General features: G+C 43.9%; 1 protein-coding gene across 1 annotated transcript; it reads right to left on the reverse strand.

The window, feature by feature from the left end:
- Positions 1–21,293: 21,293 nt before the first annotated feature.
- On the reverse strand, positions 21,294–168,847 carry TGFBI (transforming growth factor beta induced). The gene is made up of 17 exons (XM_040404869.1): positions 168,609–168,847; positions 168,283–168,381; positions 108,229–108,293; positions 98,131–98,288; positions 97,832–97,996; positions 87,516–87,662; positions 86,866–87,010; positions 85,908–86,120; positions 83,258–83,395; positions 74,875–75,020; positions 71,201–71,337; positions 70,603–70,733; positions 56,904–57,028; positions 54,640–54,739; positions 27,999–28,072; positions 27,123–27,147; positions 21,294–22,437 (listed from the first exon to the last, which is right to left on the reverse strand). The coding sequence occupies exons 1-17, from the start codon at positions 168,725–168,727 to the stop codon at positions 22,385–22,387; spliced, it is 2,040 nt and encodes a 679-aa protein (XP_040260803.1). The 5' UTR covers positions 168,728–168,847; the 3' UTR covers positions 21,294–22,384.
- Positions 168,848–288,358: the final 119,511 nt, after the last annotated feature.

Below are 288,358 nucleotides of genomic sequence, written 5' to 3' on the forward strand. Positions count from 1 at the left end.
GACATTGGCTTCTTACACTCAAACATTTCCTTGACAGGCAGATGAGCAGGAACTGCTGAAGGTGAGAGGCGGAGTGGCGGATGGTTGAGAGGGGGCAAGGAGGACGGCAGTGGTTGACGTGGCTGAAGACGCTGGACCAGGAGGAGGATGGCAGCTTTGAGTTTGTGTGCTGCTTGTACTCATGTGTTGATCCCATAGGCGTTTGTGATTTGAGATCATGTGCCTTCGCAAAGCAGTTGTACCTAGGAGGGTGTTGGACTTCCCACGACTCAGTTTCTTTTGGCACAGGTTGCAAATGGCATCGCTGTTATCAGAGGCAGACACACACAAAAATAAATGCCACACTGCTGAGCTTTGCATTGACTGCATTCTGGTGGTGGCAACAGCATGCGTTGATTGGCGTGCTGTCTGGCTGACCCCGGGTGCCGATACCTGCTGTCTGACTGTGCCACTAGCTCCTTGCGACGACCTCCCCCTGCTTCCAACTCGTCTCCTCCTCCTCTCTGTCTCCCCATCTGAACTTTCCCCCTGTTCTTGTTCTCTTCGAGCGGGACACCCCACATGACATCCACTGACACATCGTCATCATCAACCGCTTCACTTGCATCTGACAACCTCAGCAAAGGAAGCAGCAGCGGGTACAACATCATCATCACACCGTACGTCCATGTGTGTAATGCTGCCTGACTGAGACATATCCCTGTTATCTACATCCTCTGGCAATAATGGTTGCGCATCACTCATTTCTTCCAACTGATGTGTAAATAACTCCTCTGACAGATCAAGTGAAGCAGCTGTGGGTGCTAGTGTTGGTGGTGGAGGCAGGTGGCGAGTGGCAACTTGAGAGGTGCCTCGAAGCTGAGCTGGAGGAGGATGGTGCGTCAAGGTTCCGAGCGGAAGCTGTAGAAGATTTGGTGTCTGTGTTAACCAGTCAACTATGTCCTCAGAACTTTTCGAGTTCAGGGTACGTGCCTCTGAACACTGGGCATTATTCTAGGGCCAAAGGAAATCGCAGTACAACGACCACGATGGCCCCTGCGGGGTGGGCCTGCCTCTGCCTGTCATTTTTTTATTTTTTTTTGATTAGTTTGTACTATGCGTGCAAGCTACTGTGACACCAGATATGAGTAGTGCAACTGGGCACTGGCAGTAGTGGGCACAGTACACGCTGTAGGCCTGACACACTATGCTTGCAGGCAACTGCAATTATATTACAGTGAAAAAATTGTTTTACTGTTTTAAATGCAAGCTACTGTGACACCAGATATGAGTGGTGGCATTGGGCACAGTACATGCTGTGGGCCTGACACACACGCTGGCAGGCAACTGCAATTAGATTACAGAGAAGAAGAAAAAAAGCAGACTGATGTACTCGCCCTAAAAAGGGCTTTTTGGGGTGCTGTCAGGACGCTGTCCTTACAGCAGATCAGATGAGTCTTTGAGGACTGGAGTGGGCACAGAACACTGGCCTAGCTATCTATTTCCCTATTAAATCAGCAGCAGCTGCACTTGTAACTTCCTGAAGTATGTCACTAAACTTCTTCTGTTCCTCTGCTTCATAATGTTAAGTGTATGCATATTGTCATCTGGTATAAGTTTGCATCACTATCTCCATAATGTGCATTTACCAGGCCTGTTATATTGTATATTTGCTGTAATTCTCAATGTACACCAGCAGGTGGCAGCAATATGTAAGCAGACCATGGTTAGTTAATAGACCTAGACTGGAATAGACCATTCCAGGCTAGCTTCCCCCTATCTGAGGAGGAGTGAAATGTTCCCACATCCTACTTCAGGGGGAGGAAGGAAAGTTCTAGTCAGTGTGTGAGCCACCCCCTGCCGGGGTAGGCTATGTTAGTAGGAGCTCCCAGAAACAGGGACCCCAACCAAGGATCCAAGCCTCGGCTGAGGCCCAAGATTAACCTTCCCAGCCTGAGTCCCTTACCTCAGCTGGTAGATCAAGAAAGCAGCCCTTCACAGAACTATCAGATCTCCAGGAAGCCACCATCATACCCTGCGAGCAGTCCTGTAAGTAAAGATCCTAAGACAAAGAGAAGATAAGTACCTCTTCAGCTAGTCAGACCCAAACTAAACAGACCACAGACAGAGCAGAAGATAGATACCTGCCAGATTCTAATAGGCGTATGATCAGATGCAGAATACATATAAATTCCTGCCACATATTGCCAAAACCTGCTGGGACTCTAGACTATTGCTGTATACTTGTATGGATCAAAGCTGCATATCATAACACCAAGTAAAGACAAGTTATACCCTATTATCTGTGTGGATTTCCATCATTCTTCAGTTACTCCTATTAACCACACTCAATTTGTTGCATGTGAGCCGGGATACAGGAGTCCAGCCGTACTACAGGTAGGAGACACCGTTGACACTACCATATCTGCTATACAGAGACAATATACCCCTCTGGCATTCCTCACCTGGTACGTGAGATTATTACATCTTAAAGGGCCCTGCTACAGTACCTGCGCAAGCTGCAACTGGCGTCACGAACTTATATACATCTATACTGACCCACTGCATAGCATTCCCACTGACCCAGTGTCCTGCTCATTGCACACTGTCCCTCCTCTCACTAACACTGCAGCTTCCAAATGAATCGAAGATGGATGCTGTCCTTGCTTTTTGATAGGAGGTGGGAGGGTCTGGGAGGAAGGGTATGCTGCTGATTGGCTGGAATGTGTCTGCTGACTGTGAGGTACAGGGTCAAAGTTTGCTCAATGATGATGTATAGGGGTCGGACCGAACATCGCATATGTTCGCCGGCGAATAGTTCGGGACATCTCTACTCGTTGATGATGAACCCAATCACACTTGGGAGCCGGGTGCGGAAGGGGCTTCATCATCATCAGGAGAAGAGGGTGGGCAGCTTGCCCGTGAGCCAGAAAGTCGATAGGTTGGCCGTGAGTCAGCAGGGTGGCATCAGTGGGAGGTCGGGAGCCAAATGTGCCTGGGGTAGACCACCTGCTTCGCAGCATCCTACCTGCCCGGGAAGTAGTGGTGCAGGGGTTCACGGAGGCAGCGGTGGTAGCAGTCAGTCAGTGCGAACTGTTGGGGGGAAAATCACCTACTCGGTGGTGTGGCAGTTTTTTGTTAAGCTGCCGGAGGAGAACGTGGCCATATGTAGTATATGTGGGGAGAATGTGAAGCGTGGCCAGGGTGCCAATGTTGGCACTACGGCCCTGCGTCAATATATGCATCATCGCCATACAGTGGCCTGGGAGAACCGTGGCTCCGATGTGGTGGTTCAGCCTGCCGCAGAAACTGCTGCATCACCCAGTGGCATGCACCCGATTTTCTTCCAGTCAAGGCTCCATCACCTCAGCCGAAGGAAGCTGTCTGTCATTTCCATCTTATGCTGATCCAGATGCTCCTGCTCCTCCTACTCCTCATCAGTCATTCTGTCAGCAATCGATCACCGAAGCGATTGCCAAGAGACAGCAGTATGCGTACACGCATCCAACGGAACAGAAGCTGAACGTGCTCCTGTCCAAGTTGCTGGTGCTGCAGTTCCTCCCTTTCCAAGTGGTGGACTCTGCACCTTTCAAAGAACTGATGGCTTGTGCCGAGCCGAGGTGGACAGTCCCAAGCCGTCATTTCCTTACGAAAAAGGCAGTACCAGCCCTGTAAAAATATGTAGAACAGAAGGTGAGCCAGTCCTTGAGCCTGCGTCTATATGGGTGTGGATACACCATTAGCTTTTACTCCTTCCACATTTCTTCTTTACGGCAACTTGTGTTTGATAAAGGTCTTATGACCGAAACGTCACAAATTGGTGAAGTTGCCACAAAAATAAACAAACCGGAACAATAGTTCTTGGATTGAGTGCGGTTGTTTTTTCTTTCAATTTATGATTCTGGCTGGGAAGCCAGCACCATAGTCTAAATAGACACGAGTGCCGCGTCTTATCTACACAAAATGTGGTTCCTGAACAGCCACACCTGCAACTTGGTCAGGTCACGATGCTTCCGACTCCACGTTGTCACGCCATTGGTCCTGCGACAATGTCCGCCTCTGCCTCCTCAGCCTCCATTGCAGGGACAAGTCACAGTGCCCCTCCAGCATACCACCTGTGCAGGGCACGGAGGTGTCCCGCTGTTCTGCACCTCGTTTCTCGTTACACAGGGGAGGAACTGCTCCCAGTCCTTCGTCAAGAAATCGAACCCTGGCTTTCTCACCGACAACTCAAAATCAGAATCGTGTTGACCGACAATGGGAAGAACATTGTCGGTGCTGTGTCAAGGAGGGCTGAGCCATGCGCCCTGCAGGGCGCACGTGTTCAATCTGGCTGTCAAACGGTTCCTGAAGTCTTCCACCCATTTGCAAGACATCCTAAAAATGTGCAGGAAACTTTGCATGCACTTCAGCCACTCGTACACCGCAAAGCACACCCTCCTTGAGCTGCAGTGGTAGAACAGCATCCCACAACATAGGCTGATATGTGACGTTTCCACCTGTTGGAATTACACTCTCCATATGTTGGACCGACTATATGAACAGAGAAAGGCAATAAAATATTTTTCCAAGCGGACAGGCGTACTCCCCTGTGTAACTTCGATGTCAGCCAGTGGCAGCTCATGTGTGACACCTGCCGTTTGCTCAGGCCCTTTTGAGGACGCCACATTATTTGTCAGTCGCCAGGACTACAGGATGAACCACGTCATTCCACTGCTTCAAGTCCTGGAACAGATGGTGGTAACAATGGCTGGTCAGGGGACTCTAGACGTGGCGACTAGATCTCACAGCCACATGAGCCCTGTGGGAGATGAACTGGAAGAGGAGGAAGAGGGGGAGGAAGACATTGGAGCACAGGCAATGTGTAGCGAAATGGGTGGTTATTCTACTCAGGTGACAGGAGAGGAGGAGCAGGAGCAGCCAGAGGAGCTACAGGGCGATGAGGAAGATGAGACAGATGACCCAGACATACGGTGGCAGTATGCAGTGGAGATGGAGGCAGGGAGTCCCTCCGAGTCACTTGCACAATAGAGATGTCGCGAACATAAAATTTTCCGTTCACGAATTTCTGCGAATTTTAAAACCCACAGGGACTCTTTCTAGCCACAGTAGTGATGCAAAAATTGTTTCAAGGGGACTAACACCTGGACGGTGGCATGCCGGAGGGGGATCCATGGCAAAACTCCCATGGAAAATTACATAGTTGACGCAGAGTTGGATTTTAATCCATAAAGGGCATATATCACCTAACCATCCAAATTTTTTTTGAACAACGTGGTTTAAAACATCCAGTGTGTGTATACGATCAGGTATGATGTTGTATCGATCAGGTAGTGTAAGGGTTACGCCCGCTTCACAGACATTGACAGACCAAACTTCCCTTTTAATGCACCGCAAACAGTCCATTTGCCCAACCACAAACTCCCCATTTGTACAAGGTTGGATACCAAGCTAGCCATGTCCCGTTGATGTCATTGAAGGTTTCTTCCTCCACCCAGCCACGTACAACACCAAGGGTCCCGGAAAGGTGAATTGAATTGATTTTTCGAACGGGGAGATGGTTAAAAAAACGCTGGCTCCCTCCCCTTTGTTTGAATCCATGCCACGATCACTGCGTCTGCGCCGTGCAATTTACTGTCGCACCCGATATGAGTGCTATTTTCTGTAGTACTATTCTCATCAGTTTAATCCCATATCGGGGTGGGATTGCCTTTTGTGAAAAAAAATTTAGGCCGGGTACCTTTGACTGCCTTCACAGTGACAGACCAAACTCTGATACACCAAACTGAATTGATTTTAGGAACCGGGAGATGGAAAAAGCAGCTTGGTCGGTCCTCTTACTCCCAAGTTGGGGCACTGCGTGTGCACAGAGCAATGTGCTGTGACACCCTATATGAGTGGTGTCTTAACTAGTACTATTCCTATCAGTTTAATCCCTGTTACGTCCCCTATCCGGGGACGTGTGTCGAATTGATTAAACATTGTCGAATTAACGAACCATTACGACATCCTGTAATAATTTAGTTCTGAGCTTTGTACTTGCTTTGTATTGGAATTGATGGGGATTTTTTAAATTGTCTGCATTATTTCTAATAAACTATTAAGAGACTTTATTATGATTTTTTTATTTTATGTATTAAAAACCCACCCATACAACTTAAAAAATGTAAGTTTTTTTTCTATGAAAAATTATCCAGCCGATCGCTTTTGGTCTGATCATAATGAAGCAACGGCCTTATCTTGGGTGTGGCAACATTGCCAACACACTCATAGAGGTGATGATCGCTTCATTGTGATACGCAAGCCCCTTCACCACAACAAGGTAACGATCATGAAGGGGAATTGACACTTGTATGTGCCTTTTTTTTGTTTGTTTTTGTTTTTGCAGCCACAGTGCAGCACCAGAGGCCAGAAAAATTAGGCATGTACACATGCCTGAAAAACAATGTTATTGTTGCAGCCGCTGTTGTAGCAGCGGCCGGAAAAATTGATGTTTTCAAGGCAGAAAGGTGACTAAAACATTACGGCTTGAACCCTAGTTGGTGGCAGGGAATTCACGAAAGTCATCCGGTATGCAGACATTAAATACAGCAGTGTGGGGACCATTTTGAGGCCAAGGCATGTCATCAGGCCTTTTTTAAGTCAAACGTATCCCCCACTGTGAGTCCCTTCGGGATCCATGCCTCATTCATCTTAATGAAGGTGAGATAATCAACACTTTTTTTGACCGAGGTGACTTCTTTTGTCAGTGACTATGCCTCCTGCTGCACTGAAGGTCCTTTCTGACAGGACACTTGAAGCGGGGCAGGCCAGAAGTTCTATCGCAAACTGGGATAGCTCAGGCCACAGGTCAAGCCTGCACACCCAGTAGTCAAGGGGTCCATCGCTCCTCAGAGTGTCTATCTGCAGTTAAGGCGAGGTAGTCTGCTACCTGTCGGTCGAGTCGTTCTCTAAGGCTGCATCCCGAAGGGCTGTGGCAATGTGTAGGACTGAGAAAGCTCTGCATGTCCTCCATCAACAACACATCTGTAAAGCGTCCTGTCCTTGTGGTCGTGGTAGGAGGATTACTTTCACCTCTTCCCCTGTTAGTTTCCCGTTGTGCTGTGACATCCCCCCTTATAAGCTGTGTAAAGAATATTTTTTTGTTTTGTTTTGAACTGCTGCATCCTTTCTGACTTTCGGTAACTTGGTAACATTTCCGCCACTTTCTGCTTATACCGGGGGTCTAGTAGCGTGGCCACCCAGTACAGGTCATTCTCCTTCATCCTTTTTATACGAGGGTCCCTCAACAGACATGACAGCATGAAAGACCCCATTTGCACAAGGTTGGATACCGAGCTACTCATTTCCCGTTCCTCGTCCTCACTGATGTCATTGACGGTCTGTTCTTCACCCCTGCCAGGTGCAACACCACGGGTCCCAGATAGGTGACAACAACGAGCACCCTGGGATGCCTGCTGTTGTTGGTCTTCCTCCTCCTCAAAGCCACATTCCTCCTCTGACTCCTCTTCCTCATACTCCTCTTGCAGCGTTGCCGCAGGTCCGGCAAGCGATGATAAGGATGTTTCTGGTGGTGATGGTGACCACAACTCTTCCTCTTCACGCTCATCTACAGCCTGATCCAGCACTCTTCGCAGGGCACGCTCCAGGAAGAAAACAAATGGGATCAGGTCGCTGATGGTGCCTTCGGTGCGACTGACTAGGTTTGTCACCTCCTCAAAAGGACGCATGAGCGTCCAGTAACGTGGCAAAAAAATTCCCAGCTCCGCAGAGGCTGTCCTAGCACCCCGGTCATACAAATACTCGTTGACGGCTTTTTCTTGTTGGAGCAGGCGGTCGAACATTAGGAGTGTTGAATTCCAACGTGTCGGGCTGTCGCAAATCAAGCGCCTCACTGGCATGTTGTTTCGGCGCTGAAAAGTGCGCCATGGCCGTGTAGGAATGCCTGAAATGGCCACACACCTTCCTGGCCTGCTTGAGGACGTCCTGTAAGCCTGGGCACTTAGACACAAAGCGTTGTACGATGAGATTCAACACATGTGCCATGCACGGCACATGTGACAACTTGCCCAAATTCAATGCCGCCAACAAATTGCTTCCATTGTCACACACCACTTTGCCAATCTCCAGTTGGTTCGGTGTCAGCCACTGATCCACCTGTGCGTTCAGGGCAGACAGGAGTGCTGGTCCGGTGTGTCTCTCTGCTTTCAGGCAAGTCAACCCCAAGACAGCGTGACACTGTCGCATCCGGGATGTGGAATAGCCCCTGGGGAGCTGGGGGGATGCAGTTGATGTGCAGCAAGACACCGCAGCAGAATAGGACTCAGCCGAGGAGGTTATGGAAGAGGAGGGAGTAGGAGGAGTAGAGGAAGTGGCAGTAAGCCTGCCTGCAAGTCGTGGCGGTGTCACCAACTCCGCTGCAGAGCCATGCATTCCATGCTTGTCAGCCGTCAGCAGGTTGACCCAATGCGCAGTGTAGGTGATATACCTGCCCTGACCGTGCTTTGCAGACCAGGTATCAGTGGTCAGATGGACCCTTGCCCCAACACTGTATGCCAGAGATGCCATGACTTCCTTTTCAATCACTGAGTAGAGGTTTGGGATTGCCTTTTTAAAAAAAAAATCGTCCGGGTACCTTCCACTGGGGTGTCCCAATAGCGACAAATTTTTTGAAGGCCTCAGAGTCCACCAGATGGTATGGTAAAAGCTGGCGGGCTATTTTCTCAGAATTTTTTGAGTTCAGGGTACGTGGCCACTGAACACTGGGCATTATTCCAGGGCCAGTGGAAATCACAGCACCACGAACACGACTGCCCCTGCGGCGTGGCCTGCCTCTGCCTGTCATTTTTTATTAGATAAGTGTTACTATGCGTGCAAGGTACTGTGCCACCCTATATAAGTGGTGGGCAGTGGGCACAGTACAGTCTGTGTGGGCCTGACACACACTGGCTTGCAACTGTGATTATATCACAGAAAAATATAAAATATAATTTTTTTTTATCTGCGAGGTATTTTCTGTCACATATACAAACTGAAAAGACTAGCGTGGTATTAGCAGGAGGTGCTCAAACCCACATGCAGTCGTGCATATATATAGGGGAGCAAATCCTGCACTTGTGGCCCGTTGCTAATGGCGATCCCCAGCAAAAATGCATACGGTGGAGGATGCCCGCAGCGAACCACAAGTACCACAATAGAAATCCCACACAAGATAGCAATTGTGTGGATGTCATAATCAATATAACAATATAACAAAATAGCAAAGACAGGTGCACGCTGCGGTCTTACTAAACCCTCAAACTGGTTTTAAAATTGAGAGATTAGTCAACATGTCCTACGATTTCTGGAGGTGTATAAACTCCAATTTAAATGTGCCTGTTTTCCATCTACAGGCCACATTTAGGTGCACCTGTGAGGCCTGGGCCATATCAGCCAGTCTTGAGTGCGACTCGCAGACTCCTCCCTCCTCCCATTGCAAGCATGGATACATGCTGGAGGTAACTGGTGAGTTGTTTGTGAGTCGGCCTCATGCTCCTGTAATTTGCCCACTGGCTCCTGGTATTGCCCATACGGCCCAGTTAGGATTGTCTGAAGCAGAGAGAAGATACCAGGACCACACAGAGGAGAAGCCAGCTGCTGCAGACGGGACCAGGGCCATGTGAGCTGCGAGGGGGGGGGTCCTTCGCGTGCATTCTGTATTTTTCTCATACCCATCAATTGCAAGTGCTGTTATTGTCTGAAAGTATGAACAAGGATAGGACTTGCTCTGTAATTTGCAGAACAGTTGCAAAAATTCAGCCCCATAGAAATGAATAGGTCAGAAAATGGCGGTTGTGTGCATGCGCCATTTGCCTTCTTATGGTTCTTTACATTGATTTTGGTTTGTTTGTTTTTTAATTGTGCCTTTTTAGCTTATTATTTTTAAGCCATATTTACATAAAACATGAAAACCTCTCTGCTTTCACATGGCCGAACTATTGGAGCATTTTAGCGTCTATTACGGCTGCAACAAACGATGGGTCAACTGAACCATAGAATTCAACCAAAATTTAGCTTCGCTTGTGTCAGAAAAAAATCCTTGCACCGGTCCTGGGCGTAGCCAAAACAACAATTTGGAACATTCTTAAAAAGAAGGAACGCACCAGTGAGCTCAGCAACACCGGAAGACCACGGAAAACAACTGTGGTGGATGACTGAAGAATTATTTCCCTGGTGAAGAAAACACCCTTTACAACAGTTGGCCAGATCAAGAACACTCTCCAGGAGGTAGGTGTATGTGTGTCAAAGTCAACAATCAAGAGAAGACTTCACCAGAGTGAATACAGAGGGTTAACCACAAGATGTAAACCATTGGTGAGCCTCAAAAACAGGAAGGCCAGATTAGAGTTTGTCAAACAAAATCTAAAAAAGCCTTCACAGTTCTGGAGCAACATCCTATGGACAGATGAGACCAAGATCAACTTGTACCAGAGTGATGGGAAGAGAAGAGTATGGAGAAGGAAAGAAACTGCTCATGATCCTAAGCATACCACCTCGTCAGTGATTTTAAATCCACAGGATTTACTTTATGCTGTTAAAGATAAAACAGGGAGCACCATAGGGAAATACCGTTTGAATACAGGTAAAATAGGTGGTTCCAATACAAGGCTCACCTTTGGTGGTTGTGCTACCTGTAGGCACAACACTAGTGAAAGCTTTTCAAGACGTATACCGGAATCACGATTTGATGATGGATCTGCATATTAGGATATTAGGAGCATCCTATCCAAACACTGGCATATCCTCAAAATTGACCAATTTTTATCAAAATCACTACCGATCCACCCTCCCCTGACGTTTAGGAGAGCTAAAACTTAAAAAAATGTTTTGGCTCCTAGTAAACTGCGTACCGACGGACTCGATTATAAACTTCCCCCCACTAGAATACATCATTCTGAACCACCTGGTAGTTTCAGGTGTAACCAGCCCACATGTCTCTGCTGTACTGCTATACGGGCTTCGACTTCCTTTCAAAGTAGATCTAATGGGGGAAATTTCTCTATTAGACAACAGCTGGACTGTGGATCATAGAACGTCCTCTATCTGCTAGAATGCCCATGTGGTCTTCAGTATGTGGGGCAGACAATCCAAACCTTACGCAATAGGCTCAACAAACACCGTCAAACATCAAAAAGGGTTTCTTACAGCACAGCGTGTCTAGACACGCAACCATTCGCCATGAGGGTCTTGCCACTGGTTTTTCCATTATGCCCATTGAACAAATCGGTTCTGATTGCCATAATGTTATGCAGACGATAAAAAGGCGTGAGATGTTTTTGATATACAAACTTAACTGTCTCAACCCATTTGGTTTTAATGAGGCCTTTGAAATAAATCTCTGAAATACCCCGAGCTTAGTGCGACGTTCCCTATTTCAAACAGCCTCTGTTGCTCCAAGTTTTTAGTTTTAATGTATTACATTATTTTAACAAGTGTATACCACCGCCATTTGGATTAGTATACGCATCTAGTTTGGAGCCTCATATTTTTCATTTTTTCATTATTTTTTTTAATTTTCAATCATTTATCATCATTATTTATTAGAATTAAATTTGTCTATTAATCAATCAATGAATTCATCTCTTCACATATTTATGTATTTATATATCTGCATATTAATTTTTATAGAATGTATGTATGTATATATATATATATATATATATATATATTATATATATATATATAAATATAATTTATTCCCCATGAATTATCACTTCTTGTGGTTGTATTTAATTGTATTCTACTATACCGCCTGATCGAACTGATTGCTTAATTGATAACTAACTTTATTTTTATATTTATTTTCATATTTATTGTTATTTATATTATTTATATATATATATATATATATATATATATATATATATATTCCCAACTATTTATTCATTTATCAATCTTGCTTATGTATCATCATTTCACCTATGATTGCTTTTATTGTTTCTCATTATTTCATTATTATTACTATTGTGTCCCGCTGATTAATTGCTAATCATTCCTTCCCCACTATTTATCTATTCATTGCTAATTTTTTTCAGCATTATTATTGTTAATCCCTGGTTTGCATTATCATTATTGCATCCCCCATAGCCTTTCACCTGTTCCCCTTTGTCATCATTACATCACACACTTTCCCTCCCGGCAGTCTCCACCCTCCCCTCCCCCTGTAGCTTTTTCTGTTCCCTCTCTGCTGCGCTAGTGTTCGAAGTACAAACCGGATTCCAAAAAAGTTGGGACACTAAACAAATTGTGAATAAAAACTGAATGCAATGATGTGGAGATGGCAAATGTCAATATTTTATTTGTAATAGAACGTAGATGACAGATCAAACGTTTAATCCGAGTAAATGTATCATTTTAAAGGAAAAATACGTTGATTCCAATTTTCACGGTGTCAACAAATCCCAAAAAAGTTGGGACAAGTAGCAATAAGAGGCTGGAAAAAGTAAATTTGAGCATAACGAAGAGCTGGAAGACCAATTAACACTAATTTAGGTCAATTGGCAACATGATTGGGTATAAAAAGAGAGCTTCTCAAAGTGGCAGTGTCTCTCAGAAGCCAAGATGGGTAGAGGATCACCAATTCCCACAATGTTGCGCAGAAAGATAGTGGAGCAATATCAGAAAGGTGTTACCCAGCGAAAAATTGCAAAGACTTTGCATCTATCCTCATCAACTGTGCATAACATCATCCGAAGATTCAGAGAATCTGGAACAATCTCTGTGCGTAAGGGTCAAGGCTAGGGATGAGCGAACCCGAACTGTATAGTTCGGGTTCGTACTGAATTTTGGGCTGTCCGTGACACGGACACGAACCCGAACATTTTCGTAAAAGTTCGGGTTCGGCGCTTTCTTGGCGCTTGTTGAAAGGCTGCAAAGCAGCCAATCAACAAGCGTCATACTACTTGCCCCAAGAGGCCATCACAGCCTTGCCTACTATTGGCATGGCTGTGATTGGCCAGTGCAGCATGTGACCCAGCCTCTATATAAGCTTGGGTCACGTAGCGCTGCACGTCACTCTGCTGATACAAGCGTAGGGAGAGGTTGCTGCTGCGATGTTAGGGCGAGATTAGGCAGATTAACTCATCCAAAAGACTTCATTCAGTGATCGATCTCCAGCTGTGGATCATTGAAGTGCTGATATTGAATTGCTCACTTTTTTTAGGCTGCCCAGAGCGTTTTTATATCACTTTTTTCTGGGGTGATCGGCGGCCATTTTGTGGCTTGTGGTGCGCCAGCACAAGCTACCACCAAGTGCATTTAACCATCAATAGTGTGGTTATTTTTTGGCCATATACTACATCAGGTGCAGGCTGAGCCTGTGTCACCCAAGTGCATTTAACCATCAATAGTGTGGTTATTTTTTGGCCATATACTACATCAGGGGCAAGTTGAGCCTGTCACCCAGCGCCTAAAAAATAGGCCTGACATTTATATTCCTCCAAATCCGTACTGTTTTAGCTGTTCAAATTATTTTTAGTGACCGTAAAAGCACAGTTTTTGTTCTGGGTTGAAAAACTATTCCCAAATTTGCCATTCTCAAAATTAGTAGTTTCTGCTATATCAGGCCTACTTTAAATCTATCCCAAAAAGGGTATATTAGATTCAAGGTGCTGATAGTGTCATTCTGAAAAACTTAACACACACGCTACAGTGCAGATACAAGTCTAATTCTGTGATTAAACGTATACCTGTCACCCAGTGCCTAAAAAATAGGCCTCACATTTATATTCAGCTAAATCTGTCATTACTGGTGTGCCTGTATTAGTGTAATACGGTACCTAAATAGATAGCCAGACAGTATTAGGTGTCTGTAAAAAAAGGCCTGAATTTTAATTCAATACATTGGCCCGAATAATATTTTTCTTATTGTGGTGAACGGTAACAATAAGGAAAACATCTAGTAAGGGACGCAGACGTGGACATGGTCGTGGTGGTGTTAGTGGACCCTCTGGTGCTGGGAGAGGACGTGGCCGTTCTGCCACAGCCACACGTCCTAGTGTACCAACTACCTCAGGTCCCAGTAGCCGCCAGAATTTACAGGGATATTTGGTGGGGCCCAATGCCGCTCTAAGGATGGTAAGGCCTGAGCAGGTACAGGCATTAGTCAATTGGGTGGCCGACAGTGCATCCAGCACGTTCACATTATCTCCCACCCAGTCTTCTGCAGAAAGCGCACAGATGGCGCATGAAAACCAAGCCCATCAGTCTGTCACATCACCCCCATGCATATCAGGGAAACTGTCTGAGCCTCAAGTTATGCAGCAGTCTCTTATGCTGTTTGAAGACTCTGCTGCCAGGGTTTCCCAAGGGCATCCACCTAGCCCTTCCCCAGGGGTGGAAGAGATAGAATGCACTAACGCACAACCACTTATGTTTCCTGATGATGAGGACATGGGAATACCACCTCAGCACGTCTCTGATGATGACGAAACACAGGTGCCAACTGCTGCGTCTTTCTGCAGTGTGCAGACTGAACAGGAGGTCAGGGATCAAGACTGGGTGGAAGACTATGCAGGGGACGATGAGGTCCTAGACCCCACATGGAATGAAGGTCGTGCCACTGACTTTCACAGTTCGGAGGAAGAGGCAGTGGTGAGACCGAGCCAACAGTGTAGCAAAAGATAAAGAGGGAGCAGTGGGCAAAATCAGAACACCCGCCGCCAAGAGACTCCGCCTGCTACTGACCGCCGCCATCTGGGACCGAGCACCCCAAAGGCAGCTTCAAGGAGTTCCCTGGCATGGCACTTCTTCAAACAATGTGCTGACCACAAGACCCGAGTCGTTTGCACGCTGTGCCATCAGAGCCTGAAGCGAGGCATTAACGTTCTGAACCTTACCACAACCTGCATGACCAGGCACCTGCATGCAAAGCATGAACTGCAGTGGAGTAAACACCTTAAAAACAAGGAACTCACTCAGGCTCCCCCTGCTACCGCCTCGGCCTCTTCCTCCGCCTCTGGAGGAACGTTGGCACCTGCCGCCCAGCAAACATGGGATGTACCACCAACACCACCACCTGCGTCACCAAGCATCTCAACCATGTCACACGGCAGCGTTCAGCTCTCCATCTCACAAACATTTGAGAGAAAGCGTAAATTCCCACCTAGCCACCCTCGATCCCTGGCCCTGAATGCCAGCATTTCTAAACTACTGGCCTATGAAATGCTGTCATTTAGGCTGGTGGACACAGACAGCTTCAAACAGCTCATGTCGCTTGCTGTCCCACAGTATGTTGTTCCCAGCCGCCACTACTTCTCCAAGAGAGCCGTGCCTTCCCTGCACAAACAAGTGTCCGATAAAATCAAGTGTGCACTGCGCAATGCCATCTGTGGCAAGGTCCACCTAACCACAGATACGTGGACCAGTAAGCACGGCCAGGGACGCTATATCTCCCTAACTGCACACTGGGTAAATGTAGTGGCGGCTGGGCCCCAGGCGGAGAGCTGTTTGGCGCACGTCCTTCCGCCGCCAAGGATCGCAGGGCAACATTCTTTGCCTCCTGTCTCCTCCTCCTCAGCTTCCTCCTCCTCTTCTTCCACCTGCTCATCCAGTCAGCCACACACCTTCACCACCAACTTCAGCACAGCCCGGGGTAAACGTCAGCAGGCCGTTCTGAAACTCATATGTTTGGGGGACAGGCCCCACACCGCACAGGAGTTGTGGCGGGGTATAGAACAACAGACCGACGAGTGGTTGCTGCCGGTGAGCCTCAAGCCCGGCCTGGTGGTGTGCGATAATGTGCGAAATCTCGTTGCAGCTCTGGGACTAGCCGGTTTGACGCACATCCCTTGCCTGGCACATGTGCTGAATTTGGTGGTGCAGAAGGACCCACAGGACCTGTCCATCCCTTGTGCAGATTAGACATTAACTACCTCCCCTTAACAATATATTATTGTACTCCAGGGCACTTCCTCATTCAATCCTATTTTTATTTTCATTTTACCATTATATTGCGGGGCAACCCAAAGTTGAATGAACCTCTCCTCTGTCTGGGTGCCGGGGCCTAAATGTGTGACAGTGGCCTGTTCCAGTGGTGGGTGACGTGAAGCCTGATTCTCTGCTATGACATGAAGACTGATTCTCTGCTGACATGAAGCCAGATTCTCTGTTACGGGACCTCTCTCCTCTGCCTGGGTGCCTGGGCCTAAATATGTGACAGTGGCCTGTTCCAGTGGTGGGTGACGTGAAGCCTGATTCTCTGCTATGACATGAAGACTGATTCTCTGCTGACGTGAAGCCCGATTCTCTGCTATGGGACCTCTGTCCAATTGATATTGGTTAATTTTTTTTATTTTTTTATTTTAATTCATTTCCCTATCCACATTTGTTTGCAGGGGATTTACCTACATGTTGCTGCCTTTTGCAGCCCTCTAGCTCTTTCCTGGGCTGTTTTACAGCCTTTTTAGTGCCGAAAAGTTTGGGTCCCCATTGACTTCAATGGGGTTCGGGTTCGGGACGAAGTTCGGGTCGGGTTCGGATCCCGAACCCGAACATTTCCGGGAAGTTTGGCCGAACTTCTCGAACCCGAACCTCCAGGTGTTCGCTCAACTCTAGTCAAGGCTGTAAAACCATACTGGAAGCCCGTGATCTCCGGACCCTTAAACGACACTGCACCACAAACAGAAATGCTACTGTAAAGGAAATCACAGAATGGGCTCAGGAATACTTCCAGAAACCATTGTCAGTGAACACAATCCACCGTGCCATCCGCCGTGCCCGGCTGAAACTCTACAGTGCAAAGAAGAAGCCATTTCTAAGCAAGATCCACAAGCTCAGGCGTTTTCACTGGGCCAGGGATCCTTTAAAATGGAGTGTGGCAAAATGGAAGACTGTTCTGTGGTCAGACGAGTCACGATTCGAAGTTCTTTTTGGAAATCTGGGACTCCATGTCATCCGGACCAAAGAGGACAAGGACAACCCAAGTTGTTATCAACGCTCAGTTCAGAAGCCTGCATCTCTGATGGTATGGGGTTGCATGAGTGCGTGTGCCATGGGCAGCTTGCATGTCTGGAAAGGCACCATCGATGCAGAAAAATATATTCAGGTTCTAGAACAACATATGCTCCCATCCAGATGTCATCTCTTTCAGGGAAGACCCTGTATTTTTCAACAAGATAATGCCAGACCACATTCTGCATCAATCACAACATCATGGCTGCGTAGGAGAAGGATCTGGGTACTGAAATAGCCAGTCTGCAGTCCAGATCTTTCACCTATAGAGAACATTTGGCACATCATAAAGAGGAAGGTGCAACAAAGAAGGCCCAAGACGATTGAACAGTTAGAGGCCTGTATTAGACAAGAATGGGAGAGCATTCCTATTTCTAAACTTGAGAAACTGGTCTCCTCGGTCCCCAGACGTCTGTTGAGTGTTGTAAGAAGAAGGGGAGATGCCACACAGTGGTGAAAATGGCCTTGTCCCAACTTTTTGGGGATTTGTTGACACCATGAAATTCTGATTCAACATATTTTTCCCTTAAAATGGTACATTTTCTCAGTTTAAACTTTTGTTCCGTGATTTATGTTCTATTCTGAATAAAATATTAGAAGTTGGCACCTCCACATCATTGCATACAGTTTTTCTTCACGATTTGTATAGTGTCCCAACTTTTTTGGAATCCGGTTTGTACATCAGAGCGGCCACTAGCGTCCTGGTTGCTCAGCAACCAGGCTCCCTATGTGTTGTCGGTGTTCTGCCACTTTTCTATACCCGGACAAAAGTCTATACCCGGAAGTGATGTAGGTGCACCGGAAGTCACGTGGACGCGTTGGAATCAGCTGGAGGAGGGGGTGTGCGCGCTGCGCAAGCGCATTCGGCTAAAGTATGTTAATCTGGCAGAACGCCCCTGCATTTTCCCAGCCCTCCATTTCTTTACTATCCATCTCTTTCTTTACCATCCATTTCTTTCTTTACTATCAATGGCGGTATTAGTTTTAGCAAATGCCGAGCGCAGCGAGGCCGAGCCGATGCGTGGTGAGCGAAGCGAGCCCGCGAGGGTACAAATTAATGTAGATTATGGGCTCGCGGCGTTCTGCCAGATTACTATACTTTAGCTGAATGCGCTTGCGCAGCACGCACACCCCCTCCTCCAGCTGATTCCAACGCGTCCTTGTGACTTCCGGTGCAGCTACATCACTTCCGGGTGTAGACTTTTGTCCGGGTATAGAAAAGTGGGAGAACACCGGTGAGTCGCAATCACGTATGTGTATGAGCGCTCCGTGCCTAGGAGCAGTTCTCTTGATCGGTATATATTTTTCATATAACCCTGGCCTCACCACGCCACCAACGACTTCTGCAACATGTCCAAAACTTTATCTTTTGATTATTAGCATTAGTTCACATTTGCTGGGGCCTTCTCCCCATTAACCACTCCCCCCCCCCCCTTTAGCCCCGCCTGTGTTTTTTTTTGTATGTATCTAAATGTTTGTGTATATTCTATGCTGTGTTATGTGCCTGATGAAGGGGAATTATTCCCCGAAACGCTTTGTACTGCTGCAATAAAAGTATCTCCTTACCATCACCTACTGGATTGGATTTTTGCACTCTGGGATATCTTATCTACATACTTTGTACCTCATCAGTGAAGCATGGTGGTGGTAGTGTCATGGCTTGGACATGTATGGCTGCCAATGGAACTGGTTCTCTTGTATTTATTGATGATGTGACTGCTGAAAAAAGCAGCAGGATGAATTCTGAAGTGTTTCGGGCAATATTATCTCCTCATATTCAGCCAAATGCTTCAGAACTTATTGGACGGCGCTTCACAGTGCAGATGGACAATGACCCAAAGCATACTGCAAAAGCAACCAAAGAGTTTTTTAAGGGAAAGAAGTGGAATGTTATGCAATGGCCAAGTCAATCACCTGAGCTGAATCCGATTGAGCATGCATTTCACTTGCTGAAGACAAAACTGAAGGGAAAATGCCCCAAGCACAAGCAAGAACTGAAGACAGTTGCAGTAGAGGCCTGGCAGAGCATCACCAGGGATGATACCCAGCGTCTGGTGATGTCTATGCATTCCAGACTTCAGGCTGTAATTGACTGCAAAGGATTTGCAACCAAGTATTAAAAAGTGAAAGTTTGAATTATTATTATTATTATTATTATTATTATTCTGTCCCATTACTTTTGGTCCCTTAACAAGTGGGAGGCACATATGCAAACTGCTGTAATTCCTACACCGTTCACCTGATTTGGATGTAAATACCCTCAAATTAAAGCTGACAGTCAGCAGTTAAAGCGCATCTTGTTTGTTTCATTTCAAATCCATTGTGGTGGTGTATAGAGCCAAAAATGTTAGAATTGTGTCGATGTCCCAATATTTATGGACCTGACTGTCTTAATATGCATATTTTTAAAAACACATTAATCTTAAATGCAGCACTAGATCAGGGGAAGAAAGGTATTTTTTTAATCAGCAGGATCATTCCTACCATATCTGTCATATAAAGCTTTAATAATGTGGACAGGTCTTCTGTGATAACAAGGAGCCATGATGGTAGTGTGAACACTAGCCAGACACTAGTTAGGTTGATAACATTTAATTGGAAGGACAGTTCACACGGAAGTTTGTTAGCATAATATTCAGGCATCATTCTTCAATCAGGGAAGATATGACTTATCAGTACTCTTTGATTCCGACAGATTAGCAGATTGAATTAGAAGATCTCAGTTCAATTCTTAGTCTAAGGCATCATTCACACGTCCGCAAAATGGGTCCGCATCCGTTCCAAAATTTTGCGGTACGGTTGCGAACCCATTAAATTTCAATGGGGCCGTGAGCTGTCCGCATCCGCGCTTCTGTTCCATGGCCCTGCAAAAAAATAGAACATGTCCTATTTTTGTCTGCAGCCACGGACAAGAATAGGGATTTCTTTTTTAGTAAATCAAGAAAGTGGAAAACCGCGCTGCTTGATACACCTCCTCCCTTCTTGGTACGGGTTACAAAAGGCACAGGGAAGGATCTGCAAGGGGTATACCCAAGGATCCCTCCTCTCTCCAACACTCCTGTGGGAAATTAAAGGTCGCAATAATAGTGAAGCCCAGACTGCCACCGTCACGTCCAAAGATTTATTGTACTTACAACAGTATCTGTGATAAAACGCATAAAACAATGGTATGCACACTTCGGTGTCGCCCCTTTCTATTATAGTGCCGGCCATGTGCGGTCCGCAAAATGTGGAACGCACATGTCCGGTGTCAGTGTTTTGCGGATCCGCAATTTACCGTATATTGCATATTCCTGGTTTCAAGATGCTTATTTCTTCAGATAAGAGGAAATATTTAAGATATGGTCACACATCTGCTATCTAGCTGAAATAGTTTTTAGTTTAAAAATCTACAAACGGTGCAGATTTCAGTGTGGGAATGCTGCACATTTGCCGCAGATTTCACCTTTTGCATTGCAAAGGATAAAATCTATAGCAGAAATTCATAACATAAATTGACTTGTGGATTTAAAATCTACGTCAGTTTCTGAAAATGTCATCCACTTCGCTGGTACTATAATACAACATAGGTTTGTTGCTTCTCTGCCACATGTGTACATGCTTTTAGGGTATATCCAAATAGGATGGATATGCTGCAGATCTGTCACCATACAGCTAATCTGTGGTATTATACAGTACCAGCAAAGTGGATGAGATATTATCCAATCTCATTCATGCACTGCAAAATAAAAAATTCACAGTGGAAATTGATCCGTGGTGTACATTTTAAATCCAAGGCATGTCAATTTATGCTGCAGATATCCACTGCTATGCGAAAGATAAAATCCACTGCAAAACCTGCAACAGATCCACAGTGAAATTTGCAGAAACAAAATCTGCAGTTGAATATCATCCAAGTATGGCTATACCCTTAGGCTACTATCACATCTGTGGCCAGCTGTTACGGCAGACAATTTAGGGAATAGGCCAGTTTTGTCCAGATGATTTTCATCATACTTGCCAGGCTGTAACCGGATCTCTACCAGACCCCATTATAGTCCGTCGGGCAGGCGGCAGTGCCAGAACAACCTGCCAGAGAACTCTGTTACAGATGTGAAACTAGCCTTACTGCAAAAGCTGAATGACACATCCTGGAGGAGCAGAGTTTTTAATTGTTAACAATTTAAACTGGGCATAGATATTAGTTATTGGCCAAAACTGGCAGGCTCAAATACTCGTTTAATGTGTATGGTTTTCTCCTGGTGGAGCATGCCCAATCCTTGGTGGAGATAAACTTTTATTTCCGTGTACCTGTCTCCAAGAAAAAAAAACATACACCAAGAAAGCACTTATCAAAAGGTGCTGTTTATTTTTTTTACATTGCAGGTATAGTGGATGTGTGTTGTAATGAATGCTCTGTCAGTCAAATGTTGGAGGCAGAAAGCATTAAATAAAAATGATTTCATGGTAAATGAACAAATAGAGAAACAATCATGTAAACTCTTAGCATTCTAATAGAACCATGCGGAACTGGTTACCCAATGACTCAACAATACATAATAACACTGACATGACACGTGTATAAAAATACATAATACACAAACCCATCTAAGCTAATATTGCTATTGGCTATAAGGCCACATTCACATCCTTGGCAGCAGATCCGGCAGGCTGTTCCTGGAGAGTGCAGCCTGCCTGATTTCCCCATTGACTGTAATGATGTCCGGCGGTGATCCAGCCAATTTCCGGCATAACTGCTGGGCTTTGGCCATTCCAAAAACATTGCATACAACAGTTTTTGGTTCAACCGCCAGCCGGGATCATACAACCGGATTGGTAACAGGCTAGGAGTCAAAAGTTTTGCGAAGATTTCAGTTATTGTGTACTTATCAATCTTTCTTTCTTTATTTATTTAAATTTTTGATTAGGATTTAATTTGTATAGCATCCTTACACAGTCATGTCTCAGTGTATTATTTTTCTTTTCTTTACTGAATTTACTGATTTAATTTGTACTAGGGCAGACATAAATGGCATATATCTAGGATATTCCACCAGGGGCCCCAAACAATCACTGGCAATCACACTGACAAGGGTTCTAGAAAAGTGTTGTCGCTGAAGGCCACGTTGACAGGCATTGAATATAATCAAGTGATTTTACAGATTTTAATTCAATGAACAAGACCTCAGTGCTCATTGGCTGGAGTACATAGACCAAATGTCTCAGGAATATATGTTTTATTGTTAACAAGCCTTTTTTCTTATGTTAATGTGAACAAGTGCCTGAAGCAAGAATAATAGTTAAAACATGTTGAAAAAAATGATCAACGTTTTCTGGGAACATATACAAAATCATTTTACAAAGCAAAATTACAAAATGTGAAACACGTTAAAAAGACACCACGGAGGCACTAATGATGATGGCTGCTGCCTGATTTTCACTCTGAAGATTTTGGTTTCAGTTTTAATAATAACCTGGTATATGGAGGTACTGAAAGATACAAGGAGAAAGTCTCAATAATATTGTACACCTAAAAATACCCCAATGCCCAAAGTTATTACTTTGAATAAGAGAAATTGAGAATATCATTTATCTGAAACATAACTGACATGATCAGAAAAATCTCTGCATGTTTTGTTCACGATTGGAGACTTTGCAATGGTGTTTTTAAATACTTGTAAAAAAAAAATACAATAAATTGTTTTAATATTTTTTTCCCCAAGTGTTTATTGGTAGTATTTTAGTTTGTAACATCTTGAACATGGATAGTCTTCTGACATTTTACCGGAACATGCTAAATTTAGAAAAAATGAAACTAACACCCAAAATTCAAGCAGATGCTACAAAACAAAATGTGTTGTATAAAGACTTTTCAATAATTCTTTAACCCCTTCAAGACCAAGCAAGTTAGGACCAGGCCACATTTTGCAAATCTGACATGTTTCACTATGTGGTAATAACTCTGGAACGCTTTTATTTATCCAAGTGATTCTGAGATTGTTTTCTCGTGACATATTATACTTCATGTTAGTGGTAAATTTGAGTCAATATGTTTAACCTTTATTTATAAAAAATACCAAATTTAAGGAAAAGTTTGAAAAAATCACTATTTTCTACATTTGGATTTCTTTGCTTTTAAGAAAGATAGTGATACCTCATAAAATAGTTAATATGTAACATTCAACATATGTCTACTCTATATTGGCATCATTTTGTAAAATGTAATTTTATTTTTTAGGATGTTAGAAGGCTTTGAATTTTAGAAGGAATTTTAAAACTTTTAAAGGAAATTTCCAAACCCACTGTCACAGTGTAGTTCACTGTGACATGGGTTGCCGTGTTGTGTTGCTCGCTTTAGTAGCTCTTGGGCAGACTGGTTCCTATGACCTATGTGTAGTTGCGGCATCCTGTGTGTGTACTACTCCTAGTGTATGCTTGCTCCCCTCCCAGTTGTCTCTGCTCTGATAAGTGTCAGTGTGATCACTGTGACACGGGTTGTTTGTGCTCTGGTGTACTGGTAGTGGTGGACTCCATGTACGCTGGTTGCAAGGGGCAACGTCCAGTAACTGCAGCCTGTGTGTTCACTTTTTGTTTATGCAGGCTCCCCTCCCTGTTTGGTTCATATGGGGTTAATTGTATTGGTCTGGAATTGATCATTAGGTGCTCTTTATATACCTGTGTGCCTGGGTTTATGGGCAGTCTGTCTCCAGCCTTTCTGGGTGCAGGAGCTATGCACCTGACCTAGGTGATTACATCTGCCCTATTTGTGTGGCCACCTACTATGTCATAGAGGCCACTTGGTCTTCCTGCCTTGCCTAGTTCTATGTCTTGTTAGTCTGGTTTTGTTTGGTCTGTGACTGCCATGTGTCGTCTTGCATGGAGTCCAGACATTTGCATGTTTGTGCAGGTCTGTCTGTTCGCCCATAGACTAATTCCACATTGGGAACATGCATCTCCTATTCATGTCTAGCCTGGCAGTGCTTACTGATTCTATTCCTGTCTGGTTTTTCCATGCCTTCATGAGAGGGCTCCTGGGTTCTCAGGAGGGAGAACATTGAGTTTGTGTGCAGGTCTGTCTGTTCGCCCATGGACTAACTACACATGGGGAACAGGCATCTGCTTGTCCTGTCTATGCCTTTGTGAGAGGGCTCCTGGGTTCCCTGGAGGGAAGACATCGAGTCTGTGTGCAGCTCTGCCTGTGACCGCCATGTGTCTGTCTACATGGGGTCCAGGCAGCCGCTTGTGTACTGGTTCCTGTTTGTCCTGTCTTATTGGTCCTGTGCTGTTGTTCGGGTTCCAGTATTCGTTTGTGTGTGCAGGTCGGTGGCCAAGTGCACCAGGACCATCCTGGAGGTTCAACCAGTGAGCCTCGGCTAAGTTCATCCCTACCATCGGGGGATCTGTGTCTGTGCCCTCTGGGTTTGGCCCCATGTAAAACCGGTTCTCTTGGTCCAGTGGTATTTATTGCCACTGAGCCCTTACCTGCTTTTTGCTGTTTGCAGCTTACTGTCATGTCTTGTTTCTGCTTGCCCTGTGTGCTTGTGTGTTTGTTTAGATATGTTCTAGCGGTGGTTGTCCTTTGTTAGAACATGACACCCACTTTAAGTACTAATTCAGTTATGAAGTCCCTTTGTGGGGCTTACATTAGAGAAACCACCCATAAATGACCCCATTTTAGAACCTACTCCCCTCAAATTATTTAAAACTGATTTTACAAACTTTAATCCTTTAGGTTTTCCATAAGACTTAAAGGAAAATGGATGTGAAATTTCAAGATTAGCTTTTTTTGCAGATTTTCCATTTTTATCCTATAACACATCAAGGGTTAACAGCCAAAAAAACCTCAATGTTTATTACCCTGATTATACAGTTTACAGAAATACCCCATATGTGGTCATAAACTGCTGTATGGGTGCACAGCAGGGCTAAAAGGGAAAGGAACACCAGATGGTTTTTGGAGGACGGATTTTGCTGGACTGGTTTTTAGGTGCTATGTCACATTTGAAGACCCCCTGATGCACCCCTACAGTAGAAACTCCCAAAAAGTGACTTCATTTTGGAAACTATGGGATGAGGTGACCGTTTAAGGGCTCATGCACACGAACATATTTTCTTTCCGTATCCTTTTTTTTATTTTTTTGGAACCATTAATTTCAATGGGTCCACACAAAAAAATGGAAGTTACTCCTTGTGCATTCTATTTGTCTGTTCCGCAAAAAAATAGAACATGTCCTTCTATTGTCCGCATAACGGACAAAGAAAGGACTGATCTATTAGTGGCCAGCTATTCCGTGCCACAAAATACAGAATGCACAAGGATGTCATCTGTATTTTTTGCTGATCCATGTTTTGCGGAATGCAAAATATATACTGTCATGAGCCCTTATTGGTGCTATTTTTGGGTACATATGATTTTTGATTGATTGATATTACACTTTTTGTGAGGCAAGGTAACCACAAAATGGTTGCTGTGGCAGTGTTTTTATTTTTTGTTTTTTTACAGAGTTCTCCTGACAGGTTAGATCATGTTTTGTTTTTATAGAGCAGGTTGATATGGACATGACAATACCAAATATGTGTATTTTTATATTTTTGTTTCAGTTTTACATAATAAAGCATTTTTTGAAAACAAAAATGTTTGTCTTGATTTTCTGAAAGCTACATTTCTTTTATTTTTCTGTCTATCGACTTGTGTAGGGGCTCATTATTTGCGGGCTGAGATGACAGTTTGATTGGAACTATTTTGGGGTACATATGTCTTTTTGATCACTTGGTATTCAAATTTTTGTGATGTAAGGTGACAAAGGCATTTTTGGCACTTTTTAAAAAAAAATGTTTACAGCGTTCGATTTAGGGGGTAGATCATGTGAGATTTTAATAGAGACGGTCATTATGATGAGGTGATACCTAATATGTCTTTTTTTATTTTATGCATGATTTTATGGTGAAGGGGCTTTTTCTTTACTTGAAACGTAATTTTTTTTATTATTATTGAACACATTTTTTACTTTTATATATTTTTTTAACTTTTTATATTTTTCCCACTGTGGGACTTCAACATTTCATGGTTTGATCCCTAGTTCAATTCAGTACAATACATTATTGCATTAATCACATCACATACATGCATGTGAGGATGCGGCAAGAGACGGCATTCCCTCACGTACATGTGAGTGATTATGCGGGAAGGGGTTAAAGTAGCATCTAGCCTAAAAATGCTGAGAAAAACACCAATAAAAATTCTGAAAAACGCTGTTAATTTTGAGTGTCAAGTTTACCTGCAGTGAATATAATACAGTAGAATTGAAATAAGGCTGGATTCACATGGTGTCACGGACATTCCCACGACAGGTGCCAGAAGATCGGTGAGACTGGCAACACGTGGTTTGATCTGACATGTTTTCCGTTTGGATCAAAGGACGTCTGTGTTTCTCGTGCTTGCCACACATTCTTTCCCCAGGTGTGGCTATTATGGTCATTTAACCTTCTCTATTTATTGTTGTTTCTCCCACTATGCTATGCGGTTTATAGCTTCAGTTGGAGTTGTGGATAGCTGGTGTGTGGATCTCAGCTGAGTTCCTGGTGCTGCCATAGCCACTTGAAGTTAAGTGACTGCGGCATCTGTGGTTTAGAGGGAGGAGGGCACACCACGAATGAGATTTCTAATATATTTGTATAGCAGCCTGCAGTTTATCAATATCAGGCTGATGTCCTCTGCTGGTGTCTGTCAGTATAGCACTAATAAACTGCACTGATTATGCATATATTATAGATGTGATAAAAAGATTGCTTGTTAAAGTCTCCTTATAAAAAAAAAATCCTCAATTAAAAAATACACCTTTTTCCAATGGAAAAAAAAGCTTTCATAAGCTGGAAGCTATACATCTGACCTACTGTACAGTATGACAGCTATGTCAACTACATAGTTCCAGTTTTAATCTGTGATTTGACCAAAAAAGTCAGTTGGTCCTGTTCTGCTGCTGATGCTCAAGAGTCCATTGCTTCAGATAGACAATGCAAAGATAGCATGACTCTTATGCTAGACTTTTGTATCTGTGACAATTCTCAGGTTCTCAGCCTGATATACAGTGTGCTCCCACTAGACTAAGACCAGTGTAGTATTTTATCATGCACCAGGTATTGTTAATGCAAGAAGAATCTAACAACATATTTACCTAATCGGTTATGTCTTTGAGACACCTAAAGAAAAGAATACATTTTTGTGAATAGGATTATTTGAACAAATGATATTCTGTCAAGTGATTGATGATTCCATGATTCTGGTCTGGTAAAGGATTTCTACGATCAATAATAGCTTTGTTCTTAGTGCTTTGATGATGTAGATGTTCAAACTCTGCAACAATGCATGGGGTGCTTTTGCCATGAGGATTCGTAAGCATGCTATACACAACCTTATTCATACTTCTTTCAGCTGGGGTCTTTAGTATTTAATACACCAGGCAGTGAGAGAATGAGACCCCACATTGTTACTAAGGTTTTCTAAATAAACAGACAGATTTAAATCTATTCTTGGAGGAGCACTACAGGACTGCCTACTTATAAAGTGTATAAACTTGCTATTTTGTCTAAATAACTAAAGGCTCTCAAGGCAAAAGCTATCTCAAGATGTCTAGCTTTCCAAGCGCAGTGCCGTACATTGTATAGCAGCAGTGCATGCTATTGCATTGACTTGACTTGAATGGGGCTGAGCTACAACTAGGCCATGTGACCGATGTACAGTGACGTCACTGGCCTAGGAAGAGGCCACATTGCTCTTGGAGTGCCGACCTCTTCTAACAGCTGATTGGCAGTGGTTCCAGGTGTCAGATCCCCACTGATCTGATATTGATGACCTATCCAGAGGATAGGGCATCAATGTGAATTCCTGGATAAACCCTTTAATGCAATCTCTAGCACCAGAAAGTATCAGTGGGGCAATTTTTCTTTGCATCAGTTATTTAAAGGGGAAATGGGGGGAAACTGGCAAAGGACTTCATGACTCTGTTCTGAGGTTTGTGTATACCAAACTGTTACTTAGCTCATTTACTTACCTTTGAATAGGCAGCAGCTTGTCTCAGGATATCAAGCCCAGAATCTGAGAGATCTCCTCTTTCTTGGAATTTGGCTGGAAAATTGAAATCGAAAAAATAAATCATTACACACTTTTACAAGCTAAACAGTGCCCAAATAACAGTACAATAAGCAGCCCAATCGTTTTCTAACCATGCCAGAACCAGCCATTTACCTCACATACAGAGTTCTCCCCTTTCATTGTGCCAATTGTTCTGTTAGATTGTCTTCAGAATGGTAGCTCAGCCAGGAGGTGTGTCCTTTCTGCTGCAGCTCTCTCCCTGTCATTATCACAGCTTCTAAAAAAAGATTTGGCTAGTGCCAGATGAAAGATAGAGCTCATTTGGCTCAGTCGTAGACCATGCACATCACTATTAGTGTTGATCGAGCACCAAAGTGCTCGGGTTCTCTGGCCAAACACATCGGGATGCTCGGTAGATATAATGGAAGTCAATGGGAGAACCTGAACATTAAACCAGGCAGGGGAAGGTGCCTGGTTCATAGGAAAAGGTCAGAAATTGATGGAAACACCACCAAAATGGTGGATGCATCTTGGACTCCCAGGTAGCTGCTGGGAACGATGTTGTCCGAGTAGTACTCCAATTTTACAGACTGACTATAATACGCACAAAACCGAAGATAAACTCTATTTTAGAGAAAAATTGTTAGGAAACATTCTTTCCTGTATATTTACTTGTATATAAAGGGCAAGTGCTGCCAAAAATTTCAAGGAAGAGGCAGTCCGATACAGCCTGTATATCACATAAAGGAGGGCCTCATCCACATTGTGGTACAATTGTTCAGGTAGTGGGACTCCTACACTCATAAAGCCTATGCACTAAGTGAAAGGGCTGCCAAAAATTACAAGTAACCGACACTCCAATACACCCTTTGTTACACATAAAGAAGGGCATCATACACAGCCTTGAAAAATTATGATTGATGGCCTGCTGGTGACCCTCAAAAACATTTAGAGCAAGGGCCTGCTGATCTGACCATCTAAAACATTATGGGCGAGGGCCTGCTGCCGCTTTGGTGACTCTAGATAACCTGTGACTGATCGCACGTCCCCGTGCCGGCAACGATCCATTTGGATGTCTGCCCTATCAACTATTGATGTTATTTTCAGCGTAAACCATAGTGACCACTAGGTAATGGTGAATCAGTGTTCGATTCTGGAGAGGGAGCCTGAGAAACGGCTACATCTACCACATCCAAGCAAGGCAGCATGCGCGCAAATTACCTATTACGTATAATTAGGTGCGGGCCTGCAGTTGAGCTGATCCAGTAAAATATTTTTTGGTTGAGGGCCTGCTAGTGACCCTTTAAAAGGTTGTAGGTGAGGGCCTGCAGGTGAGCTGACCCTCTAAAACATTATATGTAAGGGCCTGCAGATGAGCTGACCCTGTAAAACATTGTAGGTGAAGGTCTGCTGGTGAGCTGACCCTGTAAAAAATAATATGTGAGGGCCTGCTGGTTGAGCTGATCCTGTAAAATATTATATGTGAGGGTCTGCTGGTGAGCTGACCGTGTAAAAGATTTGAGGTGCGGGCATGCTGGTGAGCTGACCCTGTAAAAGATTTTAGGTGAGGGCCTGCTGGTGAGCTGACCCTGTAAAAAGTTATATCCGAGGGCCTGCTGGTGAGCTGACCCTCTAAAAGGTTGTAGGTTAGGGCCTGCAGGTGAGCTAACCCTCTAAAAAATTATATTCAAGGGCCTTAAGGTGAGCTGACCCTGTAAAAGATTGTAGGTGAAGGCTTGCTGGTAAGCTGACCCTGTAAAAAAATTATATGCGAGGGCCCGCAGCTGAGCTGACCCTGTAAAACATTATATGCGAAGGGCATATATGCGACAAATAAGCATGTTGATATGATGGAAGAGGAGAAGGAGGATGAGAAAAGGAAGATTCAAAAAAAAAAAAAAAAAGGAAGATTCAACCATATACCCTTGTTTGTGGTGGAAGGGGTGCATGTTAATGCAGTGTATTCAGTAAATTATAAACAACACATTTAAAGTGCCTTTATGTTCATCAGCTTTCCTCTGGTGGAGTCGAGAAGTCATGGTCAATCCAGACCTTGTTCATTTTTATAAGAGTCAACCTGTCAGCATTTTCAGTTGACAGGTGGCTACGCTTATCTGTTATAATGCCACCAGCAGCACTAAATACCTGCTCAGACAAAATGCTGGCGGCAGGGCAGGCCAGCACCTCCAAGGCATAGAACATCAGTTCGTGCCACGTGTCCAGCTTGACAGTAGTTGTAAGGCACTGAGGGATCATTGAGGACGCTGACACGGTCTGCTAAGTACTCCTTCACCATCTTCCAAAATGTTTCCCTCCTTGTAACACTAAGCTGCGCATCAGGGTGAAGGTGCTTGCAGGGTGTCATGAAACTGTCCCATATATAAGTAAATTTGAGGCACACAATTTTTTGAGTTGCAAAAAATGGGGCATTTATTCATTTAGCATATAATGCTGTCATCCATAGGCCCAATCTTTTTTAAATTATGCACATATTGGCAGAAACCGTACGTTTCGGTCGCGCAGGACCTTCATCATGCATCCAGCGCCCCACTTACACACATCCGTCTGAGCAGATAAAACCGCAGATGAAGGTCCTGCGCGACCGAAACGTACGGTTTCTGCCAATATGTGCATAATTTAAAAAAGATTGGGCCTATGGATGACAGCATTATATGCTAAATGAATAAATGCCCCATTTTTTGCAACTCAAAAAATTGTGTGCCTCAAATTTACTTATATATTTATTGGCTATCTATAGCCCTTGATTGGCACCTAAACGGAACGAATAGAGTGCGGTTCTCAATTTCTTTCAAAAATGAAACTGTCCCAGACTTTGGAGAGTGTTGCCCTGCCTCTGTGGGAACTGCTGTGTGTTCCCCTTGTCTCCCCTCCTCGGTTGGCCAAGGAACTACGGACTCTGCCGGCATTGTCAGATTTTGGATCAATTTTTCAACAAGAATCTTCTGGTATTGCACCGTTTTGCTTTTCCTTTTCACTAGAGGAATGAGAGATGAGAAGTTCTCTTTGTAGTGGGGGCCGAGAAGGGTGAACAAACAGTAATCCGTGTTGTCAAAAATGCGTATAACGCGTGGGGTCATAGAAAAGGCAGCCTAACATGAAGTCAGCCATGTGTGGCAGAGTACCAACAGGCAAGACTTCGCTGTCGTCATCAGGAGGATTACTCTCAATCTCCTCATCCTCTTCCTCCTCTTCTGCCCACCCATGCTGAACAGATGGAATTCAACTTCCATGGGTATTACCCTCTGTAGCGGAGGCAACCGACTCCTGCTCCTCCTCCTCCTCTTTATCATCCAATTCGCGCTGAGAAGACGAACTGAGGGTGGTCTGGCTATCACCCTGTGTAATGTCTCCCCCCATTTCCACCTCTTCCACATGCAATGTGTCGTCCATAATTGTGAGCAGCGAGCCATTGAGTAGACACAGAAGTGGGATGGTTACGCTGATAATAGCGTTATCGCCGCTCACCATCTTTGTTGATTCCTCAAAGTTTCTTAAAACCTCAACCTCCTCGCTTGTGAATAGCAAAAGCTGACTAGAAAGGCGATGACCATGTTGCAGCTGGTATTCCACTTCTGCCCTCTGCTTCTCACAAAGCCTGGCCAACATGTCGAAAAACACAACAGCCGGTGAGTTGGAAATTCCAAGCGCTGCTGCAGCGTTGACAGACCAGCAGAAGCTGTCGATTACTTTCGGAAATGTGCACACACGCGGCACACCTTCACCAGTAGCTCAGGCAAATTGGGGTAGGTTTTGAGAAACCGCTGAACCACTAAGTTTAAGACTTGGGCTAGGCATGGGATGTGTGTGAGCTTGCTGAGCTCCAAAGCCGCAACCAAGTTACGGCCATTATTAGACACAGCCATGCCTGGTTCTAGGTTGAGTGGCGAAAGCCACAGCTCAGTCTGGTCTCTTATGTCCTGCCACAGCTCTGCGGCGGTGTGCTGTTTGTCCCCTAAGCATATCAGCTTCAGCTAGGCTTGTTTCAGTTTCCCCACTGCTGTGCTACACTGCTTCCAGCTACCGACTGATGACTGACTGGTGCTGCACGCAGATAATTTGGAGGTGAAAGTGGAGGAGGAGTCGGAGGAGGAGAAGTGGGGGTTGGAGCCACTAACATAGGAACCCTGTTGGAATTAGGGCCCGCAATCCTTGGTGTCGGTAGCACCTGTGACATCCCAGGGTATGACTCGCTCCCGGCCTTCACAACATTCACCCAGTGTGCCATCAAGGAAATGTAGCATCCCTGACTGAATGCACTTGTCCATGTGTCCATGGTTAAGTGGACCTTTTCAGTAACTGCGTTGGTCAGGGCACATGTGATGTTACGGGACACATGTTGGTGCAAGGCGGGCACGGCACACCTTGAAAAATAGTGTAGAGTGGGGACAGCGTAAAGCGGGACGGCTGACAACATCAGGCTGCGGAAGGCCTCAGTGTCCACAAGCCTAAATGGCAACATTTCTAGCGCCAATAATTTGGAAAGCTGCGCATTTAATGCTATGGCCTGTGGGTCGGTGGCTGGGTATTTGCGCTTGGGTTCAAATGCCTGGGGTAAGGACATTTGTACACTGCACTGGGACACGGAAGTGGATGTGGTCGCTAATGGTGCTTGTGAAGGTCCAGGTACAGGGCGGGAGGCATCCGGGCCTGCGCCTTCGACAGGGGATTGGCCAGCACATAACACAGGGGAAGAGGAGGCAGTGGTGTGATCCGCAGACACAGATTGTGGACCCAGGCATTCGTCCAACCTATTGGCGGATCATGCTGGTGGTGGTGAGGTTGCTAGTGTTCACGCCCCGGCTCATTTTGGTACGGCACAGCTTGCAAACTACTATTCTTTTGTCGTCTGCGTTTTCCTCAAAAAAGCACCATACTGCGGAACATCTACCCCTTGGCAAGGGAGATTTCCACAAGGGGGTGCTCCGTGGAACAGTTGCGGGCCTGTTTGGTGTGGCCCGCCTTCTCCCTTTTGGCACCCCACTGCCTCTTCCAGCCTGTTGCGGTGCAGCGATCACTCTCTCTCTGTAATGCTGTGCTTGCTCAGCTTTCCACCTTCCCAGGTTGGGTCTGTGACTTCATCGTCCACCATCTCCTCTTCCACTTCCTCACTCTGCTTATCCTCCTGACTTGTTGACCTAACCACTACCTCAGTGATTGACAACTGTGTCTCATCCTCTTCATCAACCTCTTGAGACAGTAATTGCCGTTGAGTTATTGGCAACTGTGTCTCATCGTCATCCACCTCATTAAACAGTAATTGCCGATACCCACCGTCATCTTCTTGTGATTGTGGATGCTCAAGAGTTTGGGAATCAGCACAAGATCAGTCCATCTTCAAGCATGCTTGGCGAGAGGGCCAAATCAAGGAATGGAACTGAAAAGAGCTCCTCGGAATATCTGAGTGTAGGATCACTTGTTTGCCCAGAGTCTCCATGGTGCGAGGAAGGAGGATCAGGGTGAGGATTGGGTTGAGCAGACTCTTGGCTACTGAGACGGGACTTGGTGGAAGACAGGGTGGTGCTTAACTAACTGGAAGTATTATCTGCTGCAATCCAACCGATCACCTGGTCACACTGGACTGACTTCAAGAGTAATGTCTTGTGCCACCCTGCAAACTGGGACATGAAGCTAGGTATCGTGGATGATTATTTTTCTTGTGCTCTGGCAGCAGGCACAGTTTCACCGCACCCAGGGCCACGGCCTCTGCCTGCACCATCAGCATCATGGCCACTGCCACGTCCCTTACTGCTCACCTTCTTCATATTAAATGTTAGAAATATAATTGTAAAGAAGGCAATACATGACAAAAAGAAAGCATTTAAATCACTAAAACAGGAGGGTAGTGAGGAAGCACTGAAAAACTATAAGGAAAAAAATAGAATATGTAAAAAACAAGTAAAAACGGCCAAACTAGAAACCGAGAGATTAATTGCCAAAGAGAGTCAAACTAACCCTAAAATGTTCTTCAATTATATAAATGGTAAAAAGTATAAATCTGAAAGTGTCGGCCCTTTACAGAGTGATGAGGGGGGAGTTGCATAGAGCGATGAGGAGAAAGCAAAGCTATTAAATATTTTTTTCACTGAAGAAAATAAACTGCCCTGTCTGACCCAAGAAGAAGTACTGTACAGTAGCGTCTTAAAAAGATTAAAATAGACAAATGGCCAGGACCGGATGGCATACACCCCCGTATCCTAAGAGAATCAAGTAATGTCATAGCCAGACCCTTATTTCTGATATTTAAGGACTCTATACTGACAGGGAGTGTTCCACAAGTTTGGCGCATAGCAAATGTGGTGCCAATATTCAAAAAGGGTCAGAAAACAGCCCGGAAACTATAGGCCGGTAAGTTTAACATCTGTTGTGGGTAAACTATTTGAAGGTTTTCTAAGAGATGCTATCTTGGAGCACCTCAATGAAAATAAGCAAATAACGCCATATTATCATGGCTTCATGAGTGATCGGTCATGTCAAACTAATTTAATCAGTTTCTATGAGGAGGTAAGTTCTATACTTGACAGCGGCGAATCAATGGATGTCATATATCTGGACTTCTCCAAAGCATTTGACACTGTACAGCATAAAAGGTTAGTATATAAAATTAGAATGCTCGGACTGGGAGAAAATGTCTGTATGTGGGTAAGTAACTGGCTCAATGACAGAGGGTGGTTATTAATGGTAAAAACAGAGGGTGGTTATTAATGGTACACACTCAGATTGTGTCACTGTCACTAGTGGAGTACCTCAGGGGTCAGTACTGGGCCCTATTCTCTTCAATATATTTATTAATAATCTTGTAGAAGGCTTAACCCAGTAAAATATAAATTTTTGCTGATGACACTAAACTGTGTAAAGTAATTGACAAGGAAGAGGACAGTATACTGCTACAAATGTATCTGGATAGATTGGAGGCTTGGGCAGAGAAGTGGCAGATGAGGTTTAACACTGACAAATGTAAGGTTATGTCACCCGTACATACTAAATGGTAAAACACTGGGTAACACTGACATGGAAAAGGACCTAGGAATTTTAGTGAACAGCAAACTAAGGCTACTTTCACACTACCGTTCAGAGCGGGTCCGTCTGATGTCTGCACAGACGGATCCGCTCCTATAATGCAGACGTTTGGATCCGTTCAGAACGGATCCGTCTGCATTATAGTTTAAAAAAAATTCTAAGTGTGAAAGTAGCCTGAACGGATCCGTCCAGACTTTACATTGTAAGTCAATGGGGGAAGGATCGGTTTGAAGATTGAGCCATATTGTGTCATCTTCAAACGGATCCGTCCCCATTGACTTACATTGTAAGTCTGGACGGATCCGCTTGCCTCCGCACGGCCAGGCGGACACCCGAACGCTGCAAGCAGCGTTCAGGTGTCCGCTTGCTGAGCGGAGGCTGAACGCTGCCAGACTGATGCATTTTGAGCGGATCCGCGTCCACTCAGAATGCATTAGGGCAGTACGGATGCGTTCGGGGCCGCTTGTGAGCCCCTTCAAACGGAGCTCACAAGCGGACACCCGAACGCTAGTGTGAAAGTAGCCTAAGTTGTAAAAACCAGTGTCAGGCAGCTGCTGCCAAGGCCAATTAAGATAATAGATTGCGTCAAAAGGGGCATAGATACCCCTGATGAGAACATGGTCCTGCCACTTTCCAAATCACTAGTCAGACCACACATGGAGTACTGTGTACAGTTCTAGGCTCCTGTGAACAAGGCAGACATGCAGTAGCAGAGCTGGAGAGGGTTCAGGGGAGGGCAACTAAAGTAATTACGGGAATGAGGGAATTACAGTACCCTGAAAGATTATCAAAATTAGGGTTATTCACTTTAGAAAAAAGACGACTGAGGGGAGATTTAATTACTATATATAAATATATCAGGGGTCAGTACAGAGATCTCTCCCATCATCTATTTATCCCCAGAACTGTGACTGTGACAAGGGGACATCCTCTGCGTCTGGAGGAAAGAAGGTTTGTACACAAACATAGAAGAGGTTCTTTACGGTAAGAGCAGTGAGACTATGGAACTCTCTGCCTGATGAAGGGGGTGATGATAAGTTTACTAAAATAGTTCAAGCTGGGCATGAATATATTTCTGGAGTGTAATAATATTACCGCCTATGGCTACTAGAGATGGATTGGGTAGTTGATCCAGGGAGTTATCTGATTGCCTGAATGGAGTCGGGAAGATTTTTTTTCACCCTTAAGTGGGGAAAATTGGCTTCTACCTCACAGTTTTTTTTTTTTGCCTTCCTCTGGATCAACTTGCAGGATAACAGGTCGAACTGGATGGACAAATGTCTTTTTTCAGAGGAGAACGTTTCCCACTGCACAAAGGACCAGCCAGAATTCAAAACAGATCTTGGTTCAGGATTAATTTAATTATTGCAGCAGTACAACGCGTTTCGGGGATTTACTCCCCTTCATCAGGTGAAAATAAGCTGCACATACATATCAGGACACTAACAAACATTTATAAAGGGAAAAAAAATGCCTCAAAGGGTAAAGGGGGGGTGGCATAAAGGGTGATTGATGTCACCCCATGACAATAAAACTTGTAGATTTTATAAAAAATTCAGTGTTGCAATGTAAGGATGACCCAATGAAGGAAGATGGGTTAAATGGGAAGGCTGATGTGGAAAAAATGTGTTAAATAAAAAGTGGAGGGGATCATCCGGATCTTCAGCGGTGCTCTGTGAGCGCAGAAAGAGAACAAACTCAATCACATGACTGGCCTCCCGATCATGTGATCGGGGCCGGCATGTGTGAGAGTCGTTGCCCTGCAACAGGAACGCTGGGGGCCGGAGAATCGGAGGGGGTGGTGTCCCGCTGCCAAGCAACTAGGGCTGATGTACAGGCAGCCCCAGAAGTTGCGCGGCTTCGGGACACCACAGACTGTAGGCTGTGCATAAGAATGAGAAGCGGACAACGTTAAGCAGCAGGGGAAGGAGGGTGTGGTTGAAGAGACATCCCGTTGCCACCCAACCAGGAATCAAGGGCGGTCCATGCTGTGCCGAGGCATTAGGGCTCTGGGGGAAGCATAAAGGACTGATATAAAGGAGAACAAGGGGGGGGGGTAAACGGAGGGATGTGACCCACTTGGAAGAAAAAGAGGGGCGCTCAAAATGCAGAGGATGACAAAAAAAAAAAAAATTATAAAAAAATTATTATATGTGCATGATAAGGCACATGAATAAAAAAGTGTAAAAAAAGAACACGTGCTAAAAGATACAACTAATTCTGAATATGAATAAAAGTGATACATGGGATGTGGGAAAAGCACATGGTTAAAAAGCGACTGACAGCTAAAAAATGAATGAATGGATAGCGAATAAATTAATAAGTGAATGATAAATTTAATGATAAAAGATGAATGATAAAACATAAAGGGATGAGTGTTCCGCTGGGACAAGAAAATGTATTACTGTAGGCAATAGAGCATTTAAGCAATTGTTTGGGACATGGATGTGAATGGGACAAAAAAATTTCGGCGGGTGGTTAGAGATTAATTTCGAATGCCTCATTTAGTCCATGGGGATTCAGGCAATTCAGTTTGTAGATCCAGAACATCTCGCGCCCTTTGATTGTCTGCATAATGTTACGGCAGTCTGTCTTGACCTGTTCAATGGGTATTATGGTAATATCTGAAAAGGTGCCCTCATGGCGATCTGTAACATGTCTTGAGACGCTGTGTTGCAGGAATTTCTTCTTGATGTTCGATCGATGTTTATTGAGCCTGTTGCATAAGTTTGTATGGTGCGTTCCACATTTTGTAAGCCACAGGAACATTCTAGTAGGTAGATGACGTTCTTAGATCCACAATCTAAATATTGTTTGATAATGAAAGTTTCACCGGTGGTATTGCTGTGAAATAAAGGGGGTAATACGTATGGAGGAGCAACAGAGGCACTTTGGTTGGTCACACCTGAAACTTCCCGGTGGTTTGGAGAGGGATACTATTTTGGAGGTTCCTGCTGTTTCTGTATGCGCCCGTAGCTTGCTAGGAGCTAGCAGGTTCTTCAATGTCTTTGCCCTTCTATAGGTTATGGGGGGCTAGTGGGGAGTGATTTCCCTATATACGGATCTTTTCTGAGGATGTGCCAATACTTGGACAGGATACCTCTGACATCGTTATGGTTGCTACTATATGTCATAATAAAATTGGTGCTCCATTTCCCCTTTTGGTCCTCGTCCGTTTTCTGATTATCTTCATTTTTATTCTTATTATTTATGGACAGACAGTTCTCTTGTGTGAGGGCTCTAGCTCTGTTAAACGCTGCTTCAATAATCTCTCGAGGATACCCTTTCTTTAAGAATCTTGTGCGGATTATCTTGCTTAATTCGATTATCTCGATTCCTTCTTAATCCCTTGAATTGTCCAAAGGGGATGTTGGTCTTCTACTTTTTGTAGTGTGAGCTTGAATAATCTAGATAACTATTGCAGTCCACTTTTTTAAAGAAGTTGCGGGTTTCTATTTTATTATTAATACTGTTTAATTCAAGATTGAGGAATTCCACTTTGGAGCGGTCGTGTGTTCCGGAAAAAGTTATGCCCCATTTGGAGGTGTTAAGATGTCTCAGGAAGTTCTTAATAGAATCCTTGTCCCCATTCCAAATCAATAGTAGATCATCGATATAGCGCCGATAAAAAAACAATATTTTCCGTCCAGAATGTGGACCCGTAGATTAATTTGTCCTCAAATGCCCCCATAAAGAGGTTCGTGGAGTTGGGCGCGAATCGCCTACCCATCGCAGTCCCTTTTAGTCTGGAGGTATAGCTTGTCCTCAAAACAAAACGAATTATGTATGAGAATGAATCTGATGGACTCCAAAATAAAAGATTTCTGGTCGTTAGGTATTGATGGATCGTTGTCTAAAAATTGCTTGGTGCAATTAATACCTAACTCGTGATCAATATTTAAATACAGGGCTGTGACATCCAGGGCTACCCAAGCATATGTTTCTTCCCATCCTATACCCTTTAGTGATTGAATTAGGGAAGTGGAGTCTTTAAGGTATGAAGGTAGGTTGGTAATGTATTTATGTAGAAGGACTTCTACATAATGGGACAGATTGCATGTCAAAGAGGATATCCCTGAAATGACGGCCTGGGGGTTATGTGATGTTCTTATGAATTTTGTGTAGGTGATAAAAAGTCGCTATTATAGGATCAGAATTGAAAATGTATTCTTGTTCTTTTTTGGTAAGTATGTGTTTAGCAGATTCAATAAGTGACTTGAAGGCTAATTTGTGTTTGGCTGATGGATCCTCGCTTAGAGGGAGGTAATAGTATCGGACAAAATATGGAGGGCTTCTCTAACATAAGTGTCCCTGTTTTAAATTACCACACCTCCACGTTTATGCGCACTACGGATTACTATTGTAGTGTTGTCCTGTAATCTTTTTACCGCCAGTGTTTCTTTGGGGCCAAGATTATAGTTCAGAATCGGTTTCTGATGGATTGAGCAGAGATCCTCCATGACTAAATTGTAGAAGGTATCTATAAAATTACCTTTGTGATGAGTGGGGTAAAAGTTAGAGGGAGGTTTTAAACCAGTCGAGACGTACTGTATCGCTTCTGAAGTGGGTACATCCTCTGATTTATCTCCAGTGTTTGGCTTGTTCGATTTCTCCAAAATACTGAAGTGTCTCTTGAGCGTTAATTTTCTGACAAAATTGTGTAAATCCAGGAATAGGTCAAAGCCCTTTGTATTAGAAAATGGGCAGAAGGAGAGGCCTCTTGATAACAGGGAGGTTTCTTCTGGATTAAGTTTGTATGTGGATAGGTTGAAGATTTTTATTTCTTGTTCCTGTGATTTCACATGTACTAAATATTTATTTTTGCTTTTGCCTCCTCTGCACCCTCTTCTGTATTTTTTCTCTTTACTGGACCAGGCATTCGAAATTAATCTCTAATCACCCGCCGTAATTTTTTAGTCCCATTCACATCCATGTCCCAAAAATAATATTTTTTTCTTAGCATTTATTTTTATATTTATATATTATAATTTTTTTTATTTTTTTTGGAACAATTGCTTAAATGTTCTATTGCCTACAGTAATACATTTGCTTGTCCCAGCGGTACACTCATCCCTTCATGTTTTATCATTCATTTTTTATCATTAATTTTATCATTCACTTATTATTTATTCGCTATCCATTCATTCATTCATTTTTTAGCTGTCAGTCGCTTTTTAACCATGTGCTTTTCCCACATCCCATGTAACACTTTTATTCATGTTCAGAATTAGTTGCATCTTTTAGCACGTGTTCTTTTTTATACTTTTTTTTTATTCATGTGCCTTATCATGCCCGTATAATTTTTTTACATTTTTTTTTTTTTTGCCAGCCTCTGCATTTTGAGCGCCCCTCTTTTTCTTCAAAGTGGGTCACATCCCTCAGTTTACCCCCCTCCCCCCTTGTTTTCCTTTATATCAGTCCTTTATGCTTCCCCCAGTGCCCTAATGCCTCGGCACAGCCTGGACCGCCCTTGATACCTGGTTGGGCGGCAACGGGATGTCTCTTCAACCACACCCCCTTTCCCCTGCTGCTTAACGTTGGCAGCTTCTCATTCTTATGCACAGCCTACAGTCTGTTGTGTCCCAAAGCCGCACAACTTCTGGGGCTGCCTGTACGTCAGCCCTGGTGTCACGGCCATGGTTTTGGCCGTGACTCCTTGGGAGCCGCATACTGTTGCCCGCGGTTTTGGGTTGTAGTGTCAACCGCAGCTTGAGGCATAAGGTTGTTAGCCTCAAGTGCGGTTGCCGCGGACAACCGCTATGTGTGCGGTTCCCTCGGAGTTGTGTGCGCGTTTGTAAGCACTTTTGTATGTCAGTGTGCACTTTGTTTATGTTTGGTGTGCACTGACATTTTCCCTGCACTGTGGCTGTCCGTGGCAACGTTTGGTGGTATGATGTACATGTGGTGGCAGTGTCCCGGCCTTCGGGCTGACTCCCAGGACACGCTTGCCACCCATGTCGTTGCCTGCGGCAACAGCCACAGTGTGTTTGTTGTTTGGACACTTCCCCTTTAAGTTATGTTTTCCCTTCTGTGGTTTTGGAAGGGTTAACTCCCTTTCAGTGTGTGTGAGTCACGGGGTGTGTCTGATTGTTGGGTGTGGCCTCTTAGGCCTATAAAGCCTCAGTGTTTGGCATGTCTCAGTGGGTTGCTTCAGCCATGTGTAGCTGGAGCAGCCTCCTGTGTATATCATCTGCCAGTGGGGGCCACCCTTGTGGTCATAGCTTTATCTGTGTACTTTATGTCATGATGTTCAGTTGATGTTTTCCTTTGTCTCTGTTTATTGCAACTACGGATGTCCTGGGTACCTGTGTGTTATGTGTGCTATGTCTCTTTGTGTTCTGAGGACATGAGTTGGCATGCATGGGTTCCAGTCAGCGTGGCTGTGACAGGTATGTGTGGAACTTGTTTAGTTCGCCTGTCATATCTGTATGTTGTATGTGTTCCCCCATTCCTTGCAACTTGGCCAGTGAGACCCCTGTTCCTCCGTGTCCAGAAGGAACAGGCCGTCTTACCCTGACTCCTAGCTCAGGGACCGGCCGGAGGGTGAGTTAGGGATCCGAGGTTCCTGAGCATGGGCCCTCCTACCTTCAAGGTCGGCCCATGCAGCTAGGAGTTAGGGTCAGGTTAGGGATGTGTTAGGAGGTGACCTGCTCCCTAATCCTGTCGTCCTGGCCGAGCCGCCTTACATCTTCTGGCATCGCACGGCTAAGGATTTACCCCATCCTCAGCCGTGACACCTGGTTGCTTGGCAGCGGGACACCACCTCCTCCAATTCTCCAGCCCCCAACGTCCCTGTTGCAGGGCAACGACTCTCACACATGCAAGCCCCGATCACACGATCGGGAGGCCAGTCATGTGACTGAGTTCGTTCTTTTTCAGCGCTCACGGAGCACTGCTGAAGCTCCGGACGAGCCCCTCCACTTTAACACATTTTTTCCACATAAGCCTTCCCATTTAACCCATCTTCCTTCATTTGGTCATCCTTACATTGCAACACAGAATTTTTTTATAAAATCTGCAAGTTTTATTGTCGTGGGGTGACATCAATCACCCTTTATGCCACCCCCTTCACCCTTTGACCCCTTTTAGGTGTTTTTTCTTTCCTTTATAAATGTTTGTTAGTGTCCTGATATGTATGTGCAGCTTATTTTTACTTGATGAAGGGGAGTAACGCGTTGTACTGCTGCAATAATTAAATTAATCCTGAACCAAGATCTGCTTTGAATTATGGCTGGTCCTTTGTGCAGTGGGAAACTTTCTCCTCTGGAACACTGTATCTTCTTGGGGACCCCAGGCATCTCCGTAAAGAAGACCCTCCACCCGTGGCTGCAGACCAACCAGTAACCGAGTTCTCAGCATCAATTTTGATGTGCGTCTAGTAGTGTTGTGCCTACAGACAGCACAACCTATCAAGGTGAGCCTTGCATCTGTATTTTCAGTTGTGAATCTCAAACGTTATTACCCTATGGTGCGCCCTTCTGTTTAAATACAGCATAAACCACGCCTTTGTACCGGAAATGTCTTTTTTCGGCCTTATATACTATGTTACTATGTATATGATTGAAAGTCTGTCACACTTACAGTAGCGTAGGATTTTGAAGTGCATGCACACACAAATTTAAAAAGGTTTTGGGAATTGAGTCAGCACAACCTGTATATAGGTGCAGATCACTATGGCGAAATACATATACAAACGGAGAATACAAATGTGATCGCACTCTATATCCAGCATTCTGGAATAATTTGTAGACAGCACTCCAAAATGAGATAATGCTTATTTTATTTTAGCCGGACATAATGGTCCTTATAGGACTAAATGAAAACAACGTTTTGGGCAAATTGTATGCCCTTCATCAGGCTAGTGGCGTGAGTAGAATCTCAGCGGGCCGGCAAATTATTCCACTACCTATCAGTTCCGAGAGGTGGAGCCAGGAACGTATCTAGACGTGCACCCAACATCTATCACTCTTAAGACAGAGTGCCGTGGTCCCTTTGTGATTTCTATATCCAGCATTCTGCCCTGCCTCCATGCTGGATGAGACATTGGTGTACATTTTGGCCAAAGCGTAATAAGCCACTCACCGCGTCAAGGTTGCCTCCATTTGAGTGGTCCCTATCACTAATTCCTACCTGTTCATGGGCCATGACAGCCACACAAAATCCAGGGAATGCAGGTCAGCGTGCACGCCAAGCACACTCTGCTTTTAACCCCGTCCGGTGCCATTACAGCTTTCATCGGATCCAGGGATGCAAGTACCAACATGCACGCTGAGCCCACCATATACTTCTCCTGGAGCCAAATGGCCACTGGTAGGTTCTATATAAGCAGACTCAGTGTGGCTGTGATGGCCCATGAACAGATAGGAACTAGTGATAGGGACCACTCAAATGGAGGCAACCTTGACGCGGTGAGTGGCTTATTACGCTTTGGCCAAAATGTACACCAATGTCTCATCCAGCATGGAGGCAGGGCAGAATGCTGGATATAGAGTGCGATCACATTTGTATTCTCCGTTTGTAAATTTAAAAAGGTATTTGAGATGTGGAAACGTCACACAGGAGATATCCCGCAGGTAATGTCAATGCTGTCACCAGGGGTTAATAAAAAATTACAGGGAATGTCAGGTATTTGGGATGAGGAAACGTTATTCAGGAAAGGTACTACTGGTAATTTCATGTATGCAGCGTCTACACAAATATTTTTGAAGTGCACACGTTACATTGCAGATGTGGCACTGGTTAGGTCACTGTCAGAAGTGGACACCGTTTATTGACAAAGTACACTTTATGTCACAGATATTTTTTGAATGCGCACACTTTACACAGGAGATGTGGTGCAGCTAATGTCACTGTCCGCAGCGGACACTATGTATGGGAAAAGTACATTGGATGTCATAATTTTTGGATGCGCACACTTTACACTGGAGATGTGGCACAACTAATGTCACTGTCCGCAGCAGACACCGTCTACGGAAAAAGTACACTGTATGTCACAGATATTTTTGGGATGCGCACACTCTACACTAGAAATGTGGCGCAGCTAATGTCGCTGTCTGCAGCGGCCTATTGTAGGCTATTTAGCACAGGATGCGCTAAAAATAGATATTGCTGCCACACACAATAGTCCTTAGAAGGACTTTTGGGTGTATAAAGTTTTAACAATTTAGCGCAGGTTGCGCGAAAAAAATAAATGTAATTAGACTTACTGGTAATTCTGTTTTCTTGAGTCCACCATGATGGCTTAACCTAGAGTGCATTTGTTCTTGATGCGAAGAGGTCTATTTGAGGGGTTCCCCACTTTTTGGAGATCTGTCGGAACCCCTCTGGACTTGGGGACCATTCCCCTGGGTCTATAGTCTTCCTGCTGAGGAAGTCTGCTTGTACATTTTCTGTACCTTTTAGATGGATTGCTGTGATGGAGAGCACATTCTTTTCTGTCCAAAAGAATATTTTCTCCGCCAGGTCTTTTAGGCTTGGAGATCTCGTGTCTCCCTGGTGTTTTAAGTATGCTACTGCTGTCACGTTGTCGGAAAGTATCTTCAGGTGTTTTCCGAGTACCACTTTCTTGGATGCTTTTAGAGTCTCCCAGATCGCCCCTTAGCTCTCGGTAGTTTGACGATCTTATTTTTATGTTGTCTGACCATCTGCCTTGGTAGTTTGAGGAGCCCACCCTTGCCCCCCATCCTGTGCCACTTGCATCTGTGAACACCTGGATGTCCGTATTTTTTATCCAGGGTACGCCCCTTGACAGATTCCTCTTTTTTGTCCACCAATTCAAATCAGATTTTACGTGAATGGGGATGGATATAGTTTTTTTTCTAGAGGACTGTTTTTTATCAAATTCTTCAGGATCCACGATTGGGTATCCTGGTATGAAACTGGGACCACAATACTGATGTGATGCAAGAGGTCATCATCCCCAAGAGACTCATGGCATTGCAGATGGAGCACTGGGCTTGGTACTGAAATTTTTTAGTTTTTTCTCTGAAGGTTATCAGTTTTTCTTGAGGAAGAGACTACGTCTGAGTTAACGAATCTAAAAGTACCCCCAGGAATTTCATCTTGGTGGATGGGACCAGAGAAGATTTTTTCTGATTTATTATTTTTCTGAAAATCTGCAAATCAGGTAATTGGTGTGACTGGATGCCTCTGACTCTGAGTTTCCCAGAACAAGGAAGTCGTCTAGGTACAGAAAGATTTTTATTCCCTCTGATCTGAGAGGAGAGATCATTTCCACCACAAGCACATCTGGAGCAGGAACTTCACTCTGGAGGCAGCAGTGGTCCCTTCAAACTGCTGCCTCTAAATGCCAGTGCGGCGTCTGATGTCATCACTGTGCACGCGCCTGGGGTCCTAGCTCCGCCCCCTCAGCCTCCTTCCGGTCCCGAACAGAGCACAGCGCTGCGGCTTCACACACCAGGGTCCGCGTGCAGCGTGCTCTGTGGTGCGCGGTCAGCTTCCCAATAGAGGGAAGGGGGACCCTGTGCATGAGGAGAGATTCAGGCCCCTGCTGGACAGGAATGAGATGCAGCTCTATACGTCTTCCTCTGCCCAGCTTCGGAAGGAGCCGTCGGAGGGCAGAGGGAAAGGGATAAAAATCCTGTAAGGTATTTAAAATAAAAACAAAGGGTGATGTTCTTCACCTCCCACAGGAGGTCTCTCTGTGAGGTGCCCCCATAGGGACAGGAAAACACTGAGGGTGACAGTGGGTGGTGGCCTTTTAAACTCTCTGTGTTCCTGCCCCTACAGAGGTCAAGGGGTCAATCTCTAGGTTAAGCCGTCATGGTGGACTCAAGAAAACAGAATTACCAGTAAGTCTAATTATGTTTTTTTTTATCGCAACCTGCGCTAAATTGCTAAAACTTTACAGACCCAAAAGTCCTTCTATTGTGTATGGCAGCAATATCTATTTTTAGCGCATCCTGCGCTAAATAGCGTACAATAGTTAGGCCGCTGCAGACAGCGACATTAGTTGCGCCACATCTCTAGTGTACAGTCGTGGCCAAAAGTTTTGAGAATTACATAAATATTGGAAAAGTTGCTGCTTAAGTTTTTATAATAGCAATTTGCATATACTCCAGAATGTTATGAAGAGTGATCAGATGAATTGCATAGTCCTTCTTTGCCATGAAAATTAACTTAATCCCAAAAAACCTTTCCACTGCATTTCATTGCTGTCATTAAAGGACCTGCGGAGATCATTTCAGTAATCGTCTTGTTAACTCAGGTGAGAATGTTGACGAGCACAAGGCTGGAGATCATTATGTCAGGCTGATAAAATGGTCAGGGTTAAAATGGCAGACTTGACATGTTAAAAGGAGGGTGTTGCTTGAAATCATTGTTCTTCCATTGTTAACCATGGTGACCTGCAAAGAAATGCGTGCAGCCATCATTGCGTTGCATAAAAATGGCTTCACAGGCAAGGATATTGTGGCTACTAAGATTGCACCTCAATCAACAATTTATAGGATCATCAAGAACTTCAAGGAAAGAGGTTCAATTCTTGTTAAGAAGGCTACAGGGCATCCAAGAAAGTCCAGCAAGCGCCAGGATAGTCTCCTAAAGAGGATTCAGCTGCGGGATCGGAGTGCCACCAGTGCAGAGCTTGCTCAGGAATGGCAGCAGGCAGGTGTGAGCGCATCTGCACGCACAGTGAGGCAAAGACTTTGGAAGATGGCCTGGTGTCAAGAAGGGGAGCAAAGAAGCAACTTCTCTCCAAAAAAACCCATCAGGGACAGATTGATCTTCTGCAGAAAGTTTGGTGAATGGACTGCGGCAAAGTCATATTCTCCGATGAAGCCTCTTTCCGATTGTTTGGGGCATCTGGAAAAAGGCTTGTCCGGAGAAGAAAAGGTGAGCGCTACCATCATTCCTGTGTCATGCCAACAGTTAAGCATCCTGAGACCATTCATGTGTGGGGTTGCTTCTCATCCAAGGGAGTGGGCTCACTCACAATTTTGCCCAAAAACACAGCCATGAATAAAGAATGGTACCAAAACACCCTCCAACAGTAACCTCTTCCAACAATCCAACAACAGTTTGGTGAAGAACAATGCATTTTCCAGCACGATGGAGCACCGTGCCATAAGGCAAAAGTGATAACTAAGTGGCTCGGGGACCAAAACGTTGACATTTTGGGTCCATGGCCTGGAAACTCCCCAGATCTTAATCCCATTGAGAACTTGTGGTCAATCCTCAAGAGGCGGGTGGACAAACAAAAACCCACTAATTCTGACAAACTCCAAGAAGTGATTATGAAAGAATGGGTTGCTATCAGTCAGGAATTGGCCCAGAAGTTGATTGAGAGCATGCCCAGTCGAATTGCAGAGGTCCTGAAAAAGAAGGGCCAACACTGCAAATACTGACTCTTTGCATAAATGTCATGTAATTGTCGATTAAAAGCCTTTGAAACGTATGAAGTGCGTGTAATTATATTTCAAAATATTTTATAAAATAAATTGCAATCAAAGAAAATCTCTCACTGCTGTGATTTTTATTATACTACATTCTGGGGTGGGAACCCTATACACAGCGGAGAAAACCCGGTGTGAACAAATTTGTTCTACATAATTATATTTCACTACATCACAGAAACAACTGAAACAAGGATCTAAAAGCAATTTAGCAGCAAACTTTGTGAAAACTAATATTTGTGTCATTCTCAAAACTTTTGGCCACGACTGTAGACTGTACGCATCCCAAAAATATTTGTGACATACAGTGTACTTTTTCAATAGACTGTGTCCGCTGCGGACACTGAGATTACCTGCGCCGCATCTCCAGTGCAAAGTGTGCACATCCAAAAAATATCTGTGATTGACGCCTTGTCAATCTCCAGGTTAAGCTGTCATGGTGGACGAAATGGAAATATAGATTGCTGCTGCCATACACAACAGTCCTTAAAAGGAATTTTGGGTCTCTGAAAAGTTTTTGTGGTAAATAATATTCTTAAATCACTACCTACACTGTCTGTCCCTTTCTCAGCACAGCTCTCCCTGACTACGAATGAGCCGAACATGCTATACAGCACCCGATGACGTGTTCCGGCCAGCCAATCACTGTAATGCCAGCAGCCAACATGGCTACAGCATTACAGTGAGGATAGTACTTACCTGCACGTTTATTAGCTGCATAGCAGCCAAGAAACGTGCGGGGTGGAGACTTGAACATTGTGCTCGAGCACATGCAGTATTCGGCCGAATACCGCCATGTGCCGAGCATCGAGATGCTCAAGCCGAACTGGTGTTCGGCCGAGCATGCTCGATCATAACTAATCACTATATAGATTGAGCTCCAGGGTAGCATTATTAAATGAAGTAAATAACTAAAAGTAAATATAAAAAGTCTATACACCCCACAAAATGTCAGGTTTCTGTGATGTAAAAAAAAATGAGACAAAGATAAATAATTTCCAGAACTTTTTCCACCTTTAATGTGACCTATAAACTGTACAACTCAATTGAAAAACAAACTGAAATATTTTAGGTAGAGTGAAGAAAAAATCTAAAAATAAAATAATATGGTTGCATAAGTGTGCCCCCCCTAAACTAATACTTTGTTGAAGCACCTTTTGATTTTATTACAGCATTTGGGTATGAGTCTATTAGCATGGCACATTTTCACTGTACACAGCCCTCTTCAGATTAACCCACAGATTTTCAATAGAATTCAGGTCTGGGCTCTGGCTGGGCCATTCCAAAACTTTAATCTTCTTCTGGTGAAGCAATTCCCTCTAGCTTAACTAAGGCCCCAGTTCCAGCTGAAGAAAAACAGCCCCAAAGCATGATGCTGCCACCACCATGCTTCACTGTGGGTATGGTGTTCTTTTGGTGATGTGGAGTGTTGTTTTTGCGCCAAACATATCTTTTGGAATTATGGCCAAAAAGTTCAACCTTGGTTTCATCAGACCATAACACCTTTTCCCACATGCTTGAGGGAGACTTCAGATGTGTTTTTGCAAAATGTAGCCTGGCTTGGATATTTTTCTTCGTAAGAAAAGGCTTTCGTCTTGCCGCTCTACCCCATAGCCCAGACATATGAAGAATATGGGAGATTGTTGTCACGTGTACCACACAGCTAGTACTTGCCAGACATTCCTGCAGCTCCTTTAACCTCTTAAGGACATAGGGCGTACAGGTACGCCCTTGTGCCCTGGTACTTAAGGACACAGGGCGTACATGTACGCCCTGTGTATTTTCGATCACTGCCGTGCGGCTGGCAGTGATCGGAACCCGGTGCCTGCTCAAATCATTGAGCAGGCACCTAGGCTAAATGCGCGGGGGGGTCCCGTGACCCCCCCATGTCGGCGATCGCGGCAAACCGCAGGTCAATTCAGACCTGCGGTTTGCTGCGATTTCTGAAGTTTCTGGTCCCCGCAGTCCCTGACCGCAGGGATCAGAAACTTTATATGCCAAAAAAAAAGTTTTATTTACCCCCCCCTGCACCCCGAATGATTTTTATGGTGGCGGGAGGTGCAGGGGGAGGGTTGCGGGCGGTGTGGGCGGTGCGGGAGGCGGGCGGTGCGGCAGGCGGGATCGCGATCCCCCGCCCGCCTCCCCTTGTATAATCGTTGGTGTCTAGTGGGGATACCAGGGTGCCAGCACATTGCTGGCACCCTGGTATAAACGGCTGACATCTGCGATGCGATGTCAGCCGTTTAACCCTTTCCATACAGCGGTCCGTACGGACCGCTGTATGGAAAAGGTTAACAGCGCAGGGAGCTCCCTCCCTCTCCCATCGGGGGGCTGCTGTGCCTTTGCAGCCCCCCGATGGGGAGGGAGAGAGCCCCCAGAGAGCCCCCCGAGAGATCCCCTCCTTACCCTTCCCCGTCTGCGAAGTTCTGAGCAGTACTGAGCAGACGGGGAAGGTTCCCATGGCAACAGGACGCCTCTCAGGCGTCCTGCTGTCCATGGTGCTGAACAGATCTGTGCTGAATGGCATAGATCTGTTCAGTGTAAGTAAAATACAGTACAGAACAATATATATTGTACTGTACTGTATTATTCAGACATCAGACCCACTGGATCTTCAAGAACCAAGTGGGTCTGGGTCAAAAAAAAGTGAATAAAAGTGAAAAAAAAGTAAAAATCAAAAAACACATTTATCACTGATAAAAAATGAAAAAAATAAAATTCCCTACACATGTTTGGTATCGCCGCGTCCGTAACGACCTGATCTATAAAACGGTCATGTTACTTTACCCGAACGGTGAACACCATAAAAATAAAAAATAAAAAACTATGATGAAATTGAAATTTTGCCCACCTTACTTCCCAAAAAAGGTAATAAAAGTGATCAAAAAAGTCGCATGTACGCCAAAATTGTAACAATCAAACCGTCATCTCATCCCGCAAAAATCATACCCTACCCAAGATAATCGCCCAAAAACTGAAAAAACTATGGCTCTTAGACTATGGAAACACTAAAACATGATTTTTTTTGTTTCAAAAATGAAATCATTGTGTAAAACTTACATAAATAAAAAAAAGTATACATATTAGGTATCGCCGCGTCCGTATCGCCCGGCTCTATAAAAATATCACATGATCTAACCCCTCAGATGACCACCGTAAAAAAATAAAAATAAAAACGGTGTAAAAAAAGCCATTTTTTGTCATCTTACGTCACAAAAAGTGTAATAGCAAGCAATCAAAAAGTCATATGCACCCCAAAATAGATGCCAATCAAACCGTCATCTCATCCCGCAAAAAATGAGACCCTACTTAAGATAATCGCCCAAAAACTGAAAAAACTATGGCTCTTAGACTATGGAGACACTAAAACATTTTTTTGGTTTTAAAAATGAAATCATTGTGTAAAACTTACATAAATAAAAAAAATTGTATACATATTAGGTATCTCCGCGTCCGTGACAACCTGCTCTATAAAATTACCACATGATCTAACCTGTCAGATGAATGTTGTAAATAACAAAAAAAAAACGGTGCCAAAAAAGCTATTTCTTGTTACCTTGCCGCACAAAAAGTGTAATATAGAGCAACCAAAAATCATATGTACCCTAAACTAGTACCAACAAAACTGCCACCCTATCCCGTAGTTTCTAAAATGGGGTCACTTTTTTGGAGTTTCTACTCTAGGGGTGCATCAGGGGGGCTTCAAATGGGACATGGTGTAAAAAAAAACCAGTCCAGCAAAATATGCCTTCCAAAAACCATATGGTGTTCCTTTCCTTCTGCGCCCTGCCATGTGCCCGTACAGCTGTTTACGACCACATATGGGGTGTTTCTGTAAACTACAGAATTAGGGCCATAAATAATGAGTTTTGTTTGGCTGTTAACCCTTGCTTTGTAACTGGAAAAAAAATATTAAAATGGAAAATCTGCCAAAAAAGTGAAATTTTGAAATTGTATCTCTATTTTCCATTAAATCTTGTGCAACACCTAAAGGGTTAACAAAGTTTGTAAAATCAGTTTTGAATACCTTGAGGGGTGTAGTTTCTTAGATGGGGTCACTTTTATGGAGTTTATAATCTAGGGGTGCATCAGGGGGGCTTCAAATGGGACATGGTGCCAAAAAAACAGTCCAGCAAAATCAGCCCTCCAAAAACCAAACGGCGCACCTTTCACTCTACGCCCCGCTGTGTGCCCGTACAGTAGTTTACGGCCACATATGGGGTGTTTCTGTAAACAGCAGAGTCAGGGCAATAAAGATACAGTCTTGTTTGGCTGTTAACCCTTGCTTTGTTAGTGGAAAAAATGGGTTAAAATGGAAAATTAGGCAAAAAAATGAAATTCTCAAATTTCATCGCCATTTGCCAATAACTCTTGTGCAACACCTAAAGGGTTAACGACGTATGTAAAATCAGTTTTGAATACCTTGAGGGGTGTAGTTTCTTAGATGGGGTCACTTTTAGGGAGTTTCTCCTCTAGGGGTGCATCAGGGGGCTTCAAATGGGACATGGTGTAAATAAACCAGTCCATAAAAATCAGCCTTCCAAAAACCAAACGGCGCACCTTTCACTCTACGCCCCGCTGTGTGGCCGTACAGTAGTTTACGGCCACATATTGGGTGTTTCTGTAAATGGCAGAGTCAGGGCAATAAAGATACAGTCTTGTTTGGCTGTTAACCCTTGGTTTGTTAGTGGAAAAAATGGGTTAAAATGAAAAATTAGACAAAAAAATGAAATTCTCAAATTTCCTCCCTATTTGCCAATAACTCTTGTGCAACACCTAAAGGGTTAACAACGTATGCAAAATCAGTTTTGAATACCTTGAGGGGTGTAGTTTCTTAGATGGGGTCATTTTTGGGTGGTTTCTATAATGTAAGCCTCGCAAAGTGACTTGAGACCTGAACTGGTCCCTAGAAATTGAGTTTTTGTAAATTTCGGAAAAATTTCAAGATTTGCTTCTAAACTTCTAAGCCTTATAACATCCCCAAAAAATAAAATATCATTCCCAAAACAATTCAAACATGAAGTAGACATATGGGGAATGTAAAGTAATCACAATTTTTGGGGGTATTACTATGTATTACAGAAGTAGAGAAACTGAAACTTTGAAATTTGCTAATTTTTTTCAAATTTTTGTTAAATTAGGTATTTTTTGGTGCAAAAAAAATTTTTTTTTTTACTCCATTTTACCAGTGTCATGAAGTACAATATGTGACGAAAAAACAATCTCAGAACGGCCTGGATAAGTCAAACCGTTTTAAAGTTATCAGCACTTAAAGGGACTCTGGTCAGATTTTCAAAAAATGGCCTGGTCCTAAGGTGTAAAAAGGCTGTGTCCTTAAGGGGTTAATGTTGCTGTAGGCCTCTTGGTAGCCTCCCAGACCAGTTTTCTTCTCGTCTTTTCATCAATTTTGGAAGGACGTCCAGTTCTTGGTAATGTCACTGTTGTGCCATATTTTCTCCACTTGATGATTGTCTTCACTGTGTTCCATGGTATATCTAATGCCTTGGAAATTATTTTGTACCCTTCTCCTGACTGATACCTTTTATCAATGAGATCCCTCTGATGCTTTGTAATCTCTGTGGAGCATGGCTTTTGCTGTGGGATGCGACTTAGAAACTTTCAGGAAAGACCAACTAGAGCAGCTGAACTTTATTTGGGGTTAATCAGAGGCACTTTAAATGATGGCAGGTGTATGCTGACTCCTATTTAACATGATTTTGAATGTGATTGCTTAATTCTGAACACAGCTACATCCCCAGTTATAAGAGGGTGTGCACACTTATGCAACCACATTATTTTAGTTTTTTTTGTTTTCTTCCCTCCACCTAAAAGATTTCAGTTTGTTTTTCAATTGAGTGGTACAGTTTATAAGGTCACATTAAAGGTGGAAAAAGTTCTGAAATGATTTATCTTTGTCAAAATTTTTTTACAGCACAGAAACCTGACATTTTAACTTGCAATAAAAAATAAATAATTATACTTGCCTTATCCATTTGATCGTGAAGATCCAGCAAAGTCTTGCCTGGCGCGTGATGAGGTAATCACACCAGCCAGCGTCGTGATGTCATGCGTCACTCACTGCACACAAAATTTCAAGCAGGATCTTCAAGCTAGATTTCCACTGTGGCCTCTTCATGATCAAATGGATGAGGCAAGTATGAATTTTTTTTTTTTGCGTCATTTCAGGGAAAATCGATTAGTTACCACGAAGCACGAGGCAATTCGGCTTTGCAACAAATCAAATTTTTCCTCAAATTTGGATTGAAGTCCACTTTGTGAACTTCAGTTTGCTCAACACTAGTCATCATTATTAAAATGTTGGAAAACCCTTTTAAACTGTTTAGGTCTATATATTATGTATGTTCACCCCTCTTCTTATGTACAGCGCCATGGAATGAATGGTGCTTTAATAATTAATAAAATAATATATAATAATAATAATAATAATATAAGGCCTCTTTCACATATCTGTGTCTGTTAGGACTTCTGTAACAAGATGGTCAGTAGTTTATCCATGAAGGATCTATGTGTCGTCCGTGTGTCTTTTTCTTGCCATTCGTGGCTCATCCGTATTCCATGTACACTTCTAGACTGAAAATGTATTTATTTACAGAGCATCTCCTACTAATGATTCATGAAAATTGCTTAAAGAACAAGCATTCAGTCCATGTTGTTTTAGTAGTTTTCATGGCTTTCTCCCCTCTCCCATTCACAACATATGCATGCTCAGCTGAACCATACATTTGTATGAAGGGATCAGGACAATTAATCAGTTGACAGTTGACAGTTATCTCAAGTGTGTGGCCGGCTTAAAGAGGTTCTCCGGTAATTATTTTTTTTGCAAGTGCCCCCAGCCTGCCTCCATTAACAGAAGATTCATACTTACCTACTCCCCATTGTTCCAGTCCTCCACACTGCCTTCCACATGTCACCTCTGAAGCCAGGCCCACGCTGGGGTGGATGTAAACACTGCACAGGGTCCAGAACATGGACATATGGGAGGTAGCACAGAGGACCAGAGAGGTAGGGATAAGTAGGAATCTTCTGTTTATGGAGGCAGGCTGGGGGCACTTGCAGAAAAAAATCATTATTCCTGGAGAAACGCTTCTGATGCATTGAAGGTTGCAAAGTTAGACTGCATCATCTTACCTGGTTGTAAGACAGTGCTGATAGCGTGGACTACACCATTTGTGGCCATCATATCTGCTTCAGAAACAGGTGCCTTATTCACAAATAAAGTGGAATTTTTCTGCAACATAAATTATAATTTTGTTAATCTTTATATTCCCTTGATTATTTTTCTGAAGGCAGCAAAAACTAGTGACTAGTCCCTTTAGCAAAAAGCTGCGTCACTTGCTTGAATAGGCCAGTACTGGAGCTGTTAAATACTTTTGCATGTGCCTTTGAGTTCTCTTGTTCACAAAGTCCTGGATCCCCCCCCCCCCCCATCCACCATTAATTGACATGTTTTTTTTTCCTATAATCAATACAAATTTTAGCAAAATAACTAAGTCAGTTTAAGTAAGTGACCCAACATTTTGCTCAGGGAATCTGTCAACAGTATATTTTGCCATTAGTTAGTGCACCATAACACTGATGACTTACAGTATTCTCTTTAAGGGGTAGGCTCTATATAAATATGACACATGGAAACTATTGCACTCTTCAATTTTAGTAATGTAGCAATCGTGTATAATTTTCAATAGTATTAACCTATGGGGGTATGGGTACACCATGGGGTTTTAAGGTTTGTGGCCCCTTCAGAATTTTCTACATTTCTGCATAAATTTGAGTAAACTGCATTAGATTTTCACACAAGTCCTAAAAGTAGATATAGATAACCAAATTAAACAAATAAGTGAAAATATTTGACTATTTATTTATTTATTTAAGGAAATGATCCAATATCACACTTCTGTGAGTGGCAAAAGTATGTGAAAATTTAGGATTAGCAGGTAATTTGAAGATGTAATTAGTATCAGGAGTTTTCAATCAATTGGATGACAATCAGGTGTGAGTAGGCAACCTGTTTTATTTAAAGAACAGAGATCTATCAAAGTCTGATTGTGTACAAAAGGGGGAAATTCAAGACCATTATTACCCTCCCCAGAAGTGGTCGACGAACAAGGATCGCACCAAAAGCAAGGCGTGTAATAGTCCAAGAGGTCACAAAGAAACCCTAGGTAACCTCTAAGCAACTAAAGGCCTTTCTCACTTTAGCTAATGTTTATGTTCATGATTCCATCTGTAGGACACTGAACATCGATGGTGTGCAAATCAGGATTGCAAGGAGAAAGGTGCTGCTCCTCAAAAAGAGCATTGCTGCCTGTCTGCGGTTTGCTGAAGATCATTTGGACAAGCTCAAAATAATTTTTTGGGGTTTAAATTAAATGCATTTTATTTGGAGAAAGGAAAACACTGCATTCTGGCATAAAAACCTCACCCCACCTGTCAACCATGATGGTGGTGGTATCATGGTTTGGGCCTATTTTGCTGGGCCAGCATGGCTTGCCATCGTTGATGGAACAATACATTCTAATTTATACCACCAAATTTTAAATTGTTAGGACAACTGTCTATGAGGGAATGTGGGTCACGCAGCAAGACAATGACCCTTGAAGGGGTTATAACTTTAACTTTATTCTTCTTTAACCATTCTTTGGTAGAACAACTTGTGTGTTAAAGGAGTTGTCTCACTTCAGCAAATGACATTTATTATGCAGAGAAGCTTAATACAAGCCACTTACTAATTCATTATTAACCATATTGTTTATGATGGGGGTGGCATGATCGCTGTTCCATCTTCATTTCACCTGCTACATACAAAGGAATGCACTTTGTGACAAAATATTGCATCACAAATCAAATTTTTTTGTGAAATTTGGCAAAGCAGTTGAATAAAATTTTTCATAACTTCGCTCATCACTAGTCCTGAGTTGACCTTTAATCCAATCAAAATGTTGTGGAAGGACCTGAAGTGAGTAGTTCATGGCAGGAAACACACCAACATGACAGAGTTGAGGCTGTTTTATATAGAGGAATGGGCTAGAATTCCTCCAAGCCGATGGGCAGGACTAATCAACGGAAATATTTAGTTGCATTTATTGCTGCACATGTTGGGTATAGCAGATACTGAAAGAAAAGGTTCACATACTTTTGCCACTCACTATGAAAATCTGATGTAGGTTTATTCAGAAATATAGCAAATTCTGTAGCAATCACAAACTTTCAAGCACCACTGTATTAAATAATATATATGGTCACGATTTTGAGACCACAGAAATCTGAAGAGGTCGTTGGATATTTGTGATTTCGAAATCACAAGCACATAAAAGACCATGTATATTTCATATACCCTCATGCATAGACTGCAGTAAAATATAAAGAGATTCAACATTAGGGTAGCTACTTACAGACATAGATTCCAGTTTTTCTCCCTGAAGTGACTTCATTCTTACGAGTTGACTGACAGCCCCACTAACCAGAATCTTTTCACCAATGTGATACTTGAGAAGGTTAGATAGTTCTTTTGCATTACCTTATAACATGAAGAGCATGTAAGTTTGTATCTTATATAATTAAAACAGGAAATAGAAAAGTAGCAAAAGGAAAATAAATAAATGAAGAGGGAGATGGGAGTGGGGGTGTAATTATTTTATCAACTACCAATAACTTTCTTCTTTGCAATCCATTGTGATTCGGAGAAGAGGGCTGTCCTGTAATTTGTATTTTTGTATTATCTATTGTATAGTATCACAGACCATGGATTTTATTGCTACAATACATGTTTTAAAATAGATTATTTTTTTTAGATTAAAAGCCAGCCTATGGTAGAATGTCAACAACAGATGAATACAATAGAAAATAATGCCATGTACCATCAGTGGCATACATAGAGAAGTAAGGGCCCCATAGCAAGAATCAAACCAGGCCCCCACACAGTGACCCTTGGGCCATTTTTCCACTGCTTTATTTGCTAAATGTTGTTCCTTTAAAAGGTTGAGTCCTGAAAAAGTGTTCACCTCCAGTAGAAGAGGAGATAATCTCAACCAAGACAGTTGCATGGTCTGCCGCTATGGTATTTACACCCCTGTGTACCATATATTGTATATAAAAATATTTTTTCTCCTTGCCTGGGATCAATTCCTAAGTTTGAATAAATAGAGAAGGTATCCTTATCCCTAGTATTTCTGGTAAATGAAATACTATGGCTGGCGTGTGAGTATGGTAGATGGCAGGCATTAACATTTCTATCTGCATAGGAAATGTATGTATGTTTTTTTGTTTTTTTTAAATACACACAATATATTTGATAGCAACATAAAGAAAAGCTGGATGTTATGAGCAGTGCAGAACTTGGGCAGGAAAGGGAATTATTCATGAGATATTTCCAATAATTCCATCACTTGTGCCCATGAAAATTATGTGTTTGCTTTGTCCTTCATCATTAAGGTAATAGATAACACTATAAATGTAGCCATACCACTAATCGACTACCAGTAATGCACAGGTGTCTATACACTCATAGCGCCGAACAGGAAAAAATTGCATGCATCGCTTTTCTGTCCGGTGCTATTTGATGCGCCGGATGAGTATGAACGATCCCATAGAAAACTATGAGATCCGTTCTAGCTTCAGTTCCTCTCTGGAGCTTTCTGTTTCACAACGACGGGCCGGATCGCTGGATGTATGTGAAGCTGGCCTTAGATAGTTTCATAACTTTACCCCAATGTAGCGATTTTCCTGGACTTTTAAGGTTTTGTCTACCATTTGAGAAATTGAACAATATTCATTCAAATCAATAACAGTGCCTATGGAACATATATAGGTGCTTTCTTATCCAACAGCATTTCTTTTGTGTGTATTTGAATTTGTGAACATAATTGCCGCAAAACAAATAAAAAGCTTAGATCATACACAGATACATAGTGCTAAACATCCATGAAGCTTCCTGTAATGTTTTCCAGAAGCCCTCGTGTTTCCTATGTGATTGTAATTATAAATACATGTTTACTTAGAAACATAGTGAGGACTCTGGTAAAGTGCTCATCTGGCAGAGCACTCAATGTGTAGGCTGTAGTTCAGGGAAGTCATTAAATCTGTTTTTCTTTATAATCCATATGATGCAAAGTATCTTGTAAAAATGTTTGATCTATTTTAACCCCTTCAGGACCCAGCCATTTTTCACCTTAACCCCTTAAGGACCCAGCCATTTTTCACCTTAACCCCTTAAGGGCTGGAGTTTTTTTTTTGCGTTTTCGTTTAGCGCTCCCTGCCTTCCCAGAGCCATAAGTTTTTTATTTGTCTGTTCACATAGCCATATGAGGGCTTGTTTTTTGCGGGACAAGTTGTACTTAACAACGCCACCATTTAATATTGAATATCCTGTAGTGGGAAGTGGAAAAAAAATTACAAATGGGGTGAAATTGCAAAAAAAAGCTATTCCACCACAGTTTTAGGGTTTTTTTTATTTACGAAGTTCCATGTGCGATAAAACTGACCAATAAATGAAGCGAACAAAAACGTCGAATCGGCCATTTGGACGCTTTTTTCCATTTTACTGTTTGCCGTATGGGGAATATATTTTAATATTTTTATACTATGGGAGTTTTTGCACATTGCGACACCCATGATTTTTTCTTTTTTTTTAGTTCTTTTATTTTTATTTTGGGAACAGGGGGGTGATTTGAAATTTTGTTTATTTATTTATTTTTTACACTTTTTTTTATAGTTCCCATAGGGAACTATAACAATCAATCATTATCATAGATTCCAATGCACTAGTTTACTAGTTTACTAGTTTCCTATGGAGCCCTATTACAGGCAAGGGCTCCATAGGAAATACTATGCAGCAGCCTCCTGTCATTCATAAAGACAGGGGCTGCTGCATACACACTCCGGCTCCTCCGATCGCCACACGGGGTAGCCGGAGTGCAACAGAAAGTGCGCAATTTCGGTTTCAGCGCGCTCAGAGGGGTTAAATTTCCGTGATCGACATTACTGCCGGTTGTGGACATTAGCCGCCGGTGTCTGCTAAAAGAAGTATGGCTATGGCGCCTGCAGAGGGCAGGAGCGGGCGCCATCTTTAAACACCCGCCCAGCACTGTACATGTATGGCGCTAGGCATGAAAGGGTTAAGGACCAGGCCTTTTCTAGCAAATCCGACATGTCACTATATGTGGTAATAACTTTAAAACGCTTTTACTTATACAGGCCATTCTGAGATTCTTTTCTCGTCAGATATTGTACTTCATGACAGTGGTAAAATGGAGTCCAAAAATTAACCAAATTTACCAAAAATTTTAAAAGATTATCAAATTTCCAAATTCCAATTTCTCTACTTTTATAATAGATAGTAATAACTCCAAAAATAGTTATTACTTTATATTCCCCATATGCCTACTTCATGTTTGGATCATTTTGAGAATGTCATTTTATGTTATGTTAGAAGGCTTAGGCCTCATGCACACGACCGTGCCGTTTTTTGCGGTCCACAAATCGCGGATCCGCAAAAAACAGAAGCCGCTCGTGTGCCTTCCGCAATTTGCGGAAAGGACGGCCCATTGTAGAAAAGCTTATTCTTGTCCACAAAACGGACAAGAATAAGACATGCTATATTTTTTTTGCTGTCCGCATCTTTTGCGGCCCCATTGAAGTGAATGGGTCCGCTCCCGAGCCGCAAAAACTGTGGCTCGGATGCGGACCTGGAAAACAGTCGTGTGCATGAGGCCTTAGAAGCAAATCTTGACATTTCTCAGAAAATTTCCAAAACCCACTTTAAGGAACAGTTCAGGTCTGAAGTCACTTTGTGAGGCTTACATAATAGAAACCACCCAAAAATGACCCCATTTTAGAAACTACAGCCCTCAAGGTATTCAAAACTGATTTTACAAACTTTGTTAACCCTTTAGGTGTTCCACAAAAATTCATGGAAAATGGAGGTGAAATTTCAGAATTTCACTTTTGCAGATTTTCCATTTGAATCCACTTTTTCCAGTAACAAAGCAAGGGTTAACAGCCAAACAAAACACAATATTTATTGACCCGATTCTGTAGTTTACAGAAATACCCCAAATGTGGTTGTAAACTGCTGTACGGGCACACGGCATTGCACAGAAGGAAAGGAACGCCATATGGTTTTAGGAAGGCAGATTTCACTGGGATAATTTTAAGCTGCCATGTCACATTTGAAGACCCCCTAATGCACCCCTAGAGTAGAAACTCTCAAAAAAGACCCCATTTTGGAAACTACGGGATAAGGTGGCAGTTTTGTTGGTACTATTTTAGGGTACATATGATTATGATTGCTCTATATTACACTTTTTGTGAGGCAAGGTAACAAAAAATAGGCTACTTTCACACTAGCGTTCGGAGCGGATCCGTCTGATGTTTCATCAGACGGATCCGCTCCGATAATGCAGACGTTCGCATCCGTTCAGAACGGATGCGTCTGCATTAAAACTTAGAAAATTTTCTAAGTGTGAAAGTTGTCTGAGCGGATCTGTTCAGACTTTACATTGAAAGTCAATGGGGAACGGATCCGCTTGAAGATTGAGCCATATTGTGTCATCTTCAAGCGGATCCGTCCCCATTGACTTACATTGTAAGTGTGGACGGATCCGCTCGCCTCCGCACGGCCAGGCGGACACCCGAACGCTGCAAGCAGCGTTCAGGTGTCCGCTCACGGAGCGGAGGCTGAACGCTGGCAGGCGGATGCATTCTCAGTGGATCCGCCTCCACTGAGAATGCATTGGGGCCAGAAGGATGCGTTCGGGGCCGCTCGTGAGCCCCTTCAAATGGTGCGCACGAGCGGACACCCGAACGCTAGTGTGAAAGTAGCCATAGCTGTTTTGGCACCGTTTTTATTTTTTGTTATTTACAATGTTCATTTGACAGGTTCGATCATGTGGTATTTTTATAGAGCAGGTTGTTACAGACACGACAATACCAATATGACTACTTTTTTGGGTTGTTTGTTTCAGTTTTACATAATAATGCATGTCTCCATATTATGAAAGCCATAGATTTTTTTTAATTTTTGGGCGACTATCTTATGTAGGGGCTCATTGTTTTTGGTATGAGATAATGGTTTGATTGGTACTATTTTAGGGTGCAAATGACGTTTTGATCGCTTGGTATTACACAATAACAGCATTTTTGAAACAAAAAAAATTATGTTTTAGTGTCTCCATATTCTGAGAGCCATATTTATATTTATTTTTTGGGCAATTGTCTTAGGTAGGATCTCTTTTTTTGCGGGATGAGATGACGGTTTGATTGGTATGATTTTGGGGTGCTTATGACTTTTTGATCGCTTAGTATTACACTTTTTGTAATGTAAAGTGACAAAAAATTGCTTTTTTACACAGTTTTTATATTTTTATTTTTACTGTGTTCACCTGAGGGGTTAGTTCATGCCATATTTTTATACAGCAGGTTCTTATGGATGCGGAGATACCTAATATGTATACTTTTTTTTATTTATTTACGTTTTACACAATAACAGCATTTTTGAAACAAAAAAAAATCATATTTTAGTGTCTCCATATTCTGAGTGCCATAGTTTTTTAAAATTTTTTGGGCAATTGTCTTAGTTTGGATCTCATTTTTTTGTGGGATGAGATGACGATTTGATTGGTTTGATTTTTGGAGGTGTATGACTTTTTGATTGCTTGCTTGTGATTTAAGGTGACAAAGAAATGGCTTTTTTGACATCGTTTGTATTTTATTTTTTACGGTGTTCACCTGAGGGGTTAGTTCATGTGATATTTTTATAGAGCAGGTCATTACGGACGTGGCAATATCTAATATATATACTTTTTTTTATTTATGTAAGTTTTACACAATAATATTTTTTAAACAAAAAAAAAATCATGTTTTAGTGTCTCCATAGTCTAAGAGCCATATTTATTTTATTTTTTTGTCTTAGGTAGGGTATAATTTTTGTTGGATGAGATGACAGTTTGATTGGCACTATTTTGGGGTGCGTGTGACTTTTTGATCGCTTGCTACTGCACTTTTTGTGTTGTAAGGTGACAAAAATGGCTTTTGACACAGTTTTTATTTTAATTTTTTTACTATGTTCACCTGAGGGGTTAGGTCATGTGGTATTTTTATAGAGCAGGTTGTTACGGACCCGGCAATACCTAATATGTCTTTTTTTTATATTTCTTTTTACATTCAACACAATATAAGAATTTTTGTCTCCATAGTCTGAGAGCCATAGTTTTTTTTTTTTGGGGGGGGGGGGGCGATTGTCTTAGGTAGGGGCTCACCTTTTTGATCATTTGGTGTTGCACTTTTAGTGATGTAAGGTGACAAAAAAATGTTTTTTTAGCACAGTTTTTATTTTTTTTAACGGTATTCACCTGAGGGGTTAGGTCAGGCATCCTCAAACTGCGGCCCTCCAGCTGTTGTAAAACTACAACTCCCACAATTCCCTGCTGTAGGCTGATACCTGTAGGCTGTTCGGGCATGCTGGGAGTTGTAGTTTTGCAACAGCTGGAGGGCCGCAGTTTGAGGATGCCTGGGTTAGGTCATGTTATAGTTTTATAGAGCAGTATGTGAACTTTCCCCCCCCCCCCTATTTTTTACAATTTTTTTACTTTATTTTGGGATAAGGGTACTTTTTTTTTTCTTTACTTGAAACTCTTAATTTGTTTGTAAAACTTTATTTTTTAAATTCTTTTTTAACTTTATTTTTTGTCCCACTATGGGACTTCAACATTTCAACATTTCATGGTCTGATCTCTGTTTCAATACAGCACAATACATTTGTATTATACTGTATTGACATGTCAGTGTCTTACACTGTAAGATGCTGACAGTTGCCTAGGAGACCCAGACCTGGGGCTGGGACTCCTTGGCTTCCATAGCTGGCAGTCCGGATGCCTGTTCAAGGCATCGGGGCTGCCATAGCAACCATCGGGGACCCGATGGGGATATACAAGCAACAGCACGGGGACCCGATGGGGATATACAAGCTGCCGCAAACCCCCTGTATGCCGCTGTCAGCGTGAAATTTTGGAAAACTGACATTTGTCACTTTGTGTGGTAATAAATTTGGAACACTTTTACTTATCCAAGACATTGAGTTTTCTCATGACAGATTGTACTTCATGACCGTGGTAAATTTGAGTCAATATATTTCATCTTTATTTATAAAAATATCCCAAATTTGCAAAATATTTGGAAAAATGCACAATTTTCAAAATTTTTATTTCTCTGCTTTTAAAGGGCTTCTGTCAGCCCACTAAACCATTTTTTTTTTTGGTTTACTAATAATCCCTATACTGCGAGCTCTGCATACATAAGTTAAATAATCATTTTGGTTCAGTAGAATTTGATAAAAAGCTATTTTTAAAATATGCTAATTACCTTGCTACCAGCAAGTAGGGCGGCTACTTGCTGATAGCAGCCGCATCCTCCGATCCTAATGACGCCCCCTCCGCATTGTGATTGACAGGGCCAGGGAACGGAATCGTTCTCTGCTGGCCCTGCCTGTTAGCATTCAAAATCTGGCGCCTGCGCCGCGGCCGTACCTATCTTCAATCTGCGCAGGCGCATTGAGAGGCGGCCACTCGCTCGGCCGCTCCATCCTCAATGCGCCTGCGCCGATGACGTCACATCTACACCCGGCGCAGGCGCATTGAGGAGCGAGCGGCCGCTTCTCAGTGCGCCTGCGCAGATTGAAGATAGGTACGGCCGCGGTGCAGGCGCCAGATTTTGAATGCAAACAGGCAGGGCCAGCAGAGAATGATTCCGTTCCCTGGCCCTGTCAATCACAATGCGGAGGGGGCGTCATTAGGATCGGAGGATGCGGCTGCTACCAGCAAGTAGCGACACATGAGCAACTACATGCTGCAGTGCCTGCGCAACGACAGCAGAGTTGCCCACATTTTAACGTGTGCGGACTACTGGGTTGCCACCCTGCTGGATCCACGGTACAAAGACAATGTGCCCACCTTACTTCCTGCACAGGAAGGTGATAGGAAGATGCGCGAGTACAAGTGCACGTTGGTAGACGCGCTACTGAGAGCATTCCCAAATGTCACAGGGGAACAAGTGGAAGCCCAAGGCGAAGGCAGAGGAGGAGCAAGAGGTCGCCAACGCAGCTGTGTCACGGCCAGCTCCTCTGAGGGCAGGGTTAGCATGGCAGAGATGTGGAAAAGTTTTGTCACCACGCCACAGCTAACTGCACCACCACCTGATACGGAACGTGTTAGCAGGAGGCAACATTTCACTAACATGGTGGAACAGTACGTGTGCACACCCCTCCATGTACTGACTGATGGTTCGGCCCCATTCAACTTCTGGGTCTCCAAATTGTCCACGGGGCCAGAGCTAGCCTTTTATGCCTTGGAGGTGCTGGCTTGCCCGGCGGCCAGCGTTTTGTCTGAACGTGTATTCAGCACGGCAGGGGGCGTCATTACAGACAAACGCAGCTGCCTGTCTACAGCCAATGTGGACAAGCTGACGTTGATAAAAATGAACCAGGCATGGATCCCACAGGACCTCTCCATCCCTTGTGCAGATTAGACATTAACTACCTCCCCTTAACCATATATTATTGTACTCCAGGGCACTTCCTCATTCAATCCTATTTTTATTTTCATTTTACCATTATATTGCGGGGCAACCCAAAGTTGAATGAACCTCTCCTCTGTCTGGGTGCCGGGGCCTAAAAATATCTGACAGTGGCCTGTTCCAGTGGTGGGTGACATGAAGCCTGATTCTCTGCTGACATGAGGCCAGATTCTATGTTATGGGACCTCTCTCCTCTGTCTGGGTGCCGGGGCCTAAATATCTGACAATGGACTGTTACAGTGGTGGGTGACGTGAAGCCTGATTCTCTGCTATGACATGAAGACTGATTCTCTGCTGACATGAAGCCAGATTCTCTGCTATGGGACCTCTCTCCTCTGCCTGGGTGCCTGGGCCTAAATATCTGACAATGGACTGTTCCAGTGGTGGGTGACGTGAAGCATTATTCTCTGCTATGACATGAAGCCTGAATCTCTGTTATGGGACTTCTCTCCTCTGCCTGGGTGCCGGGGCCTAAATATCTGACAGTGGCCTGTTCCAGTGGTGGGTGACATGAAGCCTGGTGCTCTGCTATGGGACCTCTCTCCTCTGCCTGGGTGCCTGGGCCTAAATATCTGACAATGGACTGTTCCAGTGGTGGGCGACGTGAAGCCTGATTCTCTGCTATGACATGAAGACTGATTCTCTGCTGACATGAAGCCTGATTCTCTGCTATGGGACCTCTCTCCAATTGATATTGGTTAATTTTTATTTATTTTATTTTTATTTTAATTCATTTCCCTATCCACATTTGTTTGCAGGGGATTTAACTACATTTTGCTGCCTTTTGCAGCCCTCTAGCCCTTTCCTGGGCTGTTTTACAGCCTTTTTAGTGCCGAAAAGTTCGGGGCCCCAGATAGAGAGTATTGCCAAAAATGAGTGTTTTTTAAAACCCAGATAATTATTGCAATATTTCAAGCTTGGATTTGAATGTCACAAAAGCACATATGCTGTTCTGGTGCACTAAGCTTGCATAAAATGTCCGCCGCCGCCCACCTAACTAACAGACGGATAAAAGTTATTTTTCTGTGTCACTGGGCTCAGGGCAGGGTAAAAAGATTGTGCACTGCACCCACAAAGCTAAATCTAGGTAGATCGCTGAGTTAACAAGCACTTCTGATTAACCTCTTAAGGACACATGACGTATTGGTACGGCATGTTTCCCGAGTCCTTAAGGACACATGACGTACCGGTACGTCATGTGTTGTTCCGATCACTACCGCCTGGCCGGCGGTGATCGGAACAAGGTGCCTGCTAAAATCATTGAGCAGGCACCTAGGCTAAATGCGCGGGGGGGTCCCGTGACCCCCCCATGTTGGCGATCGCAACAAACCGCAGGTCAATTCATCTTACGTCACAAAAAGTGTAATAGCAAGCGATCAAAAAGTCATATTCACCCCAAAATAGTGCTAATCAAACCGTCATCTCATCCCGCAAAAAATGAGACCCTACTTAAGATAATCGCCCAAAAACTGAAAAAACTATGGCTCTTAGACTATAGAGACACTAAAACTTTTTTTTGTTTTAAAAATGAAATCATTGTGTAAAACTTACATAAATAAATAAAATAGTATACATATCAGGTATCGCCGCGTCCGTGACAACCTGCTCTATAAAATTACCACATGATCTAACCTGATGAATGTTGTAAATGAGATGAATGTCAGATGAATGTCAGTCAGATGAATGTTGTAAATAACAAAAAAAAAAACCTGTGCCAAAAAAGCTATTTCTTGTTACCTTGCCGCACAAAAAGTGTAATATAGAGCAACCAAAAATCATATGTACCTTAAACTAGTACCAACAAAACTGCCACCCTATCCCGTAATTTCTAAAATGGGGTCACTTTTTTGGAGTTTCTACTCTAGGGGGTGCATCAGGGGGGCTTCAAATGGGATATGGTGTCAAAAAAACCAGTCCAGCAAAATCTGCCTTCCAAAAACCGTATGGCATTCCTTTCCTTCTGCGCCCTGCCGTGTGACCGTACAGCTGTTTACGACCACATATGGGGTGTTTCTGTAAACTACAGAATTAAGGCCATAAATAATGAGTTTTGTTTGGCTGTTAACCCTTGCTTTGTAACTGGAAAAAAAAAAATTAAAATGGAAAATCTGCCAAAAAAGTGAAATTTGGAAATTGTATCTCTATTTTCCATTAAATCTTGTGCAACACCTAAAGGGTTAACAAAGTTTGTAAAATCAGTTTTGAATACCTTGAGGGGTGTAGTTTCTTAGATGGGGTCACTTTTATGGAGTTTCTACTCTAGGGGTGCATCAGGGGGGCTTCAAATGGGACATGGTGTCAAAAAAACAGTCCAGCAAAATCTGCCTTCCAAAAACAAAACGGCGCACCTTTCACTCTACGCCCCGCTGTGTGGCCGTACAGTAGTTTACGGCCACATATGGGGTGTTTCCGTAAACGGCAGAGTCAGGGCAATAAAGATACAGTCTTGTTTTGCTGTTAACCCTTGCTTTGTTAGTGGAAAAAATGGGTTAAAATGGAAAATTTGGCAAAAAAATGAAATTCACAAATTTCATCCCCATTTGCCAATAACTCTTGTGCAACACCTAAAGGGTTAACGAAGTTTGTAAAATCAGTTTTGAATACCTTGAGGGGTGTAGTTTATTGGGGTCATTTTTGGGTGGTTTCTATTATGTAAGCCTTGCAAAGTGACTTCAGACCTGTAGTGGTCCCTAAAAATTTGATTTCTGAAAAATTTCAAGATTTGCTTCTAAACTTCTAAGCCTTGTAACATCCCCAAAAAATAAAACATCATTCCCAAAATAATTCAAACATGAAGTAGACATATGGGGAATGTAAAGTCATCACAATTTTTGGGGGTATTACTATGTATTACAGAAGTAGAGAAACTGAAACTTTGAAAAATGCTAATTTTTTAAATTTTTTGGTAAATGAGGTATTTTTTTATGCAAAAAAAAAAATATTTTTTTTACTTCATTTTACCAGTGTCATGAAGTACAATATGAGACGACAAAACTATCTCAGAATGGCCTGGATAAGTCAAAGTGTTTTAAAGTTATCAGCACTTAAAGTGACACTGGTCAGATTTGCAAAAAATGGCCTGGTCCTTAAGGTGAAATAGGGCTGTGTCCTTAAGGGGTTAAAGATTCTTTCCTATTCTCTCCCTCACAGCAGCAGCATCCTCTCCCTACACTAGTAACAGCAGAGTGACGTGCAGCGCTACGTGACTCCAGATTATATAGAGGCTAGGTCACATGCTGCACTGGCCAATCACAGCCATGCCATTATAGGCATGGTTGTGATGGCTTCTAAGGGCACAGAGTTAAACGCTTGTTGATTGGCTGCTCTGCAGCCTTTCAAAAAGCGCCATAAAATAGCCAAACACCAAACCAGATCCAAAACTTTTACTGAAATATTCGGGTTCGGGTCCTGGGTCCAAAAATCCTAAAGTTCGGTACGAACCGGAACTTTACAGTTCGGGTTCGCTCAACCCTAGTTATGTCCTAAAATAAAATAAAAAGTATTCCCCCATCAATCTGTACTGAAAACCTGCCTGGAGTTAGTTTGCAACAAAGTACCTAAAGTACTCTCCGACTGTGAGAAACAAGATTCTCTGGTCTAAAGAAACCAAGATTGAACTTTTTTGTCTCCATTCTAAGGGCTCATGCACACGACCGTATGCCCTCCGAGACATATGGTCTGTGAGCGGGCCATATGTCCCGGAGCGGCATACATTGTGCGCACGGGAGCACATGGCATCATACTATGGTTACTATGGTTACTATCGGGCCACCCGCGGGACTATTGTCCCGCACTCATATGATATTATGAGTGCGGGACAATAGCCCCGCGGGCGGCCCGATGCGCACAGCATCACAGTAACCTATGATGCTCCCGTGCGCACGATATATGCCACTCCGGGACAAATGGCACGCTTACAGACTGTATGTCTCGGAGGGCATATGGTCGTGTGCATGAGCCCTAAGAGTCATGTCAGGAGGAAACCAGGCACTGCTCATCACCTGCCCAATATCATCCCTACAATGAAGTATGATGGTGGCAGCATCGTGTTGATGGAAAGTTGAATGGAGCAAAATACAGAGATATTCTTAATGAAAATCTGATCCAGAGTGCTCTGTACCTTACACTGGACCGAAGATTCACCTTCCAAAATAATGAACCTAAGCACAAGACAACACAGGAGTGACTTAGCGACAACTCTATGAATGTCTTTGAGTGGTCTACCCAGAGCCCTGACTTGAACCCAATCAAGAGACGTAAAAATAATTGTCCTCCATGGTCCCCATCTAACCTGACAGAAGTTGAGAGGGTCGCAGAGAAGAATGACAAAAAATCCTCAAATTCAGGTGTACAAACCTTGTGGCATCATACCCAAGACAAGTGGAGACTGTAATTGCTGCCAAAGGTGCTTCAATTAAGTACTGAGTAAGGGTACTTTCATACTTGCGTTAAACTTTTCTGGTATTGAGTTCCATCCTAGGGGCTCAATACCGGAAACAAACTGATCAGTTTTATCCTAATGCATTGTGAATGGAGAGCAATCCGTTCAGTATGCATCAGGATGTCTTCAGTTCAGTCACTGTACGTTTTTTGGACTGAGAAAATAGAGCAGCATTATTTTCCATTGAAATCTGGATCCGTTTTTCTGAATGACAACCGGAGAGACGGATCCAATATTCCAATGCATTTGGGAGACCGATTCGCATCCGGACTCGTCTACAAATGGTGTCCATCTGCATACAGATTGCCGGATCCAGCAGGCAAAACTACCTGCCAGAATCCAACAGCGCAAGTGTGATAGTACCCTAAAGGGTTTGTATCCTTATGTTAATTAAATATTTTAGTTTTTCCTTTTCAATAAATTAGCAAAGATTTCGAACATTCTATTTTCACTTTGTCATCATAGGGTACTGAGTACAGAATTATGGGGGAAAACTTTTTATTTCAGCACAATGCCATGACAAAATGTGGAAAAAAAACAAAGACTTTCTGAATTCATTGTATATTCAATCATATATCATAATTGTCATCTTCTATTCTTTTATATTCCTGCTATACCCTTATAAAATAGCATAACCTATACCTTTATACTGTATATTTTTTACTATGCATTCAAAAAGGGTACCTATCATTCAGTAATTTATTACATGTTATGTTCTATGATTTTTCTATACGACATTGCACTCATGTATCTAAAAAACTAAATAGTTTACAAGTAGTTTTTTTTTCCGCAGTGCAGGTCAAATGAATGCAATAATCTGATTAGATTTTGTTGACTTGTATATAAGACTAAAGCAGTAAACTTCACTGCAAGTCTTCACCAAATGTTGTTTTCATGATCTTCCATGAGATCATGCTTTCATTGATCTTCTTTTCATTTCATTTCCTCAACTTAGTATGCAGGCAGTTTATGAACAGATTCCATTGGACTTGTTCACAGATTTCCTGTTTAGATCATGATGGGTCTGGATGGGTTTATTCATTTCTTTTATGCCTCCTTGTGCTGCACGTGGGCAGTACACTTACCTAAGAGTTTGTTTAATTCTCCTCTTGGAAGAGCACGGAATGCTTCATCTGTGGGAGCAAAGACTGTGAACGTTCCTTCTCTGTTCAGTGTCTCAGTAAGTCCAGCAGACTGGATTGCAGCCACTAACATGCTACAAGGACATGAAAAACGTGTATTGCTAGTACAATATGTCAAACAAGAAAGAAGATTGATCATACATTATTTTTAGTTACGTACTTCACTAAAGACAAGGATTTGTCCATCTATGCTAATGCGAATTACTGCATCCATAAACTTCCATGGCTTCAACCGACCTCTCAACCATACATATATCACCCAGTATTGGTCTTTGTTTTTGCAAGGTGAAATTATTAAATTGCAGTAGCTGGTAAAAATGCAACAGTCATTTGCTACCCATACCATTTTTCCAAAAACCCCCAAATTTTTCCCAGAAAAGTAGAATCAAACTCTATTATGCACTGATCTATACTAATACGGGTAAGGCCAGCTACAGGTGAATCCACAAAAAAATCCACAAGTGTTAGGTTTATTTTGGAAGGATTTTACTTGTGGATAGGCTTTTGAAAACTCCTCCCAGTTATATGGAGAAATTAGTACCTGAATCGACTATCGGCTTTAAGGACATCCATGACATTTCCTGATGGAGGAGTCAGCAACTTGTCAACAATAAACAAAGTACCATATCTTCCTTTTTTATCGTGTGCATCAATACAGCTGTTTTCAATGCAAAGAGCCTAAAAAAAAATATATTTCATGAATATTGCAATGTAACAAAATAAAACCACAGACATGAGTGAATTACTTTAGTTTTGGAACTGTTACACAAATATCCAGTTCATAGTATTCTTTGGGCCTCAGCTGTACCTCCATGTCCTTTTATTTTTCACAGGAAGACATACGATTACCATGACCAAATCGTCCATCACACTACTTCCATTCAGAGCTTGTATTGCAGTCCATATGCCTCTATCTAAGACTACTTTCACACTAGTGTTTTTACTGGATCCGGCAGGGTTCAACAAAAGCGCTTCCGTTACTGATAATACAACCATCTGCATCCTTTATGAACGGATCCGGTTGTATTATCTTTAACATTGCCAAGACGGATCAGTCATGAACTCCATTGAAAGTCAATGGAGGACGGATCCGTTTAATATTTTGTGGCAGACTGTGTCAGAGAAAAACGGATCCGTCCCCATTGACTTACATTGGGCGTCTTGCTCCGCATCCCAGGACGGAAGGCAAACTACAACATGTTGCGGTTTTCTCTCCAGTATGGGAACGCAACTTAACGGAATGGAATGCATTTTGGAGCACTATGTTCTGTTCAGTTTTGTCCCTATTGACAATGAATGGGGAAAAAACTGAAGCGTTTTTTTTCCGGTATTGAGCCCCTATGACGGATCTCAATACCAGAACTAAAACGCTAGTGTGAAAGTAGCCCAAGACAAGCTCTGGACTTTCCCAAGTGAACTGTAACCTGTTATCTTGATATGTGAAGTCAGTGATCTTCTTTATGACTTTATCATTATATTTACCCAGGAATGCGGGTATACATGGAACTGTTTTTCTATTAATAATGCAACAAAAGGGTAACGTTCTGTGTGTGCATAATTGTGATCTTTCAGGCCTCATTTCATCCCTGATAACATAATACGCTACTAATTAATTTATTAAAGCAATTCTCCAGGATTTATTGATTAATGGAGTATTAGGATAAGTTATCAAAGTTTGATTGGTAGCAGTCTGATAACATCTGGGACCCAGCTGAATAACAGAATGAATGGGGCATGTTACTCCTCTGATAATCCATATGGCCAGCTAAGTCTAGTACATAAGCCAGAGGTGCACAACCTGCAGCCCGGGGGCCACATGTGGCCCTTAGTAGCATTTTGTGCAGCCCCCAACACCTGGTAACAAACATGTATATACAGTACAGACCAAAAGTTTGGACACACCTTCTCATTCAAAGAGTTTTCTTTATTTTCATGACTATGAAAATTGTAGATTCACACTGAAGGCATCAAAACTATGAATTAGCACATGTGGAATTATATACATAACAAACAAGTGTGAAACAACTGAAAATATGTCATATTCTAGGTTCTTCAAAGTAGCCACCTTTTGCTTTGATTACTGCTTTGCACACTCTTGGCATTCTCTTGATGAGCTTCAAGAGGTAGTCCCCTGAAATGATTTTCACTTCACAGGTGTGCCCTGTCAGGTTTAATAAGTGGGATTTCTTGCCTTATAAATGGGGTTGGGACCATCAGTTGCGTTGAGGAGAAGTCAGGTGGATACACAGCTGATAGTCCTACTGAATAGACTGTTAGAATTTGTATTATGGCAAGAAAAAAGCAGCTAAGTAAAGAAAAACGAGTGGCCATCATTACTTTAAGAAATGAAGGTCAGTCAGTCAGCTGGAAAATTGGGAAAACTTTGAAAGTAAGGGCTATTTGACCATGAAGGAGAGTGATGGGGTGCTGCGCCAGATGACCTGGCCTCCACAGTCACCGGACCTGAACCCAATCGAGATGATTTGGGGTGAGCTGGACCGCAGAGTGAAGGCAAAAGGGCCAACAAGTGCTAAGCATCTCTGGGAACTCCTTCAAGACTGTTGGAAGACCATTTCAGGGGACTACCTCTTGAAGCTCATCAAGAGAATGCCAAGAGTGTGCAAAGCAGTAATCAAAGCAAAAGGTGGCTACTTTGAAGAACCTAGAATATGACATATTTTCAGTTGTTTCACACTTGTTTGTTATGTATATAATTCCACATGTGTTAATTCATAGTTTTGATGCCTTCATAGTCATGAAAATAAAGAAAACTTTTTGAATGAGAAGGTGTGTCCAAACTTTTGGTCTGTACTGTATGTGTCTTCTGGCTGCTAACATGTATTTTTCATATATTCTCCCATTAGTTGGGAATCCTGGAAGTGTAACCAGACATTTATGGTATATACAGTGTATTTGATATGCCATGAATACAGTATTTCAGTTGGTAATACCCCTTTAAGTTTTGGGCCCTTGGGATTGGTTCAGCCTGACAATTTGGCCCTAAACTAGAAAAGGTTGTGCACACCTGACCTAAGCACAGTCTCATGCAAGTGAATGAGATTGACTAGATGCAGCCACACTCATATGTATGGTGCTGTCCCTATCAAAGAGTAAAATGGCTGTGGCTGCATGTCAGCAAGTGGAGTTAGGGATTTGGTCATTATTACTGGTGTCCTTATGGTTGAGAAAGTCATATACTTATCCATCATACAATAGCATCAGGAAGGATTGTGAGTGGCTCAAAATTTATTCTGCAGCAGGAAAGTGACCTCAAACATACACCTAATGTTATTAATAACTTCAGCGTAACAAAGAGCAAGAAGTCCTGGAAGGAATCATATGGCCCCCACAGTGCCTGATCTCAACATTGAGTCCTTCTGAGATTACATGACACAAGACACAAAAGAATACTAGCCAAGCCTACTTCCACAGAAGATCTATGGTTAGTTCTCCAAAATGTTTGGAACAACCTCCCTGATGAGTACCTTCAAAAACTATGTGCAATTCTACCTAGAAGAATGCTGTTTTGAGGGTAAAAAGTGGTGACACCATATATTGATTTGATTTAGATTTGTCTTTTGTTCATTCATTTTGTATTTTGTTAATTGATAAAATAAACTATTAACACTTCTATTTTTAAAGCATTCTTATGTTGCAGCATATTTCCACATATGCTTAAAACCTTTGCACAGTACTGTATATTCAAAAGTATTTACTTAAAACTGAACAATTATTGTCACAAATAGCATATAGAATACTTGGTTGTACTGTAAGTGGCCAACTCAAAAGCTGGACACTCCATTAAAGGGGTTGTCCAGGCTTTGACTTTTCATGACCTATCCTCATATGTCATCAATATCAGATCGGTGGGGGTGCTGGGTGTCAGATCGGCACATCTATGGTCTTTGCCATAGACAGCAGCAGTGAACAGGAAGAGAGAAAGGAGACAGCACGTTCGCACTGCACGCGCCGTCTCCTCATACAGCTGATCAGTGACCCCCCACCAATCTGATATTTACGACCTATCCTGAGGATAGGTCATCAATAATAAAAGCCCTGACAACCCCTTTAAATGGTGGCTGTGATACTGGCTGATCAGAATCTGTACCCATAGACGCAGGAAATGTAAAGCAGGTATAGACAGACAGGTTGATAGACAGACAGACATCCCATAAACAGGTACACTCTACATAAAAATAAAAGCAGAATACTTACATTTCGGTAAACAAACACTCTAAGTTTATTTCCACCAACTGTTTCTAAAACTTGCCCGTGGTAAAGATATTTGGAAGAGAGTTGATCTTTTATAATGTGATTTTGAAGCAGATTTTTCATGTTTCTATCAATCACTGGAGTTCCAGCTGAATAAAAGAGAGAGTCAGAAGTAAATCGAGAAACAAACATAGTGACATTTAACACCTTTTTAAGTTCAGGCCAAGACCAATGGCGGATTACAATAGGGGCATTCAGGTCAGCAGCCCCAGACCCAGCATCGCTGGGGGGCCCAACCTGAACGCCCACATACTGAGGCGGGGCATAGTTCCCTGCCCTGCCACTGATCACCGCCATAGTCTTCAGGTCTAGTAGGCCTGAGACCTATGCATTAGTGAAATCCCAGCACAGGCGGGCGTGATGACGTCATTTCACGCCTTTGCCGGGACGCAGCACAGTGACGTGTGCACACCTGCCTTATCCTGGCCTATGCCATCTGTGAGCAAGCCCCTGGACATAGGTGAGTATTTAGCTTTTATTTTTTTTATTTTTTTGTATGAAGAGGCTGCGAAGCACCGTAGCCTCTTCATACAAAAAAACTAAAAACTAAAATGGAGGGAGGGGCCCAAGTTGGGTAGACAGCCCTGGCCTATCATGCACTTAATCCAAGACTTGTAGTGAAATTTCAAATCCTGTTCAATCAGAGGGCCTGTAGTAACACCACGTAGTGAGCGTCGTGACGCAATGGCTAGGGATGAGCGAACCCGTGGAAGTTCGGGTTTACCGGGTTCGGTCGAACTTCAGGTCAGAGTTCGGGTTCGGGACCCGCACTTGACCCCGAACCCGGACCCCATTAAAGTCAATGGGGACCCAAACTTCACTTTATTATTTTTCCGTTATAACATGGTGACATCACCGCAGGTCCTGCTGAATGAAGATAGAAGATTCTAAATTCATTCAGCAGGACCTGTGGTGATGTCACCGCACTCACCACGTGGTGAGCGCGGTGATGTCATCGCAGGTCCTTTCGCAGGTCCTGAAGAAAGAAGACCTGAGCGATCAAGGCTGTGTGATCAAGTGGATGAGGTGAGTTTTTTATATTATTTTTAACCCCTCCATGGCCATTTTATTTAGCATTCTGTCTTAAGAATGCTATTATTTTCCGTTATAACCATGTTATAACGGAAAATAATAAAATCACCCGAACACCGAACCCGAACCCAAACTTCAGTGAAAAAGTCTGGGTTCGGGTCTGGGTACCCGAACTCGCAAAGTTTGTTACGAACCCGAACTTTGCTGTTCGAGCTCGCTCAACCCTAGTCATGGTAGGTCCTTTTGCAGGTCCTGCTAAAAGAAGATAGAAAACACTGCGGCAGCGCGATCAAGTGGATGAGGGACGTATTTTTTTTTTTATTATTAACCCCTAACTGTCCATATTATTTTACATTCTCTCTTAAGTATGCTATTATTTTCCTCTATAGCCAGGTTATAAAGGAAAATAATAAAGTGAACTTCAATGGGGTTCAGGTTTGGGGTCAAGTTCGGGTCCCGAACCTGAATTTTAACTTGCCGTTCGGCCGAACCCGGCGAACCCGAACTTCCATGGGTTTGCTCATCCCTATTCCTTATTTTGCGCTTAAAAAATAAAAAATGAAAAAACCTCTGTATCGATCCTACTCCCTATTACATGGGTCATGTGAGTTTCGTTAATTGCCTTTGGCTATCATCCTATGAATGTAGAGCACAGGATCCCAGCTACCATCTGAAAACATGGACATTTTGGTGCTTGGCATGAAAGTATTTAGCCAACTACTGTATATTCCAAATCATTTATTACACCTGGTAGCTTGTAATGTGCACAGAGAGTATACTTAGTAATCAAATTATGCAAATCACCTGCATATCAGTATATAATGTTGGAAAACTCCAAACAATTCCTAGTCTTAGTGGTTTTTTTTTCATTAGTAAGGAAGTAAGCAGAATCAACTAAGTTTAATGCTCAATGTCAATGTGAAATTATCCACTGTGACTTGCAAAGACTGGTTGTTAGTGACAAACTGCCTGACAACCATATACACAGTATAAAGTTTGTAGCATTTATTCTGTGAATCCCTAGTAGACTGTCTTTACTTAGAGATGGCCTTGCGGTTTGCCCGGCGGTCGTTTCACGGCGAACTTTGCTCGTTCGCGATTCGCCTAACATGTGAACATATGGCGATGTTCGCATGCGTCATATTCTTTTGCATTGCACCAAACTTTGACCCAAGACACATCCATCAGATGTTTCAGCACATGGACACACCCTTACCCTATAACAGAACCCGATCTGGCAGCCATTTTATATTCTTTGTTTTGCGAGTGTAGGGAGAGGTTGCTTTGTGGAGCAGGGACAGACTGTAAGGGACAACAAACGCTAGCTAATAGGGCCACAAAAGTCCTTTTAAGGACTGGTATAGGTGTGCTAACGATAGGCGTGATATACTGAGAGATGTGATATACTTATAATATACTTTCTAACATGGAAAGTATATTATAGTGCATTTGTATTGTGCAGCAGTTGTGTGCGATACCGCAGCTATATAGAGGGACAAACGCTATTGGAATAACTAATTCCAACTGGTGTGATATACCTGTTGCCCCAAAAAATACTGATTGAGGGGTGTGATATATCTGCTTCCACAAAATACTGATTGAGGGGGGGCGATATACCTGCTTCCACAAAATACTGATTAAGGGGTTTGATATACCTGTTTCTACAAAATACTGATTGAGGGGTGTGATATACCTGATTCCACAAAATACTGATTGAGGGGTTTGATATACCTGCTTCCACAAAATACTGATTAAGGGGTGCGATATACCTGCTTCTACCAAATATTGATTCAGGTGTTCTATATACCTGTTTCTACAAAATATTGATTGAGGGGTGCGATATAACTGCTTCTACAAAATACTGATTAAGGGGTTCTATATCCCTGCTACCACAAAATACTGATTGAGGGGTGCGATATACCCGCTTCCACCAAATATTGATTCAGGTGTTCTATATACCTGTTTCCACAAAATACTGATTGAGGGGTGCGATATACCTGCTTCTCAAAGATACTGATTAAGGGGTTCTATATACCGGCTTCCACCAAATATTGATTGAGGCCAGAGATATACCTGCTTCTACAAATACTGCTCTTCTCTAAGGACTTTGGCACATGGTCATTTTGAAAATTACAAGCAGAGGAAGAGGCAGGCCGTTTTGCAGGGGTGGTAGGGTCGGGCAGGTGCACAAGGCCGGAGCCTAAGTCGGAAGTTGGAGAAGGTGCGTGCGATTACGTCAAAGGAAGCACCAGAGTTGGTTGAGTGGCTCACTCAGCCTTCCGCTTCTGCACCCTCCTCACTCTCTGCTGTGTGCACCCCCAAAGACACCACCACCACCACCATAGCCCCTCCGCTCGAGTCAGAGGAATTATTCTCCCATCCTTCCCCAGACCTTACCTATGCGCAGCCATTCTTTGCATCGGATGAGGAAGAGGAGGTAACAACGGCCGACACCCAGCGGTCTGACGACAGTACTCAGATCAGCCCAAGTAGGGTGGTCCCCGCTAATCTGAGATCTCTAATGTCAGTGGTGGTGAAGGTGATGATGATGACGTGTCGATGGACATCACGTAGGTGCCCACAAAAGAGGAAGAGGAGGGGAGTTCAGAGGGAGAGACGAAGCAGCAGATAAGGAGGAGAAGCAGGCAGAACTCGCAGTGCACAGGAGGCAAAAAGCAGACTGCAAATGTATCTGGAGAGAGCCATCCACCATGCACAGTCACATCTTGCGCTCCCAGGATGCCGGCACATGGCTCCGCAGTATGGTCTTTTTTTAACGTGTCAGCTGCTTACAATAGTGTGCTATCAACGCATAAGTCGCGGTAAGCCCAATGCTCACCTAGGGACGACCGCATTAAGAAGGCACCTGGCCTCCCATCACCAAGCCCAGTGGGAGCAATGCAATCAGAACCCACAAAGCCACACTCCCAGCGCTCCACGTCCTGCTTCTTCTCCTTCTCCTTCTCCTTCTCCTCCCATTTGTCCTCCACTCCACCTTCCACTGTGCATTCGTCGCATTCATCTGGCAGAAGGCAGGCTTCCGTGGCCCAAATGTTCGAGCGTAAAAAGTTGATGATGCCGGATAACCCTCTTGCCCAACGGCTGACCGCTGGCTTGTCGGAACTGCTAGCCCCCCTGCCTCTTCTCCTCCTCCTACTCTATCCTCTGTCTCCTCTTCGGCTGACTCCTCCTTTTCCACTGCTACCGACTCTTCCGCTGCACCCCCCAAGCTCCCCAGAATCTATTCTACGTGCCAGGTTAGACGTTGCTATGCTGTGCTGCGGCTGTTGTGCCTGGAAGCCAAGAGCCACACTCGTCCTGCATTGCTTTCAGCTCTGCAGTCACAGGCCGATCAGTGGCTAACCCCGCTCAGTTTGACAGTTGGTAAAGTGGTGTGCGACAACGGTGACAATCTGCTGAGCGCGTTGAAACAGGGCAAAATGACACATATGCCGTGCATTGCACACACCCTGAACTTAGTCGTGCAGCGATTCATTGCCAAATATCCTGGGGTCCAGGATGTCTTGCAGCAGGCCAGGAAAATCTCTGGCCATTTTGGAAGATCTTACACCGCCATGGCTCACCTTGCTGACGTTCAGCAGCGACACCACCTGCCCATCAGAAGTCTGATTTGTGACAGCACGACGCGCTGGAACTCCACCTTGTATATGCTTGATCGGCTGCTCCAGCAGCAATGTGCCGTTAATGACTACCTGTACGATTTCTGCAGCAGGACAGGTTCTGGGAGATTTGTTTCTTTTCAAACTGCCAGTGGCTGCTCATGCGCGACACATGCAGTCTTCTGCTGCCATTTGATAAGATCATCAAACTGGTCAGTCGCAGCCATCAGTGACATCGTACCTAACGCCTTCTTTCTGGAGCGTGCATTGTGTCGTGTCATTGATCAAGCTGCCGATGAGCAGGAGCTGGAAGATGATAAAGTCGCAATACTGAATGAATTCCCAGGGGGGCTACTCCATCTAAGACAAGTCAGCAGGAGTCTAAAGAGGAGTCAGAGGAGGATGGTGGCTGGGGGGAGGAGGAGGAGCAAGAAGAGCAGGCTTTGAGGGAGACTTTAAACTTTTTGGGGATCCCTGGTGTTGTCCATGGCTGGGGGGAGGAGACCAAGAATGACATGCTCCTGGGCGATGAGCAGGAGCCAGGGCGCTCCACCGCTTCCAATTTAGTGCAAATGGGGGCCTTCATGCTCTAGTGTTTGTAGAGGGACCCCTGTATAAAAAGCATAAAGGGCAAGGACCAGTACTGAGTGGCAACGTACTTAGACCCCCGGTACAAACACAACATGGCAGACATGTTACCAGCATCACAGAGGGCTGTCAGAATGCAGCATTTCCAGGCCTTGCTGCGAGAGATGCTGCATTCTGCTGTTGCGGGCGCTGACAGAGGAATTTCCACCCACAGAGAAACAGGTGCGGGTACCAATCCTACCGCGCCTGCAAGAAGAGGGTGGTTTGAAGATGTGTTGGTCCCTTCAGATATGAGATCATTCTTGCAGCCAACCCATCGACAGCCGCCCTACAGATCCAGCCTCAGGGAATGCCTAGACCGACAGGTGTCTGAATACATTGGGTTAACTGGACGCTCTGAGAAGCAAGGAACCCCTGGACTACTGGTTGTGCAGGCTTGACCTGTGATCAGACCTGTAGTCCAATTTGACATGGAACTCTTGGCTTGCCCCTCGTCGAGTGTCCTGTCCGAAAGGACGTTCAGCACAGCAGGGGGGAGGATCGTGACCGATAAGTGCACTCACCTAGTGTGGACTATCTCACATTTCTAAAAATGAATGAGGCATGGATCTCGGAGGAATTCAACACCTGTGACAACCACGTTTAATTGAATTTCACCTATTACCATTGTTTTTTTTTTTCAAGAGGGGCGATTTTGTTAACCATGTTTTTAATCCAATTTTATATTTTTAGTTCTTTTAAAAATATGTATTTGACATGTATTTGTACTGGCCTGCAGTAAAATTGATATCCAATGACCGCCTAATATACCTCCAGCCACATAATCACTTGTTCTTTTCTTTCAGTTGAATGCATAATTTTTGGGGCCTGTACTCCACTGGCCTACAGTAAAATTGTTATCCACTGACCGACTAATATACCTCCAGCCACATAATCACTTGTTCTTTTCTGTCAGGTTAATGCATAACTTTTGGGGCCTGTACTCGACTGGCCTACAGTAAAATTGTTATCCACTGACCGTCTAATATACCTCCAGTCACATATTCACTTGTTCTTTTCTGTCCGGTGAATGCAACTGTAAATTAGATAATTTTAATCGACAGCTGGCCAGAAGTGCTAATGCCATAGAGTAGAATTAAGTTTGGGTAAAGGTGTGGAATTGCACAATATTTAGAAATGTAGACAATTTGAATGGAGAGCTGACCAGAAGTAGTAATGTAGTAATTGTAGTCCAGCTCTCAAGAGATTTTAACCTTGAATCCTTCTTTGCTCAACATTAAAAATAGACTCCAGTGGTGTAAGGGTGGTAAACAGTCAATGCATTTTTATAATATTTTTTTACTCATTACATACATTTAGTAGAATGGTATTCCATGCTTTAGCAGGGTCACTGCTGACTCTAACTTTCTGGACAGTGAATTCTGCAATGATGATATACACCATAATTGTATACACTATTATAATTGCAGAATTCACTGGCCAACAAATATGTTTCTGTGACATCCTGTATCTAATAGGTATTATAGTTATACAAGTTTGTTTTGCACAGTATTGTGGTTTTATAGTGTTTTTCCTTAGTGTAGCTAAAGAAGGCTCTGCCCATACCAGTTTTTTTGATTAATTTAGAGTCAGCTGCTACACTACTTAATCACAGGATACCTTTCTACTAAATGTATGTCATGAGTAATGTTGTATAACCCAAAGGCATAGACTGTACACCACTGGAGTCCATTTTTAATGTTGAGCAATAAAGGATTAAAGGTTTGAATCTCTTGCATGCTGGACTACAATTACTACATGCGCTTATGGGAGGTTGAATCTCTGCACCAGAACGAGACCATCTGCAACACTGGTTGGCATAAATCTTTTTTTCTTCATATCAGTAGTAATGCCTGCTGAATTACATTTTAGTGAAGGAGCAGAAATGCAAAACATTTGGAGTATAAGACCATTTTAATGGACAGCTGGCCAGAAGTAGTATCACCATAGAGCAGAATTAGATTTGGGTGAAGGTGTGGAACTGCAAGACATTTAACACAACTAAGTGGTACGGCAGCAATGACACTGTCAGCAACTTGGCTAGGTGGGAGTTCTGTATGTACACAAGCTAGTTGCTTGTGGTCAATAGTTGTCTCCTGCCCACACATTCCATTATGGATGCTCACAGTGGAGAGGAGGACAAGAAGGAGGAGTCTGAGCAGGAGAAAAAGCAGCTGATGTTGAATACAAGGACATTGTACTGCTTGTTCTGAATACTGGCCAGTTCTATTTCCCCACTGCCACCTCATGTGCTGTAATAGAGCCATGGTACCTATTTTTCTGTTTGAATGCCCATGACCTATTTTCACCCAACTGGTTTTGTCTGCTGGAACTTTGGAGAAAAACTGCCTTACAGGAGATACTTGCATAGAGCTGGCAGCAGCCAAGCTTGGCCTAGGTCTGGCATGTTTGAGCCTGTGCCCTTAGTATCAGCTGCATCAGATAGAAGTAGATCTGACCCTAGCAGTGTTTTTTTTTTTTTCGGTTTTAGACGTACGTTGCCTCTTCCGTTTATTGCCACCACCCTCCTTCTCTGATGTCACCTCCTTCTTAAAACTATAATTAGGCTCCCAGGTCCTAGCCAACAAACAATCATTATCATAGTCCTAACCCTCCCAGACACTTTTATCAGACTAAGAGATGTCATCATGGGCTCCTTGGGCCCCCTCACAATTCCCTCTGCTGCATTTGCCCCAAGTGTCACTGATGTCAGAGCTACCACAGCCCCTTCCAAAATCACCATGGCTACAAGTGCTACTACTACTACCACTACCACCACTGCTATGCGTCTAGTCCCCTGTCTCTGCCGGATTCTCATGGCAGTCCAAAAACTGACGCTTATCACACAAGTCATAAACGGGATGACTATCTTGAGTCTTAAGTGAAAGATATTATTACATTCAGCTAAGCTAACCCTACAAAAGGCACTGTGCTTGGTTTATCTGTGAATTTTCTGATGGCAGACTTATTTTTAAGCCACAATGTTTCAGTCATCAGCATGAAACAATATAATGTAAATTAAGAGCCACAAATCAAGGGAAACAAACCTTTAAACGCATTGTTGTGTGGAGCTATCACTGTCACTCGTTCATTAACAACAAGATGAGAGCTAAGTCCAGCTTGCAGGAAGAGGTCAATAGCTGTAGAAACAACAGAGTCTTTGCCCAATTCAGATACTGTTTTAGCTGTAAAAGAAAATTAAAATTTTTCAGGTTATAGAAATAACAGAAAATCTATAGTTCAACTAATTCTTAAATGTTACAAAATAAATGGTGCAAATCATGTTAGTATAATATATATCTAATATATCTAAAATTAAACTGGTTGTCAAGCCTAGGAACCACACAGCTGGGGGTTGTGAGCTACATATGGCTTCTAAGCCACTGGTTGGGAGTGGGACCACTAAGCATCCATTGTGCTCTAGTATTACATATAATTTTAGCACTTTTAACTAGCTGAAAATGTGTGTGAGTACATTATCATATTCTAAGGATCATTAAACGCTGCAATGTGGCTCATACTAAGATATATAATATTATATTTAAAGAGTAAATGAACTTTTAAACAACTCTATTTAAAAATGTTGCAAATGTGGGAAAAATAATTTTTCTAATATACTTTATTAATGGATTTTGCCTTTTTACTAAAGAAATAGGCAGCTGAGCCTGTCTGAGCCGGCTCTGCTACCTGAAAAGCTCTGAGTAGCACATTATTACAGGACAGCTTTCAGCTCAGGCAGGAGCCCGCTCAGCTAAATCCTGGCATAGCACATTGTTAAATGCTGTGCCAGGATTTAGCTAAGATCGGGGAGCAAAGGCATGAGCATCAATCCATACGTTGTGGCCCAATTCCACCAGCACAGTGGAATCTGTACACAGGTGACCCACTGACATGTCAGCGGTGTACAAATGTTGTGATTCTAAAATGTTTAGGAGAGCCAAAGTTCAGCTGCCTATTTCTTTAGTAAAAAAAAAAAAAGGCAAAATCAATGAATAAAGGACATTTGCAACATTTTTAAATAAAGTTGTTTTAAAGTGTAGTTACTCTTTAAAGGGAACCTGTCACCAGGATTTTGTGTATAGAGCTGAGCACATGGGTTGCTAGATGGCCGCTAGCACATCCGCATCATCCAGTCCCCATAGCTCTGTGTGCTTTTATTGTGTAAAAAAAACGATTTGATACATATGCAAATTAACCTGAGATGAGTCCTGTCCCTGGCTCATCTCACATACAGGACTCATCTCAGGTTAATTTGCAAATCGTTTTTCTTTTACACAATAAAAGCACACAGAGCTATGGGGACTGGGTATTGCGGATGTGCTAGCGGCCATCTAGGAACCCATGTCCTCAGCTCTATACACAAAATCCCAGTGACAGGTTCCCTTTAATGTATTCCAAAATTACTGAACACAGCATTTTCCTCAAAGGAATTTTTTTTTGCTTAAAGGGGTTATCCCATCTTAGACAATGGGGGCATATCGCTAGGATATGCCCCCATTGTCTGATAGGTGCGGGTCCCACCTCTGGGACCCGCACCTACAAGGAGATAGGAGCGGAGAAAGTTGAGGAGGGCTCACTGCGCATGCACATGCGCAGCCGCCCTCCATTAATTTCTATAGAGCCGCCGAAAATAACTGAGCGCTGGCTCGGCTATTTCCGTCGGCCCCATAGAAATAAATGTGAGCGGTGGCCGCGCATACGCAGTGCGCTCCCATTCACTTCAATGGGAGAGGCGGGGAGCTGCGCCTGGTGGTGGACGGACCCCGGGAAACCCGGGGTCCTCCAGCCACAACTCTCTCCTTGTAGGTGCAGGTCCCAGAGGTTGGACCCGCACCTATCAGACAATGGGGGCATATCCTAGTGATATGCCCCACATTGTCTAAGATGGCATAACCCCTTCAAGGAAGTGTAGAGTATTAAAGTAAATATTCAGTCATAACTTAATACTAATTTTTAGTGATAACGTATACCATGGCATAATATGTTCATAGAGGTACATTGGTCCTCTGGTCCTCTGTTAAAGGAAACTTGTCTCCAAAAATTTTTATCTACCAGCTAAAACCAGATAGTGCACATATCCTTTTTTTCTAATCAGTTTTTATTTTCTGATTGCAGATTTTTTTCTTATATTTCCTGAATAGTCAGAGCCTGCCTGAGCTGAACTATCCTGCCTAAGCTGTTCTAACAGCAATTAGAATGCATAAAAAAAATTGCTTTACGGCAGCTCCTTGGTCCATAGACACAATAGTCAGGTGGGGACCCTATTGACTTCTATGGGAGAGTTTTATGGGCATGCACTGTGACCTGTGCATAGGGCATTGTACAAGGAAGAATAGATAAGCTCTGACTATTACCCATTGTAGATGGAGGATTCTGTCATATCTGTGATCTCATTACAGGCAAGATTACAATGTGTTAGCTGCAGTAAAGTGATCTGTATAAACCAAGAAGTGGCACCAATTATTAGGCATAGTGGCCAGTTCAAAAACGGCAAGGTTATATTTTTTGGTTTAAATATATGGAATGCATGGAAACCTAAAAACAACATCATCAAAAATTCTTAAAAAATATATTAAACATAAAAAGTGATTTAAACAGTAGGTCAATTTCTGATGACACATTCTCTTTAGGAAATAATCATTGTCAGACTACATTGAACATCATTTGCAAAAATATATATTAGCTTATTAACTATACCTGAATCTGGAATCAACAATTCATCAATAAAGTGAACAACTCCATTAGTAGCCAAAATATCTTTCTGAGAAATGATTGCTTTTCCATTAAGAGTGAGCTCATCACCAAGGCAGCCAACTTCAAGTGGAGTTCCTTCAATGGTTTCAATGGAAGAACCAGCAATAATTGCTTCTGAGCACTGGGCAGAATGTAAGAGGTGATGATGTAAAAGGTCTAGAAAAACAGAAAGGTGAATTTATATACATTATAAAAAAAAAAATCCATGTTAGAGGAGCTAAACATGTAGGTTAGTAGGGGTTTGTGGACCTGCTACCCATTTCACAATTCAGAGGTCATGTAGCCCAGTCACTTTTTTTTTACAGAGTATGGGAAGACTTGTAGAGGAACCAAGGTGAAGAAGAGAATAGGTTATTCTTAAATACATAGGACAGTGATCACTACATGTACTAGTAATACATTATTGCCAACAGTCCCATATTTTCAGGTACAATCCTGAAAAATGCTTGTGGTCCTACCCAAAAAATGGATGGGGCTTAAGTAAGCTCTGCACATAAGTGGGCATTCTCAGACAAGTTTGAAGCATGACCAGGCCAGGGCTTAAATGCTCCACAAAAGTCTTTGAGTATTATAAGGTTGCTTTTTCATTGTCAAATTTCATAGCCATATATATTTTTTTATAAATTTTGGTCAGTGTAGCTCTTTTTTGTGTGCCAAGTTCAATTGCAACAGCACCATCGTGCTGTACATATAATTTACTTATTAGCTTTTATTAAATTTTTGGGAGTATATTTTGCGGCCATATGAAGGATTATTTTTTGTGGGATGAATTGAAACCTTTGGTGGTACCATTTTGGGCTACGTATAATTTATTGATTAGCTTTTATTTATTTTTGGGGGAATGCAAAAACAGAAATATATCAAGTAGCTTATTTAATGCGAAAAAATGAAGGTATCTTGCCTTTAAGTGCTTCTGGATCTCCAAGAATTCTGGCCAGAGTTTCCTTTGGAACTTTTTCGAAAGCTTCATTGGTGGGAGCAAGTAGAGTGTACTGTTTATCTTCCGACTGTAGCAGTGTATCAAGGCCTGAAGCTGCCACAGCGGTCTACAAATGTAACATTATGTGACATAATTAGCTAAAAAAAATTCTTTCAAGTTCCAAGACAAAAGACAGACTGCTCATTGTTCATTATCACATTAAGGTGTGGTTTATGATCTTAGTAAAGCATTTGCTAATACTCCACTCTGCATATGCACAGGACGCCTGCACCAGGATGTTCATTTTTACATCTTTACTACAGTTTAATATAGTTGTGAAAGCCAGATGCCAGGACTTTCCTTGGCTTTTCATTCAGACAGCGCCCATGAGTTCTCATGCTGAACTACCACAGACTAATTATTAGTATGACGTGTCCATTCATGGAACAGGCTTTAGTGTGGTCAGAATACTCAAAATCTACAACCACTGTCAGCAAGATGAAACTTATTTATGGTGCCATGGCTTATAATTGTTCTTTAGGGCAATTGTAAAGTTCTTTTATGAGGTTAAGGAAACCACAAATATTGTTTTATGAAATGTAACTGGCAATGCCTCATAAAAATGAACATACCCTCAATGTTTCCAGACTTTCTTCAGTTTCAACCACTTGGTCAAGGTTATTTGTGACTGCTGTGATTACTTTATCAATTACATGGACTACACCATTTGTAGCATGATGGTCTGCCTTAATAAGCCTAGCACAATTTACTGTAACAATCTGTAGACAAGGAAATGGTAGTTAGAAAATAAGAATGAAATAATCAGAAAACTTAAAATGCATTTAGGATTTAACAAGCCATTGGGGCAGATTTACTAAAATGTAGACAGTGTAAACCTAGACAGGAAGTCTAAAAAGGTGTCAAAATTATCAGAATGGCTTAGGGTGAGGCCTCATGCACACAACCGTTTTTTTTGGCGGTCCGCAAAAACGGGGTCCGTAGGTCCGTGATCAGTGTCCGTTTTTTCTTCCGTGGGTCTTCCTTGATTTTTGGAGGATCCACGGACATGAAGGAAAAAGTCGTTTTGGTGTCCGCCTGGCCGTGCGGAGCCAAACGGATCCGTCCTGACTTACAATGCAAGTCAATGGGGACGGATCCGTTTGACGTTGACACAATATGGTGCAATTGCAAACGGATCCGTCCCCCATTGACTTTCAATGTAAAGTCAGGAGTCCCTATTAATATACCATCGGATCTGAGTTTTCTCCAATCCGAGGATATATTTTAACTTGAAGCGTCCCCATCACCATGGGAACGCCTCTATGTTAGAATATACCATCGGATTTGAGTTAGATCGTCAAAACTCAGATCCGACAGTATATTCTAACACAGAGGCGTTCCCATAGTGATGGGGACGCTTCAAGTTAGAATATACTAAGACCTGTGTACATGACTGCCCCCTGCTGCCTGGCAGCACCCGATCTCTTACAGGGGGCTGTGATCAGCACAATTAACCCGCACCTGAGGGGTTAATTGTGCATATCGTAGCCCCCTGTAAGCGATCAGGTGCTGCCAGGCAGGAGGGGGCAGACCCCCCTCCCCTGTATTTAACTCATTGGTGGCCAGTGCGGACCCCCCTCCCTCCCCTGTATTTAACTCATTGGTGGCCAGTGCGGCCCCCCTCCCTTCCTCCCCTGTATTTAACTCATTGGTGGCCAGTGCGGCCCCCCTCCCTCCCCAGTATTATATTCATTGGTGGCCAGTGCGGCCTCCCCTCTCCCCCCCACTCCCTAATTAAAATCACCTTCCCCCATCATTGGTGGACAGTGCGGCCTCCCCTCTCCCCCCCACTCCCTAATTAAAATCACCCCCCATCATTTGTGGCCAGTGCGGCCACCCCCCCCTAATTAAAATCACCCCCACATCATTGGTGGCCAGTGCGGCCTCCCCTCTCCCCCCCCTAATTAAAATCACCTTCCCCCATCATTGGTGGCAGTTTAATCACTGGGGCTCCGATCGGTTACCATGGCAGCCAAGACACTACTGCAGTCCTGGCTGCCATGGTTACTTAGCAATAGAAGCATTATACTTACCTGCGATGTTTGTGACCGGCTGGGCGCTCCTCCTACTGGTAAGTGACAGGTCTGTGCGGCGCATTGCTTATAGCACAGACCTGTCACTTACCAGTAGGAGGAGCGCCCGGCCGGTCACAGACATCGCAGGTAAGTATAATGCTTCTAAAATTTCAATTCAGTACAATACAGAATGTTAGGTATTGCCGCATCCGTAATGACATGCTCTATAAAAATGTCACATAATCTACCACATCAGGTGAACGCTGTAAAAAAATAGAAATAAAAAAACGAAATAAAAAAGACATATGTACTCCAAAGTAGTACGAATCAAACCGTCATCTCTCCCAAAAAATGAGCCCCTACATAGGATATCGCACAAACGCAAAAAATATATATATGGCTTTCAGAAAATGGAGACACTAAAAGATAATTTTTTTTCTTCAAAAATGCTTTTATAGTGTAAAACTGAAATAAATTAAAAAAAGTAGACATATTAGGTATTGAAGCTTATGTAAAAACCTGCTCTATAAAAATATCACATGATATATCCCCTCAGTTGATGTGTCATATTGAATGATCAAAAAATCCTATGTACCCAAAAATGGTACCAATAAAAATGTCAGCTCTTCCTCCAAAAAAAAGCCCCTGCATAAGACGATCTGCAGAAAAATAAAAGAATTATTTTTGTTTTCAAAAATGCTTTATTATGTAAAACTGAAACAACAACAAAATACACATATTTGGTATTGTCGCGGCCGTAACAACCTGCTCTATAAAGGCAACACATGATCTATCCTGTCAGGAGAACTCTATAAAAAACAAAAAATAAAAACTGTTCCACAACAGCCATTTTATGGTTACCTTGCCTCACAAAAAGCGTACAATCGAGCAATCAAAAATCATATGTACCCCAAAATAGTACCAATAAAACCGTCACCTTATCCCATAGTTTACAAAACGGGGTCACTTTTTTGGGAGTTCATACACTAGGGGTTCTTCAAATGTGACATGGCAACTTAAAATTATCTCAGTGATATCTGCCTTCCAAAATCCATATGGTGCTCCTTTCCATCTGCACCCTGACATGTACCCATACAGCAGTTTACGACCACATATGGGGTGTTTCTGTAAACTGCAGAATCAGGGTAATAAATATTCAGTTTTCTTTGGCTGTTAAACCTTACTGTGTTACAGGGAAAATTAATTTAAATGGAAAATCTGCAAAAAAAGTTTTGTGGAACACCTAAGGGGGTAAACAAAGTTTGTAAAATCAGTTTTGAATAACTTGAAGGGTGTAGTTTCTAAAATGGGGCAATTTATGTGTGGTTTCTACTATGTAAGCTCCAGAAAGTGACTTCATAATGAACTGGTCCTTAAAAAGTGGGTTTTGGAAACTTTCTTTAAAATTTTTAAGAATTGCTTCTAAAATTGTAAGCCTTCTAACGTCCTAAAAAATAAAATGAAGTTTACAAAATGATGCCAACATGAATTAGACATCTGGGAAATGTACAGTAGCAACTATTGTATGAGGTATCACAATCTGCTTTAAAAGCAGAGACATAAAAATTTCTAAAATTACATTTTTCAAAATTTTCTGTAAATTTTGTATTTTTTTTTATAAATAAAGGTGAAACATATTGACTCAAATTTATCACTAACATGAAGTACAATATGTCACGAGAAAACAATCTCAGAATCGCTTATATAAGTAAAGGCGTTCAAGAGTTATTACCACATAAAGTGAAACATGTCAGATTTGCAAAATGTGGCTTGGTCCTTATGGTAAAAACTGGCTTGATCTTGAAAGGGTTAAAGAGGAAAAATGAAAATTTGACATGGTCATAGGTAGAGATGAGTGATTTTTTTTAAAATTCAATTCGCCTGTTCGCCAATTAAAAAAAAAAAATTCTGTTAGATCCGAATATACCTTAATTTTTGCCCCATAAGATGCACTAACCCCCCCCAAAGTGGGGGGGAAATGTTAATGCATCTTATGGGGCGAATACAGTGCAGGGGGGAAAAAATGGCCGGCTCATTGCATGTTGCCAGCACATTGCAAGCTGTGCAGCATAGGGATAGCAGCCTGCGATGTATCGGACATCCGTCTTTTGACTGACTTAGGGCTCATGTCCACGAACGTAAGGGCTCCGTGCCCATGCTGTGGACCGCATACGGCGGTTCCGCAATACACGGGTCACCAGCCATGTGCATTCCGCATCACGGATGCGGACCCATTCACTTGAATAGGTCTGTAACTCCGGAGATGCGGTGCGGAAGTGCTTCCGTGGTGTTTCTGGCCGTTACTCCGCACCTCAAAAAAGTGCAGTGCAAACCATGGGATGCGGATCGCGGACCCCATTAAAGTGAATGAGTCCGCGACCCTGCACTGTATTCGCCCCATAAGATGCCCTCTGCGCTTACATTCCACTGCCATGGCTGCTAGGGAGGGGTCCCTAGCCGCCATGGCAGTGGAATGTAAGCGCAGAGGGCACCCCCCCGGTCAGACCTGCGAGAGGATGGATGATGGCGCAGATAGGCTGCCAACTGACTACATAGGATGTCTCTATACTAGTTCAGTTTGTCCTCCCTCTTAGTGGGTGTAATAAAGGCACCCATTTTGGACCGGTAGCAAGGGTCCAACAAGGTGTAAAGCCAGAAGTCATCCCTCTGCCTAATGGTAACAATTCGGCTGTCACTACCCAAACATGTGAACACGCAGTGGGCCATTTGCACAAGTGACTCGGAGGGACTCCCTGCCTCATCTCCACTGCATACTGCCATGGTGTGTCTGGGTCCTCTGTCTCATCTTCCTCATCAGTCATCACCCTGTAGCTCCTCTAGCAGCTCCTCCACTCCTGTCACCTGTGTAGCAAAACCACCCATTTAGCTACACATAGCTTGTGCTCCAATGTCCTCCTCCTCCAGTTCAGCCCCACAGGGCTCATGTGGCCATGAGATCTAGGCACCTCGTCTCCAGTACCCTGACCAGCCAGATTTACCAGCATCTGTTCCAGGACATGAAGCAGTGGAATGACGTTGTTCATCCCGTAGTCCTGGCCACTGACAAATAAAGTGTCCTCCTCAAAGGGCCTTAGCAAACGGCAGGTGTCACGCATGAGCTGCCACTGGCTGACATCGAAATTACACAGGGGAGTACTGCTGTCCGCTTGGATCATCAGGAAATTGCTGATGGCCTTTCTCTGTTCATACAGTCGGTCCAACATATGGAGGGTTGAATTCCAACGCATGGAAATGTTGCATATCTGCCTATGTTGGGGGATGCTGTTCTGCCGCTGCAGCTCAAGGAGGGTGTGCTTTGTGGTGTACAAGTGGCTGAAGTGCATGCAAAGTTTCCTGCACATTTTTAGGATGTCTTGCAGATGGGTGGAAGACTTCAGGAACCGCTTGACAACCAGATTGAACACGTGTGCCATGCAGGGCGCATGGCTCAGCCCTCCTTGACGCAGCTCCGACACCATGTTCTTCCCGTTGTCGAACACCATAGTTCCCATTTTCAGTTGTTGCAGAGAAAGCCAGGATTTGATTTCTTGCTGAAGGACATGGAGCAGTTCCTCCCCTGTGTGACTCTGTTCGCCCAGGCAAATGAGGTGCAGAACAGCGTGACACTGCCGTGCCCTGCACATATGGTATGCTGGAGGGGCACTATGAATTGTCCCTGCAGTGGAGGCTGAGGACACGGTGGAGGATGAGGAGGCAAAGGCGGACATTGCCGCTGGACCAACGGCATGGCAACGTGGAGGCGCAAGCGGCATCACCTGGCCAAGTTGCTGGTGTGGCTGTGCAGGAACCACGTGGACCCAGTGGGCCGTAAAGGACATGTATTGTCCCACACTGTAGTTACAGCTCCACGCGTCGGCGCTGCCGTGCACTTTGGCAGACACCGACAGACTCAAGGACTGGCCCACCTTCTGTTCTACATGTGTGTGCAGGGCTGGTATTGCCTTTTTGGCAAATAAATGACGGTTTGGAACTCTCCACCTCGCCTCGGCACAAGCCATCAGTTCTCTGAAAAGTGCAGAGTCCACCACTTGGAAAGGGAGGGACTGCAGCACCAGCAACTTGGACAGGAGCACATTCAGCTTCTGCACCATTGGATTAGTGCACGCATACTGTTGTCTCTTGGCAATCGCTTCGGTGATCGATTACTGACGGAATGACTGACTAGGAGGAGCAGGAGTGTAAGGAGCATCAGAACCAGCAGATGATGGGAAGGACAGACAGCTCCCTTCGGCTGAGGTGGTGGAGCCCAGTGCGTGCCACTGGGTGATGCAGTGGTTGCTGCTGCATGCTGGACCACCACATCAGAGCCACGGTTCTGCCAGGCCACTTCATGGCGATGCTGCATATGTTGACGCAGGGCCATAGTGCTAACATTGGCACCCTGGCCATGCTTCTCCCTCTGCCCACAGATTCTACATATGGCCACGTTCACCTCCTCCGTCGGCTTAACAAAAAAGTGCCACACCGCCGAGTAGGTGATTTTACCCCCAACACTACGCACTGACTGACTGCTACCGCCTCTGCCTCCTTGAACCCCTGCACCTCTACTTCCCGGGCAGGTAGGCTCCTGCAAAGTGAGTGGTCTACCCTGGGCACATTTGGCTACTGACCTCCCACTGTTGCCACCCTGCCGCCCACGCTAATGAACTTGCTGGCTTCACCGCTGGCTCACCCTCTTCTTCCGATGATGATGAAAACCCCTTCATCACCCGGCTCCCAAGTGCGATCAGCTACATCATCGAGTACTGTCTGCACGTCACTGATGTCCTCCTCAACCGTCTCTGGGTCAGGAGCCTGACTGCTCGCAACACCAGCTCCCACGGCACTCTCCTCTTCACTACTTGCCCGCCAAGCGGAGGAAGCGGTGGATGTCTCCTCCAGATCTTGGCTGGGCAGTAGCTGTTGACTCTCCTCTAGTAGCTCTTCCTTGCTGAAAAGTGGAGCTGAGCATACGGAATATAATACTTCTCACAGTGAGGGAACTTAAAATGACAGAGGAAGGTTAAGGACAGGTCGGGGCACCAGGCTTGCTCCTGGGCCATGCCAACTGAGCATTGTGGCAGAGGAACCCACCGACTCTTGGCTGGGGGTGTCTGATGTCACTTGGGATGAAGTTAATGACCGAGTCAACCATTCAAGAACCACTGGGTTGCTGGTCAAGACGCGACCGCTAGATGACACTGGGAGCTCAGGCCTCTCGCTGTGACCCCTTGCTACTACGCCTCCTTACTCTGCTGCGACCTCTGCCTGCGCCAGTGACATTTAGGCATCTGCCACTCCCACATACTTTTAGATCAAATAATCGAATGTTAGATCAAATATTTTTTATTTTATCACTAATACAGGGCAAACAGGGCTATAGAATATATCACTGCACCGCTTAACGGCAATTAGGCCCTAATTTCTTTCTACTTTTACACAACACAAAAGGCTTTTAACAGATAAGTGCAACGCTGAACCGCAAATATATATTTATTTTGCCACTAATACACAGCAAACAGGGCTGTAGAATATATCACTGCACCGCAAAAGGGCAAATATATTTTTATTTTGCCACTAATACACGGCAAAAAGGGTGTTACAACATATAACTGCACCACACAAGAGCAAATAAAACGTACTGTAGAAATATTTCCTTGCAATAAACCCTGTTAATGGCTGTATCAAACTTGCACCCCAATAACAAGAACGGTTTGCTGGGATGACAGAGCTGTATAATGGCAATTTGGATCCCCAGTCAGTGCAGCAAGGGGTAACAGGATTGTTCCTATTAACCAGTCTGTAGCTACATAAATGTTGTGGAATCATTCCTCCCTATCCTTTCCCTGCACTTATAAATAGTTTTTTCACCACAATCAAGTCTTTCCTATCACTGTCCTTAGCGCTTGCAGACGTCTCTCCCTGCACTAAGTACGTTGGTAAATGGCAGAATCTAAAATGGCTAACGCTATTTATAGGGATGTGACTTCACAGGGCTGTCTGGCTGCTGATTGGCTGCATGCATGGCATTATGGGTGATCCTGCCTTTCTAGAGTTCCTTGCCCCATGTCCTCACACGTGTAGCAGCCATTTTAGGAAAAAATGCGATTTATTACAACGAAGCGTGCAGAAATTCAGCTTCGGTGCGAATCAAATTTTTCCTGAAATTCGGATTGAATTCCACTTCGTCAGCTTCGGTTCGCTCATCCCTAATCATAAGTATTCAGAGACCCTTGTTATGACACTTGAAATTTAACTCTGGGAGGTCTCCCATTTCTCTTTATCATCTTTGAGATGTTTCTACACCTTGATTGTAAATCCACTGGTTCTGAAGTCAGTTGATTGGACATGATTTGAAAAGACACACACCATAACTAAAAAAAGCATATGAGAGCAAAAATCAAGCCACGGGTAGAAAATAACTTCCTGTAGACCTCCGAGGCAGGAATGAGTGGAGGCACAGATCTAGGGAAGGGTACAAACAATTTTCTGCTGCACTGAAAGTTCCCAAGAGCACAGTGTTGTCTATAATTATTAAATGAATTAAGTTTGGAGCAGCCAAGACTTCTTAAATCTGGCTGCACTGCCAAACAAAGTGATCAGAGGAGAAGGGCTTTGGTAAGATTGGTGACCAAGAAACTTATGGTCACTCTGGCTGAGCTCCAAAGATCCTGTCTGCAGATAGGAGAAACTTCTAGAAGGTCAACCATCACTACAGCACTTCAGCAATCTGGGCTCTGAGTGACCAGAAAGAAGCCTCTCCTCAGTAAAAGATACATGAACGCCTGTCTGGACACCCAGACTGTGAGAAACAACATTTTCTGGTCTCATGAAACCAAGATTGAACTTTTTAGTCTTCATTCTAAGTATCGTGTTTGGAGGAAACCAGGCATTGCTCATCACCTCCCCAATACCATCCCTACAGTGAAGTATGGAGGTGGCAGCAACATGTTGGAGAGGGGTTTGAGGGGAAGCTGAATGGAGCAAAGTACAGAGATATTCTTAATGAAATGTTGATCCAGGGCGCTCTAGACCCTAGAATGGGCTGAAATTTCAACAACACAATGACCCTAAGCACACAGCTAAAACAACACAGGAGTGGTTGAGGAACAACTGAGTGTTCCAGCCAGAGCCCTGACTTGAACCTAATTGAATATCTCTGGAGGGACCAGAATTTGGTTGTCCATTGAAGGTTCCCATCCAACCTGACAAAGCCTGAGAGGATATGCAGAGAAGAATGGCAGAAAATCCTCAAAATCAAGAGTACAAACCTTGCGCCATTATATTCAAGAATATTGGAGGCTGTAATTGCAGCTAAAGGTGTTTCAACTGTGCAATATTTTATTTTTTATTTTTCAATAATTTAGCAAAGATTTCAAACATTTTGAACAGAGGGATGGGAAAAACTAGATTTTTTTAATTTCATTTTCGCACAAGGCCACAACATGATAAGATGTGAAAAAAGTGAGAGGCTCTGAAGACTTTCTGCATTTTATTTATCGAAACCTAAACTTTACTACATTGAAATGTGTAACTAACTTCCAACTTTTCAGTCAGTCTTTAGTTTTCCTTGGCCCGTGTTATTAGAAAACCTGGAAAATATCCTCTTTCATTATTGAATTACTCTGTTTAAAAGTGTCTGAACAGTTGCCTGGAGCTATCCCAGAAGTTCACCTCACCAATGTCTTTCTGCAGGCCAATTTTCAGGCTGCTGGATATTGCTGTTCATAGGTTATTGGAATATGAAAATCTGGGTTTAAAGTAGAAGCCTCATATCTGCTGGAAGTCTGCTCACATAGCCCAGTGAATAATACTTTCTAATATTACTCCTGATCTTTCACCCTACCAGTTACTGGTTAAGCCCCTTTTTCTCCAGCTAACCTTTTGGAAAAATACCCCTCTTCTGACCCATATGGAATAAATGTGAAACATATGGCCAGTGAAGAACCTATTGCATTTGTTCAGAAGATTTATGCAATATTTCAAGCATTCATTTTATAGTTGACAGTCAATTACAAAATTTCATAAGTAAGATAATAAAAGTACATAAGATCAACAAGTTAATTTTTCATATTTTGGTGGTTCGTTTTCTTAAGTACACAGCACAGACCCTCAACTCTCCTAATGGTGCAAAGAAACCTGGTAGCCCACAGCTGTCACTAGTTTGTACAGCTATATGTGGTGTAACCAAAATATTGCTACCCTACATATTTATTAAATATTCCTTTTAGTAGTTACAAAAACAATGTGTGAGTGCCAAATAATTGCCTTCTTGTTCACTGACTGATGTCTATAGTCCCTGTCCTATTTATAAGTGAACAGAAGACAAATAGCTTTTTCCTGGTAATCAGCTGAGGGGTGGTCTTAGCTAAAGGGTCAACTCTTAAATTATCTTTTTGTCCTTCTATAGACAAGGTAGAGGGGAAGACCTGCTACAGCCAGTTGTCTTACATCCAGACACAAGATTGTGAGGAGCAGGAGGGAAGACATGGCTGATCTCTTGGGATACTCAGAGAAGATGTCTCTTAGGCCTCTTGCACACAAATGTATTTTCTTTCCGTGTCCGTTCAGTTTTTTTTTGAAGACCGTATACGAAACCATTCATTTCAATGGGTCCATGAAAAAAAGGAAGGTTTTTTTCGGATCAGTTTTTTGCGGACTGCAAAGGACATACGGTCGTGTGCAAGAGGCATTAGGGTAGGAATTGCTGGGATATTTTTTTACTTTTTTGTGATTTTTTTATATTTAGTATTTATTTTTAAATGAAAGCTGAAAGTTTTGATTGGTTGCTAGGTCAGTTTTAATATTAAACACTCCTGATAATGAGCGTTAAACTTCATTTATGCATTTTTTCTTGCTATAAGAACACTTACTCCATTTGGATAGTGATGTATATGAATATCCAGGTTCTGGTACATTGATTGCACAGTGCCTCCATGCTTCATTTCATCTGTGAGAAGTCGTTTGTCCACCATGTGATATCGTAATGCATTAAGAAGCTCGATGTTAACATTACTCACTAAAGCATCTAATATTTCCTGCAAGACATACAAATATGTCAGGCGCATATATGGAATCTACAGATGTTTTGTGTTATTTGAAATCTTTCTGCTGTTCATTACTGCATAGTAATCATACTTTATCCTTCCTAGAGACAGACTTCTGTACTTACAGCTGGCAGAGCTGCCCAGGCCTCGTTACTTGGTGCAAAAATAGTAAAACTTCCAGGACCCTCAATTTCAGGTCTCAAGTTGGCTCTGTCTGAATATAACTGTGTTGTAGCTGCTCCAACAATTCCCAGTGTATCATAAATATTTGAAAGAGGTAGAGCTGTGGAAAACATAAAAGGAACAATTTGAGAGAACATAGGTGATATGGTGTTTTCAGTCTGCTTGCTTTGATCTTACTCTGCTCACCTCAGGCTCCAAGATTTACATATAGGCCCTTTATGCCCCCCAAAAAAAGGAAAGTTGTTTTGCATTTCACTAAAATGCTTTTCATTCCAACATCAATATTAGTTCAAGCTATTTATGGAATTTAGCTCCTAAGCAATGCTTTAACCACATATATATGTATATTTATGAAAGACCTTTATGTTATGCAATGGTTAGGTTGCACAATATTTTGCAACATGTTTTTAAAATGTCACATTATCTTATCAATTAAGTGCTAGAATCAAATGATGCTTTGCTGAAAGGCTGGCCATATACATTAAACAAATGTTGGTTGAAGACCCCTCACCAGTGGTGTCTGATAGCAGCACATACCAGATGGAGCAGGGTTAGCACTCCAGCTCTTAACTCAAATTTAATAACTCATTGCGTTATCTTGAGACAAAATCCATTGAAAAGCAATTGAAGGTGTTTGCTTAGATTAGATAACACAACTCAGAAATCTCAGAAAACAAGAGAGTTAACTCTGCTTCATCTGTACTTTTCTCACTATTTTAATAGATTCATGCGTTCAGCTGATTCCAGTAGGCATGTTTTGGAAGAGTTGGGAGAAATGGCTGTCAGGTGAATGAGCATGCAACTGAAATTTATTTCATGTATTTAGTTGGATTAAAGTAACAGTTTGATCAGGACAACGTCTGTCTATATTTACAGTATAGAAGGGGCTGTCTCCCACTTGGAGAAACCCACTCATATGTGTTATGAACTTACCTGTCTGGGCTCCAGCGTGGCAGAGCCGTGTTAGAGGCGCTGCCAGGCCACTTTCCCTGATGACGCGGTCACTTCCCTAGCAACAGAGTGCAATTCTCTGTTTTTCCCTACAGCGTGCATGCACTGGGGGAGATTTGGTGGTGGCCTGAGTCCATGGACCTATCAGGTTCTGATCCAAGGACTCGGCACTCTTTTTAAAGAGGACCTTTAATCAGAAAATAGTGTGTTAAATTCTTATACGACCTTATGGGGCTGCTCTAACTGATGTCCGAACACTTTTTTTTCAAATGGACCCCCCGTTCGGCCGCTACGCTCTTCGTTAGTTTTGTCGCCTCATATGCAAATGAGGCGACGAAGTTATAGTAGGCATTGTTCTCTAAGTTCTGGTGGGCGCGGTTATTCTCTCCCTGGCAGCAAGCGCATCCAATCGCAGCGCCCCGTTCTTAGCCAGGGAGAAGGAGCTCAAGTTCTCGCGAGAACTTGAGCTGCTAGACATCCGGACCGAGCGCCATCTTGGAGTCCCCAGCACGATGCTCTGCACTGGGGACTCCAAGATGGCGCTCTGTCCGGATGTCTAGAAGCTCAAGTTCTCGCGAATCTCGCGAGAACTTGAGCTCCTTCTCCCTGGCTAAGAGCGGGGCGCTGCGATTGGATGCGCTCGCTGCCAGGGAGAGCATAACCGCGCCCACCAGAACTTAGAGAACAACGCCTACTATAACTTCGTTGCCTCATTTGCATATGAGGCAATGAAACTAACGGAGAGCGTAGCGGCCGAACGGGGGGTCCATTTGAAAAAAAAAAAGTGTCCGGACATCAGTGAGAGCAGCCCCATAAGGTCGTATAAGAATTTAACACACTATTTTCTGATAAAAGGTCCTCTTTAAATCCCCTCCTGGCAATACAGCTAGTTAGCTGTGTTCCTTGTTCCTGTTAGTGTATTTTGGATTAATAGTGCTTTGAACTCGGATTCTCCTTTTGTCCACTCTCTAACTGAGTTTCCCATCTGGTTTTAATCTCGTATTTGACTACTTTGTCTCTCGATTTGGTACTTTGTTGTCCTCCTGGTTCTGATCCATTTCTGTACGTCTTTGTGTCTTGTTTTTGTCCCTTGGTGTTGTTTGTCTTGCACCCTAGCAGAGTAAGGAACATCGACCAGTTGCAGACTTGAGACTTACAGCTTGCACTGCAAGTAGGATGTGAAAGTGGGTGGGATTCCAGTTAGGGCTCACTGTCCGTGTCCGTCCCCACCTACTGACTAGTGATGAGCGAAGTTATGATAAATTTAATTCTGCTGCTTCGCCGAATTTCACAAAGAAATCTGATTTGTGACAAATAACTTTGTCACGAAACGCATTCCTTTGTATGTAGCAGGCACAATGACTGGGAAGGGCAAACGCACCACAGCTGTCATTGAATCCCTCAGATGCCACATTCATCGCTGATCGTGACATCTGAGATTAAAATTAAGGCCTTACGGGGCTTAGTCCAGTAAAAAAATAATAACATTTGCTCATGAACAGTCAGTCATGGCCATCTTGATTGAAGACACTGTGTGAAATCTCGTGCGTTGACGTGATGAGGTTATCATGTCATCACACTGGCTGGGCACAGTGATACCATCACTGAAGATTTTGTGCAGTATCTTCTATCAAGATGACGGTGATGGTCTCTCCAGGAGCAAATTAACCTCCTCCCGACCGCCTAAGGCAGGGATGCGTCCTGCGGGCGGTCGGTTTGTTCCTCGTAGATGCATTGGCGCGTCATATCGCGAGACTTACTGTGAACGCGCGCACACAGGAGCGCGCGTTCACAGGATCGGAAGGTAAACGAGCTGATCTACAACCTGCCAGCGGCGATCATTCGCTGGCAGGCTGTAGATCCGATTTTTTTAACCCCAGAAAGGTATATCAGACGCTGTTTTGTTAACAGCGTCTGATATACCTGCTACCTGGTCTTCTGGTGGTCCCTTTTGCTTGGATCGACCACCAGAGGACACAGGCAGCTCTGTAAGTAGCACCAAGCACCACACTACACTACACCCCCCCTGTCACTTATTAACCCCTTATTAACCCCTGATCACCCCATATAGACTCCCTGATCACCCCCTGTCATTGATCATCCCCCTGTAAGGCTCCATTCAGACGTCCGTATGTGTTTTGCGGATCCACGGATTCGCGGATCCGCAAAACACGGACACCGGCAATGTGCTTTCCGCATTTTACGGATCCGCACATTGCCAGAACTATATAGAAAATGCCTTTTCTTGTCCGCAATTGCGGACAAGAATAGGACATGTTCTATATTTTTGCGGAACGGAAGTGCGGACCCGGAAGTGCAGATCCGCAATTCCGGATCCGAGCGGGACAAAGTCTTTTCCCATAGAAATGAATGGGTCCGCAATCCCGTTCCGCAAAATGCAGAACAGAATTGCGGACGTGTGAATGGGGCCTAAGGGTCCCTTATCACCGCCAGTTAGTTAGCCACTTGTTAGGTAGTTAGCGCCCACCGCACCGCAGTCACTGATTGGTCGCTGATTAGCGTCATCGCTATCGCTAATCAGCACTAGTACTATATAGTATCTGTAACTGATCAAGACTGATCGCAATCAGATCTATATCAGTACATTAGGGTCAACTTAGGCTCTACAAAAAACGCAGTGTTCGCCCGATCAGGCCTGATCTTGTGCGCACACTTGCGTTCAGTCCGCCCCACCGCAGTGACAGAAATTTTTTTTTTTCTGATCACTGCAAAAACACAGTAAAATCGCTGCGGCGCTATAAAGATCACTTTTGAGCTTTTTGAATCTTTATTAGCGATCGCAACTTTTTTTTTTTTGCACATTTTGTGGCAGAGATTTTTTCATCCACATTGATCGATGTGAATGAAGAAATCTGTGCCATTCATTTTTTCTTTCAGCCCAGAGACTGAACGAAAAAATAAATCTCATTACCCGTATGCTCAATATAAGGCCTCATGCACACGACCGTGCTGTTTTTTTGCGGTCCGCAAACCGTGGATGCGCAAAGAACGGAAGGCGCTCGTGTTGACTTCCACAATTTGCGGAACGGGCGCCGGCAATATAAATGCCTATTCTGGAGCCACCCCAAGGTATTTCGTGAGGGGCATGGCGAGTTCATGTAAAATTTTATTTTTTGTCACAAGTTAGTGGAATATGAGACTTTGTAAGAAAAAAAAAAGAAAAAAAACAATTTCTGCTAACTTGTGCCAAAAATAAATAAATTCTAGGAACTCGCCATGCCCCTCACGGAATACCTTGGGGTGTCTTCTTTCCAAAATGGGGTCACTTGTGGGGTATTTATACTGCCCTGGCCTTTTAGGGGCCCTAAAGCGTGAGAAGTAGTTTGGAATCCAAATGCGTAAAAAATGCCCTGTGAAATCCTAAAGATACTCATTGGAATTTGGGCCCCTTTGTGCACCTAGGCTGCAAAAAAGTGTCACACATGTGGTATCGCCGTACCCAGGAGAAGTAGGGCAATGTGTTTTGGGGTGTATTTTTACATATACCCATGCTGGGTAAGAGAAATATCTTTGTAAAATGACAACTTTGTATAAAAAAATGGGAAAAGTTGTCTTTTACAGAGATATTTATCTCACCCAGCATGGGTATATGTAAAAATACACCCCAAAACACATTGCCCTACTTCTTCTGAGTACGGAGATACCACTTGTGTGACACTTTTTTGCAGCCTAGGAGCGCAAAGGGGCCCAAATTCCAATGAGTACCTTTACGATTTCACAGGGCATTTTTTACGCATTTGGATTCCAAACTACTTCTCACGCTTTAGGTCCCCTAAAATGCAAGGGCAGTATAAATACCCCACAAGTGACCCCATTTTGGAAAGAACACACCCCAAAGTATTTCGTAAGGGGCATGGCGAGTTCATGTAAAATTAAATTTTTTGTCACAAGTTAGTGGAATATGAGACTTTGTAAGAAAAAAAAAAGAAAAAAAGAAAATAAAATCATTTTCCACTAACTTGTGACAAAAAATAAAAACTTCCATGAACTCACTATGCCCATCAGTGAATACCTTAGGGTGTCTACTTTCCGAAATGGGGTCATTTGTGGGGTGTTTCTACTGTCTGGGCATTGTAGAACCTCAGGAAACATGACAGGTGCTCAGAAAGTCAAAGTGCGTAAATGAATTTTTTTGCACCATAGTTTGTAAACGCTATAACTTTTACCCAAACCAATAAATATACACTTATTGCATTTTTTTTTATCAAAGACATGTAGAACAATAAATTTAGAGAAAAATTTATATAGAAATGTAGTTTTATTTGAAAAAATTTACAACAGAAAGTGAAAAATTTCATTTTTTTGCAAAAATTTTGGTAAATTTTTATTAATATCAAAAAAAGTAAAAATGTCGGCAGCAATGAAATACCACCAAATGAAAACTCTATTAGTGAAAAGAAAAGGGGGTAAAATTCATTTGGGTGGTAAGTTGCATGACCGAGCAATAAACCGTGAAAGTAGTGTAGTGCAGAATTGTAAAAAGTGGTCTGGTCATTAAGGGGGTTTAAGCTAGGGGAGCTGAGGTGGTTAATGAAGTACCGTCCGTATTTATTTTTTATATTTTTTTTGCTGCTATTTCAGGAAAACTTGATTTGCGAGAGGAAATTTGGCTTCGTAGCAAATTTAATTTTTCCTGAGATTTGCATCGAAATCAATTAATTTGGCTTCGATTCGCTCAACACTACTACTGACATTACGTATGTATATTACATGGTTGATCATTTGTACGAATGACTGACATGCAATAATACATTTCTCCCTGATGAGAAGATTCCTAGCCAGCTGAATCTTCCCCAGAAAAATCAGCTGTTCTACTGGACTCTTGGTAGCCAGAGCAAATGACACATTAAAGGGGTTTTCGAGGATGAGACAAGCTCTTGATTGGGCTGACTGGTGTTTCAGCTTTACAACATCAGAAAAAGACAAAAATGAAACCCTGCCAAGCGTGACCTGGTTGCCTGAAAATTTCCCAGACCCAACTTTTCAAAAGATTTACAGCCTCATGAGCCTTCTGTGGGAAAGTGTTGTTTTACAAACGCAGCATATCCTTAGGCTAAGTTCACACGAACGTGTGTGATCCGTGGCCGTATTGCGGGCCGCAAATCGCGGGCCGCAATACACGGCCACAGTTCCGTGTGCATTCCGCATCACGGATGCGGACCCATTCTCTTCAATGGGTCCACAAATCTGGAATCGCGGAACGGCCGCACGGGACGTGACCCCTCGGAAGCACTTCCGTGCTTCCGTGGGGTTACGTCCCGTACTTCCGTTCCGCAAAATGATAGAACATGTCCTATCTTTTAGCGGAACGGGCGGATCGCGGACCCATTAAAGTAAATGGGTCCGCGATCCGATGCGGCTGACCTACGGCTGGCGATCGTGCATTGCGGCCCGCTATTTGCGGGCCGCAGCACAGGCACGGGTCACACACGTTCGTGTGAACTCGGCCTTAGACAGTAAGTAAGGCGATAAGCATCCTTCTTTAATTTCTTATGTGTTTCTTGACAAGGATTTACAATGACAGCACTTACAATTCAGGATTGAATTCTACAATGTTGATATGGCTGGCTAAAAGTTTAATTAAAAAAGGAAGGATAATACTATACAAAAAAATAATCATGCTCACAGTACAGCAGCACATCAAAATACAGGCGTTGAAGGGTATAAATACATAGATGTTCACAAACAAAGATTTGCACCTTCGACTATGAGCATAATAATATTGGCAGACTTTCCCAAGTGGCATTACTAGATCCCTGAATGAATGCCTAATGTGAGAGAGATACATCATACAAGGATTTAAACAAAACATGAAAAAACACATTTAAACATGGCTTCAAGTCGGAAAGGAGTTTTGTAGTGTACCATGTGCTATTAATCCAGAGTTCCCAATGATTAAAAGGACACTGACAGGCCCTATAAACATATTTAGTTATTCCTATGCAGTCATAGATCTATTAAAGTGTATTCCAATGATATAAGAGTACCCCCTGTCCGCATTGTAAGCCATGTAAAAACAACTTTATATTCATCTGTCAATCACCTTCCTTTATGCCCCAGGGGCGGTTTTTCTCCTACCTTTGTGCCCAGCCGCGCCTCAACTGTCGTTTCCTAGCGCCGCCCAGCTCATTATTATTCACTGCGCTGGGCAGCTTTTACAGTCCCCGATCCTGCCGAGCCGACGCATGCCCAATAGAAATGTATGGACATCGGCCTCACTTGTACCTTCTGCGCGTGTGCTGGATAACTTACCCGGCACCCTCACTCGCCGGAATCGCAGTGCGCCTGCATCCCTTATTCAATGCGGCTGCATCGGCGTCTCCTGCTGCGCCTGCTTGGCAGGATCGGGGACTGTAAAAGCCACCCAGCGCAGTGAATAATAATGAGCTGGGCGGCGCTAGGAAACGACAGTTGGGCGCTGCTGGGCACAAAGGTAGGAGAAAAACCGCCCCTTGGGCATAAAGGAAGGTGATTGACAGATGAATATAAAGTTGTTTTTACATGGTTTAAAATGCGGACAGGGGGTACTCTTATCATTGGCATACACTTTAATAGACCTATGATTGCATAGGAATATCTAAATATGTTTATCGGGCCTGTCAGTGTCTCTTTAAGGAATTTTTTTAGAATTGTGATGTATAGAAAAGATCTTTTCATATGCACAGGTAGTATTAACCACCATAATGACTTTGTTAATGTGAGGTTGCTGTGGGGATTTCCAGTGTCTAGTAATGATTAGCTTTGTAGCGATTTTTTTTCTTTTTTCTCCAGGCGTGCTATGCCCAGCTAGGCTCCCTCAATGTCAACATCCGGTTTGACATTGCTGCAGCCAATCGCTGGCCATGACTGTGACATCATGACAAATTGTCAAATTACGCAAGGGTATCTAGTTTCAGCCATGGTCAATGATTGACTGCGGTGATGTCAAACCAGATGTATGCATTGAGGGAGCCAAGCAGAACATCAAAGGCCTGAAGAAGAAGGAGCAGGGAGCCAGAGCTGGAAAGCAGGTAAGTCATCTTTCCTTTGCAGGTCCAGTAAAGTTGGGTGGTTTGCCAACCCCCCCTTCCCTCATTCTTGCACAAGCCCTTTAAGACCTTCCACCATTTTTGTCGTCCTTCTTCAAATCCTTACTGACAATCTGCCACACATGTACAGAAGATGTTGAGTCTTTAAAGATGGTGCCTACTCACATGCTGGTAATGGTACCATCTATCTATTTACCACTGGTAACGCACCGATGGACCTAATAAACCAGGTGTGGGGCACATATGCACATATTGCACATACAATTTCATTACTTATAACATATAATAAACAGACAACTACAAAATGCTGTGGTCACATTTGATCACGGCATCTAAAATGGAAAATTTACGCAATCAGCCTTATGGCTGATTGCATACATGTGCCCCGGGTGTCTGCTATTTAAAATAGCAGAAACCCAGCGGCTATGGAGCTCGCTGCACGTGCGAGCGGGTGCCATGCTTGGAGACCGGACTTCCGCCGTACATGTACAGTGGAGGTCCTTAAAGGGTTAAGTTATACATGCAGAGCCTATTCAGTTATAACATTAATGCATTATATTGGAGATATTCCAATGGACATGTCCAGACCTGTTTGGACGCACTCAGGCTGATGTCAGCAGTAAGTATATAAGGCAAGCTGGACAGATTTTGATAAAGTAATCTGTTAGTGCTATCAGTTTTGAAACTTAAGATGGATAAACGCAAATGTGTTAACGATCCAGACAATTTCGGCTACATATGTGGCGAATACACTACTTATGATCAGTGCAAGAATCTGACAAAGCGAGTGCGTCTTGCAGCTTGGGATGCATTTGTGCTAATAGAGCAGAACTTCCTTGGGAACAGGCGAGCTGCAAACTATACTGAATTAGTAGACAATTAGTAGACAGCATATGAACAACTTGGCTGCCGAATATCATTGAAAGTGCATTTCTTACATTCCCATCTTGACTTTTTCCCACCCAATTTGGGACATGTGATGAACATGGAGTGCGGTTCCATAAAGATATTTCTACAATGGAGAACAGGTATCAATCCTGCTGGAATCCCAACATGATGGGGGACTACTGTTGGTTTTTGCAATAGGAAAATATGACCATTCACAAATGCAAAAGCAGATGCCTGAAGCACTTTTAACAGTACTGGGCCTTGCTCAAGTAAGACTTTTAAACTGAAAAACAAGACTTTTTGAAATTTTGTTCTTCCATTACATTTTCATACACTGTTTACTACGCAAACTTTGATGTAGATCAGGTAATTGTTGGAGTAAAACTCGTTCTGTTCAAAATTATTCAATGCTTTCCAAGTGCTTAATTCATTGAGGCATACTTATGCATAGAAAAATTTTGTGACGTGTTACCACAATTCTGACTTCGGATTTGTAATCCGCACACTCGATTTAGTATAGGACAATGGTTTTTGCCCAGTAGCAAAAAGTTTTTTTGTTGCGTGGTGTTATTCGCGCCACTATGTCCCAAAATGACTGAACTATAAAAATATAAACTTATTTGAGCACCATAACAGAAAAAAAAACACACTCTAAAATCAATAGTAGTATCAATAAAAACTACAGATAAACCCTCATAAAATGAGCTTACACAGAGCTCCGTTGACATAAATAAAAAACGTTTTGGGGGTCAGAATATAGTGATGAAAAGAAAAAATACATTTTTGCAATGTTTTCATTTATTTATTTTTAAATATATTCTGGGAAGGCGGGGAGTAGAAAACTAAAATTTAAATACAGAAAATCACTCATGAAGGGGTTAACAATGTTTTTTTGGAAGTTGGGTCTCCAAAACTGAACATAGTTCTCCAGATTTGGTCTCATTGGAGATCTATACAGCTGGATCTCAGTCTCCATCGTCCTATTGGTTATACCTCGCTATGCAGCCAAGCATTCGACTGTCTGCTGCCTGGTCATGGCAATACCACACTAGAATCATGTCAGAATCCCTAAATTCTTCTCCTCTGAAATCTTGACTAGGACAGAACTACCAATACATTATTCAGACAGAAAATTATTTCTTTCCATTTTACCTGCTGGACAGCCTCTCTCTCCAGGTACCTTCTCATATCCAGGGCAGCATTCATAGACAATTACACTGTCAAGACAGAAATGTGAGTGGTTATTTGCAAATGAAAACAGTGATAAATATCAGGACATCTACTTTATATCCACAACCTGTATGCACACGCACAACATTACAGACAACATACAATATAATCAATGTGCACTTTTGGAGGACTTTTTGGAACATCATCCTCTTGGTAAGAACTGTGAAGGTGAGCATACTGTTTACTGACACTGGCTCCTTACTCCTTCTCTTCCTGGGCACTGCTCCACTGTGCTACTAGGATGTAAACTTCTGTGTTGACACCTCTACAGCCAATCGCTGTCAAGTCCCTTGCGTCATGACAAATGGTCACGTGGTGTGACTAGAGCAGGTCACTGCTGCGGCCAGGATCAAAACATAAGTTAATATCCTGAGAAGAGTGCAGCAGAGAAGTGATCGGGTAAAGAAGGAGTGAGGAGCCAGCTCTGGGAGGCAGGTAAGTATGCTTCCTTTTGCAGGTCTGACCAAGAGGAGAGGTTGCCAAACCCCTTTCCCCAAAAAGTGCACAATCCCTTTAAGATGAAAAAAAAGAATTGCTTTGATACTTCTATAAAGAACCAACATATGATATAATACACATTGCTAGGTGACTGAGGATTAATTCACTCTGTTATATATCATTACTTTCTTTCATTTTGTCACTTTAAAATGTCAGCTTTTAACAAAATGTCACAGTTAAAAAATTATTTGAGTACTTGTAAATAATTTTGATTAATACTTTCACAAAACTATGCTGGTTTTACATGTTACGTACCTAACAGCATAGTTCTAGGTCTAAAACTACTCTATGGTAACAGAAGTCAGAAGATTTATTTTCTGTGGGAAGAAACAATAAACTAATACAAGATAAGTAAAGCAACTTATAAAGTGACTCAATATTTTATGAGTTAAAGGGACTCTGTCACCACTTTCTAACCCCCCCTTTTAAAAGTATTGTTCTCTCCATGGCGCCCTTGTGATTACAAAGGTGTTGTTATAACATAAATTCGCCGTCTCGTTTTGATAAAAATACCTTTTATCTAACCTGTCAATCTTGTGGATAAGGTCCCCAGGGCGTGTCTGAAGCTGCCGCCCGCCGCCGCCGCCGTTGGTGCCCAGCTCCTTCCCTGATCCTTTCAGCGCCGCCTGAATGTAAAGAAATCCGCCTCCGGCTCTTGCTCAGTGCCCCCTCCTCCTTTTCAAAGATCCCGCGCGTGCGCACAGGCCTGTGCCTGATGCGCCCGTGCGGACATTTAGAATCAGCCTCATTGAGCGAAGTGCGCATGCGCGCATTTCGCTCAACCTCCTCATAAGACGAGCACTGCAGCCAGCCACTCAGAGCCTGCCAAGCGCTGTATGGAGCCGCAGGCTCTGAGTGGCTGGCTGCAGTGCTCGTCTTATGAGGAGGTTGAGCGAAGTGCGCACATGCGCACTTCGCTCAATGAGGCTGATTCTAAATGTCCGCACGGGCGCATCAGGCACAGGCCTGTGCGCACGCGCGGGATCTTTGAAAAGGAGGAGGGGGCACTGAGCGAGAGCCGGAGGCGGATTTCTTTACATTCAGGCGGCGCTGAAAGGATCAGGGGAGGAGCTGGGCACCAACGGCGGCGGCGGCGGGCGGCAGCTTCAGACCTTCAGAAACGCCCTGGGCACCTTATCCACAAGATTGACAGGTTAGATAAAAGGTATTTTTATCAAAACGAGACGGCGAATTTATGTTATAACAACACCTTTGTAATCACAAGGGCGCCATGGAGAGAACAATACTTTTAAAAGGGGGGGTTAGAAAGTGGTGACAGAGTCCCTTTAAGCTGGGGTTTATTGTACATTTTTTGTTTACTTTGTTTTAATCCAGAATACAACAGTGAAGCCATGAGTACCGTACTTCATAATATCTGAGGTTGGTCTGAAATTCCCTGATCACTAACAAACAACAGCTTGTAGTCTATTGCAAGGCTAATACATAAATCATAGGGAATACCATATTCTTTTGACTGACTTGCTCTGTTTCTATTAGCAACAATTGGGCAGGTTTGTTAGTACTAGTTTTCTGGGAGAAAACAACACTACTTTTGCTTTTAGCTTCTGGCAGATTCATTAAAATTCTGTATGGCGTTTTGATAAATCTGCTGCACTCCCAAAAATGGGGAGATACTGGTACCTTGCTTAGAGTACTTTCACACTAGCGTTTTTGCTGGGCTCAGCAAAAACACTTCCGTTACAGATAATACAACCGTCTGCATCTGTTTGAACGGCTGATCCGTTTTGAACTCCATTGAAAATCCATGGGGGACAGATCCGTTTTCTATTGTGGCAGAGAAAATTGATTCGTCCCCGTTGACTTGCATTGGGAGTCAAGACGGATCTGTTTTGCCCCGCATCCCAGGGTGGAAAGCATACTGCAGCATGCTGCAGTTTTCTCTCCGGTCTGAGAATGAAACGGAATGCATTTTGGAGCATTCCTTTCACTTCAGTTCTGTCCCCATTGACAATGAATGAGGACAAAACTGAAGCGTTTTTTTCTGGTATTGAGCCCCTATTACGGAACTCAATACCATAAAACTTTAACGCTAGTGTGAAAGTACCCTTACATGGTGTCTCAGTATTAGGGCTCGTTCACACGACCGTATGGCTTTTTCAGTGTTTTGCGGGCCGTTTTTAATGGATCAGTTTTTTTCCATTTTTGTTTCAGTAGTGTTTCCGGATCTGTTCTGCTTTTCTGTTCCACTTTTTCTTATGGCATATACAGTATACAGTAATTACATAGAAAATACATAGAAAAAATTGAGCTGGGCATAATATTTTTAATAGATGGTTCCGCAAAAATGGAACGGATACGGAAGACATATGGAGTACATTCCATATGTGTTCCGCTTTTTTTGCGGACCCATTGACTTGAATAGAGGCACGGAACATGATTTGCGGGCAATAATAGGACATGTTCTGTCTTTGAACAGAACGGAAAAACGGAAATACGGAAACGGTATATGGAGTACATTCCGTTTTTTTTGAGGAACCATTGAAATGAATGGTTCCGTATATGAAACGCAAAAAACGGGCCATATATGGAATGCAAAAAAACGTTTGTGTGAACCAGCCCTTAAAGGGCTTTTTTTCTCAGACGAGGCCATCAATATCGAATCAGTGTGGGTATTACTCTTTGTGATGCAGGACATTGCAGCTTTGTCCAATTCAAGTGAACAGGACGATGATGCAATATCCTGCACCACTGCTAAATAGATGACGAGCAGGTAGATGGACCAACTGCTGAGGCCCCTTCAAACAGCTGATTGGTTCCAGATAGCAAGAGTCTGACTTTTGATTGCCTATCCTGAATATAGGCCAGCAGTATTCTGAACCTTGAAAACCCATTTACAAAAATCTCCCTGTTACTAAATTTACAGTTCTTAACCTATTGTTAGCCAGTGTTGGACTGGTCCACCAGAGCACCAGATAAACCATAGTGGGCTCCAAAGGTCCAGGAGGAACAAAATCATTTGGAGCCAATAACTTGTCGCTAGGGTTCCTTCCACTCAGTTTATTCATCATATGCTAGAGGGGTGAGTATATTAATACATCGGGACATAGATATTAAAATAGGGAAAACAGCAATAGATGAGGAAGGTCGATATGTTCTGATTGATTGTTTATTGGAAGGAAGACCTTGGATAATTGCAAATGTTTATATACCGTCACCCTTTACAATAGATGTTCTATTAGAAATTCACGATTTTGTGCTTAAAGTAGGGGATAAACCACTTTTAGTATTGGGGGATTTTAATAATGTTATGGATAGTAAAATAGATAGATGTAGAGCTGGTAATGCACAAAATGTAGGCACAGGATCTAATTTAAAATATGTGACAGAGGAATTGGGGTGGTTCGATATTTGGAGGGTAATGCACCCTAAACAAAAAAAATACTCATGTCTTTCAAAGACTCACAGGAGTTTATCACGGATTGATTTAGTGTTCACAATGATATCCACTGTTTTGTAGATAAATCGGGACATAAAATTATTGAACAAGGGGCCAAATTAGAATTGCTCAAAGAGTATTTTGAAGATGTATACACTCACCTAAAGAATTATTAGGAACACCATACTAATACGGTGTTGGACCCCCTTTTGCCTTCAGAACTGCCTTAATTCTACGTGGCATTGATTCAACAAGGTGCTGATAGCATTCTTTAGAAATGTTGGCCCATATTGATAGGATAGCATCTTGCAGTTGATGGAGATTTGAGGGATGCACATCCAGGGCACGAAGCTCCCGTTCCACCACATCCCAAAGATGCTCTATTGGGTTGAGATCTGGTGACTGTGGGGGCCATTTTAGTACAGTGAACTAATTGTCATGTTCAAGATACCAATTTGAAATGATTCGAGCTTTGTGACATGGTGCATTATCCTGCTGGAAGTAGCCATCAGAGGATGGGTACATGGTGGTCATGAAGGGATGGACATGGTCAGAAACAATGCTCAGGTAGCCCGTGGCATTTAAACGATGCCCAATTGGCACTAAGGGGCCTAAAGTGTGCCCAGAAAACATCCCCACACCATTACACCACCACCACCAGCCTGCACAGTGGTAACAAGGCATGATGGATACATGTTCTCATTCTGTTTACGCCAAATTCGGACTCTACCATTTGAATGTCTTAACAGAAATCGAGACTCATCAGACCAGGCAACATTTTTCCAGTCTTCAACAGTCCAATTTTGGTGAGCTCGTGCAAATTGTAGCCTCTTTTTCCTATTTGTAGTGGAGATTAGTGGTACCCGGTGGGGTCTTCTGCTGTTGTAGCCCATCCGCTTCAAGGTTGTGCGTGTTGTGGCTTCGCAAATGCTTTGCTGCATACCTCGGTTGTAACGAGTGGTTATTTCAGTCAACGTTGCCCTTATATCAGCTTGAATCAGTCGTCCCATTCTCCTCTGACCTCTAGCATCCACAAGGCATTTTTGCCCACAGGACTGCCGCATACTGGATGTTTTTCCCTTTTCACACCATTCTTTGTAAACCCTAGAAATGGTTGTGCGTGAAAATCCCAGTAACTGAGCAGATTGTGAAATACTCAGACCGGCCCGTCTGGCACCAACAACCATGCCACGCTCAAAATTGCTTAAATCACCTTTCTTTCCCATTCTGACATTCAGTTTGGAGTTCAGGAGATTGTCTTGACCAGGACCACCCCCCTAAATGCATTGAAGCAACTGCCATGTGATTGGTTGACTAGATAATTGCATTAATGAGAAATAGAACAGGTGTTCCTAATAATTCTTTAGGTGAGTGAATATATATATAGAGCAGTAAGATAAATAAAAACTCTGCCCAAATACAACAGTTTTTGGAGGGAATTACTATTGCTAGGTTAACAACAGATCAATGTGAATCCCTGGAAGCCCCTCTAAATGCTCTGGAAGTAGATAAAGTATTAGCCGGGATCACAAAGAATAAGGCCCCAGGAATAGACGGGATCCCGTTCGAAGTTTATGTCCAATATAAACAAATATTAATCCCGAAATTATTAATAATGTGGGAGGAGTCGAGGATGGCAGGAAAACTGCCAGATTCATTAAGAGAAGCCCTAATTACATTGATTTTAAAACCTGAGAAAGATCCAACTCTCCCAGAATTATATCGCCCTGTCTTATTAATTAATACTGATTACAAAATATTGGCTAAGATTTTGGCAACTAGACTTAGAAGTGTGGTCTCGGTGCTTGTTAATGAGGATCAGACGGGATTTATGGCAGGCAAAACTACAACCGACAATATTATGCGCTTTTATGCTAACACCCAGTTCGAACCCATAAATTGCGGTGAACGATTGATTGTTACCATAGACACATCAAAGGCGTTTAATACCATAGAATGGCCTTTCTTGACATTGAAGAAGATGGGGTTTGGTGACAAATTTATATCATGGGTAACACTGCTATATACAAAAATTTCAGCAAAAGTGACATTAAATGGAGAATACTCGGATAATATAAATATCCGTAGGGGAGTTAGACAGGGATGCCCCCTTCCCCCGTTGCTCTTTGCTATAGCAATAGAGCCGCTAGCTGATTTGATTAGGCAAGATGAAGAAATTATGGTTTTAGGTTTCGTGAACACGAGGAAAAAATTGCTTTATACGCAGATGATATTATGCTGTTTGTAGGATCACATAGATCACTAGTGAAGATTTTCCAGGTTTTTGACCAATTTCGTAAATATGCTGGGCTCAATATAAATTGTTCCAAGTCGGCCTGTATCCCGGTTGATCCTCTGAACAATTTTACACCAGGAGCACTGGAAATTAAGAAGACTAATGAACCTGTCAAATATCTGGGCATTCAGTTAACCCCAAACCCTAAGGACTACATTCAGTTGAATGTGGCCCCCAAAATACAAGAAATTAGGAGGAAAATAGACGCATGGAAAAAACTATACGTCTTGATGGCAGGACGTATTTCTCCAGTTAAAATGTGTCTACTACCTTCCCTGAATTATATACTGTCACTCAAAGAAATAAGGTGCCCAAGGGGATGTCAAGGGATGTCAAGGGATGCAAGATGCCGGCCGCACCCACCGCCGTTCGTGCCCAGCGCCGCCTTTCCAGACTTCTGCACCGCCTCCTAATCCTCTGTGCCGCCTCTCGCTCTCCCTCCCTCCCCCCTCCTCCTGCTGTAAGATATCGCGCGTGCGCACAGGGCTCTGAGAGGCTGGCGCCAGAGTGCAGGTCATACCTGGGTTGAGCGAAGTGCCGGCGCATGCACACTTCGCTTTAAGAAGCCAAATCGAGAAGTCTGCACGGGCGCATCAGGCAGAGCCCTGTGCACACGCGCGAGATCTTACAGCAGGAGGAAGGAGGAGGGGGGATGGAGGGAGAGCGAGAGGCGGCACAGAGGATTAGAAGGCGGTGCAGAAGTCTGGAAAGGCGGCGCTGGGCACGAACGGCGGTGGGTGCGGCCGGCACCTTGCATCCCTTGACATCCCCTTGGACACCTTATTTCTTTGAGTGACAGGTTAGTAAAACCAGTTTTTTAGCAAAATAAGGCTACGGATCCCATTTAAAAGCCCACATTAGGAATTCTGATGAGGCCCTGAACATCAGCATATGTTTAGCTGACAGGGGTGAAACCTGGCGACAGAATCCCTTTAATGAAATGCTATAAGACTAAAGGGGAGGGTAAATATAATGTTATGTAATTAAAAGACTGTTATAAATTGTTTATATGAAGTAAAAAAAAAAAAAGATTTATAAATAAAAAAATTAAATAAAAAAAACACTTGTCGCTAGGGTTAATTTTGTTTAAAATAACCCTACTAGAATCTATTGATGATATACAGCTTGGACCCTGTGAATAATTTCCTGTGGTGGACCCAAGGAACCCCCAATGCAGAGGTAATTTATAAATATTCTGAGGCCAATGTCCCCTGAGAAATTAAGATATCATATAGGGAAAAATGTCAATTGTTTACCCAACAGAAGAACATGGGTAAAGTTTTGCCAGACTCCAATAATATTAAAATGTTGGCAGCTGCAACATAATTCTAGTAATTTTTATCTCAGTGCCCAAAAATTTGTATCATTCCCTTGTTACTTGTTACTCACATATTCGGTTGGATAACATTAGCTGAATGACCCAAGACACACCTCCAAAAGTGTAGAAAAGTTATGTTGGAAGATGAATAATAGCTGGAATAGATGTGCCTTAAGTTTCCATTACATATTACTAAGTGGCCTGCTGTGTGCATAAACATTTCATTGTTTAGACAAGATCTTGCTTCTTGAAATATGTTTGAAGGTAATATTAAGCTCTCTGTTGTGTAGGACTACAAATTATGACTAGTGATGAGTAGAGACTGCCTTGCGGTTTGCCCGGCGGTCATGTCTCGGCAAACTTTGCTCATTCGAACTTTGACCCATGACACATCCATCAGGTGGTATAGGACAGCCAATTGAGACGTTTCAGCACATGGACATACCTCCTACCTTATAAATAAACCCCATCTGGCCGCCATTTTATATTCAGTCTTTTGCCAGTGTAGGGAGAGGTTGCTGTGTGGAGCAGGGATAGACTGTTAGTGACACCAAACGCTAGCTAATAAGGCTACAAAAGTTCTTTTAAGGACTGATATAGGTGTGCTATCGATAGGTGTGACTTACTGATGGGTGTAATATACTTATAATATACTTTCTAACATAGAAAGTATATTATAGTGCATTTGTATTGTGCAGCAGTTGTGTGCGGTTCTGCTGCGATACTGCAGCCACACAGAGTGACAAATGCTATTGGATCAAATAATTTCTACTGGTGTGATATACCAGTTGCCCCCCAAAAAAGTGATTGAAGCAGGGGTGTTATATACAAATAATATACTTTCTATATAGTGCATTTGGGTAGTGCAGCATTTGTTTGCGGTCTTGCTGCGTTACAGCAGCTACACAGAGTGAGAAACGTGATTGGAACAAATAATTTCTACTGGTGTGATATACCAGTTGCCCCTCAAAAAAACTGATTGAGGCAGGGGTGTGAAATACCTTCTTCCACAAATACTGCTCTTCTATAGGGACTTTTGTCACAGGGTCATTTTGAAAATGACAGGTAGAGGAAGAGTCAGGCGATTCCGCAAGGGTGGTAGGGGTCGGGCAGGTGCACCAGGCCGGAGCCTAAATGGGATTTCGCAGAAGGTGCGTGTGATTACCTCAAAGGATGCACCAGACTTGGTTGAGTGGCTCACTCAGCCTTCCGCTTCTGCACCTCCTCAGCCTCTCTATCTGCACCATCTTCACACTCTGCTGTGTGCACCCTCAAAGACACCACCACCACCATATCCCCTCCGCTCGAGTCAGAGGAATTATTTTGCCATCCATTCCAAGACCTTACCGATGAGCAGTAATTCATAGCATCGGAACAGGAAGAGGATGTAGCAACGGTCGCCACCCAGCAGTCAGTCAGTCAGATCAGCCCAAGGAGGGTGGTCCCCGCTGTTGCTGCCTACTCCAAGATCTCTAATGTCAGTGGTGGTGAAGGTGACGATGATGACGTGTCGATGGGTGCCACGTGGGTGCCCATAAGAGAGGAAGAGAACGGGAGTTCAGAAGGAAAAACGGAGCAGCAGATAGGGTGGAGGAGGAGAAGCAGGCAAAACTTACAGTGCACAGGAGACAAAAACAGACTGCTAATGTATCTGGAATGAGCCATCCACCATGCACTGTCACATCTGGCGCTCCCAGAACGCAGGCACATGGCTCTGCAGTGTGGGCTTTTTTTAATGTGTCAGTTGCTGATAATAGTGTTGCCATCTGCAACCTGTGCTGTCAGCGCATAAGTCGCGGTAAGCCCAACACTCAACTAGGGATGACCACGTTAAGAAGACACCTGGCCTCCCTAACCCCGCTCAATTTGACAGTTGTGTGGTGTGCGACAATGGTGCCAATCTGTTGAGCGCGCTAAAACATGGCAAAATGACACACGTGCCGTGCATGGCACATGTCCTGAACTTAGTCGTGCAGTGACAGTTGCCAAATACCCCGGGTCCAGGATGTCTTGCGGCAGGCCAGGAAAATCTCTGGCCATTTTAGAAGATCTTACACGGCCATGGCTCGCGTTGCTGAAGTTCAGCGGCGTGCAGTTAACGACTATCTGTACGAACTCTGCAGCAGGAAAGGTTCTGGGGACTTTTTTTTTTCTCACCGTGCCAGTGGCTGCTCATGCGCAACGCATGCAGACTTCTGCGGCCATTTGATGAGATTACTAAACAGGAGTCTGAAGAGGAGTCAGAGGAGGATGGCGCCGGGGAGGAGGAGGAGCAGGAAGAGCATGCTTTAAACTTTTCTGGGATCCCTGGTGTTGTCAGAGGCTGGTGGAGGGAGGAGACCGAGGACGACATTATCCTAAATGATGAGCAGGAGAAAGGCCACTCCACCACTTCCAGTTTAGTACAAATGGGGGCCTTCATGCTCCAGTGTTTGAAGAGGGACCCCCGTATAAAAAGAATAAAGGGCAAAGACCAGTACTGGGTGTCAACGTACTTAGACCCCCGGTACGAAAACAAAATGGCGGACATGTTACCAGCATCACAGGGGGCTGTCAGAATGCAGCACTTCAAGGCCTTGCTTTAAGAAATGCTGCATTCTGCTTTTGCGGGCGCTGGCAGAGGAATTTCCACTCACAGAGAAACTGTTGTGGGTACCCATCCAACAGTGCATGCAAGAAGAGGACGGTTTGAAGATGTGTTGGTCACTTCTGATAAGAGATCATTCTTGCATCCAACCCATACCCATCGACAGCCGCCCTCCGGATCCAGCCTAGACTGACAGGTGTCCAACTACATCGTTTTAACGGCCGATGTGGATCCTCTGAGAAGTGAGGAATCCCTGGACTACTGGGTGTGTAGCCCACAAATATCCACCACCACCCAGAACAAATGATGGTCCCTATCATACCTAATGTTTTGGGCCTCGGAGGAATTCAACACCTGTGACGGCCACGTGTTTTAACTATTATCATTAGTTTTTTTTTCAAGAGGAGGGGTTTCGTTAGTTTTTATATTTTTAGTTCTTTTAACCACCTCCGGACCGCTGTACGCACAGACGCGTCCTGGAGGTGGTTGATTCATTCCTCCTGGACGCGCCGGCGCGTCCTCTCGCGAGACGCGAGATTTCCTGTGAACGCGCGCACACAGGCGCGCGCGCTCACAGGAACGGAAGGTAAGAGAGTTGATCTCCAGCCTGCCAGCGGCGATCGTTCGCTGGCAGGCTGGAGATGTGTTTTTTTTAACCCCTAACAGGTATATTAGACGCTGTTTTGATAACAGCGTTTAATATACCTGCTACCTGGTCCTCTGGTGGTCCCATTTGTTTGGATCGACCACCAGAGGACACAGGTAGCTCAGTAAAGTCCCACCAAGCACCACTACACTACACTACACCCCCCCCCCCCGTCACTTATTAACCCCTTATTAGCCCCTGATCACCCCTAATCACCCCTGATCACCCCATATAGACTCCCTGATCACCCCCCTGTCATTGATTACCCCCCTGTCATTGATCAACCCCCTGTAAAGCTCCATTCAGATGTCCGCATGATTTTTACGGATCCACTGATAGATGGATCGGATCCGCAAAACGCATCCGGACGTCTGAATGAAGCCTTACAGGGGCATGATCAATGACTGTGGTTATCACCCCATATAGACTCCCTGATCACCCCCCCTGTCATTGATCACCCCCCTGTCATTGATTACCCCCCTGTAAAGCTCCATTCAGACGTCCGCATGATTTTTACGGATCCACTGATAGATGGATCGGATCCGCAAAACGCATCCGGACGTCTGAATGAAGCCTTACAGGGGCATGATCAATGACTGTGGTGATCACCCCATATAGACTCCCTGATCACCCCCCTGTCATTGATTACCCCCCTGTCATTGATCACCCCCCTGTAAAGCTCCATTCAGACGTCCGCATGATTTTTACGGATCCACTGATAGATGGATCGGATCCGCAAAACGCATCCGGACGTCTGAATGAAGCCTTACAGGGGCATGATCAATGACTGTGGTTATCACCCCATATAGACTCCCTGATCACCCCCCTGTAAAGCTCCATTCAGACGTCCGCATGATTTTTACGGATCCACTGATAGATGGATCGGATCCGCAAAACGCATCCGGACGTCTGAATGAAGCCTTACAGGGGCATGATCAATGACTGTGGTGATCACCCCATATAGACTCCCTGATCACCCCCCTGTCATTGATTACCCCCCTGTCATTGATCACCCCCCTGTAAAGCTCCATTCAGACGTCCGCATGATTTTTACGGATCCACTGATAGATGGATCGGATCCGCAAAACGCATCCGGACGTCTGAATGAAGCCTTACAGGGGCATGATCAATGACTGTGGTTATCACCCCATATAGACTCCCTGATCACCCCCCTGTCATTGATTACCCCCCTGTAAAGCTCCATTCAGACGTCCGCATGATTTTTACGGATCCACTGATAGATGGATCGGATCCGCAAAACGCATCCGGACGTCTGAATGAAGCCTTACAGGGGCATGATCAATGACTGTGGTGATCACCCCATATAGACTCCCTGATCACCCCCCTGTAAAGCTCCATTCAGACGTCCGCATGATTTTTACGGATCCACTGATAGATGGATCGGATCCGCAAAACGCATCCGGACGTCTGAATGAAGCCTTACACGGGCGTGATCAATGACTGTGGTTATCACCCCATATAGACTCCCTGATCACCCCCCTGTCATTGATCACCACCCCTGTCATTGATCACCCCCCCTGTCATTGATCACCCCCCCTGTCATTGATCACCCCCCTGTCATTGATCACCCCCCTGTCATTGATCACCCCCCTGTCATTGATCAACCCCCTGTCATTGATCAACCCCCCTGTCATTGATCACCCCCCTGTAAGGCTCCATTCAGACATTTTTTTGGCCCAAGTTAGCGGAATTATTATTTTTTTTTCTTACAAAGTCTCATATTCCACTAACTTGTGACAAAAAATTAAATCTCACATGAACTCACCATACCCCTCACGGAATCCAAATGCGTAAAATTTTTTAGACATTTATATTCCAGACTTCTTCTCACGCTTTAGGGCCCCTAGAATGCCAGGGCAGTATAAATACCCCACATGTGACCCCATTTCGGAAAGAAGACACCCCCAGGTATTCCGTGAGGGGCATATTGAGTCCATGAAAGATTGAAATTTTTGTCCCAAGTTAGCGGAACGGGAGACTTTGTGAGAAAAAAATAAAAAATATCAATTTCCGCTAACTTGTGCCAAAAAAAAAAATTTCTATGAACTCGCCATGCCCCTCATTGAATACCTTGGGGTGTCTTCTTTCCAAAATGGGGTCACATGTGGGGTATTTATACTGCCCTGGCATTCTAGGGGCCCCAAAGCGTGAGAAGAAGTCTGGTATCCAAATGTCTAAAAATGCCCTCCTAAAAGGAATTTGGGCCCCTTTGCGCATCTAGGCTGCAAAAAAGTGTCACACATCTGGTATCGCCGTACTCAGGAGAAGTTGGGGAATGTGTTTTGGGGTGTCATTTTACATATACCCATGCTGGGTGAGATAAATATCTTGGTCAAATGCCAACTTTGTATAAAAAAATGGGAAAAGTTGTCTTTTGCCAAGATATTTCTCTCACCCAGCATGGGTATATGTAAAAAGACACCCCAAAACACATTCCCCAACTTCTCCCGAGTACGGAGATACCAGATGTGTGACACTTTTTTGCAGCCTAGGTGGGCAAAGGGGCCCATATTCCAAAGAGCACCTTTCGGATTTCACTGGTCATTTACCTACTTACCACACATTAGGGCCCCTGGAAAATGCCAGGGCAGTATAACTACCCCACAAGTGACCCCATTTTGGAAAGAAGACACCCCAAGGTATTCCGTGAGGGGCATGGCGAGTTCCTAGAATTTTTTATTTTTTGTCACAAGTTAGTGGAAAATGATGATTTTTCTTTTTTTTTTCTTTCATACAAAGTCTCATATTCCACTAACTTGTGACAAAAAATAAAAACTTCCATGAACTCACTATGCCCATCAGCGAATACCTTGGGGTCTATTCTTTCCAAAATGGGGTCACTTGTGGGGTAGGTATAATGCCCTGGTATTTTAGGGGCCCAAATGTGTGGTAAGGAGTTTGAAATCAAATTCTGTAAAAAATGACGAGTGAAATCCGAAAGGTGCTCTTTGGAATATGGGCCCCTTTGCCCACCTAGGCTGCAAAAAAGTGTCACACATCTGGTATCTCCGTAATCAGGAGAAGGTGGGGAATGTGTTTTGGGGTGTCATTTTACATATACCCATGCTGGGTGAGATAAATATCTTGGTCAAATGCCAACTTTGTATAAAAAAATGGGAAAAGTTGTCTTTTGCCAAGATATTTCTCTCACCCAGCATGGGTATATGTAAAAAGACACCCCAAAACACATTCCCCAACTTCTCCTGAGTACGGAGATACCACATGTGTGGCACTTTTTTGCAGCCTAGGTGGGCAAAGGGGCCCATATTCCAAAGAGCACCTTTTGGATTTCACTGGTCATTTACCTACTTACCACACATTAGGGCCCCTGGAAAATGCCAGGGCAGTATAACTACCCCACAAGTGACCCCATTTTGGAAAGAAGACACCCCAAGGTATTCCGTGAGGGGCATGGCGAGTTCCTAGAATTTTTTATTTTTTGTCACAAGTTAGTGGAAAATGATGATTTTTTTTATATTTTTTTCTTTTCATACAAAGTCTCATATTCCACTAACTTGTGACAAAAAATAAAAACTTCCATGAACTCACTATGCCCATCAGCGAATACCTTGGGGTCTCTTCTTTCCAAAATGGGGTCACTTGTGGGGTAGTTATACTGCCCTGGCATTCTAGGGGCCCAAATGTGTGGTAAGGAGTTTGAAATCAAATTCTGTAAAAAATGACTAGTGAAATCCGAAAGGTGCTCTTTGGAATATGGGCCCCTTTGCCCACCTAGGCTGCAAAAAAGTGTCACACATCTGGTATCTCCGTATTCAGGAGAAGTTGGGGAATGTGTTTTGGGGTGTCTTTTTACATATACCCATGCTGGGTGAGAGAAATATCTTGGCAAAAGACAACTTTTCCCATTTTTTTATACAAAGTTGGCATTTGACCAAGATATTTATCTCACCCAGCATGGGTATATGTAAAATGACACCCCAAAACACATTCCCCAACTTCTACTGAATACGGAGATACCAGATGTGTGACACTTTTTTGCAGCCTAGGTGGGCAAAGGGGCCCACATTCCAAAGAGCACCTTTCGGATTTCACTGGTCAGTTTTTACAGAATTTGATTTCAAACTCCTTACCACACATTTGGGCCCCTAGAATGCCAGGGCAGTATAACTACCCCACAAGTGACCCCATTTTGGAAAGAAGAGACCCCAAGGTATTTCGTGATGGGCATAGTGAGTTCATGGAAGTTTTTATTTTTTGTCACAAGTTAGTGGAATATGAGACTTTGTAAGAAAAAAAAAAAAAAAAAAAAAATCATCATTTTCCGCTAACTTGTGACAAAAAATAAAAAGTTCTATGAACTCACTATGCCCATCAGCGAATACCTTAGGGTGTGTACTTTCCGAAATGGGGTCATTTGTGGGGTGTTTGTACTGTCTGGGCATTGTAGAACCTCAGGAAACATGACAGGTGCTCAGAAAGTCAGAGCTGCTTCAAAAAGCGGAAATTCACATTTTTGTACCATAGTTTGTAAACGCTATAACTTTTACCCAAACCATTTTTTTTTTTACCCAAACATTTTTTTTTTTATCAAAGACATGTAGAACAATAAATTTAGAGCAAAATTTATATATGGATGTCATTTTTTTTGCAAAATTTTACAACTGAAAGTGAAAAATGTCATTTTTTTGCAAAAAAATCGTTAAATTTCGATTAATAACAAAAAAAGTAAAAATGTCAGCAGCAATGAAATACCACCAAATGAAAGCTCTATTAGTGAGAAGAAAAGGAGGTAAAATTCATTTGGGTGGTAAGTTGCATGACCGAGCAATAAATGGTGAAAGTAGTGTAGGTCAGAAGTGTAAAAAGTGGCCTGGTCTTTCAGGGTGTTTAAGCACTGGGGGCTGAGGTGGTTAAACATATGTATTTGACCTGTATTTGTACTTGCCTTCAGTAAAATTGATATCCATTGACTGTCTAATAGACCTCCAGCCACATAATCACTTGATCTTTTCTGTACGGTGAATAAATAATTTTTGGGGCCTGTGCTACACTGGTCTGCAGTAAAATTGTTATCCAATGACTGTGTAATCTACCTCTAGCCACATACTTACTTGTTCTTTTCTGTACACTGAATGTTTTGGGGCCTGTAGTCCACTGACCTGCTGTAAAATTTATATCCAATGACCGTGTAATCTACCTCCAGCCACATACTTGTTCTTTTCTGTACGCTGAATGCATAATTTTTGGGGCCTGTAGTCCACTGGGCTGCTGTAAAATTGATATCCAATGACCGTGTAATCTACCTGCAGCCACATACATACTTTTCTATACGCTGAATGAATAATTGTTGCGGCCTCGGAGGAATTCAACACCAGCGACGACCACGTGTTATCTAATTTCAACTATTATCATTAGGGTTTTTTTCAAGAGGGGGATTTCTCTTGTTTTTAATCCAATTTTATATTTTTTGTTCTTTTAAACATGTGTATTTGACCTCTATTTGTACTGGCCTGCAGTAAAATTGATATCCATTGACCGTGTAATATACCTCTGGCCACATAATCACTTGATCTTTTCTGTCCGGTGAATGCCTAATGTTTGGGGCCTGTAGTCCAGTGGCCTACAGTAAAATTTTTATCCATTGACCGCAAAATGTTCCTTTAGCCACATAATCAGAATTTCTTCTATGTCAGGTGAATGCCAAATTTTTAAGGCCCGTACTCCAGTGGCCTAAAATAAAAAATTTCTAGGCTCCAAAAGGGCACATTTCAGAGAATTTCTCTTTAAGATGCATAAAAATGTCTTCTGATTAAGACACTTTTTGTTGGAATTTTTGTCATTGTGAATATTCTAATCTAATAGAGGGGGATCAATCAACACTACTCATCACTAGTGATGGACGAACATCGGCCGGGGCGGTTCGCAAACCTGATCACATTCACTTTAATAACAGGCAAACCTGAAAAACCTTCATCTTATAATTGCAGCCACCAAATACTTAGTAGAAGTGCAAAAATAGTCCCACAACTTGGACAGTGACATATCACGATGTTTGTCCATCACTAGTGATGAGTAGTGTTGATCATGAATATTCTAATCGCAAATTTTATTGCGAATATTGGCACTTTGATAATTCGCAAATATCTAGAATATAGTGCTATATCTTCGTAATCGTGAATATTCTAGATTTTTTTTCATCAGTACCCATGATCCCTCACTGCTTCTTGCTTTTGAGCCAATGAGAAGGATGCAATATCTTTGACTTTAGGAGTAGTGTTGATCGCGAATTTTCGTATCGCAAATTTTCCGATTGACGATTTTTGCAATCAAGAAAATAATGACTGGAGATCACGAATTCTAGAATTTAATAATTTATGGCGAATATTAGGACAAAAATTTGGGATATACCGCGAATGCGAATATTGCTTATGCTGTTCATCACTAGTGATGAGCGGCAGGGGCAATATTCGAATTCGCAATATTTCGCGAATATTTTGTAGAATATTTGTCTAACATATTTGCACATTTGAGAATTCAGTGTTATTTTCTTGATTGCGAAAATCGGCAATGTAATATTCGATTAAAGCGCGCGCAATACAGGCTTGGGTCACTCTTGCTACATTTTCCAAGCTGCTAGAGGTTTCCTGAGACTGGAGAAAATGGTTGGCATGGCAGAACATTAAAAATGGCTTTATATGCAGATAGAGTGCTCCAATATACAAACCGGATTCCAAAAAAGTTGGGACACTATACAAATCGTGAATAAAAACTGAATGCAATGATGTGGAGGTGCCAACTTCTAATATTTTATTCAGAATAGAACATAAATCACGGAACAAAAGTTTAAACTGAGAAAATGTACCATTTTAAGGGAAAAATATGTTGCATCAGAATTTCATGGTGTCAACAAATCCCCAAAAAGTTGGGACAAGGCCATTTTCACCACTGTGTGGCATCTCCCCTTCTTACAACACTCAACAGACGTCTGGGGACCGAGGAGACCAGTTTCTCAAGTTTAGAAATAGGAATGCTCTCCCATTGTTGTCTAATACAGGCCTCTAACTGGTCAATCGTCTCGGGCCTTCTTTGTTGCACCTTCCTCTTTATGATGCGCCAAATGTTCTCTATAGGTGAAAGATCTGGACTGCAGACTGGCCATTTCAGTACCCGGATCCTTCTCCTACGCAGCCATGATGTTGTGATTGATGCAGAATGTGGTCTGGCATTATCTTGTTGAAAAATGCAGGGTCTTCCCTGAAAGAGATGACGTCTGGATGGGAGCATATGTTGTTCTAGAACCTGAATATATTTTTCTGCATTGATGGTGCCTTTCCAGACATGCAAGCTGCCCATGCCACACGCACTCATGCAACCCCATACCATCAGATATGCAGGCTTCTGAACTGAGCGTTGATAACAACTTGGGTTGTCCTTGTCCTCTCTGGTCCGGATGACATGGCGTCCCAGATTTCCAAAAAGAACTTCGAATCGTGACTCGTCTGACCACAGAACAGTCTTCCATTTTGCCACACTCCATTTTAAATGATCCCTGGCCCAGTGAAAACGCCTGAGCTTGTGGATCTTGCTTAGAAATGGCTTCTTCTTTGCACTGTAGAGTTTCAGCTGGCAACGGTGGATGGCACGGTGGATTGTGTTCACTGACAATGGTTTCTGGAAGTATTCCTGAGCCCATTCTGTGATTTCCTTTACAGTAGCATTCCTGTTTGTGGTGCAGTGTCGTTTAAGGGCATCCAGTATGGTTTTACGGCCTTGACCCTTACGCACAGAGATTGTTCCAGATTCTCTGAATCTTCGGATCATATTATGCACAGTTGATGATGATAGATGCAAAGTCTTTGCAATTTTTCGCTGGGTAACACCTTTCTGATATTGCTCCACTATCTTTCTGCGCAACATTGTGGGAATTGGTGATCCTCTACCCATCTTGGCTTCTGAGAGACACTGCCACTCTGAGAAGCTCTTTTTATACCCAATCATGTTGCCAATTGACCTAATTAGTGTTAATTGGTCTTCCAGCTCTTCGTTATGCTCAAATTTACTTTTTCCAGCCTCTTATTGCTACTTGTCCCAACTTTTTTGGGATTTGTTGAGAAAGTGAAAATTGGAATCAACGTATTTTTCCTTTAAAATGATACATTTACTCGGATTAAACGTTTGATCTGTCATCTACGTTCTATTACAAATAAAATATTGACATTTGCCATCTCCACATCATTGCATTCAGTTTTTATTCACAATTTGTTTAGTGTCTCAACTTTTTTGCAATCCGGTTTGTATTTGCGATTGCGCTAATCGACAATTAATGATGCGCATATTTTGGCGCAATACTTGAAACTTCACATTTTATTAGGTCTTAGTAGATATTACTGATTGGTGCACTATGTATTGTTGTGACATCACAGCACTATGTCTTTAGAATGTATGTATGGACAGCAGAACCTATCACACTACCTAACACACTGCACTGTAACAGCTACACTATATCGGGATATAACCTATACTGACTATCTCCCACTAACTATCTGTATTATATATACTAGACATTAAGCCCGTTACAATACGGGCGCTAGAACAGTAGTGCATAAACATTAGTAAGAACAGTCTATATTAAATGGCAAGGGAACTTGACCACATTGAGTGCTGGCACTGACTGGTGGCTGTGGCCAAGACTGGCGGCTGTGGCTGAGACTGCTAGCACTGACTGGTGGCTGTGGCTGGTGGACGAAACTGGTGGCTATTTTTTGTGATGCAAGGTGATAAAAAAGGGCTTTTTTCACACATTTTTTACTTTTGGTTGGATCACATACTATTTTTATAGAGAAGTTTGTTACGGACACAGCGATGCCTAATATGTGCATGTTTTTATTTTAGTTTACACAATAAAAGCATAATTTTTTTTTTAAATCATGTTTTTGTGTTTTTTTGTAGGATGAGATGACGGTTTGATTGATACCATTATGGGAAACATATTACTTTTTGATTCCATGGTATTACACTTTTTGTGACGTAAGGTGATAAAATTGACTTTTTGGTAATTATATATTTTTTTTATGGTGTTTACATGCTATTTTTATAGAGCAGATCGTTACGGACATGAAAATGCCTAATATGTGCATTTTTGTAACTTTATTTTACTTGAAAAAATATATATTTGTGTCTCCATTTTCTGAAAGCCAGATTTTATTTTATTTTTTTATGGTGTTCACCATGCGGTAAAAGTAACATGATCCTTTTATAGATCATGTCCTTACGGACGCGGTGATACAAAACATGTGTGTATATAGGATTTTTTTTGTTTTGTTTTTTTACTTTTTTTGGACTCAGACCCACTTGGTTCTTGAAGATCCAGTGGGTCTAATGGCTTACAATACACTGCAGTACACTATATAGTATACTGCAGTGTATTGAACTCACACTAAGCCTGATCAGGATCCTGGCTTTAGCTTAGGCTTTTAGGCTTAGATATACCATAGCAAGCCGGATGCCTGTGAAGGAGTCCGGTTGCCATGGTAACCATTGGGACGCTGCCACAGCGCAGCAGCCCGATGGGGAAGAGAGCTCCCTCCCTCAGTTTACCCTTCAAGCATCGGGCCACTGCCACAGCAGAGCAGCGGCCCGATGCTTAGTACCTCCATACAGCAGTCCCTAAGGACCACGGCATGGAAGGTGTTAAACGTCAGCACTGATGTTGGCCATTTCAAGCAGAGTGTTAGCTAGACATTACAGTTAACACTCTGCCCGCTGCCGCTCTGCCATCCTGAAAGGGGGAAGGGGCGGAGGGTGATGCACGCACTACCATCTTGAAAGGAGGGGGGGCGGGGGTGCTGCACGCTCTGCATCTTGAAAAGGGGGGCAGGGGTGTTGTGTGCGAAGGGCATTAACCCTTCAAACATCGGGCTGCTGCCAGAGCAAAGCAGCGACCTGATGATTAGCCCCTTCCAGACAGCGGCCCTAAGGACCGTGGCATGAAAGGGGTTAAATGACCGACATCGGTGCCAGCACCAATGTTGGCCGTTTCAAGCAGAGTGTTAGCTGGACATTACTTTTTATAAAAATAAATAAATAAGCCTCAAAAATACGTTGCTTGGTGGTGTCGCAGGTCCCGACGGTGAAGTGGGTACAGTTCACACAGGTAAAAGTGTTTCTTTGGATAGGACCGCGCTACCTCTGGAATCACAGAGAATCCACAATCGAAGCCAGCAAGATATTCACAAGCATGGGGAAGCAAACAGGCCAGTCAAAACCTCTCCTCCTCTCCTTTCCAGGCTTCTATGGAACACCAAAATTGCATCCAATAGTGAAGTACCGTCATGCAAGTCGGAGTAAAAACGGTTTTATTATACTCACAATGCACACGTATAAACAAGCAGTATACAATGGATCAAAATCACCCGACCCGGGTTTCGCTCGGTTGAGCTTCGTCAGGGGTCTGACGAAGCTCAACCGAGCGAAACCCGGGTCGGGTGATTTTGATCCATTGTATACTGCTTGTTTATACGTGTGCATTGTGAGTATAATAAAACCGTTTTTACTCCGACTTGCATGACGGTACTTCACTATTGGATGCAATTTTGGTGTTCCATAGAAGCCTGGAAAGGAGAGGAGGAGAGGTTTTGACTGGCCTGTTTGCTTCCCCATGCTTGTGAATATCTTGCTGGCTTCGATTGTGGATTCTCTGTGATTCCAGAGGTAGCGCGGTCCTATCCAAAGAAACACTTTTAGCTGGACATTACAGCTAACACTCTGCCTGCTGCCGCTCTGCCATCCTGAAAGAGGGAATGGGGGGTGGGTGCTGCACAGTCAGGCTGCAGGGAAACCTGTGTCTAGCGCTGTGTCCTGATTGGACGCCGCGCTGCACTTGCCCAGTGCAAAACTGGTGACACACACACGGATACAGTGCACTCACACAGGGATTTTATTATATTAGATAAGCTATCTAACTATCTATCTAATGTAATGAGTGGAAAGCACATAGCACAGCAATGCTCTGTGCTTTCCACTGCTGTCTCTCATAACTTTAAAAAACTGTAGAAAATATCTGCTGGGGAGGTTCTTATATAGTAAGGGGTAGGCAACTTTCCTATTGGTTGCTAGGGATGTTGCTAAGCTGTGACAAACATCGCAGCCTTCTCATTGGCCCACAAGCAAGAAGCAGGGAGAGATCATGGGATCAGATGAAATGATGAAAAAAAATCTAGAATATTCGAAAATACTAATATATATCACTATATCATTATTATTATTATTATTAATTATTAAAGCGTCATTCATTCCAAAGCGCTGTACATATGATAAGGGGTGCACATACATAATACAGACAATTGCACTAATCATAAACAAGACGAGTTACAAACTGGTACAGAAGGAGAGAGGGCCCTGCCCGTGAGGGCTTACACTCTACATGGTATGGGAGAAGGACACAGTAGGTGCGTGTGAAGTTGGTCATGGCGGTATAGAGGCAGCAGGGTCACTGGTTGTAGGCTTGTCTGAAGAGGTGGGCTTTCAGGTTTCTTTTGAAGGATTCCACTGTAGGTGAGAGTCTGATATGTTGGGGTAGTGAGTTCCAGAGTATGGGGGATGCACGGGAGAAATCTTGGAGTCGATTGTGGGAAGAGGCGTAAAGAGGAGAGGAGAGAAGGAGGTCTTGTGAGGATCGGAGAGTGCATGTGGGGATGCATCGGGAAAGTAGCTCAGAGATGTAGGGAGGGGACAGGTTATGGAAGGCCTTGTATGTATTTGTTAGTACTTTGAAGTGAATTCGTTGGGCAATGGGGAGCCAGTGAAGGGATTGGCAGAGGGGAGAGGCAGAGAAGTAATAGGGTGAGAGGTGGATTAGTCGGGCAGCAGAGTTGAGGATAGATTGGAGGGGTGCGAGAGTGCTAGATGGAAGGCCACAGAGGAGAATGTTGCAGTAGTCTAGGCGGGAGATGATGAGGTCATGTACAAGCATTTTCGCAGATTCAAAGTTAAGGAAAGCACGGATGCGGGAGATGTTTTTGAGTTGGAGGCGGCAGGTGGTGGAAAGGGCTTGGATGTGCGGTCGGAAGGAAAGGGCAGAATCCAAGGTCACTCCAAGGCAGCGGACTTTGTTCACCGGGGAGAGTGTGCAGCCATTGATCGTGATAGATTGGTCTGTTGGGGGGTTTGAACAAGATGGGGGAAAGATTATGAATTCTGTCTTATCCATGTTAAGTTTTAGAAAGCGAGAGGCGAAGAAGGATGATATAGAAGATAGACATTGTGGGATTCTTGATAGTACGGTGGTGATGTCTGGACCAGAGAGGTAGATTTGTGTGTCGTCAGCGTAGGAGTGATACTGAAAGCCATGGGACTCTATGAGCTGTCCCAGGCCAAAAGTGTAGATAGAGAAGAGCAGGGGTCCTAGGACAGAGCCTTGCGGGACACCAACAGAGAGGGAATGAGACGAGGAGGTGGTGCGAGAGTGGGAGACGCTAAAAACGTCCGGTCTGTGAGGTATGATGTGATCCAGGAGAGGGCCAGGTCAGTGATGCCAAGAGATGAGAGAGTTTGCAACAGAAGGGAGTGGTCGACAGTGTCGAAGGCAGAGGACAGGTCAAGGAGAAGGAGGACAGAGTATTGTTTCTTGGTTTTGGCTGTCAGTAGGTCATTGGTGACTTTTGTAAGGGCAGTCTCAGTCGAGTGGTGGGGTCGGAAGCCAGATTGTAGGCGGTCGAAGAGGGAGCAGGAGGAGAGGTGAGAGGACAGTTCTGAATGGACATGTTGTTCAAGTAGCTTTGAGGCATATGGAAGAAGTGATATGGGGCGATAACTGGACAAAGAAGATGGGTGTAATGGTAGCATGTTTAAAAGGCAGAGGGGAAGACACCAGAGGTTAGTGATAGGTTGAAGAGATGAGTTAGGGCTGGGATAAACACTGTGGTGAGGTTAGGTATGAGGTGGGATGGGATTGTGTCAAGTGCACAGGTGGTCAGATGAGATTTGGAGAGTAGAGTGGTAAGTTTTTCTTCTGTAATGGTGGAGAAGCGGGTTTTGGGAGAAGAGGACCGAGCAGTTGTGTAGAGGGTCTGTGGGGACTGTGTAGTGAAGCTTTCTCTGATGTTAACTATCTTTTGTTTGAAATATTTGGCAAAGTCCTCAGCTGAGAAGAGAGGAGAGGGTGGGGGCGTTGGGGGACGGAGAAGGGAGTAAAAAGTGCTAAAAAGTTGTTTAGGGCTGTGGGACAGGGAAGATATGAGAGATGAGAAGTAGGCCTGTTTTGCATCAGCAAGTGGGGATTTGAATATGAGGAGGGATTGCTTGTATACGGTGAAATGATCTTTAGAATGGGATTTCTTCCATTGCCGCTCAGCAGCCCTGGAAGCTTGTCTGAGTTTTTTGGTCAGGTTGGTGTGCCAGGGTTGTCTGTTAATTTTTCGGGTTTTGTTGTGTGTGAGGGGGGCAACAGTGTCCAGAGCTGTACTTATTGTGGTGTTATATGGAGGGAACAGATGGTAGAGAGTGGGAGAAGAGAGTCAGAAAGCAAGCGAAAGTCGAGATGTTTAAGGTTCCTGCGGGGGTGTGCTAGTGTGTGGATCGTAAATATTTGCAAATTCTCAAAGTGCTGATATTCATGATTAATATTCGCTATTCGAATATTCGCACCCTACACTAATTATGACTATGAAATGTCTAGAATTGTAACACACGCCAACAGATTCTGTATTATTTTATCCTGGCATAGTTAAATCTTTTAAGTAAAACTGTAATTCTATGTCATGCGCATAAATAGTTAAAGATGACAGCTCTTGAGAAGTTTAATGCAATCATAACTTTATTAATTCAGGAATGAAGCTGTTGTTTTTGGTATATTGCTTTCTATGTGGTTTAAAACCTTTGACCTAAGAGGCTCCAACAGTAGGTCTCTCCTGCAGAGATAAATACTCTCAAAAACTGCTGCTTTGATTAGTTCACTGCACTTGCTGTATATCATAACCCTTTTCCTAGAACAGTAGCGGACAACATCCATAGGACTCTGAAGAATTCAGCGGGAATAATAGGGTTGTTTACTTATCACCACAAAGTTCAAACAATTTTTTATTTTTTTTGTAATTAAAAGTTTTTTCGGGATTACTATAGGTTTTTAACAGATATGCTCCTGTAGTTGCTTACTTTATATACTTCACCATGTTTTTTTCAATTTTTTTCTATCCTTTAAACGCCTGTTTTAAAAGGACCGATCTATATACTCATTTGTTAAATCCACAACTTACTTTGTAGTTACAGACATGTTTTATACAGTTGCGCAACCCCAATAGAGGCAGGACATGCAGATGCTATGAGGCCTGGGGAAAATGGGCCCACAATGAAACAAAAGCCCTGCACCCTAATTAAGCCCCATTCCTTATTTTTACTCATATCAATATAAATATATCATTGCAGACAGTTACAACCACTATTACCTCATGTACCTCACACAATAACCATAATAATAAATGATAACTGACCACATACATTTGTGCACACTGCAGTTTTATACCTTGTACTCGGCACATCAGTACACTGCTCTGGACTAATATATATATTGTAAGGGATCATCTCTTTTCAGGGGGTCACACTCACAGATATCTCGCCAGACAATGGATTTTCATGTCCAAACTGTGCATTTATTTTGGCACTCTTCTCATACAGGATAGTCTAGTTATACATCACTGGGTGGGGTGAGGTTCTCGCACCGCCAACACTTAAAACACAAATAAACTCCTGCTCATCTAGGCACTACCTAAACAAAATATCTCCCTACCTCACTCGTTGAGCACAGTTCACACATAAACATCATATGTGGCTTCCCTCAGCCAACATCAATCTATTAGCCTCCAGTACCTTTTTGGAGATTGTGGTCCAGTAGTCCTCCTGACTCTGACCTAGTGACCCTCTTTCCGCAGGCATCACTGCGTCCCCCAGACTTCAGGCTATACCATAGCCTTGTGGCCCCTCAGCCTTGCTAGCTGAGACCACACATCCAGAACCTCAGCAGGACTCTGCTTCACAACACTCTTTCTCTCCCTCCCCAGACTGACACACTGGGAGGTGCTTTAGGTCGGCCTGATAACAGCAGGCCTCACCTGCGATCACCTCAGGTGAAAGGAAAACATGCCCTGGAATGAGGAGGGGTGGATTGGGAGGTCCCACTGCCAAACCTACCATCCCAATGCAATAAAATCTAGCCCTGAATAAATAAAGAAAATAGCTTCAGTAACTAGGTTTGCTGAAGACAGGGCCATCTTCCTGAATTTTATTTATCTCACTGAGATATACACCCCTTCCAGGCCTTCACCTTACACATCACTGTTCACATTGCCACAATATATATATATATATATATATATATATATACACACACACACCTAAAGAATTATTAGGAACACCATACGAATACGGTGTTGGACCCCCTTTTGCCTTCAGAACTGCCTTAATTCTACGTGGCATTGATTCAACAAGGTGCTGATAGCATTCTTTAGAAATGTTGGCCCATATTGATAGGATAGCATCTTGCAGTTGATGGAGATTTGAGGGATGCACATCCAGGGCACGAAGCTCCCGTTCCACCACATCCCAAAGATGCTCTATTGGGTTGAGATCTGGTGACTGTGGGGGCCATTTTAGTACAGTGAACTCATTGTCATGTTCAAGAAACCAATTTGAAATGATTCGAGCTTTGTGACATGGTGCATTATCCTGCTGGAAGTAGCCATCAGAGGATGGATACATGTTCTCATTCTGTTTACGCCAAATTCGGACGCTACCATTTGAATGTCTCAGCAGAAATCGAGACTCATCAGACCAGGCAACATTTTTCCAGTCTTCAACAGTCCAATTTTGGTGAGCTCGTGCAAATTGTAGCCTCTTTTTCCCATTTGTAGTGGAGATGAGTGGTACCCGGTGGGGTCTTCTGCTGTTGTAGCCCATTCGCCTCAAGGTTGTGCGTGTTGTGGCTTCACAAATGCTTTGCTGCATACCTCGGTTGTAACGAGTGGTTATTTCAGTCAACGTTGCTCTTCTATCAGCTTGAATCAGTCGTCCCATTCTCCTCTGACCTCTAGCATCCACAAGGCATTTTTGCCCACAGGACTGCCGCATACTGGATGTTTTTCCCTTTTCACACCATTCTTTGTAAACCCTAGAAATGGTTGTGCGTGAAAATCCCAGTAACTGAGTAGATTGTGAAATACTCAGACTGGCCCGTCTGGCATCAACAACCATGCCACGCTCAAAATTGCTTAAATAACCTTTCTTTCCCATTCTGACATTCAGTTTGGAGTTCAGGAGATTGTCTTGACCAGGACCACACCCCTAAATGCATTGAAGCAACTGCCATGTGATTGGTTGACTAGATAATTGCATTAATGAGAAATAGAACAGGTGTTCCTAATAAGTCTGCATGTATTATACAGTGTAATAGATGCACACAGGTATGTAGTATACCCAACAGTGTACTGACAAGGTATAATAAATGGAGTGTGTACAGCTATATATCATATAGAACAGTGTTCTGATGGTGAGGTACAAGGTATAATAGATGTAGTGTGTTAAGATATATAGTATATCCTGCAGTGTACTGATGTGAGGTACAAGGTATAATAGATGCAGTGTATACAGATATATAGTATATACAGCTGGTGTACGGATATGTGAGGTACGAGCTGTAATTTATACCTCATATATCAGTGCACTGCTGTATATACTATATACCTGTACACACTACATCTATTATACCTCGTACCTCATATATCAGTACAGTGCTGTATATACTATACTTGCAGAAGGGCCCGGCTTCGCACGCGTATATTTCATCTATTTCATTTAATGTTTGAGTGTGTCGTTAAAAGATATCGTCAGTATCCACTATAACAGTGACATCTACAGTACCCCGCCCCTCTAAAAGTAACATCCACAGTGCCCTCCCCTTGACCAGTGACCTCCACAGTGGCCGACCCTTTATTAGTCACCTCCACAGTACCCCGTCTCGTTAACAGTGATTTCCACAATAATCAGTCCCCTTAACAGTGACCTCTACAGAGCTCTGCCTTAAAATGTGACCTCCACAATACCCTGCCCCTTAACAGTGACCTCTACAGCACCCCGCCCCTTAACACTGACCTCAATACCGGACCGCCCCCTTAACTATGGCCTCCACAGCAGCCTGCCCCTAGGGAGGCCAGAGGTCCGGTTTTAGGCCAGACAGTCCAGCTTTTAGACTCCCTGTCCTCCGTCCGGCACAGGGCCTGGACAGACACGGGAATTTTTTTTTGAACAGCTCACTCCTCAGACAGCAGCACTGTGCTTTCTGAGCGTGAGCTGCAGGGAGAAAGTCAACCTCCCTCCCACCCCTTCAGCTGACAGAAGTAGATTTGTACCTTCATTTTTTCAATCCCCGTCGGCTGCGGAGTGGGAGGAGGCGTGGCTTAGCAAGACCTGGGGAGGGGTTTTAAGTCCATATTTTGAGGGTGGCCTGAATGGCCACCCTACCTGCCCCTGAACTGTGACCTCCACAGCACTCCGCTCCCTTAACAGTGTCATCCACAGCACCCTGCCCCTTTAAAGCTGACCTACAGCAGTGAAGAGAAATTGCTTTGTTGTTATGGAAACCTGGTGTAAAACTGTGTGTATGTGGAGACTAAGGGCCTGCGAGCTTCTATTGGCTGATAAGGGCCATGTGACCAGGCTTCTATTGGCTAATGCATTTTTTGGGAATATCTCACACAGGGATGTCCTTTTGAACAGCTCACTCTCAGACAGCAGCACTGTGGTGTCTGAGCGTGAGCCGCAGGGAGAAAGTCACCATCCCTCCCACCGCTGAAGCTGATAGAAGTTGATTTTTACCTTCATTTTTAATCCCTGTCAGCTGCGAAGTGGGAGGGAGTGTGGCGTAACCGGATCGGGGTGTGGCTTAGCGGGACCTGGGGGCGGGGGGTTTTAAGTCTGTCTTTTGATGGTGGCCTGAATGTCCACCCTACCTGCACCTGAACTGTGACCTCCACAGCACCCCGCTCCCCTAAGAGTGTTATCAACAGCGCCCTGCCCCTTTAAAGCTGACCTGCAGGAGTGAAGAAAAATGGCTGGGTTGTTATGAAAACCTGGTTTAAAACTGTGTATGTGGAGACTAAGGACCTGCGAGCTTCTATTGTCTGATAAAGGACATGTGACTGTGTATATGGCAGTTGGGGTATGAAGTTGAGATATGAAGAGAAAGACCTGCAGGCTTCTATTGGCTAATGTGGGTCATGTGATGTGCCATATTTGCATTTTTTTGTGAATATATCAGGAACAATACCTGCTAGAGAGCTAAGACCCAGTCTAAAACCTTCCAGTACTCCTGATGTACCTGTGTGCCAAATTTCGTGATTTTAAATGCCACAGTGCGGATACCTTTAGCATACATACAGTACAGACCAAAAGTTTGGACACACCTTCTCATTCAAAGAGTTTTCTTTATTTTCATGACTATGAAGGCATCAAAACTATGAATTAACACATGTGGAATTATATACATAACAAACAAGTGTGAAACAACTGAAAATATGTCATGTCATATTCTAGGTTCTTCAAAGTAGCCACCTTTTGCTTTGATTACTGCTTTGCACACTCTTGGCATTCTCTTGATAAGCTTCAAGAGGTAGTCCCCTGAAATGGTCTTCCAACAGTCTTGAAGGAGTTCCCAGAGATGCTTAGCACTTGTTGGCCCTTTTGCCTTCACTCTGCGGTCCAGCTCACCCCAAACCATCTCGATTGGGTTCAGGTCCGGTGACTGTGGAGGCCAGGTCATCTGGCGCAGCACCCCATCACTCTCCTTCATGGTCAAATAGCCCTTACTTTCAAAGTTTTCCCAATTTTTTGGCTGACTGACTTTCATTTCTTAAAGTAATGATGGCCACTCGTTTTTCTTTACTTAGCTGCTTTTTCTTGCCATAATACAAATTCTAACAGTCTATTCAGTAGGACTATCAGCTGTGTATCCACCTGACTTCTCCTCAACGCCACTGATGGTCCCAAGGCAAGAAATCCCACTTATTAAACCTGACAGGGCACACCTGTGAAGTGAAAACCATTTCAGGGGACTACCTCTTGAAGCTCATCAAGAGAATGCCAAGAGTGTGCAAAGCAGTAATCAAAGCAAAAGGTGGCTACTTTGAAGAACCTAGAATATGACATATTTTCAGTTGTTTCACACTTGTTTGTTATGTATATAATTCCAAATGTGTTAATTTATAGTTTTGATGCCTTCAGTGTGAATCTACAATTTTCATAGTCATGAAAATAAAGAAAACTCTTTGAATGAGAAGGTGTGTCCAAACTTTTGGTCTGTACTGTACATACACACACATATACATATAGTAATCTTTATATATTAGATATCTGTACACACTGCATCTATTATACCTCGTACCTCACATCAGTACACTGCTGTATATACTGGCCAGGAATGTGTAGTGGGAGGGGCTATGAATGGGAAATGGGGGCCCAATTTAGATTCTTACTATGTGGCCCAGTGATTTCTATGTACGCCCCTGGTTTTATATTTTCATGGACAGATGAGTTCACAGATATAAAAAAATCTAAGCATTTTCATTAAAACCTTTCTGTACTATATATGATGCCTAAGGTTTCTATAGCAAGAACTTTGTATTTGCAAATTATAGGGAATTTCTGAGAATTTAAGTTTAAAGGCCTACCCTTTTCTAAGATACACTACTAATATCTGATTAGTGGGCATCCAACTGCAAGCAAGCCAGTTTACATGAATGAGACCGAGTTATGAAGAGCTGCATTACCAGGCATAGAAACTACAAAATGTGCCGTGCTGTGTCTCATAAATTTTAGCTGGCCCCTTCAAACACCTATCCTTTTGGAGTGCCAGGGATCCAATACCACCAATGTGACACTGTTAACATATCCTGAGAATTTTTAGATTGTGTTGTTCTGTTTTGAGGAACCCATAAATAAAGTCACCTCCTGCTATCATAATAATCACTAAGTAAAGGAATGCCAAACATTTTAGACAAAATAGCACTTAATTTAACTGTTAAAGGGGCATTCCAGTGATAGAAAAATATGACCTATCCACTGGATGGGTAATAGCTGATAGATTGGGTGGAGTCTGATTTCTGGACCCTCAGCAAAGCAGCATTGTCCACGGGCACTTAAAAGGTAAACCAATGCCAGCATACAGCCCACAGCACGTTGTTACAATTTGGTGGAAAGATAAACCCTGCTGAATTTTACATGTTAGGGAATTAAAGTCTGTTTACTGCAAACTAACCTAATGCTTAGTAGAATTTTCCAAGCTCTGTTAAGAATGCTTCGGAAAAGCTCTGTTTTAGTTGTGTGTCATCAAATAACTTCAATATGTCAAGTAAAGTTCAGTCCTTGGTCAAAGATGCATCATATTCCTGTAAGTGATGCACAATAAGCACATATAAGGAGATTGCCTAGTAAGACTAAGTAGCTTCCTTACGAAGGACAGCGTACTGTATGAAATGAGTAGATAGGCATTCGCTGCTCCGTGCGAGCGCAAACCATGACCCTGTACTAACAGCAGCCGCGACACCTGCTGGGGCGCGACTCCAAAGTCTAGGCACTTAACCTTTACCTGCAATAACCCCATACCTGCGCAATGAAGAAATAAGGATCCCAGAAGATTTGGAGTTATCAGTAAGTATTTTTGGACTCTTTGGTGTATACAGATATCATACTGCAATTTCCAAGACTAGCAACTTCCGACTCGTCCTCTCCTCTTTATACTAAACGAGATGTCTGAATTATGGTGGGAGAGAAAAGAGCGAATCCAAAGGGTTCAAACCATATTTGGATCATATAGGAGGCATCAATTGGTTAACCCCAACAATAGGGATTATAACTCACATCTTCCATTTATTAAAAACACATTGAAACAATTGGAATATTCACTAAATATGGAGATGAGGGACCTTTGGGTAATAACTACATTGGAGAAATACTTAGAATGGGATGTCATACCAAAAGGTTTAAAAGTAGAAAAAACACTATCAGGGGATATGGGGAACAGGGACATCACTAGAGAGTGGGAACAAATGTTCCATGACTTCTCAAGAAGGGCAATTGTATTCATCATCCACAAAAGGAGACAGAGATTAATGAATTTAAATAAAGAGATTCGAGAGCTTTTTGAAAAACTAAGACCTTGGAAGGACCATTTAAGTATAAAACCCCTAGTAGAAAATATAAGGAGAATAATGCTTGCAAAAGAGGAAGAAATCAAAGAAAAGAAAATGAGGAAATTTAATAGAGACGCTTTACCCATTGAGATTAATGTGAATACACAAAATGGGGAGAATGAGGTTGTGGAGAGTGTCAACTCATTTGAAACATTAGATGAGTATGTACCTGATATAAAAAGTGACCAAGAAAACCACACATCAATTTTTACAACTCATAGTGAGCATGATTAAATAGATGGCCCTGACCCCAAAGCCCAAATATCGCCAATAGTAATAATACATAACTCAGAAATACCCACTAGAAATCGTTTCAGTCCACTAAATCAAACAAATGACGAACAAAGAAAAAGAGAGGATAAAGTAGATAAGAAAAATACGAAAGATAATGGGTGAGCATAGAGACAACTGTGAGAGGGACAAAGAAAGAAATAAAGATAGGCGAAAACAGGAATGAAAAAAAGAGAAGGGAGGTGAAGGTAGAAGGAAATCCATTATCAAAAAGACCGTAAAAAAATGATTTTTTTCAGGCGCAAAGAAATGGAAACAAAAAAGGGGGTGTTGGGGAGGGAAACTCAACAAAAAGAAAAGACATCATATAAAAGAGAAGTGTACAGAGGAGGCCCTAGGTCAAAATATCTATAATTTAAGTAACCATGTAATGACTAGGATTTGTATCCTAAAAAAGGGATTAAAGGGAGTCTGTCACCAGATTTTGACCTAATAGACCGCTTACATAGCGCTCTAGCATAGCAGTTTATGATTCTAATGGTACCTTTGATGTTTGCTTGTGAAGTTCCCCCAAGGCAAAAACAGACTTTTATTCATATGTAAATTAGGGCTCGCAAGTGCCCAGGGCGGCGCTCACCTCGTTGGAGCCCAGGCTGTTCTGCCTCTTTTCGTCATATCCGCGCCCCAGCGTCTTCCTCTGCCCGCCCCGCTCTTCCTTTGTGTCCTCCTTCTCTGCAGCGAGATCCCGCGCCTGCACTATCCATTGCTTGGCCGGGGCATGCGCACTGCGATGCCCATTGTGGGCACGGCATTGCAGTAGCTACTACGCATGCGCCGGCCAACGGCGAGAAACAGCGGTGAGGAGGCAGACCAGAGACACCCACAATGGGCATCGCAGTGCGCATGCCCCGGCCAAGCAATGGATAGTGCAGGAGCGGGATCTCGCTGCAGAGAAGGACGCAAAGGAAGAGCGGGGCGGGAAGAGGCTGGGGCGGGGATATGACGAAAAGAGGCAGAACAGCCTGGGCTCCAACGAGGTGAGCGCTGCCCTGGGCACTTGCGAGCCCTAATTTACATATGAATAAAATTCAGTTTTTGCCTTGGGGGAACTTCACAAGCAAACATCAAAGGTACCATTAGAATCATAGACTGCTATGCTAGAGCGCTATGTAAGCGGTCTATAAGGTCACAATCTGGTGACAGACTCCCTTTAAAGTTTGCACCGACTGTATTTTTTAATAAGTTTGAAGCATTTATAGGTGTTAGGAAATTCATGCGTAAATTGGCATTAAAAAGATATTTTTTTTAAATAACGTAAAAGAATCAGTACAAATAAAGAAAATAAAAATAAAGGGAACACTTAAACAACACAATGTAACTCCAAGTCAATCACACTTCTGTGAAATCAAACTGTCCATTTAGGAAGCAACACTGAGTGACAATCAATTCCACATGCTGTTGTGCAAATGGGATAGACAACAGGTGGAAATTATAGGCAATTAGCAAGACACCCCCAATAAAGGAGTGGTTCTGCAGGTGGTGACCACAGACCACTTCTCAGTTCCTATGCTTCCTGGCTGATGTTTTGGTCACTTTTGAATGCTGGCGGTGCTTTCACTCTAGTGGTAGCATGAGACGGAGTCTACAACCCACACAAGTGGCTCAGGTAGTGCAGCTTATCCAGGATGGCACATCAATGCGAGTTGTGGCAAGAAGGTTTGCTGTGTCTGTCAGCGTAGTGTCCAGAGCATGGAGGCGCTACCAGGAGACAGGCCAGTACATCAGGAGACGTGGAGGAGGCCGTAGGAGGGCAACAACCCAGCAGCAGGACCGCTACCTCCGCCTTTGTGCAAGGAGGAACAGGAGGAGCACTGCCAGAGCCCTGCAAAATGACCTCCAGCAGGCCACAAATGTGCATGTGTCTGCTCAAACGGTCAGAAACAGACTCCATGAGGGTGATATGAGGGCCCAACGTCCACAGGTGGGGGTTGTGCTTACAGCCCAACACCGTGCAGGACGTTTGGCATTTGCCAGAGAACACCAAGATTGGCAAATTCGCCACTGGCGCCCTGTGCTCTTCACAGATGAAAGCAGGTTCACACTGAGCACATGTGACAGACGTGACAGAGTCTGGAGACGCCGTGGAGAACATTCTGCTGCCTGCAACATCCTCCAGCATGACCGGTTTGACATTGGGTCAGTAATGGTGTGGGGTGGCATTTCTTTGGAGGGCCGCACAGCCCTCCATGTGCTCGCCAGAGGTAGCCTGACTGCCATTAGGTACCGAGATGAGATTCTCAGACCCCTTGTGAGACCATATGCTGGTGCGGTTGGCTCTGGGTTCCTCCTAATGCAAGACAATGCTAGACCTCATGTGGCTGGAGTGTGTCAGCAGTTCCTGCAAGACGAAGGCATTGATGCTATGGACTGGCCCGTCCGTTCCCCAGACCTGAATCCAATTGAGCACATCTGGGACATCATGTCTCGCTCTAGCCACCAACGTCACGTTGCACCACAGACTATCCAGGAGTTGGCAGATGCTTTAGTCCAGGTCTGGGAGGAGATCCCTCAGGAGACCGTCCGCCACCTCATCAGGAGCATGCACAGTCGTTGTAGGGAGGTCATACAGGCACGTGGAGGCCACACACACTACTGAGCCTCATTTTGACTTGTTTTAAGGACATTACATCAAAGTTGGATCAGCCTGTAGTGTGTTTTTCCACTTTAATTTTGAGTGTGACTCCAAATCCAGACCTCCATGGTTTGAAAAATTTGATTTCCATTTTTTTATTTTTGTGTGATTTTGTTGTCAGCACATTCAACTATGTAAAGAACAAAGTATTTCAGAAGAATATTTAATTAATTCAGATCTAGGATGTGTTATTTTTGTGTTCCTTTTATTTTTTGAGCAGTGTACTTTCTATATAGTGCATTTGGGTAGTGCAGCATTTGTTTGCGGTTTTGCTGAGTTAACGCATCTACACAGAGTGACAAATGCTATTGGAACCAATAACTTCTACTAGCGTGATTTACCAGTTGCCCCCAAAAGATTTTGCTGTGATGTCACAAGTTCTCACAACAATACTTAGTGCACCAATCACTAATATCTCATGAGACCTTATAAAATGTGAAGTTGTGTGTACCACGAAAAAAATTGCATCATTAGTTTTTTTTTTAAACACTCGATCTGCATATACAGAGATTGTTAAAACATGCATGTGAAATGTAATCAAATACACTGCTTTAATGTCAAATAACTTACAGTGATCAGAAATTCTTCCTCAACATCACGAAAATTGTTGCCAACCATCTTTTATGATCGCATCCAACTTTGGTCTGGTGGAAACCAGTTGCTGTAGTAGGTCGCGCATATTTTGCACATGCGCGTACGCGAAAATTACATTGCCGATATTTTGCATTGAAAAAAATAATTAATGGAGATCGCAAATTCAAATAATACATCTGGTATGTTACTGTCCATGTTGTGGGACTATTTGTGCACTTCTAGTAAGTATTTGGTGGCTGCAAATATGACCTGAAGGTTTTCTAGGTTCACCTGCCTTTAAAGTTAATGGGGCCCACCACGAACTTGTGGTTCGCGAACATTTGATCGCATTCGCGAACCATCCCTGCCGATGTTTGTCCATCACTAATCAGGAGAAGTTAATACAACAAAAATAGGCCAAATCAACAGACAAATGTTACTGGAAGATAGGGAAAGATAGAAAAAATAGAGGAGGATTTCACAATTCCACCGATCATCATACCATATAATCAACTATAGCACTTTAAGAAAATTATTTGTAAGTATTGAGGCACTTTAAAGGGCTGCACTTATCCCTACCCTCTGTCGTGACAATACCATTGTAAATTGTCAACAAGAGTTTCCTGTGTGTTTGTGGGGACGTTTAATTACTCCTCTGCTAACCCCTTAAGGACTCTGCCCTATTTCACCTTCTGGACTTAGCCATTTTTTGCAAATCTGACCAGTGTCACTTTAAGTGCTGATAACTTTAAAATGCTTTGACTTATCCAGGCCATTCTGAGATTGTTTTTTCGTCACATATTGTACTTCATGACACTGGCAAAATGAAGTAAAAAAAAATTCATTTTTATTTATAAAAAAATACCAAATTTTACCAAAAAGTTTTAAAAAATACCAAATTTCCAAGTTTCAATTTCTCTACTTCTATAATACATAGTAATACCTCCAAAAATATTTATTACTTTACATTCCCCATATGTCTACTTCATGTTTGGATCATTTTGGGAATGATATTTTATTTTTTGGGGATGTTACAAAAGGCTTAGAAGTTTAGAAGCAAATCTTGAAATTTTTCAGAAATTTTCAAAAACCCAATTTTTAGGGACCAGTTCAGGTCTGAAGTCACTTTGCGAGGCTTACATAATAGAAACTACCCAAAAATGATCCCATTCTATAAACTACACCCCTCAAGATATTCAAAACTGATTTTACAAACTTTGTTAACCCTTTAGGTGTTCCACAAGAATTAATGGAAAATAGAGATACAATATAAAAATTTCCCTTTTCTGGCAGATTTTCCATTTTAATAATTTTTTTCCAGTTACAAAGCAAGGGTTAACAGCCAAACCAAACTCAATATTTATGGCCCTGATTCTGTAGTTTACAGAAACACCCCATATGTGGTCGTAAACTACTGTACGGGCACACAGCAGGGCACAGAAGGAAAGGAATGCCATACGGTTTTTGGAAGGCAGATTTTGCTGGACTGTTTTTTTTGACACCATGTCCCATTTGAAGCCCCCCTGATGCACCCCTAGAGTAGAAACTCCATAAAAGTGACCCCATCTAAGAAACTACACCCCCCAAGGTATTCAAAACTGATTTTAAAAACTTTGTTAACCCTTTAGGTGTTCCACAAGAATTAATGGAAAATAGAGATACAATTTCCAAATTTCACTTTTTTGGCAGATTTTCCATTTTAATAATTTTTTTCCAGTTACAAAGCAAGGGTTAACAGCCAAACCAAACTCCATATTTATGACCCTGATTCTGTAGTTTACAGAAACACCACATATGTGGTTGTAAACAGCTGTATGGGCACACGGCAGGGTGCAGAAGGAAAGGAATGCCATACGGTTTTTGGAAGGCAGATTTTGCTGGACTGTTTTTTTTGACACCATGTCCCATTTGAAGGCCCCCTGATGCACCCCTAGAGTAGAAACTCCAAAAAAGTGGCCCCATTTTAGAAACTACGGAATAGGGTGGCAGTATTGTTTGTACTAGTTTAGGGTACATATGATTCTTGTGTGTTCTATATTATAATTTTTTTTTTTATTTATGTAAGTTTTACACAATGATTTCATTTTTGAAGCAAAAAAAAAAATCATGTTTTAGTGTTTCCATAATCTGAGAGCCATAATTTTTTCAGTTTTTGGGGCGATTACCTTGGGTAGGGTATGATTTTTGCGGGTTGAGATGACGGTTTTATTGGCACTATTTTGGGGTGCGTGTGACTTTTTGATCGCTTGCTATTACACTTTTTGTGATGTAAGGTGACAAAAAATGGTTTATTTAGCACGGTTTTTATTTTACATTTTTCACGGTGTTCATCTGAGGGGTTAAGTCATGTGATATTTTTATAGAGTCGGTCGATACGGACGCGGAGATACCTAATATGTATACTTTTTTTTATTTATGTAAGTTTTACACAATGATTTCATTTTTGAAGCAAAAAAAAAAAAATCATGTTTTAGTGTTACCATATTCTGAGCCATAGTTTTTTTATTTTTTGGGCGATTGTCTCAAGTAGGGGCTCATTTTTTGCGGGATGAGGTGACGATTAGATTGGTACTATTTTGGTGGTACTATTTTGGTGGGCAAACGCCTTTTTGATCGCTTGCTGTTGTACTTTTTGTGATGTAAGGTGACAAAAAAATGATTTATTTAGCACAGTTTTTATTTTTTATTTTTTATGGTGTTTCTGACGGGTTAGGTCATGTGATATGTTTTTTAGAGCCGGTCGATACGGACGCGGCTATACCCAATATGTATACTTTTTTTTTTCCCTATTCTTTACCAATTTTTTTTTTTACTTTATTTGGGGAAAATGACGTTTTTGTTTATTTTTACTTGAAACTTTTAAATTTTTTTGGGTGAAAACTTTTTTTTTGCAATTTCTTTTTTGTCCCACTTTTGGGGGTCTAATCCCTTACAATGCATTCCAATACTTCTGTATTTGAATGCATTGGCTGCATGAGTAATACTGTGTGTATTATTCATACAGCTTCCGGCCTGTGAGATCCAGGGGGCTGGATCTCACAGGCTCATCACCGGAAGGCAGCGCGATGCCTCAGGAAGGCATCGCGCTGCCTTCCATGCCATCGGTTTTCCCCCACAGCCCCATGGGGACCCGATGGCACCACCGCCGCACCAAGTAAAAGCCGCAAACCGCAGGTCTGAATTGACCTGCGGTTTTCGGCAATCGCCGACACAGGGGGGTCACGGGACCCCCCCGCGCATTTAGCCGAAGTGCCTGCTCAATGATCACCGGGCGGCGGTGATCGGAACACCACATGACGTATCGGTACGTCATGGGTCCTTAAGGACCCAGGAACCATGCCGTACTGATTATGGGTCCCTAAGGGGTTAATTACAGGAAAAAACTTTTGCAATTTTGTTGCTGTTTAATAATCAGTGTACCAAATCCGTGACTTGTTATTGTTTATATAGGCCTCATAATAAAAAGTCTGGTAAATGACAGAATGGAAAATGAAAGACCTGTGCCTTCACATCTGCAAATGAGATTGTGGGTGGCTGTATTCGTGCAAACAGCAATAGCAGTACATTCTGCACCACACATCTGGCCAGCAGTAGCAGCAACAGCTGGCCACAGATTTCCCTTGCTTCTGCTAGACGCAAGATTATTATTCCATACAAAGAGGATGACCTTATGAACTGGTTTCAAACATTCACAGCTTTTAACAGGGGTCAAGCAGAGCAGTGTACTATTACTGTTGTATTTTATGAGCATTATGTCATTTTAAATGTGAAAAAACAAATTCAACCATGGGTGTCCCTGCCAAGACGGTGACCACTAAAGTGTTGCGGCTACATATAGGGACTAACAAATATACATGTGACTTGGATGAGCTCACCAAATAAGAAGCAAAAAAAAAACTGAAGCTCAAAAAACATCCAATTTATGGAAAAAACTTTATTGTTACATATTAAATACCGTAATGTATATATTACCATTAAAAAAGGAGGGTAGAGAACAGGAAAAAAACCATCCCTGCATAATACTGACCACTAAATCCAAGTAAAGTGCATAGTCAGAAAATTCATCAGTTGCATTATATGCTAATGGGTTTTAAAGGTGAGCCCACAAAAATAAATGACCTAAAAAAACAGCAAACTGCAAAAGTCCTCATGAAAGACACCTATGGTGTAAAACACCTGATGGCTAGAGTATATGCCATGTATAACGTGGAATAGAGCAATATGCGTCTTGAAGGACTACTTTGAACCTGCTACAGGAATCGCTGGGGACTCTGAAAGATACAAAGGACCTCACTGCAATGAACAGATTCCATTATCCATTTATTTTACTCTGGGCTATAAAAGTATGTGATTTGCATCTTACTTCAAAGCTCTTAATCTTTTTGGTTTTGAGTGAATGGCATTGTGTGTGAAATGACTGTTTGACAGGACCTGGAAGCCAGATCAAGGTGCAGAGGAGTAGGTGATTTAAGAGGAGGAGTTTTATGGACATGGCGAGAATGAAGAGCAGAAGCCGTATATGGCAAAAACCTCCAAAGAAACTGCCAAGGCCATATCTTCTTCTATTGTGGTAAGCTCGGAAACTGGGGATGTCGCTCATACTGTGGGTGCAGGCTCAAAATGTGCCAAACCTAGGCCAAGCTCAGCTGATGATAACTGTGTGAGTTTTAGTTTTTCACCACAAGGCCAGCACATAAAACCACTGCAATGTTCTGGTGGATAAAAATAAGCTGTGGGCATTCAAACAAATACATAGACACCAAGGCTCTATTGCAGCACATAAGGCAGTATCTCTGGATCCAGTGGGAAAAAAACCCTGGCCAGCAAGTGGAACAGTTCTGTTCTCTTTCTCCCATTCTTCTTTGTGGCAGGCCACATCCTCAAGCAGTACAATGTCCTTGTCATTGTCATTAGCCATTTCCCCTGCTCAGATTCCTCCTTGTAGTCCTCTCCATCGTGAGACATCCATAACGGAATGTGTGGTCATGAGAAAACTATTTGTGACCAACAATTAGCTTGTGTGCAAGCACAACTCCCACCTGGCCATGTTTCTGACTGTGCAGGTGCTGACATCCCATTTAGTTGTGGTAATGGTGGTGCAGTTCTGCACCTTTGTCAAAATGTAATTCTGTTCTGTGGTATTACTAGTAATGGACAGCTGTCTGTAAAAATTGTTTTGTACTCCAAATGTGGCACCGTTCCACTCCATCACCACAATTAAGTCACCCTTCTCCTGCTGTTTCTGCTACAAAAAGTAGCAGAAACGGCAGCAGCCAGTTAGTTTGCTACATGATGGAACAGTTTTTCCTTTTGATTCGAGAAGAAATGGCTCAAACTAGAGATGACCAAATAGGACCCTCATGATCACAAGAATGGGGGCCTCATATTCTGCAGGCCCCACCCCCCCCTGAAATGAATGCAACTCCATTCATCTCTAAGGGATTTTGGGTGATAGCTGAGTACAAGAACTTGGCTATAAATGGCAGTCCTATAAAGATAAATGGAAAGCAGAAGTGCTTATGCTCAAGTAGCTGCTACATCATTTGGGGGGTCCTTCAGGGTATGGGGTCCCCATTCTCATGATCAGTGGGGGTTCTATTGGTCGGACTCCCACTAATCTAGTAGTTATGATCTATCCTGTGAATACAGAATACCCCTTTAAGGTGCATTAATTAATTTATTTGCTCAATAGTTTCTGACATGTATGCTTTTATAACTACTTACATTTTCAACACAATAGCAATTGTAAAGTATCTAGTCGTATAATTCTAAGTTGTGCCATTTCTTTATTTTTCCTGCTAGATGTTTATGAATAAACGTACAACTGAGTGTTACCAGCTGGGGTCGTCTCTGTACAGTCTGACACTGGCAGAATGGATTGGATAGTGACAGACTGTGAAGGGACACACCTCCAACTGGCAACACCAATTTGTACATTTATTCATAATCTTCTAGTAGGAATAGTACAAGAATTGTACAACAGAGTGATAAGAATATATGCTCCAGAATTGTCATTTGACGTCGAATACATTATTTACTAAAAAAGACACGTTAGGAGGAATGACAGGTCCTCTTTAATTAGATCAATTTGTTCATGAGCATACCATTCCCTCCCAGCTAAGAATTGGACAGAGTAAATAGCTGAAAGGTATTCGGCATTTCTACTGGCAGTTCCCTTTCAAATTAATGGAATTTGTTCGTCACAATATATTTTGCATAAATGTTATTTAAAACTAAACAGGAATATGTCTCTGAATGTTAAGGGTATAACATTTTTTTAAAATTGTTAATACAAGTGAATACAATCATGCTTGATATATCATTGGATTTTATCATTTAGCATAAATGATGAAAATATTACGTAACCAGTATTCTTAGAATCTGAGTCATTGTGGTAGAGACAGAAAAATGTATGTGTCACACTTTCACAATGGACACTACAATACAAATCCAGACTCATTTAGTCTAGACATCGAAGATTTCATGTGGAAAATGCTTGCATAAAGAAATCCTCTTCATTGTTTCTAGGTGGACAGCTCAGCTCTACAGGACCCAGTGTAAATCTATAGCATGCATAATACACATGCATTTTTATAGTTTCAAGTTTCCAAGCAGAAAGGGTAAACTGATAGACATATGATAAATGATGGTGCATTTTCTTCAGAAGAAATAATACTCTTTAAACATACAGTAAAATGCATAAAAATTTACGTGAGCATTGGCTACAGCAAAACCTACAATGGAAAAAAATGTGATCTGATATCTTTCCTAAGAATAATTAAATTGCATAAAACATCATGAAAGCAATATAGCATTTTTTATAGTCATGAATATATGTTCATATTTGAACACTGTTTTACAATACATACTGTAGATAGATAGATAGATAGATAAATGGATAGATAGACAAAGATTACATACTGCATGTTAGGCTACTTTCACATTAGCGTTTTTCTTTTCCGGCATAGAGTTCCGTCACAGGGGCTCTATACCGGAAAAAAACTGATCAGGCATATCCCCATGCATTCTGAATGGAGAGCAATCCGTTCAGGATGCATCAGAATGTCTTCAGTTCAGTCATTTTGACTGATCAGGCAAAAGAGAAAACCGTAGCATGCTACGGTTTTATCTCCGGTGAAAAAAACTGAAGACTTGCCTGAATGCCGGATCCGGCATTTTTTTTCCATAGGAATGTATTAGTGTATTAGGCATTCAAAATACCGGAATGCCGGATCTGTCCTTCCGGTCTGCGCATGCGCAGACCTTTAATAATGAGAGAAAAAAAAATACCTGATCCGTTTTGCCTGATGACACCGGAAAAACGGATCCGGTATTGCAATGCATTCTTCTGACTGATCAGGCATTTTTCAGACTGATCAGGATCCTGATCAGTCTGAAAAATGCCTGATCAGTCAGAAAAATGACATGCGTTTGCATACAGTTTGCCTGATCAGGCAGGCAGTTCAGGCAACGGAACTGCCTGCCGGATTCAAACAAAGCAAGTGTGAAAGTACCCTTAGCAATGCTTGTCTAAAGAAATATCCCTTCCCAAACAATTTACTCAAAACATCCTCAATGTATATAGCAAGGAATGCCGGTAAATTTTGGCTCGGATCCTGGAGAATTGTGAATTAAGCTTTATGCTTTAATACAGGCTGCAAATTAAGAGGAATAAAAGATTAAAGTATTTTTAAAGGTACTCACATTTGTAAGGTAAACATATCTAAACTATAGGCTGGGGTAATCAAATACTTTTTGTAAAGGTCCACATACCTGTAAGGTTAAGGTCCGAGCCACAAAAAAAAAAAAAAGTAAGGAGAGACAACACGAGTGGTGTGTAGTGATGCAGCAGTTTTTTCTTTACAGTAAGTCACACCTCTAAGCCCACCTTATCCCTTAGTGCGTTCACAAACAGTAAGAATGTGCCCTTAGGGCCACCTAACAATAATCATGCCCTTTGGTTCCCCTCGGACAGTATGATATCCCTTTAGTTCCCCCAACAGAGTAGGACACCCTTTCTGCCCCCCCTCACAGTATCATGGCTTCTAGGTGCCCCCTCACAGAAGGGTGATCCCTTGGTGACCACACACAGTATAATGCTCCTTTAGTGTTCCTGTCACAGTGAGATGCAAGTGCCCTTGACACAAAATGAGCCCCCTTAAGTGCCCCCAACACAAAGTGATGTCCTCTAAACACCCTCTCACACATTACGATGTACCCTTTATTGCACCCTCACAGAATATGATGCATGCTTTCACACAATATAACGCCCCTGTAAGTGGCTCTCACACAGTATGATGTCCCCTCAAGAGGCCCTCTCTAAGTGCCCCTCATACAGTAAGATTCCCCCTGAAGTGGCTCCACACAGTTATGCCTCTTAATTGCACCAATATGCACAAAGAGATACTGCCCTTATAGAGTTATGCCCCCTTATGTGGCTCCTCACACACAGTGATGCCCCCTTCATAAAGTTATGCCCCCTTAGATGGCCCACCCACACACAATACTTATGCCCTTTTAGATAACCCACACACATTTATACCCCCTAAATGCCCCCTTCACAAAGCTATGCCCCTTAAGTGCCCCCAAACACAGTTATGAACTCTTCTGTGGTGCCTCACACACAGTGATGATTCCATCATAGTTATGCATCCTTATGTGGCCCGCACACACAATTATGCCCACCTCATAGTTTGCCCCCATAGGTGGCCCCTAAATGCATTGATACCCACTTTATAGTTATGCCCCTTTAGATAGCTACACACACAGTGATTTGAGTTATGCCCCCTTTCAGTGGACCACCTCACTAAATGTTGCCACCGTAGACGGCCCCCTCTCAGAGTTATACCCCCCTTAGATGGCCCCTCACACATTTATGCCCCTTAGATGGCCCTATAAAACTATATATCACTATGCTCAGTTGCTTCTGTTCTATAGCATACTGCCTGCAGATTGCACTGCATTTCCATGGAGACAGGTTTCTTTTTAAGAGCCTTGAAACATGGTTTGAGTTATCCGCCAAGTCAGAGGCACCCATGTGTACACAGATTGTACTGATGAAGAGCAAAAACATCAGATCAGGGTTCTGATTGTCTGTGTGAGATGCCATTTAAACTTGCTCATAAAAAGTTTATGATTCTCCTTGCAGAAATCCAACTAGTAGCGAGTCCCCCTACAAAGAGAATCAATAACTATATGTAAGTTTTAGTCTGGATGAAAATCAGTTGCCCTATTATTCATGGCATACGTACATTTTTGTAAACCTTTGTTAAGTGACACATTATGGATGACCTACCACTTCCCTAAGGTGTAATACTACAATAATAAATGAGATGTCTCATAGTGATTTATTGGACATGATGTAGCTTGGCTTTAAACTGTATATTCTAGAAGATTGTGTAAAAGATGCAAACATGTGTAACTCATTTTGAAAATCTTTTCCACATTTCAAGACAATGGACCCTAGAGAGAAGTTCAAGATTTCAAACGTAATTAAGAATGATAAACATAAAGATGTCTCTAGTAAGATGGAAGAATGCAAAAAGAAGAGAAAAAAAACAATGAGTGAATCCATTTGTGCAACTCTATGAATGATTTTATGTTAGTTTAGTGCTATTTTAGGTTATCATTGTTACTTACTATTCTAATATATAAGGGTGTCTAATGATGGACGAACATCTTCTGGGACTGGTCGTGAACACGATTGCGCGAACACGATCAAATGTTCGTGAACCGCAAGTTTGCGGCGGGTCCCATTCATTTTAATGGCAGGCGAACCTGAAAAACCTTCAGCTCATATTTGCAGCCAAGAAATAATTACTAGAAGTGCACAAATAGTCCCACAACATGGACAGTGACATACCAGATGTATTATTCGAATTTGCAAAATCCATTCATAATTTTTTTCAATGCGAAATATCGGCAATATAATTTTCGCGTACGCGCATGCGCAAATGCACTATACAGTACCCAAATGCCCTATAAAGAAAGTATATTGGTATATAACACCCCGCTTCAATCAGTTTTTTTGGGGGACGACTGGTATATCACACCAGTAGAAATTATTTGTTCCAATAACGCTTGTCCCTCTATATACCTGCAGTATCGCAGCAGAACCGCACACAACTGCCGCACAATACAAATGTACTATAATATACTTTCTAACATAGAAAGTATATTATAACATTGTACAAGGAAGGCAATCCATTAGAATATACATAAAGATAAAACTTAACCTTTAATAATGTTACTATGAGGGTCCATTCACACGTCCGTAAGTGTTTTGTGGATCCGCAATGTGCATTCCGCAATTTGCGGACCGCACATCACCGGCACTATAATAGAAAATGCCTAATCTTGTCTGCAATTGTGGACAAGAATAGGACATGTCCCATTTTTTTGCGGAAACGGAAGCACGGATGCGGAAGTGCGGATCCGCAAATGCGGATGCGAACAGCACATTCCCGGCCCCATTGAAAATTAATGGGTCTGCACCCGTTCCGAAAAATTGCGGAACGGATGTGGACCCATTTTGCGGAAGTGTGAATGGAATAGATATCCCTCAAAATGAAAGATGTGGTAGGCAATAACAAGTGCTCGCGCGCACTAAATCAGGTGCTCGGCAGCACCAAATCAGAAGCCATATGTCCTACCACAATCCGGGGGGTTCCAGTGCACATCCATGAATCCCAGAGGGAAAGCAAAAACCATCTATCCTCTGGCTAGATGATGATGTGGTATTGAAGGACAGGTCGGGCAAAGAACTGTCCCTGATATTGCCCTACAGGGGGGTGCTATTCTGGCCCTGATAGCCTAACCACAGACCACCCACCCTGATAAGAGCGACCCCGTCTGGAACCTTACCTTATATAAAAAATGGCCCTAGTAAGCCCCTAGCCCCTAGGCCCCTGACTTCCAGGTGATCACTATATGGATCTATGTGTTTTTGACTCATTATAAAAGTATATGATAAGTATATCGCACCCCTCTGTGTATCACACATATCGATAGCACACCTATACCAGTCCTTAAAAGGACTTTTGTGGCCCTATTAGCTAGCGTTTGGTGTCCTTCACAGCCTGTCACTGCTCCACACAGCAACCTCTCCCTACACTGGCAAAACATTGAATGAAAAATGGCGGCCAGATCAGGTTTATTTATAAGGTTGGGGGTATGTCCATGTGCTGAAACGTCTCAATTGGCTGTCCTGTACCACCTGATGGATGTGTCATGGGTCAAAGTTCTTGACAATGTAAAAGAATATGGCGGGTGTGAATATCTCCATATGTTCGCATGTTCGGCGAATCGCGAACAGCGAAGTTCACAGCGAAATGACCGCTGGGCGAACCGCAAGGCCATCTCTAAGGGTGTCTATTATAAAGCAAAAAGTAATTAAATGGGTTTTCCGGGCTACAGATATTGATGGCCTAATTTCAGGACAGGTCATCAATATCATATTGGCGGAGGGGCGACTCCAGGCAACCCCACTGACCAGCTGTTTTTGTAGAGGCCACTGCATCTTTTTCAATGTTTATCTGCACATCATCTAGATTGTCGCAGTTGTGCAGTTTTATTACAGATTACTTTCTCATTCAAGTGAATGGGACAAACACCTGTAGTAACACTTCTGCCACCTTTATAAGGCTTCATTCACATCCATCGATCCATTTATTTTAATATGTTTGTCAACGTTTCCGGGATTTTCGCCAGTCCATGTGTCCGCAAAAAAACATGGATGCATGCACTACTTTCAACCGTGCCCTGGACTGCATATTTCCATTGAAGTCTGTGGGGCCATGAAAATCACAGAGACAACACGGATGATATCCATGTTGCATCTATTTTTCATGGAAGCCAGATAGAAAATGCTCATGAAATACATTTTCATCTGTGCAATGTCCGTGGATTAAGGATGACACACGGAGAGTAAAAGCTGACAGGCCCTACCACATGTCCTTCACGGATAATATAAGGATGTTTTAATTCACGTATGTCATTCTGACATGGAAGTGTGGACGAGGAGGGAGCAAGAATGCAGGTAAACATTGAAGAAAACGCAGTGCTCACAAAAGCTCCACAGCCCCTACAAATAGCTGATAGGTGGGAGTCTGACTTCTGGCACCCCCGCCAATTAGCTCTTTGAAGGGGGCCACATTACTTGTGCGAGGGCTGTGTCTTCTTCAATGTTACCTGCACGCCTTTTGATATGGATGACCTGTTCAGAGGACATGGCATCAATATCTGACAACTTCTTTAAGGTGTCCAAGGTAGGAATGGGTATAGTTGAGCCTGAGAACTGACACAAACTGTGAATGATTTAGTCAAAGGAAAACAATAAGTATATGTGCAGTATTGATGCCATTAAAAAACAAAACAGAACAATAACTAAATAAGGCAATAAATAAGGTCACCCTTTGTAGAATGACCCAAGCTACTTTGGAATTCTGCTCACACTGTTCTGTCTGAATATTTGGGTTCCATTCATAGGCATACAGACAAGTAATATGTATTTTTAACTCTACATTTTATCCCCAGGCAATAGTCAAGGCCAATCAGAAGTACAGTGATTTTTGAAATAGTGTACAGATGGCACACCGCTCCCTACCCAATGACTCTCTACGTAAATAGAATATTGTAACTTCAAGGGCAAGAAGTGAGAACAATTCTAAAGACTCTTTTTGCTTAAAAAAAACAAAACAAAAAAAAACAACGTAACACTTACCAACGTTATGTAGGGGAAAAGAAACAAATGTACTGCACAATCACCTTTTCAGCAAAAATTGCCACTGACAGATTCAAGCTAAAGCATCTGCATGGTGACTTTGCCACGGATTGGGCAGTAAATATTCGTTAAAGGGGTTGTGTCACATTCTACATTTTTCAAATTAGCACCTGGATCTGAATACTTTTGTATTTGCATGTAATTAAAAATGTATTATAGCTAATGAGCTAAGCAGCTGTTATGTGGCCCAAACTCAGAAGAGGAAAGCCTGGGAGGAGGACTAAAAGATTTTATTGCCAGGTCTCCCACAACAGTATTATATTGACATTATATATAGTGACTGTATATGCAGTATATAAGTGTAGGAAACAGTTGGTGCGGCTGCCTGGACTGGATTGAAAGAGCGATCTTGACTAGCTGCAGGAGTGGGGTTGCATGGGAGGATGTGGTTGCCATACATCGTTATCTGTCTATTCATGGTAAATTTATTTGATATAGTCACCACTTCATCTGGAAGTGATTCACATAAAAATATGTTCCAAGATTTACTTCAGTAATGAAGCAATGAATGATTCTGGCAGCCCATGAGCTTCTGAGCAATTAATCAAACTGCTTCTTCAATGGAAAAGATTGTTTTGTTTCAAAAATTCAATTCCAAAGGGACATTGCAAATAAAAGATAAAAAAAACATATTTCTATTGAGATATTTTTTATCAGTGCTGTCACAAACCTCTTGTATAAGGTAGATTGAGAAAGTAGAAGCAAATTCAATCAAGAGGAAAGTATTTTTTATAGATTCCATAGTTCTGGAACCAAACTGGACAGTTTCAAGTTTTGAATGTCCTACAGTTCTCAGATGGGAATTGGAAACGGAAAAACAAGTGGTGAAGAATATGACCATGATGGAGTGGAGTGGGTTGTAGCCTGTGGCTGTCATTGCATCGGAAATATAATATGTAGATCTGATATTTAAAATAATCAATGGTCTTAATATGCAGTTTATCGCCACTTCATAAGTTGCTAATGGTCGAGCACTACCAGAACTCGACCACAAGTGCAAGATTTATTATACTCACAGGATAAAAAGATTAAAATCAAATTGTATGAAACACTCCCAGTTTCGGGATGGCCCAAGTCAAGTATCACATCTGCTTCATCAGGGGCATAAAAACATACAATTCATCCACTCTAAAATATCCAGCCCTCTACTTTCTGTTTAAAACATGTTTGTACAATACAAAAATCACACAAAACGTACATCCAAGGAAATAATTTAGCAAAAATAAATCCCCCACACACTATATCAATAATGTGTATGATATATCATTCCATTTACTACTTTTATACCTTTAAATTTAAATGTGCTCTTCATTTCTTGTTTTCCGCTTACACAAGGTACGCCCCACATACTAGAGACTGCAAGGGCACTCCAGCATGTAGACAATCCCTGCATCTTCACATGTAATATGACTGATGACTTGGAGCCATTTCTTTCTTCTTTTGCAGTACAAAAAGTTTTTTGTAGAATGTTTACATTTTTCTCCTTCACATAATTTTTGGTACAAAGATATATTTTATTTCAGCTTGGGACTGCGATGGGGTCAAAATTCACCCCCAGTTTTACAAAAATATGCAAGATCCTATTTGGAAAAAGAATGGTGAGAATGGCCTTTTTTAAGGTGACACTGCATCAATGACTGTCTACTGATATGGATAGGGAATGAGCTTAGCTTTAGATGATTTATTTAATAATTAACTTATTATTATTAAATTAATAATGAGTGGAACTTTGACTTTACTGAGGAAGTGAGTTAGCAGTTCCCCGTCATTGCGCCCGCCGCTCCATACAATTTAAACTGATTTATGATGAAGTAATTTGTAACAAATAGAATTTCTTGTTGAAGTTTGGGGAAGCAGACAAATTTTATTTTTCAAAATATCTCTAATTACAAGTCATCATTTTCTATGGTTGAAAAATATTTAGAAAGAACAGTTTCAGAGGGTCTTTAAAGGGAACCTGTCACCAGGATTTTGGGTATAGAGCTGAGGACATGGGTTGCTAGATGGACGCTAGCACATCCACAATACCCAGTCCCCATAGCTCTGTGTGCTTTTATTGTGTAAAAAACCCGATTTGATACATATGCAAATTAACATAAAAGAGTCATATCTTACTTGTGTGACCAGAGAAGAGTCATATTTTCAAGCTCTGACTCATCTCAGGTTAATTTGCATAATTTTTTTTACACAATAAAAGCACAGAGAGCTATGGGGACTGGGTATTGCGGATGTGCTAGCGACCATCCAGCAACCCATGTCTTCAGCTCTATGCCCAAAATCCCGGTGACAGGTTCCCTTTAAGAATTGTGAGGATGGGGAGGCTTTTCTAGAACAGGGTCGTATTTTAAAAGATAGATTTATGGAAAGGAATTATAAGGAGGGAGAGCTGGAATTAATTATTTCTAATGTGGAAAAACGAATTAGTGATACGGAAGGAGGTGGAAAGGGTGAGAATAACAGAGCATTTTAAATATTCCTTTAGAACAGTAAAGCTCAAATAGCTGGCATCTAGAAAGGATTCTGAAGAAAAAATGGTCAGTGTCTAAGAATAACCCTGTGATAGAAGTGTTGCCTGAAAATCCAATGATTATTTACTCAAGGGCTCTAAATATTAAAGATAAAATTGTCCACGGCTGTTTAAGAGCCAATTATGAACAGATTAAGAAAAGTCAATTCACGTGGTTCAGTTTTAGTAAAGGCTGCAGAAACTGCACATGTGGGGAGAGAATACAAAAGAAGAAACAAGTAAAATTTAACAGCAGTGGTAGTGAGCATCAAGTCATCGGTCACACTACATGTGCACATGAGGGGGCTGTCTCCACTTTCCAGTATGTGGGATGGACCTTGCGTAAACTGAAAACAAGAAACAAGATAGGATGAAAGACACATAGGTGGTGATTTATCAAACTGGTGTAAAGTAGAACTGGCTTAGTTGCCCATAGCAACCAATCAGATTCCACCTTTTTGGACAGCTCCTTTGGAAAATGAAAGGAGTAATCTGATTAGTTGCTATGGGCAACTAAGCCAATTCTACCTTATAACAGTTTGATAAATCGCCCCATAGTGTCCATTTTAAATATCACCATAGGTGCTCCCCAAAAGGGTTTGAAGTTTCAGGCACTGGAACTGGTTAAAATAAGTGGTAAGGTTAAAATCAATTTAATGTTATTAAACAGAGTTTTTTTGGGATATGTACACTTGTCACACGTCACCCTCAGTATGTGAATATAGATTTGAATCTGGAACTGTGTCTAACTAGATATCTGCTGTTACGAACTCTGCTGTGGGAATTCTGTTGATGATTAGCTAGTTGCTATCATGTGACCATAGTGACGTGGTTGAAAAGGGTTCTCCCTTTATGAAGGTCGTACATCACTGTGAGTGGGGAATCCTATCTACTATTAGTGGGTTTGGGTCATGTGATCAGAATAATACAAAAAGAGCGATTTATAGGTCAAAAGTAGTATATGGAATGATTTGCCATATACATTATTAATATGGTTGTGGGGGATTTATTTTTGTTATATAATATTCTTGGATGTACATTTTATGTGACTTTTTTATTATATTGTATAAACCTATCTTGTTAAACAGAAAATAGGGGGGTGGATATTTAAGAGTGGACGAGTTTTATGCATTTTATGCCCCTGACGAAGCAGATGTGAAACTTGAGTTGGGCCAACCCGAAACTTAGAGTGTTTCAGACAATGTGATTTTAATCTTTTTATCCTGGGAGTATAATAAATATTGCACTTGTGGCCGAGTTCTGGTGCTGCTTCACTATTGTATTTGCTTTTCCTATTTTCATCTCAAGGAGGATTGGAGCAGGATTGAAAGAGTGGAGTTTCTCCTAGCAACTTATGAAGTGGCGATTAACTGCACATTTAGAAGACCAGTGATTATTTGTGTAAATACGAGAGCTATATATGTGAACACCTAATCTGAATTGTACCATATGTTGGTGAGCTGCACGGTTTTATTTCTTACTGACTTTATGTGGGAATATAGCAGTCATTGTATTAGAATCCTGTATATGACAGTTATATTGCTTGTTCTCTCTTTCCCTTTGTGAAGAAGCTGTGACTGTCACTGTATCAAAGCCATGTGGATGTTATTGTGTGGAGACATTGCAGCTGCCTCTTGTAACTTGAAATAGGTCCCCAACCACAGAGCCCCAGAACAGTAATGGGCCGCCAGGCCTGAGGCCTATGAGGCAGTGCTAAGGTGCAAGATCGTCGTGATTACATCATCATGACCTCCTGGACCAGGTCACAGATGGCTTGACTGTGTTGTGAATATGTTTGTTGATGCAAAAACTGCATCACAACTGTGCCAGCACCCAAAATGGTCCTTTCTTGTATTAGATGACTGGAATCAAACGTATATTACTGGAATACAGAGCATATTATTGGATACATCTAAGTCAAATGTCTTATTTATTTATGCACTTATATAGCGTTACTATATTCTGCAGCGCTTTATAGACATAAGCATCACGCTGTCCCCAATGAGGCTCATAATCTAAGGTCCCTATCAGTGTGTCTTTGGAGTGTGGGAGGAAACCGGAGTAAACCCACGCAAAACACAGGGAGAACATACAAACTCCATGCAGATGTTGTCCATGGTAGGATTCGAATCTAGGGCCCCAGTGCTAACCACTGAGCCACCATGCTGCGTTTCTATCTATAATTGTAACATGAGGCAGAAATGTAACCATTTATATTATGTTAGGGTAAATGTTCATCTTAGTTGAAACTTGTTTGCTTAAAGGGGTTTTCTCATCTCAGACAATGTGGGCATATCACTAGGATATGCCCCCATTGTCTTATAGGTGCGGGTCCCACTGCTGGGACCTGCACCGATATCGAGAACGGAGCCTCGAAAGTGTAGGAGAGCGCACTGCCGCCCTCCATTCATTTCTATGGGACCGGCGAAAATAGCCGAGCGCTGGCTTGGCTATTGCCGTCTGCCCCATAGAAATGAATGGGAGCATGGGCCGCGCATGCGCGGCACGCTCCCATTCACTTCTATGGGAGAGGCGGGGATTAACGCTTGGTGGTGGACGGACCCCGGGAAATCTGGGGTCCTCCAGCCACAGCGCTCCCTGCTCCGTTCTTGATATAGGTGCGGGTCCCAGCAGGGGGACCCGCATCTATCAGACAATGGGGGCATATCCTAGCGATCTGCCCCCATTGTCTAAAATGGGAATACCCCTTTAATGCTTTAAGGGGTATTCCAGCTTCTGGCCACTTTTTACATTTGGCCAGTACTGTGCTTTACCTAAACAAAGAAATCCACTCACCTGCTCCCGCTGCTCAGCCTATAGCTCAGAGGCTTCTCGCAGTGATGCTTCCAGTCCCAGAGCTGTGCACATCTGAACAGGGTCACGTGTGCCACTGACGCCAATCATTGGTCTCAGTGGTGACATGTTCCCAAGTAGCATGTCACTGCAGGATCACATGCCACTTAGGAAAGCATGTATTGCTCCAGTGTAAAAAGTTCTATAAAGCTAGAATACCTCTTTATTTGTTTATGATGATTTGTGGTTGCTCCGACTGAACGTTATGCTCTTTATGTATAGTATATATCCCAAGACTAGGGATGAGCAAACTTGTGTTTTCAAGTTCGGCGTATTTGTTCAGGTTCGGGTTATCTAAGAATCCCGTTATGAATTCCGCTACCAAGGACCATAACATAATTCTAAGACATGGCATGCACCATAGAAACCTATAAGAGGCGTTCCGTATTTCATTCCGTCGTAATAGATATCTATGCTGGCCAATAAAATATAAATAATAAATAATAATAAAACATAATAAAAAAAAACATTCAGGTACAGACAACACAAATATATTTTGGCAACAGGGGGAACTATATCTGTAAAATCCGTGGGCCTCAAGTGCCATAGGAAATCCTAGGCATTTTCTATTATGTAAAAATTGTGATCAGCTCTCTGGATAGACACCATCAAGGATCTAAATAAACTAAATAAGGATTTTGGAAATCTAAAGTAAAGCCCCTAACAAAATGTGTATTTATCATTACTTTCCATTAAATCATTGACAATGGGGGTGAAGAAATCCGGGTGGGCCAGTCAGGTCATGACATTATGAGGCTGGTTGCTCCCAAAAAACTATTCAGCAGCTCAGCATTCTGAAGACCCATACCCCAGTACAATATGTGTCATCACATACAGTATACTGCTCTTCATCCATACAGACATTAATTACATTAGTTTTATACAACTGCAATAAGAATAATCACAGTCTATGCACTAGTACGAGTCACAACCTCTGCCTGGTCACATGATATAACAGCACTCCTCCTATTGGTTAACAGATTTGCGCTACATATAGGGTGCTATGTACTACTAGGTGTATGTGTAATAGAACTCATTGTAGGGCAGTATTTCATTGATATATAATTCTGGTACTCCAGGCATATACAGTCAGGTTCATAAGTATTGGGATATTGACACAATTCTAACATTTTTGGCTCTATACACCACCACAATGGATTTGAAATGGCCATTGCATAACATTCCACTTCTTTCCCTTAAAAAACTCTTTGGTTGCTTTTGCAGTATACTTTGGGTCATTGTCCATCTGCACTGTGAAACGCCGTCCAATGAGTTCTGAAGCATTTGGCTGAATATGAGCAGATAATATTGCCTGAAACACTTCATAATTCATCCTGCTGATTGTGTCAGCAGTCACATCATCAATAAATACAAGAGAACCAGTTCCATTGGCAGCCATACATGCCCACGCCATGACACTACCACCACCATGCTTCACTGATGAGGTGGTATGCTTAGGATCATGAGAAGTTCCTTTCCTTCTCCATACTCTTCTCTTCCCATCACTCTGGTACAAGTTGATCTTGGTCTCATCTGTCCATAGGATGTTGTTCCAGAACTGTGAAGGCTTTTTAGATCTCGTTTGGCAAACTTTAATCTGGCCTTCCTGTTTTTGAGGCTCACCAATGGTTTACATCTTGTGGTGAACCCTCTGTATTCACTCTGGTGAAGTCTTCTCTTGATTGTTGACTTTGACACACATACACCCACCTCCTGGAGAGTGTTCTTGATCTGGCCAACTGTTGTGAAGGGTGTTTTCTTCACCAGGGAAATAATTCTTTGGTCATCCACCACTGTTGTTTTCCGTGGTCTTCCGGGTCTTTTGGTGTTGCTGAGCTCACCGGTGCGTTCCTTCTTTTTAAGAATGTTCCAAACAGTTGTTTTGGCCATGCCTAATGTTTTTGCTATCTCTCTGATGTTTTTTTTTTTTTTTTTTCAGCCTAATGATGGTTTGCTTCACTGATAGTGACAGCTCTTTGGATCTCATCTTGAGAGTTGACAGCAACAGATTCCAAATGCAAATAGCACACTTGAAATGAACTCTGGACCTTTTATCTGCTCATTGTAATTGGGATAATGAGGGAATAACACACCTGGCCATGGAACAGCTGAGAAGCCAATTGTCCCATTACTTTTGGTCCCATAACAAGTAGGAGCCACATATACAAACTGTTGTAATTCCTACACCGTTCACCTGATTTGGATGTAAATACCCTCAAATTAAAGCCGACAGTTAAAGCACATCTTGTTTGTTTCATTTCAAATCTATTGTGGTGGTGTATAGAGCCAAAAATGTTAGAATTGTGTTGATGTCCCAATATTTATGGACCTAACTGTATGTCTTTTAAGAAACTGATGAAATCGATGTTTATTGCCCTGAAGTGTTGTGGAAATTTTATTATATGGAATTATGCGGACATTTTATCTTAGGATGTGTGTGTTTTATAGATTGTCATCTGCCTCCCTGTGTCGGATTTAACCGAGGAACGCTCTAGCAGAGGGTACTTGGGTTGAATCAGAACTAGCGGTAAAACCGTCAGTATGAAAACTTTCTTATGGGCTTGGAGATGTGTTCTCAGTGTGTAGGGGGACGTTTGCCGGTTTGCGAGCACTAAGTGCAATGCGCTGGGCTTTTTGCCTTCAAATGTCTATACACATTAGAGAAGTGAAGTCTGCATAACAAGAGATACATATTATAGCTTCGCTATCCCTTTCTGGTTACATATCTGCTTTTAAGACATGCATATCTGCCTTGTCGGTATACTCGTACCGTATACTGACAATAGCCGTAGCAATGTCCTGCAGATAGTCCCAAATCTATAAGAACCAGTATAATGATCTTCACTAGATATTGGTCACTCTGAGCAGTATTGAATGAGGTCCATGCTGACAGTGATGGGGGGTGGGCGGCCACCTGGCTGATCAGACAATGGACATGACTCATCCTTCCTTATACAGGGATGAGGGGTGTGCATTGCACTGTTCGGCCATGTTGATGCCCTCCCCTGTCCTTTTGATATGTATCTGCACTTTCTCGGCTGACTGGCTGAAGTTGTAAATCCATCTTCCACTGGGCGTCGTTCTATTGCCTTAATAAAGAAGAGTCTGGGGTCTATTGGGAAGCTTTTTACACTGACTCCAGCTTGAACCAGCATTGTGTCTGACTCTTCCTGGGCTAAAGAAGTACTTTATCCCTTATACAGAAAGAACTAAATAATAACTACAGAATTGGTTGTGCTGGGCGCATTTTAATACTGAAGTGTACCTTTTAGTGCATCGGAGATTTGTGCGCAAAGTCCAAACAAATTATCCATATCATCGTGTGCTTTTAAAAGAGCGCTGCATTAATGACCTGTGGGGCATCCAACTTGTCCTTCGTGCCAAAAATTGTTCCTGATCCATCACTATTCTTTTACCAATATGGCTTTGAATGATAGTTTGCTGACCCCACCTACATGTGTTGGCCCACCTGCTGCCAATTTAGACCCACCTACAATATGATACCAGTTTTAGAATTTTTTTCCCATTTTTTTTACGATTGACATTAAAGTACATAGTAGTGGGAAATACATTTAATGTATCTTGTATTATACTGAGATTTGCATGGAAATTGCAGGGAATCTGAAATGTCTGACTGCCCTGTTGTTGTAAAGCCATAAAACAGTGGTAACGTTATTATGGAGATTTTAATACCCATGTGTAGCACCTCACAGTGTCTTTCGACATGCGAACATTTTGTATTCACTCTGTGTCCCCCATATAAAAATGTGACAGGATTTGTATGCTATATGGGTCCCAACTTTTCCAAAAGAGGTTAGTAGATACTGACAAACTGCAATCAAACATGCAGAGCTATGTAAAGCCTGTGTATAGGTATTACATGAGTACCAGTTCTCTTCCCTAAACTGTTCACAAGGATGGCTGGTGTTGAAACAAAAATAAAATTTTTAAAAAAGTGCATCAAAAGTCATACAGTGTCCAAACAGTGAGTACTATACGGGAACATGCAGTAAAAGAGTATGCAAGTTCACAATGCAGTCCAGTACATTGTGCATATGGTAGTTTTTTTTTTTATATGGGCATACTGTATGCATGAGACATGCAAAAATGTATTGCTTTGAGTTCTCCGCCTGGCTGTCCTGCTGTATCATGAGGGTGCTCTAGTAATGATTCTAATACAAACATGTCAGAGCATTGCTATTTCTGCATCCCTTGTCTTGTTATTTCATACATAGCACAAACTGGCAAAAGCAATGAGTCAGATTTTGCAATCAGAAGTCAATGTGCTTGTATGAATATGGTTCAGTTTATGAAATCAGCAGTTTGAGACAACAGTAAAGCAACCTGACCCCAAGTCATTTAGGATCATTTTCAACTCTGGGTGGTAAATACATGGAGTTTTTGTATTCTCCCTTTGAAATTTCATGGGTTTGCTCTAAGTTCTCATGTTTCCTCCCAACCTCAAGGAATACCAGTTAGTCAAATGGCTTCTAACTATAACTGGCTCTGTCTGTTTATAGACATCAAGTCTATAAGGTTTCAAGGAGCAATGGAGAATAGAAAAAAAGACATATAACATATTCCTTGGTTCTATAGTTTGATATCAACATGTTTTATCACTTTTATCAGTGTCAACACATGTAGAGAACCCATGTAGATCAGTAATAAAAGCAAGAACAAGGGCTGCAAGGGGATGTAGGAGATTAAAAAACATGCCTGCTTTCTTCCTAAAACAGTGCCACTCTTGTCCATGGGCTGTGTCTGGTATTGCTCCTATTAACGATAACGGTTAAGAAAATAGCAATGGCTTTACCGTCTCATACAACCTAAAAATGTGCAATTAAAACTAATTAGGTTGTTAGGTTACATGGGTGTGTTGCACAATGGTTGTCAGTTTAACATACCGAGCAAATATGCTATAAACAGCGCAATACATCAGTTAATTATATATTTATTACAGCTTTAGCCCTGAAGTTCCACTCTGAGCAGTGCCACCCAACATGGCTGCTGACGGAAGGGCACGTGACCAGATGTGTTTATCAGTAAGGGGCTTAATATGCGTCTGTTTATACATTGTATTGTCCGTTAATCGCATTTAAGGAACAGCAAAGGGGTAAGGGCACATGTAGTAAGTACATGCCATGTGCCAACTTTCTAAGATGTCTAGTGGGTTGCATGGAAATTACCATTCTGGTAAATCTGGTGTTTTGGTATTTTCATAAATTTATGCATTTTACAATATTGAAAAATAACCTCTCATACTTATGATACAATAATAACTTATAATATCAATGATTTTCCCACTGCTGTTCTGTGCCATTACATAAAAATTAAAACCAGAGGTTTGGGTAACACAGAAAAGTAAAACTACAGATTTGTTATTTATGCAATTCTTCACAATATCCATTATAGAGGCATTCTGGTGTTAGCAGATAAATGTTGTTCTTTGTATGAAAAGCTATGGAATTTTTCCAATATATTTTAACTATCAGTTTCTCTCAATTTTTAAGCATTCTGCAGTCATTGGATAGGTACCGTCATTGGTTACTTCCATAGTCTACAAATCTGTCCTGGACATGTGATGGACACGCAGTTGTGACAAGCCATGAAAATGTGAAACCATTTGCAGTCCTTATGGGAATGTGAGAAATGCCATCATGACAGCAATGCTTTGGAATGCTGCACAATTTATGGATGCACTGCATATATAGACTTTAGTGTATAGAGTGTAACAGTAGTCTGTGCTGGCTTAAAAGGCTATACCGGTTATATAAAGTTATCCCCTACCCACAAATAGGGCATAACTATTAAATCAGTGGGGGTCTACAACTGGGACTCCTTGTGATATCGAGAAGGGGGATGCTGTCCCCTGTGGAGGCCACCAAATTGAATGGAGCTGCTCCATTTATCTCTATGGGAGTGCTGTACTCGGCTATCTCCAGAACTCAAATACAAATGAATAGAGCGGCCGGGTGCATGCTGCTCTGTTCATTCTAGAAGACTCCACGGGAGACAGGGTACAACTGGAACCCACACCGATCTAATAGTTATCCCCTATCCCGTAGATAGGGGCTAATTTTTTACAATCAGAATACTCCTTAAAATAAAACAAAGCCCCTTCATATAGGAGAGTGTTATTTGTAGCATTCTTCTCTCACTCCTCTTTTATCACCAGGTCAATGTTGGACCCTCAGTGACGCTTTTAGCATGAACATGTTGTTTGTGGATGCATTTCCTCAGCTACTGTCCAAATTCCTTACCACTGAGCACTCAGCAAACAGTAGCCATCCCCCCCACAATACACATAATGGTCTGTCAGGAGCACTGCACCCTTGTGTGCCCCCAGACTGATCAGAGACAATACACTGCATGAGACGACTTACGTTGACTTGCCACATATCTTTCTTTGGTACCACTGCTTGCAGTTAGTATAATACTGCTTGTTGGACCCCATCACCTTTTGGACTGCACACACGTTGGGCCTATGGTATGAACAAAGAGTTTGAAGGAAGTAATATTAAAACACACTGGTAGGAAAAAGCATGAATACTTTACATCATTAAATAATCTACAGTACAATATTGAAATATTCCATAAGAGAGTCATTATGAATAACATATTCTCCATATGAGTGCAGTTAATCAATCATAGCAGCCTCTGGTACCAGTTAATACAATTTCTACCAGAGTAGACATAGAACAAGTCTTACCCATGCTGTCTGCCCCTGATCCTGCTGTGCTGTAAAACTTTCTGATAGGGATACCTTGCTGAAGTTACTAATGTGGTCAGCAGTGTAAGAGTCAAGGCAAGCAGCACAATGCGATTCATTCTGAGAGGAGTTAGTGCAGGTTGCAAACTCCCACTGCTCTGAACTAAAAGCCAGGAAACATAAACTGTGCTGTGTTAAATAGACCGAGAGCTGGAATGGGTGGAGAATACAAGCTACTGCTGCAATCTGAGCCTGACTTTCCAGGCTGACTCTTTGGGGAATATATAACCTCTTGGCTGTGTGTAAGAGTTTCAGAAATTCAGAGGTACAATTATTAGGACTGGCCTGTGCCGCCTGCTGTCACCCTTTTCATGCAGAATGCACCCTTTATTTCAACCACTATTATGTTTAGACTTCCGGATTATGTTTCCAAAATGTTTTGCTTAGTTTGGAAATCTTTTTGCAGTCCTCATTTACTTGCTGTAAGGATTTATTATCCATGGATTTCTTTTGTATTATTGTTGGTACAAAAGAATGAACAAAGTTTATATCACGAGAATATGATTTAAAGTATCATGGGTTGTGCAGCTACTTTACATATGATGGTTCATTTGGTGGAGGGGGAGTGCATGAGTAAACAAATTCCACTGGTTAAGATTGGGGGGTGTATTTCTCCAAACAATAATGATCAGTTAATTTAAGTTTAAATAACTGTTAGCAATGTACAGGTTGGAAGACATTCTGCTAATGGATTGTGAAGTAAACAGAAAAGTGTGCAAACTGTTCATCTGGCTTTCAAAGCCTATTAGCAATAGTAAGGTCTAGTATCGTCTTTTCGGTAATCTAAAACACTGCACTATTTGTCCATATGAATGTCAAAGATATCTGTAATTCACATAAAATCATGAAGTAGTCATCAATATCTGTAACTTCATTTTAGTGTATATACAGATAGAACTTTATAAATAGTTGCTATAAATAAATTATATTACTTGTCTTGTGTTGGTCCTGAGCCTGAAGAGCTCAGTTAAATTCTTTATTCTGCTAGTTGCCACTGGAAACAATGAACCAGTCTGAGGACAGATTCCTAAAAACATTCCTGTTAGAAATCTTTTAGTATCTCACAAAAGTGAGTACACCGATCACATTTTTGTACATATTTTATTATATCTTTTCATGGGACAACACTGAAGATCTGACACTTTCATATAATGTAAAGTAGTCAGTGTACATCTTGTATAACAGTATAAATTTTGTGTGCCCTCAAAATAACTCAACTCACAGCCTTTAATGTCTAAACCGCTGGCAACAAAAGTGAGTACATCCCTAAGGGAAAATGGCCAAATTGTGCCCAAAGTGTCAATATTTTGTGTGGCCACTATTATTTTCCAGCACTGCGTTAACTCTCTTTTGCTTGGAGTTCACTAGAGCTTCACAGGTTGTCACTGGATTCCTCTTCCACTCCTCATGATGACATCATGGAGCTGGTGGATGTTTGAGACCTTGCACGCCTACACCTTCAATTTGAGGATGCCCCACAGATGCTCAATAGGGTCTAGGTCTGGAGACATGCTCGGCCAGTCCAGCATCTTTATCCTTAGTTTCTTTAGCAAGACAGTAGTCATCTTGGAGGTGTGTTTGGGGTGATTATCATGTTGGAATACTGCCCTACAGCCCACTTTCCAATGGGAAATGATCATGCTCTGCTTCAGTTTGTCACAGTATATGTTGGCATTCATGGTTCCCTCAATGAACTGTAGCTCCTCACAGCACTCATGCAGTCCCAAACCATCCGGTGCACAAGCCCCAATAAATATGTTGCCCCTCCCCCCCGCACTTTGCTGTACTTGCTATACAACAGCACTTACCTGTCACATCCAGGGCCTCCAGGTGACATCTCTTCTCTGTCATCATCTTCTCTGTAGATCTTCTCTCTCATCATCTTCTCCACTCGGTCTGGACAACTTCTCTCAGCCGCCTCGTCTCTGCAGAGTGTGACACACGGACATCTTAGCTTCCTCACATTCTATCATTATCCCCCAACTGGAGTCCCCACAGTGTTATCCTGCTGCTTGCTGTGCCCCCCCCCCCAGGGATGTAGCTATAGGGGGTGCAGAGGTAGCAGTCGCTACCGGGCATAGGAGCCTGAAGACGCCCCAAAGACACTTGTGCCGCATAAAAAGACACACAAAGCACTGAGGGAAGGGAGGCCCAAGCTGAACTCTTGCACTGGGGCCCATGAGCCTTTAGTTATGCCCCTGCCCCCCCAATACCCCCAAATACTATCCTGAAGAAACATTACTGCCCCCCATAGTAATAGTGCTCCTCATAGTCCCACCAATAGTAATTCCCTTCTAGAATGCCCTCATTAGTAACACTGCCCCAACCGTGATAATGCTCCTCAACAATGCCCCTATTATTAGAAGAGCCCTCCCATATTAATAATACCCTCACAGAGCCCCCCAGTAGAAATAAGGCCCCCTATTGTTCCCCCAGTGGTAATAAAGCTCCCTACAGACCCCTCAGTAGTAATAAGGCCCCCATAGTGCACTTAGTAGAAATAAGGCAGATCTATAAGACCCTCCTATAGAGCCCCCAGTAGTAATAAGACCGCCTATAATGTCCCCTGGATCTGCAGTGCCCCCTGCAGTTATAATCCTCCCTCCACCATACAGTCCCATGTAAATAACATCACCTCCTCCCCAGCCGCCTTCAACGCACAATCCCATGTAAACATCACCCCCTAAGGCTACTTTCACACTTGCATTCGTGCGGATCTGTCCTGTACTTGTACAGGACGGATCCGCACCGATAATACAAACGAATGCATCCATTCAGGACCGATTTGTTTGTATTAGATTTGGATTTCTAAGTCCCAATACGGATCCGTCCTGACTTACATTGAAAGTCAATGGGGGACGGATCCGTTTACAATTGCACCAATTTGTGTCAATGCAAAGGGATCCGTCCCCATTGACATTGTAAGTCAGGACGGATCCGTTTGGCTCCGCAAGGCCATGCGGACACAAAAACGCTGCTTGCAGCATTTTGGGGTCCGCCTCAAAACGGAATGGGGGGCCGAACGAATGCATTCTGAATGGATCCGCATCCATTCAGAATGCATTTGGGGCTGCTTGTGAGAGCCTTGAAACGGATTTCACAAGCGGATCCCCAAACGCAAGTGTGAACGTAGCCTAAACATTAAGTCCCATGTACGTAAACATCATTCCCCCCCACCATCCACTTTCAACATACAGTCCCATGTAAATAACATCACTCCCTCCCCCAGCCACCTCAAGCACACAGTTCCATGTCAATAACATCCCTCCCTTCAACCCTAACATACATCCCAGTTAAATAACTACAACTCCCAGCATTGCTCTGCCTCTCCCTTCACTTACCTCTCCTCATGTACAGACATCACCATTAGGCTCCTTCTCCTCTTCACTCCGGTCCAATCCTGCACTGGTCACATGATGGTGACATCATCCAGGTCATCCTATCACAGCCTGTTTTGCTGATCACATGACCTGTGATGTCACCACAGGTCCTTCAGCTCTTCCCAGTGTATTAGATTCAATTGTATTGCCGTTCTGTGAAATGTTTTAACCTAGCGATGCCCCTGCTCATATGTCTATTTTGAAAAGACAACCTCTGGATATGACAGTCAATGTCTTTGGTCGACCATGGTGAGGTCTGTTCTGAGTGGAACCTGTCTTGTTAAACCGCTGTATGGTCTTGGCCGCTGTGCTGCAGCTGAGTTTCAGGGTGTTGGCAATCTTCTTATAGCTAGACCACCTTTATGTAGAGCAACAATTCTTAATTTTTCAGATCCACAGAGAGCTCTTTGCCATGAGGTGCCATGTTGAATTTCCATTGTCCAGTTTAAAAGAGTGAGAGTGGTGACAACAAATTTAACACACCAGCTCCCCATTCACACCTGAGAGCTTGTAACACTAAGAAGTCATATGACACCAGGGAAAGAAAATGGTTAATTGGGCAGAATTTGGACATTTTCACTTAGGGATGTACTCACTTTTGTTGCCAGCGGTTTAGACATTAATAGCTCTTGAGTTATTTTGAGGACATACCAAATTTACAAATTGTTACACAAGCTGTACACTGACTACTTTACATTGTATCATATCCTCAGTGTTGTCCCATAAAAATATATAATAATATATTTACAAAAATGTGAGGGGTGTACTCACTTTTGTGAGAATATATATATATTTGTGAGAATATATATATATATTAGTCTATTAAATTTATTGTTTGTGTGTGCTTTTAAAAGATATCAACACTATCCACTATAACAGTGACATCTACAGCACTCCGCCCCCAAAACAGTGACCTCCACAGCCCCCCACTCCTTAACACTGACCCCCCCACAGTGCCCATCCCTTAAAATTGGACTTCCACAGCAGCCCACCCCCTTAACTTTGACCTTTACAGCAGCCTTCCCCTTTAACAGTGACTTTCACAGCATACCACCCCCTTGACAATGACCTCCACAGGGGTCTGCCCCCTTAACAGTGGCCTTTACTGGATTGGGGGCGTGTGCTTTTGAACAGCTCACTCTAAAACAGCAGCACTGTACTGTCTGAGTGTGAGCTACAGGGAGAAAAAGTCACCCTCCCTCCCACCTCTGCAGCTGACAGAAGTTGATTTTTACCTTCATTTCTTCAATCCCTGTCGGTAGAGTGGAAGGGGTGTGGCCTAACCCGATTGGGGCATGGCTTAACGGGACCTAGAAGTTGATTTCTAACTTTATTTTTTCAATCTCAGTCGGCTGAGGAGTGGGAGGGGGCGTGGCCTAACCGGATCAGGGGCATGTCCTTTTGAACAGCTCAATCTAAGACAGCAGCACTGTGCTGTCTGAGTGTGAGCTGCAGGGAGAAAGCCACCCTTCCTCCACCCCTGCAGCTTATAGAAGTTGATTTTTAACTTCATTTTTTCAATCCCCATCAGCTCAGGAGTGGGAGGGGGCATGGCCTAACTAGTTCAGGTGCATGGCTTAGTGGGACCTCGGGGCAGGGTTTTAAGTCTTTTGAGGGTGGACACATTGTGGCAGAAGGCGTGTCTTGAAATAATGTACTAAGTGCTATTAGGCCATGGCTTTGCTTCAATAGCAATTATCCTTGCGAAAGATTTCCTTTAAAGCTCTCCTACAGGAGTGAAGATAAATGGCTGTTATGGAAACCTGGAGTAATACTGTATATGTGGAGACTGGAGGACCTGCAAGCTTCTATTGGCAGATAAGGGTCATGTGACCAAGCTTCTATTGGCTAATGCATTTTTTAGGACTATCTCAGGAACAGTACATCCTAGAGAGCTGAGACCTGGTCTAAAACCTTCCCGGACACCTGATGCACCTGTGTGCCAAATTTAGTGATTGTAAATGCGACGGTGCGGATTCCTTTAGCAAACATAAATACATACACACAAACAAACACTAAGCTTTATACGGTATATTATACTAGCAGATAGATATATTTTATCTATTTAATTTTATGTTTTCGTGTGTCATAAAAAAATAACAGTTTCCCCCATAACAGTGACCTCTACAGTACCCGCCCCTTTAACAATGACCTCCACAGTGCCCGCCCATTTAACAGTGATCTCCACAGTGCCCGCCCATTTAACAGTAACCTCCATAGTGGCCACCCCTTTAACATTGACCTTCACAGTGCCTGCCCCTTTAACAGTGCCCACCCCTTTAACAGTGACCTCCACAGTGTCAGCCCATTTAACAGTGACCTCCACAGTGCCCGCCCCTTTAACATTGACCATCCCTTTAACAGAGACCTTCATAGTGCCCGCCCCTTTAACAGTGACTTTCATAGCGACCGCCATTTAACAGTGTTCTCCACAGTACCTGCCCCTTTAACAGTGACTTCCACAGTGCCCGCCCCTTTACAGTGACCTCCACATTGCCCATCTCTTTAATAGTGACCACCCCTTTAACAGTGACCTCCACGGTGTCTGTCCCTTTAACAGTGAACTCCACAGTGCCTGCCCTTTAACAGTGACCACCGCAGTGCTCGCCCCTTTAACATTGACCTCAACAGTGCCCGCCCCTTTTACATTGACCACCCCTTTAATAGCGACCTTCGTAGTGGCCGCCTCTTTAACAGTGTTCTCCACAGTACCCGTCCTATTAACAGTGACCTCCACAGTGCCCGCCCCTTTAACAGGGACCTCCACATTGCCTGTCTCTTTAATAGTGACCGCCCCTTTAACAGTGACTTCCACAATGCCCGCCCCTTTAACAATGACCTCCACAGTGCCCGCCCCCTTAACATTGACCACCCCTTTAACAGTGAATTTCATAGTGGCCACACCTTTAACAGTGACCTCCAAAATGCCCGCCCGTTTAACAGTGAACGCCCCTTTAACAGTGACCTCCACATTGCCCATTAGAGATGTCACAAACATAAAATTTTCAGTTCGCAAACGGCGAACGCAAATTTTTGCAAATGTTCGCGAACGGGTGAACCGCCATTGACTTCAATAGGCAGGTGAATTTTAAAACCCACAGGGACTCTTTCTAGCCACAGTAGTGATCTAAAAGTTGTTTCAAGGGGACTAACACCTGGACTGTGGCATGCCGGAGGGGGATCCATGGCAAAACTCCCATGGAAAATTACATAGTTGACGCAGAGTTGGGTTTTAATCCATAAAGGGCATAAATCACCTAACAATCCTAATTATTTTTTTTGAACAACGTGGTTTAAAACATCCAGTGTGTGTATACGATCAGGTATGATGTTGTATCGATCAGGTAGTGTAAGGGTTACGCCCGCTTCACAGACATTGACAGACCAAACTCCATTTGCCCAACCGCAAACTCCCCATTTGCACAAGGTTGGATACCAAGCTAGCCATGTCCCGTTGATGTCATTGAAGGTTTCTTCCTCCACCCAGCCACGTACAACACCAAGGGTCCCCGAAAGGTGAATTGAATAGATTTTTTGAACGGGGAGATGGTTAAAAAAATGCTGGCTCCCTCCCCTTTGTTTTAATCCATGGTCACTGCGTCTGCGCCGTGCAATTTACTGTCACACCCGATATGAGTGGTATTTTCTGTAGTACTATTCTCACCAGTTTAATCCCTGTTACATCCCATATCAGGGATTGCCTTTTGTGAAAAAATTTTTTAGGCCGGGTACCTTCGACTGCCTTCACAGTGACAGACCAAATTCTGATACACCAAACTGAATTGATTTTAGGAACCGGGAGATGGAAAAAGCAGCTTGGTCGGTCCTCTTACTCCCAAGTTGGGGCACTGCGTGTGAACAGATCAATGTGCTGTGACACCCTATATGAGTGGTGTCTTAACTAGTACTATTCCTATCACTTTAATCTCTGTTACGTCCCATATCAGGGATTGCCTTTTGTGAAAAAAAATTTAGGCCGGGTATCTTCGACTGCCTTCACAGTGACAGACCAAACTCTGATACACCAAACTGAATTGATTTTAGGAACCGGGAGATGGAAAAAGCAGCTTGGTCGGTCCTCTTACTCCCAAGTTGGGGCACTGCGCGTGCACGGAGCAATGTGCTGTGACACCCTATATGAGTGGTGTCTTAACTAGTACTATTCCTATCAGTTTAATCCCTGTTATGTCCCCTATCCGGGGACGTGTGTCAAATTGATTAACCATTGTCGAATTAACGAACCATTATGACATCCTGAAATAATTTAGTTCTGAGCTCTGTACTTGCTTTGTATTGGAATTGATGGGGATTTTTTAAATTGTCTGCATTATTTCTAATAAACTAACAAGAGACTTTATTATGATTTTTTTATTTCATGTATTAAAAACCCATACAACTTTAAAAAAAAAAAAAGAAAAAAAAAGAAAATTTATGTTTTTTCTATTAAAAATTATCCAGCCGATCGCTTTTGGTCTGATCATAATGAAGCAACGGCCTTATCATCTGGGGTGTGGCAACATTGCCAACACACTCATAGAGGTGATGATCACTTCATTGTGATACGCAAGCCCCTTCACCACGACAAGGTAACGATCACGAAGGGGAATTGACACATGTATGTGCCTTTTTTTTTTTTTTGCAGCCACAGTGCAGCACCAGAGGCCAGAAAAATTAGGCATGTACACATGCCTGAAAAATAATGGTATTGTTGCAGCCGCTGTTGTAGCAGCGGCCGGAAAAATTTATGTTTTCCAGGCCCAGGCAGAAAGATGACTAAAACATTACGGCTTGAACCCTAGTTGGTGGCGGAGAATTCACGAAAGTCATCCGGTATGCAGACATTAAATACAGCACTGTGGTGTCACGACCGCTACCCCAGCAGCAGTCGTGTCGCACCAGATGGAGAGGAAGGGGGACCCTTATCTACGGATGGGAATAGTATGGCCACCCCTGACTAACCCTAAGCTGGCACCTGTCTGCCCTGATACCCTAGACGGGGTGTGAACCCGTGCGGCGAGCAGTATGCCTAAACCCTCAGTCACCCTAACAAGCCTAGAGTGGGGAAAGGCCGATGGGAGCACTAGTCACCATCACTCATGTCTAGGAGAACAGCAGGGGAAGACAGCAACAAACAAACCATAGCAGAGATAGACTTATCCAGTCACGAGCAGAGAAGGCGATCCCAATCACGACAGTCCACGCCGGACAAGAGCTCCACAGCAACACCATCAAACGATCTCCTTCAAAGGTCAGAATAGAACTGGAAGTAAGGACTATATCTGGCAATGACTGCAAGTGAAAGTGAAACTAATATAGTAGCTGGGAGTGGCAGACAGGACTCACCTGAGAAGGATGCCTACAAACTCCCAGTCAGGACAAAAAGGTTCACAAGGCAAAACCCAGATGACATACCCTGAACCACGGAGCAAACTCACAAGCTATCGCGAGTAGCAAGTCGCTGCGACCTTCTCCTCCCAGATCTGCCTGGATCAGTCACAGTCGTGACAGTACCCCCCTTTCTACGAGGGGCCCCTGGACCCTCAAGACCAGGCCTCTCCGGATGGGAGCTATGAAAAGCCCGAATGAGTCTGTCCGCTTTTATCTCTGATGCTGGAACCCACATTCTCTCTTCGGAACCATAACCTTTCCAGTGCACCAGGTACTGAAGAGAGCGGCGAACATATCGTGAATCAACAATCTTTTCTACCTGAAACTCAAGACTGCCATCAACAACCACCGGTGGAGGCGGTAGTGGCAATGGTTCAGGAGGTTCTACATATCTCTTAAGCAGAGATCTGTGGAAGACATTATGGATCCTTAGAGTCCGAGGTAGCTCCAGACGAAAAGCCACCGGGTTAATGATCTTAATTACCCTATAAGGACCAATAAATCTCGGACCTAATTTCCACGAGGGAACCTTCAACTTGATATTTCTGGTAGACAACCACACCAAGTCATTCACCCCAAGGTCCGGACCTTCAGAGCGCTTCCTATCAGCCGCACGTTTGTATCTACCACCAATTCTCTTCAAACTTTCTTGCACACTCTGCCACACTGAAGAAAGTGAAGACGCAAATCGTTCCTCCTCGGGAATCCCAGGCGGCCCCCCCTCACTAAACGTACAAAACTGAGGATGAAAACCATACGCACCAAAAAATGGTGACTTATCGGTGGATTCTTGAAGACGATTATTAATGGCAAACTCGGCTAACGGTAAATAAGATGACCATTCCTCCTGATTTTCGGAAACAAAGCATCTCAAATATGTCTCTAGGTTTTGATTGGTACGTTCAGTCTGACCGTTGGACTGTGGATGGAAAGATGAAGAAAACGACAGATGAACCCCTAAACGAGAACAAAAGCTTTCCAAAATTTAGAAACGAATTGGGTACCACGATCCGAAACAATATCGGAAGGGACCCCGTGAAGCTTCACGATATGGTCAATAAAAACCTGAGCCAGTGTGTTAGCATTAGGCAATGCGGCAAGAGCAATAAAGTGCACCATTTTACTGAATCTGTCAACAACAACAAGAATAACAGTCTTCCCCGCTGATACTGGTAGATCCGTAATGAAATCCATTGACAGGTGCGTCCAAGGCCTGTTGGGGATGGCCAGAGGTAAAAGACGCCCTGCCGAACGAGTATGATCTACCTTAGAACGAGCACAGGTAGCACATGCAGACACAAAATTCAACACCTCCTGGCACCATTTAGGCCACCAGAACCGACGAGACACTAACTCAGAGGTTGCCCTACTACCTGGGTGTCCTGCCAGTGTGGAGTTATGGTGTTCTTTTAGTATCTCCAGGTGTAAATTTTCTGGCACAAACAGTTTACCCGAGGGGCAGGAGGCCGGGGCGTCCCCCTGAGCTTCCAACACCCTCCCCTCTAAACCTGAGTGTAATGCAGAGACCACCACCCCCTTTTGCAAAATGGGCTCTGGTACCTCAACATCACCCCCTCCAGGAAAACTTCGAGACAATGCATCCGCCTTAGTATTTTTTGCCCCCGGGCGATAGGTTATTACAAAATTTAACCTAGTAAAAAATAACGACCACCGAGCCTGTCTAGGGGTGAGACGTTTAGCAGACTCCAGATATAATACGTTTTTGTGATCAGTAATCACCGTGACGGGATGAACCACCCCCTCCAAAAAATGACGCCACTCCTCAAAAGCCAACTTAATAGCCAAAAGTTCCCTGTTGCCAATATCATAGTTCCTTTCTGCAGTAGACAATTTCTTTGAAAAGAAAGCACACGGACGCCATTCACCAGGGGACGGGCCCTGAGATAGTACCGCTCCCACCCCCACCTCTGATGCGTCAACCTCTACAATAAAAGGAAGCGAGACATCTGGCTGTACGAGAATAGGGGCCGAGGTGAATCTCTCCTTCAGAGATGCAAAGGCAGTTTTGGCTGCATGTGACCATTTGGAAAAATCGGATCCCTTTCGGGTCATGTCCGTCAGTGGTTTGACCACCAAGGAATAGTTCTTTATAAATTTTCTATAAAAATTGGCAAACCCCAGGAAGCGTTGCAATGCCTTCAGGTTCTCAGGCAGATCCCAGTCTATAATCGCCCGGACTTTCTCTGGATCCATGCGGAAACCTGAATCTGACAACAAATACCCCAGAAATGGCAGTTCTTTTACGGCGAACACACATTTTTCTAACTTAGCAAACAATTTGTTGGCCCTTAATATCTGCAGCACTTGTCTCACATGGATCTGATGTGTATCCAGATCCGGGGAATAGACCAGGATGTCATCAAGATATATCACAACAAATCTCCCGATAAGGTGATTAAAAATATCGTTGACAAAATGTTGGAATACCGCAGGCGCATTAGTAAGACCAAATGGCATGACCAGATTTTCATAATGCCCTTCCGGAGTATTAAAAGCCGTCTTCCACTCATCCCCCTCTTTGATGCGAACCAGGTTATAGGCTCCTCTGAGATCCATTTTGGAGAACCATTTAGCACCAGCAACCTGATTAAAGAGGTCGGGAAATGAGAGGAAGAGGATAGGGATCTCGGATAGTTATCCGGTTTAATTCCCGGAAATCCAGGCAAGGACGTAGGCCCCCATCTTTCTTTTTAACGAAAAAGAACCCTGCAGCCACAGGTGAAGAAGAGGGTCTGATGTGTCCCTTAGCCAATCTCTCCGAAATATAATCTTTCATAGCCTTCCTCTCCGGGCCGGAAAGATTGTATAACCGGGTTTTAGGTAGTTTTGCCCCAGGTAGTAGATTAATCGGGCAATCATATGGACGATGAGGTGGTAACCCCTGACAACCCTTCTCAGAGAACACATCCATAAAATCTGACAGAAAGGCAGGTAAAGATGTTACAGAGAGTGTAGAGCACCTACTACTCAAGTAGTTGTCCTTACAATGTTCACTCTACTCCACAATCTCCCCGGCCTGCCAATCCACCACTGGATTGTGAGTCACCAGCCAGGGAAGCCCCAATACCATAGGAGCCGAAGACCGTCCAGGACATAACAAGAGATATGCTCTTTATGGAGGTCCCCTACCTGCAGATGGATATTATGAATGATCTGAGTTAACTCTTTCTGAGTAAGAGGGGAGGAGTCGATGGCAAAAACAGGAATAGTTCTGCGTATTGGTTCTGGAGTAAAACCCAGAGCCTGAGCAAACCGTGAATCCACCAAGTTGACCCCCGCCCCACTGTCCAAAAAGACGGAACAGATCTCAGTCTTATTGCCCGCCTCAACGGTAGCGGACAACAAAAACTGAGACATGCGTATGGAGGAAACGAATTACGCCCAGACTGTTATCCTCCGCACAATCTGGGGACTCTAGTTTTCCGGCGGCTCCTTTGTTTGTGGTCTCCTGGGTTCTGAGGGACAAACCTTTACAAAATGACCCCTCCCCCCACAACTAAAACAAACCTCTGACCTACGGCGGAACTTAGGAGGATTCACCCGTCTAGTGGCGCCCCCTATTTGCATTGGTTCGACTGGATCATAACAAACCGATCCCTGCCCTATAGAGGCCTCCGTAAAATTTAATAGTCTCTCCCTGAGTCGTCTGTCGATTCTTATGGACAGAGACATAGCAGCCTCCAGAGACCCAGGGACCTCGTATACCGCCAGCGCGTCTTTTAATTTTTCAGACAACCCCTGGCAGAACTGACTCCTAAGGGCCGAGTCGTTCCATAACGTATCAGTAGCCCACCTACGGAATTCGGAACAATATAGTTCAGCAGACCGGTTCTCTTGACGAAGTCTACGTAGCTTAGACTCAGCCAGTGAGACCCTGTCCGGGTCATCATATACGAGACCCAGGGCTTCAAAAAACTCCTCCACTGATCGTAAGGCCAGAGAGTCTGATGGTAGGGAGAAAGCCCAAGCCTGCGGATCTCCTTGCAGGAGAGAAATTACAATGCCCACCCGTTGTTCCTCACTGCCGGAGGATCTAGGGCAGCGGTGCACAACGTTTCCTGGTTGGGGGCCACATTGCCAGACTGAATCAATGACGAGGGCCGATATTAAAATTTAAAGGTGCATTAACAACTGAAATATTGTACTTATGGCATATTGAACACACATTATATACCATTAATGTCTAGTTACACTTCCAGGACTCCCATCTAATGGGAGAAATACATGAAAAATACATGTGAGCAGCCACAAGACATAGACATGCATGTCTGTTACCAGATGGTTGGGGGCCGCACAGAATAGTATCAAGGGCCGCATGTGGCCCCCGGGCCGCAGGTTGTGCACCCCTGATCTAGGGCGTAACCTAAAGAACAATTTGCAAGCTTCTCTGAAGGTTACAAATTGGTCTCTCCCTCCTGAGAACCTATCAGGTAAAGCCACTTTTGGCTCAGGAGTACCTTGGTTTCCCGTAGCAACAGTGGAACCCAAGGATGGCTGCTGCTGCTGCAGCACTGTTGCTTTTAATCCTGCCACTTCAAGGGATAATCCCTGTAATTGTTTTGCCAAAACCGTAACCGGATCCATAGTGGAACAGAAAAATACAAAGCAAAAAAGCAAGAAAAAAAAAAAAAAAAAAAGAAATGTCACTTTTTTTATTTATTTTTTAAAAGGCCAGATATACTGTCACGACCGCTACCCCAGCAGCAGTCGTGTCGCACCAGACGGAGGGGAAGGGGGACCCTTATCTACGGATGGGAATAGTATGGCCACCCCTGACTAACCCTAAGCTGGCACCTGTCTGCCCTGATACCCTAGACGGGGTGTGAACCCGTGCGGCGAGCAGGATGCCTAAACCCTCAGTCACCCTAACAAGCCTAGAGTGGGGAAAGGCCGATGGGAGCACTAGTCACCATCACTCATGTCTAGGAGAACAGCAGGGGAAGACAGCAACAAACAAACTATAGCAGAGATAGACTTATCCAGTCACGAGCAGAGAAGGCGATCCCAATCACGACAGTCCACGCCGAACAAGAGCTCCACAGCAACACCATCAAACGATCTCCTTCAAAGGTCAGAATTGAACTGGAAGTAAGGACTATATCTGGCAATGACTGCAAGTGAAAGTGAAACTAATATAGTAGCTGGGAGTGGCAGACAGGACTCACCTGAGAAGGATGCCTACAAACTCCCAGTCAGGACAAAAAGGTTCACAAGGCAAAACCCAGATGACATACCCTGAACCACGGAGCAAACTCACAAGCTATCGCGAGTAGCAAGTCGCTGTGACCTTCTCCTCCCAGACCTGTCTGGATCAGTCACAGTCGTGACACGTGGGGACCATTTTGAGGCCAAGGCATGTCATCAGGCCTTTTGTTAGTCAAACGTATCCCCCACTGTCAGTCCCTTCGGGATCCATGCCTCATTCATCTTAATGAAGGTGAGGTAATCAACCCTTTTTTAACCGAGGTGACTTCTCTTGTCAGTGACAATGCCTCCTGCTGCACTGAAGGTCCTTTCTGACATGACACTTGAAGCGGGGCAGGCCAGAAGTTCTATCGCAAACTGGGATAGCTCAGGCCATAGGTCAAGCCTGCACACTCAGTAGTCAAGTGGTTCATCGCTCCTCAGAGTGTCGATATCTGCAGTTAAGGTGAGGTAGTCTGCTACCTGTCGGTCGAGTCGTTCTCTAAGGCTGGATCCCAAAGGGCTGTGGCGATGTGTAGGACTGAAAAAGCTCTGCATGTTCTCCATCAACAACACATCTGTAAAGCGTCCTGTCCTTGCCGGCTTGGTCGTGGGAGGAGGAGGATTACTTTCACCTCTTCCCCTGTTAGATTCCCGTTGTGCTGTGGCATCCCCCTTATAAGCTGTGTAAAGCATATTTTTTTGTTTGGTTTTGAACTGCTGCATCCTTTCCGACTTTCGGTAATTTGGTAACATTTCCGCCACTTTCTGCTTATACCGGGGGTCTAGTAGCGTGGCCACCCAGTACAGGTCGTTCTTCATCTTTTTTATACAAGGGTCCCTCAACAGACATGACAGCATGAAAGACCCCATTTGCACAAGGTTGGATGCCGAGCTACTCATTTCCCGTTCCTCATCCTCACTGATGTCATTGACGGTCTGTTCTTCACCCCAGCCACGTACAACACCATGGGTCCCAGATAGGTGACAACAACGAGCACCCTGGGATGCCTGCTGTGGTTGGTCTTCCTCCTCCTCAAAGCCACATTCCTCCTCTGACTCCTCTTCCTCATACTCCTCTTCCAGCGTTGCCGCAGGTCCGGTAAGCGATAAGGCTGTTTCTGGTGGTGATGGTGACCATAACTCTTCCTCTTTTCTTCACGCTAATCTACACCCTGATCCAGCACTCTTCGCAGGGCACGCTCCAGGAAGAAAACAAATGGGATTAGGTCGCTGATGGTGCCTTCGGTGCAACTGACTAGGTTTGTCACCTCCTCAAAAGTACGCATGAGCCTACAGGCATTGCGCTTGAGCGTCCAGTAACCTGGCAAAAAAATTCCCAGCTGCTGTCCTAGCACCCCGGTCATACAAATACTCGTTGATGGCTTTTTCTTGTTGGAGCAGGCGGTCGAACATTAGGAGTGTTGAATTCCAACGTGTCGGGCTGTCACAAATGAAGCGCCTCACTGGCATGTTGTTTTGCCGCTGGATATCTGAAAAGTGCGCCATGGCCATGTAGGAACGCCTGAAATGGCCACACACCTTCCTGGCCTGCTTGAGGACGTCCTGTAAGCCTGGGTACTTAGACACAAAGCGTTGTACGATGAGATTCAACACATTTGCCATGCACGGCACATGTGACAACTTGCCCAAATTCAATGCCGCCAACAAATTGCTTCCATTGTCACACACCACTTTGCCGATCTCCAGTTGGTGCGGAGTCAGCCACTGATCCACCTGTGTGTTCAGGAGTGCTGGTCCGGTGTGGCTCTCTACTTTCAGTCAAGTCAACCCCAAGACAGCGTGACACTGTCGTATCCGGGATGTGGAATAGCCCCTGGGGGGCTGGGGGGATTCAGTTGATGTGCAGCCAGACACCGCAGCAGAAGAGGACTCAGCCGAGGAGGTTATCGAAGAGGATGGAGTAGGAGGAGTAGAGGAGGTGGCAGTAGGCCTGCCTGCAAGTCGTGGCAGTGTCACCAACTCCGCTGCAGAGCCACGCATTCCATGCTTGTCAGCCGTCAGCAGGTTGACCCAATGCGCAGTGTAGGTGATATACCTGCCCTGACCGTGCTTTGCAGACCAGGTATTAGTGGTCAGATGGACCCTTGCCCCAACACTGTATGCCAGAGATGCCATGACTTCCTTTTCAATTTAAGAGTAGATGTGTCACTACCAGAGCTTTGAGACGTTCTCACAGCTCTGTTTCTCCACCCCTGTGATGATGTCACTACTAGAGTTTGGGGGAGTTCTCACTGCTCTGTTTCTCCGCCCCTGTGATGAGCTCTTTACTTTCTGTTTCCTTCCTCCCAGCTGTTCCTCCTGCGTTTGATTTCCCTGCCTTTAAATCACCCCTCCTCCTTTTGTAGGCTGTGGATTATATTTCTCATTTGAGTTGTAGCTCATGCTTGAGTATCTTCCCTTGTATGCTATCCTTTCACTGGACCTGTGTTCTGCTGCAGCAAGTACTCCGGATATTGCCAGCCTGTCTTTGGATCCGTCTTCACTGCGGCTGCAGCTCCTTCAGCTAAGTGTGCAGACATTGTAGTGTATCTGTGTGTTTTCTGACTGGATCCGAGGCGACCACGGTTCCCTCCATATACTGAGCAGGGCACCGGTGGCCGTGCCCCTTCCACTATTGTAGGGGTTACAGTGGTCATCAGTCTTATGTACGCGGGCATGCCTCGTTCCACCATTTGGATCCCGGCATGGGCTTAGCAGCATAGGGAGAGCTTTGAGGGTCTGACAGGGGTCACCCTTTATCCTCCCTAGTTTGGGTTCGGTCAGTAGCTCTATTTTCTGTGCATGCTCTTGTTGCTCACATACAGCCGTGACATTATAATCCACCAAAACCGTCTTTTTTGACATGGATCCGCTTTCTGGCCTGGTTGACCGCATGCAGGGTCTTTCTTTGGAGGTAGCGGATCTCCGTCAATCTATGACTCAGCTTCAAGCATTGGGCTCTGCTCCGGCCCATGGAGTCTGTTGTGAGCCAAAGGTCTCACTTCCGGAAACATTCTCCGGGGGCAGTGAGAGTTTTGTTCGCTTCAGAGAGGCATGCAAACTCCATTTTTGCTTGTGTCCCCATTCCTCTGGTAATCAGGAGCAGAGGGTGAGGATTGTCATCTCCCTGCTCAGGGGTAATGCTCAGACTTGGGCATTTTCGCTGCCATCAGGGGATCCCTCCCTTCGATCCATGGAAGGATTTTTTGTGGCGCTGGGGCAGATATATGATGACCCGGATCGTGTTGCTCTGGCCGAATCTAACTTACGTTTTTTATGCCAGAGCAAACTGTCTGCGGAGCTTTATTGTTCTGAATTTCGGAGATGGGCAGCTGATTCAGGTTGGAATGATGCTGCACTCCGGAGTCAGTTCTGTCATGGTCTCTCAGAGAGATTGAAAGATGCGTTTGCTTTCCATGAGAGACCAACGTCCTTAGAGTCTGCCATGTCATTGGCGGTACGCCTTGACAGGCGTCTAAGAGAAAGAAACGAGACCTCTCTGTCCAGCCATTGTCAGTCTAGGGGCAGTGGTGCGGACTCATTCAGTGTGCAGGGGCCTCATCCTGTCTCAGTCCCCTCTGAGGAGGAGCCCATGCAGCTAGGTCGACTTGCCGCTGATAAAAGAGGATTTAGTCCTCAGAATATGGTGTGTTTTTGTTGTGGGGGCATAGGTCATTTGGCAAATGTTTGTCCGTCTAGGAGATTCTTGAACTGTACTAAGACTCTGCTTCATCTGCTACTTTGGGCAAAGTTGATGTAGGAATTGATGCTTTTCCTCTGACCTGCAGTTCCCGTTTTCTCCTGTCTGCCAGGGTGGCGCTAGGGAGAAAAGTAATTTCTTGTGAGATTTTTGTTGATAGCGGAGCGGCCGGTAATCTTATTGACACTCAATTTGTAGCCATGCATGGTTTTCAGGTTTGCACATTAGAAAAGGATATACCTGTTTTTGCTATTGACTCTGCTCCACTCTCACAGAGATCTCTGAAGGGCATTGTTCACAATATCCGGTTAGCTGTAGGTGACACTCATGTGGAGGATATATCTTGTTTTGTCCTTAACGGATTGCCTTCTCCTCTAGTTTTGGGGTTACCCTGGCTCACTAGACATAACCCCACTATTGATTGGCAAGGGAGGCAAATAAATGAGTGGAGTGACTTTTGTAGAGAGAATTGTCTCACAGCGACTTTTGCAGAGGTGTCTACTAAAACTGTGCCATCATTTCTCTCTGATTTCTCGGACGTGTTTTCCGAGAGCGGTGTTCAGGAGCTACCTACTCACCGGGAGTTTGACTGTCCCATTAACCTCATTCCCGGCGCCAAGCTGCCAAAAGCTCGCCTCTACAATCTCTCACAACCGGAAAGAATCGCAATGCAAACCTATATCTCCGAGAGTCTCGATAAGGGGCATATTCGTCCCTCAAAATCACCTGTTGCCGCTGTTTTTTTTTTTTGTTAAAAAAAAAGATGGCTCTCTGAGACCTTGCCTAGATTTTAGGGAGCTGAACCGTATCACGATTCGCGATCCCTATCCCCTTCCTCTGATCCCGGACCTCTTCAACCAAATTGTTGGGGCCAAGGTTTTTTCCAAATTGGATTTGAGAGGCGCGTACAACCTGGTCAGGGTCAGAGAGGGGGATGAATGGAAAACGGCCTTTAATACCCCTAACGGGCATTTTGAGAATCTCGTTATGCCTTTCGGCCTGATGAATGCACCGGCCGTCTTTCAGCATTTTGTTAACAGTATTTTCTACCATTTAATGGGGAAATTTGTATTGGTGTATCTTGATGATATTTAGATTTTTTCCCCTGATGTTCAGACCCATCAGGATCATCTTTTTCAGGTTCTGCAGATTCTGCGGGAAAATAAATTGTACGCCAAGCTGGAGTAATGTCTTTTTATGGTATCGGAGATTCAATTTCTGGGTTTTCTCCTCTCTGCTTCTGGTTTTCGCATGGATCCAGAGAAGGTCCGTGCTGTACTTGAGTGGGAGCTTCCTGAGAATCAGAAGGCATTGATGCGCTTTCTGGGTTTTGCGAACTATTACAGAAAGTTCATTTTGAATTATTCCTCTGTTGTCAAACCCCTCACTGACATGACAAAAAAGGGGACGGATTTTTCCTCTTGGTCGGAGGAGGCGCTTGCAGCTTTTTCTAAGATTAAAGAGAGTTTTGCATCTGCTCCCGTCTTGGTGCATCCCGGTGTTTCCTTACATTTTATTGTTGAGGTGGATACTTCCGAGGTGGGTGTGGGTGCGGTTTTGTCCCAGGGCCCTTCTCCTGCCAAATGGCGACCCTGTGCCTTTTTCTCTAAAAAACTCTCCCCGGCAGAGAAAAACTATGATGTGGGAGATAGGGAGTTGTTGGCCATCAAGTTGGCTTTCGAGGAATGGCGCCATTGGTTGGAGGGGGCCAGGCACCCTATCACCGTTTTTACCGACCATAAGGAATCTGGCATACTTGGAGTCGGCGTATGAATCCGAGACAGGCCAGATGGTCTCTGTTCTTCTCCAGATTCAATTTTGTCGTTACATTCCGCCCTGGGATCAAAAATGTGAAGGCTGATGCTCTCTCTCGCTGTTTTCCGGGAGGAGGAAACTCCGAGGACCCGGGTCCCATTTTGGCGGAGGGGGTAGTTGTTTCTGCTCTATATTCTGATTTGGAGGCCGAGGTCCAGGCTGCCCAGACTGAGGCACCTGCCCGTTGTCCTTCTGGGAAGTTGTTTGTGCCTCCTGAGCTACGTCACAAACTCTTCAAGGAGCATCATGATACTGTTCTTGCTGGTCACCCCGGGAGTAGAGCCACGGTCGATCTCATTGCTCGGAGATTTTGGTGGCCGGCTCTTCGTAAGTCGGTGGAGGGTTTTGTGGCTGCTTGTCAGACGTGCGCTCGCGCTAAGGTCCCTCGTTCACGGCCTTCAGGTTCCCTTCTCCCGTTACCCCTACCTTCCCGTCCTTGGACACACCTGTCCATGGACTTTATCACGGATCTTCCTCGTTCCTCAGGGAAGTCGGTGATCCTGGTGGTGGTGGACCGTTTTAGCAAGATGGCTCATTTCGTACCTTTCCCTGGTTTACCCAATGCTAAAACGTTGGCGCAAGCTTTTGTCGACCATATTGTTAAATTGCATGGCATTCCCTCTGATATTGTTTCCGATAGAGGCACGCAGTTTGTGTCCAGATTCTGGAAGGCTTTCTGTTCTCGCCTGGGGGTTCGGCTGTCCTTCTCTTCTGCTTTTTTCACCCGCAGTCGAATGGTCAGACTGAGCGCCTCAATCAGAATCTGGAGACATATTTGCGCTGTTTTGTGGCAGAGAACCAGGAGGATTGGTGTTCATTTCTCCCTCTTGCTGAGTTTGCTCTGAACAACCGTCGTCAGGAATCTTCTGATAAGTCACCATTCTTTGGTGCATATGGGTTCCATCCGCAGTTTGGGACATTCTCGGGAGGGGCTCTTTCTGGTTTACCTGAGGAGGAGAGATTTTCCTCGTCTTTGTCTACCATTTGGCAAAAGATTCAGAGTAATCTTAGAAAGATGAGTGAGAAGTATAAGCGTGTGGCTGATAAGAGACGTGTGCCTGGTCTGGACCTGAATGTGGGTGATCTGGTGTGGTTGTCTACAAGAAATATTAAACTGAAGGTTCCCTCCTGGAAATTGGGTCCCAAGTTTATTGGGCCTTATAAAATCTTGTCAGTCATCAATCCTGTTGCCTTCCGTCTTGATCTTCCACGGGTTTGGAAGATACATAATGTATTTAACAGATCTCTCTTAAAACCATATGTCCAGCCCACGGTACCCTCCTCTTTGCCTCCTCCTCCGATTTTGGTTGATGGCAATCTGGAGTCTGAGGTTTCCAGAATTGTGGACTCTCGCATTGTCCGCGGTTCTCTTCAGTACCTCGTTCATTGGAAGGGTTATGGTCCTGAGGAGAGGATGTGGGTTCCGGTGTCGGACATTAAAGCCACTCGCCTCATCAGGGCATTTCATAGGGCTCATCCTGAGAAGGTGGGTCCTGGGTGTCCGGAGTCCACCCGTAGAGGGGGGGGGTACTGTCACTACCAGAGCTTTGAGACGTTCTCACAGCTCTGTTTCTCCACCCCTGTGATGATGTCACTACTAGAGTTTGGGGGAGTTCTCACTGCTCTGTTTCTCCGCCCCTGTGATGAGCTCTTTACTTTCTGTTTCCTTCCTCCCAGCTGTTCCTCCTGCGTTTGATTTCCCTGCCTTTAAATCACCCCTCCTCCTTTTGTAGGCTGTGGATTATATTTCTCATTTGAGTTGTAGCTCTTGCTTGAGTATCTTCCCTTGTATGCTATCCTTTCACTGGACCTGTGTTCTGCTGCAGCAAGTTCTCCGGATATTGCCAGCCTGTCTTTGGATCCGTCTTCACTGCGGCTGCAGCTCCTTCAGCTAAGTGTGCAGACATTGTAGTGTATCTGTGTGTTTTCTGACTGGATCCGAGGCGACCACGGTTCCCTCCATATACTGAGCAGGGCACCGGTGGCCGTGCCCCTTCCACTATTGTAGGGGTTACAGTGGTCATCAGTATTAGGTACGCGGGCATGCCTCGTTCCACCATTTGGATCCGGGCATGGGCTTAGCAGCATAGGGAGAGATTTGAGGGTCTGACAGGGGTCACCCTTTATCCTCCCTAGTTTGGGTTCGGTCAGTAGCTCTATTTTCTGTGCATGCTCTTGTTGCTCACATACAGCCGTGACAAGATGTTTGGGATTGCCTTTTTTGAAAAACAAATTCGTCCAGGTACCCAATAGCGACACATTTTTTGAAGGCCTCACACTCCACCAGCTGGTATGGTAAAAGCTGGCGGGCTAATGTCACGGCGGACATGCACAGTTAAACAGATAGCACACCAACAAGGCTCTGGACGAGAGACAGGGGAAGGGTCACCTCCTAATTTATCCCTGACCTCTTTCCCTGCAATGCTCAGCCCACAGACAAACCTTGATGGTAGATTTGCTGTGTCCACCAGCATAAACTAACAGAACCCTGAACTCCCTGAGATGGTGAAGTGGGGAGAAAGGAGCAGCCAGCTCGCACAGAACCTGGATGGGTAAGATGACATAAACAACCAAACAAGAAAAGACACTTATCTGCTGAGAGCAGGAACAAACAGCCAACCTTCCTTCCAAACTTCCCAGACACTAATGAACAGTATAATCCGCTCAGAGCACTTTAGCTGGAGACCATTTAAACTAATGACTCCACCCAGTGCACCTGATGCGAGGCGGATCCAGCACAGCATCAAAACAAACACTAGACTCGTGCTGCAATCCTGGCTGACCTCCGCACATCGTCAGAGTGGGGCATGACAGTACCCCCCCTTCTACGGGTGACCTCCGGACACCCTGGACCAACCTTATCCGGATGGGACCTATGAAAGGCCCCCACCAGACGGCTGGCGTTGACATCTGACGCCGGAACCCACATCCTCTCCTCAGGACCGTATCCCCTCCAGTGAACAAGTAAAGACTTGTGGAAGACATCGCGGATCCTCCAAGTCTGCGGCAGATCAAGTCAAAATGCCACAGGATTGATCACAGCAGAAATCTTATATGGACCAACAAATCTTGGACCCAGTTTCCAAGATGGCATTCTCAACTTGATATTCCTAGTGGACAACCACACCAAATCACCCACACACAGGTCTGGACCAGTCACACGTCTCCTGTCAGCCATTCGTTTATACCTCTCACCCATCCTCTCCAAATTCCCTTGAATCCCCCGCCAGATAGAGGATATGGCAGAAGAGAATCTCTCCTCCTCTGGCATCCCGGAGGAACCAGATCCAGAAAAGGTACCAAACTGAGGATGGAAACCGTATGCGCCAAAAAATGGCGACTTACCCGTGGACTCCTGCCTACGGTTATTCAATGCAAATTCTGCTAAGGGCAAGAATGAGGACTAGTCCTCCTGATTCTCAGTCACAAAGCACCTCAAGTAGGTCTCCAGGTTTTGATTGGTACGCTCCGTCTGACCATTCGACTGTGGATGAAAAGCCAACGAGAAAGAAAGTTGAATGCCAAGTCGAGAGCAGAACGCCCTCCAAAACCTGGAGACAAACTGCGTGCCCCTATCAGAGACAATATCCGAAGGAATACCGTGCAATTTAACAATATTATCCACAAAAATCTGCGCAAGAGTCTTAGCGTTAGGCAGACTTGTTAGTGGTATAAAGTGAGCCATTTTACTGAAACAATCGACTACCACCAAAATCACTGTTCTCCCGGAGGAACTCGGTAGGTTCGTAATAAAGTCCATGGACAAATGTGTCCAAGGACGAGATGGAATAGACAATGGAAGAAGTGAACCAGGCGGTCGAGTATGAGCAACCTTAGACCGAGCGCAGGTTTCACAAGCTGCCACGTAATTCTCAATACTTTTATGCAAACCTGGCCACCAGAACCTCCGGGACACCAGATCACAGGTGGACTTACCACCAGGATGTCCAGCGAGAACAGTATTGTGATGTTCCTTGAACACCTTGTATCGTAGGCCCTCAGGAACAAACAACCTCCCTGGGGGACACGAACCAGGAGCCCCCTCCTGAGCTCCCAACACCTCCATCTCCAATTCAGGGTACAGAGCGGAGACCACCACTCCATCCGCCAAAATCGGCGCTGGATCTTCTGAATCACCTCCCCCATGGAAGCTGCGAGACAAGGCATCTGCCTTGACGTTCTTGACCCCTGGGCGAAAGGTAACCACGAAATTTAACCTGGTAAAAAACAATGACCATCTGGCCTGTCTAGGGTTCAGACGCTTGGCAGATTGCAGGTAAGCCAAATTCTTATGGTCTGTATACACAGTAACGGGGTGAGAAGCCCCCTCTAACCAGTGACACCATTCTTCAAAGGCCAACTTGATCGCCAACAACTCCCTATCTCCAACATCATAATTCCTCTCGGCGACCGAGAGCTTCCTGGAGAAGAAGGCACACGGGACCCACTTGCCAGGAGAAGGACCCTGCGAAAGCACCGCCCCAACCCCCACCTCTGCTGCATCAACCTCGACCACGAATGGCTGAGATACATCCGGCTGCACCAGAATGGGAGCAGACGCAAAACGCTCCTTAATAGCCGAAAAGGCCTGCAATGCCTCATCCGACCAGACAGAGACATCAGCGCCCATCTTGGTCATATCAGTAAGAGGTTTGACTAGCGTGGAATAATTCAAAATAAATTTTCTATAATAATTCGTAAACCCCAAAAATCGCATCAAAGCTTTCTGATTCTCCGGTTGGTCCCACTCCAGAACCGCCCGGACCTTTTCGGGGTCCATACGAAAACCAGAATCAGAAAGCATGTATCCCAAAAATGGAAGCTCTTGCACCACAAACAAACATTTCTCCAATTTGGCGTATAACTTATTCTCCCGCAGGATCGTCAAAACCTGTCTCACATGATCCTGATGGGTCTTCAGATCAGGAGAATAAATTTAAATGTCATCAAGGTAGACTACTACGAACCTCCCCACCAAATGATGAAAAATATCATTGACGAATCGCTGAAATACCGCTGGCGCATTCGTCAACCCAAAAGGCATTACCAGGTTCTCAAAATGACCCTCGTGCGTATTGAAGGCCATTTTCCACTCATCCCCCTCCTTGATCCTGATCAGATTGTATGCTCCTCTCAAATCCAACTTGGAGAACACCTTGGCTCCAACAATCTGATCAAAAAGATCAGAGATCAAAGGCAGGGGATATGGATCCCGGACTGTAATACGATTCAGCTCCCGGAAATCCAAACACGGTCTCAGTGATCCATCTTTCTTCTTCACGAAGAACAAACCTACAGCCACTGGAGACTTAGATGGTCTAATATGACCCTTTGCCAAACTCTCGGCGACATACTTTCGCATGACCTCTCTCTCGGGTTGAGAGAGGTTGTAGAGCCGAGACTTAGGCAACTTAGCCCCCGGAATGAGATTCACAGGACAATCATAGTCACGATGAGGGGGCAATTCCTGAGCCCCACCCTCCGCAAACACGTCCGAAAAATCTGAGAGATACTGAGGCAAGGCCGTAACGGACACTTCAGAAATAGATGTGACAAGACAATTATCCGAACAAAACTTGCTCCAACCAATGATTTGTCTCGCCTGCCAGTCTATAATTGGGTTATGTTTAGACAACCATGGCAACCCCAAAACTATTTGAGCTGGCAAATCCTTCATGACGAAACAGGAAATAATCTCAGCATGTGAATCACCCATCCTTAAATGAATATCATGAACAACGTGAGTAAGGCTCCCTTGAGAAAGAGGGGAAGAATCAATTGCAAAAACACGAATCTCGTTCTCTAATGTGCAAATACTTAGTCCCAAACCCTCAAGAAACAGAAAGTCAATTAAATTTACCCCAGCACCACAATCAAGAAAAACATCAACAAACACATTTCGAGACTCTAGCGCCACCATAGCTGAAAGGAGAAAACGGGAACTGCAGGGAACTTGCATACCAGTCTGCTCTACCACACCATTCATACTACCAAGTGTGAGGGAGGTTTTTTTTTCTTTTTTTTTCTTTTTTTTTCTTTTTTTTTCTTTATCATTTTCCCCTGTGATTCAACATACGGACAAGAAAAAACAAAATGACCCCTCTTTCCACAAAAGAAACAAATTGTGCGCTTTACGAAAGTCTCTACTATCCGAATGGAAAGATATCTGACCTAACTGCATGGGTTCCTCTCCTACTCCAGAATAACAAGCAATATCTCCCTGGGCAGCTGGTGAAACAAAACCACACGCGGGAGGAATCCCCTGCACAGAGGGACCCATACACCTCTCTCTGATACGTCTATCCAAACGTATCGCCAAAGACATTGCATTTTCCAAAGTATCTGGGTATTCATGAAAAGCCAGAGCATCCTTCAACCTTTCAGATAACCCCTGACAAAACTGGCTACGTAACGCGAGGTCGTTCCACCCTGACTCAGTAGCCCACCTCCTAAACTCTGTGCAGTAAACCTCAGCAGTATGTTTACCCAGTAGTAAGTTACGTAATTTTGACTCTGCCATCGAAACTCGATCTGGGTCATCGTAAATCAATCCCAGGGCTTTAAAAAATTCCTCCACCGACCAGAGAGCCAGAGAACCGGGCGGCAGGGAAAAAGCCCAGGATTGCGCGTCCCCTTTCAGCAAAGACATGACGATACCCACCCTCTGATCCTCATTACCTGATGAAAATGGGCACAATCGAAAGTACAACTTACATGATTCCTTGAAACGGAAAAAATCATCAGTACCCCCTGCAAATTTCTCCGGAAGAGCGACTTTAGGCTCCCCAACAATTTGACCTGTACCTGAAGCCAACACCCTCTGACACTGTGTGACCGTACTACGTAGATCCGCAACCTCCAGGGACAAACCCTGCATGCGGTCAACCAGTGCATCAATTGACGTCATCACATAAACACTGAGAAATGGCGGTCACAGTATGGCGGATTATAATGTCACAGCGTGACGTGCACAGTTAAACAGATAACACACCAACAAGGCTCTGGACGAGAGACAGGGGAAGGGTCACCTCTTAATTTATCCCTGACCTCTTTCCCTGCAATGCTCAGCCCACAGACAAACCTTGATGGTAGATTTGCTGTGTCCACCAGCATAAACTAACAGAACCCTGAACTCCCTGTGATGGTGAAGTGGGGAGAAAGGAGCAGCCAGCTCGCACAGAACCTGGATGGGTAAGATGACATAAACAACCAAACAAGAAAAGACCATTATCTGCTGAGAGCAGGAACAAGCAGCCAACCTTCCTTCCAAACTTCCCAGACACTAATGAACAGTATAATCCGCTCAGAGCACTTTAGCTGGAGACCATTTAAACTAATGACTCCACCCAGTGCACCTGATGCGAGGCGGATCCAGCACAGCATCAAAACAAACACTAGACTCGTGCTGCAATCCTGGCTGACCTCCGCACATCGTCAGAGTGGGGCATGACAGCTAAGAGTTCCGTCAAGCCAGCTGTCAGACGCCGGGCAAGGGGGTGACTTTGTGACATTGGCTTCTTACGCTCAAGTCCTTGATAGACACCTGACTGTGGGCAGATGAGCAGGAACTGCTCAAGGCGAGAGACGGAGTGGCGGATGGTTGAGAGGGGGCAAGGAGGACAGCAGTGGTTGACGTGGCTGAAGATGCTGGACCAGGAGGAGGATGGCGGCTTTGAGTTTGTGTGCTGCTTGTACTCATGTGTTGATCCCATAGGCGTTTGTGATGTGCGATCATGTGCCTTCGCAAAGCAGTTGTACCGAGGTGAGTGTTGGACTTCCCACGACTCAGTTTCTTTTGGCACAGGTTGCAAATGGCATTGCTGATATCAGAGGCAGACACACAAAAAAAATGCCACACTGCTGAGCTTTGCAATGACGGCATTCTGGTGGTGGCAACAGCATGCGTCGATGGGCGTGCTGTCTGGCTGACCCCGGGTGCCGATGCATGCTGTCTGACTGTGCCACTAGCTCCTTGCAACGACCTCCCCCTGCTTTCAACTAGTCTCCTCCTTCTCTCTGTCTCCCCTTTTGAACTTTCCCCCTCTTCTTCTTTTCGAGCAGGCACCCACGTGGCATCCACGGACACATAGTCATCATCAACCACTTCACTTGTATCTAACACCTCAGCAAAGGAAGCAGCAGCGGGTACAACATCATCATCATACTGAACGTCCATGTGTGTAATCCTGCCTGACTGAGACATATCCCTGTTATCTACAGTACAGACCAAAAGTTTGGACACACCTTCTCATTCAAAGAGTTTTCTTTATTTTCATGACTATAAAAATTGTAGATTCACACTGAAGGCATCAAAACTATGAATTAACACATGTGGAATTATATACATAACAAACAAGTGTGAAACAACTGTAAATATGTCATATTCTAGGTTCTTCAAAGTAGCCACCTTTTGCTTTGATTACTGCTTTGCACACTCTTGGCATTCTCTTGATGAGCTTCAAGAGGTAGTCCCCTGAAATGGTTTTCACTTCACAGGTGTTCCCGGTCAGGTTTAATAAGTGGGATTTCTTGCCTTATAAATGGGGTTGGGACCATCAGTTGCGTTGAGGAGAAGTCAGGTGGATACACAGCTGATAGTCCTACTGAATAGACTGTTAGAATTTGTATTATGGCAAGAAAAAAGCAGAGTAAAAGAAAAACGAGTGGCCATCATTACTTTAAGAAATGAAGGTCAGTCAGTCAGCCGAAAAATTGGGAAAACTTTGAAAGTAAGGGCTATTTGACCATGAAGGAGAGTGATGGGGTGCTGTGCCAGATGACCTGGCCTCCACAGTCACCGGACCTGAACCCAATCGAGATGGTTTGGGGTGAGCTGGACCGCAGAGTGAAGGCAAAAGGGCCAACAAGTGCTAAGCATCTCTGGGAACCCCTTCAAGACTGTTGGAAGACCATTTCAGGGGACTACCTCTTGAAGCTCATCAAGAGAATGCCAAGAGTGTGCAAACCAGTAATCAAAGCAAAAGGTGGCTACTTTGAAGAACCTAGAATATGACATTTTCAGTTGTTTCACACTTGTTTGTTATGTATATAATTCCACATGTGTTAATTCATAGTTTTGATGCCTTCACAGTCATGAAAATAAAGAAAACTCTTTGAATGAGAAGGTGTGTGTATCGGACCGTTCAGCACACAGCTCCGTTCAGACGATATACTCCTTTCAATGTATAGGCAGCTACTGCAAGCACCAGTCTGCCGAACTGCAAACTACACGAACACTGGAAACCACGGAACAGGAGAAGCATACAATCGGCTTACACTCCTGGCAATCAGCATACAATCCAATTCCCCCAATAACGAGACGGCACTTCGTTTTGAGATCAAGCAGAACTGACTGTCCTGGGGCATACAGTCTCTTTTATTTACAATCCACAAACATAGTACTGCCCACAGGGTTTTGAAATACAATCAATCAATATATTACAACACATACAATGTAAGTACAGCAGCAAATCGGACACAATGGGACAATGGCACAATGGGACAATAGAAACACACCCAGCATATTCCTCCCCTCTGTCTAGGAGATAATTGAGTCAATTTCTGTATCTACACAACTATCTCCTAAGCTGAAAAGTTACACTTCTTATAAATTGTTACAACTTTGTGAGTTTACATTGTACATACATATAACTTATCTCAATTTAACCAGCATAACTTGGGGACAAACCTATCCAAAATTCACTTGAATAGGTTCAGGGGTTTAAAAGTTAGTAAAAGTATCTTAAAAGGGCCGTAATCCTGGGGCAGGAGGCGGGCAAACAGCCCCCTCCAAAACACCGTGGCGAAGTGGCTTTCGCCACATATCTTCCCATTCGGGGGTAGACTAACCAGGTAGTTGACCTTCTGTCGGTCAGTGCCTGAGTTAGTCGAGTCACCCACCCACAGTAAATTACAATCAACAAGGCAGCCCCACTACAATAAAATACAATCTGCAGTGCAATCCCCCCCCCACCCCCCAACACTTGGTTACTGCACCCGGAGAATTTTGTAGCTTATTTCGGTCCCATGGCTTCACCATGGCTGTGTTGGGCACTGGTCTCTTGGCTTTGTGGGTCGCTGAGTGAGCAGAGACCGGCGGTACTCTGCCCTGGTGCCAGTGCTTCAGCTGGGGGGACCTGCAGATAGACAAGCCTGGGACAAGGGGACAAAGGAGGGCAGTTGCCAGCTCTTCCGCTGGAGCAACCGGGGTATAGTCCTACCCGGTGACAAAGGTAAAGTTAGGGCAGAGGCCAGCGGCGCTCTGCCCAAATGCCAGCTCTTTTGCTGCGAGGGGGTCAGAGGAAGCTAACGGCTCCTCTACTGACCTCAGTACCTTGGTAGGGGTTAGCTGTGGAGGGTAGGGATCGCTTACCTCCTCCTCCTGGTACTCACACTGCCGCTGGAGATCTGGGCCGACTGCCCAGCATCCCTGTAGGGCCGGTAGAGAGACTTTGGTCCCATCTCCCCCTGCCTGCTGGGAGTCCTCCCAGGACCAGTCTATGAGGTCCGTGACCTCCAGTACTTCTGGTTCCTGTTGGGGGAGAGGAACGACTGTCTCTTCTCCCATGAATACACACTGGCGCTGGGGAGGAAGGACTGCACCTTCAGCTCCCTGTGGATCACTTCGCTGCTGTGGAGAGGGACCAACTGTCTCCTCTCCTAAGGGTACACACTGCCGCTGGAGAGAGAGAGCGGTTGTCTCTGCTCCCAATACAATACTCGGCTGTTGGGGAGGAGGGACGGCACCTTCATCGCCCTGTAACTCACACTGCCTCTGGGGAGCAAGGACGGCACCTTCAGCTCCCAGGAACTTGCTCGGCTGCTGGGGTATCTCCCCCCTGTCTACCGCTGCCATGGCCTGCAGGTACTCTCTGATCCTCCATTTCACCATCTGTACAAGGTTTTCCGCGGGGCTGGGTCCCAAGAGAGACAGCACCCCATTAACCTCTCTATCAAACTCCTCCTGAGGGTAGCAGGGCTCCATGCTTGCTCTGCTGATTTTGCTTCCTTTGTAGATAGGAGCGCTGTACGGGTCCTAGCGTTGGTCTCAATTTGTAATCCAGGAACTGGTGTTGCCTTGTAGCTGTCCTTCTGGGCCGTGAGAATGATTATGTCGCTTGCCACCAATTGTAACGGACCGTTCAGCACACAGCTCCGTTCAGACGAGATCCTCCTTTCAATGCACAGGCAGCTACTGCAAGCACCAGTCTGCCGAACTGCAAACTACACGAACACTGGAAACCACGGAACAGGAAAAGCATACAATTGGCTTACACTCCTGGCAATCAGCATACAATCCAATTCCCCCAATAACAAGACGGCACTTCGTTTTGAGGTCAAGCAGAACTGACTGTCCTGGGCATACAGCCTCTTTTATTTACAATCCACAAACATAGTACTGCCCACAGGGTTTTGAAATACAACCAATCAATATATTACAACACATACAATGTAAGTACAGCAGCAAATTGGACACAATGGGACAATGGCACAATGGGACAATAGAAACACACCCAGCATATTCCTTCCCTCGGTCTAGGAGATAATTGAGTCAATTTCTGTATCTACACAACTATCTCCTAAGCTGAAAAGTTACACTTCTTATAAATTGTTACAACTTTGTGAGTTTACATTGTACATACATATAACTTCTCAATTTAGCCAGTATAACTTGGGGACAAACCTATCCAAAATTCACTTGAATAGGTTCAGGGGTTTAAAAGTTAGTAAAAGTATCTTAAAGGGCCGTAATCCTGGGGCAGGAGGTGGGCAAACAGCCCCCTCCAAAACACCGTGGCGAAGTGGCTTTCGCCACAGTGTGTCCAAACTTTTGGTCTGTACTGTACATCCTCTGGCAATAATGGTTGCGCATCACTAATTTCATCCAACTGATGTGTAAATAACTCCTCTGACGGATCAAGTGAAGCGGCTGTGGTGGCTGTGGTGGTGGTGGTGGCGGCGGACGGGACAGTGGTAACTTGAGAGCAGGTGACCGAAACTGAGCTGGAGGAGGATGGTGCGTCAAGGTTCTTAGCGGAAGCAGTTGATGATTGGGTGTCCTGTGTAAGCCAGCCAACTATTTTCTCTGAACTTTTCGAGTTCAGGGTACGTGGCCTCTGAACACTGGGCATTATTCCAGGGCCAGTGGAAATCACAGCACCACGACGGCCCCTGCGGGGTGGCCTGCCTCTGCCTGTCATTTTTTTTTTTGATAAGTGGTACTATGCGTGCAAGGTACTGTGCCACCCTATATAAGTGATGGGCAGTGGGCACAGTACAGTTTGTGTGGGCCTGACACACACTGGCTTGCAACTGCGATTATATTTATTACAGAGAAAAAATAAATTGGCTTTTTTTTATCTGCAAGGTATTGTGAGTGTGACACCCTGTAACGGTATGAGTGGTGGCCTGGCCAGTGGACACAGTACAGTCTGTGAGCCTGCAGCCTCTCACTGTCTGGCGACTGCAATTATATAAATAAAAAATAATAATAAATTGACTTTTTTTTATCTGCAAGGTACTTGAAAGTGTAATTTCCTTCTCAATGCACCTTGATTCCTTCCTTTGTCCCCGAAGACAGACCTATGGAGAACTTGTCAGTGACAAATGCAGTATGATGTCAGTAACAGTTCTATTTATTTCTTGTCATACAGGGCTTTATATACATTCATGCATACATACAATAATAGCTGCAGCTCTCATTACAATAATGCTGACTAGAAACTTTTCCTTATACCGACAGGAGGTAAATGTATATATAGTCACCCTTCAATATGATGTCACCCAACCTCCTGTCCTTCATACAGATTATACAGCTAATTCTATTTAACCCTTCAATCCCCTCTTAAGTCATGAATATGACTTATCTTTCTATCTCTATAGAGAGGTAAGTAGCATATGATTGTCCAGGGTCGGTGGGTTTTGGACACATTACACAAAACATCTGTATGAGGGAAGGGATACATTAGATACAACATCATATGACAATCAAGGAAGCAATTATAATTATAACACTGATTAATAATGTCCTTAACCAACTCAAATCCGGCAGCCAGCTCAATAACCAGTCCCACCAAGAGGATGAATCAACATCTTTCCTGATATTATTAGCAATTTCATGTAACGCTTGAATATGGGACTGGATTGATCTGGAATGATCAGATAAATTAAAGCAACACATTCCTTTAAAATCTTGACATCCTATATTATGTTTCTGTAACAGATAATCTACAGCAAATCTAGTTTCTAGCACTGCTCCTCTTAAGCCTTGTATATCTAAAAGCGTGTCTGATAAGGCGATAGAGGTATGATTCAGAGATTTAGCAAAGTCACATGCAATAGAATTTATAGTACGAGTATTATATATAGCCAGTCCAGGCACTCCTAATATAGAGGCGCCCAAACTTGTATATTCTGTACGGCTGAGAAGGGGTAAAGTAGAGTCACAATCTTCTGATAAAGTCTTGGTAACTGATCTGTAAGCTCTCCTGATAGGGGGTTGACTGGGAAGAGCCAAAGTCAGCCTGGATAACGCACAGGGACCTCCAATAACATTAGCAGGAATGTAATTGTAGGTGCTGTTACCACAAGACAAAAACCATCCCTTAGGGAGCATTATATTATAGATAAAACTGGGAGTCACAATGGTCTTATTACAACTCATGGAATTATCCAGGGAGCTAACAAGTCTACTATTCTTTTTACAAGTGTCATCAATATACTCATATACACTATTCTTAGGTAATCCACTTTTTTATGTCTCTATTATCACAATATAAAGTCATTTCCTGGGAAAAGGTAAAACAAGTTTCTGCTGCAGTCACGTTAATAGTAGTTATTCTAATATTATCCCTGCTATTTCCTAATTTCTGACACTCCCCACAGAAGTCATACAAGGGAATAAAAGATTGTGTATTGTTAGCCATCGCCCAGACTTCAAGGAGGGATTAATCGGGTGTAGGCACAGCAATAACACATGTTTGTAGAAGATCCCGTGGGCTCTGTAAGTATTTAAGGCACAATGAACTAACATTTAGGGCATTTGCCATCCTGACTATACTATTATGTTCAGAATAAAAGGGGACGGGAGCAAAGGGATCCTGCTCCTGAGCTCTTTTATATACTGACTGATTATTTGGTGCACCGCAGAAGAAACTCATCTCCTCTGGGTGATAAATACATGTAGTAATAAGCCAGACTGGCAAGAAAACACAAAGATTAATAATTATCAGCAGACAAACAAATCTCCCAGAATATTGTGGGGTCATCATCTTCAGCCTGTGGCAAGGCACTTTTCAGGGAAACTTCTTCTGAGTTCCCCTCTTTGTTCAGGGAATTCACACCTGCTTTGATTCTACAAACTATGTTAACCATTTAAATGCCCGACGCTAATCTAAAGAAAATTTTAAAAATCTAAATAATTTTTGCAAATTGTAAATTTCAATCTATTTTTTCTGAAAAACATCAAGTGTTAAGATCATAAAAAATTATAAACGTATTACCCAGAATATGGAGTTTACAGATTTTTGGTCGCACAGCAGGCTTCAGAGTGGAAGGAGCACCATATGGCGTTAGGCTAGAGGATTTAGCTTAATTGTAATTGGGAGTTATGTCGATGTTAAGAGAAGATACCCCTTACGTGCCCCTAGAGTGGAAAACCACACAAAGTGACTCAATTAGGCAAACTACAACCCTCAACGAATATACTAAGCACTTTGATCAATCCGCCATTTCACATAATCATGAAACGATTGACTGTTAAAAAAAAATATATATAATTGTATTATTTAAAAAAAGTCATGGATTATACCCACATTTTTTAATTTCACTCGTGGTACCAGGACTAAATGCACCCCACATTTAGTTCCACTTTTCACCGAGAATACACCAAAATCCCACCCCATATGTGAAGTTATGCCTCTCCCTGTGCAGCTATAGCGCTGCCATTGGCTGTAGAGTTGGAACAGTCAATAGCAGCGCTGGCAGGGGAACAAAACACTGGTGTCCCCTGCCTCATCTCTGAGGAGAAAGGTGCTGTCTTGTTTAGCATCGGTCACCTCCACATGACACCTCCTACCCCCCCTTCAGCTCCGTATCTGCGATGCTCATGTGTAAGTAATCCGGCCAATAGGAGTGATCGGGGCTGCAGGTGTTTGCCAAAAACTCCCAAAGCCCTTATTTAATATTATTGGCTACCTGCTTAGTAGATCAGCTATCTGACCACGGTTCATGAGCGATTTTGTCCAGGGGACCATTTTTTTTGCTTACAAATAGTACTGTGCTGTGCAGAAAGTCAGGAAACGCTGCATCCTACTATTATATAGCAGGTCATGATGAATATAAAAGTAACAACAATAAGGGGACAACAAAAACTACAGTAATATAAAACAGCAGCCATGCACAATAACTCTTTAATCTACATAAACTATTATATAACCCAAATTTTTTTATTATACACTACTAAACTGTCACTAAATAATCGAATATATAATTACAGTAAATATCGTATACTTAAATGACATGTAAATTCTCTGTACTAAACCAAATACTACACAAAATTCAATACTTGCCTCTTATTGTTAATTGATATATATTTTTTTTGTTTGTTTTCATAACTGTAATAAAGAAAATTTCAAAGAAAGTTCTTCAGATGAAGGAGAAGCACCGTAAAACGGTGATTGAATTCCGAAGGCGAACCTAAAGCTGCAGGAATTCAATAAAACCTACCTTGATGACCTGCAACAATTATTAGAGTTGCAGGAACAACTCGTAAATTTGCCCTAAAGCAAGTTCGTTTAGATCTTAGTTTTACTAAAAAAAAGTTATTTACAGTTATATTGTTTCCTTTCTTTTTTTTCCAATAAGGTTATGTTTTTGTCTAATTTTAACTGCGGGCTTATCAGTAAGAACCCTTTAGTCCAGGGGCAAAGTCAGCAGGGTTCGGACAGACAGCAGCAGTAGGTATATGCTAACAGTGTAGTATAAGGCCTACACATAAATAAGCTTTTTGAGGACAGCAGCAGTAGGTAAAGCTAACTGTATATTCTGAGGCCTAAAAGTCAGCTTGTTATGGACAGCAGCAGCATGTAAAGGTAGCGGTTTATTATGAGGCCTACACATAACAAATCAACTTGATCAGGACAGCAGCATCTGGTAAAGCTAACAGTGTATTCTGAGGCCTAAAAGTCAGCTTGATATGGACAGCAGCAGCAGGTAAAGCTAATGGTGTATTCTGAGGCCTACAAGTCAGCTTGATATGGACAGCAGCAGTAGGTAAAGGTAACGGTGTATTTCTTAAAGTAATGATGGCCACTCGTTTTTCTTTACTTAGCTGCTTTTTTCTTGCCATAATACAAATTCTAACAGTCTATTCAGTAGGACTATCAGCTGTGTATCCACCTGACTTCTCCTCAATGCAACTGATGGTCCCAACCCCATTTATAAGGCAAGAAATCCCACTTATTAAACCTGACAGGGCACACCTGTGAAGTGAAAACCATTTCAGGGGACTACCTCTTGAAGCTCATCAAGAGAATGCCAAGAGTGTGCAAAGCAGTAATCAAAGCAAAAGGTGGCTACTTTGAAGAACCTAGAATATGACATATTTTCAGTTGTTTCACACTTGTTTGTTATGTATATAATTCCACATGTGTTAATTCATAGTTTTTGATGCCTTCAGTGTAAATCTACAATTTTCATAGTCATGAAAATAAAGAAAACTCTTTGAATGAGAAGGTGTGTCCAAACTTTTGGTCTGTACTGTATGTAGGGAGGGAATAACGTGCCGTCGTGATGATATCATGGAAACAGAATTACCGGTAAGTCTAATTCCGGTTTTTCCATAGCATCATCACAACGGCATACAAAGAGATATACAAAATATATCAGTTAAGGGGGGGAGCTACAGCCTAGAGGACTTTCCGTCCAAAAGGACAGATCAGAAGACCTGGAAAGATCTAGGCAGAAGTGTTTTATAAATGTATGGATGCTGGACCAAGTGGCAGCTTGACATATTTCTTCCAGGGAGGTGCCAGCTCGCTCTGCCTGAGAGGAAGACATGGCCCTAGTGGAATGGGCCCTAATTTTGACTGGACATGGAAGATTTTGAATTTGGTAAAACAGGCAAATGGTTTCCTTGATTCATCTCGCTATAGAAGACCGGGAGGCCCTCTGGCCCTTGTACTTTCCTGCAAAGAGTACTAGTAAGTTGTCAGATTTTCTGAACTTTTCGGTAGCAGATATATAGTTTAGAACTGCCCGTCTAACGTCCAGAGAGGGGAAGGAATACTCTCTGTCATTAGAGGGGTGTTGACAAAAGTAAGGCAAGGTAATATCCTGGCTCCAATGAAAGCTGGATACAACTTTAGGGAGAAAGCCTGGGTCGAGTCAGAGAATGATCCCATCATCCAGGACACGAAGGTAAGGTTCCTTAACGGATAGAGCCTGTAACTCGCCTAATCTGCGGGCCGAGGTTATTGCAACTAGTAAGGCGGTTTTTAGGGACAATAATTTTATTGGACAATCGGTAATGGGTTCAAATAGTGGTAGAGTGAGACCCGTAAGGACAGTATTTAAATCCCAGGAGGGGACACGGGAAGTGAATGTTGGACGAAGTCTGGTAGCTGCTCTAATGAACCTTCTGACCCAACGATGACTAGCTATATCTTGATCGAAAAACAACTTAGGGCTGAGATTTGGACCCACAGGGTAGAGGGTCCAAGCCCTAGGTCGAACCCCTGTTGCAGGAAATCCAGGATTCTTTGAATGTTGGGTCTATGCAGGTGTGGAGCTTTTTTGCCACTCCCGGGGCAGAAGCGCTTCCAGATTTTAGGGTAGATTGCGGACGTTACCTTTTTTCTGGAGGCTCTCCAGGTAGTTATAACCTTATCGGATGAGCCCTGTCGTTTTAGAGTCTGGGTCTCAGGATCCATGCTGCTAGTTTCAGAAGCTGTGGGTTTAGGTGTAGAACCGGACCCTGATGGAATAGATCCCCCTGTATAGGAAGAGGCCAGGGATCCTGGAGGGAGTATCTCTGGAGAGATGTGAACCAGCTCCTATTCAGCTATAGGGGAGCGATCACGATTACTGTGGCCTTGTCCTGGCGAATTTTCAGAATTAAAGGAAGCGGAGGGAAAGCATAGCATAGCTTCCAATGCCAACAGATGGCGAAGGCGTCCAAGGCGTGAGGTCTGTCCCTGAGGTTTAAGGAACAGAATGTCTCCACCTTTGGGTTTACCCTGGTGGCAGATAGGTCCACATCGGGCATCCCCCACTTGTCTACCACCAACCTGAATGTCTCTGAGCTTAAGGACCATTCCGTATGATTGATCCTGTGGAGGCTGAGGAAATCCACTTCCAGGTTCAGCGTTCCCTTCAGATGAATTGCAGCGATGGAGGCCACTTTCTGCCCTGCCCATGAAAAAAAATGTCATTGTCAGCGTTTGAAGAGTTGCTGATCACGTTCCCCCTTGATGGGAAAGGTAAGCAATGGCATTAGTGCTGTCTGATAGCACTCTTATATAGTGAAGATGTAGTATTCCCTCTGCTGCTTTCAATGCCTCCCAGACTGCTCTCAGTTCCCTGAAGTTTGACTACTGGGATTTGATTGATTGTGGCCAGGCCCTGAAAAAGATGACCCCCTACTTTTGCGCCCCAGCCGGACAGACTTGCGTCCGTTACTACTTGTATTAGGGGAGTTTCCTGCCAGGGAGCCCCTTGGATAATTTCTCGTGGTTCTTCCACCAGTTTAGGGACAGAAGTACCGGAATTGGTAGGATTACTCGATGATCCAGGGAGGATTGACGCCTGTTCCAGACGCCCAGGATCCAAGACTGAAGAGGTCTGAAGTGAATCTGGCACTAGGGAACTGTCGGGATACAGGATGTTAACAGACCTAGCAGACTCATTGCTTCTCTGATTGAGCCCGGCCTTTTCTTCTGAAAGAATTAGATTTTTTGCTGAAGAGTCGAGATCTTGTCTCGAGGTAGGAATACCGCTTGCCTTCGGGAGTCCAGGGTCATGCCTAGAAAACTGACTTTTCTTGAGGGCGTGAGGACGGACTTGATTTCATTTCTAATCCACCCGAGGTTGTTTAGGATGGACAGAAAATATTTCAGATCCGAGTTGATCTGATAAAGATCTTCGCTGATCAGGAGAAAGGCATCCAAGTAGGGTTTCACCATAAGCCCCCTTCCCCTAACGAAAGCCACCATCTATACCACCCTTTGGTAAAGATCCTTGGGGCCGATGATATCCCGAAGGGGAGGGCTTCGAACTGATAATGATGAATTTCCAGTAAAGAATAAATTTGTTTAAAGGTTTCCCTTCTTTTTTTCCTGACTAGGAATAATGTTGAATAGTATCCCCGGTCCCCCGGGGTGATTACATTCGTCAGATTTTGGACTCCCTGTCAAAGGTTGGGTTAAAAACATGTTAGCGAAAATTTGTTTGGGGGTTTTGAAGACCACTTTATTTGATGACCTGTTCCGATTATTCTGGAGACCCAGGGATTTTGCGAAATAGATTCCCACTCCGCCAGGAAATTTAAGAGTCTTCCCCCCACTCCGGCGTCATTGCTTGACGGATAGTTTCTGGTGGGAAGAGGATTGACCTTTCCCTCTTCCCCCTTTGGGGTAACTCCAGCACCCCGACTTCCCTTTCCCCTGTAGCTCTTCTCTTGACCGGAGGAAGAGCGAAAAGGGAAACCCCCTTTTTTTTTTTTTTTTAGCGTCTTTTCCTAAAATTTAGTCCGAGACTGGGCCGAAAACGTACCCTCCGGAAAAGGGTATTGAGCAAAGTTTTAATTTTGAAGTCTTGTCCCCGGACCAGCACTTCATCCAAAGTGCCCATCTGGCCGAGTTGGAAAGCGTCGCATCTCTGGCGGAGAATAGAGCCGACTAAGCCGAGGCGTCCGCCAGGAAGGCAGTAGCAGATTTTAAGAGAGGAAGGGAGTTGAGGATTTCTCTCTAGACGTTTTATTCTTTATATGATCCTCTAATTTCCCAGCCAAAGAAACATGGATCTAGCGACAGAAGTAGCCGCAATGTTAGTCTTAATATTAAACATAGCAGCCTCCCAAGATTTCCTGAGCAGGCTGCGGCTTTACGATCCATGGAATCCTTGAGCTGGTAGGCATCCCAAATGGGAGGGATGTCTTTTTGTTCACCTTAGCAACCTGAACATCTAATTTTAGGAATCTCATTGAAGATCTTGGATTCCTCGAGATCAAATCGTAACCTGTTCTTAAAAGGAAGTAGAGACTCCCAGACGTCTTTCAGGGACTGCCCATTCCTCCCTAATGTTCTCGTTTATGAGAAACACACGTGTTTTTTTTTATTTTTTACTCTTAACCCTCCAAACATTTCTTCCTGTATGGAGTGGATGCGTTGTACTTCCTCCACACCCATTGTGTATCTGACCGCTTTGAGTAGGTCAGACATATTCCATAGAGAAATAGAATCGGAGACTCTTTCCCCCTCTTCTGGGCCGAATGGACACTCTCGTCCGCTATGGCCTGAGAATCAGAAGAGGAAGATGACCCAGCACGCTTCCTCTTGGGTTGCGGTAAATCAGAGGGATTAGCGGATAGGTGGGCCAGAGATCGAATTTCAACCTGTATCATAGATTTAAGTTCCTCTTTCAGAGAGGGTGTTTCGTCACGTACAATGTTTGATATACAATTTTTGCAAAACTTCTTGAGATAATTGTTTAGAAGATTGCCATTACAGGAGATACATCTGAGGGATCTCTTGACCTCTTTTTTTTTTTTTTGTCTCCTTGGACACCTGAAAGGAGGAGAAGGTTGCTATAAAGGGACGGTCAGAGGAAAGGGAGGGAGGGGGGGATCCAAAGAGGTGTATACTGGAGCCAGAGGCCCGAGGAATCCCCCAAATGTGACATCTGCACATAAAGTGGGCCTCTCAAGAGATAGAGAGGAGACCCCAACATTATCTCCAGAGATAAGCAGTTAAAGACCAGCAGTAAGCTTTATACAGGTGGATTAATATTGTCTCCCCTCCCCCTTTTTTGCCGCAGGAGAGGGGGACCAGCAGACTCCCTGACCATGCAAATAACACCCCCTGAGGGGACTCACGGATGGCGGCAGTTCGGTGTCCTTAGGAGAACATGCGTCCGTCCCAGACATCGCGGCAGGATACTTCTCCCCTCAGTTCCCCCAGCAGGAGAGGCAGGAGAGGCAGGTGAGGGGCCCCAGATTTCTCAGGCCAGGAGCATCCATTATCGGCCTGGAGCTGGGCGCCGTATGCCGCCTACGTCACTCCGGAGCGCCGGACGTGACGTCATCACCTATGCGCCACAGGCGCAGGGCGTGCAACCCTGCTGAAGCCTCGGTAGGCCAGGAGGGAGCCGTCGCCCTGGGAGCAGGCCCCAGATATGACCGGAGCGAGTATTCCCATAACACCCCTGCCCAGCGTTAGTACTGAGACCGCGGGAGGGCAGGGGGAAGCCATGGCAGGATGCCAGCGATTTTGTCAGGTAATAAAGAAATCATTATAGTTCCTAGCTTCATCTCCCTGCATACAGGGAAACCTTTCTCTGCCCTGTCCTCTGTAGGGACAGGAAACACTGGTGTTGGTGGTGGGAGGGGGGTATTTAATTTTTCTCTGTTCCTTCCCCTACAGAGGTCAGGGGTCAATCTCCTTGTATGCCGTCGTGATGATGCTATGGAAAATCTACTACTAAACGAGATAGACGAGGCAGAAAATCATAATGAGGTGGTTATTATGGGGGACTTCAACTACCCAGATATAGACTGGGAAACTGAAACTTGTATATCTCATAAGGGAATATGGCAATAACCAAAGACAATTACCTCTCCCAACTGGTTCAGGACCCAACTAGAGGGACGGCCATACTGGACTTCGTATTAACTAATAGGCCTGACAGAAGAACAGACGTGCAGGTTGGTGGACACCTGGGAAATAGTGACCATAAAGTAATAACCTTTCAATTATCATTCAAAATAGCATTTCTACGGGGAGGAACAAAAATACCAAACTTCAAAAAAGCTAAATTTAGCCAACTAAGAGAGGCCATAGGACTAACTAACTGGGACAAAGTCCTCAAAAATAAAAATACAGCCACAAAATGGGATATCTTCAAAAACATCCTAAAATCTCATTGTGAGAGGTACATACCGTATGGGAATAAAAGGTTAAGGAACAAAAATAAACCAATGTGGATAAATAGAACTGTAAAGAAAGCAATAAATGACAAAAAGAAAGTATATAAATCACTAAAACAGGAGGGTAGCACGGAAGCACTGAAAAACTATAAGGAAAAAAATAGAACATGTAAAAATAAAATAAAATCGGCCAAACTAGAGACCGAGAGATTAATTGCCAAAGAGTAAAACTAACCCTAAAATGTTCTTCAATTATATAAATGTTAAAAAGTATAAATCTGAAGGTGTCGGCCCTTTAAAGAGTAATGAGGGGGGAGTCGCAGAGAGAGACGAGGAGAAAGCAAAGCTGTTAAATATTTTTTTTAAACTGTCAGATGACATGCAGAATGTAAAAATAAGTTCCCCATTGGCCAACTCCCAACCGCCTAACGCAGGGATGCGTCCTGCGGGCGGCCGGGTTATTCCTCCTAGACGCATATAAGCGTCATCTCGCGTGAGCCGAGATTTCCTGTGAACGCGCACTCACAGGATCGCGAGGTAAACAAGTTGATCTACAGCCTGCCAGCGGCAATCATTCGCTGGCAGGCTGTAGATGCGATTTTCAGAAAGGTATATTAGAGGCTGTTTTGTTAACAGCGTCTGATATACCTGCTACCTGGTCCTCTGGTGGTCCCTTTTGCTTGGATCGACCAGCAGAGGACACAGGCAGCTCTGTAAGTAGCACCAAGCAACACACTACACTACACCCCCCCGTCACTTATTAACCCCTTATTAACCCCTTATCACCCCATATAGACTCCCTGATCACCCCCCTGTCATTGATCACCCCCCTGTAAGGCTCCATTTAGACGTCCGTATGCGTTTTCGCAAAACACGGACACCGGCAATGTGCTTATCGCATTTTGCGGATCCGCACATTACCAGAACTATATAGAAAATGCCTTTTCTTGTCCGCAATTGCGGACAAGAATAGGACATGTTCTATATTTTTGCGGAACGGAAGTGCGGACCCGGAAGTGCAGATCCGCAATTCCGAATCCGAGCGGGACAAAATCTGTCCCCATAGAAATAAATGGGTCCGCAATTCCGTTCCGCAAAATGCGGAGCAGAATTGCGGACGTGTGAATGCGGCCTAAGGGTCCTTTATCACCGCCAGTTAGTTAGCCACTTGTTAGGTAGTAAGCGCCCATCGCACCGCAGTCACTGATTAGCGTCATCGCTGTCGCTAATCAGCACTAGTACTGTATAGTATCTGTAAGTGATCAAGACTGATCGCAATCAGATCTATATCAGTACATTAGGGTCACCTTAGGCTCTACAAAAAACGCAGTGTTCGCCCGATCAGGCCTGATCTTGTGCACACACTTGCGTTCAGTCCGCCCCACCGCAGTGACAGAAATGTTTTTTTTCTGATCACTGCAAAAACACCCTAAAATCGCTGCTGCGCTATAAAGATCACTTTTGAGCTTTTTGGATCTTTATTAGCAATCGCAGCTTTTTTTTTTTTGCACATTTTTTGGCTGAGATTTTTTCATCCACATTGATCGATGCGAATGAAGAAATCTGTGCCGTTCATTTTTTCTTTCAGCCCTGAGGCTGAATGAAAAAAAAATAAATATCATTACCCGTATGCTCAATATAAGGCCTCATGCACACGACCATGCCGTGGCCGCGGATGTGCAAAAAACGGAAGGCGCCCGTGTTGACTTCCGCAATTTGCGGAACGGAACGGGCGCCGGCAATATAAATGCCTATTCTTGTCCGCAAAGCGCGGACAAGAATAGGACATGTTATATTTTTTTAGCGGGGCCGTGGAACGGAGCCACGGATGCGGACAGCACACGGAGTGCTGTCTGCATCTTTTGCGGCCCCATTGAAATGAATGGGTCTGCATCCGAGCCGCCAAAACGGCGGCTCGGATGCGGACCCAAACAACGGTCGTGTGCATGAGGCCTAAGGAGAATAGCAGAAACTCCTAATGCTGGTCATACATGTAATGATTGCGGAGACCCTCAAATGCCAGGGCAGTACAAACACCCCACAAATGACCCTATTTTGGAAAGAAGAAACCCCAAGGTATTCACTGAGGGGCATATTGAGTCCATGAATGATTGAACTTTTTGTCACAAGTTAGCGGAAAGGGAGACTTTGAGAAAAAAAATAAAAATCAATTTCCGCTAACTTGTGCCAAAAAAAATAAAAAATCTATTAACTCGCCATGCCCCTCACGGAATACCTTGGGGTGTCTTCTTTCCAAAATGGGGTCATATGTGGGGTATTTATACTGCCCTGGCATTTTAGGGGCCCTAAAGCGTGAGAAGAAGTCTGGAATCCAAATGCCTAAAAATGCGCTCCTGAAAGGTACTCGTTGGACTTTCGGCCCCTTTGCGCATCTTGGCTGCAAAAAAGTGTTTTGGGGTGTCTTTTTACATATACCCATGCTGGGTGAGAGAAATAGCTCTGTAAATTGACAACTTTGTATAAAAAAAAAATGGGAAAAGTTGTCATTTACAGAGATATTTCTCTCACCCAGCATGGGTATATGTAAAAATACACCCCAAACCACATTGCCCTACTTCTCCTAAGTACGACGATACCACATGTGTGACACTTTTTTGCAGCCTAGGTGCGTAAAAGGGGCCGAAAGTCCAACGAGTACCTTTAGGCTTTACAGGGTTGCTCACAATTTAGCCCAGTCCAAAATGCCAGAACAGTAAACACACCCCACAAATGACCCCATTTCAGAAAGTAGACACCCCAAGGTATTCACTGAGGGGCATAGTGAGTCCGTGGGAGATTTTTTTTTTCTTTGCCAGAAGTTAGCAGAAATGGAAAAAAAAATTCTCAGAAAGTGTCATTTTCCACTAACTTGTGAGAAAAAATTAAATCATACATGAACTCACCGTGCCCCTCCGCGAATACTTTGGGGTGTCTTCTTTCTAAAATGGGATCATTTGGGGGGTATTTATACTAACCTGGCATTCTAGCACCTCAAGAAACATGACAGGTGCTCAGAAAGTCAGAGCTGCTTCAAAATGCGGAAATTCACTTTTTTGTACCATAGTTTGTAAAGGCTATAACTTTTGCGCAAACCAATAAATATACACTTATTGGATTTTTTTTTGTCAAAGACATGTAGCACAATAAATTCTGACACAAACTTGTATAGAAATGTAATTATATTTGAACAATTTAACCAGAGAAAGTTTTGAATAATATCGGAAAAACGAAAAATCTTAGCAGCAATCAAATACCACCAAAAGAAAGCTGTATTTGTGAGAAGAAAAGGAGGTAAAATTCATTTGGGTGGTAAGTTGTATGACCGAGCAATAAACTGTGAAAATAGTGTAGTGCAGAATTGTAAAAAGTGGTCTGGTCATTAAGGGGGCTGAAGTGGTTAAAAGTGTCCTGTCTGACCCAGGAAGAAGTACATCAGCGACTTAAAAAGATTAAAAAATAGACAAATCGCCAGGACCGGATGGCATACACCCCCGTATCCTAAGGGAATTAAGTAATGTCATAGCTATACTGACAGGGAATGTCCCACAGGATTGGCGCATGGCAAATGGGGTGCCAATATTTAAAAAGGGCCCAAAAACAGAGCCTGGAAACTATAGGCCGGTAAGTTTAACATCTGTTGTGGGTAAACTGTTTGAAGGTTTTCTGAGAGATGCTATGTTAGAGCATCTTAACGGAAATAAGCAAATAACGCCATATCAGCATGGCTTCGTGAGGGATCGGTCATGTCAAACTAATTTAATCAGTTTCTATAAGGAGGTAAGTTCTAGCCTTGACAGCGGCGAATCAATGGATGTCGTATATCTGGACTTCTCCAAAGCATTTGACACTGTACCACATAAAAGGTTAGTATATAAAATGAGAATGCTTGGACTGGGAGAAAACGTCTGTAAGTGGGTAAGTAACTGCCTCAATGATAGAAAACAGAGGGTGGTTATTAACAGTACACACTCAGATTGGATCACTGTCACTAGTGGGGTACCTCAGGGGTCAGTATTGGGCCCTATTCTCTTCAATATATTTATTAATGATCTTGTAGAAGGCTTGCATAGTAAAGTAGAAATTTTTGCAGATGACACTGAACTGTGTAAAGTAATTTACACTGAAGAGGACAATATACTACTACAGAGGGATCTGGATAGATTGGAGGCTTGGGCAGATAAGTGGCAGATGAGGTTTAACACTGACAAATGTAAAGTTATGCACATGGGAAGGAATAATGCAAGTCACCCGTACATAGTAAATGATAAAACACTCGGTAACACTGACATGGAAAAAGATCTAGGAATTTTAATAAACAGCAAACTAAGCTGCAAAAACCAGTGTCAGGCAGCTGCTGCCAAGGCCAATAAGATAATGGGTTGCATCAGAAGGGGCATAGATGCCCGTGATAAGAACATAGTCCTACCACTTTACAAATCGCTAGTCAGACCACACATGGAGTACTGTGTACAGTTCTGGGCTCCTGTAAACAAGGCAGACATAGCAGGGCTGGAGAAGGTCCAGAGGAGGGCAACTAAAGTAATAACTGGAATGGGGCAACTACAGTACCCTGAAAGAGTATCAAAATTAGTGTTATTCACTTTAGAAAAAAGACGACTGAGGGGAGATCTAATTAATATATATAAATATATCAGAGGTCAGTACAGAGATCTATCCCATCATCTATTTATCCCCAGGACTGTGACGAGGGGACATCCCCTGCATCTGGAGGAAAGAAGGTTTGTACACAAACATAGAAAAGGATTCTTTATGGTAAGAGCAGTGAGACCATGGAACTCTCTGCCTGAGGAGGTGGTGATGGTGAGTACAATAAAGGAATTCAAGAGGGGCCTGGATGTATTTCTGGAGTGTAATAATATTACAGGCTATAGCTACAAGAGAGGGGTCGTTGATCCAGGGAGTTATTCTGATTGCCTTAGTCGGGAATGAATTTTTTATTCCCCTAAAGTGGGGAAAATTGGCTTCTACCTCACAGGGTTTTTTTTTGGCCTTCCTCTGGATCAACTTGCAGGATAACAGGCCGAACTGGATGGACAGATGTCTTTTTTCAGCCTTATGTATTATGTTACTATGACATGTGCCATGCAGGGCACGTGTGTTAGACTGCCAGCATGGAGGGCGGCGAGTAGGTTCCTGCCTTTGTCACAGACAACCATACCTGCCTCTAGCCTGCGGAGTGTCAGCCACTTCTGGACCTGAGCCTGTAGTGCGGCCAGATCAGGTCCAATGTGTCTCTGTTCCCCTAAGCTCACAAGCTGGAGCACGGCCTGGCAGCGGACGTGCCCCACATTTGCGTAGCTAGGGGGACGCTTGCTGGGGGGCTTAGCTGCCGTGGAGACAGTGGCTTTTGGGGGGAGAGCAGCAGTTCTCCCCTGGACGGCACCACAAAGTCAGATGCCACTGATCCCTCCCCGGCGCCTCGGAGGGACACCCAATGGGCAGTAAAGCGGATGTATCGTCCCTGCCCATGTCTGCTGGTCCAAGCATCAATTGTCAGATGCACCCTGTCGCTGACAGCGTGCTCCAGCGACAGGGATACATTCTGCACAATGTGCTGGTGTAGGGAAGGAACGCCGGTCCTGGCAAAGAAATGGTGGCTGGGGACACGCCATCTGGTTTGTGCCTGCTCCAAAATCTGGAATGGATTAATGGATCGCTGTCCACAAGATTGAAGGGCAGCAGATGTTGTGAGATAACCCTTGCCAGGAGCCCATTGAGTGAACGCACGTGTCAATCCCCGGGGGCGCAGGGCGCGGTTTGTTCAAAAACATCAGCAATCAAGGGCTGGTGCCGGATGGCACTGGAGGCCATAGAGGAGGGTGCGGTGGAGGCAGAGGTATGGCTGCCGGTACCAGTACCTCTAGGAGAGGGAGTGGGGGAGTGGGAATGCCATGTTGGAATTGGTTGGGGTGGCTGCAGGACAGTGGCAGGAGCTGCTGTCCTGCTGTCCCCTGCACACTGCTGGTGGCACTGCTGCTACAACCACCCTGCATCTGTTCCCACTCCCACCAGTGGTTGACTCGCATGTGCTGGGTGAGGGCAGTGGTACCCAGCCGAGCCACAGACCTCCCTCTCCTCACCCTCACATGGCACAGCTTACAAATGCCAATTGTGGCATCATCTGCTGCCAGGGTGAAGTAAGCCCAAACAGGCGTCTTACGCACCGACCTTCTGTCAGATGGGGTGGTGCTGACTTGCGCCTGTTCGGGCTCGGTGCGCACAGATGGAGCTGGCTGCTGCTGCCTCCTCCTTCTGCCATTACCAGTGGAGCCCCTGACGCTGGGCTCCTTAGCAACCTGTCGCACAGTTTTCCTCGGGTGCCTACCTTCCTCCTCATCAGTGCTGCTGATGCCTGACATGGGAGGTGGCACCCATTCTCGGTCACTCTCCTCTTCGTCCCCCGATATGTCAGACCCAGGGCCAACCAGTGGTGGACTGAGGGGAACAGCAGACGTGGAGCCCCTGACCTGATTCATCTGTCCCCTCGCTGACGCCTGGGTCTGACTAGGTGCAGGGTTTCGCTGGCTGAAACTACTCGCACCTGTTGGAAGGGATGTTACTGGGGTACATACAGGTGGTACCCCTTCCATCTCCTCCTCCATCCCTTCCAAAAGGTCCTGACCCTGAGGACTGAACTGCAATTCAGCCTCCTGCATGACCTCCCCCAAGATGTCCCTCTCACTGTCGCTGTCATACAGGAGCAGGGGCGATTCTTGGGGGCTGGGGGTTAGTCCTACAGGAGATGAACTGCTGCTGCTGCTCGGAGTCGGGGCAGAGGACTCCGTGGCACTGGATTGTGCCACGAGAGACACTACTTTCTCGGCATCCTGAGAGGAAATGTGCCGGTTGCCATGGCCAAAGAAACACGAATAAGGCGGACGCCCCTGACACCTTCGTCTGCACCTCGGTGGGTAGAGGAGCGGCAATTAGGGAAAAACTTTATTGGGATGGGGACTGTGGTGCAATAATTAAAACAAAAATTATATAGAATTAATAACAGTAAAACCTCTTTTTTTTCTTTTTATTTAACTAACAAAAGACGCAGACAATACACAAACTAAACTGTAAAAAACGAACGCAAACTTTTTTAATTTTTGTTTTGTCCACAAGTGGATGTAAATGCATTGAAAGTCCTCCTATCTACTGTATGGCCATACAGAAAATTCTTAAAGAAAAGGAACAAATATCACTTTCCTGAAACGCTGTACCGAAGGAATTCGCGGTAAAGAGTTTGAACTCCCACGATCTTTGGAACTCCCGCGAGATCTAAACTTGCTTGGTATAAGGAGATAAGGAACCAAAAACAGGAGCCTATTAAAAAAAATCTCTATATTGTATTCTATGATACTTACCTTTTCAAGCGCAGAGATTAATCCATATTTAGCGAAATGGGAACTAGATTTAAGTTTAGATAAGGAAGATAAATCACTTATCAAGTGTCTCTCTATGACCCCCAAAGATCTCAACTTGTGTGAGATTACAAGAAAATTATTTTAAAATACTCACCACATGGTATTACACACCAGAAATCTTACATAAAATGTATCCAGATGTTAGTGAAAGTTGCTGGAGATGTAATAGAGAGATTGGAACTTTTTTTTCACATATGGTGGAAATGCGAGGTGATTGGGGGATTATTGGATTCAAATCTGCTCAACAATCACAAAGATAAGTAAATGCTTGGTCCTACCATCTCCACAGATTTGCCTATTGAATCTACTGGACAAATTAAAGTGTTGTGGGTCAACCAAACGTCTCATCTCCCACCTGCTTGCTGCCGCACGAGTCTTAGTTGCTGTAAAATGGCGAAATACCTCCCCTCCCTCATTGAGTACTTGGGAAATTAAATGTGACAATATATATAGGATGGAGTATGGGTAACATACAGAGGCTTCCAATCTCCGTAAAGTAATATTTTTATCACCTTCTGGCCATAGGGCTGAAGAGGTTTGAGACCTGTATATATGAGAAAACTGAAACGTGTGCTGCAACATCCAATCCCCCCCCTTCCTCCCTTTATCCTCCCCCCCCCCCCCATTTATACATATTTAATTTATGCTTCACTCTAATGCTGTGATTTACTCTTTATCTCTGGTTTGTAAATCAAGAGGAAAAGCTGTCTTATAAAGTATAAGATGTCATTATCATTTCCATTGACTTTTGTAAAGATATTTACAATATTTCTGTACTTATGGGACAAATATGAACAATAAAAATTGTTTGATTCATAAGGAGACAAGGAGTATGCCGGCTAATACCTAAAGCTCCGTACAAAGCGATCGGGAGACAACGGCACCATACGGTAAGCCGAATATTAACAAAGATTTCACCTTTAGTCTTAAAAGGACATGTAAGGAGAGACTTTAAGCACATCACCACCTGAGTTTATCGGACGATATATGAGCATATTGCGCTCTCATTAAAAGTGCATTATCGGCACCTGAAGTGACATTCACGTTCTCATTCTGGGACAGAGCTACAAATGTAAAATGTCGCATTCAATTAAAAGTGATTAAACATGCCCCCCCACTTTTAATATTACCGTACACCCTAACAGCTTCTGTAGAATGCAAGCAGGCAGGCAGGGTGGGCGGCAGCGTAGCTCCCTGATGTCACGTGCCTGCGCTGCCTACTTTATGAATGAAGCAGGCGGCGCAGGCACGTGACGTCAGTGAGTGACGCGCCAGCCGCCCGGCCTGCCTGCGTTGTACAGAAGCTGTTAGGGTGTATGGTAATATTAGGAGTGAGGGGGTATGTTTAATCACTTTTAATTGAATGAGACATTTTATATTTGTATACTGCAGCACTGGAGCGGTGGGGGGGGCGAATCTGTGGATGGCACAGTTATGGGGTGGGGGGGGTCTGTGGATGGCACATATATACAGTGCCATCCACAGATCCCCCATAACAGTGCCATCCACAGATCCCCCATAACAGTGCCATCCACAGATCCCCCCATAACAGTGCCATACACAGATCCCCCCATAACAGTGCCATCCACAGATCCCCCCTGTAACAGTATCCTTCACAGATTCCCCCCCATAACAGTGTCCGTCACAGATCCCCCCCATAACAGTGCGTCATCCACAGATCCCCAGTAATAGTGCCATCCACAGATCCCCACTAATAGTGCCATCCACAGATCCCCACTAATAGTGCCATCCACAGACCACCATTAGTGCCAAACCCACCAAAAGCACACCTTTTGGTTAAAAACATTTTTTTTCTTATTTTCTCCCCAAAAACCTAGGCGTCTTATGGGCCGGTGCGTCTTATAGGGCGAAAATTACGGTAAGATTGGAGCCTTTGGACTTTAGACACAATCAAGAAACAGGGGGGAGATCATGACATTACTTTACACAGTACAGATCATTGTAATGTGTACTGTGGAAACAAAAATAAAAAAAGATCGAATATTCGTAAAGCGAATATTTCGAAATTCTACATATTCGCGAAAATGGTGCTATATAAATGCTAAGCTCTTTGCCTCTCTCTTCAGGGATAAGCGCCTATATTCGCAGTGCAAATAAATTCGCATTACGAAGATTCCCACTTCAATCACTTACTCGTCAATGTAAGATTGGAGCTTTTGGACTTTTTATACACAATCAAGAATTTGTAATAAATGTGTACTGTGAATTTGTGTATAAAAAAAAAATAATTGAATATTAGTTTTTACAAATATATCTCACTATATTCAAAATATTCGCGAAATGCCGATATTCGCGATAAAAATTTGCTTTTCGAATATTCGCGCTCAACACTAGTGTGTATCTTGCCAGAGACTCTCTGGACTTGGGTTTATAGTCTGTTCTTCTAGCTCTTATGGGGGAATAGACTGAACCTGATCAAGAGAGAGGTGACTTACCGTACGAGGAGACTAGGGGGGTTATCTATGGTCAACCCCGTTGGTTGGAGAGGGCTCCTCCATGGGTAGTCTCCTGCAGGGGGTGGTTTCGGCCTTTCTTCCAGGAATGGGAGACAGGAGGGCAAGTGAAGGACTTCCGTGCACCTCACGGATATCTTCCGGCTTATGTCACCCCGATTCTGAAGGTGATCCGCCGGTGAGGTTTTGAAGTGAGGGAAATCAGGACTCTGTCAAGGAGGTCCCTTGACGAGAGGGTCTTGTTGTCCCACTTTCAAAAGCCCCTGGCCCTCAAGGATTGCCCAAGCCGGGATTTAGACAAGGGGTTACAGTTGCTAAATTTGGCAAGGATCCCCTTGATGTTTTGGGACTTGGCTTGGAGCTGCTTTCACGGGAAGCTGTATGTGAGGGACAACTTGAAGTACAGGAACTCCGAGGAAAAGGGTTGTCCCCGGGAGGAGTGTGGCTCCATGCTGGAAAGTATGGAGCGCTTCATTGTCCCTTTAATACAGAGGTTTACAAACGGTTTGGAGCTTCCGTTGGCTGGCCTAGGCTAACCAGCCTCTCCTATGCAGAGTGGGCCTATGGAGTGTTCAGAGACCTGGCAAGAAGGGACCCGTGCAAGGTTTTTCTAGTCAGCATAGTGGTTAGATTCTACACGTGGAATGCACAGTGTTTAGTCTCTACGAGGCAGAAAGTCCTCCTAGTGGACGAGGTTTGTAGGAACATCCTGGGTGGCCTGGTGATGGTGCGTTCTCTTGAGTATGAGAGACTGGGTACCAGTAGGGCCTCTCTCCTATGTAGAGGCTTTGCTTTTAGCGTACCACAAGTCTAGTCATACTGTTCCTTGTGATGGGCTGATGCTTTCACCTTAGATTTTAGTTTTGTGATATGGATATGTTGGAATCTTAAAAAAAGGTTTGCAAAGACCGAATTTTGGCCTTCGGGAGATTGTAGTTATGTTGTTAAGTTGTGTGTTATATTAGAGATAGGGAGAGCTGGGGTTAGTTAGGTGGGGCGGGTGAGGGAGGGTGTGTGTGTTTCTATGTGTATTTATGAGTGGGGAGGCCTGCATCTTGCCTTGGACTATGCGGACATGGGAGGACATGGGGCAAGGGGCTAGATGCGGGTGGTGGAGGAAGGGCTGGCATCGGACTATGCGGACATAATAGAGACATGAGGCGGAGGTCAGCCCTGGGTGTTAGGTGATGGTTTAGGTAGTTGGGGGCTAGGGTTAGGTGAAGTTGAATAGTTTTGTTTTGGTGCGTTTTTGTTTAAAATGGTGATAGTCAATAAAAAATATATAACATAAGAAAAATAAATTATGGCTAAGTTGCTATGATTGATTTGATTTAGGTTATGACAAATAGTCTATTTTCTGTTATGACGAGTAGTCAGTTTCTTCTGTATATATTTAATGTATATATTTTATAATTTTTGTTAACGGTTTTTACAGCCGGGTCGGCCATGTAAGTTTCAGTTAGGCTACTTTCACACTAGCGTTCGGGTGTCCGCTCGTGCGCTCCGTTTGAAGGGGCTCACGAGCGGCTTGCAGCGTTCGGGTGTCCGCCTGGCCGTGCGGAGGCAAGCGGATCCGTCCAGACTTACAATGTAAGTCAATGGGGACGGATCCGCTTGAAGATGACACCATATGGCTCAATCTTCAAGCGGATCCGTTCCCCATTGACTTACAATGTAAAGTCTGAACGGATCCGCTCAGACTACTTTCATACTTAGAAAATTTTCTAAGTTTTAATGCAGACGGATCCGTTCTGAACGGATGCGAACGTCTGCATTATCGGAGCGGATCCGTCTGATGAAACATCAGATGGATCTGCTCCGAACGCTAGTGTGAAAGTAGCCTTATGGGTTTTGTTGTATTTGTTTTTGTAATTAGATATGTTAGTTAGTAGTAAGGCATGAATGTGAGTGTGATTGAGGCTGGGCCAGAGGGGTTATTGTTATTATTGTTTTATTGCTGTATTGTCTCATTGCATTGTTGTGTTTTGTATTTTTATAATAATAATAATAATAATAAAAAAATAAAAAAATAAAAAAAAAGAGTTCCTAGAGAGCTAAGACCTGGTCTAAAACCTTCCCGGACACCTGATGTACCTGTGTGCCAAATTTGGTGAAGATCGGTCCAGTCGTCCAGATAGACAGAAACTCATTTTTATTATATATTTTATATATATATATATATATATATATATATATATATATATACACACACACACACATATATACACACATATATTTATTTAGAAGAAGGACCCGGCTTCGCACAAGTATATTTCATCTATTTCATTTTATGTTTCCGTGTGTCGTAAAAAGATATCGACAGTTTCCACCATAACAGTGACCTCCCCTTTAAAAGTGATCACCATAATGTCCACCCCTTTAACAGTGACCGCATCTTTAACAGTGACTTCCACAGTGCCCCCTCCTTTAACAGTGACCTCCCCATTAATAGTGACCTCCACAGTGCCCACCCCTTTAACAGTGCCCGCCCTTTTAACCCCTTAGGGACCGGGCTCATTTTCACCTTCAGGACCAGGCCATTTTTTGCAAATCTGACCAGTGTCACTTTAAGTGGTGATAACTGTCACAACCAGACAGCTGAGAAGCTCTGACAGGAGCCGTCCAGAACCTCCTCCTTGAGTTTCTTTGTTTTGATTTCAGTTCCTCATCTCGTTAGCCTATCTCAGCTGTCATGCAGTTGGACTGATTGCTTCCCTTTAAGTTCTTCCCCATTATGCATTAGGTTGCGGCTTATATAACTTCCTGGAGTGTTTGTGCATGCCTTTCCTAGTTCCCAGTCGTCTGCAAGATAAGTACTGTTTATGTATTTGTGATTTTCTGTTTGCTAGATCCAGGTGACCCTGGCTCCCTCCGTGTCTGTGTAGGGGGCCGGTGGTCTTGTCCCCTCACTATTGTAGGGTCTTCAGCTGTAAGATAGTCGAGGTACGTGGATATGCGCCCATCCACCTTTGGGGTGTTCGCATAGGCTGAGCAGTCAGGGAGAGTGGCAGGTCTCATGCAGGGGTCTCCCTTTTGTTCCTTAGTTGTGGATCCAGTGACTCATAGATTATATTGTATTGTCTTGTTTCCCTGTACACCATCCGTGACATTATAAGCCGCCAAAACCGTCTCAAGCATGGATCCGGTTTCACTTTTGGCTGAACGCTTCCAGGGTCTTTCATTGGAGGTAGCTGATCTCCGTAAGACTTTTTCTCAGTTTCAAGTGACCGGTTCAGCTTGCGTTCATGGAGTTTGTTCTGAGCCTAAGATCTCGCTCCCGGATACGTTCTCCGGGGGTAGTGAGAATTTTGTGCATTTTAGAGAGGCTTGCAAACTCCATTTTCGCCTTCTTCCCCATTCCTCTGGTGATGAGGAACGGAGGGTGGGGATCATTATATCGCTGCTCAGCGGTAACGCTCAGTCCTGGGCCTTTTCGCTGCCGGAGGGGGCACGGCCCCTCCGTTCAGTGGATGAATTCTTTTTAGCCCTGGGTCAGATATATGATGATCCGGATCGTATTGCTCTGACTGAGTCTAGACTACATCTGTTATGCCAGGGTAAACAATCCGCAGAGATATACTGCTCAGAATTTCGGAGATGGGCAGCTGATACTGGTTGGAATGATGCTGCACTCCGAAGTCAATTTTGCCATGGTCTTTCAGAAGGATTGAAAGATGCATTTGCCTTTCATGAGAGACCTACCTCCTTGGATTCTGCTATGTCTCAGGCCGTTCGTATTGACAGGCGTCTTAGAGAGAGAGGAGAGATCTCTCCTTCCTGTCATGCTCAGTCCCGGGACAGTGCAGCGGTCCCATTCTGTGCGCAGGGGTCTCAGTCGCTGTCAGCCCCCTCTGAGCAGGAGCCCATGCAGCTGGGGTTTATTTCCTCAGACAATAGAAGATTCAGCCCGCATGGGAGGGTTTGTTTCTGTTGTGGAGGTATAAATCATTTGGCAAATGTTTGTCCCTCTAGGAGATTCAGGCAGTTTTCTGAGAGTAATAAAGAAACAAAAAGGAAAAAATCTTTTAAAAATGTTCCGTCTGTTACTATTGGCAGGGTTGAGGCGGAAATTGAAGGTTTTCCGTTTGCTTGTAGTTCCCGTTTTGTCCTGCCTGCTAGGGTGGCGCTAGAGAGCAAGAGCATTTTTTGTGAGATTTTTGTGGATAGTGGAGCAGCTGTCAATCTCATTGATAATCAATTTGCAATAACTCATGGTTTCCAGGTATGCACTTTGGGAAAGGATATTCCTGTTTTTGCTATCGATTCCGCTCCACTTTCTCAGAAATCATTAAAGGGCATAGTTCACAATATCCGTTTAATTGTGAGTGATGCTCATGTTGAGGATGTGTCATGTTTTGTCCTTAGCGGTTTGCCTACTCCTCTAGTGTTGGGGCTACCCTGGCTCACTAAACATAACCCCACCATTGATTGGCAAGCGAGGCAAATAAATGGTTGGAGTGACTTTTGCAGAGAGAATTGCCTCATGACATCTGTTTCTGAGGTTTCTACGAAGACTGTTCCATCTTTCCTCTCTGAATTTTCGGATGTCTTCTCTGAGAGTGGAGTTCAGGATTTGCCTCCGCACAGGGAGTACGATTGCCCTATTAATCTCATCCCAGGCGCCAAGCTGCCTAAATCTCGTTTATACAATCGTTCCCAACCTGAGAGGGTCGCTATGCATGCTTATATCTCTGAGAGTCTGAGAAAAGGACACATACGACCCTCAAAGTCACCTGTTGCCGCTGGTTTTTTCTTTGTTAAGAAAAAAGATGGTTCTTTAAGACCTTGTCTGGATTTCAGGGAGCTGAACAGTATCACTATTCGTGACCCTTATCCGCTTCCTCTGATTCTGGACCTGTTTAACCAGGTTGTTGGGGCTAAAGTCTTTTCCAAATTAGACCTAAGTGGGGCATACAACCTGGTCAGGGTCAGAGAAGGAGACGAATGGAAGACGGCTTTCAATACCCCTGAGGGCCATTTTGAGAATTTGGTTATGCCTTTTGGTTTGATGAATGCCCCAGCCGTTTTTCAGCATTTCGTGAACAGCATTTTTTATCATTTAATGGGAAAATTTGTATTAGTGTATTTGGATGACATTTTGATTTTTTTCTCCTGATTTCAAGACTCATAAGGAACACTTACGTCAGGTCTTGCTCATCCTGCGGGAGAATAAATTATACGCGAAACTGGAAAAATGTGTGTTTGCGGTTCCAGAAATTCAATTTCTGGGGTTTCTTCTCTCCGCTTCTTGTTTTCGCATGGACCCCGAGAAGGTCCGCGCTGTGCTTGAGTGGGAGCTTCCTGAGAATCAGAAGGCGCTGATGCGTTTTTTGGGCTTTGCCAATTATTACAGGAAATTTATTTTGAATTATTCCTCTGTTGTTAAACCACTCACTGATATGACCAGAAAGGGGGTAGATTTTTCTTCCTGGTCGGTAGAGGCGCGTAAGGCCTTTTCTAATATCAAGGAGAGTTTCGCTTCCGCTCCCATCCTGGTACAACCTGATATTTCTTTACCCTTCATAGTTGAGGTTGATGCTTCTGAGGTGGGTGTGGGTGCGGTCTTGTCTCAGGGTTCCTCTCCTGCCAAATGGCGACCGTGTGCCTTTTTCTCGAAGAAACTCTCCTCCGCAGAGAGAAATTACGATGTGGGAGATAGGGAGTTGTTGGCCATCAAGTTAGCTTTTGAGGAATGGCGCCATTGGCTAGAGGGAGCCAGACACCCTATTACCGTGTTTACTGACCATAAGAATCTGGCCTACTTGGAGTCAGCCAAGCGTCTAAACCCGAGACAGGCCAGATGGTCTTTGTTCTTTTCAAGGTTTAATTTTGTTGTCACGTTCCGCCCTGGGGTTAAGAATGTGAAGGCAGATGCCCTGTCACGTTGTTTTCCGGGAGGTGGGAATTTTGAAGACCCGGGTCCCATTTTGGCTGAAGGTGTGGTGGTCTCTGCTCTTTTTCCTGAATTGGAGGCAGAGGTGCAGGCAGCCCAGTCAGAGGCTCCTGATCTTTGTCCTCCTGGGAGGTTGTTTGTGCCTCTCACTTTAAGACACAAGATTCTTAAGGAACACCACGATACGGTCCTTGCTGGGCACCCGGGGGCAAGAGCCACACTGGAATTAATCGCTCGGAGATTCTGGTGGCCTGCGCTTCGTAAGTCGGTTGAGGGTTTTGTGGCAGCCTGCGAGACTTGCGCTCGTGCCAAAGTCCCTCATTCACGGCCATCAGGTCCTCTCCTTCCCTTACCCATTCCTTCCCGTCCTTGGACACATCTGTTCCTCGGGGAAGACTGTGATTCTGGTGGTGGTGGACCGTTTTAGCAAAATGGTGCATTTCATCCCTTTTCCTGGTTTGCCCAATGCTAAGATGCTGGCGCAGGCATTTATTGACCACATTGTCAAATTGCATGGTATCCCTTCAGACATAGTCTCTGATAGGGGCACGCAGTTTGTTTCCAGATTCTGGAAGGCTTTCTGTTCTCGCTTGGGTGTTCGGTTGTCATTCTCTTCTGCTTTCCACCCGCAGTCGAATGGCCAGACGGAGCGCGTCAATCAGAATCTGGAGACATATCTGCGCTGTTTTGTGGCGGAGAATCAGGAGGATTGGTGTTCGTTTTTGTCCCTTGCTGAGTTTGCTTTAAATAACCGTCGTCAGGAGTCCTCTGATAAGTCACCATTTTTTGGTGCATATGGGTTTCATCCGCAGTTTGGGACTTTCTCGGGAGAGGGGTCTTCTTGTTTACCTGATGAGGACAGATTCTCCTCGTCTTTGTCATCTATTTGGCAAAAGATTCAGGATAATCTAAAGAGCATGAGTGAGAGATATAAGCGTGTGGCGGATAAGAGACGTGTGCCTGGTCCGGACCTGAATGTTGGTGATCTGGTGTGGTTGTCTACCAAGAATATCAAATTGAAGGTTCCCTCCTGGTAGTTGGGTCCTAGGTTTATTGGGCCTTACAAGATCCTGTCTCATCAATCCTGTTGCCTACCGTCTTGATCTTCCTCAGACTTGGAAGATCCATAATGTTTTTCATAAGTCCTTATTGAAACCTTATGTTCAACCTATTGTACCCTCGCCTTTGCCTCCTCCTCCGATTATGGTTGATGGAAATCTTGAATTTCAGGTCTCTAGGATTGTGGATTCTCGTCTTGTCCGCGGTTCCCTCCAGTACCTTGTTCATTGGGAGGGTTATGGTCCTGAGGAGAGGATGTGGGTCCCAGTGACGGACATTAAGGCCACTCGTCTCATCAGGGCTTTCCATAGGTCCCATCCTGAGAAGGTGGGCTCTGAGTGTCCGGAGTCCACTCGTAGAGGGAGGGGTACTGTCACAACCAGACAGCTGAGAAGCTCTGACAGGAGCCGTCCAGAACCTCCTCCTTGAGTTTCTTTGTTTTGATTTCAGTTCCTCATCTCGTTAGCCTATCTCAGCTGTCATGCAGTTGGACTGATTGCTTCCCTTTAAGTTCCTCCCCATGATGCATTAGGTTGCGGCTTATACAACTTCCTGGAGTGTGTGTGCATGCCTTTCCTAGTTCCCAGTCGTCTGCAAGATAAGTACTGTTTATGTATTTGTGATTTTCTGTTTGCTGGATCCAGGTGACCCTGGCTCCCTCCGTGTCTGTGTAGGGGGCCGGTGGTCTTGTCCCCTCACTATTGTAGGGTCTTCAGCTGTAAGATAGTCGAGGTACGTGGATATGCGCCCATCCACCTTTGGGGTGTTCGCATAGGCTGAGCAGTCAGGGAGAGTGGCAGGTCTCATGCAGGGGTCTCCCTTTTGTTCCTTAGTTGTGGATCCAGTGACTCATAGATTATATTGTATTGTCTTGTTTCCCTGTACACCATCCGTGACAATAACTTTAAAATGCTTTGACTTATCCAGGCCATTCTGAGATTGTTTTTTCATCACATATTGTACTTCATGTCACTGGTAAAATGGAGTAAAAAAAAAATAATAATTTTTATTTATAAAAAAAAAAAAAAAAAATGTACCCAAAATTTTGAAAGATTAGCAAATTTTTAAGTTTAAATTTCTCTACTTCTATAATACATAGTAATACCTCAAAAATAGTTATTACTTTACATTCCCCATATGTCTACTTCATGGTTGAATCATTTTGGGAATGATATTTTATTTTTTGAGGAGATTACAAGGCTTAGAAAAAGTTTAAAAGCAAATCTTTTAAAACCCACTTTTTAAGGACCAGTTCAGGTCTGAAGTCACTTTGTGAGGCTTACATAATAGAAACCACCCAAAAATGACCCCATTCTAGAAACTACACCCCTCAAGGTATTCAAAACTGATTTTACCCTTTAGGTGCTCCACAAGAATTAATGGAAAATAGAGATACAATTTCAAATTTCACTTTTTGGGCAGATTTTCCATTTTAAGATTTTTTTTTTCCAGTTACAAAGCAAGGGTTAACAGCCAAACAAAACTCAATATTTATGGCCCTGATTCTGTAGTTTACAGAAACACCCCATATGTGGTCGTAAACTGTTGTACGGAGGCACACGGCAGGGCGAGGAAGGAAAGGAATGCCATATACGGTTTTTGGAAGGCAGATTTTGCTGGACTGTTTTTTTTGACACCATGTCACATTTGAAGCCCCCCTGATGCACCCCTAGAGTAGAAACTCCAAAAAAGTGACCCCATTCTAGAAACTACGGGATAGAGTAAGTTTTGTTGGTACTAGTTTAGTGTAGATATGATTTCTGGTTGCTCTATATTAAACTTTGTGAGGCAAGGTAACAAGAAATAGCTCTTTTGGCACCGCATTTTTTTTTTGTTATTTACAACATTCATCTGACAGGTTAGAGCATGTGGTATTTTTATAGAGCAGGTTGTCATGGTGGCGGCGATACCTAATATATCCAATTTTTTTATTTATGTACGTTTTACACAAGGATTTCATTTTTGAAACAAAAAAAAAAAAAATCATGTTTTAGTGTCTCCATAGTCTGAGAACCATAGTTTTTTCAGTTTTTGGGCGATTATCTTAGGTAGGGTCTTATTTTTTGCGGAATGAGATGGCGGTTTGATTGGCACTATTTTGGGGTGCATATGATATTTTTGATCGCTTGCTATTACACTTTTTGTAATGTAAGGTGACAAAAAATTATTTAGCACAGTTTTAATTTTTTACCGTTTTCATCTGAGGGGTTAGGTCATGTGATATTTTTAGAGAGCCAGTCGATACGGACACAGCGATACCCAATATGTATACTTTATTTATTTATGTAAGTTGAGTGTCTCCATAGTCTGAGTCATAGTTTATTTTTTTGGGGCGATTGTCTCAGGTAGGGGCTCATTTCCCCCCCCCCCCTTTTATTAACCAATTTTTTTTTAATTTTATTTGGGGGAAATGACGTTTGTTTATTTTTACTTGAAACTTTTAATTTTTGGGGGGTGAAACTTGATTTTTTTCACTTTATTTTTTTCCCCACTTTGGGACTTTTGGGGGTCTAATCCTTTACAATGCATTCCAATACTTCTGTATTAGAATGCATTGACTGTATGAGTAATACTGTATTACTCATACAGCTTTCTGTCTGAGATCCAGGTGCCTGGATCTCACAGGCACGTCACAGGAAAACAGCGGCGATGCCTCAGGAAGGCATTGCGCTGCCTTCCATGCCATCGGGTCCCCCCTACAGCCCCATGGGGACCCGATGTCACCGCCGCCGGCAACATGAAAAGCCGCAAACCGCAGGTCTGAATTGACCTGCGGTTTGCGGCGAACGCTGACACGGGGGGGTCACAGGACCCCCCTCGCATTTAGCCAAGGTGCCTGCTCAATGATTTAAGCAGGCACCTTGTTCCGATCACCGCCCCACCGGTAATCGTAAATACACAGGGTGTACAGGTTACGCCCTGTGTCCTTAAGTACCAGGACATCAGGACGTACCTGTACTCCCTGTGTCCTAAAGAGGTTGACAGTGAACCCCACAATGCCCACCACTTTAACATTGACCACCCATTAACAGTGACCTTCATAAGGGCCACCCTTTAAACAGTGACTCCAACAGTGCCCGCCTCTTTATCAGAGACCTCCACAGTGTTCGCCCATTTAACAGTGACTTTCCCTTTAACAGTGACTTTCACAGTGACCGCCCCTTTAACAGTGACTTTCACAGTGACTGCCCCTTTAACCGTGACTTTCACAGTGCCAGCTCCTTTATTAGAGACCTCCACATTGCAAGTCCTTTTGATAGTGACCTCCACAGTGTCTACCCCTTTAACAGTGACTTAAGTGCATGCCTCTTTAACAGTGACTCCCACAGTGCCCGCACCTTTAACAATGACCTCCACAGTGGCTGTTCCTTTAACAGTGACAGTCTCATTAACAGTGACCTCCACAATGCCCGATCCTATAACAGTGACCTCCATAGTGCACGCCCCTTTAACATTGATCTCCACGGTGCCCGCCCCTTTAACAGTGATATCCACAGTGGCTGTCCCTTTAACAGTGACCTCCACAGTGTCTGCCCCTTTAACAATGACCTCTACAGTGTTCTCCCTTTTAACAATGACCTCTACAGTGCCCGCCCCTTTAACAGTGACCTCCACAGTGCCTTCCGATTTTAATTTGCCCATCCCTTTAACATTGACCACCCCTTTAACAGTGACCTTCATATTGGCTGCCCCTTTAACAGTGACCTACACAGTGCCCGCCCCTTTAACAGTGCCCTCCTATTTAACATTGACCACCCCTTTAACAGTGACCTCCACAGTGCCCGACCCTTTTTTACAGTGAACTCCACAGCACTAGGGTTGAGCGAATCTGAACTGTAAAGTTCAGGTTCGTACCGAACTTTAGGATTTTTGGACCCTTGACCCAAACCCGAACTTTTCAGTAAACGTTCGAGTTCGGTGTTCGGCGATTTAATGGAGCTTTTTGAAAGGCTGCAGGGCAGCCATTCAACAAGCGTTTAACTCGTGTGCCCTAAGAAGCCATCACAGTCAAGTCTACTAATGGCATGGCTGTGATTGGCCAGTGCAGCATGTGACCCAGCCTCTATATAACCTGGAGTTACGTAGCGCCGCACGTCACTCTGCTCTTACAAGTGAAGGTATAGGATGCTGCTGCTGTGAGGGAGAGAATAGGAAAGAATCTGTTATCAGAACTTGTTAACTCTGCGATCTACAGCGATTTTTTGTGTGGGTGCAATGCAACAGTTTTGTACCCTGCCCTAAAGCCCAGAGACACAGAAAAATAAGTTTTATCCGTCTGTTAGTTAGGTGGCCGTCGGCAGCCATTTTGTGCAAGTTCAGAGCACCAGCACTGCATATGTGCCAGGGACAATAATTTAACCCTGTTCTTTTAGTTCAGTGGGCAACATATACCCATTTTTTAAGTGCACCTATGTGACATATTCACATTTTTTTCTGTAAAGTACAATCCAAGTAAGTCCATCTGTTAGATTCTGTGGGGACAAATTACTTTTTTTGCTAAAAAGTACATTTGCACCCTGCACTGTATTTGTGATAGTGAAAGAAATCTGTTAAATCCATCTCTAATTGTGGGTGAAAAAAAAATCATTTTTTTTTCCATAAAGTACCTTTGCGGTCTGCACTGTAAATCTGATAGTGAAATAAAATCAGTAAATCCATCTGTTTAACAGTGTGTGAAAAAAAAAAATCACTTTTTTTTCCCATAAAGTACTTTTGCTGCATTTGTAACAGTCCAATACAAGTGTTAAATATTGCTGTTATACTCTGGTTTAAAAAAAAAACACCCATTTTGTGCTAGATACTACATTGTGGTCTTTGCTGCAATTGTGACAGTCCAATACAAGCTTAAATACTGCAGTTATATTCTGTTTTTAAAAATAAACTGCATTTTGCCATAGATACTACATTTGGGGCCTTTGCTGCATTTTTGACAGTCCAATACAAGCGTTAAATACTGCTGTTATATTCTGGTTTAAAAAAAAACACCCATTTTGTCCTAGAAACTACATTTGCGGCCTTTGCTGCATTTGTGACAGTCCAATACAAGAATGATACAAAAAACCTACAAAGGGGACACACAGCACATATAATAGCTTTATTAGACAATAGTAAATTACAACAATTAAAACATTAATTGAAAATGAAGCAGCAATGCAAGTAGGCACTGCGATAAGCAGCTCACCTGCTGTACCAAGAGAACGAGATCACCACCATCTAGAATGCTCACTTCAATAGTAAATGAAGGGGCACTAGTAGCTGTAATATCACAAAGGTCAATTGAAAACTTTCACCCAAAAATCTTATTAAATACCTATTAATATACTATAAAATTTTCGACTGACATAAACCATCTGTTAGTTTGGTGGGTGAATGCAAAGAATGAGGAGAGCGTCAAATAAGGGACGTGGCCCCGGTCGTGGTGCTGCTGGTGTTGGTGGAAATCCTGCTGCAGGGAGAGGACGTGGTCGATCTGTGCCAACTACACGCACAAGTGAAACACCTTCCTCAGGTGCTAGTAGGCGACAGAACCATCGTTATTTGGTAGGGCCGAATGCGGCTCTATAAATGGTGAGGCCAGAACAAGTACAGGCGATAGATTGGGGGGGCTGATAGTGCCTCCAGTTCAGGGGCGTACATAGAAATCACTGGGCCCCATAGCAAGAATCTGAATTGGGCCCCCTAACCCTGCCCACTACCCACCCCTGGCCCATCCCACCTCCTGTCCTGGCTCCTCCCCTGCCACACCCCCATTTGCCAATAAAGAAATGTATACATACGTACGTATTCGTACTGACCCAGAGAATGAAGGGCACAGGTCAGTTTTGCGGCAAAGGGAATGCTATAGGAACAAAACCCTGTGGTATCTGAATCTATGGGACTACTGTGGATATTCCATAAAAGATTTATCTGCAGTCCTATGTAACATTGCAAATAACACAGTGATAACTCTGAGTACAGATAATGTAGTAGAGGTCACATGTAGTCCTATGTAACACCACAAATAGCACAGTGATAGCTCTCTGAATACAGATAATACAGTGATTGCTCTCTGATTACCGAAAATGTAGCAGTGTTACCTGCAGTCCTATGTAAAACCACAGATAACACTAGTGCTGATAATGTGGTAGTATTACTTGCAGTCCTATGTAAAACCACAGATAACACTAGTGTAGATCATGTAGTAGTGTTACCTGTGTCCTTAGTGTGCCTCCCTGTGCCTCTCCCACGGACTCCATGCTGGCGTATCTGCCTCCTCTTCCTTCTTCTTTCTCTTGCCCCGCACAGAACGTCCTGATGCAGCTGCGTCAAGACATAGGAACACTGTGGGCATGGTGATGGTGACAGACACAGGGAGAGACACACAAGGACACACATAAATGCATACAATAAATATGATCACATCACACATCACTGCCGCCATATTGTCATCACTTCTCTTACCCCACCAAATGGTTGCAGTACGCCACTGCCCAAACCGCTTTAACTCCTTGCTGCTAATGCTGACAGTGCACATAGCCACCAATCATATTCCCTCCCCCCCCACAGGTGACTGATGTGTTGGGGGGTGGGGAGAATATGATTGGTGGCTATGTGCACTGTCAGCATTAGCAGCAAGGAGTTAAAGCAGTTTGGGCAGTGGCGTACTGCAACCATTTGGTGGGGTAAGAGAAGTGATGACAAAATGGCGCTGGCATTTTAGGGGGCATTAGGGGTTGGGGGGCTCATAGAGGACCCGGGGGGGGGGTGCTTTCCTCCTACTCCTCCCCCCCTGGACATTTTGGAGTAATGGCATCAGGGGTTGGGAGGCTCATAGAGGACTCAGAGGGGGGGGGGGGGAGGCTCATAGAGGACAGTGTGCTTTCCTCCTACTCCTCCCCCCCTGGGCATTTTAGGGTAATGGGGGCATTAGGGGGGCTCATAGAGGATTCAGGGGGGGGGCTCATACAGGACAGAGTAGGAGGAAACCAGACTGTCCTCTATGGGCCCCCTCCCCTCCCTCCCTATGAGTTCTCTTGCTGCCTGGCAATGATGCAGCCTGCATTTATCTATCTATCTATCTATCTATCCCTGGACCCTTCCCATTCCCAATATAACAAAAAAACGGCACCAACCGTTTCCGGTCAGGAGCGGGGAGACAATCCTTCAGTCTGGGGCTGGGTTCTATGCAGTGTGCACGTTGCGCAGCCTACTTCACTCGAGTCGCTCAGGTCAGAGAATGAATGTGTAAGTATGACCGGCGCCCGCCCCTCCTGCCCGCAAACACTGACCAATCAGCAGCTGCCTATTTATGCTGCTGACCTGCGCTGATTGGCCAATGTGAAAAGTAGAACACACCTGCAGGCTGGCCGGGAGAATCAAGTTCAAGCAGTGAGGCAGCAGATTAATACAAGGGGGACGGCGCTGATCAAAGGCAAGTGCCGCGGGCCCATGCTGTGCCTGCGCCGCCCAAAGTGTTTGTTTGTACTAGTACCGTCTAAAATAAATGGAGGGGGCGGGACCTTCCGTGCGCTGTGGGCCCACCTGCGCTCAGTCCCCCCATGGCCATCAGTCTTTCACCTCACCCCCTTGCAAATCAGCCAAGCAGTCTGAGCATCAAGTCATGCAGCACTCTCTTCTGATTTTTGAGTAATCTGCTAGCAGGGTTTCCCAGGGCCATCCGCATAGTTCTGCCCCAGAAGTGGAAGAGATTGAGTGCACCGATGCCCAATCACTTATGTTTCAGGATGAGTACATGGGAGGACCACCGCAGCACGTCTCAGTTGATGGCGAAACACAGGTGCCAACTGCTGTGGCTTTCTACAATATGCAGACAGACAAGGAGGGCAGGGGTGAAGACTGGGTGAAAGATGATGTGGAGGACGATAAGGTCCTTGACCCCACATGGAATCAAGGTCATGAGAGTGACCTGTCTAGTTCGGATGAAGCGCGTTGGTCGCTCAGAGCCACCAGCACAGCAAAAGAGGGAGCAGGGTGCAAAAGCAGAGCGGCTGTCCCCTAGACAGTACGCCTGCTACTGTCCACCACACCAAGGGACCGAGCACACCAAAGACAGCTCTAAGGAGTTCCCTGGTGTGGCAGTTCTTCAGACAATGTGCTGACGACAAGACACGAGTTGTTTGCACGCTGGGCAATCAGAGCCAGAAGCGAGGTTTAAACATTCTAAACCTGAGCACACCTGCATGACCAGACATCTAAGTGCATTGCATGAGCTGCAGTGGAGTAGACACCTCAAAAACCAGAAAGGTCTCTGGCTCGTAATGCTTTCTCTTCTGCTGCATTTTTGGCCTCTTCATCCCCCCTCTGGAATGACAGTGCCACCTGCAACCCGCAACAGAGGATGTGCCATCAACGCCACCACGTGAGTCACCAAGTAGCTCTACAATGTCCCATGGAAGCGTTCAGCTGTCTATCTCCCAAACACTGAGCAAAAGAAGACGTACCCCCCTGACCACCAGCGATCCCTGGCCCTGAATGCCAGCATTTCAAAATTCCTGGCCTTTGAAATGCTGTCATTCTGTCTGGTGCAGATGGATAGTTTTAAAAGCCATATGGCGGTGGCTGTCCCACAGTTCGTCGTTCCCAGCTGCCACTACTTTTCCAGGTTAGCCATCTCTTCCCTGCACAACCAAGTGGGGGACAAATCAGGTGTGCCACTGCGCAACACCATCTGTGGCAAGGTCCACCTAACTACGGATACGTGGACCAGTAAGCGCGGTCAGGGACATTATATCTCCCTAACAGCACACTGGGTAAATGCAAGTGGCGACTGGGCCTGAGGCGGATAGCAGTTTTGGCGCATGTCCTTCCACCACTGAGGATTTGCCAGGGCGTTTTTCTTTACCCCCTGTTGCTTCCTCCTCCTACTCCGCTTCCTCATCCTCTACCACCTCCTCATCCGGTCAGCATAACACCTTTCACCACCAACTTCAGCAAAGCAGGGGTAAACGGCAGCAGGCAGTTTTGATACATATTTGTTTGGGGGACAACCTGCCCTGCAGCCAGTGTATTGTCTCAACATGTGTTTAGCACGGCAGGGGGCGTTATCACAGAACAAGCGCAGCCGCCTGTCCACAACCCAATGTGGACAAGCTCAACTTTATTAAATGATCCCACAGGACTTGTCCGTACCTTGTGCAGAATTAGACATGAAATACCCCGCCTTACCTAGCCATTGTTATACTCACCAGCGCACCTTTCTCATTGTTTATTTTCTATATTTCCCAATATTTGGGATGTACCCTAATTTAAACAACAATAAATAAATTAAAATTAAAACAAAAAACCAATGTTGGCTACCTCCTCCAGCGCCGCTTCCACCTACACCGCTACGTCCACCGCCTCCTCAACCTCCTACTCCATGTGGACCTCCACCTCCTAGATCAAGATTATTATTTTTAATTTTAAGTATTTTATGTTATTTTAAGTCATTTCACCAATTTGTCTGATACATTGTTGGATGACATATCCCATATTTTGGGCTGTGATATACCCCTAGCTCTACCTAGTGGACAGTGAATAGATTTCACTAATTGTTTGTTACATTGTCGGAGGTGAAATTCACCAATTATTGGATGTGATATATCCCTGCTCTACCTAATAAACAAGGAAATACATTTCACTAATTCGTCTGTTACATTGTTGGGTGACAAATGCTCATCTTTTGCGCTAGAAAGTACATTTGCGGCCCACACTGCATTGAGTACAGTACGAATGGTGAGGCCAAGAACAAGTACAGATGATAGTAAATTGGGTGGCTGATAGAGCCTCCAGTTCCTTCACATTGTCTCCCACCAGTCCCCTGCCTGAAAGTCAAAGTTGGCACCTACTGCCCATGGCCACCTGTCTTTCAATTCACCCCATTGCTATTAAGGCAAGCAGTCTGAGATCCAAGTCATGCAGCAGTATCTTATGCTTTTTGATGACTCTGCTGGCAGGGTTTCCGTGGGCCATCCACATAGCCCCTAGCACCAGAAGTGGAAGAGATTGAGTGCACTGATGCCAACCGCTTATGTTTCAGGATGAGGACACTGGGAAGACCACCGCAGCACGTCTCTGATGATGATGAAACACAGGTGCCAACTACTGGGGCTTTCTGCAGTCTGCAGACCGACAAGGAGGGCAGGGGTAAAGAGTGGGTGGAAGATGAGGTACTAGACCCCACATGGAATCAAGGTCATGCGAGTGACCGTGTGCAGTTTGGAGGAAGAGGCGGTGGTCACACAGGGCCCACCAGCACAGCAAAAGAGGGAGCAGGGTGCCAAAGCGTCTGTTACATAGAGATGTCCCGAACTATTCGCGTGCGAACAGTTTCCCGGCGAACATCGCTTGTTCGACGTTCGCCGCGGCGGCGAACTTATCCGATGTTCCGTCCGCCCTCTATACGTCATCATTGAGCAAACTTTGACCCTGTACCTCACAGTCAGCAGGACACATTCCAGCCAATCAGCAGCATACCCTCCCAGACCCTCCCACCTCCTATCCAAAAAGCAAGGACCGCATCCATCTTAGATTCATTTGGAAGCTGCAGTTGTTAGTGAGAGCAGGGACATGTGCAGCTGCTGCTGATTTAATAGGGAAACGTTAGCTAGGCCAGTGTTCTGTGTCCACTCCAGTCCTCAAAGACTCGTACTGATCTGCTGTAAGGGACAGCGTCCTGACAGCACCCAAAAAGCCCTTTTTAGGGCTAGTACATCAGTCTGCTTTTTTTTTCTTCTATGTAATCTAATTGCAGTTGCCTGCCAGCGTGTGGTCAGGCCCACAGCGTGTATGAACTTGCCCACTACTACCACTCATATCAGGTTGTCACAGTAGCTTGCACACTAGTACAACTAATTGAAAAAAAAAAGTGATTTCCTTGTGTTCAGAGGCCACGTACCTGAACTCGAAAAGTTCTGAGGACATAGTTGACTGGCTAACACAGGACACCAATCTTCTACAGCTTCCGCTCGGAACCTTGACGCACCATCCTCCTCCAGCTCAGCTTCGGGCACCTCTCAAGTTACCACTCGCCTGCCTGCCGCCACCACCAACACTAGACCACAGCTGCTTCACTTGATCTGTCAGAGGAGTTATTTACACATCAGTTGGAAGAAATGAGTGATGCGCAACCATTATTGCCAGAGGATGTAGATAACAGGGATAGTAGTCTCAGTCAGGCAGCATTACACACATGGACGTACGGTGTGATGATGATGATGTTGTACCCGCTGCCTGCTTCCTTTGCTGAGTTGTCAGATACAAGTGAAGCGATTGATGATGACGATGTGTCCGTGGATGTCACGTAGGGTGCCCCGCTCGAAGAGAAGAGTAACAGGGGGAAAGTTCAAATGGGGAGACGAGTTGGAAGCAGAGGAAGGTTGTCGCAAGGAGCTAGTGGCACAGTCAGACAGCATGTATCGGCACCCATGGTCAGCCAGACAGCACGCAAATCACGCAAGCTGTTGCCACACCAGAATGCAGTCAATGCAAAGCTCAGCAGTGTGGCATTTTTTTTGTGTGTCTGCCTCTGATAACAGCGATGCCATTTGCACCTGTGCCAAAAGAAACTGAGTCGTGGGAAGTCCAACACCCACCTAGGTACAACTGCTTTGCGAAGGCACATGATCTCACATCAAAGCGCCTATGGGATCAACACATGATGAGTTACAAGCAGCAAACAAACTCCAAAGCCACCATCCTCCTCCTGGTCAGCATCTTCAGCCACGTCAACCACTGCTGTCCTCCTTGCCCCCTCTCAACCATCCGCCACTCCACCTCTCACCTTCAGCAGTCCTGCTCATCTGCCCACAGTCAGGTGTTTCTGTCAAGGAAATGTCTTGAGCGTAAGAAGCCAATGTCACAGTCACCCCCTTGCCCGGCGTCTGACAGCTGTCTTGTCTGACTCTTAGCCCGCCAGCTTTTACCATAAAGCTGGTGGAGTCTGAGCCTTCCAAAAATTTGTAGCTATAGGTGACACCGCAGTCGAAGGTACCCGGCCGAAATTTCTTTTCACAAAAGGCAATCCCCAACCTGTACTCTGTAAGAAACAGTCATGTAATTTCTCTAAGTTTCATTATCTGGTAAAACTGTGTTAAAATTTTATGTAAAATGTCCTGCAGTATTTGTTTGGTCAGTAGATGGCAGCATAGGATCAATTTGCATTGGAGGTTCCATAGAGAAAGTGTATTAATGTGATACTGGTCCTTTAAGGCAGCAGCTAAGTGTTGAAGTGACACGCCCCTTATGATGTCACCCTGCCTCAGTGTGAGCAGGAAGGCGGAAAGAGGGACTGAATTGCAGCTGCCCGCCATATTGGAAAGATACCAAAAACAAGTTCTGTGTTGTGTAAGACGTGTGTGGAGATACTAAAGGACGACTTCCTGTACAGCCAAGCTGTGTGAACTTCGGTCTAGAGACGGATGGAGTACAAAGAAACCGTGCATTTAGTGGAGCCAAGTTAAAAGGACTGTGTGCAGCAACTAACCTGTGGAGCCGACATTAGGCTGTGTGAATTGCCTCAAACAGTAAAGAGACTCACAGTGCTGTTGAGGTACCGGACAGTAACTGTAATAATCCTGGATTATATTCAACTGGTTTTCCGGACCTGCTGAGGAGGACTTCTATCTTGCGGATCCTGTGATGATTAAAGAAAAGGGACGACATCGGGCCCCATCGTGCACTTCCACCAACTGTAAGCGGTTCCACTTGGACCACTGGGATAAGGGGGTGCGCACCCGCTTGAAAGTTAGGGTCAGTTAGGGATAGTTTCTGGGACTATACTTTACTTAGTGTCCGCACTGCAAATACGGACACAGCGAAGGTGAAAATTGTTGCAGTGTTTAACTTGTATTGTTTATACTGTTTTGAATATTTTGCTTGTCTTTACCTTTGTAACTGCATTGTTAACCTAGCCTTTATTAATTTATAGTAATGCAATTTTATTAATCTTGACTTCGCGCTACGCACTCTTTTCTGGTTACGGAGTCAAACCACCTGCCTTGCTCTCGGTTCACAAATTGGCGTAGTCGGCAGGATCCGCCTACAGAATGGACGGCGTATGCACCCGTTTTAGGAGGGATGGTGCTGGTGGAAGAATGCCAGCAGGGGCTGTAATGAGTCAGTTAGCAAAGTTTGATGGCAATAATATGTCTGAGTGTGTGGGCAGAGCAGATACGAATGGTACAGCGCATGTACCAGACCGCACCAGAAGTACTAGTAGAGCTAGCCATATTGACGTTACAAGGAGATGCTAAGACTACAGTGATATTGCGGCCATTTGAACAAAGACAGACATTTGAGCAAGTTGTCCAGATTCTATCTATGGAGAAACCGCATTGCTGGGGTCCCTGCAGGCACGGTTCTTCCAGAGGGTACAAAAGGAGAATGAAACTCTCCCTCAGTAGCAAATGCCCTACAAGAACTGCTCAAAGATATTCAAGGGAAGGAAAGAGGGGGCTCACCAGCCTTCTGTAACCCTGATCGGACACTCGTGACCAGTTTATTCTGGGGATCCGTGAATGGCAGTTTGACTGTTGCTATGCAGGACTTTATACGACGGGAGACATGATGCTAAATTTCATGACGTACAGGTATTAGGCCATCTTACGTGCCATAGTATGGTTCAGAAGCCTCAGGACCGCAGTTGGAGTTACATTGTCGTCAGGGGGCTATCTCAGGCTCAGAAACTGTGGAAAAAGGGACAGTTAAAGAGATACTACAGTAATACAGAAATTGCAAGAGCCCAAATGGAACACCTACAAACCAGTTGTAATGAGAATTCTATGAGAATTGCAGGCCTCCAGACAACTAGAGATGAAGGGGTGGGCTGTTCACACCAAGAAGGTCAGAATCACCCACAACCCCGATGGAGGGATGAGGATAGGAACTACCGAAGGGGTGCCAATAATGTAGTACAACTCTCAGGAGAGACCGATGGGCTTACCGAAGGGCCCAAACCGATGGCCAGAGCGATGGAAATACGCTGCTGGGAGTGTGGACCACATTGCTGCTAGATGTCCAGAGCAGCAACAAGCTTATGAGAGACCGCCTGTTAAACTGAAATCCCTGCTGCAGTAGGTCGGGGCAGAAGGGAAACTGAGAAGGAGACTGGAGGGTGAGAATGCCCTGAAGAGGACCTGATCGCTGCAAGTCCATCATACAGATGGAATTGGAAGGTATTTCCGGTTACCGGGATGATTGACACGGGTTCCCAAGTAAAGACCCTGAGTAGAGACTGTTACGAACGGTACTTTCAGCAACATGTGAAATATGATCCCATACATTCATACGAGTGGTTTGCAGCTAATCAGTTACCAGTACCGGTGGTGGAGCAGTGGCCTGGATGAATGTCAGATTATGTGGCCAAGATTAGGCAAGAAAGGCATTGTGGTGGTACAGGAGTCACATGAAGTAAAGGTCCCTGTATCTTGGGGATGATGTGTTAAAAGATTGGATCAGATTCTCTTTGAAAAGAAAGGTCACGGTTTTGGAGAGAAACCACTAGCCATCGGCCAACTCAAACGGACCTTCCAGCGGCTGGTCTGAACACGTGGCTTACAGAAAAGTTCAGATGCACAGTGTCCTCTTGCTCGAGTTTCAGTCCCTCTGCATACAAAAAGTTACGTTGACCACCCAGACGGGAGATGATAGTGTCCATGCCTGTAGGCACCTGTAGGAAACTAGAGAGCATATCTGTGTTGATAGAACCACTGCCGACAGAAGTGTTGATTCCACTAGTAGCCGTTCCTTGGCAGTAGTCCGCAATGTGAAGAGTACCCCTCCGATGTGTGAACACCAGGATCAGAGTGCTGCTGGCTTACCTCTATGTGACTCCGGAGGAAGTGAGGAAAGCGACCCGATGCAGTTGAGGCCGGCTGAAACGAGGTGAATGGACCGCTAACAGTGTCTATGGGGGAAGTGAGAACCCCACCCCTAAATGGAATTGTGGTGCAATTCGAGAACAGATGAAGATAGAGACTTCGTGTTCTCTGAACAGATCCGGAAGGTAGATGAACGGTTATGGGAAAACCGCACAACCTTTGCACGTCCTGCTGAAGATTTTGGATGTACAACAGGATCTACCATGAGATTCCCACAGGAGACACCCCTCCAATCAGAGAGCGCTACCTACGAATTCCTCCACAGATGTATCAGGTGGTGTAAAGAACGGTTGACCCAGATGCTGCAGAGTGGGATCATTCAAGAAGCCAAAGTCCCTGAGCAGCTCCAGTGGTACTAGTAAGGAAGAAAGATGGGTCCATTCGGTTTTGCGTAGACCATCAAAAGTTGAACACCTGCACGTACGAGATTCCTAACCCTTACCTCCGGATTGAGGAGTCCCTTTCGGCACTAGGAAGAGCCCGATACTTCTCCTCACTAGATTGGCTAGTGGGGTATTGGCATGGTGCCAATGGTCCCGAGAAGATAAGGAAAAGACAGTCCTTTATGTTTGCCATGGGACTATACAAATTTAACCGGATGCCCTTTGGGTTGACAAATGCACTGGAATGTTTCAACGATTGATGGAGAAATGTCTGGTGACCTTCAACTTTGAGTTCACTCTCATCTACTTGGATGACATTATAGTGTACTCTGCAACCTTTGAGACCATCTCCACCAGTTGGGACAAGTGTTTAAACGATTGCAGGAACATGGCTCAAACTGAAACTCAGTGTTCCAATCTGAAATTGACTACTTGGGTCATCGGTATCAGGAGAAGGGGTTAGGCCGTCGAGGGACAAGATAGCGGCTGTTCAAGATTGGCCGACACCGACTACCCTGCGAGAGGTGAAAGCGTTCCTGGGAGTAGCCGGATATAATCGACGGTTTATTAAGGACTTTGCAGCACCACTTAATGCTCTCCTCGAGGCACCTCCGGGGGTCCGAAGAACCGCTCTGTAAAATGGGGCCCTGAACAGGAACACGCCTTCCAGGCATTGAAGGATGCTCTAACCAGCCCCAATCCTGGCGTATGCTGATTACCATTTGCCCTTCCAGCTATATACGGATGCAAGCCTGTATGGTCTCGAGAGCAGTGCTCTCTCAGTATCCAGGATGGCAAGTGCGTGTCATAGCGTATGCCAGCCGATCTTTGCGAGATTCTGAAAGAAACCTGACAATTATAGTTCATTTAAGTCTAGAAACTGTTGGCACTGGTATGGGCCAATGACTGAGAAATTCTCTGAGTATTTGACCGGAGCTGAAGTCTTAGTACTGACTGACAACAACCCATTAGCTCACTAGAGAATGCCAAGCTCGGGCTTTGGAGCAGAGGTGGATAGCCTGAATGTCTAAGTTCAATTACCGCATTAAGTATGGGTCCAAGACAGAGAACCAAAATGCTGATGGACTCTCTAGGGTAACTACCCAGGCCCCCAGCGGAGAAGTGGATCATGAGTTAGAGCATGTGGAGGTGCCTGACTTCAGCAGATTTTCACAAGCCTTGGTCATTGCTATGCAGTGTGCAGTGGAAGGGACCGAACTGGCTCCTTTCTTTGGCCCCTCACGACAGGAATGGGTGCAATACAGCAGGCCCATGAGGGGCTGGCAAAAATGATCAAGTGTGTTGAGAAAGGCAAGAAGCCCTGTAAAGTGGAAAAAGAACGACTGACACGTGAAATGCTATCAGTCCTGAGTCAGTGGAAAAGTTAGAGATGAAAAATGGAGAGTGTATGCAGAAAAGTATATCTACCTTCTGAAAATCGACATTAGTTATCAATCGTAGTGCCTAGTGAACTGGCTCAATCATTGGCTCTTGAGGCTCATAATAAGAATGGACATTTTGGTCATGAGAAGACCTTTAGTTGCTACAGCGACTGATTTACTGTCCAGACCTCCGTCAAATGGTCGAAGCAGTATGTCATAGATGTTGAACTGTGAGATCCATAGGCGATAGAAACAAAGAGCTCCCCTGCAGACCATAGTGACCCAGGAACCTTTGGAGATCGTCATGATAGACTACCTAATGGTGGGCCATCCAACAGTGGGCACAGTACTGCCTCGTAATGGTGGACCACTTAACCAAATTTGTGGTGGTGACTGCCACCAAGGACCAGACCGCTGTGTCGGCAGCTCGAGCCCTATGCCAAGATTTTCATCCGAGTGTACGGTGTGTCCACAACGCATCTACTCTGTCCAAGGGGCTTGCTTTGAGGGACATGTAATGAAATGAAGATCAACGTATCTACGGGATAAAGAAGTCGCGACTTGACTCCATACCATCCCCAAGAAAACGGAGCCTGCTAACGATTCAATAGAACTCTGCTACAGATGGTAGCAGGACTTGAGGGGAGGACAAAAGTTACAGTGGCCTCAGTTTCTTGTCTGAGATGTGTGGGCCTATAACAATCAGGTCCATTCTACAACAGGGTATTCTCCTTATACTCCTCTTTGACGGTCTGGGCGAAGTGTCGGAGAGTTACAGCTAAATGATGTGGATGGGTTCCCTCCAAGAGATCCAGCCTCCTGGGTGCGACACACTGGCAGAGACTTGGAGACAGTTCGTCGATTGGTGCGGCAGCGTCTGCAAGAAAATTCTCTTCCTGATAAGACCCCCGGTTGCAAAGGGCACCATTGGCAGCCAGGTGACCTGGTGCTGGTACATGTCAAGAAGCCTCAAGGAAAAATGGAAAGCAGGTGGGAGGCTGTGCCGTATCGTGTAGTTTGCCCGCAAGTATGCAAATGGGCCAGTGTACGAAGGAACTGATTGTGTCCGAGTACTTCCCAGAAATATGTTGCGCCTGTGTCAATCTGAAGAAGCAATTGTGATGGAACTGATAATGTCAATAAGATCCCAACAGTCCGAGACTGGTGGTGTGGAATGGGCTCATGATGATGAGGATGATTGTTGGCCAATCCCTACTCTGAGGATTGTTTCCACCTGTGACTACCTGTGCCCCAGCCTGTGCCCCCTCTGGTGCGGAGTCTGCTAGGTTCTTCTCAGCCTATAGCTACAGCACCCCAGAGATACTAACAGTGGTTCTCAGACGCACCACTAGACCAAATGCTGGCACTCCCCCTGTTCGGTATGCGCAGGATGAGTTTATTTGGCCTGCCATAAAACGGTACATTACCAACTCTAACGTATTAGAGTACAGCCTCTGGATATTCAGTCATTGGCAGGGACTGCCAATCTTAAAGTGGGGGGGGGGAATATGTAAGAAACAGTCGTCATGTAATGTCTCTAAGTTTCATTATCCTGGTAAACTGTTAAAATTTAATGTAAAATGCCTGCAGTATTTGTTTGGTCAGTAGATGGCAGCATAGGACCAATTTGCATTGGAGGTTACCATAGAGAAAGTGTATTAATGTGATACTGGTCCTTTAAGGCAGCAGCTAAGTGTTGAAGTGACACGCCCCTTATGATGTCACCCTGCCTCAGTGTGAGCAGGAAGAAGGAGGAAGAGGGACTGGAACTGCAGCTGCCGCCATATTGGCAAGATAGAAATCAAGTTCTGTGTTGTGTAAGACGTGTGTGGAGATACTAAAGGACATTCCTGTACAGCCAAGCTGTGTGAACTTCGGTCTAGAGACGGATGGAGTACAAAAAAAACGTGCATTTAGTGGAGCCAAGTTAAAAGGACTGTGTGCAGCAACTAACCTGTGGAGCAGACATTGGGCTGTGTGGATTGCCCCAAACAGTAAAGAGACTCACAGTGCTGTCGAGGTACCGGACAGTAACTGTAATAATCCTGGATTATATTCAACTGGTTTTCGGCCTGCTGAGGAGGACTTCTTTCTTGCGGATTCCTGCGCTGATTAAAGAAAAGGACGGACATCGGGCCCATCGTGCACTTCCACAAACTGTAAGCGGTCCACTTGGACCACTGGGATAAGGGGGTGCGCACCCGCTTGAAAGTTAGGGTCAGTTTGGGATAGTTTCTGGGACTATACTTTCTTAGTGTCCGCACTGCAAATAGGACACAGAGAAGGTGAAAATTGTTGCAGTGTATTAACTTTTATTGTTTATACTGTTTTTGAATATTTTGCTTGTCTTTACCTTTTGTAACTGCAATGTTAACCTGCCTTTATTAATTTATAGTAAATGCAATTTTATTAATCTTGACTTCTGCGTACGCACTCTTTTCTGGTTGAGGAGTCAAATCACCTGCCTTGCTCTCGGTTTCACAACTCTATTGTGGAAAAGGAAGTCATGGCATGTCTGGCACACAGTGTTGGGGGCAAGGGTCCATCTGACCACTGATACCTGGTCTGCCAAAGCACGGTCAGGGCAGGTATATCACGTACACTGCGCATTGGGTAAACCTGCTGACGGCTGCCAACCATGGAAGCGAGGTTGGCGACACCGCCACGACTTGCAGGCAGGCCTGCTGCCACCTTTTCTACTCCTCCCACTCCATCCTCTTCACTAACCTCCCTTGGCTGAGTCCTCTTCTGCTGCTGCGTCTTGCTCCACATCAACAGCACCCCCCCAGCTCCCAGGGGTTATTCCACATCCCGGATACGGACAGTGTCACGTCGTCTTGGGGTTGACTTGCCTGAAACAGAGAGTCACACCGGACCAGCACTCCTGTCGCCTGAACGCACAGGTGGATCAGTGGCGGACTCCGCACCAACTGGAAATCGTCAAAGTGGTGTGTGACAACAGGAAGCAATTTGTTGGCGGCATTGAATTTGGGCAAGTTGACACATGTGTGTAATCTGATCGTACAACGCTTTGTGCATAAGTACCCAGGCTTACAGGACGTCCTCAAGCAGGCAGGAAGGTGTGTGGCCATTTCAGGCGCTCCTACACGGCCATGGCGCACTTTTCAGATATTCAGCGGCGTAACATGCCAGTGAGGCGCTTGATTTGCGACAGCCCCCGACACGGTTGGAATCAACACTCCTAATGTTCGACCCCCTGCTCCAACAAGAAAAAGCCATAAACATGTATTTTGTATGACCAGGGTGCTAGGACAGCCTCTGCGGAGCTGGGTATTTTTTTGCCACGTTACTGGACGCTCATGCACAATGCCTGTAGGCTCATGCGTCCTTTTGAGAAGGTGACAAACCTAGTCAGTCGCACCGAAGGCACCATCAGCGACATCATCCCATTTGTTTTCTTCCTGGAGCGTGTCTGCGAAGAGTAGCTGGATCAGGCCATAGATGAGCGTGAAGAGGAAGAGTTGTGGTCACCATCACCACCAGAAACAGCCTTATCAGCATCGCTTACTGGAACCTGCGGCAACGCTGGAAGAGAGTCAGAGGAGGAATGTGGCTTTGAGGAGGAGGAAAACCAACCACAGCAGGCATCCCAGGGCTGCTCGTTGTACCTATCTGGTACCAGTGATGTTGTAACATGGCCTGGGGGGGGGGGGGGGAAGAACAGACCTTCAATGAGATCAGTGAGGACGAGGAACGGGACATGAGTAGCTCGGCATCCAACCCTTGTGCAAATGGGGTATTTCATGCTGTCATGCCTGTTGAGGGACCCTTGTATAAAAGGCTGAAGGAGAACGACCTTGTACTGGGTGGTCACGCTACTAGACCCCCCGGTATAAGCAGAAGTGTCTTAAATGTTACCGAATTACCGGAAGTCGGAAAGGCTGCAGCAGTTCCAAAACAAGTTAAAAAGTATGCATTACACAGCGTATAAGGGTGATGTCCACAGCACAATGGGAATCTAACAGGGGAAGAGGTGAAAGTAATCCTCCGCCTACACGACCACGCCGGCAAGGACAGGACGCTTTACAGACGTGTTGTTGATAAAGGACATGCAGAGCTTTTTAAGTCCTACGCATCGCCACAGCCCTTCGGGGTCCACCCTCAGAGAACGACTCGACTGACAGGTAGCAGACTACCTCGCCTTAACTGCAGACTCAGGACACTCTGAGGAGCGATGAACCCCTTGACTACTGGGTGTGCAGGCTTGACCTGTGGCCTGAGCTATCCCAAATTTGCGATAGAACTTCTGGCCTGCCCCGCTTCAAGTGTCCTGTCAGAAAGGACCTCAGCGCAGCAAGGAGGTATGTCACTGAGAGGAGAAGTCGCCTAGGTCAAAAAAGTCTAGATTACCTCACCCTTTATTAAGATGAATGAGGCATGGATCCCGAAGGGACTGACAGTGGGGAATGCATTTGACTAAAAAAAGGCCTGATGAGATGCCTTGGGCTATAAAATGGTCACACGCTGCTGTATTTAATCTCTGCATGCCGGAGGACTTGCGTGACATATTCGCCACCAACTAGGGTCAAGCCGCAATGTTTTCAGTGCACTTTCTGCCTGGAAAACATCAATTAGCGGCTGCAACAATACCTAATTTTTCAGGCATGTGTACATGCCTAATTTTTCTGGCCTCTGGTTGCTGCACTGTGGCTGCAAAAACAAAAAACAGGCACATACATGTGTCAATTCCCTTGGTGATCGTTACCTTGTTGTGGTGAAGGGGCTTGCGTATCACAATGAAGCGATCACCTCTATGAGAGTGTTGGCAATGTTGGCACACCCCAGATGAGATACGGTCGTTGCTTCATTGAGAACAGACCAAAAGCAATCGGCCTGGATAATTTTGCATAGGAAAAAACATTAATTTTCTTTGTGATCATCTAAGGTGATCATTAAAGCATACTAGGCAACAATGGGCCCCACACTGCAGAATCATTGTTTTCTGGGTCACTTAACTGTCACTGACATACCTCAGCACGCACCATAGCCTTTGAAAAACCGGCATCGACTGCAATCTCCAAACGTGCGCACGAGCACAGTCATCACTACACCAAGATTGACGCATAGAGGAATAAGATTTATATCATGAGTCTGTCAACTATTGACAACTCTAAGGGGTTGTCTAAACTCTATTCCATACACATTCCCTGATAGGAATAGTACTACTTAACATACCACTCATATCGGGTAGCACAGTACATTGCACGGCGCATGCGCAGTGCCCCAAATTGGAAGTCAGAGGACCAACCTAGCATCTTTTTCCATCTCCCGGTTCCTAAAATCTATTCCATACACCGGCCCCTTATAGGGGACAAAACAGAGATTAAACTGGTAAGAACAGATTTTTTTTAATAATAAAAAAAAAGGACAGCCTCTGCAGAGCTGGGTATTTTTGGGCCGCGTTACTGAACGCTCATGCATAATGGCTGTAGGCTCATGCGTCCTTTTGCGGAGGTGACAAACCTGGTCAGTCAAACCCAAGGCAGCATCGACCTCATCCCATATGCATTTTTTCTGGAGCGTGCCCTGCGAAGAGTGCTGGATCAGGCCATAGATGAGCATGAAGAGGAAGAGTTGTGGTCACCATCACCACCAGAAGCAGCCTTGTCGTCGTCGATTGCTGGACCTGCGGCAACGCAGAGAGGAGTCTGAAGAAGAGTCAGAGGAGGAAGGTGGCTTTGAGGAGGTGAAAAACCAACCACAGCAGGCGTCCCAGGGGGCTTGTTGTCACCTTTTGGGGACCCTTGGTGTTGTACGTGGCTGGGTGGAGGAAGAGACCTTCAATGATGTCAGTGAGGACAAGGAACAGGACATGGCTAGCTTGGTATCCAACCTTGTGCCAATGGGGAATTTGAGGTTGTGCAAATTGACTGTTTGCAGTGAGTTAAATGAGGAGTTTGGTCTGTTATAGTTAAGGTTTAGTCTGTCACTGTGAAGTGGACTTAACCCTTACACTACCTGATCGATACTTCATCATACCTGATCTTTTAAAGCACGTTATTCCAAACAATTTAGGAATGTTAGGGGATTTATGCCCTTTATGGATTAAAACCAGACTCTGCATCAACTACGTAATTTTCCATGGGAGTTTTGCCATGGATCCCCCTCCGGCATGCCACAGTCCAGGTGTTAGTCCCCTTGAAACAACTTTTCCATCACTATTGTGGCCAGAAAGAGTCCCTGTGGGTTTTAAAATTCGCCTGCCTATTGAAGTCTATGGCTGTTCGCCCACAGAAAATTTTATGTTCGCGACATCTCTACTGTTACATTCTTGGGTGACATTTTGCCATTTTTGCCGTGAATAAACCCCTGCTCTGCATAGGTGACAGGGACCTAAATAAAAAAAAAATCATCTGTTACATTCTCAGTTTACATTTTACCATTTTTTGCCATATACAAACCCCTGCTCTGCATAGGTGACAGGGAACAAATTTTTGTAAAATAGTCTGTTCAATTAGTGGGTGACATGAACACAGTTTTGCCGTGAATAAACCCCTGCACTGCATAGTTGACAAGGACCGAAATTTTTAAAAATAGTCTGTTCCATTGGTGGGTCACACTAACCAATTTTTGTTGATGAAAAACCCCTGCTCTGCATAGCTGACAGGGACTTAAATTTCTAAAATTCGTCTTTAATTGACGCGCGTCCCCTCCTTTCATTAGATCCTTCTGCTTTAACAACTTGTACCACATTTCCGCTCAATTACATTTTTTAGCCATTGACCTCCCTTGGATGTGGTATTCCTTTCTCATGCTCCCTCTCCGACATGGAACCCTGATTCCTTGTACCTGTGATCACCATGGTAGGCTCATAAAAGAACATCGAAAGTTGATAGAGAAGATATCCAATTGTCACGGGGACGTGCGATCAGGCAGAAGTTATCTAGAGTCAACAAAGCGGCAGCAGGGCCTCTCCTGTCTAAAGTTTCCAAATCCAAAATACCCCAGTGACATTCCCTGTAATTTTTATTAATCATTCCAATAACAGGGCATCTTTAGAGTCCTGTATTGTTATTTATCGTCACTACCTCCCCGAGTCGGGAGTGGGTAATTGCCACGCGCCCCCTTCTTTACTTGGATGCTTCTAACTTGTCCCACATTTCCACTCGATCACATTTGATTTCATCCATTGACCTCTCTTAGATGTATTATCCCTTTCTCAGGCTCCCTCTCCTACCATGGTAGGTGCATAAAAGAACATCGAGAGTTGATAGAGAAGATATCCAATTGGATCGTGAACATCATGGGGACGTGCAACATGGTGGAGGAGTATGTGTGCACACGCCTACACGTACTGACTTATGGGTCTGCCCCCTTCAACTTCTGGGTCTCCAAATTGGGCACATGGCCTGAGCTTGCCCCTTTACGCCTTAGAGGTGCTGGCCTGCCCTGCAACCAGTGTATTGCATGAACGTTTGTTCAGCTAATGTGGACAAGCTCACGTTCATTGAAATGAACCAGACAGGGATCCCACAGGACTTGTCTGCATAGGTGACAGGGATCTAAATAAAAAAAAATCATCTGTTACAAGGTACTTGTGCAGAATAGACATGTATACCGGCCTCACCCAGCCATTGTTGTACTCCAGCGCGCTCTCTCTGTTTTAATTTTATATTTCCCAATGTTTTGGGGTCTACCCAAATAAAAGAAAATTAAAAATTAATAAAAACAAAAACCAGTGTTGGCTACCTCCTTCTCCTCCGCTTCAACCTACACCGCCACATCCACCGCCTTCTCAGCCTCCTACTCCATATGGACCTCCTCCTCCTAGATCAAGATTAGTATTTTTAATTTTTACGTATTTTATGTTATTTGAAATCATTTCCCTATCCACATTTGTTAGCAGAGCACTTGCCATGCTCTTAACCACATTTTGCTGCCTTTTGCAGCCCTCTAGACCTTTCCATGACTTTTTAAGAGCCATTTTAGTGCTCCAAAGTTCGGGTCCCCATTGACTTCAATGGGGTTCGGGGTCAAGCAAATAAGCTTGAAATATCTCGCTTTGCATGTAATGAGTCTCTCATATGTTAGTTTCACCTTTTAAAGTTGTATTACTGAAATAAATGAACTTTGCACCATATTCTAATTTTTCCATTTTCAACTGTACATACTAAAATTTTATATATATATATATATACACACACACACACACACACACACACACATATATATATAAAAATTTGTTTGTCTGTCTAGACGCCTGTCTGTCTGTGCGCAACCAAACGACTGAAACAATCTTCACCAAAAGGGGCGGGCACTGTGGAGGTCACGATTAAAGAAACAGCAATGTGGAGGTCACTGTTAAAGGGGCGGGCACCTTTAAAATGGCGGGCACTGTTGATGTCACTGTTAAAGGGGCAGGCACTGTGAAAATAATTGTTAAAGGGGTGGCCACTAAGAAGGTCACTTAAAGGGTTGGTCACTGTTTAAGGGGCGTGCAGTGTGGAAGTCACTGTTAAAGGGGCGGGCCCTGAGGAGTTCACTGTTAAAGGGGTGGTCACTTAAAATGGCTGGCATTTTTGAGGTCACATTTTAAAGGGGTGGACACTACGGAAGTCACTGTTAATGGTGCGGTCACTGTTAAAGGGGAGGCCACTGTGGAAGTCATTGTTAAGGGGATGGGCACTGTGAAGGTCACTGTTAAAGGGGCAGCCACTGTGGAGGTCACTGTTAAAGGGGCGGGTACTGTAGAGGTCACTGTTATTGGGAAAAAAAAAAACTGTTGATCTTTTTAGGACACACGGAAACACACACACACATATATATATATATACACACTGCTCAAAAAAATTAAGGGAACACAAAAATAACACATCTTAGATCTGAGTTAATTAAATATTCTTCTGAAATACTTTGTTCTTCAGATAGTTGAATGTGCTGACAACAAAATCGCACAAAAATAAAAAAATGGAAATCACATTTTTCAACCCATGAAGGTCTGGATTTGGAGTCACACTCAAAATTAAAGTAGAAAAACACACTACAGGCTGATCCAACTTTGATGTAATGTCCTTAAAACAAGTTAAAATGAGGCTCAGTAGTGTGTGTGGCCTCCACGTGCCTGTATGACCTCCCTACAACGCCTGTGCATGTTTCTGATGAGGTGGCGGACGGTCTCCTGAGGGATCTCCTCCCAGACCTGGACTAAAGCATCTGCCAACAACTGGACAGTCTGTGGTGCAACGTGACGTTGGTGGATAGAGCGAGACATGATGTCCCAGATGTGCTCAATTGGATTCAGGTCTGGGGAACGGGCGGACCAGTCCATAGCATCAATGCCTTTGTCTTGCAGGAACTGCTGACACATTCCAGCCACATGAGGTCTAGCATTGTCTTGCATTAGGAGGAACCCAGGGCCAACCGCACCAGCATATGGTCTCACAAGGGGTCTGAGGATCTCATCTCGGTACCTAATGGCAGTCAGGCTACCTCTGGCGAGCACATGGAGGACTGTGCGGCCCTCCAAAGAAATGCCACCCCACACCATTACTGACGGTCATGCTGGAGGATGTTGCAGGCAGCAGAACGTTCTCCACGGCATCTCCAGACTCTGTCACGTCTGTCACATGTGCTCAGTGTGAACCTGCTTTCATCTGTGAAGAGCACAGGGCGCCAGTGGTGAATTTGCCAATCTTGGTGTTCTCTGGCAAATGCCAAACGTCCTGCACAGTGTAGGGCTGTAAGCACAACCCCCACCTGTGGACGTCGGGCCCTCATATCACCCTCATGGAGTCTGTTTCTGACCGTTTGAGCAGACACATGCACATTTGTGGCCTGCTGGAGGTCATTTTGCAGGGCTCTGGCAGTGCTCCTTCTGTTCCTCCTTGCACAAAGGCGGAGGTAGCGGTCCTGCTGCTGGGTTGTTGCCCTCCTACGGCCTCCTCCACATCTCCTGATGTACTGGCCTGTCTCCTGGTAGCGCCTCCATGCTCTGGACACTACGCTGACAGACACAGCAAACCTTCTTGCCACAGCTCGCATTGATGTGCCATCCTGGATAAGCTGCACTACCTGAGCCACTTGTGTGGGTTGTAGACTCCGTCTCATGCTACCACTAGAGTGAAAGCACCGGCAGCATTCAAAAGTGACCAAAACATCAGCCAGGAAGCATAGGAACTGAGAAGTAGTCTGGGGTCACCACCTACAGAACCACTCCTTTATTGGGGGTGTCTTGCTAATTGCCTATAATTTCCACCTGTTGTCTATCCCATTTGCACAACAGCATGTGAAATTGATTGTCACTCAGTGTTGCTTCCTAAGTGGACAGTTTGATTTCACAGAAGTGTGATTGACTTGGAGTTACATTGTATTGTTTAAGTGTTCCCTTTATTTTTTTGAGCAGTGTATCTATATATATATATATATATATATATATATATAGAAACAAAAAACAATGACAGCACCGTCCTTAATGCAAGCTGGTGGGTGCAACTGGCCCAATGCGGATCAAAGCCAATCCAAAAATAGAAAAAATGGGCAGCACTCCAGAAAGTAAAAAAGTACAAAGATCTTTATTTACCCCAGTGGGACATACGCGACGTTTCGGCTCTAGACAGGAGCCTTCCACAAGCGGTGTACAGAGACAAAATGCCAACACTATATAGCAACATGAAAAAAGTATGGACGGGCACTCGTATATGGAGAATATGTAGGACACAATTTATTATTAAAACTTACAATAAAAATACAATCACAATATAAAATGAATATATAAAAAAAGGGTGAAGTGGTACAATAAGAGAAGGTCAATGATTATACCGTTTTGAAAACCTGGGGCTGATAACTCAAAAAATCCTCATCTTATGTTCAGGGCTATGGAGTTTGAATATTGTGATACAGGGAGGATAGATAAGGTGATCAGTCCCCGCTCATTTCAGTGACATTTCTCTATAATTTCATAATACAATAATCACACATCTATAAGAACTTTTTTTTCACCTATAGTGATAAAATTGGTCCTAAAAAGTATTGCCGCTTAATTGTCCGGTGTCAATTTTTCATATATCTAGGAATAGTGTTGCGCAAAAGCAAGGTCTCCTCTGTATTTGATACTCTTTGCAAGATGTAACCAGTCTCTTTTTATATCCGTAAAGAACTGTTCCAAAATTATTTTTTGTATCTGTAGGAAACTATTAGAAAAGCATCCAGGTTGAATCGCTATGACCAAAGTCCTTGGTATGTATTTCTAATGCAGTTCGTTATTTCTCCATTATCGTTATGTGATACATCAAGAATCTTTACCCACTGTGTGGGCTTACCTTAGCCTGTGACTTGCGAATAGATCTGTACTCCACACTGTATGCCGGCGTCCCGGTTGTGGAGTTAGTCGCGTCCCACGTGTCTCTCACTGCTGATCTCAAGATCCGGTTTGGTGTGAGGATCACGTACCTTTCAGGCGCAGGTGAATGACGTCTTCAGGTCTTTTTTGATGGGATAGAAAAAAGTTCCTTTTTCTTCAAAGATCAATTATATTCATGAAAGCGGGGTATTTATCCAAGGTCCTACGCCAGACGCGTTTCGGGGAGACGCTGTCCCCTTCCTCAGTGGCATACCCCGATTCTCTAAATCATTGTATTTTATACTAATTACTGGTCTTTCCCAAAATCCGTTCTGGATTTGAGTTGTGTTCCAAAGACTGGTCTGGATCTGCTTTTTTTTACAGCATTCTGGACTGCTTGCGGTTTCGATGCGGCTTTTTTGTAGAGATGAGTTTTTTTCACTATATTTGCAATTCTATGTATATAGTTGGATCCAATAAAAAATATTGCTTTCTGATGTTTCATTTTCATATTCTTGTCCTCTATACATAAAATATATTGCTATCTCACTAATATATTCTTACCACTATCTTTTTTCAAATAAAAACTCTTCACTATAAATATTAACAGTGTTAAAAACATGTATGAATCAATAAGTTAAAAAAGATAATTAAAAAACATATATATCAACTGCGAACTTTCACAGCTTTCATGGCAGAAATATTTTCTCCCTACAGAGGGGTCTATTTGGGGTCATCTTTGATTAAGATCGTATCTATGGTTTAACTGCGTTTTTTTAAAATAGATTCTATTTTCGCTTCCATTGGCATTTTTATAGTTTATAGGGTCCATTTTTGACATTTCGCATATGGAATGGTGTTAGTAGTTTCATGGCAGCTTCATGAATAAAGTGTAGAAAGGGGGAGGCCCATGTGGGGTAGAGGGAGAGTTGCAGTGCTGGAAAACACAGCCTGACATGCAACTCTGCATCAACACCCAAATGGACCACCCAATTTTCATAAAAAGCCAAATATTTCTAACTCTGCATTTAAACCCCTCAGTAACAGGCTACCAAATTCATAAATCGTCCTAGATTCTGCCCTTGATAGTCTCTCAATCTGATTTCCTCCCCGCCAATGCTTCTCCACCTTCTCCAGTGCCATGAGAAAAAAAAGGTTATAACTAGAGTTGAGCGAACACCTGGATGTTCGGTTTCGAGAAGTTCGGCCGAACATTTACCCAGTGTGCAGTTAGGGAGATATAGAGTCCCTGGCCGTGCTTACTGGTCCACGTATCTGTGGTTAGGTGGACCTTGCCACAGATGGCGTTGCGCAGTGCACACTTGATTTTATCGGACACTTGGTTGTGCAGGGAAGGCACGGCTTTCTTGGAGAAGTAGTGGCGGCTGGGAACAACATACTGTGGGACAGCAAGCGACATGAGCTGTTTGAAGCTGTCTGTGTCCACCAGCCTAAATGCCAGCATTTCATAGGCCAGTAGTTTAGAAATGCTGGCATTCAGGGCCAGGGATCGAGGGTGGCTAGGTGGGAATTTATGCTTTCTCTCAAATGTTTGTGAGATGGAGAGCTGAACGCTGCCGTGTGACATGGTTGAGATGCTTGGTGACGCAGGTGGTGGTGGTACATCCCATGTTTGCTGGGCGGCAGGTGCCAACGTTCCTCCAGAGGCAGAGGAAGAGGCCGAGGCTGCAGCAGCAGAAGAGGTAGCAGGGGGAGCCTGAGTGACTTCCTTGTTTTTAAGGCGTTTACTCCACTGCAGCTCATGCTTTGCATGCAGGTGCCTGGTCATGCAGGTTGTGCTAAGGTTCAGAACGTTAATGCCTCGCTTCAGGCTCTGATGGCACAGCGTGCAAACCAATCGGGTCTTGTCGTCAGCACATTGTTTGAAGAAGTGCCATGCCAGGGAACTCCTTGAAGCTGCCTTTGGGGTGCTCGGTCCCAGATGGCGGCGGTCAGTAGCAGGCGGAGTCTCTTGGCGGCGGGTGTTCTGATTTTGCCCACTGCTCCCTCTTTTGCTACGCTGTTGGCTCAGTCTCACCACTGCCTCTTCCTCCGAACTCTGAAAGTCAGTGGCATGACCTTCATTCCATGTGGGGTCTAGGACCTCATCGTCCCCTGCATAGTCTTCCACCCAGTCTTGATCCCTGACCTCCTGTTCAGTCTGCACACTGCAGAAAGACGCAGCAGTTGGCACCTGTGTTTCGTCATCAGAGACGTGCTGAGGTGGTATTCCCAGGTCCTCATCATCAGGAAACATAAGTGGTTGTGCGTTAGTGCATTCTATCTCTTACACCCCTGGGGAAGGGCTAGGTGGATGCCCTTGGGAAACCCTGGCAGCAGAGTCTTCAAACAGCATAAGAGACTGCTGCATAACTTGAGGCTCAGACAGTTTCCCTGATATGCATGGGGGTGATGTGACAGACTGATGGGCTTGGTTTTCATGCGCCATCTGTGCGCTTTCTGCAGAAGACTGGGTGGGAGATAATGTGAACGTGCTGGATGCACTGTCGGCCACCCAATTGACTAATGCCTGTACCTGCTCAGGCCTTACCATCCTTAGAACGGCATTGGGCCCCACCAAATATCCCTGTAAATTCTGGCGGCTACTGGGAACTGAGGTAGTTGGTACACTAGGACGTGTGGCTGTGGCAGAACGGCCACGTCCTCTCCCAGCACCAGAGGGTCCACTAACACCACCACGACCATGTCCACGTCCGCGTCCCTTACTAGATGTTTTCCTCATTGTTCCCGTTCACCACAATTTTGAAAATGGCAAATTTGGGAATACTTTTTCAACCCAGAACAAAAACTGTGCTTTTACGGTCACTACAAATAATTTGACCAGCTAAAACAGTACTGATTTAGAGGAATATAAATGTCAGGGCTATTTTTTAGGCGCTGTGTGACAGGTATACCTTTAATCACAGAATTAGACTTGTATCTGCACGGTAGCGTGTGTGTTAAGTTTTTCAGAATGACCCTATCAGCACCTTGAATCTAATATACCCTTTTTGGGATAGATTTAAAGTAGGCCTGATATAGCAGAAACTACTAATTTTGAGAATGGCAAATTTGGGAATAGTTTTTCAACCCAGAACAAAAACTGTGCTTTTACGGTCACTACAAATAACTTGACCAGCTAAAACAGTACTGATTTGGAGGAATATAAATGTCAGGGCTATTTTTTAGGTGCTGGGTGACAGGCTCAACTTGCCCCTGATGTAGTATATGGCCAAAAAATAACCACACTATTGATGGTTAAATGCACTTGGGTGACACAGGCTCAGCCTGCACCTGATGTAGTATATGGCCAAAAAATAACCACACTGTTGATGGTTAAATGCACTTGGGTGACACAGGCTCAGCCTGCACCTGATGTAGTATATGGTCAAAAAATAACCACACTGTTGATGGTTAAATGCACTTGGGTGACACAGGCTCCGCCTGCACCTGATGTAGGATATAGCAAAAAATAACCACACTATTGATGGTTAAATGCACTTGGTGGTAGCTTGTGCTGGCGCACCACAAGCCACAAAATGGCCACCGATCACCCCAGAAAAAAGTGATATAAAAACGCTCTGGGCAGCCTAAAAAAAGTGAGCAATTCAATATCAGCACTTCAATGATCCACAGCTGGAGATCGATCACTGAATTAAGTCTTTTGGAGGAGTTAATCTGCCTAATCTCGCCCTAACGTCGCAGCAGCAACCTCTCCCTATGCTTGAATCAGCAGAGTGACGTGCAGCGCTACGTGACCCAAGCTTATATAGAGGCTGGGTCACATGCTGCACTGGCCAATCACATGATGGCCTCTTGGGGCAAGTAGCATGACGCTTGTTGATTGGCTGCTTTGCAGCCTTTCAAAAAGCACCAAGAAAGCGCCGAACACCGAACTTTTACGAAAATGTTCGGGTTCGGGTCCGTGTCACGGACACCCCAAAATTCAGTACGAACCCGAACTATACAGTTTGGGTTCGCTCATCCCTAGTTATAACAAACACTCTCTGTCTAGACATTTCAAGGAGGCACACAACCAAGACCCGACGGGTCTCTCCTTCATGGCACTTCATTTTCAAAAAACGAATCAGAAGCCAGTTAACACATTATATTTATAAATATAAGGTGTTAAATGGCTTCTGTGCTCCTCTGCTGGTCCTTTTCGTCGGTTGGTCCCAGCAGAGGAGCACACACATCACAGTGAGTACACCCAACACTACACTTAGCCCCCAGATCACCCTCCATCACCTCAATTAACCTCTTGATCGCCCCTGTCAATCACCTAGTGAAAGGGAAAAAAGTGATCAGTGTAAACTGTCACTTTTTTTTCACTGGTATTGACTGTTAGGTTTTAGGATAGTTTAGGCCCCTTGGTTAGGCAGTTAGCGATCGTTTAGTGCCCAGCCCACCACAGTCACTGATTCGCTGATTAGCGTATCGCTAATCAGCATTGGTACTTTTATAGTATCTGTAAGTGATCAGAACTGATCACAGTCAGATCTATAATAGTATTAGTGTCACCTTAGCTCGCCCTCCACCCAAAACGCAGTGTTTGCCCGATCAGGCCTGATCGGTCGCCCACACGTGTGTTCACCCACACCCACCCTGCCGCAGTGACAAAATTATTATTTTTTTTTATCACTGCACAATCACTTTACAAGCGCTGCGACGATAAAAAAACAAAAAAAAAAACAGTTTTGATATTTTTTATCAATCGCAGCGGCCTCCGGTACTTCGCTAGCCTCCCATTTGTAAGACAGGTTTGCTTTTTTTCTTGGGTAGTCTCAGGGAATACCCCCTAAATTTAGTTGACCAAATGGCAAACAAGGGGTATTCTTCTGAAGAAGCCTACAGGATTCTGACCCAGTCGGATGAGGAATGGGAACCCTCATCTGACGAATCCAGCGGGTCAGAATATGAACCTGTAGAAAGCAGTGGCAGGCTGACCCAAAGTTCAGACAAGGAGGTTGAGGTCCCTGATAGCACCAGGCGTACCCGGCCCCATGTTGCTAGACTGCAGGTTGCGCTTCAAAGGCAGCAGAGTGGGGCTGGCGCTGTCGGATTACGTGGTGAGGCATACACCAGCAGCGCAGCCCATCCTGGACCTAGTACCAGCACTGCCGTACAACATGGTGAAGTGGCGAGCACCAGAAGGGCAGTTGAAGCTGGTACGGTGGCACGTGCATTAGTTCCCCCGTCGCAGCCACCGCACAGACAGGCCCATAGAGCCCCTAGAGTCCCTGAGGTGCTGGCAAACCCTGATTGGCAGCCCCCAACTTCAGCCGCACCTGTAGTTCCCCCTTTCACCGCCCAATCTGGAGTTCGGGTTGAGACAGCTCAGATCGGTTCAGCACTGTTTTTTTTTTAGCTGTTCTTGACTGTGGAGCTCTTGGACTTAGTTGTGGCAGAAACAAACCGATATGCCACTCAATTTATAGCCGCCAACCCGGGAAGCTATTATGCCCAGTCTTTCCGGTGGAAACCTGTCCAAGTTTCCGAATTTAACATTTTTCTGGGCCTTCTCCTCAACATGGGCTTACCCAAAAAGCATGAATTGCGTTCATATTGGTCCACTAATCCAATTCATCACATGCCCATGTTCTCTGCTGCCATTTCCAGGACACGATTTGAGGCCATCCTCCGTTTCCTGCACTTTAGCGACAACAGCACCTCTCGTCCCAGAGGCCACCCAGCTTTTGACCGGCTCCACAAAATTCGGCCCCTCATAGACCACTTCAACACCAAATTTGCAGATTTGTATACCCCTGAGCAAAACATCTGCGTAGACGAGTCCCTTATACATTTTACCGGGCGCCTTGGCTTCAAACGGTATGGGGTCAAATTGTATAAGCTCTGTGAAAGGGCCACAGGCTATACCCACAAATTTCGGATCTATGAGGGTAAAGATCAGACCCTGGAGCCGGTCGGTTGAACTGACTACATGGGGAGCAGTGGGAAGACAGTCTGGGACTTGGTGTCACCCTTATTTGGCAAGGGGTACCATCTTTATGTGGACAATTTCTACACAAGTGTACCCCTCAAGTGTAACAGATTGGCTGCTGTGGCACCGTGCGACCTAGTCGCCGGGGCTTCCCCCAACGGCTCGTTACCACCCATCTTGCAAGGGGGGAGAGGGCTGCCTTGTGTAACGAAGAACTGTTCGCGGTGAAATGGAGAGACAAGCGGGACATTTACATGCTCTCCTCCATTCACGCAGACACGACAATACAAATAGAACGGGCAACCAGTGTCATTGAAAAGCCCCTCTCGGTCCATGACTATAATTCGCTCATGGGAGGGGTGGACTTCAATGACCAGATGTTGGCTCCTTATTTAGTTTCCCGACGCCCCAGACGCTGGTATAAGAAGGTGTCTGTATATTTAATTTAATTGGCTGCCTACAATAGTTTTGTTCTCTACAGTAAGGCTGGGAGAACAATATCCTTCCTCAAATTTCAGGAAGAGATCATTGAGAACCTCCTGTATCCAGGAGGTTACGTGGCCCCATCCACCAGTGTAGTGAGCCGTCTACACGAGCGACATTTCCCCAGTGTCGTTGCTGGTACCTCAAACCGACCGCCACCCCAAAAAAAATGTTGTGTCTGTAGCAGGAGTGGAATAAGGCGTGACACCTGCTATTTCTGTCTTGACTGCCCTGACCACCGTGCCCTATGCTTAGGGGAGTGTTTCCGGAAGTACAACACAGGTACACTTAGCATAGGGATTGCATTTCACAGGACAGGCACACAGGGCTATTAGGGCCCTTTCACTCACAGCTGCTGCAAACCTCTCCTTTCACCTGGGACAAAGTGCATAATGTACTTCGCCACATCTTTGGGCGATTTGCGCTTTGCACATTGTCCCATGGGGAAGGAGAGGTTTGTCCTATAAAAGGTAAAAAAAAAAAAAAAAAAATCACCGGTAAGCAAAAGTTAACGTTCTGTTCAAAAAGTTGCGGCCTGTTTTTATTTTTTTATTTTTTTTACTTCTAGGTGGACCAACCGATGAACCAGTTGCATTCTGACAGAAGCATTGCGCTGCTGTCAAAATACACAAAAGTCGGTGTATGCGGCGCTGCAAGACGAGATTTCTCCTCTGCAGTAAAAGATATGTTTGCCGAGGCTTATGAGCTGAGGGGCGCGGTGTTCATATGCTTTGGCAAACACTTTGTATATAAAAAATCCCGGCAATGATTTATTCATCCACATAGATTGATGTGAATGGAGAAATCGGGTTTGCCAGGCATACGAGCTAAGTGGGTTTGGATGTTGGGCGGAGCTCCTATGTCCTGGCAGACGCCTTTCCCCTCCTTTTTTTTTTGGGCAGAGATTTTTTCATCCACATTGATCAATGCGAATGAAGAAATCTGTGCCGTTCATTTTCTCTTCCAGCCCAGAGGCTGAGCGGAAAAAAAATATATCATTACCCGTATGCTCAATATAAGGAGAATAGCATTGGAGAATGATTGCGGAGACCCTCAAATGCCAGGGCAGTACAAACACCCCACAAATGACCCCATTTTGGAAAGAAGACAGCCCAAGCTATTCGCTGAGGGGTATATTGAGTCCATGAAAGATTGAAATTTTTGTCCCAAGTTAGCGAAAAGGGAGACTTTGTGAGAGATAAAAAAAATATAAAAATAAATAAATTTCCGCTAACTTGTGCAAAAAAATAAAAATCTTCTATGAACTCGCCATGCCCCTCATTGAATACCTTGGGGTGTCTTCTTTCCAAAATGGGGTCACATGTGGGGTATTTATACTGCCCTGGCATTTTAGGGGCCCAAAAGTGTGAGAAGAAGACTGGGATCCAAATGTGTAAAAATGCCCCCCTAAAAGGAATTTGGGCCCCTTTGCACATCTAGGCTGCAAAAAAGTGTCACATGTGGTATCGCCGTACACAGGAGAAGTTGGGCAATGTGTTTTGGGGTGTCATTTTGCATATACCCATGCTGGGTGAGATAAATATCTCGGTCAAATGCCAACTTTGTATAAAAATAAAAATGGGAAAAGTTGTCTTTTGCCGAGATATTTCTCTCACCCAGCATGGGTATATGTAAAAAGACACCCCAAAACATATTGCCCAACTTCTCCTGAGTACGGCGATACCACATGTGTGACTTTTTTGCAGCCTAGGTGGGCAAAGGGGTCCACATTCCTTTTAGGAGGGCATTTTTAGACATTTGGAGCACCTTTAGGATTTCACAGGGCATTTTTTACACATTTTGATATCAAACTACTTCTCACGCATTAGGGCCCCTAAAATGCCAGGGCAGTATAACTACCCCACAAGTGACCCCATTTTGGAAAGAAGACACCCCAAGGTATTTCGTGATGGGCATAGTGAGTTCATGGAAGTTTTTATTTTTTGTCACAAGTTAGTGGAATATGAGACTTTGTAAGGGAAAAAAAATATTTTAAAAAATCCATCATTTTCCACTTGTGACAAAAAATAAAAAGTTCTATGAACTCACTATGCCCATCAGCGAATACCTTAGGGTGTCTACTTTCTGAAATGGGGTCATTTGTGGAGTTTTTCTACTGTCTGGGCATTGTTGAACCTCAGGAAACATGACAGCTGCTCAGAAAGTCAGAGCTGCTTCAAAAAGCGGAAATTCACATTTTTGTACCATAGTTTGTAAACGCTATAACTTTTACCCAAACCATTTTTTTTTTACCCAAACATTTTTTTTTATCAAAGACATGTAGAACAATAAATTTAGAGAAAATTTTAAATAGAAATGTAGTTTTATTTGAAAAATTTTGCAACTGAAAGTAAAAAGAATGTCATTTGTTTGCAAAAAAAATCATTAAATTTCGATTAATAACAAAAAAAGTAAAAATGTCAGCAGCAATGAAATACCACCAAATGAAAGCTCTATTAGTGAGAAGAAAAGGAGGTAAAATTCATTTGGGTGGTAAGTTGCATGACTGAGCAATAAACCGTGAAAGTAGTGTAGTGCAGAATTGTAAAAAGTGGTCTGGTCATTAAGGGTGTTTAAGCTAGGGGAGCTGAGGTGGTTAAGAACCAGCCAATTTTTTGCATATCTGACCAGTGTCACTTTATGTGGTGATAACTTAAACGCTTTGACTTATCCAGGCCATTTTGAGATAGTTTTTTCGTCACATATTGGACTTCATGACACTGGTATTTATTAAAAAAAAAATACCAAATTTATCAAAAATATGGAAAATTTGCAAATTTCCAAGTTTAAATTTCTCTACTTCTGTAATACATAGTAATAACTACATAAATTGTTATTTGTGGTCGGATCGGCTATCAGAAAGGGTTAGATAGGTTAGGTTCACCTTTCTGATAGCCGATCTACAACAAGCAGTAGAGTTATGCCATAACTGCTGTGGTAGGGCAGCCTAAAGGGGGCCACCCTAATGTGAAGTGATTGTAAGAAGGCGTGGGTGGGTGGGTGAAATCAGCTGAATCTGCGTCAGCCTGGGCCCATAGGTGCCTATAAAAAGCCTAGTAATCAGCCAGCCTGGGCCCACAGGTACATATTAATAGCCTTGTAATCAGCCTCCCCTCCCACAAATACAGCAATATCTTGCTTATACTTGTGGTCGGATCGGCTATCAGTAAGGTGAACCTAACCTATCTAACCCTATCTACAACAAGCAGTAGAGTTATGCCATAACTGCTGTGGTAGGGCAGCCTAAAGGGGCCAAAAAGAGCAGACCTTAGTTTAGAGTAAATATATACATACCGTTACGACACCCATTTTAAACAGAAAAGACCTTTCACAATGAAGGTGCGGACTATACCGTATATATCACAGTGACTTCCATCTACCTTACCTATTTGTCATGTGTACCGGTACATCGTTCTTGGAGATGGTTAATGCTGATGTGATTGAAAGAGTGGCCGGTAACCAGAAACGATTTACTCCTATGTTGACTAACAACATATGACCATATAACGAGAAGGTCTGAATCCTGAGAGCTGCAGACTGAAACAAACAATGGTGAATCTGTTGGAAGGGCCTAAATGAACTCCAACCATCCACCAAGGGCCCTGATCAGGTACAGACTGTTCCTGGTGGCAAAATACTTCACCTCTACTTATTCCCCAGGCCACACTTTTTTTATTTTTTTTATAAAGGACCCAAAAGTTAGAACATAGCGTATGCCGTCTTACTGTAGTAGTAAATTAAGTGAAATGCGTAAAACTCACCAGGCCTGGAGAAACCATACACAGGAAATACATGGCTATATCGATTAACGAGCTAATGTTGCTGTAATAAGGAGAGAACGTACACATAATACCAGCAGTTGTGACAGAAAATAGGTTCTTAAGGTCGTGATAAACAATGTATGCTGCGCCTGTAGTCGTGATTAGAGATGTCCCAAACTATTCGCCGGGGAATAGTTCCCGCGCGAACATAGCTTGTTCGCGTTTGCCGCGGCGGCGAACATATGCGATGTCCGGTCCGCCCCCTATTCGTCATCATTGTGTAAACTTTGACCCTGTACCTCACAGTCAGCAGACACATTACAGCCAATCAGCAGCAGACTCTCTCACCTCTGGAGAGCATTCATTTTAGATTCATTCGGAAGCTGCATTCTTAGTGAGGAGGAGGGACATTGTAGCTGCTGCTGATTTAATAGGGAAATCGATAGCTAGGCTAGTGTATTCAGTGTCCACTACAGTCCTGAAAGACTCATCTGATCTCTGCTGTAAGGACAGCACCCAAAAAGCCCTTTTTAGGGCTAGAACATCATTCTGCTTTTTTTTCCCCCGTGTGTAATCTACTTGCAGTTGCCTGCCTGCCAGCGTGTGTGTCAGGCTCACAGCGTATACTGTGCCCACTTGCCCAGTACCACCACTCATATCTGGTGTCACAGTATCTTGCATTAAAAAAAAAAAAAAAACTTTTTTGACTAATATAATAGCAGTCAGTTGCCGACACGCGCGTGTGTTTCATGCCCTGCAAGTGCATAGTGTCACCAGCGCAACTCATATCTGTGTCACAGTAGCTTGCACGCATAGTACAACTTAACTAATCTAAAAAAAAAAAATGACAGGCAGAGGCAGGCCACCCCTGCAGGGGCCGTCGTGGTCGTGGTGCTGTGATTCCCTTTGGCCCTAGAATAATGCCCAGTGTTCAGAGGCACGTACCCTGAACTCGAAAAGTTCTGAGGACATAGTTGACTGGCTAACACAGGGACACCCAATCTTCTTACAGCTTCCGCTCAGAAACCTTGACGCACCATCCTCCTCCAACTCAGCTTCAGGCACCTCTCAAGTTACCACTCGGCTGCCTGCCGCCACCACAACCACTAGCACACCAGCTGCTTCACTTGATCTGTCAGAGGAGTTATTTACACCATCAGTTGGAAGAAATGAGTGATGCGCAACCATTATTGCCAGAGGATGTAGATAACAGGATAGGTCTCAGTCAGGCAGCATTACACACATGAACGTACGGTGTGATGATGATGATGATGATGTTGTACCCGCTGAGCTTCCTTTGCTGAGTTGTCAGATACAGTGAAGCGGTTGATGATGAGGATGTGTCCGTGGATGTCACGTGGGTGCCCGCTCAAAGAGAAAGAACAGGGTGAAAGTTCAGATGGGGAGACAGAGGAGGAGGAGACGAATTGGAAGCAGGGGGAGGTCGTCGCAAGGAGCTACGGCACAGTCAGACAGCATGTATCGGCACCCGGGGGTCAGCCAGACAGCACAGCCAATCAATGCATGCTGTTGCCACCACCAGAATGCATTCATTGCAGAGCTCAGCAGTGTGGCAATTTTTTGTGTGTGTCTGCTTCTGACAACAGCGATGCCATTTGCAAACTGTGCCAAAAGAAACTGAGTCGTGGGAAGTCCAACACCCACCTATGTACAACTGCTTTGCGATTGCACATGATCGCACATCAAACGCCTATGGGATCAACAATGAGTACAAGCAGCACACAAACATCAAAGCTGCCATCCTCCTCCTGGTCCAGCATCTTCAGCCATGTCAACCACTGCTGTCCTCCTTGCCCCCTCTCAACCATCTGCCACTCAGTCTCGCCTTCAGCAGTTCCTGCTCATCTGCCACAGTCAGGTGGTCTGTCAAGGACATGTTTGAGCGTAAGAAGCCAATGTCACAAAGTCACCCCCTTTGCCCTGCGTCTGACAGCTGCTTGTCTGAACTCTTATCCCGCCAGCTTTTACCATACAAGCTGGTGGATTCTGAGGCCTTCCAAAAATTTGTAGCTATTGGGACACCCGCAGTGGAAGGTACCCGGCCGAATTTCTTTGCACAAAAGGCAATCCCCAACCTGTACTCAATTGTGCAAAAGGAAGTAATGGCATGTCTGGCACACAGTGTTGGGGCAAGGGTCCATCTGACCACTGATACCTGGTCTGCAAAGCACAGTCAGGGCAGGTATATCACCTACACTGCGCATTGGGGTAAACCTGCTGACGGCTGCCAAGCATGGAATGCGTGGCTCTGCAGAGAAGTTGGTGACACCGCCATGACTTGCAGGCAGGCCTGCTGCCACCTCCTCTACTCCTACTCCATCCTCTTCCATAACCTCCTCGGCTGAGTCCTCTTCTGCTGCTGCGTCTTGCTCCACATCAACTGCACCCCCCAGCTCCCCAGGGGCTATTCCACATCCCGGATACGACAGTGTCACGCCGTCTTGGGGTTGACTTGCCTGAAAACATAGAGTCACACCGGACCAGCACTTCTGTCCACCCTGAACGCACAGGTGGATGAGTGGCTGACTCCGAAACCAACTGGAGATCGGCAAAGTGGTATGTGACAATGGAAGCAATTTGTTGGCGGCATTGAATTTGGGCAAGTTGACACATGTGCTGTGCATGGCACATGTGTGTAATCTGATCGTACAACGCTTTGTGCATAAGTACCCAGGCTTACAGGACGTCCTCAAGCAGGCCAGGAAGGTGTGTGGCCATTTCAGGCGTTCCTACATGGCCATGGCGCACTTTTCAGATATCCAGCGGCGAAACTTGCCAGTGAGGCGCTTGATTTGCGACAGCCCGACACGTTGGAATTCAACACTCCTAATGTTCGACCGCCTGCTCCAACAAGAAAAAGCAGTCCGAGTATTTGTATGACCGGGGTGCTATGAAAGCCTCTGCGGAGCTGGGAATTTTTTTGCCACGTTAATGGACGTTCATGCGCAATGCCTGTAGGCTCATGCGTCCTTTTGAGGAGGTGACAAACCTAGTCAGTCGCACTGAAGGCACCATCAGCGACATCATCCCCATTTGTTTTATTCCTGGAGCGTGCCCTGCGAAGAGTACTGGATCAGGCTGTAGATGAGCGTGAAGAGGAAGAGTTAGAGTTGTGGTCACCATCACCACCAGAAACAGCCTTATCAGCATCGCTTGCTGGACCTGTGGCAACGCTGTAGAGGAGTGTGAGGAAGAGGAGTCAGAGGAGGAATGTGGCTTTGAGGAGGAGGAGACCAACCACAACAGGCATCCCAGGGTGCTCGTTGTCACCTATCTGGTACCGTGGTGTTGTACGTGGCTGAGGGGGAAGAACATACCTTCAGTGAGATCACTGAGGACGAGGAACGGGACATGAGTAGCTCGGCATCCAACCTTATGCAAATGGGGTCTTTCATGCTGTCGTGCCTGTTGAGGGACCCTCGTATAAAAAGGCTGAAGGAAAAACAACCTGTACTGGGTGGCCACGGCTACTAGACCTCCGGTATAAGTAGAAAATGCCTGAAATGTTACTGAATTACCGGAAGTCGGAAAGGATGCAGCAGTTCCAAAATAAATTTAAAAGTATGCTTTACACAGCGTATAAGGGTGATGTCAAAGCACAACGGGAATCTAACAGGGGAAGAGGTAAAAGTAATCCTCCTCCTACCACGACCCACGCCGGCAAGGACAGGACGCTTTACAGACGTGTTGTTAATGGAGGACATGCCGAGCTTTTAAGTCCTACGCATCGTCAGAGCCCTTCGGGGTACACCGTCAGAGAATGACTCGACCGACAGGTAGCAGACTACCTCGCCTTAACGGCAGATATTGTCACTGAGGAGCGATGAACTCCTTGACTACTGGGTGTGCAGGCTTGACCTGTGGCCTGCGCTATCCCAATTTGCAATAGAACTTCTGGCCTGCCCCGCTTCAAGTGTCCTGTCAGAAAGGACCTTCAGTGCAGCAGGAGGTATTGTCACTGAGAAGAGAAGTCGCCTAGGTCAAAAAAGTCTAGATTACCTCACCTTTATTACAATGGGGCTTGCGTATCACAATTAAGTGATCACCTCTATGAGTGTGTTGGCAATGTTGGCACACCCCAGATAAGGTCGTTGCTTCATTGTGAACAGACCAAAAGCGATCGGCTGGATAATTTTGCATAGAAAAACATTAATTTTCTTTGTGATCATCTAAGGTGATCATTAAAGCCTACTAGGCCAACAATGGGCCCACACTGCAGAATCATTGTTTTCTGGGTCACTTAACTGTCACTGAACTACCTCAGCATGACGATAGGCTTTGAAAAACCCCCATCGCCTGCAATCTCCCAACGTGCGCACGAGCACAGTCATCACTACACCAAGATTGACGCATAGAGGTTTAAAATTTATGTCATGAGTGTGTCAACTATATTGACAACTCTTTGCGGTTTGTCTAAAATCTATTCCATACACGTCCCCTGATAGGGACGTAACAGGGATTAAACTGATAGGAATAGTACTACTTAACACACCTTATAATAACGCAGAGAGAGGAGTCTGAAAAAGAGGAGTCAGAGGAGGAAAGTGGCTTTGAGGAGGTTGGAAGACCAACCACAGCAGGCGTCCCAGGGGCTTGTTGTCACCTTTCGGGGACCCTTGGTGTTGTACGTGGCTGGGTGGAGGAAGAGACCTTCAATGACGTCAGTGAGGACAAGGAACGGGACATGGCTAGCTTGGTATCCAACCTTGTGCAAATGGGGAGTTTGCGGTTGTGCAAATGGACTGTTTGCGGTTGTTTGCGGTGCGTTAAAGGGGAGTTTGGTCTGTCACTGTGAAGCGGGCGTAACCCTTACACTACCTGATCGATACAACATCATACCTGATGTTTTTAAAGCACGTTATTCCAAACAATTTAGGAATGTTAGGTGATTTATGCCCCTTTATGGATTAAAATCCAACTCTGCGTCAACTACGTAATTTTCCATGGGAGTTTTGCCATGGATCCCCCTCCGGCATGCCCACAGTCCAGGTGTTAGTCCCCTTGAAACAACTTTTCCATCACTATTGTGGCCAGAAAGTCTGTGTGGGTTTTAAAATTCGCCTGCCTATTGAAGTCTATGGCGGTTCACGAAAATTCGCGTTCGCCGTTCCCGACATCTCTATTCGTGATAGGACTTGTCGTGTCTGTAGACATGACAGACTTCATAAAGTCTGCCTTATTACTGTACCTCCTACTGGAAGACGGACCGAGACCCAGGACTTAGGCCGGACACCAACACCCTCAGCCCAAGTTTGTAGATGAAGTAAGCATGCCTGGGAGAAGATGATGTCCACCAAGGCAGGCTTGGGATGACTGCTTATAAAGAAAACAATGAAGACCCAACAACTAGAAAATAAAAGTCAGAAAACAATAACGAGAGTGAGGACTCTAATGGCACAAGCCACGTGTGTGAGCCACCATGAGAAAATTGTATGTGAGCCACAGATGACCGAGCCATGCGAGCGGGTCTGAAGGCAAAAAGACATGGAACCTACTTGTTGTGGGACCACGCAGCCGGCCTCTAATGGCGGAGCCATGCGTGAGAGACTCTAATGGCAGTTTTTTTTTTCTACAACGATGGTCACCACAGCACCACCTCGTATTGGCCTAAGAAAGATATAACATGGTTTAACATAAACCCTGATGCAACGCCAATTGATAGACATATAGTGCACCTATAAACATAGCACGGAACGCTAAAATAATGTTTATAGATTAAACACACTTACATACAAGAACATCGGAACTCAATTACAGACGCCTTGACCAAATCTGCTTTTGCCCCATACACAGACCACTGATACACATTTACCGACACCTTGCATGTCGGCGCTAACTGCGGACGTGTGCCCCACATGTAAAACAGGTGACAGTTAAACATGCAACCATATTATTTTAATTTTTTATTTATTTTTGCTCATTCCTGCCTAATTTTAGGCATCTATCATACCAATACCTATATATACAGTAGACCTCCCCCCAAGCCCCGAAACAGCCGGGCAACAATCCTAACCACCAACATCCGACTATTAGCGCCCAACCCCCTTCATCCCAGAACACTGCAAATCGCGGACCACAGTGTGAGACCTGTGCAGCAAGTTCGATCCTACCGTGAGCGCCAGCATTCGCCTGGCACCTTTTGCTGTTTACCCCGGAGTGATCGAGCTGCCACACATGCTGATTTTATTTTTTATTTTTTTAATTAAACAACCATTGATACATGACCCTTCCAAAAACTAAATAAATAAAATACCATCACTTAAACACAGAGTGCGTAGCTTGGAGACATGCGTCCCGTATGTAACAGGTATCAGAAAACATGCGACCATACCTATTCTAGGTGCATGCTTACCCCAATAACAATATTCAATAGCCCCCAACAAGCCCCTGAACAGCCGGACAAAATATGCTAACCACAGTCGTTTGACCATTAGCGCCCAACTCTGCTTCGTCCCAGCGTATGACAAGTCGCAGACCGTAATGTGGGTCTCGTGTAAACAAGTCTGATTCTACCGTGAACACCAGCACTCGCCTGGCACTCTCTGCCATTGCCCAGGCATGAAAGAGCCTCCGTACAATGTTTTTTTTTTTTTAAATCGACCATTGATCCACATTTACCATCACTTAAACACAGTGTGCATAGCTTGAGCCAACTGCAGACACTCACCCCGCATGTAAACCAGGTATCAGAAAACATACAATCATACTAAGCATGTGCTACCCCAATAACTGTATGCAATGGCCCCACCAGGCCTCTGAATAGCCAGACAAACAATTTTAATAACCATTGTTCGACCATTAGCGCCCAAACTTTGCTTCATCCCAGAGCGCTACATGTCGCGGACCGCAGCGTGGGTCCCGTACAAACAACTCTGATCCTACCATGAATACCAGCGCGCTCCTGAGACATTCTGCCGTCGCCCAGCCGTAAGGAGCCTCCACACCATGCTGCTGTGTCCTAAGCTGAACCCAGAGGTAGTGAAATCAGCTGAATCGGCATCAGCCTGGGCCCACAGGTGCCTATAAATAGCCTAGTAATCAGCCAGCCTGGGCCCACAGGTACATATAAATAGCCTTGTAATCAACCTCCCCCCCCCCACAAATGCAGCAATATCTTGCTTATATGACTTTTTTTTTTTGGGAATGTTACAAGGTTTAGAAGCAAATCTTGAAATTCTTTCTGAAACTTTCAAAAAACCACTTTTTAAGGACCAGTTCAGGTCTGAAGTCACTTTGTGAGGCTTACATAATAGAAACCACCCAAAAATGACCCCATTCTAGATACTACACCCATCAAGGTATTCAAAACTGATTTTACAAACTTTAATCATTTAGAATTAAGAATTAATGGGAAATAGAGATAAGATTAAAAAATTTCACTTTTTTGGCAGATTTTCCATTTTAATAATTTTTTTCCAGTTACAAAGCAAGGGTTAAATCCCCCCTGATGCACTCCTAGAGTAGAAACTCCAAAAAAGTGACCCCATTTTAGAAACTACACCCCTCAAGGTATTCAAACTGATTTTACAAACTTTGTAAAATTTTCCATTTTAATCCCTTTTTTCTAGGAACAAAGCAAGGGTTATCAGCCAAACAAAACTCAATATTTATTCCCCTGATTCTGTAATTTGCAGAAACACCCCATATGTGGACGTTAAAATACTGTACGGGCACACGGTAGGGCGTAGAGGGAAAGGAGTGCCGTGTGGTTTTTGGAAGGCAGATTTTGCTGGATTGGTTTATTTACACCATGTCCAATTTGAAGCCCCCCTGATGCACCCCTGAGTAGAAACTCCATAAAAGTGACCCCATCTAGAAACTACACCCCTCAAGGTATTCAAAACTGATTTTAAAAACTGTGTTAACCCTTTAGGTGTTCCACAAGAATTAATGGAATATAGAGATACAATTTAAAAATCTACTTTTTTGGCAGATTTTCCATTTTATTATTTTTTTCCAGTTACAAAGCAAGGGTTAACAGCCAAATAAAACTCAATATTTATGGCCCTGATTCTGTAGTTTACAGAAACACCCCATATGTGGTCGTAAAACTACTGTACGGGCACACGGTAGGCGCAGAAGAAAGGAATGCCATGCGGTTTTTGGAAGGCAGATTTTGCTGGACAGTTTTTTTGACACCATGTCCCATTTGAAGCCCCCCCTGATGCACCCCTAGAGTAGAAACTCCATAAAAGTGACCCCATCTAAAAAACTACACCCCTCAAGGTATTTAAAACAGATTTTTACAAATGTTGTTAACCCTTTAGGTGTTCCACAAGAGTTATTGGCAAATGGAGATGAAATTTCAGAATTTCTATTTTTTGGCAAATTTTCCATATTAATCAATTTTTTCCAGTAACAAATCAAGGGTTAACAGCCAAACAAAACTCAATATTTATTGCCTGGATTCTGTAGTTTACAGAAACATCTAATATGTGGTCGTAAACTGCTGTACGGGCACACGGCAGGGCGCAGAAGGAAATTAATGCAATACGGTTTTTGGAAGGCAGATTTTGATGGACTGTTTTTTTTTTTTACACCATGTCCCATTTGAAGCCCCCTTGATGCACCCATAGTGTAGAAACTCCAAAAAAGTAACCCCATTTTAGAAACTACGGGATAGGGTGGAAGTTTTGTTGGTACTAGTTTAGGGTAGATATGATTTTTGGTTGCTCTATATTACACTTTGTCAGGCAAAGTAACAAGAAATAGCTGTTTTGGCACGTTTTAATTTTTTGTTATTTACAACATTCATCTGACAGGTTAGATCATGTGGTATTTTTATAGGGCAGGTTGTCACAGACGCGGCGATACCTAATATGTGTACTTTTATTTATTTATGTACGTTTTAAACAATGATTTCATTTTTTAAACAAAAAAAAATCATGTTTTAGTGTCTCCATAGTCAGAGATCCATAGTTTTTTCAGTTTTTTGGGCGATTATCTTGGGTAGGGTAATATTTTTGCGGCATGAGATGAGGGTTTGAGTGGCACTATTTTTGGGTGCGTATGGACAATTTTGGGGGTGCGATCAGCTTGGTATTACACTTTTGTGATGTAAGGTGACCAAAAATTGCTTTTTTTTACACGTTTTTTTTTTTTTTTTTTTTTACGTTATTCACCTGAGGGGTTAGTTCATGTGATATTTTTCTAGAGCAGGTTATTACGCAATACCTAATATGTATACTTTTTTTATTTATGTAAGTTTTACACAATGATTTCCTTTTTGAAACAAAAAAATCATGTTTTAGTGTCTCCATAGTATGAGAGCCATAGTTTTTTCAGTTTTTGGGCGATTATCTTGGGTAGGGTATCATTTTTTGTGGGATGAGATGACGGTTTGATTGGCACTATTATGGGGTGCGTGTGACTTTTTGAATCGCTTGGTATTACACTTTTTGTGATATAAGGTGACAAAAAATTGCATTTTTTTCACCTTTTTTTTTTTACGGTGTTCATCTGAGGGGTTAGGTCATGTGATATTTTTGTAGAGCAGGTTATTACGGACGCGGTGATACCTAATATGTATACTTTTTTTTTATTTACTTACGTTTTACACATCAACAGCTTTTTTAAAACAAAAAAAAATATGTTTTTAGATATTCTGAGCCATAGTTTTTTTTTTTTTTTGGGCGATTGTCAAAAAATGAGGTGCCTTTTTGATTGCTTGCTGTTGTACTTTTTGTGATGTAAGGTGACAAAAAAATTGGTTATTTAGAACAGTTTTTATTTTTCCATCTAAGGGGTTAGGTCATGTGATATGTTTATAGAGACGGTCGATACGGACGCGGCGATACCTAATATGTCTATTTTTCACCAATTTTTTTTACTTTATTTGGGGAAAGGATGTTTTTTTTTTATTTGAAACATTTAATATTTTTGGGGGGGAATCTTTTTTTTTCATTTTATTTTTTGTCCCACTTTGGGATTTAAACTTTTGGGGGTCTGATCCCCTTTACAATACATTCCAATACTTCTGTATTGGAATGCATTGGCTGTATGATAATACAGTGTGTATTACTCATACAGCTTTCTGCCTGTGAGATCCAGGGGCTGGATATCACAGGCTCTTCACCAGAAGGCAGCCCCGATGCCTAGGGAAGGCATCGCTCTGCCTTCCCTGCTATCGGGTCCCTGTCACAGCAGCACGGGGACTGATAGCCACTGCACTCGCCCCCCGAACCACCCAGAAACGCTGCAAACCGCAGGTCTGAATTGACCTGCGGTTTGCGGCGATCGCCGGTACCTGCGGCCTGCATGATCATCAAGTTCCTGAGGGCAACAGACTCAAAATTCTCACTGGGCATGCGCCGAGCCCAGTGATGTAATCTGAGCGCTGTTGTCTTAGGAGCTTGATGATCATGCAGGTGCAGGCGGTACTACGCCTGCGCGAAATTTCTGGCGGCCGACAGGAAGAACGGGGTATTTCTTGAAGGTAGAAGATGACGTGGCGAGAGGGCGGAACCATTTTCCGGGACTGTGGGAGGTTATTTCAGGATCAGGAGGCGTTCTTGGGCTTCAAATTAAGGTGGGCTGGGCACTGCAGGGGGGCGTCACTGGGCTCCAGAGAGGGAAAAAAAAAACGCATATCAGAAAAAGATCTTTTTTATCAAAATGACAAAACAAAATAAAGTAAGAAGACCACTGCAGGAAATAAGGTACTTTATTGAACATGGCAATGTTGAAAGCTTAAAATGCTAAAAGCAGGTGACAGATTCCCTTTAAGTACCAGGACATCATTGACGTACCGGTACGTCATATGTCCCTCAGAGGTTAATTTTATCCTTTATGCTCCCTGTAATATTTCAATATCTCTGATTTAGTCCACCTCGCTTGCATACCCACTTTCTAACAACCACTACATATTCTTTTCTGTGCAACAACTGTTAGGTCAAAAGTGCCCTTTCCACCACATAAAATGTTCATACAGGGGTACAATATCCAAAATGGGGGTCACTTCTTGGGGTTTTGTAATTTCTGGGGACCTCATCAATTTTTTAAATGCGACATGGCACCTAAAATCTATGTCTGTTTTTTCAGGCCTGCAAAATCCATATTTTGCTACTTGCCTCTAGAGCCCTGCTGTGCGCCCTTACAAGCACATATGGGGTGTTTGCAAAAAGGGGAGAAAATGGGGAACATATACTGGGGTGCATTTTCTCAATTAACCCCTTGTGAAAGTGAAAAATTTGGGTCTGCTAGTACTTTTTCATTTATACAAATGTGTGCTTTGAAATCCTTTCTCTAGTATTTCGGCCTTATGTGAAACACCTGTTTGCTTAAAAGTACCCTTTCTACCACTTAAAATGTTCGTATGGGGGTGCTTTTTCCGAAATGTGGTCACTTCTTGGGGCTTTTAATTTCTGGGGACCTTAGGAAATGTATTTATTGCGACATGGCAGCTAAAATCCATGTCTGTTTATTCAGACCTCCAAAAATCTGTTTTTGCACTTTGCCTCTAGAGACCTGCTGTGCGCCAATACAGCAGGCTACAAGCACATATGGGGTGTTTGCAAAAACGGGAGAAAATGGGGAACATATACTGGGGTGCATTTTCTCAGTTTATCCCCTTGTGAAAGTGAAAAATTGGGGTCTGCTAGCAATTTTTCATTTTTACAAATGAGTGCTTTGAAATCCTCTCTCTATTATTTCCGCCTTCTGTGAAGCACCTGCTTCCTGAAAAGTACCCTTTCTACGACTCAAAATGTTCGTACGGGGGTGCTTTTTCCAAAATGGGTTGACTTTTTGGGGTTTTTAATTTCTGCGGTCCTCAGGTATTTATTTAATGCAACATGGCACCTATAATCCATGTCTGTCAATTCAGGCCTGTCAGCAAAATGCATATTTTGCCGTTTGCCTGCTCTGCGCCCATACAGCAGGCTACAAGCACATATAGGGTGTTTCCCGAATGGGAAGAAAATGGGGAACACAACCTGGGGTACATTTTCTCCTTTAACCCCCTGTGAAAAGAAAATTGGGGTCTGATAGTAATTTTTTTTTTCCACAAATGTGTGATTTGAAATGCTTTCTCAAGTATTTCTGTCTTTTGTGAGACACCTGTTTGCCGAAAAGTACCCTTTCTACCACTTAAAATGTTCGTACGGGGGTGCTTTTCCAAAATGGGGTCACTTCTTGGGGTTTTTAATTTCTGGGGACCTCAGGAAATGTATTTATTGCGACATGGCAGCTAAAATCCATGTCGGTTTATTCAGGCTTTCAAAAAACTGTTTTTGCACTTTGCCTCTGGAGACCTGCTGTGCACCAATACAGCAGGCTGCAAGCACATATGGGGTTTCTTCATATGCGACATAGCTCCCTATTACCATTCCAGCTAAATCTGCTCTTCTAACGCCATATGATGCTCCTCCCACTCTGAAGCCTGCTGTGCGCCCATACATAATTTTGTGAGCACATATGGGGTGTTGGCGTATTCGGGGGGAAATGGGGAACAAAATATGGGGTGAATTTTGTCCTGTTACCCCTTGTGAAAGTAAAAAATGTGGGTGTAAAGCAACTTTTTGGGGAAAAAATTTTAATTTTTCATTTTTACAGCCAAGCGTTTCCAAATTCTGTGAAGCGCCCGATGGGTCAAAGTTCTCACTACACATCTTGAAACATTCCTTGAGAGGTGTAGTTTCCAGAATGGGGTCACTTTTGGGGATTTCCACTCTAGGGGTACCTCAGGGTGTCTTTATATGCATCATAGCTCCCAAAAGCCAATCCTGCAAAATCTGTCCTCCAAAAGCCCTCTGGCACTACTTCCGTTTTGGACCCTGCCATGCGTCCATACATCATTTTTTGAGCACATATTGGGTGTTGGCATATTCGGGGGGAAATGGGGAACAAAATGTGCGGTGCATTTTGTCCTGTTACCCCTTGTGAAAGTGAAAAATGTGGGTGTAAAGCAACTTTTATTGGAAAAAAATTGCAATTTTTCATTTTCACAGCCAAGCGTTTCCTAATTCTGTGAAATGCCTGATGGGTCAAAGTGCTCACTATACACCTTGAAATATTCCTTGAGGGGTGTAGTTTCCAGAATGGGGTCACTTTTTGGGGGTTTCCACTCTAGGGTTACCTCAGGGTGTGTTCAATTGCAAGATGGTGCCTTTGAATTATTCCAGTGAAATCTGTCTTCCAGAAGCCATTTGGTACTCCTTTCCTTCTGACCCCTGTGGTATGCCCATATATCAGTATACAAGCACATATGGGGTATTGCTGTAATCATGAGAAAATGGGCAATAAATTAGGTGGTACATTTTCTCCAGTTCCCCCTTTTAAAAGTGAAAAAATTGGGCTAAAATCTATTTTTCTAGAAAGAAACTGAATTTTTCATTTTCATAGCTTTGTCCATCATTTACTTTTGAGGTAAAAGTTCTCACTACACATCTTGAAATATTCCTTGAGAGGTGTAGTTTCCAGAATGGGGTATCTTTTGGGGGATTTCCACTCTAGGGGTACTTCAGGGTGTCTTTATATGGGACATAGTTCCCAAAAGCCAATCCTGCAAAATCTGTCCTCCAGAAGTCTTATAGCGCTACTTCCCTTTTGGACCCTGCCATGCACTCATACATCATTTTTTGAGCACATATTGGGTGTTGGCACATATTTCGGGGGGAAATGGGGAATAAAGTGTGGGGTGCATTTTGTCCTGTTACCCCTTGTGAAAGTGAAAAATGTGGGTGTAAAGCAACTTTTCCTGAAAAAAAATTACAATTTTTCATTTTCACAGCAAGCGTTTCCTAATTCTGTGAAACGCCCGATTGGTCAAAGTGCTCACTACACACCTTGAAATATTCTTTGAGGGGTGTAGTTTCCATAATGGGAAGACTTTTTGGGGGCTTCCATTGTAGGGCCACCTCAGGGTGTCTTCATTTGCGACATAGCTCCCAATTACCATTCCAGCTAAATCCGCTCTCCAAAAGCCATATGGTGCTACTTCCACTCTGAAGCCTGCTGTGCACCCATTCTTCAGTTTTTGAGCACACATGTGGTGTTTCTGTAAACTCCAGATTCAGGGTAAGGCCTCTTTCACACGGCCGTTTTTTTTTCCCGTTTACTGGCCGTTTTTTGCGGTCCGTATGCGGTCCGTATACGGAGCCATTGATTTCAATGGGTCCGCAAAAAAAACGGAATGTACTCCGTATGCATTCCGTTTCCGTTTTTCCGTTTTTCCGTTCCGTTTTAACATAGAACATGTCCTATATTTGGCCGCAAATCACGTTCCGTGGCTCCATTAAAGTCTATGGGTCCGCAAAAAAACGGAATGCATACGGAAGTGCATCCGTATGTCTTCCGTATCCGTTCCGTTTTTTTGCGGATCCATCTATTGAAAATGTTATGCCCAGCCCAATTTTTTCTATGAAATAACTGTATACTGTATTTGCCATACGGAAAAACGGAACGGAAAAACGGAACGGAAACGGAAACACAACGGAAACAAAAAACGGAACAACGGATCCGTTTAAAACGGATCGCAAAACACTGAAAAAGCCATACGGTCGTGTGCAATAGGCCTAATAGATTTTGTGTTTTCTTTGGTTGTTAACTCTTAATGTGTTGAAGAAAAAATAGATAAAAATTTTAATTCTGCTAAAAAAAAGTGAAAGTTTTAAATTTTATTCCCATTTTCCTTTTATTCTCGCGGGCACCTAAAGGGTTAACAAAGTTTGTAAAATCAGTTTTGAATACCTTGAGGGGTGTAGTTTCTAAAATGGGGTGATTTATGGGTGGTTTCTAATATGTAAGCCCCAGAAAGTGACTTAAAAAGTTTAGGATTTGCTTCTAAACTTCTAAGCCTTCTAATGTCACAAAAAAATAAAATGTAATTTTCAAAATGATCCAAACATGAAGTAGACATATGGGGAAAGTAAAGTAATTACTATTTTTGGAGGTATTACTATCTATTATAAAGGTAGAGAAATTGAAATTTTTGGTAAATTTGGTATTTTTTTATAAATAAAAATGTTGTTTTTTTTTTACTCGTTTTTAGCACTGTCATGATGTACAATATGTGACAAGAAAACAGTCTCAGAATGGCCTATTTAAGTAAAAACGTTTTAAAGTTATTACCACATAAAGTGACGCATGTCAGATTTGGTCTGGGCAGGAAGGTGAAAACTGGCCCGGGGTAGAAGGGGTTAATAATGATGAGTGCCCACTAAAGGTGTTCCTTGGCAGTAATGTAAATACTGCCTTTTTTCTGAAAAGGCAGTGTTTACATTAAAAAGCTTGCAGAGACATGCTATAGACACTAGAACTACTACATTTAGCTGTTGTGGTTCTGATGACTATAGTGTCCCTTAAAGGGAATCTGTCACTAGCATATTAGCAAAAAAAGATTTTTATGAATCCATGTGTAATAAAGTAGCTTATATCCATATGTCTTGTTCTTTTTATTGTGAGTCTTGTCATTTCTTCAAAAAAACGCTTCTTATGATATGCAAATGAAGCTGTAAGGAGCCCAGAGGGGCGTTATTCTTTCTCCACGGTGCCCAGGAATGCCCCTCTGAAGTGCCGTGCCCGCCTAAATTTGAAAACTAATAACTCCTCCAAGTTCATCTAAATCGCCTCCTGGGCACCGTGGGGAAAGCGATTGGTTAAATAAATCTGTTAATGGTTTTGCTATTATACATACAAACAATAGAGCTGAGAAATGGGGGTCATTCCAGATAAAAGTGGTGCAATACCGACTATAAATGAGTTAATGGAAGCTCTTAGCGCACATATTTGCTCAAACAAGTGTCGGGCCCATCTACCAGGCGTCAAGGTGGCTTCCGCAGATGGGTCCTTGACACTAAATATACTGCCTCTCTTTGGACTTACTTTAAGCCTACAATATTTAGGGCAGTGTAGAGACCAGCTACATACGTACTCTGCTCAGAAGTCCCAGGTAGATGGGCGTGTTCAGTCTAAAAGAGGTTTGTATGTATAATGGTGTGCAGCCATCTTGTTTTTTGTAATTATGTTTGCTTCATGGATATGCCATCATGGATAGTCTAAATTCTCTTATGGTATATATAGAGGGTATCACCCTTTTTTAGACTGAACACGCCCATCTACCTGGGACTTCTGAGCAGAGTACGTATGTAGCGGACGCCTGGTAGATGGGCCCGACACATGTTTGAGCAAATATGTGCGTTAAGAGCTTCCATTAACTCATTTATAGTCGATATTGCACCACTTTTATCTGGAATGACCCCCATTTCTCAGTCAGCTATATTGTTTGTATGTATAATGGTGTGCAGCCATCTTGTTTTTTATAATTAAGTTTGCTTCATGGATATGAGGAGGTGGTGATGGTGAGTACAATAAAGGAATTCAAGAGGGGCCTGGATGTATTTCTGGAGTGTAATAATATTGCAGGATATAGCTACTAGAGAGGGGTCGTTGATCCAGGGAGATATTCTGATTGCCGGATTGGAGTCGGGAAGGAATTTTTTATTCCCCTAAAGTGAGGAAAATTAGCTTCTACCTCACAGTTTTTTTTTTGCCTTCCTCTGGATCAACTTGCAGGATGACAGGCCGAACTGGATGGACAAATGTCTTTTTTTGGCCTTATGTACTATGTTACTATGTTACTATGATATGCACCTGTGATTCTGAAGGTTCTAATCTAAATTTTCTTTTAATATACTGTGGCAGTCCGTTATTTAGCTCACCTTTCCAGAGGTGAAAAGGTAGGGGGATTAGTCAGATTATTTCGCAGAAGGAGACCTCAGGAGACAGAAGTGCATTTCAACTGGCGTCCTGCCAGCTTTATTTCACAGGTTGCATTAAAACACAAAAACATAAACGGAACACCTAGCCTTGTCCAGGCTCTAACTAAACAATAGGTCCCTCTCTAGGACGTGGATGAGCTATCCTCAGTCCACCCAAAATAAGGACGCTGTCTGAACAGCAACCTGTGATACTTGCAGTTTGCAGGCTCTGGACCTTCAGGGTCCCTCAGTGAGATGTGGCTTCTCTCACTCGCAGGAAGTTCTGAGCAAGTGTGTTGACAGCCCAGTTTTCTAGCAACTCCCCAGGTGCAGCTCATCAGGACCCAGGCTTAGGTTTTTTAACCCTTTCCTAAATAACTTTCTTCAGCATATGCTAAGAACCTGGGAGACACATATATACCCTCAATTACTTCACTCTGTGAGACACCACAATACAGTACAGACCAAAAGTTTGGACACACCTTCTCATTCAAAGAGTTTTCTTTATTTTCATGACTATGAAAATTGTAGATTCACACTGAAGGCATCAAATTCACACTCTTGGCATTCTCTTGATGAGCTTCAAGAGGTAGTCCCCTGAAAAGGTTTTCACTTCACAGGTGTGCCCTGTCAGGTTTAATAAGTGGGATTTCTTGCCTTATAAATGGGGTTGGGACCATCAGTGGCGTTGAGGAGAAGTCAGGTGGATACACAGCTGATAGTCCTACTGAATAGACTGTTAGAATTTGTATTATGGCAAGAAAAAAGCAGCTAAGTAAAGAAAGACGAGTGGCCATCATTACTTTAAAGGGACACTGACAGGGCCAATAAGCATATTGAGGTATATATATGGCAGTACAGGTCTTATAATGGGTATTACAATCATCTAAGTATCCCCCCTGTCCACCTTATACATACAGTAAACTTAAGTTTTATAACCTGCTCCAACGGTCTTCAATCTGCCCAAGGGGCGGCGTTTCACCTCTCTTGCACCCAGCCAGCCTCCCCAACTGCCGCTTTGAAGCGCCGCCCAGCTCATGAATATTCAGTTTGCTGGGCGGCTTCTGCGGTCCCCGCTCTGAAGCGCTGCTCTTAACAGTGCCCTGCGCATGCGCCGGATCTTGTGAAGTCGGGGACAGTAAGCGCCGCCCAGCGAAGAGAATATTGATGAGCTGGGCGGCGCTTACTGTACCGGACTTCACAAGATCCGGCGCATGCGCCGGGCACTGTTAACCGCAGCGCTTCAGAGCGGGGACCGCAGAAGCCGCCCAGCAAACTGAATATTCATGAGCTGGGCGGCGCTTCAAAGCGGCAGTTGGGGGAGGCTGGCTGGGCGCAAGAGAGGTGAAACGCCGCCCCTTGGGCAGATTGAAGACCGTTGGAGCAGGTTATAAAACTTAAGTTTACTGTATGTATAATGTGGACAGGGGGGATACTTAGATGATTGTAATACCCATTATAAGACCTGTACTGCCATATATATACCTCAATATGCTTATTGGCCCTGTCAGTGTCCCTTTAAGAAATGAAGGCCAGTCAATCAGCCAGAAAATTGGGAAAACTTTGAAAGTAAGGGCTATTTGACCATGAAGGAGAGTGATGGGGTGTTGCGCCAGATGACCTGGCCTCCACAGTCACCGGACCTGAACCCAATCGAGATGGTTTGGGGTGAGTTGGACCGCAGAGTGAAGGCAAAAGGGCCAACAAGTGCTAAGCATCTCTGGGAACTCCTTCAAGACTGTTGGAAGACCATTTCAGGGGACTACCTCTTGAAGCTCATCAAGAGAATGCCAAGAGTGTGCAAATCAGTAATCAAAGCAAAAGGTGGCTACTTTGAAGAACCTAGAATATGACATATTTTCAGTTGTTTCACACTTGTTTGTTATGTATATAATTCCACATGTGTTAATTCATAGTTTTGATGCCTTCATAGTCATGGAAATAAAGAAAACTCTTTGAATGAGAAGGTGTGTCCAAACTTTTGGTCTGTACTGTATATTAAGGGTAGCACCTCTTTAAGACTGAACACGCCCATCTACCTGGGACTTCTTAGCAGAGTATGTATGTAGCTGGTCTCTAAACTGCCCTGAATTTTGTAGGCTTAAGTAAGTCCAAAGAGAGGCAGTATATTTAGTGTTAGGGACCCATCTGCAGAAGCCACTGTGACCACTGGTAGATGGGCCCGACACATGTTTGAGCAAATATGTGCGCTTTTTGACCCCATTTCTCAGCTCTATTGTTTGTATGTATAATGGTTTGCAGCTATCTTGTTTTTTGTAATGGTTTTGCTAGTTCACCGCTGAGCTCTTTTAATAGTTTTGGGTGTATCCTATCAGGTCCCTGTGACTTATTTGTATTCATTTTAGACAGCTGACTTAGAACCTCTTCCTTCATTTTTCTTTGTAAAAACTGAACAGAAGTATTCATTGAGGCAGTCATCTAGTTCTTTATCTTCTTCCATATACCTTCCTTCTTTTGTTTTTAATTTGGTAATTCCTTGTTTTAGCTTCCTTATTTTATTTATGTATCTGAAGAATGTCTTATCGCCTTTTTTCACTGACTGAGCTAATTTCTCTGAGATCGTGAAAACTCAGATCCGATGGTATATTCTAACCCACAGGCGTTCCCATGGTGACGTGGACACTTGCCGGGGAGGAGTATGCCGAATAACTGTACAGGTTAAAAAAAAAAAAAGGCAAATATTCAAAATAACGAATATATTCGCTATATTGCTATATATTCGCTTTTTAGAATATTCATCATATTCTAAAACAAGAATATATAGTAATATAGCGAATATTCGTAAAATACACATATAGACTGCAATTTAGCTAATATAGTGCTATAAACTTATTTTCATAGTGGTAATTATTTTTCTCTTATGAACTTCAGATTTGAAGAAAAATTACAACTTAAAAAAAAAGGTTATAGCATTATATTAGCTAAATTGCAGTCTATATGTGTATTTTATGAATACTCACTATATTGCTATATATTTGTTTTTTAGAATATTCGTCATATTCTAAAACAAGAATATATAGCAATATAGCGAATATTCGCTAAATACAAATATAGAGCAATTTAGCTAATATAGTGCTATAACTTTTTTTATAGTCTTTTTTTTTCTCTTCTGAACTTCAGATTTGGAAAAATATTACACTATTAAAAAAAAATATTATATCACTATATTAGCTCAGCTAAATTTCTCTGTATTTTCTCAAATATTCACTATATTGCTATATATTCTTGTTTTAGAATATGACGAATATTCTTAATATGAATATATAGCACTATATTTACTGCTATATATTATTTTTTAATCAACTTTGCATTACGCGATTTTTACATTTTAGATTAATCGCAATCACGAAAATAATCTCGAATACGAATATTCGCAAAATATGAAACAAATATTCTAGTAAATATATTCGCGAAATATCGAAAAATTTGAATATGGGACCTGGCGCTCATCACTATGGCTGACATGGTTTGGCTATTTAGTATGGCTGTAAAGCCGATCTGGGCCGGCTCTTACTAGGAGCAGCCAAAGTGCAGGGTGGGTGTCTGCTCCCCACGTTCCAGACCGGGTCTTAGTTTGGGCTATAAAACACAGGCAGCACTGTCAGGTGGTAGGACTTTACTCCTCTCTGACAGTGAAGCTCTGTCAGTCTCTGTGTTGGGACCTGGGAGTTTGGACCTGGGTAAAGGCCTGCTACCTTGTTGGCGTGAGAGCAGGTGGTTTTTGCTATGTCCAAGGACTTCTGCATTGCTGCATGGTGTGAACAAACACCAGACTCAAGGTGACTGTTTTCCTTGAAACTGGCTTTTTGTTTTGCTTATCCTTATGTGTGAATAAACACCGAACGGTTTAAGTTAAAGTCGTTGCCTCTATACTGTGTCCGCAAGCCTGTCTACCAAAGCAAATCCCCACAGGAATCACAGTATTATTTCACTACCAAAGCAGACTCCATATGCGTATTACTACAAGGCACAGTGTTCTACACCACTATAAAGGCTCTCTGTAGCCAAGAAGTAGCAGTTTTTTTATGTAATTTGCCGAGAATATATTCAGATCGAACAGAATTTTTCCTGAAAAATTTGGCGAACCGGCGAATCGAATTTAAAAAAATTTGCTCATCTTTAGTCCTGAACTGGAGAATAAAGCTAATAGGTCAATTTCATCGCATGAGGAACAAAGTTAAAAAAAAATAAACAAAAAGATAAAACTGTCCCAGAATCTAGTTTCTTTTCCCCAATTCCACCCCATTTGGATAAAGCCCTCATAAGGTTATGTGAACAGAAAAATAAAAAGTTATGGCTTTGGGAAGACAGGGATTGAAAAACGAGAATGCAAAAATGGAAAATCTCAAGGTCTTCTAAGGGTTAAAGAGAAAAGTGGCCACCATCAAAAATGACATCATAGACCAGCACGGCCTCCAAGGATGAGCATGAGATTTCTAACTTGCCAATGCTAAATATTTCTTTAAAGATAGCACAATGGTTTATAATGAGGTATCACTTCTACTTCTCTATATTGTGATGTTGGTCTAGAAATTAAGCTCGAATGTTGTGTTTACAGTCTTTGTTAAGATTCATTTCCATCTTCACGTAGGACAATGCACTCAGTATAACGCACTCAGTATAACGCACTCAGGCATGCCAAGTTTCATAGGAAGTTGACAGCTTGTTATTGCTGTGGAATTCTAAACTGCTTTATAAGGGAATATGAACTTCCTACATGTGTCATTATATTCCTATATAAGGAAACCAATTGGCACACTAAAACAAAGTCCTCCTTAAGGAGGACAGTGTGTGCGAAAGACAAAGCAAACTGTCTTAGAGCTACTGTACTGAGGAGATCATGTCCCAAAAGCAGTCACAAGATGCTATGTTAGTGTATGCATTCTACTAGCATGCGTCAGCAGGCTACCTCATCCTACAATAATCAATCTAAACCCCTGTTATTAAGTTTCAATACGAGAGAATCATCATGACGGAAAATTTAAAAGTCACTTTTGTAGGAATCTGACATGCTGTAATTTGCATCAAATTTATGAGATGTTGCACAATATTTGATAAAGTTTCTGCATCTTTAAGTGTGGCATGCCTGAACCGACACAAATGCTGGTCGAAACCGTATATTTATGCCAGAAAGTGGCCAGATCACCCCATTATAGTTATGGGGGTCCGGCGGTGAATTGTAGAATTCGGAAAAGCCGGAACAGCCTGCGGGATTCGCTGCTACAGATGCAAACGTACCTAAAAGGGGTTTTCTGAGATTTTTATATATAGCAGCATCTGATCAGTGGGGGTCTGACACCCCTTCGGATCAGCTGTTTGAGAAAGCACCAGTGAGTGCTGCTGCCTTCTCTCTGTTTTTCTCGCTCTTTCTGACAGGTTTATGTGTCACGTGTAGAGTTGAGCGAACACCTGGATGCTCGGGTTCGAGAAGTTCGGCCGAACTTCCCGGAAATGTTCGGGTTCGGGATCCGAACTTCGTCCCGAACCCGAACCCCATTGAAGTCAATGGGGACCCGAACTTTTGGGCACTAAAAAGGCTGTAAAACAGCCCAGGAAAGAGCTAGAGGGCTGCAAAAGGCAGCAACATGTAGGTAAATCCCCTGCAAACAAATGTGGATAGGGAAATGAATTAAAATTAAAATTAAAAAAATAAAAATGAACCAATATCAATTGGACAGAGGTCCCATAGCAGAGAATCTGGCTTCACGTCAGCAGAGAATCAGTCTCTTCATGCCATAGCAAAGAATCTGGCTTCATGTCAGCAGAGAATCAGTCTCTTCATGCCATAGCAGAGAATCTGGCTTCATGTCAGCGCAGAATCAGTCTTCATGTCATAGCAGAGAATCAGGCTTCACGTCACCCACCACTGGAACAGGCCACTGTCACACATTTAGGCCCAGGCACCCAGGCAGAGGAGAGGTCCCGTAACAGAGAATCTGGCCTTATGTCAGCGCAGAATCTTTCTTCATGTCATAGCAGAGAATCAGGCTTCACGTCACCCACCACTGGAACAGGCCACTGTCACACATTTAGGCCCCGGCACCCAGACAGAGGAGAGCGGTCGCGTAACAGAGAATCTGGCCTTATGTCAGCGCAGAATCTGTCTTCATGTCATAGCAGAGAATCAGGCTTCACGTCACCCACCACTGGAACAGGCCACTGTCACACATTTAGGCCAGGCACCCAGGCAGAGGAGAGAGGTCCCGTAACAGAGAATCTGGCCTTATGTCAGCGCAGAATCTGTCTTCATGTCATAGCAGAGAATCAGGCTTCACGTCACCCACCACTGGAACAGGCCACTGTCACACATTTAGGCCCCGTCACCCAGACAGAGGAGAGCGGTCCCGTAACAG

The sequence above is a fragment of the Bufo bufo genome, chromosome 1, assembly GCF_905171765.1.
Source record: "Bufo bufo chromosome 1, aBufBuf1.1, whole genome shotgun sequence".
In the NCBI taxonomy this organism is placed as follows: Eukaryota; Metazoa; Chordata; class Amphibia; order Anura; family Bufonidae; genus Bufo; species Bufo bufo.

Excerpts from the sequence above, each read along its gene's own strand:
- TGFBI (XM_040404869.1), bottom strand. The coding sequence starts at position 168,727 with ATGAATCGCATTGTGCTGCTTGCCTTGACTCTTACACTGCTGACCACA. Across the intron at positions 71,338-74,874 it reads GAGTGTTTGTTTACCGAAAT|GCTCTTTGCATTGAAAACAG; the intron begins GTAAGTATTCTG and ends ATTTTTTTTTAG. Across the intron at positions 54,740-56,903 it reads AAAAACTGGAATCTATGTCT|AAAAATTCCACTTTATTTGT; the intron begins GTAAGTAGCTAC and ends TTTATGTTGCAG.